Source organism: Aquarana catesbeiana, linkage group LG03 (assembly GCF_042186555.1).
Source record: "Aquarana catesbeiana isolate 2022-GZ linkage group LG03, ASM4218655v1, whole genome shotgun sequence".
Taxonomy (NCBI): domain Eukaryota; kingdom Metazoa; phylum Chordata; class Amphibia; order Anura; family Ranidae; genus Aquarana; species Aquarana catesbeiana.
The window spans coordinates 632,000,946-632,261,339 of record NC_133326.1 but is presented as its reverse complement, the minus strand read 5'-3'; the positions used below and the strand labels follow the sequence as shown (position 1 = coordinate 632,261,339).

The following is a 260,394-nucleotide window of genomic DNA, read 5'->3' as shown; positions in this document are numbered from 1 at the left end:
GACCCCCCTGATGAAAGAGGGATTGCTGGGGGCGCGGCTGACACTGAGAGAAAGTAAGTGTCAGCACCATTGATCTCATCTCCACCACCCCTGCCTGTGTCTAACCCCCCTCACCAGCCCTGCCTGTGTCTAACCCCCCCTCACCACCCCTGCCTGTGTCTAACCCCCCCTCACCAGCCCTGCCTGTGTCTAACCCCCCCTCACCAGCCCTGCCTGTGTCCAACCCCCCCTCACCAGCCCTGCCTGTGTCTAACCCCCCTCACCAGCCATGCCTGTGTCTAACCCCCCCTCACCACCCCTGCCTGTGTCTAACCCCCCCTCACCACCCCTGCCTGTGTCTAACCCCCCTCACCATCCCTGCCTGTGTCTAACCCCCCCTCACCACCCCTGCCTGTGTCTAACCCCCCCTCACCACCCCTGCCTGTGTCTAACCCCCCCACCACCCCTGCCTGTGTCTAAACCCCCCTCACCATCCCTGCCTGTGTCTAAACCCCCCTCACCACCCCTGCCTGTGTCTAACCCCCCCTCACCACCCCTGCCTGTGTCTAACCCCCCCTCACCACCCCTGCCTGTGTCTAACCCAGTCAGTGTGGGTCAGGTAGGTCAGTGTGGTTTAGGTAGGTCAGTGTGTGTGGGTCAGTGTATGTAGGTCAGTGTGGGTGGGTCAGTGTATGTAGGTCAGTGTAGGTCATTGTGAGTCAGGTAGGTCAGTGTATGTAGGTCAGTGCATGTCAGCTAGGTCAGTGTATGTGGGTCAGGTAGGTCAGTGTGGGTCAGGTAGGTCAGTGTATGTAGGTCAGTGTATGTCAGGTAGGTCAGTGTATGTAGGTCAGTGTATGTCAGGTAGGTAGGTCAGTGTGTGTATGTCAGGTAGGTCAGTGTATGTCAGGTAGGTAGGTCAGTTTAGTGGTCAGCATTGATGGGCACTGGTATGCCAGGCAGCAACCAGCAAGTCAGCGTACCCCCCGCCACACAACCACACAACCCCTCCGCCCAACCAAAAAAAAACCCAGCGCCACTAGAGGCCCTCCCCCCGTGCCGGCCTTGGACTTCGGGCTGAAGCCCCTGGTCTTTTTGACACCTAGCAACGCCCCTGCGTATAACCATTACCTATCTAAAGGATTAGCGCAGCACCACATCTTTATCCATTTCTACTCTAACCGGGGACAGGCTGTACCCTATTCGGTGTAGGCTGCTTTTCCGTGTTTCACTTTGCTTTGGGCTTCTCCTTCTCTCCCTCACCCCGTCTCACGATAGCGCAGGAATACCCCATAACTTTTTTGTCAGAAGGCTGTTGACACCTCTTGTTCTGGAGCCGGGCACTTAAACTACAAGTGTGCACCCCATGCTGAGACAAGCCTACCAGCACCTGGTACAAAAACAGAAGGGAAAGATCTGGCGCTTGGACCAGTGTGAGAAAGTGTTACAGCCTGGTAAAGTGGCCTATTTACGAGCATCTGTCAAGATAAATTGGAAGCAAGCAGGCCCTTTCATTGTCCTTGAATCAGATGGACAGAGAGAAGACATGGGAGTGGAGATAATTCCCAAGGTGGTTTCAACCAAAGGGTTGCAAAGAAGTCACGGGAAGATCTTGGTTAGTGTCCGCAACATAACAGACTCACCAGTGAAGATGCCGGCTCAGATGTTGCTGGGACAAGTGAATCTGGCCACCCCAGTCTCGCCGTCTGATTTGGTGGGGGGGGGGCAAAGGATGGGATCTCTGTGGAGGAGCTCTATCCGAAGAAGACTCCCCTTTTGCCTGAATGGAAATAAAGGGCCAAGACTCAGCTCCTGAGATGGCAGGCTGCATTCTCCAAGAGTGAATTTGATGTGGGGTGTGCAAAAAGTGCCCAATACCGGATCCATCTATTTGAGTGCATAAGCCGTTCAGGGAAAGAGTTTGATGGATTACTTTAGGGGACTTGGAGGATCTGCATGAACAACTGGCAGAATTAAAGAGGGCAGGTATCATCCGAGAGTCCCAGAGTCTATACGCTTCCCCAAAAGTGGTGGTACAGAAGAAGAATGGGTCACTGAGGCTGGGTATTGACTACCGGACGCTGAACCGAAGGACCATTCCCGACCAATATACCACCCCAAGGATAGAAGATGCCTTGCAGAGCCTGTCAGGAGTGAAGTGGTTCAGCATGCTGGATTTGACGAGTGGGTATTACCAAATCCCCATGCACCCTGAAGATCGGGAGAAGACCATTTTCATTACCCCCGAGGGGATCTTTGGATTTAACCTTATGCATCAAGGCCTGTCTGGTGCCCCAGCCACCTTCCAAAGGCTAATGGAGAAGACCGTGGGTGACATGAAACTGATCGATGTGTTGGTGTACTTAGACGATATCATCATTTTCAGCAAGACCCTGGAAGACCACGAAGAGTTTCTGCAGAAGGTCCTGCAGAGACTCCATGATGGGGGGGTTGAAGCTGTCCCTGGAAAAGGGCCAGTTTTATCAACCCTCGGTCAACTACCTTGGTCACATTGTGTCTGCTGATGAAGTGGCCACTGACCTCCAGAAGCTGGAAGCTGTCACCTCCTGGCCGAGGTCTACCAATGTGACTGAGCTTAGGTCATTTCTGGGATTCTTCTCTTATTACAGAAGATTTGTCAAGGGATTCGCTAAGACGCTGACCCTGATCTGGCGAAGCCTGTCAGACCAGCTGGAGGGCCCAGAAAACCCAGAGAGTCCATTCAGGAACAATGGACTCCGAAGTGTGAAGAGGTTTTAGGCAGCTGAAGTGAAGCCTAACAACCGCTCCAGCCGTGGCCTATGCAGGTCCAACCAAGCCATATGAGCTACACTTTGACGCCAGTCGAGATGGGTTAGGTGGGGTGCTATATCAAGAGCATGACTGCTATCTATGGCCTGTTGCCTATGTGAGTCGGAACTTGGCCCCCGCTGAGAAGAACTATCCCATGCACAAACTTGAGTTCCTGACCTTGAAGTGGGCAGTGGTGGATAAGCTGAGGGATTACCTGTATGGAGCGGAGTTTGTGATCAAGACCGACAACAATGCTCTCACCTACATCCTCACTACCACCAAGTTGGACGCCACGGGTCACAGATGTTTGGCTGCTCTATCGGGGGTTATTTTCAGCCTGAAGTACCGACCAAGGTCAGAAAACAAGACACGGATGCTTTGTCAAGAAGGCCCCATTGTTCCAGAGACCCTCCAGAAGAATAGGCCCAGCTGACACCTGAGGGGTACGAGCCTTATGTCAAGGAGCAGAACATCAACCTGGAGTAGGATCTAGGACCAAAGAGGTTGGAGTGTCAGCCGCTGGTGTACCCAGATGTTATTGCAATGTCGCCCAAGTTGGGGATGAAGGTCTGCCCAAGCTGTCAAAGACCTGCGGAGGGACCAGTTGGAGGACCCTCTCTGTAGCTTGGCATCGAAGGCCTTGGAGAGCCAACGCCCTGACTTGCTCGTCACGGACTCCCCGAAGGAAACCCATCTGCTGCACCAAGAGTGGGATTGGTTTCAGGTGCACAGAGGGTTGGTCTACCGAAGGGACCCCTCTGACGATTCTGAAGAAAAATGGCAGCTATTCCTACCTGAAAAACATACAGAGATAGTATTAACTGCCCTACTATCAGGAACCATGAATCAGACCGAGACAGAAGTATAGTTAAATCACACTTTATAATAATAATAAGGTAAACAGAGTAAGCGTAGTAAAAACAAGCCAGAGTTCAGCAACCGGATCAGGTAGTCAGCCAAGCAAATGTCAGAGAGCCAGAGATAAACGTAGTAGGACAGCAAGCAGGATCAGGAGCCAGAGGGAACATCAGCCTAGCAAGTCTTCAACAGGAACGCAGGAGAAAGACTCCACGATGTTGACGGCAGAGATCAAGTGAGCTGGACGACTTTAAGTAAGCAGGACTTACGAGCAGAATCAACAACAGCTGGGTAACTGTGGAGAGAAATGGGAGCTGGCAGTTAGCCAACAGCTGAGCGGCCAGCTCAGAGAAGGAAGGGCTGAACCCAGCCCTCACACCTACATGACAACCATGGCCACCTATGGCCCAAGAGGACTTTTCTCCTACTGGCCCTGCATGCAGGCTGAAGTTGAGGACTATTGCCACTCCTGCATCAGATGTATCCAAAGGATGTATCCAAAGGAAGACCCCAATGGACCATCTTCAGAGTCAAGGACCCATGGAGCTGGTGTGCATTGACATTCTGTGCTTGGAGCCTGATCTGAACGGGCAGGGAAATATCCTGGTAGTGACTGACCATTTCACTCAGTATATCCAGGCGTTTTCCATGAGGGACCAACAAGCATCCATGGTCGCCAAGATCTTTGCGGATAAATTCTTTGTGCACTATGGTCTGTCCCAACGCATCCACTCTGATCAAGGGAGAGATTTCAAGAGTAGTCTCATCAAGAGACTTTTAGACCTGTTAGGCATCAGGAAGTCTAAAACCACCCCGTATCATCCTCAAGGAGATCCTCAACCAGAGAGATTCAACCGAACCCTCCTGGATATGCTTGGAACTCTAAATTCAGAACAAAAGCAGCACTTGAGCAAGCATACAGTGGCTATTGTGCATGCTTATAACAGCACCGCCAATGATGCCACAGGTTACTCTCCCTATAGTTTGATGTTCGGACCGTAGGCCCGGCTGCCAGTAGACTTGGCCTTCGGCACATCCCTCGACCATATCTCAGCAACTTTCCACAGAGGGTATGTGGATCGTCTGCAGAGACGTCTGAAAACCACCTATGATAAGGCTCAAGCTGCCTCATATGCCCGAGGACAGAGAAACAAAATAAACTTTGACCTCAGGGTACGAGTGCAGGACCTACAGCCAGATGACAAGGTGCTGCTGAGAATCCTGGGTGTCCCTGGAAAGCACAAGTTGGCTAACCGCTGAAAGTTGCAGCCCTTTGTCATTTGCAAGCATCTGCCAGGACACCCAGTATATCAAATCCGGCTAGAGGGAAGCACAGGCCCGCTGAAGACTTGGCATCACAATCATCTGTTGCCTCTGTCAGAAGCAGTTCATGCGCCACCACAGCCAGATTTAGAGTCCACACCCACGGCCTCTCAAAGATCCCGGCCAGTGACTAGATCTCACTCTGTACCCCTTGCTGAAGATGAAAACAGGCCAGAGGCTCCTGAGTTTGTACCTCAAAGTCCACCTTTTGAAGATTCGGAAGACCCTTAATCTTCCCTGCCGACAACAGACCCCTAAGACTTTCCATCCTTCATTGAGGAAGCTGAAGCTGATATGCAGGAAGAAGAAGAGACCAGTGTGCCTGTAACCCCAGAACCTAAACAACAGCGAGAGCGAAGGGTTATTCACTTGCCCAAAAGACTAACATATGATACTTTGGGTGAAAGCTCTGAGGAGGTCATTCTCATTGCAAAAAGGACTCTTGAAGCAACTGACCCTTCCACTGCAGATTTGGTGGTGGACAATCCCAACTCACTGTCAGGGCTGAGCTCAGCCCTTCCTTCTCTGAGCTGGCCGCTCAGCTGTCGGATAATTGCCAGCTCCTATCTCTCCACAGTTACTCAGCTGTTGATGATATCCTGCTCGTCAGTCCTGCCTACTTAAGCCGTCCAGTCCAGAGGATCTCTGCCTTTGCCTTGGTCGACATCACAGAAACAATCTCCTGCTATCCTGTTCAAGACATGCTTTGCTGACATCCCTTCTGGCTCCAGATCCTGCTTGCTGTTCCACTACATTGATCCCTGACTTCTGGCTTGGCTGACGATACGTTCCGGTTACCGAACTTTGGCTATGTTTTGACTACGATTGTTCTTTTTACTTTTATTATTAAACAAGTGTGATTTAACTGTACTTCTGTCTCGGCCTGATTTCTTGGTTTCTGACACTCACCCCCTGGCACATCTAGCTAGGCCATTTCAGTTAAGGTGGCCTGTAGGCAGGACAAACTCCCCTTCTATGCTAATTGGTGGGATGTTCCTCTGCCAGGGTTTTATGCAGATGTAAATTGTATGGTTTCCTGTGTACACCAACCTGTTTTTTTTTTTTCGTGTGTATATCAAAAGCATGTAACAGGTCATAGACTCTTTACCTCCTTTGGCGGACCAAAGGTTCTTTGGTAGGGGGAGAGTGTAGCGGGGGCTACTCTATCACCCGTGGTCCCGCACCTCCCACCATTCCTGCCAGCGACCGCCGGACTGAATAGACACTGACACAGGCACTCACTGAGGGAGAGCACGCCTGTCAGTCCCTGTGGGGGATTTCTCCCCTCCCTCTCCTATTCCTGTGTCCCTATTGGCAGGGAGAGGGAGCCAATCAAGCAGCAGCAGAGGACCACGGCCCACAATCCAGCCCCATTGATTTCTACAGGGGGTGGAACTACCAAGCCCAGCCTGCTTTGCAAGAAGGGGGGGCTAGCTAAATACTTAAACTTGTTGGTCTGAGGAGAGATCACCATGAGGCAGGGGGGTGAACGGAGGTGTGAGGAGAGACTACAGGCACCCGCTGAAGAACCATGCAAAGAAGGTTCCAGAGACCATCCAGAGACGGTTGAAGATGGATGTACCTTCTGTATGGACTTCCTCCCGTTTCAGTGGTTATATCGGGATGATGCCTGCACCTACAGGCATCATCCCAGTATTGATATTTTCAGCCGGCGATTCCCTGCACCGTAAGAACAATCATAGTGGCTGTTCAGTCGCCTGATTGTTCTTACAAGCGGTGGGAGGGGACTTTTCCCCCCCAAAAAATGCGTTTGAAAAATTGCTGCGCAAATACCATGTGACATAAAAAGTTGCAACGACCACCATTTTATTCCCTAGGGCAGGGATCCTCAAACTACGGCTCCAGCTGTTGCAGAACTACACATCCCATGAGGCATTGTAAAACTCTGCCATTCACAGACATGACTAGGCATGATGGGAATTGTAGTTCCTGAACACCGGGGTGTCTGTTAAAAAACATATATACTGTTTGGGGGTTCTGAGTAATTTTATAGCAAAAATATTATGATTTTTACATGTAGGAGCAGAGTGCCAGAATTGGCCCAGATGGCAAGCGGTTAAATTCATACCTTTAATACCTCTAGCTGCTACTCTGACCAGGAGATTATTAAATCTTTTCACCGTATGTCTTCTCACTTGCTAAAAGTTTCACAGAAGAGAAAGACATTAGGGACTCCAAAATGCACCATTTAAAGAGCGCCAACGTTTGGCCAATAATATGTGTTATGTTTTACTTTTAGGTTAATGTCACAAAAGTAAATCTTAGTCCTTGGCTCAGGCAGGACATCCTTGAGATTTAGTTTTACTATTATTTCTCTGCTTATGTTCTCAGGGAGGACCTTTTCCACATCCAGAGCTGAGGCTGAACGTTTATACATTTCCGTGCTGTAGGACTAATTAAATTAAAAGAGGTCCTGTCACATACTAAGCTCAGGTTTACTAGAATTACCATTGAAGTTAAATGCTTACAGCATAAAGTACTACTTAAAGAGGAACTGCAGTCTGCTCACATAATCTGTAATAAAAACATCTTTGCCATTATGAAGCTTGCCTTCAAAACCACTTATTTTATTTATTTTATTGTTTTATATATACTGTGATTCTGTACAAAGTCCAGGAGCAAATGGAAGAGGGATGCCCCTCTAGGAAGGGTGCCCGGAAATATAGCTCTCCTCAGAATAGGAACAGCAGGTGCAGGTTAAGCATAGGCAATTGGGTAAGGCCTTTATTATTGCCTTTATTAAAAAGAGGTAATAATCCAAGAAATGCAAGCCACAGCAAACAACGGAATACAGGAGCTGACATGTTTCACACTTTCAAAAGTGCTTATTCATAGTTTTATGAATGGGTGTCAGTGAAAGAGGGGAAAAACTCAGTTGGGGCCTCAAGAGTGAATGGAAACCCTTTTAACCAAGTGATCCTCAAGGGGGGTAGCGCTACACAATACAAAAATGTATTATTAATTAGACGTGTGCATTCGTTTTCGTCCGAATGCATTTTCGTCCGAATTTCAGGTATTTTCGTTATCGTTTTAACAAACGATAACGAAAGTGCAGAGTCCGAAAAAAGAAAGATCCGACATAAACAAATGCTTTATTTTCGTTTTCGTTGCTACAACAGTTCGATATAGATAGGAGATTCGACATGATGATGACAATAACAATCTGTCCATCAAACCTGTGGTCGAATGTGCCTAACCTTAGCTCTATTAGTCCAAGATTATTCTACATAGAGAGAAAAGATTCGACGTAGGGGAGGAAAGATTCGACGTAGGGGAGGAAAGATTCGACGTAGGGGAGGAAAGATTCGACGTAGGGGAGGAAAGATAAATAAAAATAATGATGATGATGAATGTTATTGGCTGATTGTAACCAAAGAGGAGGAGCAGTAAAATAGCTAGAACTAAGTACACACGTACTTTGGCTTATGGTGTCTGTTGAAAGTTCTAAGAAGATTCGACGGAGCAGGTAAACTATATGGCGTCGCACAGTTTAGCTGCTCCGTCGAATCTTGTTTGAACATTCGACAGACACCATAACGATTCAATGACAGATTCGACCTTAATTAGGATTTTCGGACGAATGCAATTTTTAACGAAAACCAAAATAAATAAAAACGAATTTCGGGAGTAACTAAATAAAGCAGGGGTGTATACTTTGCCTAATATTTTGTGCTATAATGTGTCCCACTTTCCCATATATATCACAAAGCTGGAGATATGCGCAGTGTGTGCATTCAACACACAGCAATGGATGACTTAACTCTTTTATAAAACTTGAAAGTTGAATCCATTACAATTTTGATTCAGATAAAGGAAGTGCAGAGGATGTTTTTCAAGCCTTTTTTTAAGTTTAGGGAGACAGTTGGGAGAAATTGTCAAGATTGGAGCAGCTGTGCATGGCGGGCAAACATTTTCAGTTTGTTCAGTTATGCTTTGAAAATGAAAGGTAGAAGTTGATTAGTTGGCATTCCCAGCTGCTCCAGATTCATGGCTCCCAACAGTGGTGGCAGGTGGTATTTTTTTTGGGGGGGGGGCAAACAGTGCAAAGCCAGCCCCCCCCATTGGATCACCTGCACCTCCCTTCCGGTCGGTCACCCGACCGCAACACTTACCCTGGGCTTCCTTCCGAGCGACCGGGTTCCCCTGCGTCTCCTTCCTCCTCCTCCTGGCAGCCAGTGTAGCTTCTCCTTGGGCATCCCTCCGGGTGGCCGGCTAGCTTCCTCTGCTTCTCCTCTCATCTCCTCCCTCCTCCTCCCGGCGGCCAGCGCTGCTTCTCCTTTCGGTCAATTGGGAAATGGGTCTCAGGACCCGCTTCCTCATTGGCCCGGAGGAAAATTAGTGTGACACTAGCTTCTGTCAATGACCTTTTCCTCTCCAAAACCCTTAATCTATTTGCTATTACCGAAACCTGGCTGCAGGAATTCAACACTACCTCTCCAGCTGCCCTGTCCCACAGTGGCCTCCTCTGGACTCACTCCACCAGACCCAGTGGACGAAAAGGAGGTGGCGTCGGACTTCTCCTCTCCCCACAATGCACCTTCCAGGTTCTTCCCACACCTCCCTCTCTTTCCCCCTGCTCTTTTGAAGTGCACTGCATTCATCTTTTCTCTCCAGCTTGTCTGAGGGTCATTTACTGGCCTCTAGGGATGAACAGAACGAACAGGAAAAAAGTTTGCTCGAACACTCGAACACCCTTAAAGTCTATGGGACACGAACATGAATAATCAAAAGTTCTAATTTTAAAGGCTTATATGCAAGTTATTGTCATAAAAAGTGTTTGGGGACCCGGGTCCTGCCCCAGGGGACATGGATCAATGCAAAAAAAGTTTTAAAAACGGACGTTTTTTCAGGAGCAGTGATTTTAATAATGCTTAAAGTCAAACAATAAAAGTGTAATATCCCTTTAAATTTCGTACCTGGGGGGTGTCTATAGTATGCCTGTAAAGGGGAGCATGTTTCCCGTGTTTAGAACAGTCTGACAGCAAAATGACATTTCGAAGGAAAAAACCCATTTAAAACTACCCGCGGCTATTGCATTGCCGACAATACACATAGAAGTTCATTGATAAAAACGGCATGGGAATTCCCCACAGGGAAAGCCCGAACCAAAATTAAAAAAAAAAATGACATGGGAGTCCCCCTAAATTCCATACCAGGCCCTTCAGGTCTGGTATGGATATTAAGGGGAACCCCGGCCAAACTTTAAAAAAAAAATGACGTGGGGTTCCCCCTAAATTCTATACCAGACCCTTCAGGTCTGGTATGGATTTTAAGGGGAACCCCGCGCCGAAAAAAAAATTAAAAAAACGGCGTGGGGTCCCCCCAAAAATCCATACCAGACCCTTATCCGAGCACGCAACCTGGCAGGCCGCAGGAAAAGAGGGGGGGACGAGAGTGCGGCCCCCCCCTCCTGAACTGTACCAGGCCACATGCCCTCAACATTGGGAGGGTGCTTTGGGGTAGCCCCCCAAAACACCTTGTCCCCATGTTGATGAGGACAAGGGCCTCATCCCCACAACCCTGGCCGGTGGTTGTAGGGGTCTGCGGGCGGGGGGCTTATCGGAATCTGGAAGCCCCCTTTAACAAGGGGACCCCCAGATCCCGCTCCCCCTCCTGTGTGAAATGGTAAGGGGGTACTAACCCCTACCATTTCACTAAAAAAACTTTCAAAAATGTTAAAAATGACAAGAGACAGTTTTTGACAATTCCTTTATTTAAATGCTTCTTCTTTCTTCTATCTTCCTTCATCTTCTTCTGGTTCTTCTGGCTCTTCTGGTTCTTCCTCCGGCGTTCTCGTCCAGCATCTCCTCCGTGGCGTCTTCTATCTTCTTCTCCTTGGGCTGCTCCACACCCATGGCATGGGGGGAGGCTCCCGCTCTTCTCTTCATCTTCTTCTTCATCCTCTTCTCTTCTTCCTTCTTCTCTTCTCCTCTTCTTCATTTTCTTCTCCGGGCCGCTCCGCATCCATGCTGGCATGGAGGGAGGCTCCCGCTGTGTGACGACGTCTCCTCGTCTGACAGTTCTTAAATAACGGGGGGGACGGGGCCACCCGGTGACCCCGCCCCCTCTGATGCACGGGACATGACGGGACTTCCCTGTGGCATTCCCCATGATGTCACAGGGAAGTCCCATCAAGTCACCGTGCGTCAGAGGGGGGCGGGGTCACCGGGTGGCCCCGCCCCCCGTTATTTAAGAACCGTCAGACGAGGAGACGCCGTCACACAGCGGGAGCCTCCCTCCATGCCAGCATGGGTGCGGAGCGGCCCGGAGAAGAAAATGAAGAAGAGAAGAAGAGAAGAAGGAAGAAGAGAAGAGGATGAAGAAGAAGATGAAGAGAAGAGCGGGAGCCTCCACCCATGCCATGGGTGCGGAGCGGCCCGAGGAGAAGAAGATAGAAGACCCTGCGGAGGAGATGCTGGACGAGAACGCCGGAGGAAGAACCAGAAGAGCCAGAAGAACCAGAAGAAGAAGAAGATGAAGGAAGATAGAAGAAAGAAGAAGCATTTAAATAAAGGAATTGTCAAAAACTGTCTCTTGTCATTTTTAACATTTTTGACCGTTTTTTAGTGAAATGGTAGGGGTAAGTACCCCCTTACCATTTCACACAGGGGGGGCGGGATCTGGGGGTCCCCTTGTTAAAGGGGGCTTCCAGATTCCGATAAGCCCCCCGCCCGCAGACCCCCACAACCACCGGCCAGGGTTGTGGGGATGAGGCCCTTGTCCTCATCAACATGGGGACAAGGTGTTTTGGGGGGCTACCCCAAAGCACCCTCCCAATGTTGAGGGCATGTGGCCTGGTACGGTTCAGGGGGGGGCGCACTCTCGTCCCCCCCTCTTTTCCTGCGGACTGCCAGGTTGCGTGCTCGGATAAGGGTCTGGTATGGATCTTTAGGGGGACCCCACGCCTTTTTTTTTTTTTTTTTGGCGCGGGGTTCCCCTTAAAATCCATACCAGACCTGAAGGGTCTGGTATGGAATTTAGGGGGAACCCCACGTCATTTTTTTTTTAAATTTTGGCCGGGGTTCCCCTTAATATCCATACCAGACCTAAAGGGCCTGGTATGGAATTTAGGGGGACTCCCACGTCATTTTTTTTTTAAATTTTGGTTCGGGGTTTCCCTGTGGGGAATTCCCATGCCGTTTTTATCAATGAACTTCTATGTGTATTGTCGGCAATGCAATAGCTGCGGGGAGTTTTAAATGGGTTTTTTCCTTCGAAATGTCATTTTGCTGTCAGACTGTTCTAAACACGGGAAACATGCGCCCCTTTACAGGCATACTATAGACACCCCCCAGGTACGAAATTTAAAGGGATATTACACTTTTATTGTTTGACTTTAAACATTATTAAAATCACTGCTCCTGAAAAAATGTCAGTTTTTAAAACTTTTTTTGAGCCATGTCCCCTGGGGCAGGACTCGGGTCCCCAAACACTTTTTATGACAATAACTTGCATATAAGCCTTTAAAATTAGCACTTTTGATTTCTCCCATAGACTTTTAAAGGGTGTTCTGCGGCATTCGAATTTGCCGCGAACACCCCAAATTGTTTGCTGCTCGGCGAACTTGCGAACAGCCAATGTTCGAGTCGAACATGAGTTCGACTCGAACTCGAAGCTCATCCCTACTGACCTCCTGGTCTCAAGCTTTCTGGATGACTTCTCTACATGGCTACCCTACTTTCTCTCCTCTGAAGTACCTGCCATCATCCTAGGTGATTTTAACATTCCAATCAATGTTAATACTGCAACCACTTCTCAACTGCTCAACCTAACCTCCTCTTTTAACCAAACACAATGGACACAAACCATCACTTACACCAACAGCAATACTAGGATTGTCCCGATACTACTTTTTTAAGACCGAGTACAAGTACTGATATTTTTTTCAAGTATTCGCCGATACCGATACTTTTTTTTTAATGTCATGTGACAGTGGCACCTGTGTCAGTAGTTTTTTGTTTTTACAATTTTATTTTTTATAATTCATTTTTTAATTATTTTTTTACAATTTATTTTATTATGTTTTTTTTTACAATGCTTTCTTTTTTTAAAGGGGGGGGGGGTGGACAGTGTCAGTGTGTTTTTTTATTTTATTTTTTATTATTTTTTACAATTAATTTCTTTTTATTATTTGTTGCAATTCTTTTTTTTTTAATTATTATTAGCCCTGTTGGGGGGCTTTGGCAAGAGATCAGGGGTCTTAATAGAAGACAGAGAGACAGGGAAAGGGACTGAGGACACATTGTGACAGACCTAGCCAGGAGAGAGACTTATGGAGGGGATTGTATGCTAACCTCTTGCCGATCGATCGTGGGCCCTGGCATTTGGGGGAACGGTGCTCTTTGTGAGCTGTATGCCTGGGGACCCTTGAGGTGGTATTACTGTGGATTTGGGTCCTGGTCCCCCAGGACACACAGATTCTGGGGACCCTGGATTTGCCATATTGGAATAGTGACTGATTCATACCGTTGGGACTCCTACTGTTAAATGCTAATGTCATCAATTTCAGCTACCTGTCTGTTGTCTGCTAAAATGTGTATTGTAAATAAGTCTCTAGTATGGGATCTAAGAGTCATTAGATACTCATTGTTGGTTGTGTTTAATTAACTCTGCTATTGTGATAAGGTTTATTGGATTTTCTGAACTACAAGACGGCCAGTCTGGCCTAAAGGTCATGTCTGAGTCATCTAGGCTGTCTAAAGGGATTAGTTAATTAGCTCATGTTAATTAGGTTACAGCTGTAAAAGAGCCTGTATATTGCAATAAAAGAGATTCCTGGTTGAACTTACATACAGCCTGCCTGGTGTTTGTTCTGAGCTATCACAACTGGGTTAGAAGGGCACATAGCTGTAGTTCTAATCCCGGAGCATTGGATGACCGAGCAATCAGATGTTGCAATCTGCAGTCTGATTCTATAGCTGCAGAGTGTCGGGAGAGTGGAACCGAGGGAGCAAGGGGCTCGTTACACACATGTTTCCCAGTCCCCTTCTGAGCAGCCTCAGCTGCACTGAAAATGAATGGAGAGGAGACAGAGGCTCCTCCCCATTCATAAACTGAAGCATCGTAAACACAGGCTTTGATGTTTCAGTTATGTGAATGGACAGAGTCAGTTATCACTGTCTGTTCATTCGGAAAAGGAAGGAGCCAGATTTACTGGCTCCTATCTCCGCTCTCCATCCTGAAAGATCGAGGGGGCAGAGGAGGAGAATGGAAGGGGACAGCAGCACGGAGGGGGCAGCAGCACGGAGGAGAACGGAGAGGGCAGAGGAGGAGAATGGAGGGGGACAGCAGCACGGAGGAGAACGGAGGGGGCAGAGGAGGAGAACGGAGGGGGACAGCAGCATGGAGGAGAACGAAGGGGCAGAGGAGGAGAACGGAGGGGGACAGCAGCACGGAGGAGAACGAAGGGGGCAGAGGAGGAGAACTGAGGGGGACAGCAGCACGGAGGAGAACAGGGGGCAGAGGAGAATGGAGGGGGACGGCAGCACAGAGGAGAATGGAGGGAGGAGAGGAGAAGAACGGAGGCGGACAGCAGAACGGAGGGGGCAGAGGAGGAGAACGGAGGAGAACAGAGGGGGACAGCAGAACGGAGGGGGACAGTGAGGAGGGGGACAGCAGCAGAACAGAGGGGGACTGAAGGAGGATACAGGGACAGTCAGCGGTGATAGGTGCGCTTTGGGGGCAGTTACAAGCACTGATAACCGCTGTGTAGATTTCACTAAAGCAGCTGATAGGGGGGAAAGAAGTGGAGAAATGGCTGTCAGGCTTTATTGAAATTGGTGCTTGTAACTCCCCCTCCGCACCGATCACCCTGGCTGTCCAGGTATTGGGTGAAGCATCGGAGCATTTGCCCGAGTACAAGTACTCAGGCAAATGCTCGGTATCGGTACTGATACCGATACTAGTATCAGTATCGGGACAACCCTAGGCAATACTCTCGACCTCATATTCTCCCATCACTGCACTCCCTGCAACCTCTCTAACACCCCCTTTCCTTTCTATGATCACAACCTTATCCGTTTCACACTATCCTTTTCTCCTACCTCCCATGCTGCCAACCCACAAACCACTACCCGCAGAAACCTTTGCAACCTCAACCCTTCCCTTCTTCATTCTGCTACTGATGGCCTTTACGACAAAATCGCACCCCTGTCCTGCCCAGACCTAACCACTTCCATCTACAACAACATGCTGTCATCCTCCCTTGACTTACTTGCTCCTCTTTCTGCACGCAGAACCAGGCTCCCTCTGCCACAACCCTGGCAAACAGACGACACCAGAAGTCTCAAGAGACGCAGCTGCGCTCTTGAGTGAGCGTGGCGTAAATCAAAGTCCCTGCAAGACTTTACCCTCTACAAATCTGCCCTTCTCAAATACAACTCCTGCCTCCACACTGCTAAACAAACCTACTACAACACTCTCATCAAAACCGTCTCATCCAAACCTCGTCAACTCTTTTCTACCCTTTCCCCCCTACTTCAGCCCCCACTGCTGATGTTTTGTACTTTTTATAAGATTAACAATCTTCCAATCTTTATGACCTGCACCATATGGAGCTTTTTTTTCTTTTTTCTTTTGGCTACATGGTTTTAATGTGACAAGGTTCTATTTTGTCACTGGTCCCCCATTTGGATCCTCAATTGAGGTCCAGTCTTTACCTGCTTGGAAGATCTATTTGAGTCCTGGATATTTGGTTGCCATACCTGGATCCATACTCGCGGATTGATCCGTCGTCTGCTTCTGGTGTGATCCCTCTACTGGCTCCGTCTACCTCCGAGTTGGTATTACCAATGAGCATCTGGCTTTTGGCCAACTTAAGCCCGATTGACCCACTGTCGTATCACAGGTGGGTCCACCTTGTCTGGTAAGAAGTATTTATCTACAACCTTCCATTAGATGAATGTCCATCCCGTTTTGTATGTGCCACGCAGCCATCTTTTTGCCTACATCATTCCATCATTTGTCACAGAGGATTGTTTTGAACACTATTATTTTGTGTTATAGTTGATTCACTTAACTTCCACCTTGGTTCACACACCTATGGTGTTCCATTTTTGGTACATTTAGCGCTACACTTTTTTTACATATTATTCAACTGATAGAGATGAACTGAGGGTTCAATCTGAACCCAGATTTGGATCAAACTTAGTCTGTTTGGGTGTTCAAATGTGGATTTTGCTTGCTTGACAAGAACTGGTAATGTTGTGTGCCCACTGCAAATCAGGGTTGCCAACTTTCAGTAAATTTATGAACAATTAGTAAAATCTGCATCTATCCGTGAATCTGTCTGCGCGCGCCTGCTATCCCGCTTAAAGGAGCCGACGTACAGCTACGACGGTTCGCGGGATCGTGCCGACCTGCCGCAGTACAATGAAGGGGGCTGGTTGGCAAGTGGTTAATGACCAGGCCATTTTTTGCGATACGGCATTGCTTCGCTTTATCTGACAATTGTGCCACGCTGTACCCAAACAAAATTGATGCCCTTTTTTCCCCCACAGATAGAGCTTTCTTTTAGTGGTATTTGATCACCTCTGTGGTTTTTATTGTTTGCGCTATAAACAAAAAAAACCCGACAATTTTGACCCAATATTTTTTACTTTTTGCTATAATAATATCCAAATTTTTAAATCAGTTTAGGCCAATATATATTATTCTTCATATTTTTGGTAAAAAAAAATCGCAATAAGTGTATATTGATTGGTTTACGCAAAAGTTATCGCGTCTACGAATAGGGGATATATTTATGGCATTTTTATCATTATTTTTTTTTACTACTAATGGCGGCGATTTGCGATTTTTAGCGGGAGTCTGACATTGCGGTGGACAGATCAGACACTTTTGACACTTTTTTGGGACCATTGACATTTATACAGCGATCAGAGCTAAAAATAGCCACTGATTACTGTATACATTTTACTGGCAGGGAAGGGGTTAACACTAGGAGACGATCAAGGGGTTAAATGTGTCCTAGGGTGGTGTTTCCAAGTGTGGGGTCAGTGTACTGACAGGGAGTAGAGAGACATCACTGTTCCTAATCACTGGGAACAGCAGATCTCTCTCCTCTCTCTGACAGAATGGGGATCTGTCAGTTTACATTGACAGATCCCCTGTTCTGTCTCTCTCAGGAGCAATCGCGGGTGCCCGGCGGACATCATGACCACACGCATCGGCTCCTACGTCACGTGGTGGTGTGCGCGCCTGCTAAGGCTATTTAAAGGGCTGCCGTACAGCTACGGCGATTTGCCCAGGAGAGCCAACCTGCTGCCGTATAAAGACAATGGCTGGTTAGTTAGTGGTTAAAGTGTATGTAGACCCTCATCGTGTAGAACAACCCATTCAGTTTAAAATAGAGATGAAAGGCAAAACATTTGTGTATAGATATAAAAAAAACATCATAAATACCTTTTTTCCCCTTTTTTTCTATGTACCGTATTTATCGGCGTATAACACGCACTTTTTTCCCCTTAAAATCAGGGGAAAGTCGCAGGTGCGTGTTATACGCCGATCCCCTGCGATCCCGAGCTGTGAAAACTTCAAAATCGCCGACCGTGATTTGAAAATGGCGCCGCCGGCGCCGAAATACACAGAGCCGGTCCTCGGCTCTTTCCGGCGGCTCTCGTTCACCTTCGGCTCCACTCGTAGTCCCGAGCGGAGCTATCCGAACCTACTCAGCTAGGTTCGGATAGCTCCGCTCGGGACTACGAGTGGAGCCGAAAGTGAACGAGAGCCGCCGGAAAGAGCCGAGGACCGGCTCTGTGTATTTCGGCGCCGGCGGCGCCATTTTCAAATCGCGGTCGGCGATTTTGAAGCCCAATATGGCAGGGACAGGGGATCGACGGCTGCAATGGGGCAAGGCTGCACTGGGGAAGGCTGCACTGGGGAAGGCTGCACTGGGGAAGGCTGCACTGACAAGGCTGCACTGGGGAAGGCTGCACTGACATGGCTGCACTGACATGGCTGCACTGACAAGGCTGCACTGACAAGGCTGCACTGGGGAAGGCTGCACTGGGGAAGGCTGCACTGACAAGGCTGCACTGGGGAAGGCTGCACTGACATGGCTGCACTGACAAGGCTGCACTGACAAGGCTGCACTGACAAGGCTGCACTGGGGAAGGCTGCACTGACAAGGCTGCACTGGGGCAAGGCTGCACTGAGAAGGCTGCAATGATGGGCATTTAAATGTAAGTTTTTTTTCCCTTCAACTTCCCTCCTAAAAGTTTTTTTTCCTTAAAATTCCCTCCTAAATTGGGGTGCGTGTTATACGCCGGTGCGTGTTATACGCCGATAAATACGGTAATAACATTTTCTCTGTTCTCAGCTGCATAAGAGCTGGGAGAGGAGAAACAGCAGTGCACTGGGCTTTGCAGTGAATGGCTGTGCGGGAGGTGGGGGTCGTGTCAGATTTCACATAAAGAAGGCAATACAAAGAGAACAGGAGACTTTCTCATACAAGTACACGCTACAGCAGGCACATATCAGGAATATGAAATGTTGGGTTTACATGCTCTATAAGATAACACAGGAAGTGTTTACAGAACAGCTCTGAACTTCTAACACGATCAACGGGTATTATTTGCAAGACTTTGCAGCGGTACCCCAGTGAGGGCTGCTGATTGATTCTATACCCCACTGGCTACCCCGACTCTGCAGATCCTCTCTTACCTCTGACAACTTGGGTTCCATTCTGCAATGTGACATTAGCAATAAGAAACTCACACAATATCACTGAACCACTCAGAAAAGTTTATTAAATAATTAATAAAACACAATAAAGGGCATGAATGAACACAAATTATCATTGGCAAGTGTTATCACTTAATGCACATATACAGAACGTATAACCTTATAATCACTTTAAGGAGTATATGTGAACAGGTGCACAGAGGAATAGGTACTCAATATCTTTAAAACATATATTAAATACCTTCCCACTGAGGCCTCAACACACAGACCAAAATCCAGCATATATTCTTTACATTCAAGAACACAGTGTAAAATCTAGCATATACTCTATGGCTCCCCCTAGGTTGTAATTCAGAGTTCAACTTATGAGTGTAGCAGCAATGCTTGGTAAAAGAGGAAGATGATGAAAGTTCTTTCAACTCCGGATATCTTAAGCTAGCCTGATGTTTAAAATGCAGTATTTGTAATCCACAAGCACAAAGGAAAAGAAATGACTGTAGAGCAAAAGATATGCTGATGGCTGTTAAACTGAAGAAATATCACCACTTGTAGATTCCTCCTTACATGTGAGTGCAATACAGTACTGACCTTACAGCGCAGGGGAGAAATATAAGGCCCCAAAGTCCAGCTGTATGATGCCTGTAAAGAAGTAGATTCACCTCTGTGGAACTACAAGCCTCACCAGCAGTCTGTAGAAAGAACTCACTCAGCAATACTGTAATCTCTACTGGAATGGGCAGGTACCCTCTTACCACAATAGACTCAAATGGCTGTGAGGCTCCATCCGGAATCCCTTCCTGGTGTCTCCGTCTTGTGAAGATGGTGCTGCCGTGCTGTGCTGCAACTCCCAATGGGCTGAAGTGCAGGGGCTTCCAGTTGCTCTGAAGCACAGGCCGGTCCACTCGCTAGGATGGCAAGGCTGTACTCCGAGATCCCTCAGAGACAGGCAATCCGTCTCCGCTGTATAGGTCGCAGTCTCTCACTCCTGGTCACAGACAGACCTCCTGCTGGCAGGTGTTGAATGGCGTCAAGAGAGGCTGAAAACAAGGCACGCCTCTCCTTTTATCACTCCTCCCAGCAGGCAGTGCTGCGCGCTTCGCATTGTCTGTCATGTAGTTCAGGACTGAGCCAGCTAACAGGGTCACTTCCTCCTCCAAACTACATCTCCAACAATACTTTGCTGTATTCCTTCTCAAAGAATAGGAAAAAATCCTAACAGAGCCCAGCAGCCACTAGAGGGAGCCAAACTCATTTGAAACAACAACAAACTATTCAACTATAATAACTATAGTAGCAAACCCTTGGCTACAACTGATTAAAACATGTTTTCAATATTTTATTTAACAGAACAAAAGGAAGCAAAAAAGAGAAGTTTATTGGTAGGGTTTACATACTAAGAATTTTTTAAACCAAAAAAATGAAAACATATTTGACAGAAACATATATATGACAGAAAAGAATAGTTTAAAAATCACATAACAATTATTACTGAATTCCTTGACACCCCCACTCTGGAATAACCTAGTGAATGTAACCTTATATAGGGTAAAACTCACACAGGGGTAAACCCCAACAACTTATAAAATTACAGAATCCGTGGTTGTCAATCCCAGGACTGGATCCCACAACCCTTATCACCCATAGGTCTCTAATAGATAGATATTTCTTGGGAAGGCACAAAGGAAAAACCATATACATCCACATATATGCTTAAATTTAATGAGCACTTGTTCCTTTTTAGTACAAAACTCAGCTGCATGGTAAAGCACACAAATACATAATTATTGGTCATACCAACACTATTTTTTTCCAGCAAACATGAAACAATTGTACATTTATCTGATGACATATGACCGGGACTTTTTTCCCCAAAGGACAGGTGCAGGAACTCCCCCCTTCTGAGTCACCCCTTGTCTCCACCCCCAAGGAATAAAATAGATCCCCTGCTGCCAGCAATAATAGATACCCCCCAGCAACAATAGACCCCTGCAAGCACCAATAGATCCTCCTTAGCGACAATAGACACCCCCCCCCAACAATAGTTTCCCTCTCCACCAACAGATCCTCCTCACAACACTAGATCCCCCCCCAGCAACAATGGACCCCTGTACAAAACACCACCCCAGCAACAACAGATCTCCTAGCAGCCAGCATCAATAGACCTCTCCCTTAACAATAGATTTCTCCCAGCAACAATAGACCCCCATGCAAAAACAGATCCCCTCCAGTGACAATATATCCCCCAGCAGACAGCATCAATAAACCCTCCAGCACACCTCCTGCGTTCCCCCATGTTTCCACTGAAAAAAAGCCCTGCATATGACTGTACTATTTACCTGTTTTAACCACATGCCAACCTCCCGCCAGTGGCAGAATGGCTCCCCTGCGCAAATCAGTGCAGCTGTACAGCAGGCCTCTTATGGGGTATAGGGGGCGCGTGTGCCCACCGCGTCACTGAAGAGCCAATGTGCATGTCCGGCGGACGCAATGTCCGCCGGCACCCGCGATCGCTCGTGACAGAGCAGGAACGGGGATCTGTATATGTAAACACACAAATCCACGTCCTGTCGGGGAGAGGAGACATATTGTGTGTTCCTAGTATATAGGAATATGGATCGGTCTCCTCCCCCAGTCAGTCCGATCCCCCCACAGTTAGAACACACAGTGAGGGAACACAGTTAACCCCTTGATCGCCCCCTAGTGTTAACCCCTTCCCTGCCAGTGACAATTATACAGTAATCAGTGGCTATTTATAGCACTGATCGCTGTATAAATGTCAGTGGTTTCAAAAAAGTATCAAAAGTGTTCGATCTGTCCACCGCAATCTCGCAGTCCCGATAAAAATTGCAGATCACCGCCATTAAAAATAATAAATAATAAAAATGGCATAAATCAATAGCCTATTTTGTAGGCGCTATAACTTTTGCGCAAACCAATCAATATACGCTTATTGCGATTTTTTTCTTTTACCAAAAATATGTAGAAGAATACATATCGGCCTAAACTGAGGAAAAAATGTATTTATTTATATTTTTAAATTGGGATATTTATTATAGCAAAAAGTAAAAAATATTGTGTTTTTTTAAAAACTGTCACTCTTTTTTTTGTTTATAGGGCAAAAAATAAAAACTGCAGAGGTGATCAAATACGACCAAAAGAAAGCTTTATGTGTGGAAAAAAAAAGGACATCAATTTTGTCAACGTCGCACAGCCGCGCAATTGTCAGTTAAAGCAACGCAGTGCCGTGACGCAAAAAATGGCCCGGTCAGGAAGGGAGTAAATTCTTCCGGGGCTGAAGTGGTTAAGCCACTGCCCTGGAAAAAATGTACAAAAGTAAAAAGACATTTTTAAATTATTCTATTAGTTGGGGAACAATGATTTTAATAATACTTGAAGACCAATATACAAAATGCAGGATTCTTTTAAATTTGCATATGTACAATGTATACAACCTACTACAGCAAAACTGACATTTACAAAGAAAAAATGCCATTTAAGAATAAGTCCACCTTTAAGAAAAAAATAATAAATACACTGCGTCGCTTTAACTGACAAGTGCGCGGTCGTGCGACGCTACACCCAAACAAAATTGATGTCCTTTTTTTCCCAACAAATAGAGCTTTCTTTTGGTGGTATAAACAAAAAAAGAGTGACAATTTTGAAAAAAACGCAATATTTTGTACTTTTGTACTTTGTGCGACGTGGCTCCCAAACAAAATTGACGTCCGTTTTTTCCCACAAATAGAGCTTTCTTTTGGTGGTATTTGATCACCTCTGTGGTTTTTATTTTTTGCGCTATAAACAAAAAAATAGCGACAATTTTTAAAAACACACATTATTTTTTACTTTTTGTTATAATAATTATCCCCAAAAAATATATAAAAAAAACATTTTTTGCTAAAAAATTGCATTGATTACTGTAAAAATGTCACTGGCAGTGAAGGGGTTAACCACTAGGTGGCGCTGTAGGGGTTAAGTGTGTCCTAGGGAGTGATTCTAACTGTGGGGGGGAGGGGCTGTGTGACACGTCACTGATCACAGCTCCCGGATTACAGGGAGCTGTGATCAGTGACAGTGTCATTAGGCAGAACGGGAAGATGCTTGTTTACATTACCTGTTCTTCCTCACCGTGAGACGATCGCGGGTATGCCCGCGGACATCAAATCTGCGGGACCTGCGATCGCTGTCACGGAGCTCCAGGCACGCGCCCGCGAGCCGCCTCTTAAAGGGCAAAGTAGAGGTACGTTAATCTGCCTGTACGCGCCCTTTTGCCGCAGTATATCTGCGTGAGGTGGTCGGAAAGCGGTTAAAGTAGAGACTCAAGAATGCGAATTCGAAATTATTACAGGTTGGTAGAGAACACCCACCCTACTAAATAAATTCTATCCCCAAGTCTCTAGTAGATGTTGGAGATGCGGAAATAAAGAAGGCTCCATGATTCACATTTGGTGGTCGTGTCCCATGGTGCAGTCATTGTGGAAAATGGTTCATGACACCATTCTTCCAGTCACATCAGAAAATTTAAGCTACAATATGGCGCAATATCTCTTGCACCATACTACAATCTCTAAGAAACATTATCTCAAGTCTTTACCTATGTTTATGATAAATGCCGCAAGACATTTTACACCATACCACTGGCGTTCAAAGAATATTCCTTCAAAAAAAGAAGTGGTTTCGTAGAAATAACCACATTGAGAAAATAGAGGAACTTATCAGCATATCACAAGAGAACATCTCAAAGTTCACTTCAACCTGGTATAACTGGATCCAATTTAAATCTACGACTGCCTATGAAGCAGCAATATAACTTGAAAAAGGCAACAGAAAGAGAAGGGAAAATGTAATAAAAAGGAGAGAGAAGGAAATAATAAAGCACAACTGCTCCCCCCCGCCATTTAAAAAAAAAATGTATTTCCCCCTATATTATTTCCCATTTAAATCTAATACCAGTAGCTAATCAAAATTGGTCAGATTATTATAACTTTGAAAATATGAATGTTTCATATCACTTCAAAGATTAGATGTTTATGTGTACAACATGCTATATACCTTGTATCACAAAATTCACATTTTGAATACATCAAGCGCATATTACTTCAGTTGTGAAATGTTACATGGTTTTGAACTTAAATCTGTTCTACTGTTGCATATATATATATATATATATATATATATATATATATATAATGTACTGTATGCTTTTTTGATACACAATAAAATTTATGAAACAAAAAAACAAAAACGAGGAACGACTACAAGCAATAAATTTATTCTCGCTGGAGAAGAAACGCTTGAGAGGGGATATGATAGCGATTTACAAATACCTTAATGGTGATCCCAGCGTAGGAAAAAAACCTATTCAGTCTCAGGGAGTGTAAGAGGACATGGGGCCACACAATGAGATTGGAGAAGAGGTTTAACCTAAAGCTGCGTAGGGGTCTTTTCACAGTCAGGGCGATAAGGAGGTGGAACTCTCTTTCACAATTGGTGGTGATATTTTTAAAAGACTCCTGGACGTGCATCTTATTAAATACAATATACAGGGATATAAGAAATTATTATCGACACTGACACACATACACCAACACAGGTTGAACTGGATGGACTATTGTCCTTATTCGACCTTACCTACTATGTAACTATGTACAGTGCCTTGAAAAAGTATTCACACCCCTTGAAATTTTTCTCATTTTGTCATGTTACAACCAAAATTGTACTTTATTGGGAATTTATGTGATGGACCAACACAAAGTGGCACATAATTGTGAAGTGGAAGGAAAATGATAAATGGTTTTCAAATTTTTTTTTACAAACAAATATCTGAAAAGTGTGGCGTACATTTCTTTTCAGCCCCCTTTACTCTGATACTCCTAACTAAAATCTAGTGGAACCAATTGCCTTCAGAAGTCACCTAATTAGTAAATAGAGTCCACCTGTGTGTAATTTAATCTCAGTATAAATAACAGTTGTTCTGTGAAGCCCTTAGAGGTTTGTTAGAGAACCTTAGTGAACAATCTGCATTATGAAGGCCAAGGAACACACCAAACAGGTCAGGGATAAAGTTGTGCAGAAGTTTAACTGGTTCCCGACCAGCTCACGTACTTACACTGCGACACAATGGTACCGCTGGGCGAAACCCTGTACGGGCTTAAGGGCCACCAGAGCGTGCGTGCCGCCGATGCAAGTGGCTGGCGGGTGCGATTGCTGCCGGCCACCCACGATCGCGTGCATGAGAGCCAGCACGGGGATTTGTGTGTGTAAACACACAAATCCCTATTCTGTCAGGGGAGAGGAGACATTGTTTTTTCTTACTAAGTAGGAACAACGATATGCCTCCTCCTCCAGTCAGTCCTATCCCCATACAGTTAGAACACATATAGGGAACACACATTTAACCCCTTGATCATCCTCTAGTGTTAACCCCTTCCCTACCAGTGACATTTACACAGTAATCAGTGCATATTTATCCCAAAAATGTGTCAAAAGTGTCCGATCTGTCCGTCACAATGTCGCATTACCGCTAAAAATCGCAGATCACCGCCATTACTAGTAAAAAAAAAATTATAATAAAAATGCCATAAATCTTTCCCATAGTTTGTAGACACTATAACTTTTGCGCAAACCAATGAATATACGCTTATTGCATTTTTTTTACCAAAAATATGTAGAAGAATATATATTGGCCTAAACTGATGAAGAAATTTGTTTTTTAAAAACATTTTTGGGGATATTTATTATAGCAAAATTTTAAAAATATTGTTTTCTTTTCAAAATTGTCACTCTTTTTTTGTTTATAGCGCAAAAAATAAAAACCACAGTGTTTATAACGCAAAAAATAAAAACCACAGAGGTGATCAAATACCACCAAAAGAAAGCTCTATTTGTGGGGAAAAGGGGATGCAAATTTCGTTTGGGTACAGCATTGCAAGACCGCGCAATTGTCAGTTAAAGCGACGCAGTGCCAAATTGTAAAAAGTGCTCTGGTCAGGAAGGGGGTAAAATCTTCCAGGGCTGAAGTGGTTAAAGCAGCGTTAGGTTTTAACAAATATCCCAAGCTTTGTACAATTTACGGAGCACTGTTCAATCCATCATCCAAAAATGGAAAGAGTATGGCACAATTGCAAACCTACCAAGATATGGCCATCCATCTAAACTGACAGGCTGGTAAAGGAAAGCATTCATCAGAAAAGCAGCCAAGAGGCCCTTGGTAACTCTGGAGGAGATGCAGAGATCCACAGCTCAGGTGGGAGAATCTGTCCACAGGACAACTATTAGTCACGCACTCCACAAATCTGGCCTTTATGGAAGAGTGGCAAGAAAAAAACCTTGTTTAAAGAAAGCCATAAGAAGTCCCGTTTGCAGTTTGTGAGAAGCCATGGGGGGCACATAGCAAAACATGTGGAAGAAGGTGCTCTGGTGAGATGAGACCAAAATTGAACTTTTTGGCCTAAAAGCAAAACGTTATGTGTGGCGGAAAACTAACACTGCACATCACCCTAAACACACCATCCCCACCGTGAAACATGGGACAGCAGGGACAGCTGGTCAGAGCTGATGGGAAGATGGATGGAGCCAAATACAGGGCAATCTTAGAAGAAAACCTGTTAGAGTCTGCAAAAGACTTGATACTGGGGAGGAGGTTCACCTTCCATCAGGGCCGGACTGGCCTACCGGGATACCGGGAAATTTCCCAGTAGGCCGCCTGCCCTGGGGCCGCTTCGAGCTGTGCCTCAAGCAGGGCCGATCCTGCGTGGCTACACTGCGCGCCGAAGCTTCCGTGCTATCTTTCCCTCCCTCCTCCTTGTATATGGCACACATACACAGTGGCGATCTCCCACTGTGTCATGGAGCTGGGGGTCCGTCTGAGCTGTTCGGCGGCGCTGTAAGAAAGCCCCGCCTCCTAGACCGGCTTCTGTGATTGACGGAACACTAATCCAATGGGGCATGGAATCAGTGTGATGTGTGTCACAGGAAGCAGCACGTTCTTACAGCGGTCGCCCTTGGTGGGCTGCATCGGGTGAGCTGCATTTGGTAGGCTGCATCTGGTGGGCTGCATCTGGTGTACTGCTTTTGGTGCTCTGCATCTGGTGGGCTGCATTTGTTGGGCTGCATTTGGTGTTCTGCATCTGGTGGGCTGCATTTGGTGTTCTGCATTTGGTGGGCTGCATTTGGTAGGCTGCATCTGCTGGGGTACATTTGGTGGGCTGCATTTGGTGGGCTACATCTGGTGGGCTGCATTTGATGGGCTGCATTTGGTGGGAATTGCACTGGTGGGCTGCATCTGGTGGGCTGCATTTGGTGGGCACAGCACAGGTGGGCTGCATTTGGTGGAATTTGCACTGGTGGGCTGCATTTGTGGGCTGCATCTGGTGGGCTGCATATGGTGGGCTGCATTTGGTGGGCTCTGCACAGGTGGGCTGCATATGGTGGGCATTGCACTGGTGGGCTGCATTTGGTGGGAATTGCACTGGTGGGCAGTGCACAGGTGGGCTGCATTTGGTGGGAATTGCACTGGCGGGCTGCATTTGGTGGGCACTGCACAGGTGGGCTGCATTTGGTGGGCACTGCACAGGTGGGCTGCATTTGGTGGGCACTGCACAGGTAGGCTGCATTTGGTGGGCATTGCACTGGTGGGCTGCATTTGGTAGGCATTACACTGGTGGACTGCATCTGGTGGGCATTGCACAGGTGGGCTGCATTTGGTGTGCACTGCGCAGGTGGCCTGCATTTGGTGGGAACTGATAAGGCTGCATTTGGTGGGCACTGATAAGCTGCATTTGATGGGTATTGATGAGCTACATTTGGTGGGCACTGATAAGCTGCATTTGGTGGGCACTGGTAGGTTGCATTTGATGGGCACTGGTAGGCTGCATTTGATGGGCACTGGTGAGACTGCATTTGATGGGCATTGGTGAGGCTGCATTTGATGAGCACTGATGAGGCTACATTTGATGGGCATTGGTGAGGTTGCATTTGATGGGCACTCATGAGGCTGCATTTGATGGGCACTGGTGAGGCTGCATTTGATGGGCACTCATGAGGCTGCATTTGATGGGCACTGGTGAGGCTGCATTTGATGGGCACTGGAGGTCAGCATCAGCGCTGCCAAGCCAGTCTGAGGGGGGTCAGTGATGTAAGGGGGGAGTGAATACCATAATGTAAGAGGGCACTGATATAAAAGTTTCCCCCTTAAATCAGCCACCCCTTAACTTAGTGTATTCTTTCTGTGGAAAGTGGTCTCTGGTCACCACAGCCCCCCCTCACATTCACAGAGTCCCTTGGGTCCCCCTTGACGACTGCTACACTTTTACCACTTTTAACTGGAATTTGCTCTTATATATATAAAGCCCTATGTGCTTTCATATCTGTCTTATCTATACTGTATATAATACACTCTTCAAATGTGCTTTAAAATGCATGGTTTTCCCTTTTATGAATGAGAAATATTACATAATGATGTTGGGCTGGTATAATAATGCTATGGAGCTGGTATGAATTTTTTTCTAGGGCTGGTTTTTATTCCCAGTCCGGCCTTGCCTTCCATCAGGACAATGACCCTGAACATTCAGCCAGAGCTACAATGGAATGTTTTACATCAAAACATATTCATGTGTTAGAATGGTCCAGTCAAAGTCGAGACCTAAATCTAATTGAGAATCTGTGGCAAGACTTTAAAATTGCTGTTCACAGATGCTCTCTATCCAATATGACAGAGCTTGAGCTATTTCAGATTGTGCAAAGCTGGTAGAGACATCCCCTTGCAGTTGTAATTGTAGCGAAAGGGGGTTCCACAAAATATTGACTCGGGGGGGCTGAATACAAATGCACGCCACACTATTCACATATTTATTTGTAAAAAAAATTTAAACTCATTTATAATTTTTCTTCCACTTCACAATTATGTGCCACTTTGTGTTGGTCTATCACATAAAATCCCAAAATACATTTACGTTTTTGGTTGCAACATGACAAAAATGTGGAAAATGTCAAGGGGTATGAATACTTTTTCAAGGCACTGTAACTATATGCAACCACAAGATTATTTGTTTTAGAAACCAGCTACATTTTTAGATGTCCCCGGCTTTTATACGTCAACCCTAGTGAGGTTATTTGCTTGTTTCAGATTGTCGCAGTCATCTTCTTTTCACAATATGAATTTCCTCACAAATCCACCAAGTCGGCTACATGCTCTGTTCTTTCTTCTCAGCTGGAGAATTGTCTGTACTGGCCGCATGCTTACTGAAGTCCGTTGGATTTGTCAGGGCAGAATCAGTATGACAGTCAGTGGAGGTGGCGAATGGCTGCAAAAACATGTGAAAATTAAGTGTAAGCAAAGTGACCTTAGAAGATGGCAATAAATGACCCAGACCTAGGAAATGCAAGTCCGGCTTCCATGCAATATTGAAGTTAAGGTTCCCTTGCAATAACTATTTTTGTTTTTAAAAACATTAAGCACAGTGTTAGAACTGCTCTGTTTTTTGTCCTGTAAACTCGTGGACCAGATCGCATCTTGCAATATTTAAGCCATTCCTAATTTGGCCCACAAACGGCATACAATCTTCTCTCTTGGTTACCCATGTAAAACAACTCAGTTGCACTTGGGTGGAGCCAAGTTCTGCCCCACCAAATAAAGACTCTGGGGTTTATTTACGAAAGACAAATCCACTTTGCACTACAAGTGCACTTGGAAGTGCAGTCGTTGTAGATCCGAGGGGGACGATGCAAGGAAAATAAAAAACAGCATTTTAGCTTGCACATGATTGGATGTTAAATTCAGCAGCACTTCCCCTCATTTCAGATCTTCCCCTCAGATCTACAGCGACTGCACCTCCAAGTGCACTTGTAGTGCAAAGTGAATTTTACTTTAGTAAATAACCCCCTGTATCTGTTGATTGACACAAGGGGGTCTATTTGTAAAAAAAATATATTGTGAATGTCTCAACATTTGTGAAGGCATAAAGAATAATATCCGTAATGTTTTAATATGTGTGTACTAGTGTCCTTTTGTTGCCTTTCACCAAGCAAATATAACATACCCTAGCCTTCAGTCTTAACAGAAAAATAGTTATAAAAACATTCGACCATGAGAGTTAACATTCAGGGGAAATAATACCAGGGAGAATTCTGCACTGTGTACATCTATGTACAAACAGCCGAACGAATGGGTGTTCGACTGAATAAAACTGCACTGTGAAGCAAATATTTAGCAGCTGTTTTATTACTATTGCTAAATGTTAACTCTTTCTCTTGATTGTTAGCACATGATCATATTTGGTCAATCACATCATAGGAATCCCATTAATGTCATTGACCAAATATGGTCAGGTGCTCAATCACGTAACCCAGAGACCCAGAGCCTTTGCTTGTATTGTGGTGAGTTTGGACATATTGGTGGATGTGTTTTTTTTTTCATTCTGCAAGTTGTAGGCATCTGGCATCTTGATTAACATAGATCTGCATCGTTGGACGACATGATTGATGCTATATTTACATTGTGGGACTTTTTGTTATTACTTTTTTGTTATTAAAGTACTCATCAAAAAGTGTTTGTGTATTTTTTTACCACTGAATTTTTAGTGAAATGTTTATAAAGAGGGTTTTCAGATTCCAATAAGCCCCCTGCCTGCAGACCACTAGACATGTGCACACTGAAATATTTTGTTTCTGAATTTTGGTTTCGTCCGAAAAATAAATTTATTTAGTTACTCCTGAAATTCATTTTTATTTATTTTGTTTCGTTAAAAAATGCATTTGTATGAAAATCCGAATTAATTAAGGTCAAATCTGTTAATTGAAGACTTATGGTGTCTGTCGGATGTTCTAAGAAGATTCGACGAAGCAGCTAAACTGTACGATGCCGCGATCATACATTTCTGGTCGAATGCTCCGCCCACAAGCTATAGTAGAATTATAATGTTGTATGACTAGTAATAATTATAATTATTGATTATTATTACTAGTCAAACAACATTAGAATTCTCTCATAGCTTATGGGCGGAGCATTTGACCGTAAATGTCCACTCGCGGCGATCATATGATTTTAGCTGCTTTTGTCGAATCTTCATATCTCTATAAAGTTAAATCTTTTCTCTCTATGTCGAATAATCTTGGACTATTAGAGTTAGGTTAGGCACATTCAACTGCAGGTTGGATAGACACAGATCGCTATTGTCATCGTCATGTTGAATCTTCTATCTACAGTCAGGTCCATAAATATTGGAACATCGACACAATTCTAATATTTTTTAGCGCTATACACCACCACAATGGATTTGAAATGAAACAAACAAGATGTGCTTTAACTGCAGACTTTCAGCTTTAATTTGAGGGTATTTACATCCAAATCAGGTGAACAGTGTAGGAATTACAACAGTTTGTATATGTGCCTCCCACTTTTTAAGGGACCAAAAGTAATGGGACAATTGGCTGCTCAGCTATTCTATGGCCAGATGTGTGTTATTCCCTCATTATCCCATTCACAAGGAGCAGATAAAAGGTCCAGAGTTCATTTCAAGTATGCTATTTGCCCACTATATATCTATTAGTGAAGCAAGCCATCATTAGGCTGAAAAAACAAAACAAACCCATCAGAGAGATAGCAAAAACATTAGGTGTGGCCAAATCAACTGTTTGGAACATCCTTAAAAAAGTAAGAACGCACCGGAGAGCTCAGCAACACCAAAAGACCCAGAAGACCATGGAAAACAACTGTGGTGGATGACCAAAGAATTCTTTCCCTGGTGAAGAAAACACCCTTCACAACAGTTGGCCAGATCAAGAACACTCTCCAGGAGGTAGGTGTATGTGTGTCAAAGTCAACAATCAAGAGAAGACTTCACCAGAGTGAATACAGAGGGTTCACCACAAGATGTAAACCATTAGTGAGCCTCAAAAACAGGAAGGCCAGATTAGAGTTTGCCAAACAACATCTAAAAAAGCCTTCACAGTTCTGGAACAACATCCTATGGACAGATGAGACCAAGATCAACTTGTACCAGAGTGATGGGAAGAGAAGAGTATGGAGATGGAAAGGAACTGCCCACAATCCAAAGCATACCACCTCATTAGTGAAGCTTGGTGGTGGTAGTGTCATGGCGTGGGCATGTATGGCTGCCAATGGAACTGGCTATCTTGTATTTATTGATGATGTGACTGCTGACAAAAGCAGCAGGATGAATTCTGAAGTGTTTCGGGCAATATTATCTGCTCATATTCAGCAAAATGCTTCAGAACTCATTGGACGGCGCTTCACAGTGCAGATGGACAATGACCCGAAGCATAATGAGAAAGCAACCAAAGAGTTTTTTAAGGGAAAGAAGTGGAATGTTATGCAATGGCCAAGTCAATCACCTGACCTGAATCCAATTGAGCATGAATTTCACTTTCTGAAGGCAAAACTGAAGAGAAAATGCCCCAAAAACAAGCAGGAACTGAAGACAGTTGCAGTAGAGGCCTGGCAGAGCATCACCAGGGATGAAACCCAGCATCTGGTGATGTCTATGCGTTCCAGACTTCAGGCTGTAATTGACTGCAAAGGATTTGCAAACAAGTATTAAAACATAAAAGTTTGATGGATGATTGTTAATCTGTCCCATTACTTTTGGTCCCTTAAAAAGTGGGAGGCACATATACAAACTGTTGTAATTCCTACACCGTTCACCTGATTTGGATGTAAATACCCTCAAATTAAAGCTGAAAGTCTGCAGTTAAAGCACATCTTGTTTGTTTCATTTCAAATCCATTGTGGTGGTGTATAGCGCTAAAAAATATTCGAATTGTGTCAATGTCCCAATATTTATGGACCTGACTGTATCTATATCGAACTGTTGTCGCAACAATATGAAAATATAATAGATAAGAAAATAAAGCATCTCTTTATTTTAGATCTTTCGGATATCGGATTCTGCACGTTCATTATTGTTTTGTTAAAACGAAACACGAAAATCCTGAAATTTGGACGAAAATGCTTTCGGACTATGCACATGTCTACAGACTACTACAAACACCAGGTCATGGGGAAGTGGCCCTTGTCCTCATCGACATGGAGACAAGGTGCTTTGCTAGGAGGTACTTCCTGGAAAGGTACATCTTCATATTGAGTACATGTGGCCTGGTATGATTCAGGAGGCGGCAGGGCGCACGGTCACTCCCCCATTTTCTGGCCACTCAGGCTGCATGCTTGGATAGGGGTCTAGTATGGTCAAGGTTCCCCCTTAAAAGCCATACCAGACTTAAAAAGTCTGGTATGGAATAGGGTAGGAGCCCATGCTGTTTTCTTTCATGGGCCCCCCCTAAAATGCATACCAGACCTAAAAGCCTCATAGAAATTTTGGGGGGAACCCCCGTGCCATTTTGTTTACATTATCCATGCTGTTTGTTTACATTCACCTGTTTGATTACAATCCCTGGCTGACAGCTGAATGTACTGGGTGGAGATGAGCCATTGGTTGTTGGGATACTGGCGGGTGCCAGCTCCCTAACAACCAGAAGGAAGCTGTCACATTTAACAGTGGAAATAAAACAACTGCTAAATGGTTTGCATCACACTGCATCTGGAGGTTTGTTTGGCTGAACCTGTTCTCACAAGATTCTCTATAGACTGTACACAGTGCAGAAATCTCCCTGGTATTCTTCCCCCTGCTGGTCGAATGTTCTTAGACTATAGTGTTATGCCCTGTACACACGGTCGGATTTCAGATGGAAAATGTGTGATAGGACCTTGTTGTCAGAAATTCCGACCGTGTGTTGGCTCCATCACACATTTTCCATTGGAATTTTCGACACACGAAGTTTGAGAGCTTGCTATAAAATTTTCCGACAACAAAATCCGTTGTCGGAAATTCCGAACGTGTGTACACAAATCTGACGGACAAAGTGCCACGCATGCTCAGAATAATTTAAGAGACGAAAGCTATTGGCTACTGCCCCGTTTATAGTCCTGACGTACGTGTTTTATGTCACCGCGTTCAGAACGATCGGATTTTCCAACAACTTTGTGTGACTGTGCGTATGCAAGTTTGAGCCAACATCCGTCAGAAAAAATCCATGGATTTTGTTGTCGGAATGTCCGATCAATGTCCAACTGTGTGTATAGGGCATTAGGCTTATTTTTTTCTTCTGACCAAATGTTAGAAAATTTTATAATTGTACAGCGAAAAGCAAAAGGGAAAGTAGTACACAGATATTACAACAAATATTATCATTATGCTAGCACAAGCATAACAACATTCGCAAAGCAATTTTTTTTTTAATATATAGACCCCAGGAAGTCTGGTTATCTGCACAATATTGTTGATGTTCAGGACTCAGTTCAACTCAACCCTCCACGTACCCACGTACATTCATGTGATTATTTCATTGTGGGGGATACTGAGAATAGTAATCCTGGAAAAGCAATGACCTCACAAACAGAAGCTATTTACAGTGAGGGGAAAAAAAGTACTTGATCCCCTGCTGATTTTGTACATTTGCCCACTGACAAAGAAATGAGCAGTCTATAATTTTAATGGTAGGTATATTTTAACAGTGAGAGACAGACTAACAACAAAAATGCATTTCAAAAAAGTTATAAACGGATTTGCATTTTAAAGAGTGAAATAATTATTTGACCCCTTTGCAAAACATAATTTAGTACTTGGTGGCAAAACCCTTGTTGGCAATAACAGGGGTCAGACGTTTCTTGTAGTTGGCCACCAGGTTTGCACACATCCCATAAGGGATTTTGTCCCACTCCTCTTTGCAGATCCTCTCTAAGTCATTAAGGTTTTGAGGCTGACATTTGGTAACTAGAACCTTCAGCACCATCTGCATATTTTCTATGGGATTAAGGTCTGGAGACTGGCTAAATCACTCCAAGACCTTAATGTGCTTCTTCTTGAGCCACTCCTTTGTTGCCTTGGTCGTGTGTTTTGGGTCATTGTCGTGCTGGAATACCCATCCATGACCCATTTTCAATGCCCTGGCTGAGGAAAGGAGGTTCTCACCCAAGATTTGACGGTACATGGCCCGTCCATCGTCCCTTTGATGCAGTGAAGTTGTCCTGTCCCCTTAGCAGAAAAACACCCCCAAAGCATAATGTTTCCACCTCCATGTTTGTTGGTGGGGATGGTGTTCTTGGGGTCATAGGCAGCATTCCACCTCCTCCAACCACGGCGAGTTGAGTTGATGCCAAAGAGCTAGATTTTGGTCTCATCTGACCACAACACATTTACCCAGTTCTCCTCTGAATCATTCAGCTGTTCATTAGCAAACTTCAGACTGGCCTGTACATGTGTTTTCTTGAGAAGGGGGACCTTGTGGACATTGCAGGATTTCAGTTCTGCTTCTGTGGAACGGTGTCTTTTTTATACGTAACAAGCAGAGATTAGGAGCACTCCCTGTGTTATGTCCATGTCCAAGAGTCGGCTCTGGTCTGTATCATGTAACACAAAACTTTAAGAGGCGAATTAACCGCTCACACGTAATATTTATAATTAATTTTCTATTGCTGCAAGACCCTGCTCATCCTTTCAAACATAGTGGTAGATGGGACCCCTTGAACCAGAATGATTAAAAATGGAAAAAAGCTACTTTTTTAACTTACTGGTTTAGAGGTACTTTGAAGTGTCCTGGTGGTAGTTATATCCTGTTTCTGCTTATGCTGTGTACAAAGTTTATGGAGCAATTTGCGGTACTCTTCTCTGACCTGAAAAATCATTTATGAATGGGAGGGAACATGAAAAAATCTATAGTACATTAATTGGTTCACTTATACAGCCCCCCCAACAATTCATCATACTCCCCATCAATGTCTAGCTGTTGTATCTATTATAGTGTCTGTCTATCGTATTTATCGGCGTATAACACACACTTTTTTCCCCTTAAAATGAGGGGAAAATCGCAGGTGCGTGTTATACGCCGATCCCCCACCGCTGATTGTGAGCAGAGCGAGCGTCGGCTGCCGATATACATACATAGCCGAGTGTACTCAGCTAGGATCGGCTAGTTCCGCTCACAGTCACGCCCAGTCCCGCCCTATGATGGACATAACACAGGGACTGGGCGTGACTGTGAGCGGAGCTAGCCGAACCTAGCCGAGTACACTCGGCTATGTGTGTATATGGGCGGCGCTCGGCTCCGCTCACAATCACACCCAGTCCCGCCATTGGACCTGCGTTATGTCCATCATAGGGTGGGACTGGGTGGGACTACGAGAGGAGCCAAGAAGAGCCGGCTCTGTGTATCTCGGCGCCGGTGGCGCCATTTTCAAACTGCAGTGACACGGACAAGTCACTGCAGTTTAACTGCAGCCTGGGCAAGGCTGCAAATGTCACTGACAAGGCTGCAGATGGACACTGAGAAGGCTGCAAATGACACTGGCAAGGCTGCAAATGACACTGACAAGGCTGCAAATGACACTGGCAAAGCTGCAAAGGCTGCCAATGACACTGACAAGCATGCAGATGGACGCTGTGCAAGGCTGCATTGATGGGCATTTAAATGTAAGTTTTTTTCCTTAAAAAGTTTTTTTCCTTAAAATTCCCTCCTAAACTTGGGATGTGTGTTATACGCCGGCGCGTGTTATACGCCGATAAATACGGTATATCTCTTTTGTAGTTCTTGCTCCCATCATTCTACATTCTTACTTTTACACACCTCATTTCCTGTGTCTACCTCCTTAGGACACAAAGTATTTTAGGATTCCATGAAACGTGGCTTAATGTGCAGGCACAGGCAGCACCACAAGGCTGCTGTAATTAGAGAAGCTTCATTGGGATGGGGCATTTCAGCTTTTGGGATAGTTTGGGGGCAATGGATGGAGGTTAGGGGTTTTTAATTAGGTGAATTTATCCTTTAACCTCCTCTATGAATTGTTACCTCCCCTGGATCTGTACTTTTAGTTTTCACTTTGATGTTGTCTTTAGTTACTTCTATGATTCTATCCACAATCCTCACCCTTACTAAAAATGCCAAACTCCCTCATTCCTGAGTCTGACTAGCTGTCCAGCAACCCCCAACCTGCAACTGTCTCTACCTTCATTCAAAGCAAGGTTACAAATTAATACGTTTCTAAAAAAATGTTTCCATATTTAAGGTTTGTTGATATACCGTATTTATCGGCGTATAACACGCGCTGGCGTATAACATGCACCCCAAGTTTAGGAGAGAATTTTAAGGAAAAGAAACTTACATTAAAATGCCCATCAATGCAGCCTCATCAGTGTTCATCTGCAGTCTTGTTAGTGTCATTGCAGCCTTTTCAGTGTCCATTGCAGCCTTGTCAGTGCAGCTTTGCCCCAGTGCAGCCTTGTCAGTGCAGCTTTGCCCCAGTGCAGTCTTGTCAGTGCAGCTTTGCCCCAGTGCAGCCTTGTCAGTGCAGCTTTGCCCCAGTGCAGCCTTGTCAGTGCAGCTTTGCCCCAGTGCAGTCTTGTCAGTGCAGCTTTGCCCCAGTGCAGCCTTGTCAGTGCAGCTTTGCCCCAGTGCAGCCTTGTCAGTGCAGTCTTGTCAGTGCAGTTTTGCCCCAGTGCAGCCTTGCCCCAGTGCAGCCTTGTCAGTACAGCCTTGTCAGTGCAGCCTTGCCCCCAGTGTCCATGCCTACCGCCGCCGCCGCCGACATACACATGCATGTAGTTTTAAATATGGCGCCGCGGAGTTCGGAGGGACTCGGCGCCAGCGGAACTGAACGAACGCCGCAGAGATACACATAGTCGAGTGTATTCGGCTCTTTCCGGCGCCGCTCACAGTCCCGCCCAGTCCCGCCCTATGATGGACATAACACAGGTCCAATGGTGGGACTGGGTGTGACTGTGAGCGGCGCCGGAAAGAGCCCAATACACTCGACTATGTGTATCTCGGCTCTGTGATTTCGGCGGCGCTCGTTCAGCTCCGCCGAGTCCCTCCAAACTCCACGGCGCCATATTTAAAACTACTCGCTATGTGAATGTCGGCGGCGATCGCCGTGATAGCTCACAATTAGCGGGGATCGGCGTATAACACGCACCCACGATTTTCCCCTGATTTTAAGGGGAAAAAAGTGCGTGTTATACGCCGATAAATACGGTAAATATAGTAAGAGCAAAAGGAAAAAAATACCTGTTGGTTGAGCAGACAGTGTACAAGGAAGATGTACACCCCTTGGAGGCTGTTACAGATGACGAAGAGGTAAGAAATGACCAGAGACTGAGGTCCAAACTGGAAGTAGCCAATGCCCCAGGTACAACCAAGGATGAAGAGCTGGGCCACAGCTTTGAATGACATTAACCTGAAGTAAGGAGTAGAACATAGGTGGGAAGTGAATATGACTGCTGAGTGTCCAGCACAAACTGAGTGTCTAAAGCTGGTGTGTATGAAGCACCCATGAACACTGTTTTTGGAATTTCTTAGGCCTCATGCACACTGGATGTTTTTGGACATTTTTACAGCTGCTGTTTTTGGCTTCAGATGTTTGTTTCTACAGTCAATAAACTCTCCAGCATGTTATCCTATGTGTCCATGCACACATAGGCTCTTATCAACAATTTTTTGGCTGGGGCATTTTTTGGCTGTAAAAAAACCCCCAAACTAGTGGGTCCTGAGAGCAGTTTTTCAGCTGTAAAAACGCACTAACGTCAAAAAACACAGAAAACACTGATAAACGCTCAAAGACTCACCAGTGTTTTCTTAATGTTTTTGATCCCATTGAAGAAAAAAACACTTAAAAACGCTAACGCTGAAAAGCGCTGGAAGATGCTAAAAACACTATTGCAAAAACGTTGAAAAATTTTGAAAAACTCACTGCAAAGCTACTGGCGTTTTTATAACATGATTATAACGTCCAGTGTGCATGAGGCCTTATAGCTGTGACAATAATGTTTATTAACAAAAAGTAAAGGTTTGTTGCATAAGTATTCAGCTCCTGAGTCAATACTTTGTAGAACAAGCTTTGGCTGCGATTATACAATAGATGTAAGTTTTTGGGATAGATCCCTGCCTGCCCCCTACTAATCCCCACAATTTGGCTCATTCTCTTGGATACATTGCTCTAGCCCTGTCAGGTTGGCTAGTGACTGTCAGTGAACAGTAATTTTCAAGTCTAGCCACAGATTCTATCTGGTGGATTTGGCCAGAATGAAACGAGGCCCAAGACATATTGGGTTTCTGCCCCAATAATCTCCTTCAGCAGAAGTCAATCAATAGATCAATCAAATGAGCGACATCTGTGGAGCAGGGACGGACATACAAACTGATCGCAATTCGACCGATCCCTGCTGAACCAATCAGATTGTGATCCGTCTATAGCCAGCCTGAGGCTATTCATTAGCTGCAGCAGAAGAGGCCTAGACCTCAAACTGGGAAGACTACCACTAACGCCAAGAAAATAGCCTTTCATTTCTTCCAGGCTTCAAATTCCAAGGTCAGGTCTAAACCAGGGGCTTAGTTCAACGATAAATCCTGGGCCTGTAAATCACCCAAAGCTGCACATAAGTCCTCTTGTTATGTGTGCCTTTTAGTGTTTTGTTTGCTGTGTTGCCCACCCCTTCATTTGGACTGCTTTTGGCCATCCCAGTTTTCTCTAAATTACTAAATTCTGTGTCTCTAAATGAACGAGAAAGAAAGCATGATTTTTGTAATTACTATGGAGGTAATTAAGGGACAGAGGTCCCACCCCTCTGTGTTTGTAATATACCCCTACTATTGCTGGGAGTGAAAGGGGTTATACCTAGTCGACCAGTGGCTTTTTTGTTTGCAAGTGTCCAAATCCTCCTGAATCCGGGGCACCTTAATAAACTCAAGAAACACATTTTACCATTAGTACAAAGATACAGTCTTTGTTCTCAGCAGACCGGATATCTTTTTTCCCATGTTCGTTTTGTCACCTACATTATTTGGGCACATTTCAAAAATGCGATATTTTTTCAGTTATAGCTTTTTTATGGTCTTTTTCCCAAAGAGCCACTTAGCTGTTGATCTTTATTCACAGAATATTATTGGTTTATAAAAAGATCACAGCAGAACCTGTTGGTTTGTTGACTTTTTATTGCTCTGATTGAAACTCTGTACAATTCTCTGAACAGGAAGGAGGAAGGGGGAGTGGAGGATGGAGAGAGGAGTCCCTCCTCTGATTCATCCAGTTTTGTGTGAAAATTTGAGCTTGAGCTAATGAGGTCTGTAAAAGTCAGGCTGATTTCAATAGAAGTAGTTAACCTCCCTGGCGGTTTTCCCGAGTGTAGCTCGGGGTTAAAATTCAGAACCATTAGCGGTAACCCCGAGCCACACTCGGGATTACATCGCAGGATCCTGGTGCCTCCTTACTTACCTTGTCCCCGGGATCCTGCGATGTCCCCCGCTGTGTCTGTGGGCTATGTCCTCCTCCGAAGCCTCTCCGTGCCAGGCTCCGTTCCCTGCGAGCGGCGCGACGCACGGGGGCGGAGCCTGGCGGCAAATTCAAAAAAAGTGTAAAATCATAACACATACAGTACTGTAATCTTACAGATTACAGTACTTTATGAAATTATTTCACATCCCCTTTGTCCCCAGTGCTTTGGCCCATGCCCTGCATGCAGTTTTATATTGCATATACTGTTCTTTCTGCCTGGAAACTGGAGATTGTCCATAGCAACCAAAAAGTGTCCCTTTACGTCAAAAATGGCTTTAGACCAGCTAGAAAACACCAATAGTAAATTAGAACACTTGCAGAATTGAGCGATAGTGAATCGTGTGGAAATTAATTTTATTACTATTTATTTTTATTTTTTTAATTATTTATTTATTTATTTTTATTATATTATAATTTATGTTTTTGTGTTTCAAACTTTATCATACCCGGGATATCTACTAGACTCTTGTTTGGACAGATTTAAGTGTGTTATTGTTAAGAATTACAGACCTACAATATAAAACGCCAAATTTCCATGCAAAATAATTGTACCGCTTTCAGCACCTAAAATCCAAAATAATCATACCGCCAGGGAGGTTAAGGATAACATGGAAAACACGTGAACTATAGACTTTGTTTTAGTTCTCATGATAATGAAAATATGTACAAAACACTCTTAACTGACTTTAATAGAAGTACATTAGCGTGCATTATCCAAGAAGCAAAGCCAAGACCTCAGGGAAAGCACCCTGATGCTGGATACCTTAAGAAATACCTTGAGAAATATAAGTAGTGATTGATTAAACACTAGGGATGAGGCCGATGTTCGAGTCGAATGTAAGTTCAACTCGAACATCGGGTGTTCGCCGAATATCGAACAATTTGGGGCGTTCGTGGCAATTGGTGTGTTTGGGGACCGGGTTCCTGCTCCAAGGGACATGTATCAATGCAAAAAAAAAGTTTTAAAAATGGCCGTTAAGTGAAACAATAAAAGTGAAATATTCCTATTCCTTTAAATTTCGTACCTGGGGGCTTATTGGAATGTGGCCTGGTACAGTTCGGGGGGGGGGGGGCGCTCTCTCGTCCCCCCCTCTTTTCCTGCGGCCTGCCAGATTGTGTGCTCGGATAAGGGTCTGGTATGGATTTTTGGGGGACTCCCACACCATTTTAAAAAAAAATTTTGGCAATGGGTTCACACATGTGAGGTGCGAATTGAAGCTAAGGTTTCATAGGGAAGATAAAAATCAGTTGTTCAGAGGTTCCTCTGCGTTTTAGCTGCAGATCAATGAGCAGGGAGGGGGAGGTGTAGTGAGGAGAAGGAGAAAATCCATGTTCAGAACGCAATGCATCTGCGAATCAGATGGGTTCCCATAGAAGATAATGGGCTTGTAATTCGCACCGCAATGCCCAGAAAACGCACACGTTTTTTGTGCAATGCGCAATGCGAATGCAATGCACATATGTGAACCAGATGCATTCATATGAATGTATTTTAAAATGTCCTGCGAATTGGATGTGGTGTAAACCGCATCTAATTCGCATAGGTGTGAACGGGGGCTTAAGGAAGATTTCACTTTTATTGTTTCACTTTAAGCATTATTAAAATCACTGCTCCCGAAAAAACGTCCGTCTTTAAAACTTTTTCTGCATTGATACATGTCCCCTCGGGCAGGACCCAGGTCCCCAAACACTTTTTATGATAATAACTTGCATATAAGCCTTTAAAATGAGCACTTTTGATTATTCATGTACGTGTCCCATAGTCTTTAACGGTGTTCACGTGTTCGAACAAATTTTTTGCCTGTTCGCATGTTCTGCTGCGAACCGAACCGGGGGGTGTTCGGCTCATCCCTATTAAACACTAGTGTCCACCCGTAAACTGAACTTTGTGTTTTGGGTGGGCTGAGCCTCTAAATGCAGAGCGAATAATTTAGAGTATTTCAATTAATGCTTACCGCGTATTCTTTAGAGTAGACACGTTGGTGTTCAGAGACGCCATCCTCTTCTTCAGAAGCCAAAAAGTGAGCACCAATAGAATCATGTTTATCTATTAAAAGGTAAGATTAAGATAAAAATAATGTAAAATTGTTGAATTAAGAGCTTGCACTTACATAAATGATCATAACTAAATGCTTGCAATTCATCTCAAAGTCCAGGTTCAATGGATTAGCAATTTTTGATAGTACAGTAGCAACAGAAAGAAAAACTACAAATGTATTGTACAGTGTGTCAGTGCATATATTTTATGAACCCATGCAATCAATAATGACTGGCTATGGCTGTTCTGCACATTTGATCTTGGCACCCTACAGTAGGCTTGTGCAATTCGCTTCGTAACAAATATAAATTTGGCCGAATTTTGCATCTTTCGGACATTCGGATGCATCCGAATGCCCAAATAAAAAAAAAACGAATTTCAACTAATATGAAAGAAATTATAGCGGATATAACAAATGAATTTGACATGATTCTGTAATTCGTTAAAAATCTAATGAAACAAAAGGTCAACTCAAAGTAAATCTTACAGTCCAATCAGCTGATTAATTTTGTGCTGGAGGTTGGATTACTGGCAAAGTGCATTCCTGAGAACTGAGTGAGAAGGGTGTTGTATTGTATTTGAACAGAGGAGAAGAGATATTGTCATTGTGTGTGTTAATAGATTCAATAAACAAACAACTTTCCAAACTTTGAATCGTTATCACGAATCAATATACATACATAAATATCATATTTCAACGAATACAAAAGAAATTATAGCGGATACGAATGAATTCAACATGATTTGGTAATTTGTTCAAGATCTAATGAAACAAAAGGTCAACTCAAAGTAAATCTTACAGTCCAATCAGCTGATTAATTTTGTGCTGGAGGTTGGATTTCTGCATTCCTGAGAACTGGGTGTTGTATTGTATTTGAGCAGAGAAGAAGAGATATTGTCATTGTGTGTGTTAAAAGATTCAATAAACAAACAACTTTCCAAACTACGAATCATTATCATGAATATATATATATATATATATATATATATATATATATATATATATATATATATATATATATATATATATATGAGTATATATATATATATATATATATATATATGAGTATATATATACACATAAATATCGAATTTTAGCGAATACGAACGAAATTATAGCGCATATAACGAATGAATTCGACATGATTCGAGATTTTGTATAACGAATATTGACACTCTACAGAAATAACGAATTATCCGAAAACGTATTAACGTAACATAACGAATATAACAGAACGAAATTATGTATTTTACGAATGACATCGAACCGAAACTAAACAAAATGTTCCGTTGTGCACAAGTCCCTACAGCATGCTGGTATTTGAATTCACTTGTATGGTTTAATCCTTGAGAAAAGTTTAATAGAAAGATTTTTCATGTGTGTAAAGAAAGCAGAGAGCTATGGCTGTCTTACACAGTAGCTGCTCTGCTTGCTCCTCTTCTTCCTTTGCCCATACAAATAAAACTTTCGATTTTGTGAGTGGGTTCACAGAATGCAGGAGCAAAATAAAGCGCAATGCGCGGTTGCCCGAGAACAGGAAGATGCGGAAGCAATTGTGGCAGTGACAAAAACGAAGAACCCTAACACTTGAAAGAAGAAGCCTTGGCCCTTTCATCTCTGTCAGCCATACATACATCATGAAGGAGAAACTAGTCCAAGACATGGCCTCTTTAAAGCAAGAAAGGTCCACATTCAAATGGGATTTGTCCCATCCTTCTAAGAGCGAGAATCCATTACGGAGGGGCCCAGAGGAGGTTCCAAAGTGCTGGCAGTGTGGCCGTTGTGGACATGTAGCCAAGAACTGTGGTCGGCCTGAATCCAGAAGTACCCTCAGGCAGCTGGTAACTAGTGGTCTCTGGGGCAGAGGGATGACCCCTGGCACAGTCAGCACAAGGTCCCATCAAACCATAGTCCATGGCCGTGCCAAGTCCAGTGGTGAATGCCCTTCTTAACGGACGAGAGGTCACATGCCTAAATGACACGGGGTCTGAGGTCACTGTCATGGAGTATGACTTCTACTCCCAGTGGCTCAGGATGAACTACTGTTGGAACAACTAGCCATTCCTCTCCTGGGACTATCCTTTACTTCAGCAGCGGCTGTTGCACCAGTTGCTATAGAAACAGTTATTGGTCTTTGCCACCAGCCCAGTCTTTGCCACCAGCCCAGAAGACTACAGACGCATCGAACACCCAATTCCTAAGGGGGGGGGCTCCAACCATCTGGAAGCAGTACCACCACATTCCCCCAGCCCTGTGCCAGGAGGTTAAGGACTTGCTACGCAACATGCTACAGTTTGGGGTGATTCGAAGTCATAGCCCATGTGCTGCCCCCATGGTTCTGGTGCTAAAGAAGGATGCGATTCTGTGTGGACTACTGCAGGTTAAATGCCTGCGCCCACTGGGATGCCTACCTGCTACCCTGGGTGGAGGAGTTGTTAATGGCTCTGGACTAAGCTAAGTATTTCCCCAACCTTGACTTGACAAGCAGCTACTGGCAAGTCCCAGTGAAAAACCAAGATCGTCAAAAGACTGCTTTTATCACTCCCCTGGGACTATTCGAGTTTAACCGCATGCCCTTTGGGCTGAGTAATGCTCAGTGGCGTACCTACGGGAGGCGGTCCACCTCGGGTGCTACACACTGGGGGGGGGGGTGTCAGGCTGGCTATCAGGGCCGGGACAAGGCAGGGCGGGTACAGGGGGTGCTTTGTAGCTGTGCTGGCTCTCTATGTTCATGCGAGTCGGCAGCTGCTGCTGCTCTGTGTCATTGAGCTCACATCGGGCACATCTTTACTGCCACCTCTGGCTGCTTTCTGTATGTGTGCCCCTTGTGTGTGCTGCCTGTACTGCATTTTTGGATTTCAACTCCTCTTGTGTTTCAAAGGGACATGTAGAAACAAGACATGGGACAAGGAAGACCACCTTACAAGTGGGGGCTGTGAGTACAAGTGAAGGGAGGAGGCTGTTTATGTGTGTGTGTGTGTGGGGGGGGGGCAGAGCTGTGTGTGTGTTTACTGATGTGTGCGGGGGCCTGACATATATGCAGATGGGTGGGGGGAAGCTGAGTGTGTACAGGTTTGAGGGGGCCGCTGAGTGTGTACAGGTGTGAGGGGGGCTGAATGTGTACAGTTGTGAGGGGGGCTGTATGTGTACAGGTGTAAGGGGGCAGCTGATTGCGTACAGGTGTGGGGGGGCTGAATGTCTACAGGTTTGAGGGCAGCTGAGTGTGTACAGGTGTGAGGGGGCAGCTGAGTGTCCACAGGTGTGAGGGGGGAGCAGCTGAGTGTCTATAGGTGTGAGGGGGCAGCTGAGTGTCTACAGGTGTGAGGGGGGAGCAGCTGAGTGTCTATAGGTGTGAGGGGGCAGCTGAGTGTCTACAGGTGTGAGGGGGGGATGCTGAGTGTGTACAGGTGTGAGGGGGGGATGCTGAGTGTGTACAGGAGTGAGGGGGGAGCTGAGTATGTACAGTTGTAAGGGGGCAGCTGAGTGTGTACAGGTGTGAGGGAGGCAGCTGAGTGTGTACAGGTGTGAGGAGGTCTGCTGAGAGTGTACATGTAGAAACAAGACCTTGGACAAGGAAGACCTCCTTACAAGTGGGGACTGTGAGTCCAAGTGAAGGGAGGAGGCTGTTTGTGTGGGGGGACAAAGTTGTGCGTGTGTTTAATTATGTGTGTGTGCAGGGGCCTGACATATACACAGATGGGGGCAGCTGAGTGTGTACAGGTGTGAGAGGGGAAGCTGAGTGTGTACAAGTGTGAGGGGGCAGCTGAGCGTGTACAGATGTGAGGGGGGCTGAGTGTGTACAGGTTTGAGGGGGGCTGAGTGTGTACAGGTGAGAGGGGGCAGCTGAGTGTCTACAGGTGTGAGGGGGGCTGAGTGTTTCCAGGTGTGAGGGGGGAGCTGACTGTGTACAGCTGTGAGGGGGCAGCTCAGTGTGTACAGGTGTGAGGGGGGCAGCTGAGTATGTACAGGTGTGAGGGGGGACAGCTGAGTGTCTACAGGTGTGAGGGGGAACAGCTGAGTGTCTATAGGTGTGAGGGAGCAGCTGAGTGTGTACAGGTGTGAAGGGGGAGCTGAGTATGTACAGGTGTGAAAAAGAGGGGCAGCTGAGTGTGTACAGGTGTGAAGGGGGAGGGTAGTTGAGTTTCTACATCTGTGAGGGGGGGCTAAGTGTCTACTGGTGTGAGTATGGGCTGAGTGTCTACAGGTGTGTGGGTGGGCTGAGTGCGTACAGGTATGAGGGGGGCTAAGTGCGTACAGGTATGAGGGGGCTGATTGTGTAGAGATGTGATGAAGGGGCTGAGTGTGTACAGGTATGAAGGGGGCTGAGTATGTACAGGTTTAAGGGGGACAGCTGAGTGTGTACAGGTGTGAGGGGGCAGCTGAGTGTGTACAGAAGTAAGGGGGGGCAGCTGAGTGTGTACTGTGAGAGGGGGCTGAATGTCAACTGGTGTAAGGGGGGGGCTGAGTGTCTACTGGTGTGAGGGGGGCTGAGTGTCTACTGGTGTGAGAGTAGGCTGAGTGTCTACAGGTGTGTGGGTGGGCTGAGTGCGTACAGGTATGAGGAGGGCTGAATGTGTAGAGGTGTGATGAAGGGGCTGCGTGTGTACAGGTATGAAGGGGGCCGAGTGTTTACAGGTGTGAGGGGAGCTGTATCAGTACAGGTATGAGGGGGCTGAGTGTGTAAAGGTGTGACAAAGGGGTTGAGTGCCTAGAAGTGTGAGGGGGCTGAGTGCCTACAGGTATGAGGGGGCTGAGTGCATAGAGGTGTGACAAAGGGGCTGAGTGCATACAGGTGTGAGGAGGGCTGACTGCATACAGGTATGACAGGGCTGAGTGCGTACAGGTATGAAGGGGGCTGAGTATGTACAAGTGTGAGGGGGGCTGAGTGCGTACAGGTGTGAGGGGGCTGAGTGCGTACAGGCATAATCAGTGAAGTGGGGTACCAGATGGGGGAGTGCCAGATATAGGACCAGCCCCGGGTGCCAAATTCTCTAGGTACACCCCTAGTAATACCCCCAGTATGTTCCAGCACTTAATGGAGGGATGTCTAGGAGATTTCAGGTTCCAGTCTGTGTTATGCCTGGTACACACTACTTGTTTTTTTGTTCAGCCTATTGGGTAGAATGGATAAAAACTGACAGCTCCAGTTGGAGCCGCTGTACTAACGAGCTGTCATGTTACCACAGGGGGACTGCCCCCCGCCAGAACACTCCGATCAGCACTGTCCACCATGGGCTAAAAGCGCTGATCTGGAGCCAGTCAGCTGCTGTTTTCTCTCGGATCCAGTGCCATACACACGGGTTGAATGTTGGCCGGTTTTTACTGACTCCAGTTTATGATTTGATATCGGAGGATCCCAATACCAATAAGTGACAGCTATGCCACAACCGGTTGAGACCCTGTGCATTAAGTGGTGATTGCTCTTCCAAACCTGCTGGAGACAGCACGTTCTCTGACTCCATGGATGTCACACCAGTACAAGAAGTTCCCGACAAATGGTACATGGCTTCTCTCGTACTAGAGCCTCTTGCCCTATCAGATTAAGCAGAAGAAAGCCCCAGAACAGTGTCTGTGGATAGTCCAGAGACTTTTCCAGGCCCAGCTGATCGTTTTGGTCTTTTGAAGAGCCAGCCTTGAGCCTGGGTGAATGGAATATGACTGGTCCTAACAACTGTCATCTACCGAGGCTCTGGTACTACCAGCAGAAGATGACTATGTACCGTGGGGACGGAAAGTATTCAAACCCCCTTACATTTTTCACTCTTTATTATATTGCAGCCATTTGCTAAAATCATTTAAGTTCATTTTTGTACACACAGCACCCCATATTGACAGAAAAACACAGAATTGTTGACATTTTTGCAGATTTATTAAAAAAGAAAAACTGAAATATCACATGGTCCTAAGTATTCAGACTCTTTGCTGTAACACTCATATATTTAACTCAGGTGCTGTCCATTTCTTCTGATCATCCTTGAGATGGTTCTATACCTTCATTTGAGTCCAGCTGTGTTTGATTATACTGACTGGACTTGATTAGGAAAGCCACACACTTGTCTATATAAGACCTTACAGCTCACAGTGCATGTGAGAGCAAATGAGAATCATGAGGTCAAATGAACTGCCTGAAGACCTCAGAGACAGAATTGTGGCAAGGCACAGATCTGGCCAAGGTTACAAAAACATTTCTGCTGCACTTAAGGTTCCTAAGAGCACAGTGGCCTCCATAATCCTTAAATGAAAGACGTTTGGGACGACCAGAACCCTTCCTAGAGCTGGCCGTCCGGCCAAACTGAGCTATCGGGGGAGAAGAGCCTTGGTGAGAGAAGTAAAGAAGAACCCAAAGATCACTGTGGCTGAGCTCCAGAGATGCAGTCGGGAGATGGGAGAAAGTTGTAGAAAGTCAACTATCACTGCAGCCCTCCACCAGTTGGGGCTTTATGGCAGAGTGGCCCGACGGAAGCCTTTCCTCAGTGCAAGACACATGAAAGCCCGCATTGGAGTTTGCTAAAAAACACCTGAAGACTTCAAGATGGTGAGAAATAATATTCTCTGGTCTGATGAGACCAAGATAGAATTTTTTGGCCTTAATTCTAAGCGGTATGTGTGGCGAAAATCCAGGCACTGCTCATCACCTGTCCAATACAGTCCCAACAGTGAATCATGCTGTGGGGGTGTTTTATAGCTGCAGGGACAGGACGACTGATTGCAATCGAGGGAAAGTTGAATGCGGCCAAGTACAGGGATATCCTGGACGAAAACCTTCTCCAGAGTGCTCAGGACCTCAGACTGGGCCAAAGGTTTACCTTCCAACAAGACAATGACCCTAAGCACACAGCTAAAATAACGAAGGAGTGGCTTCACAACAACTCCGTGACTGTTCTTGAATGGCCCAGCCAGAGCCCTGACTTAAACCCAATTGAGCAACTCTGGAGAGACCTAAAAATGGCTGTCCACCAACGTTTACCATCCAACCTGACAGAACTGGAGAGGATCTGCAAGGAGGAATGGCAGAGGATCCCCAAATCCAGGTGTGAAAAACGTGTTTTTGGCTGTATTAGATCAAAAGGGTGCCTCTACTAAATACGGAGCAAAGGGTCTGAATACTTAGGACCATGTGATATTTCAGTTTTTCTTTTTTAATAAATCTGCAAAAATGTCAACAATTCTGTGTTTTTCTGTCAATATGGGGTGCTGTGTGTACATTAATGAGGAAAAAAAATGAACTTAAATGATTTTAGCAAATGGCTGCAATATAACAAAGAGTGACAAATTTAAGGGGGTCTGAATACTTTCCGTCCCCACTGTAAATGGGGATTTCACAGAGGACACTAAAGCTCAGCTCCCTAAGCGGTCGAACCGCAGCCAGCTTCCTGCAAAGTACTCTGATTATGCTGTTTGAAATGTTGTTGCTATTGTCTTAACCATGTTTGTTGCAGTTTCCTGTTTTCCTGTGTACTTTTCTTTGTTAGAATGCCAAGGACAGCATCTGTCAAGGGGGGGTGGGCATAGGCAGGTTCAGTCTATTTTCTCCATTGCAGGTGGTGCCCGTCTGTAGCCGTGATGCAGGTTGAAGAGGAAGTTGAGAGGAGCTTCGTTTCTCTATGATCTCCTTGGTCACAGAGAGGCAGCATCCAACTGGATGCTGCCATTCCATGGGACTTTGGTGGCCATCTTGGGTCATAGAGTGGTGAGTCTATTTAAGACCCTGGCTCCCAGGTTTGGCACACATTTAACGTGTGGATAGAGTAGGGACAGGTCACCTGCCTTTTGGGCACAGTGCTTCGCATCAGGGAGAGGTTCCAGAATCCAGATGAGTAGGGAAAGTCCAGGGACACAAATTGAATGTATAATGGTATACTTGTGTGCTGCTTATAACTCAAATAATGTGCTGACAATAAAACAAGTGAAACAAAAAGAGGAAATGAACAGCTGCAACCTTTAGGTAAGTGCACTCCAACACTAACGTGAATATTGATACGTGTAAAAATGGTGCGCTCGCTCAATTAACTAAATACATAATATCATGAGTGAAAAACAAAACCTAAATGCCAAAATTGTATAATAAGTCCAGAAAAGGATGATAAAAAAATATATATAAAGTCCAGGTGCAAACAATGATATATAAACAACTGCTCAATCCATATCTTGATTAACCACTTGCTGCCTGCCCACCGTCATATGACAGTGGGACGGCGCAGCTGTTATCCTGGGCCGCCGTCATATGACGTGATGATCTTCCAGGCCCCCCCAGGGGGCGCAAGCACGTCGCCGACGGCGTGTGCCCGCCGCGTCACTGGGGTCCCGATGCGCGTGCGCGGCGCCTGCGATGTCTGCCGGGCACCCGAGATTGCCCAGTAACTGAGTAGGACCGTGGATCTGTGTGTGTAAACACACAGATCCACGTGCTGTCAGGTGAGAGGAGACCGATGGTGTGTTCCTTGTACAGAGGAACACCGATCGGTCTCCTCCCCTTGAGAGTCCCTCCCACTACAGTTAGGTTCACTCCCTAGGAACATAATTAACCCCTACAGCGTCCCCTCTTGGCTAACCCCTTCATTGCCAGTCACATTTATACAGTAATCAATGCATTTTTATAGCACGGATCGCTGTATAAATGTGAATGGTCCCAAAAATGTGTCAAAAGTGTCCGATGTGTCCGCCGCAATATCGCAGTCACGATAAAAATCGCAGATCGCCGCCATTACTAGTAAAAAAAAAAAATTATAAAAATGCTATTAATCTATCCCCTTATTTTATAGACGCTATAACTTTTGCGCAAACCAATAAATATACGCTTATTGCGATATTTTTTACCAAAAATATGTAGAAGAATACGTATTGGCCTAAACTGAGGAAAAAAAAAAAAAATTGGATATTTATTATGGCAAAAAGTAAAAAATATTGTGTTTTTTTCAAACTTGTCACTGTTCTTTTGTTTATAGCTCAAGAAATAAAAACCACAGAGGTGATCAAATACCACCAAAAGAAAGCTCTATTAGTGGGAAAAAAATGATAAAAATTTCATTTGGGTACAGTGTTGCATGACCGCGCAATTGTTATTCAAAGTGCGACAGTGCTGAAAGCTGAAAATTGGCCTGGGCAGGAAGGGGGTGAAAAGGCCCTGTATGAAAGTGGTTAAAGGTGAAACACATCCAATGAAAACAAAAGGTGAAAGACAGCAACCACCACCACCTATAGATGAAATGGCCGCTCACCTCAGGGAATGACCGTGAGGTCAAACAAAGCTTTACCTCCCAAAGAAATGGCTGCTAGGATCCATGCTGCATATCTCCAAAAACGCTTGCTTAAACACTCTGGTTCCTCGCCATTCGATTGAAAATCACTCCTTATATGTGGAATTTGCCAGGCACCATTTTGTGATAGTGTGTCGTTATGTGATGTGTGAAGTCTTGTCCTCCAGGTACCATGGAACAGAAGACCATAACAGGGAAAATTAACAAAGCTTCCCCCAATATTCTGTTCTCCTCCAGGAGGACAAGACTTCACATGTCACACAACGGCACATTCTCACAAAATGGCACCTGGCAAATTCCACATCTAAGGAGTGATTGACGATCGATTGGCGAGGAACAAGGGTGTTTAAGCAAGCATTTTTGGAGATATGCAGCATGGATCCTAGCAGCCATTTCTTTGGGAGTTAAAGCTTTGTTTGACCTCATGGTCATTTCCTGAGGTGAGCGGCCATTTCATCTATAGGTGGCGCTGGTTGCTGTCTTTCACTTTTTGTTTTCATTGGATGTGTTACACCTTTAATCAAGATATGGATTGCGCAGTTATTTATATATCATCGTTTGCACTTGGACTTTATAAATTACTTTTCTCATCCTTTTCTGGACTTATTATACAATTTTGTCATTTATTTTTTGTTTTTCACTCATGATCTTATTTATTTAGTTAATTGAGCAAGTGAACCATTTTCACACAAATCAAAGTCCAGGGACACGCCATCCATCCTGAAAGCTTCCTCAATTGGGTACAGTCCAGTCTGGCAGCATTCCGCCCCTCAAGACAGATGGTGTTGGCACACCTAAGACCCACTGCTACTTCTCATGTTGAGAGAGAGATAGCTTAGCTATCAAGATTTTACCTTAAAAGAGAAGTATGGGATTTTTTTTCATCCCATGATCATAGTTAGGCCTATGCTGCATCTGTCCCCCCGCCACCTCTTCACTGAGAACCGAGCCACCGAACACCGCCAATGGCTCGGTTCTCTCACCTCCCCGAGTGGAGAGCTGATACCTGTCAGACAGCAGCTCTCCTGCTCTGCTCCTCCGCGCTTGTTGTAGCGCCGAACTGTGGAAGGGCGAGGAGCGAGCATCTCAGTGGTTCGCTGAGAGGCTGAAACTGCCATCAGTCCAGGCACCTGGCGGATCCAGATTTCCGAAGTCGCGGTGCCTGGACTGATCTGTGTGACGTCAGCAGAGAGCGGACTTCAGACTGCGCTCTGCTGAAAACGGGTCACAGGAGTGCAAAACTGGTTGCACTCCTGTGACCCATAGAAGAAGCCCAGCCGAATGAGCTCAGGCTGGACTTCTCCTTTAAATTTACCATAGGAAGAGTTAGTTTAGCTGTTGAAATTTCAAGGAGGGTTAGCATAAAAAGTCCTTGTTACAGAGAGAGTTGGTGTGAGGGTAGATTTCATGTGAGGGTTATAGGGAGGTTATATATAAATGCATTGCTCTCAACTCTGACCAAAAAATAAGCAGTGTCAAGTTGATGACAATAAAAACGGATGTATTGATTGAAAGCTCATTCATTCACTGGACATGGATAAATCAGATCCACAGTAATTTAACAACTATGAAAATGTATGAATAATTTGCTGTACTTACTGTGATAAATGCACAGACTGGACCTAGAAAGCTCCAAACAATACCATGACCGAGCCAGCAACTGATCAAAAGAACAATAAAATATAGTTCACATCTACCATATACAATATGATTAGAACACAAAAGGATATAACGCAACACAAACCAGTACTTTTTCTAAAATATGTAACAGTGACAGCAGTACTCTAATGAGATTAAATGGCAAACAAACAACAATGGCTTACAAAAATAATGGGATAAACTTAATGGGATTATTATTATTATACAGGATTTACAGTATATATTGCCAACAGTTTGTGCAGCACTTTACAAAGTACAGTACAGTTACAATACAGTTCAATATTTGAAGGTTAAGGAGGCCCACTTGTGAAAGCTTACAACATAAACGGGAGGGGTAAGTGATTAAAAAAAATTGTAAGCTGCTGGAGAAAGTAGAAATATGGTATGAAGTGCAGATTAGGGTAGAGAGTTCCAGAAAACAGGAGAGGCTCTAGAGGCAAGTGTGTGAGGTTTTGAGGAGGGAGCTAGAGAGGTGGTAATCCTGGGAAAAGCAAAGGGGGGTGGTTTGACAATTTGAGATGAGGTTGGTGATGTACTATAGCTGGGGGCAGAGTTGTGGATGGCTTTGTAGATTGTTAATATTTTGAATTTTCCATGATAGACTGAAGAGGAGATAGCCTGTGTAAAGGAAGGTGAATGAGAAGGGTTGAGGTGAGAGATAATTAGGGTGTAAATTAGTAAAACTTGGAAATGTTATGGAAGTGAAGGGAGCAAGATTTGTAGAGTGACTGGATGTGGGGCCTGAAGGAATTTGTGATAAGATAAAATAATGCATATATGTATTATATGGCATTGGCTGGGCAAATCTTGTTGGATTTCATTTTTACATGGCGTTTCTTTATGGTATACTAGCGACTATTTTTCATGTTTAGGCAATTCTTTTGGGTGACAACTGCTGCCCATGGTGATAAAACGGTGTATAACACAATTTCAGCAAGATGCATAGTAAATTATCACTATACAGGATTTACATAGCGCCAACACTTTGCACAACACTTATAGAATTTACTACGTTTATTTGCGTTTGCTGTGTCCCTCACATGGCTTCTCACAAACTGCAAACGGGACTTCTTATGGCTTACGAATAATAGTTGTCCTGTGGACAGATTCTCCCACCTGAGCTGTGGATTTCTGCACCTCCTCTAGAGTTATCATGGGTCACTTGGCTGCTTCTCTGATGAATGTTCTCCTTGCTTGGCCTGTCAGTGTAGGTTGACAACCAAGTCTTGGTAGGTTTGCAGTTGCGCCATACTCTTTCCATTTTTCCATGATGGATTGAACAGTGCTCCGTGAGATGTTCAAAGCTTAGGATATTTTTTTATAACCTAACCCTGCTTTAAACTTCTCTACTACTTTATCTCTGACCTTTCTGGCATGTTCCTTGGCCTTCATGATGCTGTTTGTTCACCAAGGCTCTCTAACAAACCTCTGAGGGCTTCACAGAACAGTTGTATTTATACTGAGATTAAATTACAACACAGGTGGACTATATTCACTAATTAGGTGACTTCTGAAGGCAATTGGTTCCTCTAGTTAGGGGTATCAGAGTAAAGGGGGCTGAATACAAATGCACGCCACACTTTTCAGATATTTATTTGTAAAAGATTTTGAAAACAATTTATCATTTTCCTTCCACTTCACAATTATGTGCCACTTTGTATTGGTCTATCACATAAAATCCCAATAAAATACATTTATGTTTTTGGTTGTAACATGAATACTTTTTCAAGGCACTGGGGGTTATTTACGAAAGGCAAATCCACTTTGCACTACAAGTGCACTGCAAATGTACTTGGAAGTGCAGTCGCTGTAAATCTGAGGGGTAGATCTGAAATGAGGAGAAGCTCTGCTGATTTTATCATCCAATCAGGTGCAAGCTAATATGCTGTTTTTTATTCTCCTTGCATGTCCCCCTCGGATTTACAGCGACTGCACTTCCAAGTGCACTTTGCACTTATAGTTTGCTCTTGTAGTGCAAAGTGGATTTGCCTTTCGTAAATAACCCCCATTGCATGAAAACCCTAATAATGAGCTTCTCTTATCTGCTCCCTTTTGGTCTGTTAAATATATAAACAAAATATATTATTGTATCATATATTAACAAAAGCATTTTGTCATATTTGTTTGACAATTGAAAAAATACCTGTTCATCCTGCCAGAAATCTTGTCAGCTCATAACTTACAAAGCTCTCTGACTATACTGCATCCTTATTAGTTACAGTTTCCAGTTACCTCTGAGGACTACAGACCACGCCCCACTATTTTATGGGGAAGAGGAAAGGGAAAGATTCAGTAGTCTTGTTCCTGTTGAGTGAGATTTGTCACCCTAGAACAGGAATTGTGTTACTAGCAGAATCACCAGGAAAAAAAATTAAAAAGAGAAAACTAATACAGCTACCACATCTAAGGACGGGTAACCTGCAATATGTTACAATTTTATTTTGGCTTAGATTCACTTTAATCCGTATAGCTAACCATTTCAAATAATACAAAGGAGAATAAAAAGAGTTTGCCTGTACCATGGCCACCATGTTCAGTTCCACATGCATGTTAACATGCAAAGTTTGCGGTGCTTTTTCATGTTTTACTGATTTGCATTTACATGCATGCTCAATGTACCACAATGGTGTAGATTAGGCTTGTTTAAACGTGTCTTCAATCGGCTTCGGGTCAAGGCGCTGGCATCTTAAAGCGGAGTTCCACCCAAATTTTGAACAATATCTGTATGTATTCTCTTCCTTGCCTAGATGCTGACATGCCGTTTTAAGAAATTTAAATCGCCGTAATTACCTTTTATTTTTCCTTGTCAAAAGAAGTTTATTGAGTATACAATGTTATAAAGATACATAAAGTAAGTTTACAAGGATCTATAAAGTAAGCTCATTGTTTTACAGTAGGGTTTATATAGGTAAATATCATGAAATTTCAAATATTAAACATTGGGTTCACGTAAACCTAAATTAAAGATATATATAATTTCCTTAGTTACTTTTGTAGGTATTTAAATGATTTATACCTACTATACATATTGTTTACAAGTAGAGTGTATATAGGTCAAATAAATTCTGATAATGAGCTTTAATCATAAGGTGGAGAAAAGGAAAGAGAAGAAAAAGGGTTGAAAGGTAGAGGTATGGTCCACAAGGTTGTCCCGCTCGTCAGTTTATTATTCTTTTTAGTTCTCTTTGAAGCCTTAGAATGGGTGTCTCTGTAAGTCATTTAATCTGTTACCATGGCAACAGGACAGAGTCATTGAAGTTTGACAGGAACTGTTGTTTTATCCAAGGATGCCAAAGTTTTTCAAATTTTGGAATTTGATTTTGATCGATGGCTACCATCTTAGCATGGGACATTGTATTATTCATTCTGTGAATTGTTTCTGCTAGTACCAATGTAGGAGATTTCCATGCCTTGGCCACTGTTTGTTTTGCAGCCGTTATTAGTTGGATCATTAGTTTGAATTGAGAGAGTGTTAACCATTCCGGTTTTAGATTAAGTAAAGTTAAATATGGATCTGGTTGTATTATTTTTTTAAATATTTTAGATGCAATCACGAAGACTTCCTTCCAGAAGGTTTGGATTACTGGGCACGTCCACCATATGTGTAAATATGTGCCTATTTCTGGGCATCCTCGAAAACAAAGAGCTGAGGTATTAGGTGAATATTTTGCCACTCTAGCGGGTACAAGGTACCAGCGAGTTAGGACTTTATAATTTGTCTCCAGTGCTAAGATGTTGGGTGAAGATGACTTAGATGTGAGCCATATGTTAGACCAGTCCGTGTCTTCTAAAGTTCGTCCCAGGTCCTCCTCCCACCTCTGAACGTAAGAGGGTCTATTAAGATTTGCTACTCCATATAATTGATTATAAAGTGATGAAATTGTACCTTTAGCAAATGGATCTTTTGTACAGATTGATTCAAATATGGATAATTGGGATAATGGTGTATCCCCCTTTAGGAATGGTGTATAGAAATTTTTGATTTGGAGATATCTAAATATCTCAGAGTTTGGTAGATCATATTTTTCTCTAAGCGATGGGAATGAAAGGAATGATTTAGATGCTATGAAGTCATTTAGTGTCTGAATGCCTGATGTTGTCCAAGCTTTAAAAGAATTTGGGTAGATCCATGCCGGATAAAAGGCCGGATTTCTGATAAAAGAAAGGAGAGGATTGTGTGGAGATTGTAACTGATATTTGGTTTTTAGTTTATCCCAGAGAGATAAGAAGTGTTTAGTTATGGGATTATGAATTTTAAAGCGGTCTTTAGGATCAAGCCATAATAAATTTGATATTAATAGAGGGTCATTTTCTGAAGCCTCTATAAATACCCATAATGGGATTTCCTGTTTTGCATGGTATTTGGACAGACTGGCCAAATGTGCTGCTCTGTAGTAGTTAGTAAAATTAGGGTATCCCAGGCCTCCTTTATTTTTGGGAAGATGTAGTGTGTATAGGTATACGTGGTTTAGAAGAGCCCCATATAAACGAAGTTGCTCTTTTTTGTACTATTCTCAAAAAATAGGAAGGAATTGGAATAGGGAGGACTCTGAATAGATAAAGCAATTTGGGTAGAATAGTCATTTTGATTGCATTAATCTTCCCCATCCAGGATAAAGGAAGTTGCGACCATTGTTTTATTAGATTTGTGATCTGTCTTAATACAGGAGGATAATTGGTTGAGAATAAGTCAGAATGAGATGCTGTTAAATGAATTCCAAGATATGGGATTGATTTTTCTGCCCATGTGAATGGGAGTGCAGCCCTAGCCGGGATCAATTCCATGTTTGTGAGTGAAATATTAAGCACTAGGCATTTCTTAGGATTAATCATAAGGCCGGATAGGGCTGCAAATCCATCAAGAGCTGGTATTAAGTTAGGACCAGAGACCTGTGGTGATGATAGAAAAAGTAATATATCGTCTGCAAATATACATAATTTGTGTGTAATACCTCCTACTTCAATGCCAGTTATAGTTTGGTTTGTTCTGATGTATTGGGCCATGGGTTCAAGTATAAGGGCAAATAATAAGGGAGATAATGGGCAACCCTGTCGGGTACCTCTTTCGATATTAAAGGCTTCAGATTTGTATCCAGCATATTTTATATAGGCTTTGGGTTTATTATATAATGCTTTGATCCATGTTAAAAAGTGGGGTCCAAAACCCCATTTTTGTAATGAATATTGCATATATTGCCAGGATACTGTGTCAAATGCCCTCTTAATATCGAGAGATAGAAAACATAAAGGGATTTTCCGTTTTTTAGCAATATGTGCCAATAACACTGCCCTGCGTATATTATCGCCTGCCTGTCTATTTGGCATGAAGCCTACTTGATCTCTATGTATTAATTTTCCTATAATGCTATTGAGGCGTTTTGCTATTATTTTTGCTAATAATTTAATATCGAGGTTTAACAGAGAGATAGGCCGATAATTCACACAGGAAGTATCATCAGAAAGGGGTTTTGGGATCATGCAAACAATTGCCATTAGTGTTTCTTGCCGAAAAGAATGTCCATCTAGAAGTTTGTTAAAAGTTTCAGTGAGAATGGGAGAGAGTATTTCTGAGAATGTTTTATAGTATAAAGCCGAGTAGCTGTCTGGGCCTGGTCTTTTGTTAAGTTTTAGGTCTTTTATGGCGTTAGCAACTTCATCTATAGTTATAGGCTCATCCAAACTGCTTTTTTGATTCTGAGATAACTCAGGTAAGGTTATTTTTGAGAAGAAGGATTCAGCCTCTGTAGGATTAAATTCATTGTTTGTCTTGTATAAAGTTGCGAGATGTGAGTAAAATTTATGGACTATTTTAACTGGATTACAAGTGTAAACATTTTTTGATAATTTCAAACGTATTGGTTTGAAAGATTTGTTAGTTGAATTTAATGCCCGAGCCAAATATGTACCTGGTTTGTTTGTATTCATGTAGAAATTGTGTTTGGAGCGTTTGAGGGATTTATCAACTGACTCAGTGAGAAATAGATCGTATTCCAATCTAGATTTTTCCAGATGAGATTTTGTACTCTGAGATGGATTATCTTGAAATGATATGTAGGCTGCATTAAAATTGAGTTCTAGTTTTTTTGCTAGATTTTTGCGTTCCCGTTTAAATATTGCCATTTGTCTTTGTATTGTACCACGCAAGACAGGCTTATGAGCTTCCCACAGTGTTATTGGGGAGATGTCTGTTGTATTATTAATTGATATGTATTCCTTTAAAGCTTGTTCAATGGCCATCTGATGTAGTGGGTGTTTGAGCATTATGTCCGGTAAGTACCACGTTGGGTCATGCGCTTTTGGTATGGCTGAGGCTATAGTAGTGTATACTGCATTATGGTCAGACCACGGAATCGGAATTATATCTGATGCAATAATTTCTGGTATCATTCCTATTGTTAGAAAAATATGATCTATTCTGGTGAAGGTTTGATGAGGGTGCGAGAAATAAGTGAATTTCTTTTTCATTGGGTTACTTTCTCTCCATGAATCTACCAGATTGTATTTGGAAAGAAGTTGAGAAAAAGGTAATCTAGAGGTTATTTTGGATGGTGTAAAAGGTGATTTATCTAGAAATGGGAGGAGGACCTGGTTCGAATCCGCACACATTATCACTGTTCCTATTTTGTGTGTATTAATCACTTGTAATATATGTGAGAGGAATGGTGTAGGTTTTTTGTTAGGAGCGTAGTAGGAAATCACCGTGATTGCTGTATCCATTATATAACCCATGAGTATCAGGTATCTACCTTCTGGGTCTTTAATTTCTGATGATAAGGTGAATGGTGTGGATCGGTGAAATGCAATTAGAGTTCCCCTTTGCTTGGTACAGGCAGAAGCCGTGTAAATTTGTTGATAAAAAGGAGAAATATATTTTGGAGTAGAATCTTTGGTGAAGTGTGTTTCTTGGAGGCATACTATGTGAGCCTTCTTGTTATGGAAAGTACGGAAGGCTTTGGTCCTTTTTTGAGGGACATTTATTCCCTGAACATTCAGGGAAAGTATATTCAGTGGTGCCATGGCAATAGATCAAATAGTTTTGACTTACTTTTTGTTATGCAGAGCTGACTGCGCAGATCAACCTGTATGGACTGAAGAGATGAATAGATAGAAAAGAAACCAGTGAATTCTGGAGTAAAGAGTAAACAAAAAACATATGAGATTAGATGATACATTGTATAAATTATTTTTTGCAAGTAATCACAATTTACCCGTGAAAGAGAATAAATATCTCTCTCAGGGGAATAAGTGCCTTCGTCACATTCCCACATAATATGGTTGGGAGAATGAGGAGGGCTAATGGGGGTACACGGATCTTCCGCTTACAGGAGAGAAGTGCTATGTCAAAAGACATCAAAATGATGTTTCATTAATTGGAGTGCAGAATATAGTTTTTGTTGAAATTATTTATTCCAGGGTGGTTGTATATGGTTAGTCTTGCCCTAGGCTAAATAATTCAGTTAGAAAGGTACTGTTAATAACTTTGGTATTGATGAAGATAGTTTGAATTATTTTGGGATTTTAACCCTTTTAGAGTAAACAATTACATATTTTATTCATATGTAACTGTTTAGATATGTTAACTCATAAAATTGAGGTTGTATTGCTTCAGATTAGAATAAACAAAAACATAATTCTAGGAACTAGTTAGGTAATAATATATTTGTTTTAAGAAAAAAAAGAAAAAGCTTCCATTACTTCTGGATTATTGAACATATTTGTCCTAAAAAGTAATAAATCTATTGTTATTACCTGATAATATATAACTGAACAAGAATTTCCTTATTTCACTTATATATTCAAAGGCTATATGAATCAGAAGTAATAAGAAATATAACTGGAATGTAACATGATCCCACACAGTGTGTGACTATCAGAATGCAGTTACATTCAGTTATAAATACAGGTTTTTTATAGAGAACCATCTCTTAGTATAATAAATGAAGAGATATCAGGAATTAGGATGTCAGTCCATTGAATCTTCTTGGTCCATGGATGATGTGGCATAACGGCCTCTTTTGTGAGAATGATGATTCCCATTTTGTTCTGAAATTTTCTGGGTGCTGCCTGAAGGTGAAGATGATGCCATTCTTCTGCGTGTGGGGGTGTTGCTGCTTGTGGGTTCTGTCAGTTTTAATTTTAAAAGGGTTTGTTGTAGTTCATCTGCTGATCTGCTTCTGTAAATTGTACCTTGGTAGTTAAATCTGACTGAAAAGGGGAAGCCCCATTGATACATAATGTTGTGGCGTTGCAGTTCCATTAGTTGGGGTTTCATGGATCGTCTTTTAGTAATAGTAAGTTAGGATAGGTCAGCAAAAATTTGATAATTGTGTCCTTGAAAATTAAGTTCCTTTTTTTCTCTTGCAGCAATTAGTATTTGTTCTTTCGTTCTGTAATAATGAAATTTTGTGATTATATCACGTGGGGGTCCATCTTTCTTTTTGGCTGTGAGGGCTCTGTGTACTCTGTCCAGTTCTAATCGTTCAATAGGGATATCTGGCTTTAGTTCTTGTAATAGAGCAGTAATAGTAGATTGCAGGTCTGTCACAGTTTCAGGTATTCCCCTTATGCGCAAGTTTGAACGTCTGGCTCTATTTTCGTAATCTTCGAGCTTAGTTTGAAGTATTAAATTCTCTTCTTTTAATTGTTCCAATTCTGTTATATTTTCTTGGGTTGTAATTTCAATTTCATCCATTTTTATTTCTAAGGCTGCGGTGCGGTTTCCCAGCTCTCTTATTTCTTTGGTTAGGCTTTTTGTTATTTGGTCTGAGGTTTGTTTTAAAGCCTTATGAAGCATCTTTTCGAATTGTAATAATATTACTGGGGATACTGAGGAGGCTTGTGGAGAAGTTTGTGAGAGGATTTGTTCTGTATCTGACTCAAATGGAGAGTCTTGCTGTGACATTTTCTGTCTGTGAGAGCGCCCTGATGCTGTATCTTGTGAGGTGACTGGAGCTGCTTCAGCTGCAGTGAGTGCCTGTGAGCTCTTTGTGAGGTGATTTTTATTTCTGCCACGGTTTCCTCCCAGTACCATACAGTGGCTTGCGAAAGTATTCGGCCCCCTTGAACTTTTCAGCCTTTTGCCACATTTCAGGCTTCAAACATGAAGATATAAAATTTTTATTTTTTGTGAAGAATCACCAACAAGTGGGACACAATTGTGAAGTGGAACGAAATCTTTTGGATTTTTGAAACTTTTTTTCACTAATAAAAAAATGAAAAGTGGGGCGCGCAAAATTATTCGGCCCCCTTGCGTTAATACTTTGTAGAGCCACCTTTTGCTGCGATTACAGCTGCAAGTCGCTTGGAATATGTCTCTATCAGTTTTGCACATCGAGAGACTGAAATTCTTGCCCATTCTTCCTTGCAAAACAGCTCGAGCTCAGTGAGGTTGGATGGAGAGCGTTTGTGAACAGCAGTTTTCAGCTCTTTCCACAGATTCTCGATTGGATTCAGGTCTGGGCTTTGACTTGGCCATTCTAACACCTGGATACGTTTATTTGTGAACCATTCCTTTGTAGATTTTGCTGTATGTTTGGGATCATTGTCTTGTTGGAAGATAAATCTCCGTCCCAGTTTCAGGTCTTTTGCAGACTCCAACAGGTTTTCATCCAGAATGGTCCAGCATTTGGCTGCATCCATCTTCCCCTCAATTTTAACCATCTTCCCTGTCCCTGCTGAAGAAAAGCAGGCCCAAACCATGATGCTGCCACCACCATGTTTGACAGTGGGGATGGTGTGTTGAGTGTGATGAGCTGTGTTGCTTTTACACCAAACATATCGTTTTGCATTGTGGCCAAAAAGTTTGATTTTGGTTTCATCGGACCAGAGCACCTTCTTCCACATGTTTGGTGTGTCTCCCAGGTGGCTTGTGGCAAACTTTAGACGAGACTTTTTATGGATATCTTTGAGAAATGGTTTTCTTCTTGCCACTCTTCCATAAAGGCCAGATTTGTGCAATGTACGACTGATTGTTGTCCTATGGACAGACTCTCCCACCTCAGCTGTAGTTCTCTGCAGTTCATCCAGAGTGATCATGGGCCTCTTGGCTGCATCTCTGATCAGTCTTCTCCTTGTCTGAGCTGAAAGTTTAGAGGGACAGCCAAGTCTTGGTAGATTTGCAGTGGTCTGATACTCCTTCCATTTCAAAATGATCGCTTGCACAGTGCTCCTCGGGATGTTTAAAGCTTGGGAAATCTTTTTGTATCCAAATCTGGCTTTAAACTTCTCCACAACAGTATTACGGACCTGCCTGGTGTGTTCCTTGCTCTTCATGATGCTCTCTGCGCTTTCAACAGAACCCTGAGACTATCACAGAGCAGGTGCATTTATACAGAGACTTGATTACACACAGGTGGATTCTATTTATCACCATCAGTCATTTAGGACAACATTGGATCATTCAGAGATCCTCGCTGAACTTCTGGAGTGAGTTTGCTGCACTGAAAGTAAAGGGGCCGAATAATTTTGCACGCACCAATTTTCAGTTTTTTAATTGCTAAAAAAGTAGATTTTGTTCCACTTCACAATTGTGTCCCACTTGTTGGTGATTCTTCACAAAAAATTAAAATTTTATATCTTTGTGTTTGAAGCCTGAAATGTGGCAAAAGGTTGAAAAGTTCAAGGGGGCCGAATACTTTCGCAAGCCACTGTATTTCCTGCCCAAACTTTCACAGTTTGTTCCCAGGGGCAAAAAGGTTCAAATGGATACCTTTTGAGTCTGCAGGCTCCGCTTTGTCCTTCTCTTCTCTCCTCGGCGGTGTGGAGCTCTAACAATGCATGTCTGCTCCGCTAGGCTCCGCCTCCTGCCCCCCACCTTTTATTTTTCTATTCTTCTTTGCATTTCCTGGTTCTCCTCCCGTGGGACAAAATAAACCATAAACAATACCGCGCTAACATAAAGGTTGTTCTACTAATGATTAGCAGAATAGAATATATAATAAGCTGCAGTCTTAAAGTGAGGCGTGCACACAAACATATAAAGAAAAATCAAAAAAAGACTGCGCTAAAAACGCATATTGAACACCATATATGATTAGGTGAATAATAAAAAGCAACATTCGATTGAATATTGAAAAGTAACTGAAAACCATACAATAAGAATAAATGAATAATAAGGTGAAATAAAAACCAAATGACAGCAATTGCAAGGAATTTCAAAAAATATCAAAAATAAGTGAAAATGTTCAGAGAAATGAGTCCCTGGAAACAGAGCTGATAGAAGGTGATCAAACGGTTAACCAGTTAAACACTCAGCACCCAGTGAGAAATCCTCCACCTCATAAGATGTACGCTTACCATAGGTAAGCTAGATATTAGCTTATCTTTAGATATCCACACGGGGGGCACAGCTCTATGGACCTCCTCGCAAGAAAGGGGTAGGCAGGAACTCTCCTGGACCGGACCTCAAACAGCATACCAGGGGAACCCAGAAATAAAAGGAATTTCCTCCATAGTGTGAATCCGTTAGGTTATTTTATTGTAAAATAGGTAAAAGCACTTACATAGATTGTAGGTTTAAAATCGTATCACAAAAAACAGCCGGCCGGCTAGCATACACCCGTTCGATAGAATGGAAACGATGACGTCAGCGCGTCGACCTTCCGACGTACGTTTCGTCCTATTGGACGTCGTCATGGGAACGGGCGACGCACTGACTCATCGCTACTTATAGAGACAAAACGAAACCAAGCCTCGCTATGAAGCTCGGATGGCGTCATCACAACATCCTGTTAGAAAAGGATGTGTGTATCGAATAGCAATGGGAAAGGCTGACGTTACCCTCGTCGGCCAATCACAAACTCCTATTTACGAGGGAAGGGTTAGATTGATAGAATAATAGAATGCATTAGAGGGCATGATCTAAACCTATACACGCCATCTAGTGGGCCGAATGGAATTGACACTCAAAGCCACATATTATTATGTAGGAGGAAAAACTGGTAAATAAGTTAAATTAAAAATATTTTTCTAATATAATTATGATATCTGAACATTAGAAAGAATGATGATAAAAGGACCTACTGACGCCTTCAGAGAATCAGAGAGAGTTTACAAGATTTTATAGACAGCATGTCAATACAAAAAATTGTAATGTACCTAAAATAAAAATAAGAATGAAAATACAATAAAAAAAAAAAAAAAAAAAGAATGAAAATACAATAAAAAAAATATAAAAAAATATATCCAGATATTGTATTAGAAATGTCACCCCTCATGACCCGACTCAGTATTTTGGATGGAATAATGGTAGGATAGTAGGATAATATGGTATATTGATTTAAGAATTATCTATAAAGGCGTTTAAATCTACATCAACGTTGAGCCCAAAGGGGGTGTAACACTTCAATCTGTGTATCCAGGTCATCTCGAGCCTGGAAATTCCTCGTATGACAGACCCCCCCCTCCAATGTGGAGTGTACCTATCGATACCAAGGAAGATAGTTTTCCTAGGGTCGCGATCATGTGCTTCTAGATAGTGTCTTGAGACCGGGTGTTTGGGGAAACCAGTGAGGATGTTAGTAATGTGTTCGTTAAGCCTTACAGATAAGGGGCGCTTGGTTCTTCCTACGTATTGTAGGCCGCAAGGGCATTGAAGAAGGTACACCACTCGCTCTGTGGAACATGTAATGAATGATCTAATTTCAAATTCCATCTGAGTGCTGGTGGAAATGAAGTTATGTGTCCTTCTATGTGTGCAACCACTAAGAGAACATACCCTACACCTCCTGCACTGATAGAAACCAATCAAGTATTCAAAAAATCCTTTTTTAGTAAGAGGAGGATCTAGGACATTTGGGGCCACTCTATTCCTGAGAGAGGGGGCACCTCTATAGATTACCTGTGGTTTAGCAGGAAGGATAGGACCAAGCACATGGTCATTTTTGAGAACATGCCAATGCTTTTTTATTAGCTTAGCTACATTGTTATGTTGGGAGGAATAGGTGGTAATAAAGGGAATTACGGGTACCCTCTCAAGGTGAGGCTTCCTAGTTTCAAGTAGAGTGCATCTATCGATTTTGGCCACTTCATCTAATGTGTTCCTCAGAGATGTTTCCACATAACCCTTCTCTAGGAAACGTTTTAATAAAATATCCGCTTGGGCTAAAAACTCAGCATGGTTAGAACAATTACGTTTTAAACGGATAAATTGGCTCTTTGGCACAGACCTCAACCAGGCCTCATGATGGCAGCTGTCCGTCGGTATATAGGAATTCCGATCTGTGTTTTTAAAGAAGGTGGCTGTGGTAAATTCCCCATCCTTCACACCAATCTTTAGGTCCAAGAAATTAATTTCAGACTGGCTGGCCTCATATGAAAGTCGGATCCCCCGGTCGTTATTATTCAGCCCCACCATATATGCATCGAGATCTTCACGATCGCCATTCCATAGGAGGAGGATGTCATCTATATATCTAGCCCACAACACCACCTGAGGTTTCTGTTGGGCATAGATGACATCCTCCTCCCACAAGGCCATGAAGAGGTTCGCCAAGCTGGGGGCATACTTTGCCCCCATGGCGACCCCCCTGTCCTGCCTGTAAAACTGACCCCCAAACCAAAAATAATTTCTAGTAGCCACAAAATGGAGTAGTTGCATAATGAAACATATTTGTTCATCAAACAATGACGAATCTCGTCTGAGATAATATTCAACTGCAAACAGTCCCAGATTGTGGGGTATTATGGTGTACAATGAGGCGACGTCCGCTGTCACCAACCACCAATTGGGCCCAGGGGTGTAGTTAGAAAGTAAATTGATTACATGACGGGTATCCTTTAAGTACGACGGCATCTTGGTAACTAATGGTTGTAGATAGAAATCTATATACCTGCCCACCCGGGACGATATGGAATCAATTCCACTCACAATGGGACGTCCCGGGGGGCAGGTAGGATGCTTGTGAATTTTTGGCAGGTAATAAAGAACAGGGGTACGGGGGGCTTTTGGTACCAGATAGGCTTTCTCCTTGTTATCTAGGATCCCCTGTTCTGACCCGAACTTGATTAGCGCCTCCAATTCTTTTTTGTATTGGGCTTTTGGGTCTGATCTAAGGGGGGTATAGGTGTCACGATCCCCCAGGATGTTAGACATTTCTTTAAGATAGTCATTCCTGTCCAAAACTATAATGCCACCCCCCTTATCTGCCGGTCTAATGACTAAGTTTTTATTGTGACACAAAGAATCTAGACCAGTTTTCAGGTTTTTATCAAAGTATACTCTTTTAAGGGGTAATTGCTCCAAATCCTTAAGGACTAGATCTTTAAACACCTTCAATGAGGGGGCTATAGCCCCGGGAGGGTTGAAAAGGGAGGCATTTGATAACCCCGAGTGACGGTATTCATTGGAACCAGTTGTAGTATTAGTAATAGGATTAGAGGTTAAATACCTTTTAATGTTGACCTTGCGGACAAATTTGTGCACATCTATAAAAGTCTGAAACTTATTCAAACCTCTCGGTGGTGCAAATTTAAGACCTTTGTTGAGTAAAGATTTTTCAGAATCATTTAAGGAAACAGAACTTAAATTGAATATACCATTATTGGTTATGCTTTTTTCCTTTTTAGATCGCAATCGCCTCCCCCCTCTAGTTCCTCTCTTTGGTCTGCTGGCCTTTTGGTGCCTTGGCCTGGCCTGTGAAAACCCCATTGCTGATAATTAGAACTAGAGGGGCCAGGTTTACTCCCATCGTCTATGGGTCCCCCCGATCTGGGATGGAACTGTGGGGCCAATTGGTTACGTGCTTCCATGATAGTGGAACTGGTAGGGGGGCCTTCAAGGTCACTTAGAGGGTAAAATTGATTGTGGGTGCTGATATTATATTCCGAGTACTCTCTGCTAGTGATTCTGGGTCCAAGATTCTGAAACTCTCGAGGCCTACCCTCATAATAACCTATATTAGGGTCATAATTAGGGCCATAAGGGTGGTCTGGGTGGGGTTCAAAGTTGAAAATACGGGGAGATGGCAGGTGATCTTTATACCCATTATATTGATCATGTGATCTGCCCCCAAAAGGGTGACCACCCATGGGTCTTTTATTGCCAGAACCTCTACCCCTCCCTCGTCCTCCATGGTTGGAACCACCTGTCCCCCGAGATCGTCTTGGTTGAGAGGGCGGGTAGTAAGGTGGAGCGCCTCCCCTCTCACCCACCCCTCGTCTGGAGGAAGAGGGTTGTGTTCCCTGTTGGGACCTGCCAGAGGGGCCATTATGGCCTCCCGGGAAGGGCCCGGAAAGGTTGGGTTGTGATGGAGGGGGGGCATACACCATGGCTGGGGGTAGTCCTCCTGGGTTAGATGGACCCCACTCCATATTTTCCGCTGAGTTTTGCTCGGCTAATAATTTTTTTTGCCATTCAAAAACTACTGCCCCTTGGTAGTCTAATAGATCTCTATTGTATTTCTTTTTCTTTTTGATTCTCTGATCCCTTTCCTCCTTTTCTAATAAGGAAAGGAGGGAGAGCGATTTTTCTTTGTAATCATTACTCTCCTTAAGGGGGCTTAGTTTCTCTTTGATGCTTTTGATTTCATCATCTAACCTAGTGAGTTTAGTTTTTTTACGACCAATGAGAAATTTTAAAAAATCTATTCCCGCTGTATTAAAATAACTAAACCACTCTTCTAGTTGGACATCGCCTTTCTGTGGGCTGACCTCCCATCTGAGACTTCTAGGCACCATACCCCCTTTAACATAAGTGTCAAGATAGGCTATGTCCCACTGAGTGTGTATTTCAGATATGGTCAAATTCTTAAGTCTTGTGAAAAGGCCGCTGAGGTCTCCCTCATCCTCTTTGTATGACTCAAATACACCATCAGTGTTAAACTGCCTAGCGGCTCTGTAATTAAAAACATCCATTTGAGGGAGGTTTTAAGTGAAACCAATAAAGGACACTGGTTGTGGGAAACCTATAAATAGCAGCAGTATTACAGCCACAAAATGTGAGTAGACAAAATAAACCATAAACAATACCGCGCTAACATAAAGGTTGTTCTACTAATGATTAGCAGAATAGAATATATAATAAGCTGCAGTCTTAAAGTGAGGCGTGCACACAAACATATAAAGAAAAATCAAAAAAAGACTGCGCTAAAAACGCATATTGAACACCATATATGATTAGGTGAATAATAAAAAGCAACATTCGATTGAATATTGAAAAGTAACTGAAAACCATACAATAAGAATAAATGAATAATAAGGTGAAATAAAAACCAAATGACAACAATTGCAAGGAATTTCAAAAAATATCAAAAATAAGTGAAAATGTTCAGAGAAATGAGTCCCTGGAAACAGAGCTGATAGAAGGTGATCAAACGGTTAACCAGTTAAACACTCAGCACCCAGTGAGAAATCCTCCACCTCATAAGATGTACGCTTACCATAGGTAAGCTAGATATTAGCTTATCTTTAGATATCCACACGGGGGGCACAGCTCTATGGACCTCCTCGCAAGAAAGGGGTAGGCAGGAACTCTCCTGGACCGGACCTCAAACAGCATACCAGGGGAACCCAGAAATAAAAGGAATTTCCTCCATAGTGTGAATCCGTTAGGTTATTTTATTGTAAAATAGGTAAAAGCACTTACATAGATTGTAGGTTTAAAATCGTATCACAAAAAACAGCCGGCCGGCTAGCATACACCCGTTCGATAGAATGGAAACGATGACGTCAGCGCGTCGACCTTCCGACGTACGTTTCGTCCTATTAGACGTCGTCATGGGAACGGGCGACGCACTGACTCATCGCTACTTATAGAGACAAAACGAAACCAAGCCTCGCTATGAAGCTCGGATGGCGTCATCACAACATCCTGTTAGAAAAGGATGTGTGTATCGAATAGCAATGGGAAAGGCTGACGTTACCCTCGTCGGCCAATCACAAACTCCTATTTACGAGGGAAGGGTTAGATTGATAGAATAATAGAATGCATTAGAGGGCATGATCTAAACCTATACACGCCATCTAGTGGGCCGAATGGAATTGACACTCAAAGCCACATATTATTATGTAGGAGGAAAAACTGGTAAATAAGTTAAATTAAAAATATTTTTCTAATATAATTATGATATCTGAACATTAGAAAGAATGATGATAAAAGGACCTACTGACGCCTTCAGAGAATCAGAGAGAGTTTACAAGATTTTATAGACAGCATGTCAATACAAAAAATTGTAATGTACCTAAAATAAAAATAAGAATGAAAATACAATAAAAAAAAAAAAAAAAAAAAAAAAAAAAGAATGAAAATACAATAAAAAAATATATAAAAAAATATATCCAGATATTGTATTAGAAATGTCACCCCTCATGACCCGACTCAGTATTTTGGATGGAATAATGGTAGGATAGTAGGATAATATGGTATATTGATTTAAGAATTATCTATAAAGGCGTTTAAATCTACATCAACGTTGAGCCCAAAGGGGGTGTAACACTTCAATCTGTGTATCCAGGTCATCTCGAGCCTGGAAATTCCTCGTATGACAGACCCCCCCCTCCAATGTGGAGTGTACCTATCGATACCAAGGAAGATAGTTTTCCTAGGGTCGCGATCATGTGCTTCTAGATAGTGTCTTGAGACCGGGTGTTTGGGGAAACCAGTGAGGATGTTAGTAATGTGTTCGTTAAGCCTTACAGATAAGGGGCGCTTGGTTCTTCCTACGTATTGTAGGTCGCAAGGGCATTGAAGAAGGTACACCACTCGCTCTGTGGAACATGTAATGAATGATCTAATTTCAAATTCCATCTGAGTGCTGGTGGAAATGAAGTTATGTGTCCTTCTATGTGTGCAACCACTAAGAGAACATACCCTACACCTCCTGCACTGATAGAAACCAATCAAGTATTCAAAAAATCCTTTTTTAGTAAGAGGAGGATCTAGGACATTTGGGGCCACTCTATTCCTGAGAGAGGGGGCACCTCTATAGATTACCTGTGGTTTAGCAGGAAGGATAGGACCAAGCACATGGTCATTTTTGAGAACATGCCAATGCTTTTTTATTAGCTTAGCTACATTGTTATGTTGGGAGGAATAGGTGGTAATAAAGGGAATTACGGGTACCCTCTCAAGGTGAGGCTTCCTAGTTTCAAGTAGAGTGCATCTATCGATTTTGGCCACTTCATCTAATGTGTTCCTCAGAGATGTTTCCACATAACCCTTCTCTAGGAAACGTTTTAATAAAATATCCGCTTGGGCTAAAAACTCAGCATGGTTAGAACAATTACGTTTTAAACGGATAAATTGGCTCTTTGGCACAGACCTCAACCAGGTCTCATGATGGCAGCTGTCCGTCGGTATATAGGAATTCCGATCTGTGTTTTTAAAGAAGGTGGCTGTGGTAAATTCCCCATCCTTCACACCAATCTTTAGGTCCAAGAAATTAATTTCAGACTGGCTGGCCTCATATGAAAGTCGGATCCCCCGGTCGTTATTATTCAGCCCCACCATATATGCATCGAGATCTTCACGATCGCCATTCCATAGGAGGAGGATGTCATCTATATATCTAGCCCACAACACCACCTGAGGTTTCTGTTGGGCATAGATGACATCCTCCTCCCACAAGGCCATGAAGAGGTTCGCCAAGCTGGGGGCATACTTTGCCCCCATGGCGACCCCCCTGTCCTGCCTGTAAAACTGACCCCCAAACCAAAAATAATTTCTAGTAGCCACAAAATGGAGTAGTTGCATAATGAAACATATTTGTTCATCAAACAATGACGAATCTCGTCTGAGATAATATTCAACTGCAAACAGTCCCAGATTGTGGGGTATTATGGTGTACAATGAGGCGACGTCCGCTGTCACCAACCACCAATTGGGCCCAGGGGTGTAGTTAGAAAGTAAATTGATTACATGACGGGTATCCTTTAAGTACGACGGCATCTTGGTAACTAATGGTTGTAGATAGAAATCTATATACCTGCCCACCCGGGACGATATGGAATCAATTCCACTCACAATGGGACGTCCCGGGGGGCAGGTAGGATGCTTGTGAATTTTTGGCAGGTAATAAAGAACAGGGGTACGGGGGGCTTTTGGTACCAGATAGGCTTTCTCCTTGTTATCTAGGATCCCCTGTTCTGACCCGAACTTGATTAGCGCCTCCAATTCTTTTTTGTATTGGGCTTTTGGGTCTGATCTAAGGGGGGTATAGGTGTCACGATCCCCCAGGATGTTAGACATTTCTTTAAGATAGTCATTCCTGTCCAAAACTATAATGCCACCCCCCTTATCTGCCGGTCTAATGACTAAGTTTTTATTGTGACACAAAGAATCTAGACCAGTTTTCAGGTTTTTATCAAAGTATACTCTTTTAAGGGGTAATTGCTCCAAATCCTTAAGGACTAGATCTTTAAACACCTTCAATGAGGGGGCTATAGCCCCGGGAGGGTTGAAAAGGGAGGCATTTGATAACCCCGAGTAACGGTATTCATTGGAACCAGTTGTAGTATTAGTAATAGGATTAGAGGTTAAATACCTTTTAATGTTGACCTTGCGGACAAATTTGTGCACATCTATAAAAGTCTGAAACTTATTCAAACCTCTCGGTGGTGCAAATTTAAGACCTTTGTTGAGTAAAGATTTTTCAGAATCATTTAAGGAAACAGAACTTAAATTGAATATACCATTATTGGTTATGCTTTTTTCCTTTTTAGATCGCAATCGCCTCCCCCCTCTAGTTCCTCTCTTTGGTCTGCTGGCCTTTTGGTGCCTTGGCCTGGCCTGTGAAAACCCCATTGCTGATAATTAGAACTAGAGGGGCCAGGTTTACTCCCATCGTCTATGGGTCCCCCCGATCTGGGATGGAACTGTGGGGCCAATTGGTTACGTGCTTCCATGATAGTGGAACTGGTAGGGGGGCCTTCAAGGTCACTTAGAGGGTAAAATTGATTGTGGGTGCTGATATTATATTCCGAGTACTCTCTGCTAGTGATTCTGGGTCCAAGATTCTGAAACTCTCGAGGCCTACCCTCATAATAACCTATATTAGGGTCATAATTAGGGCCATAAGGGTGGTCTGGGTGGGGTTCAAAGTTGAAAATACGGGGAGATGGCAGGTGATCTTTATACCCATTATATTGATCATGTGATCTGCCCCCAAAAGGGTGACCACCCATGGGTCTTTTATTGCCAGAACCTCTACCCCTCCCTCGTCCTCCATGGTTGGAACCACCTGTCCCCCGAGATCGTCTTGGTTGAGAGGGCGGGTAGTAAGGTGGAGCGCCTCCCCTCTCACCCACCCCTCGTCTGGAGGAAGAGGGTTGTGTTCCCTGTTGGGACCTGCCAGAGGGGCCATTATGGCCTCCCGGGAAGGGCCCGGAAAGGTTGGGTTGTGATGGAGGGGGGGCATACACCATGGCTGGGGGTAGTCCTCCTGGGTTAGATGGACCCCACTCCATATTTTCCGCTGAGTTTTGCTCGGCTAATAATTTTTTTTGCCATTCAAAAACTACTGCCCCTTGGTAGTCTAATAGATCTCTATTGTATTTCTTTTTCTTTTTGATTCTCTGATCCCTTTCCTCCTTTTCTAATAAGGAAAGGAGGGAGAGCGATTTTTCTTTGTAATCATTACTCTCCTTAAGGGGGCTTAGTTTCTCTTTGATGCTTTTGATTTCATCATCTAACCTAGTGAGTTTAGTTTTTTTACGACCAATGAGAAATTTTAAAAAATCTATTCCCGCTGTATTAAAATAACTAAACCACTCTTCTAGTTGGACATCGCCTTTCTGTGGGCTGACCTCCCATCTGAGACTTCTAGGCACCATACCCCCTTTAACATAAGTGTCAAGATAGGCTATGTCCCACTGAGTGTGTATTTCAGATATGGTCAAATTCTTAAGTCTTGTGAAAAGGCCGCTGAGGTCTCCCTCATCCTCTTTGTATGACTCAAATACACCATCAGTGTTAAACTGCCTAGCGGCTCTGTAATCAAAAACATCCATTTGAGGGAGGTTTTAAGTGAAACCAATAAAGGACACTGGTTGTGGGAAACCTATAAATAGCAGCAGTATTACAGCCACAAAATGTGAGTAGACAAAATAAACCATAAACAATACCGCGCTAACATAAAGGTTGTTCTACTAATGATTAGCAGAATAGAATATATAATAAGCTGCAGTCTTAAAGTGAGGCGTGCACACAAACATATAAAGAAAAATCAAAAAAAGACTGCGCTAAAAACGCATATTGAACACCATATATGATTAGGTGAATAATAAAAAGCAACATTCGATTGAATATTGAAAAGTAACTGAAAACCATACAATAAGAATAAATGAATAATAAGGTGAAATAAAAACCAAATGACAACAATTGCAAGGAATTTCAAAAAATATCAAAAATAAGTGAAAATGTTCAGAGAAATGAGTCCCTGGAAACAGAGCTGATAGAAGGTGATCAAACGGTTAACCAGTTAAACACTCAGCACCCAGTGAGAAATCCTCCACCTCATAAGATGTACGCTTACCATAGGTAAGCTAGATATTAGCTTATCTTTAGATATCCACACGGGGGGCACAGCTCTATGGACCTCCTCGCAAGAAAGGGGTAGGCAGGAACTCTCCTGGACCGGACCTCAAACAGCATACCAGGGGAACCCAGAAATAAAAGGAATTTCCTCCATAGTGTGAATCCGTTAGGTTATTTTATTGTAAAATAGGTAAAAGCACTTACATAGATTGTAGGTTTAAAATCGTATCACAAAAAACAGCCGGCCGGCTAGCATACACCCGTTCGATAGAATGGAAACGATGACGTCAGCGCGTCGACCTTCCGACGTACGTTTCGTCCTATTGGACGTCGTCATGGGAACGGGCGACGCACTGACTCATCGCTACTTATAGAGACAAAACGAAACCAAGCCTCGCTATGAAGCTCGGATGGCGTCATCACAACATCCTGTTAGAAAAGGATGTGTGTATCGAATAGCAATGGGAAAGGCTGACGTTACCCTCGTCGGCCAATCACAAACTCCTATTTACGAGGGAAGGGTTAGATTGATAGAATAATAGAATGCATTAGAGGGCATGATCTAAACCTATACACACCATCTAGTGGGCCGAATGGAATTGACACTCAAAGCCACATATTATTATGTAGGAGGAAAAACTGGTAAATAAGTTAAATTAAAAATATTTTTCTAATATAATTATGATATCTGAACATTAGAAAGAATGATGATAAAAGGACCTACTGACGCCTTCAGAGAATCAGAGAGAGTTTACAAGATTTTATAGACAGCATGTCAATACAAAAAATTGTAATGTACCTAAAATAAAAATAAGAATGAAAATACAATAAAAAAAAAAAAAAAAAAAAAAAAAAAAAAAAAAAGATTGAAAATACAATAAAAAAATATATAAAAAAATATATCCAGATATTGTATTAGAAATGTCACCCCTCATGACCCGACTCAGTATTTTGGATGGAATAATGGTAGGATAGTAGGATAATATGGTATATTGATTTAAGAATTATCTATAAAGGCGTTTAAATCTACATCAACGTTGAGCCCAAAGGGGGGTGTAACACTTCAATCTGTGTATCCAGGTCATCTCGAGCCTGGAAATTCCTCGTATGACAGACCCCCCCCTCCAATGTGGAGTGTACCTATCGATACCAAGGAAGATAATTTTCCTAGGGTCGCGATCATGTGCTTCTAGATAGTGTCTTGAGACCGGGTGTTTGGGGAAACCAGTGAGGATGTTAGTAATGTGTTCGTTAAGCCTTACAGATAAGGGGCGCTTGGTTCTTCCTACGTATTGTAGGCCGCAAGGGCATTGAAGAAGGTACACCACTCGCTCTGTGGAACATGTAATGAATGATCTAATTTCAAATTCCATCTGAGTGCTGGTGGAAATGAAGTTATGTGTCCTTCTATGTGTGCAACCACTAAGAGAGCATACCCTACACCTCCTGCACTGATAGAAACCAATCAAGTATTCAAAAAATCCTTTTTTAGTAAGAGGAGGATCTAGGACATTTGGGGCCACTCTATTCCTGAGAGAGGGGGCACCTCTATAGATTACCTGTGGTTTAGCAGGAAGGATAGGACCAAGCACATGGTCATTTTTGAGAACATGCCAATGCTTTTTTATTAGCTTAGCTACATTGTTATGTTGGGAGGAATAGGTGGTAATAAAGGGAATTACGGGTACCCTCTCAAGGTGAGGCTTCCTAGTTTCAAGTAGAGTGCATCTATCGATTTTGGCCACTTCATCTAATGTGTTCCTCAGAGATGTTTCCACATAACCCTTCTCTAGGAAACGTTTTAATAAAATATCCGCTTGGGCTAAAAACTCAGCATGGTTAGAACAATTACATTTTAAACGGATAAATTGGCTCTTTGGCACAGACCTCAACCAGGCCTCATGATGGCAGCTGTCCGTCGGTATATAGGAATTCCGATCTGTGTTTTTAAAGAAGGTGGCTGTGGTAAATTCCCCATCCTTCACACCAATCTTTAGGTCCAAGAAATTAATTTCAGACTGGCTGGCCTCATATGAAAGTCGGATCCCCCGGTCGTTATTATTCAGCCCCACCATATATGCATCGAGATCTTCACGATCGCCATTCCATAGGAGGAGGATGTCATCTATATATCTAGCCCACAACACCACCTGAGGTTTCTGTTGGGCATAGATGACATCCTCCTCCCACAAGGCCATGAAGAGGTTCGCCAAGCTGGGGGCATACTTTGCCCCCATGGCGACCCCCCTGTCCTGCCTGTAAAACTGACCCCCAAACCAAAAATAATTTCTAGTAGCCACAAAATGGAGTAGTTGCATAATGAAACATATTTGTTCATCAAACAATGACGAATCTCGTCTGAGATAATATTCAACTGCAAACAGTCCCAGATTGTGGGGTATTATGGTGTACAATGAGGCGACGTCCGCTGTCACCAACCACCAATTGGGCCCAGGGGTGTAGTTAGAAAGTAAATTGATTACATGACGGGTATCCTTTAAGTACGACGGCATCTTGGTAACTAATGGTTGTAGATAGAAATCTATATACCTGCCCACCCGGGACGATATGGAATCAATTCCACTCACAATGGGACGTCCCGGGGGGCAGGTAGGATGCTTGTGAATTTTTGGCAGGTAATAAAGAACAGGGGTACGGGGGGCTTTTGGTACCAGATAGGCTTTCTCCTTGTTATCTAGGATCCCCTGTTCTGACCCGAACTTGATTAGCGCCTCCAATTCTTTTTTGTATTGGGCTTTTGGGTCTGATCTAAGGGGGGTATAGGTGTCACGATCCCCCAGGATGTTAGACATTTCTTTAAGATAGTCATTCCTGTCCAAAACTATAATGCCACCCCCCTTATCTGCCGGTCTAATGACTAAGTTTTTATTGTGACACAAAGAATCTAGACCAGTTTTCAGGTTTTTATCAAAGTATACTCTTTTAAGGGGTAATTGCTCCAAATCCTTAAGGACTAGATCTTTAAACACCTTCAATGAGGGGGCTATAGCCCCGGGAGGGTTGAAAAGGGAGGCATTTGATAACCCCGAGTGACGGTATTCATTGGAACCAGTTGTAGTATTAGTAATAGGATTAGAGGTTAAATACCTTTTAATGTTGACCTTGCGGACAAATTTGTGCACATCTATAAAAGTCTGAAACTTATTCAAACCTCTCGGTGGTGCAAATTTAAGACCTTTGTTGAGTAAAGATTTTTCAGAATCATTTAAGGAAACAGAACTTAAATTGAATATACCATTATTGGTTATGCTTTTTTCCTTTTTAGATCGCAATCGCCTCCCCCCTCTAGTTCCTCTCTTTGGTCTGCTGGCCTTTTGGTGCCTTGGCCTGGCCTGTGAAAACCCCATTGCTGATAATTAGAACTAGAGGGGCCAGGTTTACTCCCATCGTCTATGGGTCCCCCCGATCTGGGATGGAACTGTGGGGCCAATTGGTTACGTGCTTCCATGATAGTGGAACTGGTAGGGGGGCCTTCAAGGTCACTTAGAGGGTAAAATTGATTGTGGGTGCTGATATTATATTCCGAGTACTCTCTGCTAGTGATTCTGGGTCCAAGATTCTGAAACTCTCGAGGCCTACCCTCATAATAACCTATATTAGGGTCATAATTAGGGCCATAAGGGTGGTCTGGGTGGGGTTCAAAGTTGAAAATACGGGGAGATGGCAGGTGATCTTTATACCCATTATATTGATCATGTGATCTGCCCCCAAAAGGGTGACCACCCATGGGTCTTTTATTGCCAGAACCTCTACCCCTCCCTCGTCCTCCATGGTTGGAACCACCTGTCCCCCGAGATCGTCTTGGTTGAGAGGGCGGGTAGTAAGGTGGAGCGCCTCCCCTCTCACCCACCCCTCGTCTGGAGGAAGAGGGTTGTGTTCCCTGTTGGGACCTGCCAGAGGGGCCATTATGGCCTCCCGGGAAGGGCCCGGAAAGGTTGGGTTGTGATGGAGGGGGGGCATACACCATGGCTGGGGGTAGTCCTCCTGGGTTAGATGGACCCCACTCCATATTTTCCGCTGAGTTTTGCTCGGCTAATAATTTTTTTTGCCATTCAAAAACTACTGCCCCTTGGTAGTCTAATAGATCTCTATTGTATTTCTTTTTCTTTTTGATTCTCTGATCCCTTTCCTCCTTTTCTAATAAGGAAAGGAGGGAGAGCGATTTTTCTTTGTAATCATTACTCTCCTTAAGGGGACTTAGTTTCTCTTTGATGCTTTTGATTTCATCATCTAACCTAGTGAGTTTAGTTTTTTTACGACCAATGAGAAATTTTAAAAAATCTATTCCCGCTGTATTAAAATAACTAAACCACTCTTCTAGTTGGACATCGCCTTTCTGTGGGCTGACCTCCCATCTGAGACTTCTAGGCACCATACCCCCTTTAACATAAGTGTCAAGATAGGCTATGTCCCACTGAGTGTGTATTTCAGATATGGTCAAATTCTTAAGTCTTGTGAAAAGGCCGCTGAGGTCTCCCTCATCCTCTTTGTATGACTCAAATACACCATCAGTGTTAAACTGCCTAGCGGCTCTGTAATCAAAAACATCCATTTGAGGGAGGTTTTAAGTGAAACCAATAAAGGACACTGGTTGTGGGAAACCTATAAATAGCAGCAGTATTACAGCCACAAAATGTGAGTAGACAAAATAAACCATAAACAATACCGCGCTAACATAAAGGTTGTTCTACTAATGATTAGCAGAATAGAATATATAATAAGCTGCAGTCTTAAAGTGAGGCGTGCACACAAACATATAAAGAAAAATCAAAAAAAGACTGCGCTAAAAACGCATATTGAACACCATATATGATTAGGTGAATAATAAAAAGCAACATTCGATTGAATATTGAAAAGTAACTGAAAACCATACAATAAGAATAAATGAATAATAAGGTGAAATAAAAACCAAATGACAACAATTGCAAGGAATTTCAAAAAATATCAAAAATAAGTGAAAATGTTCAGAGAAATGAGTCCCTGGAAACAGAGCTGATAGAAGGTGATCAAACGGTTAACCAGTTAAACACTCAGCACCCAGTGAGAAATCCTCCACCTCATAAGATGTACGCTTACCATAGGTAAGCTAGATATTAGCTTATCTTTAGATATCCACACGGGGGGCACAGCTCTATGGACCTCCTCGCAAGAAAGGGGTAGGCAGGAACTCTCCTGGACCGGACCTCAAACAGCATACCAGGGGAACCCAGAAATAAAAGGAATTTCCTCCATAGTGTGAATCCGTTAGGTTATTTTATTGTAAAATAGGTAAAAGCACTTACATAGATTGTAGGTTTAAAATCGTATCACAAAAAACAGCCGGCCGGCTAGCATACACCCGTTCGATAGAATGGAAACGATGACGTCAGCGCGTCGACCTTCCGACGTACGTTTCGTCCTATTGGACGTCGTCATGGGAACGGGCGACGCACTGACTCATCGCTACTTATAGAGACAAAACGAAACCAAGCCTCGCTATGAAGCTCGGATGGCGTCATCACAACATCCTGTTAGAAAAGGATGTGTGTATCGAATAGCAATGGGAAAGGCTGACGTTACCCTCGTCGGCCAATCACAAACTCCTATTTACGAGGGAAGGGTTAGATTGATAGAATAATAGAATGCATTAGAGGGCATGATCTAAACCTATACACGCCATCTAGTGGGCCGAATGGAATTGACACTCAAAGCCACATATTATTATGTAGGAGGAAAAACTGGTAAATAAGTTAAATTAAAAATATTTTTCTAATATAATTATGATATCTGAACATTAGAAAGAATGATGATAAAAGGACCTACTGACGCCTTCAGAGAATCAGAGAGAGTTTACAAGATTTTATAGACAGCATGTCAATACAAAAAATTGTAATGTACCTAAAATAAAAATAAGAATGAAAATACAATAAAAAAAAAAAAAAAAAAAAAAAAAAAAAAAGAATGAAAATACAATAAAAAAATATATAAAAAAATATATCCAGATATTGTATTAGAAATGTCACCCCTCATGACCCGACTCAGTATTTTGGATGGAATAATGGTAGGATAGTAGGATAATATGGTATATTGATTTAAGAATTATCTATAAAGGCGTTTAAATCTACATCAACGTTGAGCCCAAAGGGGGTGTAACACTTCAATCTGTGTATCCAGGTCATCTCGAGCCTGGAAATTCCTCGTATGACAGACCCCCCCCTCCAATGTGGAGTGTACCTATCGATACCAAGGAAGATAGTTTTCCTAGGGTCGCGATCATGTGCTTCTAGATAGTGTCTTGAGACCGGGTGTTTGGGGAAACCAGTGAGGATGTTAGTAATGTGTTCGTTAAGCCTTACAGATAAGGGGCGCTTGGTTCTTCCTACGTATTGTAGGCCGCAAGGGCATTGAAGAAGGTACACCACTCGCTCTGTGGAACATGTAATAAATGATCTAATTTCAAATTCCATCTGAGTGCTGGTGGAAATGAAGTTATGTGTCCTTCTATGTGTGCAACCACTAAGAGAACATACCCTACACCTCCTGCACTGATAGAAACCAATCAAGTATTCAAAAAATCCTTTTTTAGTAAGAGGAGGATCTAGGACATTTGGGGCCACTCTATTCCTGAGAGAGGGGGCACCTCTATAGATTACCTGTGGTTTAGCAGGAAGGATAGGACCAAGCACATGGTCATTTTTGAGAACATGCCAATGCTTTTTTATTAGCTTAGCTACATTGTTATGTTGGGAGGAATAGGTGGTAATAAAGGGAATTACGGGTACCCTCTCAAGGTGAGGCTTCCTAGTTTCAAGTAGAGTGCATCTATCGATTTTGGCCACTTCATCTAATGTGTTCCTCAGAGATGTTTCCACATAACCCTTCTCTAGGAAACGTTTTAATAAAATATCCGCTTGGGCTAAAAACTCAGCATGGTTAGAACAATTACGTTTTAAACGGATAAATTGGCTCTTTGGCACAGACCTCAACCAGGCCTCATGATGGCAGCTGTCCGTCGGTATATAGGAATTCCGATCTGTGTTTTTAAAGAAGGTGGCTGTGGTAAATTCCCCATCCTTCACACCAATCTTTAGGTCCAAGAAATTAATTTCAGACTGGCTGGCCTCATATGAAAGTCGGATCCCCCGGTCGTTATTATTCAGCCCCACCATATATGCATCGAGATCTTCACGATCGCCATTCCATAGGAGGAGGATGTCATCTATATATCTAGCCCACAACACCACCTGAGGTTTCTGTTGGGCATAGATGACATCCTCCTCCCACAAGGCCATGAAGAGGTTCGCCAAGCTGGGGGCATACTTTGCCCCCATGGCGACCCCCCTGTCCTGCCTGTAAAACTGACCCCCAAACCAAAAATAATTTCTAGTAGCCACAAAATGGTGTAGTTGCATAATGAAACATATTTGTTCATCAAACAATGACGAATCTCGTCTGAGATAATATTCAACTGCAAACAGTCCCAGATTGTGGGGTATTATGGTGTACAATGAGGCGACGTCCGCTGTCACCAACCACCAATTGGGCCCAGGGGTGTAGTTAGAAAGTAAATTGATTACATGACGGGTATCCTTTAAGTACGACGGCATCTTGGTAACTAATGGTTGTAGATAGAAATCTATATACCTGCCCACCCGGGACGATATGGAATCAATTCCACTCACAATGGGACGTCCCGGGGGGCAGGTAGGATGCTTGTGAATTTTTGGCAGGTAATAAAGAACAGGGGTACGGGGGGCTTTTGGTACCAGATAGGCTTTCTCCTTGTTATCTAGGATCCCCTGTTCTCAGGGCCAGATTAAGAGCATCATGGGCCTGGTGCTAAGGATTTTGGCGGGCCTTTTTATGAAAAAAAATGAAATGAAGACGCAAACAATTTTTTGTTAAACTTAAATGAGAGAGAGAGAGAGAGAGAGAGAGAGAGAGAGAGAGAGAGAGAGAGAGATATTGCGAGATGGGGGGTTGAAAGAAAGGGGATGAGAGGGAGGGGGAAAGAGAGAGAAAGGGGGTGAATGAGAGAGAGAGAGGGGAGAGAGAGGGGGTGAGAGAGAGGGGTGAGAGAGAGGGGACGAGACAAAGAGGGGGTGGGGTGATAGCGAGATAGGGGGTTAAAAGAGAGGGGATGAGAGGAGGGGGGAAAGAGAAAAAGGGGGTGAATGAGAGAGAGAGAGAGGGGGTTAGAGAGAGGGGACGAGAAAAAGGGGAATAGAGAGAGGGTGAAAGAGAGAGAGGGTGGTAGGGGGTGAGAGAGAGAACAGGGTGAAAGAGAGGGGATGAGAGAGAGAGGGGGTGAGGGGGATGAAAGAGAGAGAGAGGGGGGTGAGAGTGAGGGGGGCACAGTATAGTATATTACACAGGGGGGAATAACACAGTACATTACATGGTTGGCACAACACATTACATGGTGGATACATGGATACAGCACATTTAATGGTGGGCAAAGCACAGTACATTACATGGCGGGCACAGCACATTACACGGTTGGCACTGCCCAATACAGCACATTACAAGGTAAGCACAGTACATTATATGGTGGGCACAGCACATGACATGGTTGGCACTGCATAACACAGCACATTGCATGGTGGGCACAACACAGCACATGCACACGGTGGGTACAGGACCTTATATGGTAGGCACAGCACATGACATGATGGGCACAGCTGAGCACATTACATGGTGGTCACTGCACATTACAAGTGGGCACTGCACAGCACATTATATGGTGGGCACAGAATATTATATGCTGGGTACTGCACATGGCATGGTGGGCACAGCACATGACAAGATGGGCACTGCATGACACCACATGACACGGTGGGCACTGCACATCGCACAACACAGCACAGCACATTACATTGTGAGCACAGCACATTAAATGGTGGACACCGCACATGACATGATGAGCCCTGCACACCACATTCCATTGGGCACATTGGTGGACACTGCACGACACAGCACATTATATTGTGAGCACAGCACATTAAATGGTGGACACCGCATATGACATGGTGAGCCCTGCACAGCACATTCCATTGTGGGTACTGCACGGCACATGCCATGATGGACAATGTACAGCACATAACATGGTAGGCACTGCATGGCGCAGCACATGACACGGTGGGCACAACACAGCACATGACATGGTGGGCATTGCACAGCAATTTACATGGTGGGCACTGCACATAACATGGTGGGCACTGCATGGCACAGCACATTACATGGTGGGTACAGCGAATTACATGGTGGGCACTGCATGGCACAGTACATGATGTGGTGGGCACAGCGCATTACATGGTGGGCACTGAATGGCACATCACATTACATGGTGAGCACTGCATGGCATAGTACATTTCATGGTGGGTAATGCAACTGCACATTACATGTTAGGAACTACACATGACATGGTGGGCACTGCTGAACAGCACAGCACATTGCACAGTGGGCACAACACACTACATGCTGGGTACAACACATGGCAGGGTGGGCACAGCACAGCACATGACATGGTGGGAACTGCACATGACATGGTGGGCACTGCACGGCACAGCACATGACATGGTGGACACTGCAAATTATATAGCGGGCATTGCAAGGCACAGCACATGACATGGTGGGCACGGCACATTACATTGCGGGCACTGAATGGCACAGTCCATGACATGGTGGGCATTGCACATGGTATGGTGGGCACTGGATGGCACATCACATGACATGGTGGGCACTGCACATTACATGGCGGGCACTGCATGGCACAGTACATGACATGGCGGGCACTGCATGGCACATCACATGACATGGTGGGCACTGCACATTACATGGTGGGCACAGCACATGACATGGTGGGCACTGCAAGGCACAGCACGATGTGGCGGGCACTGCACATTACATGGTGGGCACTGCAAGGCACAGCACGACATAGTGGGCACTGCACATCACATGAAGGGCAATGCAATGCACAGCACATGACATGGTGGGCACTGCACATTACATAGTGAGCACTGCAATGCACAGCAAATGACATACTGGGCACAGCACATTACATGGGGGGCACTGCAATGCACAGCACATGACATAGTGGGCACAGCACATTACATGGGGGCACTGCAATGTACATGACATGACATGGTGGGCACAGCACATTACATGGGGGCACTGCAATGTACATGACATGACGGGCACAGCACATTACATGGGGGCACTGCAATGTACATGACATGACATGGTGGGCACAGCACATTACATGCAAGGCACAGCACGACATAGTGGGCATTGCACATTACATAGTGGGCTCTGCAATGCACAGCACATGACATGGTAGGCACTGGGCACAAGAGGGAGAGCACATTACATGGGGGGGAGCAGCAGTCTGTCCCCTAGCACAATAATTACTCAACACCTCCCTAACAAATGTACTAACGTTATCATAACAGCATGTAAGATGTCCTTCCTCCCGGGTTCCTGCTGATTAGGAGAACTTCAGCACCCCTCCCCCAGGCAGCTCCCAGACACTGAGGATCTGTGTGAGTGTAACAGATCCTGTGATAGGAGTCAGGCATCGGCTGCACTAACACTTGTCTCCTCCATGTGTGCACAGAGGGCTCCTCTTCCTTCAGGAAGGCACACAGGTATTAATAAGCCACTGCCATGGGCCTATATTGAGGGAGGGGCCTGGAGCTGCAGCTCCACCAGCCCCTATGTTAATCCGGCCCTGCCTGTTCTGACCCGAACTTGATTAGCGCCTCCAATTCTTTTTTGTATTGGGCTTTTGGGTCTGATCTAAGGGGGGTATAGGTGTCACGATCCCCCAGGATGTTAGACATTTCTTTAAGATAGTCATTCCTGTCCAAAACTATAATGCCACCCCCCTTATCTGCCGGTCTAATGACTAAGTTTTTATTGTGACACAAAGAATCTAGACCAGTTTTCAGGTTTTTATCAAAGTATACTCTTTTAAGGGGTAATTGCTCCAAATCCTTAAGGACTAGATCTTTAAACACCTTCAATGAGGGGGCTATAGCCCCGGGAGGGTTGAAAAGGGAGGCATTTGATAACCCCGAGTGACGGTATTCATTGGAACCAGTTGTAGTATTAGTAATAGGATTAGAGGTTAAATACCTTTTAATGTTGACCTTGCGGACAAATTTGTGCACATCTATAAAAGTCTGAAACTTATTCAAACCTCTCGGTGGTGCAAATTTAAGACCTTTGTTGAGTAAAGATTTTTCAGAATCATTTAAGGAAACAGAACTTAAATTGAATATACCATTATTGGTTATGCTTTTTTCCTTTTTAGATCGCAATCGCCTCCCCCCTCTAGTTCCTCTCTTTGGTCTGCTGGCCTTTTGGTGCCTTGGCCTGGCCTGTGAAAACCCCATTGCTGATAATTAGAACTAGAGGGGCCAGGTTTACTCCCATCGTCTATGGGTCCCCCCGATCTGGGATGGAACTGTGGGGCCAATTGGTTACGTGCTTCCATGATAGTGGAACTGGTAGGGGGGCCTTCAAGGTCACTTAGAGGGTAAAATTGATTGTGGGTGCTGATATTATATTCCGAGTACTCTCTGCTAGTGATTCTGGGTCCAAGATTCTGAAACTCTCGAGGCCTACCCTCATAATAACCTATATTAGGGTCATAATTAGGGCCATAAGGGTGGTCTGGGTGGGGTTCAAAGTTGAAAATACGGGGAGATGGCAGGTGATCTTTATACCCATTATATTGATCATGTGATCTGCCCCCAAAAGGGTGACCACCCATGGGTCTTTTATTGCCAGAACCTCTACCCCTCCCTCGTCCTCCATGGTTGGAACCACCTGTCCCCCGAGATCGTCTTGGTTGAGAGGGCGGGTAGTAAGGTGGAGCGCCTCCCCTCTCACCCACCCCTCGTCTGGAGGAAGAGGGTTGTGTTCCCTGTTGGGACCTGCCAGAGGGGCCATTATGGCCTCCCGGGAAGGGCCCGGAAAGGTTGGGTTGTGATGGAGGGGGGGCATACACCATGGCTGGGGGTAGTCCTCCTGGGTTAGATGGACCCCACTCCATATTTTCCGCTGAGTTTTGCTCGGCTAATAATTTTTTTTGCCATTCAAAAACTACTGCCCCTTGGTAGTCTAATAGATCTCTATTGTATTTCTTTTTCTTTTTGATTCTCTGATCCCTTTCCTCCTTTTCTAATAAGGAAAGGAGGGAGAGCGATTTTTCTTTGTAATCATTACTCTCCTTAAGGAGGCTTAGTTTCTCTTTGATGCTTTTGATTTCATCATCTAACCTAGTGAGTTTAGTTTTTTTACGACCAATGAGAAATTTTAAAAAATCTATTCCCGCTGTATTAAAATAACTAAACCACTCTTCTAGTTGGACATCGCCTTTCTGTGGGCTGACCTCCCATCTGAGACTTCTAGGCACCATACCCCCTTTAACATAAGTGTCAAGATAGGCTATGTCCCACTGAGTGTGTATTTCAGATATGGTCAAATTCTTAAGTCTTGTGAAAAGGCCGCTGAGGTCTCCCTCATCCTCTTTGTATGACTCAAATACACCATCAGTGTTAAACTGCCTAGCGGCTCTGTAATCAAAAACATCCATTTGAGGGAGGTTTTAAGTGAAACCAATAAAGGACACTGGTTGTGGGAAACCTATAAATAGCAGCAGTATTACAGCCACAAAATGTGAGTAGACAAAATAAACCATAAACAATACCGCGCTAACATAAAGGTTGTTCTACTAATGATTAGCAGAATAGAATATATAATAGGCTGCAGTCTTAAAGTGAGGCGTGCACACAAACATATAAAGAAAAATCAAAAAAAGACTGCGCTAAAAACGCATATTGAACACCATATATGATTAGGTGAATAATAAAAAGCAACATTCGATTGAATATTGAAAAGTAACTGAAAACCATACAATAAGAATAAATGAATAATAAGGTGAAATAAAAACCAAATGACAACAATTGCAAGGAATTTCAAAAAATATCAAAAATAAGTGAAAATGTTCAGAGAAATGAGTCCCTGGAAACAGAGCTGATAGAAGGTGATCAAACGGTTAACCAGTTAAACACTCAGCACCCAGTGAGAAATCCTCCACCTCATAAGATGTACGCTTACCATAGGTAAGCTAGATATTAGCTTATCTTTAGATATCCACACGGGGGGCACAGCTCTATGGACCTCCTCGCAAGAAAGGGGTAGGCAGGAACTCTCCTGGACCGGACCTCAAACAGCATACCAGGGGAACCCAGAAATAAAAGGAATTTCCTCCATAGTGTGAATCCGTTAGGTTATTTTATTGTAAAATAGGTAAAAGCACTTACATAGATTGTAGGTTTAAAATCGTATCACAAAAAACAGCCGGCCGGCTAGCATACACCCGTTCGATAGAATGGAAACGATGACGTCAGCGCGTCGACCTTCCGACGTACGTTTCGTCCTATTGGACGTCGTCATGGGAACGGGCGACGCACTGACTCATCGCTACTTATAGAGACAAAACGAAACCAAGCCTCGCTATGAAGCTCGGATGGCGTCATCACAACATCCTGTTAGAAAAGGATGTGTGTATCGAATAGCAATGGGAAAGGCTGACGTTACCCTCGTCGGCCAATCACAAACTCCTATTTACGAGGGAAGGGTTAGATTGATAGAATAATAGAATGCATTAGAGGGCATGATCTAAACCTATACACACCATCTAGTGGGCCGAATGGAATTGACACTCAAAGCCACATATTATTATGTAGGAGGAAAAACTGGTAAATAAGTTAAATTAAAAATATTTTTCTAATATAATTATGATATCTGAACATTAGAAAGAATGATGATAAAAGGACCTACTGACGCCTTCAGAGGATCAGAGAGAGTTTACAAGATTTTATAGACAGCATGTCAATACAAAAAATTGTAATGTACCTAAAATAAAAATAAGAATGAAAATACAATAAAAAAAAAAAAAGAATGAAAATACAATAAAAAAATATATAAAAAAATATATCCAGATATTGTATTAGAAATGTCACCCCTCATGACCCGACTCAGTATTTTGGATGGAATAATGGTAGGATAGTAGGATAATATGGTATATTGATTTAAGAATTATCTATAAAGGCGTTTAAATCTACATCAACGTTGAGCCCAAAGGGGGTGTAACACTTCAATCTGTGTATCCAGGTCATCTCGAGCCTGGAAATTCCTCGTATGACAGACCCCCCCCTCCAATGTGGAGTGTACCTATCGATACCAAGGAAGATAGTTTTCCTAGGGTCGCGATCATGTGCTTCTAGATAGTGTCTTGAGACCGGGTGTTTGGGGAAACCAGTGAGGATGTTAGTAATGTGTTCGTTAAGCCTTACAGATAAGGGGCGCTTGGTTCTTCCTACGTATTGTAGGCCGCAAGGGCATTGAAGAAGGTACACCACTCGCTCTGTGGAACATGTAATAAATGATCTAATTTCAAATTCCATCTGAGTGCTGGTGGAAATGAAGTTATGTGTCCTTCTATGTGTGCAACCACTAAGAGAACATACCCTACACCTCCTGCACTGATAGAAACCAATCAAGTATTCAAAAAATCCTTTTTTAGTAAGAGGAGGATCTAGGACATTTGGGGCCACTCTATTCCTGAGAGAGGGGGCACCTCTATAGATTACCTGTGGTTTAGCAGGAAGGATAGGACCAAGCACATGGTCATTTTTGAGAACATGCCAATGCTTTTTTATTAGCTTAGCTACATTGTTATGTTGGGAGGAATAGGTGGTAATAAAGGGAATTACGGGTACCCTCTCAAGGTGAGGCTTCCTAGTTTCAAGTAGAGTGCATCTATCGATTTTGGCCACTTCATCTAATGTGTTCCTCAGAGATGTTTCCACATAACCCTTCTCTAGGAAACGTTTTAATAAAATATCCGCTTGGGCTAAAAACTCAGCATGGTTAGAACAATTACGTTTTAAACGGATAAATTGGCTCTTTGGCACAGACCTCAACCAGGCCTCATGATGGCAGCTGTCCGTCGGTATATAGGAATTCCGATCTGTGTTTTTAAAGAAGGTGGCTGTGGTAAATTCCCCATCCTTCACACCAATCTTTAGGTCCAAGAAATTAATTTCAGACTGGCTGGCCTCATATGAAAGTCGGATCCCCCGGTCGTTATTATTCAGCCCCACCATATATGCATCGAGATCTTCACGATCGCCATTCCATAGGAGGAGGATGTCATCTATATATCTAGCCCACAACACCACCTGAGGTTTCTGTTGGGCATAGATGACATCCTCCTCCCACAAGGCCATGAAGAGGTTCGCCAAGCTGGGGGCATACTTTGCCCCCATGGCGACCCCCCTGTCCTGCCTGTAAAACTGACCCCCAAACCAAAAATAATTTCTAGTAGCCACAAAATGGAGTAGTTGCATAATGAAACATATTTGTTCATCAAACAATGACGAATCTCGTCTGAGATAATATTCAACTGCAAACAGTCCCAGATTGTGGGGTATTATGGTGTACAATGAGGCGACGTCCGCTGTCACCAACCACCAATTGGGCCCAGGGGTGTAGTTAGAAAGTAAATTGATTACATGACGGGTATCCTTTAAGTACGACGGCATCTTGGTAACTAATGGTTGTAGATAGAAATCTATATACCTGCCCACCCGGGACGATATGGAATCAATTCCACTCACAATGGGACGTCCCGGGGGGCAGGTAGGATGCTTGTGAATTTTTGGCAGGTAATAAAGAACAGGGGTACGGGGGGCTTTTGGTACCAGATAGGCTTTCTCCTTGTTATCTAGGATCCCCTGTTCTGACCCGAAGTTGATTAGCGCCTCCAATTCTTTTTTGTATTGGGCTTTTGGGTCTGATCTAAGGGGGGTATAGGTGTCACGATCCCCCAGGATGTTAGACATTTCTTTAAGATAGTCATTCCTGTCCAAAACTATAATGCCACCCCCCTTATCTGCCGGTCTAATGACTAAGTTTTTATTGTGACACAAAGAATCTAGACCAGTTTTCAGGTTTTTATCAAAGTATACTCTTTTAAGGGGTAATTGCTCCAAATCCTTAAGGACTAGATCTTTAAACACCTTCAATGAGGGGGCTATAGCCCCGGGAGGGTTGAAAAGGGAGGCATTTGATAACCCCGAGTGACGGTATTCATTGGAACCAGTTGTAGTATTAGTAATAGGATTAGAGGTTAAATACCTTTTAATGTTGACCTTGCGGACAAATTTGTGCACATCTATAAAAGTCTGAAACTTATTCAAACCTCTCGGTGGTGCAAATTTAAGACCTTTGTTGAGTAAAGATTTTTCAGAATCATTTAAGGAAACAGAACTTAAATTGAATATACCATTATTGGTTATGCTTTTTTCCTTTTTAGATCGCAATCGCCTCCCCCCTCTAGTTCCTCTCTTTGGTCTGCTGGCCTTTTGGTGCCTTGGCCTGGCCTGTGAAAACCCCATTGCTGATAATTAGAACTAGAGGGGCCAGGTTTACTCCCATCGTCTATGGGTCCCCCCGATCTGGGATGGAACTGTGGGGCCAATTGGTTACGTGCTTCCATGATAGTGGAACTGGTAGGGGGGCCTTCAAGGTCACTTAGAGGGTAAAATTGATTGTGGGTGCTGATATTATATTCCGAGTACTCTCTGCTAGTGATTCTGGGTCCAAGATTCTGAAACTCTCGAGGCCTACCCTCATAATAACCTATATTAGGGTCATAATTAGGGCCATAAGGGTGGTCTGGGTGGGGTTCAAAGTTGAAAATACGGGGAGATGGCAGGTGATCTTTATACCCATTATATTGATCATGTGATCTGCCCCCAAAAGGGTGACCACCCATGGGTCTTTTATTGCCAGAACCTCTACCCCTCCCTCGTCCTCCATGGTTGGAACCACCTGTCCCCCGAGATCGTCTTGGTTGAGAGGGCGGGTAGTAAGGTGGAGCGCCTCCCCTCTCACCCACCCCTCGTCTGGAGGAAGAGGGTTGTGTTCCCTGTTGGGACCTGCCAGAGGGGCCATTATGGCCTCCCGGGAAGGGCCCGGAAAGGTTGGGTTGTGATGGAGGGGGGGCATACACCATGGCTGGGGGTAGTCCTCCTGGGTTAGATGGACCCCACTCCATATTTTCCGCTGAGTTTTGCTCGGCTAATAATTTTTTTTGCCATTCAAAAACTACTGCCCCTTGGTAGTCTAATAGATCTCTATTGTATTTCTTTTTCTTTTTGATTCTCTGATCCCTTTCCTCCTTTTCTAATAAGGAAAGGAGGGAGAGCGATTTTTCTTTGTAATCATTACTCTCCTTAAGGGGGCTTAGTTTCTCTTTGATGCTTTTGATTTCATCATCTAACCTAGTGAGTTTAGTTTTTTTACGACCAATGAGAAATTTTAAAAAATCTATTCCCGCTGTATTAAAATAACTAAACCACTCTTCTAGTTGGACATCGCCTTTCTGTGGGCTGACCTCCCATCTGAGACTTCTAGGCACCATACCCCCTTTAACATAAGTGTCAAGATAGGCTATGTCCCACTGAGTGTGTATTTCAGATATGGTCAAATTCTTAAGTCTTGTGAAAAGGCCGCTGAGGTCTCCCTCATCCTCTTTGTATGACTCAAATACACCATCAGTGTTAAACTGCCTAGCGGCTCTGTAATCAAAAACATCCATTTGAGGGAGGTTTTAAGTGAAACCAATAAAGGACACTGGTTGTGGGAAACCTATAAATAGCAGCAGTATTACAGCCACAAAATGTGAGTAGACAAAATAAACCATAAACAATACCGCGCTAACATAAAGGTTGTTCTACTAATGATTAGCAGAATAGAATATATAATAAGCTGCAGTCTTAAAGTGAGGCGTGCACACAAACATATAAAGAAAAATCAAAAAAAGACTGCGCTAAAAACGCATATTGAACACCATATATGATTAGGTGAATAATAAAAAGCAACATTCGATTGAATATTGAAAAGTAACTGAAAACCATACAATAAGAATAAATGAATAATAAGGTGAAATAAAAACCAAATGACAACAATTGCAAGGAATTTCAAAAAATATCAAAAATAAGTGAAAATGTTCAGAGAAATGAGTCCCTGGAAACAGAGCTGATAGAAGGTGATCAAACGGTTAACCAGTTAAACACTCAGCACCCAGTGAGAAATCCTCCACCTCATAAGATGTACGCTTACCATAGGTAAGCTAGATATTAGCTTATCTTTAGATATCCACACGGGGGGCACAGCTCTATGGACCTCCTCGCAAGAAAGGGGTAGGCAGGAACTCTCCTGGACCGGACCTCAAACAGCATACCAGGGGAACCCAGAAATAAAAGGAATTTCCTCCATAGTGTGAATCCGTTAGGTTATTTTATTGTAAAATAGGTAAAAGCACTTACATAGATTGTAGGTTTAAAATCGTATCACAAAAAACAGCCGGCCGGCTAGCATACACCCGTTCGATAGAATGGAAACGATGACGTCAGCGCGTCGACCTTCCGACGTACGTTTCGTCCTATTAGACGTCGTCATGGGAACGGGCGACGCACTGACTCATCGCTACTTATAGAGACAAAACGAAACCAAGCCTCGCTATGAAGCTCGGATGGCGTCATCACAACATCCTGTTAGAAAAGGATGTGTGTATCGAATAGCAATGGGAAAGGCTGACGTTACCCTCGTCGGCCAATCACAAACTCCTATTTACGAGGGAAGGGTTAGATTGATAGAATAATAGAATGCATTAGAGGGCATGATCTAAACCTATACACGCCATCTAGTGGGCCGAATGGAATTGACACTCAAAGCCACATATTATTATGTAGGAGGAAAAACTGGTAAATAAGTTAAATTAAAAATATTTTTCTAATATAATTATGATATCTGAACATTAGAAAGAATGATGATAAAAGGACCTACTGACGCCTTCAGAGAATCAGAGAGAGTTTACAAGATTTTATAGATAGCATGTCAATACAAAAAATTGTAATGTACCTAAAATAAAAATAAGAATGAAAATACAATAAAAAAAAAAAAAAAAAAAAAAAAAAAAAAAAAAAAAAGAATGAAAATACAATAAAAAAATATATAAAAAAATATATCCAGATATTGTATTAGAAATGTCACCCCTCATGACCCGACTCAGTATTTTGGATGGAATAATGGTAGGATAGTAGGATAATATGGTATATTGATTTAAGAATTATCTATAAAGGCGTTTAAATCTACATCAACGTTGAGCCCAAAGGGGGTGTAACACTTCAATCTGTGTATCCAGGTCATCTCGAGCCTGGAAATTCCTCGTATGACAGACCCCCCCCTCCAATGTGGAGTGTACCTATCGATACCAAGGAAGATAGTTTTCCTAGGGTCGCGATCATGTGCTTCTAGATAGTGTCTTGAGACCGGGTGTTTGGGGAAACCAGTGAGGATGTTAGTAATGTGTTCGTTAAGCCTTACAGATAAGGGGCGCTTGGTTCTTCCTACGTATTGTAGGCCGCAAGGGCATTGAAGAAGGTACACCACTCGCTCTGTGGAACATGTAATGAATGATCTAATTTCAAATTCCATCTGAGTGCTGGTGGAAATGAAGTTATGTGTCCTTCTATGTGTGCAACCACTAAGAGAACATACCCTACACCTCCTGCACTGATAGAAACCAATCAAGTATTCAAAAAATCCTTTTTTAGTAAGAGGAGGATCTAGGACATTTGGGGCCACTCTATTCCTGAGAGAGGGGGCACCTCTATAGATTACCTGTGGTTTAGCAGGAAGGATAGGACCAAGCACATGGTCATTTTTGAGAACATGCCAATGCTTTTTTATTAGCTTAGCTACATTGTTATGTTGGGAGGAATAGGTGGTAATAAAGGGAATTACGGGTACCCTCTCAAGGTGAGGCTTCCTAGTTTCAAGTAGAGTGCATCTATCGATTTTGGCCACTTCATCTAATGTGTTCCTCAGAGATGTTTCCACATAACCCTTCTCTAGGAAACGTTTTAATAAAATATCCGCTTGGGCTAAAAACTCAGCATGGTTAGAACAATTACGTTTTAAACGGATAAATTGGCTCTTTGGCACAGACCTCAACCAGGCCTCATGATGGCAGCTGTCTGTCGGTATATAGGAATTCCGATCTGTGTTTTTAAAGAAGGTGGCTGTGGTAAATTCCCCATCCTTCACACCAATCTTTAGGTCCAAGAAATTAATTTCAGACTGGCTGGCCTCATATGAAAGATAAGGCAGATAAGGGGGGTGGCATTATAGTTTTGGACAGGAATGACTATCTTAAAGAAATGTCTAACATCCTGGGGGATCGTGACACCTATACCCCCCTTAGATCAGACCCAAAAGCCCAATACAAAAAAGAATTGGAGGCGCTAATCAAGTTCGGGTCAGAACAGGGGATCCTAGATAACAAGGAGAAAGCCTATCTGGTACCAAAAGCCCCCCGTACCCCTGTTCTTTATTACCTGCCAAAAATTCACAAGCATCCTACCTGCCCCCCGGGACGTCCCATTGTGAGTGGAATTGATTCCATATCGTCCCGGGTGGGCAGGTATATAGATTTCTATCTACAACCATTAGTTACCAAGATGCCGTCGTACTTAAAGGATACCCGTCATGTAATCAATTTACTTTCTAACTACACCCCTGGGCCCAATTGGTGGTTGGTGACAGCGGACGTCGCCTCATTGTACACCATAATACCCCACAATCTGGGACTGTTTGCAGTTGAATATTATCTCAGACGAGATTCGTCATTGTTTGATGAACAAATATGTTTCATTATGCAACTACACCATTTTGTGGCTACTAGAAATTATTTTTGGTTTGGGGGTCAGTTTTACAGGCAGGACAGGGGGGTCGCCATGGGGGCAAAGTATGCCCCCAGCTTGGCGAACCTCTTCATGGCCTTGTGGGAGGAGGATGTCATCTATGCCCAACAGAAACCTCAGGTGGTGTTGTGGGCTAGATATATAGATGACATCCTCCTCCTATGGAATGGCGATCGTGAAGATCTCGATGCATATATGGTGGGGCTGAATAATAACGACCGGGGGATCCGACTTTCATATGAGGCCAGCCAGTCTGAAATTAATTTCTTGGACCTAAAGATTGGTGTGAAGGATGGGGAATTTACCACAGCCACCTTCTTTAAAAACACAGATCGGAATTCCTATATACCGACGGACAGCTGCCATCATGAGGCCTGGTTGAGGTCTGTGCCAAAGAGCCAATTTATCCGTTTAAAACGTAATTGTTCTAACCATGCTGAGTTTTTAGCCCAAGCGGATATTTTATTAAAACGTTTCCTAGAGAAGGGTTATGTGGAAACATCTCTGAGGAACACATTAGATGAAGTGGCCAAAATCGATAGATGCACTCTACTTGAAACTAGGAAGCCTCACCTTGAGAGGGTACCCGTAATTCCCTTTATTACCACCTATTCCTCCCAACATAACAATGTAGCTAAGCTAATAAAAAAGCATTGGCATGTTCTCAAAAATGACCATGTGCTTGGTCCTATCCTTCCTGCTAAACCACAGGTAATCTATAGAGGTGCCCCCTCTCTCAGGAATAGAGTGGCCCCAAATGTCCTAGATCCTCCTCTTACTAAAAAAGGATTTTTTGAATACTTGATTGGTTTCTATCAGTGCAGGAGGTGTAGGGTATGTTCTCTTAGTGGTTGCACACATAGAAGGACACATAACTTCATTTCCACCAGCACTCAGATGGAATTTGAAATTAGATCATTCATTACATGTTCCACAGAGCGAGTGGTGTACCTTCTTCAATGCCCTTGCGGCCTACAATACGTAGGAAGAACCAAGCGCCCCTTATCTGTAAGGCTTAACGAACACATTACTAACATCCTCACTGGTTTCCCCAAACACCCGGTCTCAAGACACTATCTAGAAGCACATGATCGCGACCCTAGGAAAACTATCTTCCTTGGTATCGATAGGTACACTCCACATTGGAGGGGGGGGTCTGTCATACGAGGAATTTCCAGGCTCGAGATGACCTGGATACACAGATTGAAGTGTTACACCCCCTTTGGGCTCAACGTTGATGTAGATTTAAACGCCTTTATAGATAATTCTTAAATCAATATACCATATTATCCTACTATCCTACCATTATTCCATCCAAAATACTGAGTCGGGTCATGAGGGGTGACATTTCTAATACAATATCTGGATATATTTTTTTATATTTTTTTTATTGTATTTTCATTCTTTTTTTTTTTTTTTTTTTTTTTTTTTTATTGTATTTTCATTCTTATTTTTATTTTAGGTACATTACAATTTTTTGTATTGACATGCTGTCTATAAAATCTTGTAAACTCTCTCTGATTCTCTGAAGGCGTCAGTAGGTCCTTTTATCATCATTCTTTCTAATGTTCAGATATCATAATTATATTAGAAAAATATTTTTAATTTAACTTATTTACCAGTTTTTCCTCCTACATAATAATATGTGGCTTTGAGTGTCAATTCCATTCGGCCCACTAGATGGCGTGTATAGGTTTAGATCATGCCCTCTAATGCATTCTATTATTCTATCAATCTAACCCTTCCCTCGTAAATAGGAGTTTGTGATTGGCCGACGAGGGTAACGTCAGCCTTTCCCATTGCTATTCGATACACACATCCTTTTCTAACAGGATGTTGTGATGACGCCATCCGAGCTTCATAGCGAGGCTTGGTTTCGTTTTGTCTCTATAAGTAGCGATGAGTCAGTGCGTCGCCCGTTCCCATGACGACGTCCAATAGGACGAAACGTACGTCGGAAGGTCGACGCGCTGACGTCATCGTTTCCATTCTATCGAACGGGTGTATGCTAGCCGGCCGGCTGTTTTTTGTGATACGATTTTAAACCTACAATCTATGTAAGTGCTTTTACCTATTTTACAATAAAATAACCTAACGGATTCACACTATGGAGGAAATTCCTTTTATTTCTGGGTTCCCCTGGTATGCTGTTTGAGGTCCGGTCCAGGAGAGTTCCTGCCTACCCCTTTCTTGCGAGGAGGTCCATAGAGCTGTGCCCCCCGTGTGGATATCTAAAGATAAGCTAATATCTAGCTTACCTATGGTAAGCGTACATCTTATGAGGTGGAGGATTTCTCACTGGGTGCTGAGTGTTTAACTGGTTAACCGTTTGATCACCTTCTATCAGCTCTGTTTCCAGGGACTCATTTCTCTGAACATTTTCACTTATTTTTGATATTTTTTGAAATTCCTTGCAATTGTTGTCATTTGGTTTTTATTTCACCTTATTATTCATTTATTCTTATTGTATGGTTTTCAGTTACTTTTCAATATTCAATCGAATGTTGCTTTTTATTATTCACCTAATCATATATGGTGTTCAATATGCGTTTTTAGCGCAGTCTTTTTTTGATTTTTCTCCTCCCGTGGGAGTAGGTGTGTTTCTAGCCTCTCCCATACTCCTGGGAGCTAGTCTCAGGCTTCCCAGGATGCCACTGAGCATGTGCGGGAACAAGCGGTGAATGCTGAGAGCACAGCATTCACCACATCCAGGAAATAAATGCTTGTGGGCTTCAAATGCCCACAATGAAGATGGAAACCGCCTGCAGTGAATAATATAAGTTATTCTATCCGACGAAATCTGACACAGGCGGACATATTACACACAATATGTGAGTATGTAATGCTGAGAAGAAAAGTTTGTGAATGAACTCAAAAAAAAAAAAAACGATAGATAGGTGGACCCCCGCTTTAAGTAAGGGTAACCAGGAAACTGGCAATGAAACCTTGCAGCTTCACAGCTGGTTTCCCAGTGCACATTGCTCAAGCCGTCCTGCGCTTTGTGATGGTCCCTCAGTCTTGTGGAACCTGTGATGTGTCCCAGAAGGCTGTGAGGGAAAGGTGGGCTTAACCCCTAGCTAGGCCATTATAAACTATAAACAAAACAGATATACATGGCTCTCAAACAATACAGATAATAAGACTAGAACTTACTTTTTTTCTGTCCTGTATTCATGTGGACGAACAGCTGCTGAGATCCCCACAATCACAGATGGAGCCCCAAACCCCAGTAAACACATCATTTGGAAATTTGAATTTTGGGAGGCCATATAATTGACAGCCCTCAGGTTTCGGACAGTCATGAAGAGCAGAACACTCTCAATAGACATCCAGCAGAAAGCACAGAGAAACAGGAATTGAAGCCCACCAGCAATGAAAGCACACAGGAGCTGAGATGATAAAGAACATACATATAAAATATATATATATATAATATATGTATAAAATGTAACATCATAATACTTATTTGAAATATTGTTCTTGACAACTGTTTAATTTATTTAAAATTCTCCTGGCCTTGCCACATTTACATACGATTGTGCTTTAAAAGTCCAGTGATTTAAAGCTGAACTCCAGGTAGGGTTTTTCTTGCATAGTTATATTGGTCCAGCATTTAAGTATGGATATTCTCTGACTGGATAAGATGGAGATTTTGATGTCACCACCCTGCCTCTCCACCTTGTCCACTCAGAGAACACCCTGTATATAATGAAAAAAATACAAGGTGTTCTGTGAATTTTGGCCATGCCAAATGAACTACCTTCTGTGTTAACTATGCAGTAAGGCATAATGGTTAGCACTCAGCAAAGGGCCCAGAAGACACTGGTGATCACTATAGTAGCACAAATTAATGCGGTTCTAGTGCCTTCGTTTTTTTTTAACCTTAATGCATCATATGCATTAAGGTAAAAAAGCTTCTGTGCTGCATATGTCCCCCCCCCATATTACCTGGGACTGATCTGGATCCAACGATGAGAGTAGCGGCTCTCCCAGGTCTGTCCCTCCTCACACGGATTTATAGAGTGCCAATCGAATACTGTGATGAGGGAGCAAGGGGCAGGGCCGAATTGCCCTGTCTGTATCAATGGACGCAGATAAGGCAGCTCGAGAGCGAGCTCCAACCATCTGGGAGCAGTACCACCACATTCCCCAGTCCATTGCCAGGAGGTTAAGGACCTGCTCTGCAACATGCTACAGAGTGGGGTGATTCGAGAAAGCCATAGCCCATGGGAGCCTCCTATGGGAGCACTAAATGATGAGAAGGAGCCAGGAGTACCGGAGGGAGATCACTGAAAAGGAGGTTCAGGGTTGCTCTGTGCAAAACCAATACACATAGCAGGCAGCAGTGTGTTTTGGTTTTGTGCTGCCCTAGGCCTGACTAAACTTGTGTACCCCTTAATTTAAATATGACCCACCCCTTCCAGTCAAGGCCACACCCCTTGCTGTTTAAGACCTGCCCTGAAATTTTGAGTGGGGACACTAGTTATGAGGGAATGGGGGGGAATGGATTCCCTTAATTTGCATAGATTTCATCTCACTTCCTGTTTGACTATGGGGCAGGAAGTGAAGGGAAATCTCTGCAGTGGGACAGGAATGGTAAAAAATAAACTGACAGGGGTTATAACCCTCCCTTACTCTATCCAAAATGAAAAAAAAAAAGTGTTGCCTGTAGTTCTACTTTAAGCACAAATTTCTGATAGTTTTATGGCGATGACTAAGAAGATATAACCATGCCAATGATGCAGCAGAAAACATATAGCACAGTGAGGAAGGTTTGTGGTCCAGGATGATAGGACAGTCAAAATTAGAAGCCGCACCCCCCCCCCAGATGCGTAATTCCGGCCGCCCGCATACCGGAAGCAGTGCGGCTGCTTTATGGGGGCGCTAGACTAATTTGCCTCTCAGCCCAGTCTGCCCGATAAGACTGGCGCTAACACTAACAGTGTAGAGCAAGCTGGCGGGGACTCTTTCCGTGCTGCCTCCCTGCAAAGTGCTGCCCTAAGCCTGGGCCTTGTCGGCCTAGGCCAGGATACAGCATTGATAGCAGGTAAGTATGACATGTTTGTTATTTTAAAGGAAAAACAAAAACTGATGCTTCAATGTTACTTTCATACAGTAATTCTTTGCATTTAGAGCACTCCCACAGCTATAGAATATGCATATTTACATTGGTCTATGCTGGAGCAATGAATCTATGCAATAAAAAACTTCTTGTGTTGATTTTTACTTTTTTTTAGATAAGACAAAGTTGCAAACACTAAGTAGCCGATTTATAAAGCATTGGTGTGGCTGTACTAAATTTCTTTCCATTTCACTTGCTTTGTGAAGGTGCAGTGGTGTAGCACCCTCTACGAGAAGGTAGGTGCTAGTAAGGGTTATTTTACATGGTTGTTCAGCACAGGCAAATTTAGGCAGGCCTATGCCACAAGCTAGGCTTGTCTGTTTTGATCTGGGGGCTGGGAGTGGTTAAAGTAGCAGTGGGTGTGGCCACCTGTACTTCAGTTCTGAGGCACCTCCCCTGCTTCCAGGGAGAATGTTCTGGAAGAGGAGGCTGGGCCTAGAGCTGGAGTGGCAGGCAGCACATGTGGGAGCTCTGACCAATCCCTAACTGGCATTGGCGGGGGCGGGCCTCCTATATATGCTGAAGTGACATGCTGCTGGGGAGGAGTAGTCGACTGGGTGACGTGAGGAATGGAGTGCTAGACAGCCGCAGGAGCACACCCCCATCTGGGGGAGGGTGTAGCGATCGCAGGAGGAGGCCCAGGGAGAACTGTGAGGGAACATTGCCACTACACGGTCATTGGCAATTTCTCTGTCACCACACGGTCGGTGGCAGGGAACTCCTGGAGCAGAGGGGCAGGAGAAGCTGTCGGATCGCATGGTCCGGACAAGTTCCTCATCAAGGACTCAGGGCTGGAAAGTCGGTGAGTGTTACCACAGTGGATGGCTGGAAGTGCCAGGGAATCTGGAAGGGAACTTTGCTTCTACACGGTCACTAGCAGAGTCTTTATCATGCACACTGTGGATGGATCAGAGAAGAGACTGTGGGGAGTTGTGTCAAATCAGTGTGGCCGGCTGGCACATGGTTTGCAAGTTGGACTGGCTGGGAGCAGTAGTCCATTTATTAGAGGATAGACTTTAACCTACTACGCCTCTGGGGAGAGGTTCTGCAGGCCTCAGGCCTAGTAGCAGCGAGTCACCAGAGCCAGTAGAGGGGCTTATTCAGAGTGAGTTCTTGATACCGATTAGAAGAGGATGTGTTATATCTCAAATGTAATTACAAGTTGTGCAGGAGGAAACCAGTTGAACAAGAGGAAGCAAGTTTGGGCAGGAGGTGAAGAGATCTAAGACCATAAAGTGATGTTTCTGTCCCTCACACGGTGATGGATGGAGAACTCTAAGTTAACAGTAGTCTGCATGGAGATGCAGAGGGAGTAACAGTCTGCAGGGAGCTGCAGGAGAAGATTTCTACTTAGTCAAGTACATTCTATCTTCAGGCTCTAACTATGATCAAAGTATACTGAAATCTGTAAATATGATGGCAATAATTGATTCTATGGGCATCCCATATCCCAATCCCTATCCAAGTTGTACCCCCCAATAAAAAGCAAAGCTTGCAAAAGACTGTTCATTGTCTCTGGAAAGGATGCATGAAGTCTGGCAGTGGGGTGATTTGGCAGATTGTTTGTCAGTAGTGCTAACACCATGGCTACATAAGAAAAAAGGGAAAAAGTGTCAGCAGGAGGTGCAACCTCTCACGTGATTTTGAGAGGTCATGTGAGAGGGCTCTCTTCTGTCCTTTCTGCAGTATTGTGCAGAGAACACTCCAAAAAATACAGCAGGCGTCATGCTTTGGATTTCATAGATAAAAGTGTAAAATGCAGAGACATTGTGGAGTAATCATTTCTATATACTGCAAAAAGGCAGATACTTCTACATGTTAGGTTCAGGACCCTAAGAAAATGATGAAGACTATATACCTGGTATACTGTATGTGTACATTCTTACCAAGAACTAGACTGATTTCTGCTCAGTCACCAATTAGCTTTATACGTTACTTCTGTTCAGTCTTCTCAGAAATAAATTGTACTTACAATAACAAGTTGGGGAGCCAAATTGGTTCTTGTAAGGTTCATTTTTAGGATTTTTGGAGACAGAGGTAGCAGAGGAACTGGTTGGTTAAAGCTTAATAAAGCAATGGGCCCTGATGGTTTTCATCCCATAGTTCTAAGGGAACTTAGAGATATAGTTGTTGGACCATTACCTGATCTTTTTAATCAATATCTTCTAGGGGAGAAGTTCCCCATGACTGGCGGACAGCTAATATTGTACCTATCCACAAGAAGGGCAGCAAGATAGAAGGTGGCAATTACAGGCCAGCGAGTTTAACATCTGCTGTAGTCAAGTAAATGGAATCACTCCTGAAAAGAAGGATCATTGATCACCTAAAAATACACAACTTGCTGGACCCAAAGCAGCATGGCTTTACTGAGGGCAGATCATGTCAGACTAATCCGATTTAATTTTTTGACTGTATTAAAAAAACAAAAACAGGTACCCGTTCCCCCCTCCACCCGAAAGGTGCTAAATGTGGCAAAGGAGGGGGGAGGAGACGGATAAGCGGAAGTTCCACTTTTGAGTGGAACTCCACTTTAATATGTACAGTCTGGGGAAAGAAGGGAAAGGGGAGACATGATTGAAACCTTTAAATACACCAAGGGGGTGAATAAGGTGCAGGAGGGTAGTTTTTTCAATATGAAACCAAAATCAAGAACAGGAGGACATGACCTCAAACTAATTCTATAAAGCATCATTTTACTGAAAGAGTAATTGATGCCTGGAATACACTTCCAAAAAATGCTTGGGACAAACATAGATCTATACTCAGACAAAAAAGTTAACGAAAAAAACCCAAAAAAAGACAAAACGGCAGACTCGATGGACTACTCAGTAGAACTCCACTCCTTAGAACAGCTATGAACACTTACCTTATTCCAGGTTTGATGAATGCCCACCATAAATAAAAGTTGTCCTAGGAAGAGACATCCACAGAGAGCTGAGATGATGGAGGTGTGAGTGCTCCTCAGAGTCCGACACAGGATGAAGGTGAGAAGAGACAGACACAGGCAGACTAGGGATATACTCAGTCCAAGGTAGGAGAGAATAGTAAGAATAAAATCCTCCTATACAAATAGAGACAAGGAGGCTGGTCTATTAAAGGAGATGAGAACCTTTACTCAAAAAATTGGGTAAATATTTACTTATTATATATTCAATCACATGAAAAGTAAATTCCCGTCCCAATCGTGTACAGATGCTTTGCACATCATTGGATAATTGAAGTGAATATGCACATAATTTTTTTATAAGGATTCTCAACTCCTTTTGTAGAGCAGCCTAATTACGTGAAAATTTGATGACAATACAATTATTGAAAATGCTACCATCCATTCTGTTCAATGGGAACAACCTTTTTGTTGGTTCAAAGCTGAACTACATGCAAATAATAAACAAAGCACTGAAATAAAGACATGGGGCTAGGTTTATCCTCTAGATGATTTTATATTTCTATCCATCCAGTCTTGAATTTTTTTTAGCCATGAGCGACAGCAGAGCAAGCCAGGTGGCTTTACTTTTCTCTGCTGTAGTTAAGCAGTTTGTAATTTTCTCTTGCAGCTGTGTTTTACCTCCTCGCCCCAATCTATAATTGTACAGTAAAGGTGCAGCAGCAAACTATTAAAGTTATATCTTTGCTCTGTTCTCCAGTCGGCATATTCCTTGCAAGCACACGTGCTGACTGGCCGCAAGTGCTGTCCTTCCCTTTGCCAGTCCCATAGTTGCTGTACAGGGTATTAAAAGGCAGGGCCAGATCTAGCCTATCTGATCTGGGGGTGCAGTAAAAAAAAAGTCAGTAATTTCTGACTGATAGTGCAGAGGCAATGAAAGAAGTAAACAGAGAACACTAGTATGTATTTGTCATTAGACTAGGATGAACAAAAATAACCCTTGCCCCCTATGTGTCCATACCAGAATCCAATTTTACTTCAGGGTCCTCATCAGAGTCCCCCTTTACACCATGGTCCCCATCTGAGTGCACCCTTACATCAGTTGTCCTCATCACAGTGCCCCCTTAAATCAACTGTCCTCATCAATGTGCCCCCTTAGATCAACTGTTGCAATCAGAGTGCCCCTTGCAACAAATGCCCCCATCAGTGCCACCAGTGCCCCCTTATATCACTGCCCCCATCAGAGTGCCCCCTTACATTAATTGTCCCCATCAGACTGGCTCATGGATTAGTGCACTCTCAGAGACCTGGAGAGGCACAACTAAAGTCGGGGGGGGACAGCCACCCTAGCACCCCCTAGGTCCGGGCCTATTACAAGATGTGTTTCTGGAATTTTTATATCTGCCTGGAGTCCAGATTGGATGAGTTTATCCATGGAAAGGTGACCTTTTTTTAACTATTACATTCTATCAGCATTCCCACGCCCTATAATTACCTGTATTTCATGGGGTGCCATGAGAAGTGCAAAACTGGAGAGGTGGGTACAGGAGCAGTTGGTGTGGGTGCCATCGGATTGTTCCGTCTCACAACCTTTATCTGACCAGCCATCCCTTACAGGGTCCCAAAATACACAGATGAACTTAAAAAGGGGCTGCAATGGCTGCAATTGAAAGATTTATACATTTGAGTGACTTTGTGATGTCATTTGTACATACAGTACTTTCAAAATGTTTCATCCTAGTAAAAGGTGAGGTCTGGTTAAATAAGCCGAGGTATTCTAATGTAATTTTTCCCATAATAAGTGCAGAAGAAAAAAGATCTGGATGCCCATATGGCCACAAGGGGCATAAAGGATGGATGTACGATTATCTGCCACTGTCCAAAAAGTAAGGATCCTTTCACACGGGACGGATCCGTGTTGATCCGCCCCGTGTTTATCCGCTGCTCAGCGGGGATCGCTCCGTTTTCCCCAGCTGAGCAGGCAGATGACAGGGCGGGACCCGCACACTGTGCAGGGACCGCCCTGTCAGATCTCCGCTCTCCCCTATGGGGGATCGGAGGAACACGGACCGTCTGTCCGTGTTCATCTGATCCGCTCTGCAGACGGATAGAAAAATAGGATTTTCTTCCGTCCGCAGAATCGGACGAGAGCGGAGCCGGGCAACATCGGGTGTTAGCGGATGTACATCCGCTGACACCCGCTATCCCATAGGGATGCATGTATGTCCGTATTTCATCCGAAAACGGATGGATGAAATACGGACATACGGTCCGCATGTGTGAAAGGGGCCTAAGGCAGTCCTTACTGTACATTCAATTTTTTTTCATCCAACCAGCAGGATAAAAAAAAAACATATTCCCCCATTCACACGCTCGATGTAGAAAAAAGGGAATCCTCCCTCTGTGCCTTTGTATTTTGACAGTGGGGAGACTTCCCCCCATCAGAATACACTGATCAGTGCCGCCAGCAGATTGACTTCTGTACAACCAGCCTGCCCATACATGGATCAACATTCAGCCGATCCCTTCTAAACCGGCTGAATTTCAATCAATGCATGACCGGCTTGAGCTCTTTGTTGCTCAGACTTGTGGAAAAGTGATGCCATGCTGTTCTTGGAGGTGTCCGATGGAAGAATGAGATGTTTTGTCTCATTGCAGCCATTCATATGCAGACCACATTAGTTGCTGAGGGGCAGCACTGACAGATAGCCATACCCTTTAAAGAGTTTAATAAATAAAGCCCTTTCACCCTCCTTGCCTTAATCCTAAAGTATACTGTATGTCCTGGCAAACTGTTTTTTTTTTGTTTGTTTGTGGATAGGATGGGGAACTATTAGAACCCCTGTCAGGTTTTGCTATTCTGGGCTCTGTGTGACAATGCTCAGGCTCATACAACATAAATAATCTTCCAATAGTTTCAGCCTTCCTCTACTCTACTGGGAAAAAAGCATTTTTATTTCTCTCCATCTCTTCCTGTGTGGTGAAACGGTTCCCATTAACAGTTTCTCTATGTGCTCCTTGCTGCAAAGGCCAGTTATAGGTTGGGGTGGCTGCCATTTGTTTGTATTGTTGGTGAATTGGTGAGGGAACGTACTGTGGATACCTTCACTGCCATTGTGCTATTTGCTATTAACATTAACTGTAAGACCCCTTTCACACTGAAGACCGCCCCCCTCTAGTGTTAAAGCGCCGGTATTTCTAACAAAGGGGTTAACAAGGGGTTAAAAGCGCCTGAAAAGCGACGTTTTGCAGGCGCTTCGGCAGCGCTGTCCATTGATTTCAATGGCAGGGGTGGTTTAGGAGCGGTGTATACACCGATCCCGCACCGTCCCAAAGACGCTGCTTGCAGGACTTTTCTTTCTGTCCTGCAAGCGCTCAGGGTTTCACATTGGGGAGGCATTGAAGGCAGTTTACAGGTGCTTTACAGGCTCTAAAATATTTGAGTCCCTTTATGGGACTACCTGAACAAGGAAAGGTCAAAACAAAATCTCACAGATAAATAACGGCATAGCCAAGCTCAAATAAGATACCCAAAAATTTGCCTGCTTGGGGAAAGAGTGGAGGAGGGCATGAATCTTGTGCTGTCTGTTATAGTGGATTAGGAGTGATTTCCCTCTTCATAATTATATCTCTGCATTCTTACATTTGGTTCTGATCTCCTGGAGGTCTTTTGAGGGCACTCTGCTCCTCCTGTGGCTACTTGTGTTTTCCCTGGGTTATTTGGTTAGGACTGTTCTTAACTTTGCCTGATAAGTATCAATTCACCATCTACCTATAAGTATGAGAGCACAGAGATCCTTACATTATGTTATATCCCTTGTATTTTTCTGCACCTGACAAAGAATTATCAAAACGTGTTGGGCTTCCACCATATGGACAATTATTGTAGCTCAGTGTGGATTTGCTGTATCAGGTAGTTATGATGGGGTTGACTTACTAAAACTGGAGAGTATAAAATCTGGTGCAGCTGTGCATGGTAGCCAATCAGCTTCTAACGTCAGTTTGCGCAATTAAGCTATGACAAAAAAACCCGGAAGCTGATTTGTCTCTATGCTAGATTTTGCACTCTCCAGTTTTAGTAAATCAACCCCGATATGTCAGACATTTGTTTTTATGTATTCTTTTTAATATCATCATGGATACAATAATAAACATTGTATTTTAGTGCTTAATTTGTTGTATTCAAGCGGTGCCTTTCTTTAAATATTGCTTTGCACCACTTAGTAATAAAGAAACACACATGTACTACTATATATAGAGACTGCATTGCAGTAATCAATACTGAGGCTTCTACTTCGACTTAAAATTGTATGTAAAGCCAAAATAAATGTTCCTTAGTTATGGATAGAATAAGGAAGGAGATTTCCCTATATTTCCTGTCCTAGAAATGCAACATGAAAGTGGTAGAAATTCTCTCCAAAGTGAATCGCCATCTTAGAGAGATATCAGAGGAGCATGCAACCCCTTCTGAGTATTTCCCCTCACCTCTTGCTCTGTTGGCAACTCAAAATGCTTGGATCTCCTCTCCGTTTTTGTCTCAATGACAATGGTCATCAGAACAAATAGATGGGTGAATATTCCCAGAGGGGACACAGCAAAAATAACCTCACAAAGGGTCTAACCCTTCCCCACTTGATTCAAAACTGAAAAAATGGCTTTTACACTTTAACGGGGCAAAACTTTTTAGCTTATTAAAAACATGGTGGCTAAAAACAATCCCATGTGTCACCTCCCCTTATGTTTAACATACTGACCTGTAGATGGGAAAGTCTTAATGTAACAGGGGATCTCAGACTTTTGCTATCAGGGTTTGTGATGGCTCCAGTCACCACCTTTGAGTTGATCACCGCCTTATTATTCTGTCCAGGATAATTTCTATTAAAGAAATTAAACTCTTTGTAGGTAATCAAAATAGCACCATCTAAAGAAGAAAGAAACAAAGATTGTGAGATAGAAAACCAATATAATTCAGAAGCACAACAGTCTGAATGAATGAATGAATGATTTGTATAGCGCTGCAAATGCGAACTGAATCGCCTCAAGGCGCTAGATCCGTCCTATGTTGTCCAGCTTCTTAGAAGAGGTAGTTCTTGAGTTTCTTTCTGAAGGCCTGATGGTTTACTTCCATGCGAATGTGAGTAGGTAGAGCGTTCCATAGCCGTGGTCCTTGGTCTGCAAATCTTCGTTCTCCCTTTGTTTTGTAGTGGGTTTTTGGAATAAGCAGGAGGTTATGGTTAGAAGATCGAAGACTGCGATTGGGTGTGTAGCGTTTTATTTTCTCGCATAGGTATTGAGGAGCATTTTCTTGTATACATTTGTGGGTGAGGCAGAGGGTCTTGAAAGTGATACGATTCTTTATGGTTAGCCAATGTAGGCTCCTCAGGGAAGGGGAGATGGATTCCCAGGGTTTTTTTCCTGTTAACAGTCTTGCCGCCGTGTTTTGGATGAGTTGTAAGCGCGCAAGCTGATATTGGGGTAGTCCTATGTAGAGGGAGTTTGCGTAGTCGAGTCTGGAATTGATGATTGTTCCAACTACTGCTGCTTTGTCCTCTTCTGGGACGAAGGGGATGAGTCTATGTAGCAGGCGGAGGAGATGGTGAGATCCGTTGACTACTGATCCTATTTGTGCATCCATTGACATTTCTGAGTCAAAAATGACTCCGAGACTCTTGGCTTTGGTGCTTGGAGAGATGGTCTGTCCAAAGATGGTGGGAGGTGTCCATGGGGTCTTCCTCGTAGCTCTAGTACAGGACATTTAAATGCGGTCCCTCCCATAAACATCTAATTTGACAAAAAGCTTCTAATCTGTATTCCGTATTTCTGATATGAAAGTACTGACAAATTTATTATTACTGGAGAAACTATTTCCACTACTAAGGGCCTATTCATACATAGTGGTAAGATCAAAATTTTACATTTATGCAAATTACTACAATGCAAGTTAAGTTAGTAAGAACTACGATGTGGTGTGTTGTAGAATGGCACCCCAGTGCACTACTAGAGTAGAAGGAAACACACCCATGCTGCAAGTCACCAAAACATGCATGCCGCCCATTGCGGTGCACCAATTTAAAAAAGGGTCAGGTCAGTCTTTTTCTGCATTTAGGTGCTCAATATAAATGGGCTGCTCTAACACTGAACACCTTAAGGCTTCATAACATGTTGAATCTCCATATGGAATGGGCCCTTAGACTGAAAAATACAAAAATAAAATAATAGAGATTACCCCAGAAATTCCAAAATTGCTGATACCTCCCCTTGTTCTTTATTTTGTATGATATTTGTCTTGAGTTTTCTCAGACTAAGAACCTTATGTAGAAAAAAGAGGTATGACCATATTGGTGCATGTTACATTCAATTAAAAAATACACACTGCATTAACAGTATATAAAGCACAGCTATAAAGAAGAATGGAGGAAAAAAGGGCCAGTAGGAGAGCTTGGTCACGTGACCTGTCAAAGTCATGCGAACAGCCTCTTTTCTAGTCACAGGGTTATTTCTCCAGCAGCCTGCATTTGATAAATGGGTCACAAAATGCAGGCCCTGGTGAGAAGTAATTGCAATGACCAGCAGATAGTAGCATCTGCTTACTGCTATGAACTGGAGCCTAAGGCAGTCCATACATTACATTATACACTTTTGTTCATTCAACCAGTGGGTTGTGCCGATTTACCCATCCACACATTCGAGGTGGGTGAAGGAATTACTCCTGTTGTGGTATTGTGTTCTGTCTATGTATATATATATATATATATATATATATATATATATATATATATACAGTATATCGTCAAGGAAAAACCCAACAGGATGGTTGGACAGAAGTATATCGATATATATTGACTTCTGTATGACCAGGGTACCCGTACGTTTATTTCATTTCAGACATGTGGTTTGGACCACACACCCGCTCTGCCAGTACTGTAGCGTGTTTGGAGTCTTTGTTGGTTTATATCATATTATCAGCTACTGAGCCATTCTAATTTTATATTACCTCTTTCTCCGGACACCAGACTGCAGGGCACTTCCATACTGTTATTAACTGAGACCAAGGTGAAGGATTGGACACCGGAACAGCAGATATCATGGGAAGGCTTCAAGGTAAAGTCTGGCAATAGATAAAATGTGCTCAGCTAGATTACCTTTCTCACTTTACTGTACTTAAAGGGTAATGCCACTTTCGTGGGGAAAAAAAATCATATTGTAATTGAATGTTATTAAAAATTACCTTTCCTTTTCAATCTGCAGCCATTGTAAATTTCTATAAATGCAATGCGGAGTCATGCGATTGCCACGGAGATGACGGCAATGACCGGGGCAATGCCTTCTGGAACGCCAGGGAGAAAACGAGGAGACCGCCATGCTGGCGGCCAGGACATACACAGGGGGGAGGAGGTTTCTGGGGGAGCAAGCACCTGTACCTAATTAAAAGTGAGTATAAAACGATACAAGCTCCTGTGGATCCTAGAGTGATCCCAGGAGAGCTGCTGATACACAGACCAATTGGAAAAATCTCATCATCAAGTAAGTGTCTGGGGTGAGGTGTGCCAAACCACTTCAAAATCTTCAATATTTTGAATGATTAACACGGAAATTCTTTTCTGACTTAATCTTAATACTGATACGGATGTTTGGAAACTACTTGAGCCCTGTCATCCGCATTATAGATTTGTTATAGATTTGTTTTACAACCTTCACTGCGTGTCATGACTGCGTGTCATGACTGACTTTCATATACCCTAAGGTAATTACTGGGGATTCTTTATTGAAATATAAGTAATTGGAGGTCTTTTGTACTGATTTATTATTACCTGCAATTCATTACACTAATCTTTCATATTCAATCCATCACAGTCCAATAATCATATTGTTTGAGCTTTCCCTTTTTAATATAAAGATCTTTCACATTATTTTTATTTTATTTATTCATTTTTTCAATTAATTTATAATCAAGCACATCACATTTTATCAATCAATTAATTTCAACTTTTTATACACCCATACTATTTTTTCACTACAATCACTTATTTAATTGCAATCAACTCACACCAATTCAATCTTTACTTTTTCGCAGATTTTATCACAATCACTCATTTCAAATTTCCACTGATTCTCATATATATATATATATACATATATATATATATATATACATATATATATATATATATATATATATATATATATATATATATATATATATATATATATATATAAAACATATATATATATATATATATATATATATATATATATATATATATAAAAATATATATATTTGTATATAATATATAAATATGTATACACAATGATCTCTTTCTGTTAGAAACATATAATAACTTATTAACACATCAAACCGCAGGGGTTAGCAATAAATAAAATTATCTATAGTTAACAAATAAAAAAATAATGATTCAATTATTTGGTTAGTGGTTGCCCATTTTGGCAACCTTTCAACAATTAAAAACTCTCTTTTTAAAAAATCTTTTTGAATTTATTTGTAAAAACACTAAGGCTGCCATAATATATCACAGGCGCATGCTTGCTCTTCTCCTTGTCCCCTTGGAAGACCAAAAAAGTGGTCTCTTGTAAGTTCTTTGGAGGTGGGGTCTGTCCCAAGGAGAGCAGAGCTGACACATGAATGGTCTCTGGCTACAGGACATGTCTTTTCTTTCTCCACCATCATAATTGGTAAATATACACTATTGTGTGTGGCTAGAGGTAATGTTTAAATACAAAACGATGACTGAAACATGAAAAAATATTTTTCTTTCCCTGCATAGAATAAAAAATCCCCCTTGAAGAAGACCATAATTAGAGGGGTATCATGTTGAAGACCACGTTGCAGTAAAATGCTAATAACGGGTTTCATTCAATGGGGGTTTTACAAAAGGCAAATCCACTTTGCACTACAAGTGCAAACTACAAGTGCAATGTGCACTTGAAACGGCACTGAAAGTGCACTTGGAAGTGCAGTCGCTGTAAAACTGAGGGGAAGCTCTGCTGATTTTATCATCCAATCATGTACAAGCTAAAATGCTATTTTTTATTTTCCTTGCATGTCCCCCTCGGATCTACAGCGACTGCACTTCCAAGTGCACTTTCAGTGCAATTTTAAGTGCACTTTGCACTTGTAGTTTGCACTTGTAGTGCAAAGTGGATTTGCCTTTAGTAAATATCCCCAATGTGTAGTTTCATTATGATTGATGGGTATGCTATTTTCATGTAAATGCCAGAGCTCATTTTTTTACAACTTTCATGAAATTGGTAATTGCTTTTTGATAAAATAAAAGAATTTTAATCAACAATTTTGAATATTTTTCTTGGCTGCTAAAAAAAACCCCATGAGGGAATTTTCCATTTTGTAAATGCAATGCAATATGGCTCCATTGAGTTGTTCTGTACACAGAATGTGTACTGACCACTCCCCAGAAACATAATTTCCTACTTGTGTGATTGGCTCACCAATTTTTCCAGAAGTCTGCCTAAGATACAAGTCAGATTTCAGGCATCCCCTGCAACAAAAATGTACTTTTTGGTGAGATATTTCCCATAGGAACACGTCTAAAGGGATGCTGGCCCAGCAGCTTTCCTCATTAGTGCCCTGCAGCTGCCACAGCTGACTGATAATTAGGAAACCACTCCCATTAGACCCACTAAGCACAGAGGCCCAGAGAAACACACATGGATTTCTTCAGAATAACAAAAGGTAGGAATCTGTAACAAAGGTTGTTATCATCCTTGCAATGTACATAGATCAGCCAGAGGAGAATGTTACGCTTTAACAACCTCAATACCAGGCCAATTCTGACATTCCTCATATACATGTAAAAATCTACTTTTTTTTTACTAGTAAATTACTTAGAACCCCCAACCATTATATATTTTTTTAAGCAGAGACCCTAGAGAATAAAATGGCAGTCATTAAAATATTTTATGTCACACATATTCGACAATAAAAAACGGAGAGGTGATCAAATACCACCAAAAGAAAACTCTATTTGTGGGAAAAAAAGGACATCAATTTTGTTTGGGTACAGCGTCACACGACAATTGTCAGTTAAAGCGGCGCAGTGCCGTATCGCAAATAATGCTCTGGTCAATAAGGGTGGAAATCCTTCCAGGGCTGAAGTGGTTAATGAATTAAAACAAAACAAAACAGTAAAGTTAGCCCAATTGTTTTGGATAATGTGAAAGATGATGTTATGCCGAATAAATAGATACCTAACATGTCAAGCTTTAACATGGCGCGCCCATGGAATGGCGACAAACTACGATAACTTAAATTATCCATAGGTGATGATTTAAAAGCCTTTGCAGGTTACCAGTTTAGAGTTACAGAGGAGGTCTGGTGCTAGAATTATTGCTCTCACTCTGACAATCACAGTGATACCTCACATGTGTGTTGCGATCACTGTTTATGCATTCGCCGCTGTGTGAGAGCACGGGGTGGCGGGGGCACTTTAAAATGATTTATTTTTTTAAATTATTTATTTTGTTTTATTTTATTTATTTTTGCAGTGATTTTAAAAAATATATATTTTTGATCACTTTTATTGCTGTCAAAAGGAATGTAAACATTCCTTTGACGGCAATAGCAATGACAGCTACTCTTTATGGAGAGATGGGGGTCTATTAGACCCCCCATTTCTCCTTTGAGCTCCAATGGAGCTGATCATGACACAGACTGGTCTAAACAGCTGCTTCCCTAGCCCCAGAGCAACGAAGAGCCGGAACCAGAAGGGACAACATCGTCAATGCTTGCCAGTTCTGACGTCACACAATGGGAGGAACAGCTTCAGTTCCTCTCACTGTGTGGCCAGAGAGGGATGCCACCTGTCGGATCCCACCCGGGCTTCCCGATCGCTCAGAAGAGCCCGGTCATTGCAACGGAAGGGGGGTGAGACCCCCTTCCGCCCTTTGTAAAAGTATTCCAGCGGCTGCTTAGCCGCTCGGGAATACTTTTACTTAAAAAGAGAATCGCCGGCTGAAAAAAATGACACCAGGATCGTGTCTGTAACCTCAGCCATGATCCCATTATAACCACCTCCCTACCAGGACGTATATATACAGTGGCCGGTAGAGAGGTGGTTAAAGTTTATCTGGGCTTTGCCCATTTAGAGAAAACCAACAGGTTCACGTTAAAGTGTACGTCTAACTTTAAGTGAGGAATGATTGGAACCCCTGTTAAGATTTTACTGCTATCCAGAGCTCCAGTAAAGAGATTTTGACAATGGTTTTACCAGACTGAAAGTGAAGGGAACTCTCTAACAGCAATACAGAGAGAATTAAAATGTATTTCTATAGTAGGGTAGGGGAAGGCTACAACCCCTGTCTATACAGTGGGGCAAAAAAGTATTTAGTCATCCACCAATTGTGCAAGTTCTCCCACTTAAAAAGATGAGAGAGGCCTGTAATTGTCATCATAGGTATACCTCAACTATGAGAGACAAAATGTGGAAACAAATCCAGACAATCACATTGTCTGATTTTTGAAAGAATTTATTTGCAAATTATGGTGGAAAATAAGTATTTGGTCAATATCAAAAGTTCACCTCAATACTTTGTTATATATCTGTTGTTGGCAATGACAGAGGTCAAATGTTTTCTGTAAGTCTTCACAAGGTTGTCACACACTGTTGCTGGTATGTTGGCCCTTTTCTCCATGCAGATCTCCTCTAGAGCAGTGATGTTTTGGGGCTGTCGCTGGGAAACACGGACTTTCAACTCCCTCCAAAGGTTTTCTATTGGGTTGAGATCTGGAGACTGGCTAGGCCACTCCAGGACCTTGAAATGCTTCTTACGAAACCACTCCTTCGTTGCCCGGGCAGTGTGTTTGGGATCATTGTCATGCTGAAAGACCCAGCCACGTTTCATCTTCAATGTCCTTGCTGATGGGAGGAGGTTTGGACTCAAAATCTCACGATACATGGCCCCGTTCATTCTTTCATATGTGCCTCCCACTTTTTAAGGGACCAAAAGTAATGGGACAGATTAACAATCATCTATAAAACTTTCACTTTTTAATACTTGGTTGCAAATCCTTTGCAGCCAATTACAGCCTGAAGTCTGGAACGCATAGACATCACCAGATGCTGGGTTTCATCCCTGGTGATGCTCTGCCAGGCCTCTACTGCAAATGTCTTCAGTTCCTGCTTGTTCTTGGGGCATTTTCCCTTCAGTTTTGTCTTCAGCAAGTGAAATGCATGCTCAATTGGATTCAGGTCAGGTGATTAACTTGGCCATTGCATAACATTCCACTTCTTTCCCTTAAAAAACTCTTAGGTTGCTTTCGCAGTATGCTTCGGGTCATTGTCCATCTGCACTGTGAAGCGCGGTCCAATGAGCTCTGAAGCATTTTGCTGAATATGAGCAGATAATATTGCCCAAAACACTTCAGAATTCATAACATTCCACTTCTTTCCCTTAAAAAACTCTTATGCCGCGTACACACGGTCGGACTTTCTATCCTACTTGGTCCGGCACACTTTCCGACGGACTTTGTCCGCCAGGTGCGCCGGACTTTAAAATGGACGGACTTGCCCACACACGCCCGGACTTTCCGGCGGGCTAAGTCCGCCCGTCTTTCCGACGGACTTTTGCCGGAGTTCCGGCGGACTTTCAGAATGAACGGACTTGCCCACACACGGACAAGTCCGTTCATTTTGAACGTGACTCAGGTGCGACGGGACTAGAAAAGGATGTCAATCTTGCCACTTTTATCGGCGAGATTGACACCTTGCGAGCCCCGTCGCGGGGCATACCAGGCCCTTAGGTCTGGTATGGATTATAAAGGGAACCCCCTACGCCGAAAAAACGGCGCGGGGTCCCCCCTAAAATCCATACCAGACCCCGATCCGAGCATGCAGCCTGGCCGGTCAGGAAAGGGGGTGGGGACGAGCGAGCGCCCCCCCCTCCTGAACCGTACCAGGCCACATGCCCTCAACATGGGGGGTGGGTGCTTTGGGGGAGGGGGGCCGCCCTGCGGGCCCCCCCCACCCCAAAGCACCTTGTCCCCATGTTGATGAGGACAAGGGCCTCTTCCCGACAACCCTGGCCGTTGGTTGTCGGGGTCTGCGGGCGGGGGCTTATCGGAATCTGGGAGCCCCCTTTAATAAGGGGGCCCCCAGATCCCGGCCCCCCACCCTATGTGAATGAGTATGGGGTACATGGTACCCCTACCCATTCACCTAGGGAAAAAGTGTAAGTAATAAAACACACTACACAGGTTTTTAAAATATTTTATTAAACAGCTCCGGGGGGGATCTTCCTCCGGCTTCGGGGGTCTTCTTCCGGCTTCGGGGGTCCCTCCGCTTCATCTTCTCCCGGCGTCCGGTTGGTTCTTCTCCGCTCTCTTCTCTCCAGTTCTTCGGCCGGCTCCTCTGCTGTCTTCAGGTAGCTCTCTTGCCAGCAGAGGTCCGGACTTCTTGTCTCCTTCTCTTCTCCAGATGTTGACACGACGCTCTCTCCGGCTGGACTGCTCTCCGAGCGTTTTAGGGGGCGTGGTCACTGGGTGATGTTGACCACGCCCCCTAAAACCCTCACAGTCCCAGCATGCCCAGGGACTGTGACATCAAAAGGGGGCGGGGTCTCCGCCTATATAAGTCACAACGCAGCCCTCGGAGAGCAGTCCAGCCGGAGAGAGCGTCGTGTCAACATCTGGAGAAGAGAAGAAGACAAGAAGTCCGGACCTCTGCTGGCAAGAGAGCTACCTGAAGACAGCAGAGGAGCCGGCCGAAGAACTGGAGAGAAGAGAGCGGAGAAGAACCAACCGGACGCCGGGAGAAGATGAAGCGGAGGGACCCCCGAAGCCGGAAGAAGACCCCCGAAGCCGGAGGAAGATCCCCCCCCGGAGCTGTTTAATAAAATATTTTAAAAACATGTGTAGTGTGTTTTATTACTTACACTTTTTCCCTAGGTGAATGGGTAGGGGTACCATGTACCCCATACTCATTCACATAGGGTGGGGGGCCGGGATCTGGGGGCCCCCTTATTAAAGGGGGCTCCCAGATTCCGATAAGCCCCCGCCCGCAGACCCCGACAACCAACGGCCAGGGTTGTCGGGAAGAGGCCCTTGTCCTCATCAACATGGGGACAAGGTGCTTTGGGGTGGGGGGGGCCCGCAGGGCGGCCCCCCTCCCCCAAAGCACCCACCCCCCATGTTGAGGGCATGTGGCCTGGTACGGTTCAGGAGGGGGGGGCGCTCGCTCGTCCCCACCCCCTTTCCTGACCGGCCAGGCTGCGTGCTCGGATCGGGGTCTGGTATGGATTTTAGGGGGGGCCCCACGCCGTTTTTTCGGCGTAGGGGGTTCCCTTTATAATCCATACCAGACCTAAGGGCCTGGTATGCCCCGCGCTCGCCGCAATAGGAAAATTTGTTTTTCCTATTGCAGCGAGCGCGAGATGCAATACCCTGCCCTCGTGTCGTATCTGGTCCGTCGGACCAGCATACACACGAGCGGGCTTTCCGTCGGACCAGCACACACACGAGCGGACTTTCCGCCCGAAACTGAGTCCGGTGGAAAGATTTAAAACTTTCTTCAAATCTAGGTCCGGCGGGCTTTTGGGAAAAAGTCCGCCGGAAAAGTCCGCCGGCGCCCACACACGGGCGGATTGTCCGGCACACTCTGGTCCGCCGGACCAAGTATGCCGGAAAGTCCGACCGTGTGTACGCGGCATTAGGTTGCTTTCGCAGTATGCTTCGGGTCATTGTCCATCTGCACTGTGAAGCGCCGTCCAATGAGTTCTGAAGCATTTTGCTGAATATGAGCAGATAATATTGCCCAAAACACTTCAGAATTCATCCTGCTGGTTTTGTCAGCAGTCACATCATCAATAAATACAAGAGAATCAGTTGCATTGGCAGCCATACATGCCCACGCCATGACACTACCACCACCATGCTTCACTGATGAGGTGGTATGCTTTGGATCATGAGCAGTTCCTTTCCTTCTCCATACTCTTTTCTTCCCATCACTCTGGTACAAGTTGATCTTGGTCTCATCTGTCCATAGGATGTTGTTCCAGAACTGTGAAGGCTTTTTTAGATGTTGTTTGGCAAACTCTAATCTGGCTTTCCTGTTTTTGAGGCTCACCAATGGTTTACATCTTGTGGTGAGCCCTCTGTATTCACTCTGGTGAAGTCTTCTCTTGATTGTTGACTTTGACACACATACACCTACCTCCTGGAGAGTGTTCTTGATCTGGCAAACTGTTGTGAAGGGTGTTTTCTTCACCAGGGAAAGAATTCTTCGGTCATCCACCACAGTTGTTTTCTGTGGTCTTCCGGGTCTTTTGGTGTTGCTGAGCTCACCGATGCGTTCTTTCTTTTTAAGGATGTTCCAAACTGTTGATTTGGGCACACCTAATGTTTTTGCTATCTCTCTGATGCGTTTGTTTTGTTTTTTTCAGCCTAATGATGGCTTGCTTCACTGATAGTGACAGCTCTTTGGATCTCATATTGAGAGTTGACAGCAACAGATTCCAAATGCAAATAGCACACTTGAAATGAACTCTGGACCTTTTATCTGCTCCTTGTAAATAGGATAATGAGGGAATAACACACACCTGACCATGGAACAGCTGAGCAGCCAATTGTCCCATTACTTTTGGTCCCTTAAAAAATGGGAGGCACATACACAAACTGTTGTAATTCCTACACCGTTCACCTGATTTGGATGTAAATACTCTCAAATTAAAGCCGAAAGTCTGCAGTTAAAGCACATCTTGTTCGTTTCATTTCAAATCCATTGTGGTGGTGTATAGAGCCAAAAAGATTACAATTGTGTCAATGTCCCAATATTTATGGACCTGACTGTACGTTACTCAACATGGAACCTTGCAGCATGTATGTTACCCAACCAAAACCTCTGCATTATGTACGTTAAATACTTCTGATTCCTGCAATATGTACGTAGGCTCAGGTTTTAAGCCCCTCCCAATGTTAGCTCAATTATGCCACACCCACCATTAACGGTGGTGCACTACTATTAGTCCCGACCTCCATTCTGCCACCCTCTTGGACCCCATTATCAGGAATTCTGATGTCACAAGTTCCACGGTATGCCAATGAACATTGTCACACAAGGAGTCCATAGCCTTGTGTCAATTACACATTTTAGCTTACACAGGACTTATCTTGAACACAGCTGAACAGGACAACAAAAGAGATTAAACTCTTGATTCTAGTTCACAAAGTAATGTCAGCATATTGCATGCAGTTACCTTTATCATACAAAAAAATTTAATTTTTTCCATGCCCACACCTGAGTACGGTAAATTTATTACAAAAAAATAGTAATAATAATTTAGAGTTTCATTAGAGCTGACAAATCTTTTTGCAAATATATAGGGTTATTTCACTGCACAAATATTGACCAAGATATTTTTCTTGAATCCCCTTTGTTGGAAAGTTGCTGCAAATACAACATATGACTCTTACCACTCAACATGGTGCTGGACTCATATCTGCATATCCCTTATTTTATTGGAAAATGACAGGAGCGCAGAGACAGAAAATATCATAACTATGTAATTCCACCAGAGAGAACAATATAATATAACTACCACCTAGTGTTTGAACTACTACTCACAATACAATACAGTTTATGAGAATGCTTGTTGCACCTATGCCTGTAAAAACAGACCTACTTATATTCCTAAATCCAACTTGTGCTTGCTCTGCCCCCACTAAATAGACCTTAACACTCCATAAATTTAAGCCCAACACGGTGCATCATCTTTACCTAATTCAGAGGTGTTGATATGCTGGTTTCTTGGTGCCTCCAAAAATGATATGAGCACAACTCTTTCCACACTCTGTAAAAGTGCGGTAATGAATCTCCCTCTTTGGACATTTTTAGCAATGACACTGTAGTTTGTGAGAGCCTGACTGAGATTTTCTGCGGTCTGCTTGAGTTCTTCCTTTGCTTTCTGTAATACAACAGACATACATATTTATCACTGGTTAAACTGTCAATAAGCCTGACATTTGCCTGAAATACTTTGGTGAACATTCACTATATAAAGCATATAATGTAGGAAAGGCTAGGCAGCCTTGGCAGTGGACAGCTCATGTGTAGACATTATAAGACATTGTCCTCATTAAAAGGCAAGGGGGTAGTACACTGGGAACGATCACAGTCCAACCAAACACCATATCTCCTGCTCTCCACAGACCCCAAAAAGGCATTTGACCGGGTGGATTGGGTTTACCTCCGAGTGGTCCTGACTAGGTTAGGCCTTGGCCCCAACATGCTCTCCTGGATAGTGTCGTTGTATGCCTCTCTGGAGGCTCAGGTTAAGGTGAACGGAGTCCTTTCTGATATGTTCCCTATCTATAATGGAACAAGACAAGGATGCCCATTTGTCTCCTCTCATTTTCGCGCCCACCCTCGAACCATTGCTTAACAAGGTACGCTTAAATCCTGATATTAAAGGATTTTGTGTAGGGACAGGGGAACATAAGCTACCTGCCTATGCAGATGATGTCCTATTTTATGTTGCTGATCCCTTGATCTCTCTTCCCAATATCATGGCAGAGCTGCAAGGTTTCAGCTTGCTCTCAAACTTCAAAATCAATTACAGCAAGTTTGAAATTCTGTCTTTGAATATGCCTTCGGAATTACGTACGCGGCTGCAATCCTCGTTCTCCTTTACCTGGTGTCACTCTACCTTAAAATACTTAGGGGTTCATCTCACTCTCCACTGCCCTCAGCTATACACCTATAACAAACCTTTTTGTGGATGGGCCGAGTCAGTGTTTTAAAGATAAATGTCTTACCCCAGATTCTTTTTTACTTAAATGGTGCATATCTTTTTACCCAGGTATTTCTTCTCAGCCCTTAATAGCCTATTTCTGAAATACATATGGCATGGGTGGAGCCCACGTTTGGCTTTTCGCACACTGCAAATATCTAAGCGAATAGGGGGCTTAGATGTACACAATATCTGCAAATATTATGAGGCGACTGCCCTGCAACGGATATTGGACTGGCATTATAGTGTTTCCACTAAATTATGGGTCTCTTTAGAAAAATTTCTAGCAGGTCACAACTTATTCCATGTGCCCCGGCTACCCTGGCAACATAGAGGGTTGTCTGAGCTCACCTCTCCGACCACTACTCATGCCCTGCACTTGTGGGATATCTTAAATAAATTGGGTCAGTTAGCCCCTATGGTTTCCCCCCTAGCCCCCCTGGAAGGCTTCCCTTGGTTCACTCCATGGGAACACATCTTCTTTTTTCACTCTTGGGTGGCAGATTGAGAGGTAAGGTGTGGTAGATTTGTCCAAGATCAGGGCCTGCTATTGTTAGATGCCCTTAGACCTCAATATGACCGTTTTCCCTTAGAGGGCTGGCAATACAGGCAGCTCCAACAGTTTGCTCACAGTTTGCCCCAAGCCATTCGCTCACCCACCTCCGCCACTCATTTTGAGAAGCTTTGCATGGCCCCTACCATGATCCCACATTCCATCTCAGTTTTGTGTGAGATGTTGCAGGCTTTATTATTCAAAGGAAAGCTGATATATATAAGAGAGTGAGAGAGAGACCTGCAACACGTGTCCGCTGAGACACAACTTGATCATTTATATCGCCTCACCCACTCTAGCTCTGTTGATACGAAAATGCAAAAAAAGGGTTTAGATTGCTATCCCGCCCCTCCAGCCTTGCTCAAATCTATCAGATAATTGCTGGAGGGAGTGTGGACATCGGGGTACATTCCTACACATTTGGTGGGAGTGCCCCAAACAACAACCCTACTGACAAGACAACAGATCTCAAATAAAAGTAATTTTAGATGTTGATCTACCTGACTCCCCAATGGAGCTTTTGCTTCATGTTCCCACCATCCCTCTTAGCCATTATCGCAAGTCGGTGTTACCCAACCTTTTAAATGCGGCTGGACGACTTATTCTAGTATACTGGAAGAGGACCCAAATTCCGAGCCGCGCAGACTGGATCTGCATGGTGAATAACATAATGGCAGCGGAGGAATGGATGGCGACATGCAAAGGCCACTATGATAAATTCTATAGTATTTGGGCCATATGGATTCACTATACTGGCAAGACCCCGCTAGACCCACTTGAACTTTGGGAGTTCCACTATTAGAGACAGCCTGATGTGATCCACTGAATCTTCTTTTGTTCTTTTGTGATGTAAGATAGAACCAATATTATAATGGAGTGCTACCTTTGGTATTCTTTCTCCTCTTCCTTATTCCCCCTTCCCTCTTCCTTCTCACTCCCTGTCCCTTCTTTGTCTACGCCTGCTCACTTGGCTGTCATTCCTTGTAATCAATGGCTAATATCTGGTCACAGTTGCTGCAAAGATATGTAGATGGGTTCGGAGCAGTATATTATTGATATCGTTCATATATACAGTATTGGTTATTTTGCTCTCCATGCTTCAGGACCCTCCATGTTGGACGGTCAATCAGACCTTATGATGTATACCATGGTTGTTGCTTATTTGAGCTGGTTTATTCTTTTAAACTTTTTCTAAAACTTAAACTTGTTTTTTCATGCAATCTGCATATACAAATAAAGATTATATAAAAAAAGGCAAGGGGGTTAGGAGGTCTGGCAGAGATATGGCTCCATAAGTGAGCAGGCTCCATAAATAAGTGGGATGGCAGGAGTACAGAAAAAAGAGTCTGAGATGCATAATACCACCACTAGTGGTTGTGGCACCCTAGGCCATAGCCTGGGGAGCCTAATCCAGAATTCACCAATGTACATAAAAGTGTCTGTAAATAAAATTTCCTTCAACCAAAAACATTTTTTTTTTCAGATAAAGGGCCCCAGATAATCTCATAGGCACAATAATCTGTCTCCTACTCAAAGAATGCGTTCATCATTTTAAATAAGCTTAAAATGTTGCTCCTTTTGATTGACATCTCTACATTATCTAAACTGCTATTTTAAATAACACAAAAGCTTTTGTATGACCTTAATATGGTCTGCTAGCCAAACCACTAGAATACGAAGAAAAGTGCATAGAATTATTCATATTATTCCCAAAAAGGTGCTTTAAAATCCAACTCTGCATATCCCCCACAAACACACACACATACTATATGTTCCCACCTCTTTAGTGATGTTACTGTTATTTTGGCAGAAATAATCCAGAAAACTAAACAGGACATCAAGCACAGAGCAAAATGGGTCCTAAAAAAAGAGATAAAAGTCAAAGCTGCCCTCCTCAATCACAGAAAGGTAGATATTAATACACAGTAGAGTTTTAAAAATTCAGCTGAATAGTGCCAGACGGCTGCTATAAAATTAACATAATCATCAGGTGTATTATACCACACCACTGTACAGTTTTGGACCCTTATCTACAAAGAGAAAATTTTAGAATAACTTAAAGTGTTACCAAACCCATAACAGTAAAATTAGTCTGTATATGCAGTAAAGCATGCTTGCTATACTCACTGTGGAACCTAAGGGGTTAATCCTCTGCATTGTGTGTAAAGGCTGTGTTATCCTGTCTCTCTGATCCTCTTTTTCTTTAACTGACTCCAACCCATTTTGTAATAGAACACAGCATTAGGAGTCTGGCTGCACATACTCAATTTGGTGTGTATTGTGAGAGAGTTTTTATTTTTTCTTGGGAGAGTGCATGTGATCAGCACAGGGCCAATCAGCACTGTCCAGATAGAGGGTGGGGGAAAATGAAAACTCCACCAACAAACTTAACTAGGAACTGATAGAAGTCACAAGACTGCTATATACTGCTGATGAAAAAAGGTATTTAGCAGTTTATATTTACTAAAATAGGTGCATTTCCATGTTCTGTGTACTGTGAGAGACCAGATATAGAGATTGCAGGTTCTGGGTTTAGTAACACTTTAAGTTTGTTTACCAATAGTAGTTAAAGGGATGAAGATTATGGATTTTTACTGTAATTTTAGACAAACTAAAAAGACATATTAGAAAAGTTCCAGTTAATGTTTCTAGAGTATATCTACTCAAGAACAGAAATGTATATTGTAGCTTAACATTTCTTAAATGTGATGGATGCTTTAGTTTCTTTTTTCAGGCTAAGTACATGTTCTGCAAGTACAGAAAAATCCAATAATGTCCTTGGCACCAAATGGCAATCACATACAATATTATCGGCTTACCCCCTTCTGTGAGCTACAAAATATATCTCCATTATGTAATAAAGGTGAGGAGAGTGGGAACTCAGGAAAGCAACCTCGGGTGACAACACTGCTCCAGTCCTCAATAGATACAGTACATTTATACAACGTTGTTGTCATAGTCAGCAAGAGTGTTTTTCTTCTTTTTTTTTGCAAAATTACCACGTGAAAAGGAAAAAAGTCTGAAAAAAAAAATCCTTTGCACCTGCCACATCAAATGACTGGTAAGCTTCTATATATTACATATTTTTCTTGGTTTATGTACACTTTGAGCTTATTAGAAATCAGAATAAAGAGCTGTCAAAAATAATTTTCACTATTGGTACTCAAGTGGGTAGCCAAAGAAAAGATTTTGTCACCAGAGCAGAAACAGTCAGACGTTGACTACAAATGGCATCTCCACCTGTATTTGGCAAAACGTATCAGTTTTTTTTAACTATCAACAGAACTAATCTGCTTCCATTACTGAGGTCAAGAATTTTTTCTCGACTGTGAGAACAAATTCATTATTTTTTTATTTATTTTTTTTTACTTTGTTGTAGAACAGTGGTATTAAAAACGTATTAGACTAGGTAAATATTATGCTTCATTACCCTGTTTACATTTCTGAGTGGACTAAAATTCTGATATCATAAAGCACCGTTGTATATGACTAGATAAGCCATAGTCCTTTTTCTACCAGCAGGGGGTGCTGCAGTTGGATTCTGGAGATTGTAGCTTCAGGTTTTAGTAAAAAGAGAAACATAGCTACAATAAGAATCAAATGTGATGATTTTGTATTTATTGTGGCGTATTTACAAAAAGATGCAGAAATTTACATACCATTATAGTCTGGTGGGCGCAGTGCTTCAGGGACTCTCTTTTGGTAGCATTAGATGTACATTCTTCTCAGTTTATTTGTGAGAAAACAAAAAGAAATAGTGGATAGTTCATGATTAATGATAGTTAATAATTATTTTAATAACAGTTCTGCTTTTTCAATAGTACAGCATGCTTCCACCACAGTGATACTATTATATACCTTCTTCTTGCAGTACTACTAATATTTCAGAATATTGTTTATTTACAAAAAGTATAAAATCACTAATTATGACTGATTTTACTTTTCATGCAAATGGAGAATAGCTAGTAATAACAAAAATAATAATAATAAAAATAAAATTGTAGCTCCGGTATCCAGAAGCCTCTCAGATAGTATGTATTCTTCATAATGTAAAAGAACAGCACATACAATGTAGATAAAGTATTGTGAAGCTAAATTTTTCACATTCAGACCTATCCAACGACGATAAGACCAGTCACCTATAGGTATAAATGTATGTACATATACAGTATGCGATAAAGACGTGGGGAACTCAATATATATATATATATATATATATATATATATATATATATATATATATAAATATTGCCCTCTCTCTCCCCTTTTGATTGACAGCAAGCAATGGCTGGATCCATAGCCAAATAACAGTCTGCTTTTGGCTGTAGAATTCAGCCACTACCTGCTATCAATTACAAGGTTAAGAGGGACATAATAGGGAACTAGTGTCTCAGCTTCCCCATCCCATTCCCACTGTCAACTTCACTGATTTCTAGTAGCCTGCCATCTTTGAAGCCCACAGCATCCTTAACCAGTGACAATTGAGGCAAAGGGTTGCACCAGTAAACTCATCAGTCTGCTACAACCTGATTACAGTGACCTTGTTGCTTTGGCTGCCTCTCCCTTCTGCTACCAAGCAACCAAGTTTGTACCTAGCCTTGTATCCTAAACTATATTGCCTTCTGCTTTTGGTGTAACATGTCTTTCCCAGACATATGGGGGATGATCCAGCTGTACTGGTTGCCTCCAGCTCACACCCTACTAATGGTTCTGCTAATGCCTGAATTGAACCCCTTGGCCGAGGGATGCAGATGGCCTGATATTAGCTCTCTCTGGTGTGGCTAGCTCTATGCCAAGAGGATTTCACTGTAGTCATGCAGGAATTTTTTTGGACCCAATGGCACAGTTAAATGCTGACTCTGAATGCAGAGAACATGTGCTTCCATGCCTACCCTTGCAAAATCATTATCGGACCTGTTCACAGCCTTCAAGGAGAAGTATAGTCAAAGCTTTTTTGGCTATACTTCTTCTATGGATCGCACTCCTGTGACCTGTTTTCAGACAACAGCGCGCTAAAGCCTGCTGTCAGCTGATGTCACTCAGCTGGTCCAGGCTCAGGAAAGATCCCAACCATATGACTGGAATCCACCAAGATGCCTGGACTGGCTACTGGCTCAGCGTCTCAGTGATCCACTGAGAGCCTGGGCCAGCCCCTCCACAGCCCAGTGCTCTAGTGTCAGTCACGGCTCTCTGCATTCAGAGTGGAGGGGGAGAACTTAGCGATCAGTGGTGTTTTATCACTCAGTTCTCACTGCGGGGGACAGATTCAGTATCGGCTCAATTCTTCATCCACCTAGGCGATTATAATTGTTTGTTATTTTAAAATCTCCAAATTCTCTTTTAAAGGCCTCTGAACCTTCAGCAGCCAGGGCCCTGTCTGATGCGCAGTCTCTCAAGTCTTTAATGGAGAATAAACATTAGAGGAGTTGCATTCTTCTGCTATCGCTCCAAAAGTTAAAGAAACTGGACTCAGGCCTCAATTTCCAAAGCAAAGTCTGGCTCCCAGTGCCAGACTTACAAACCCTGGATGTTCAGGTTCCCCAAGCCCTCAGATAAATTCTCCTTAGCTTGAGGGTGTGCCCTAGCTTTTCCAAGGGAGACACCTTTGAGGACACTTGGGCATCCGGTATCTCAGATGCTAGCGTGCATGAGGTAGTTTCCAGGTGCTACAAACTAAAGTTTTGCTCCCAGCCTCCTCCCTGGTTCATGACTTCCAACCTGCCTGCTCCGCCCCATCGATTTTAAGATATCTGTGCAGCTCTGGTGAGTATTCTGGAGCAGGGCATCACAGCCCCAGTTACTGTGGCAGAACAGTTCCAGGTGTTCTACTGCATCCAGTGCAGCCACTACCATCTACACCTTGCAGTTTGGATACGTCCTAATCCTTCAGAAGTTAGCACTGTAACTTCATCATCTCTTGAAATACCTGGGTCTAGTTCTAGAGATCAGAAGGATTTGAATTTTGTTCTCTCAGTGCTTCAAAAAGCACATTTTGCACCAATCAGTGATATTCTCCCTTTCACTCTCATTCACAAGGTTGGAGAAGCAATAGGGATATGAGAATTAGATAGTGTGCTAGCCTGCCAACATCTTAAATAGTGTTATACAGAAAATTGCAACAAAGTGCATAGAGGGGACACCTCCTTGGACTTTATAGGGCAGAAGAAGAGTAATGGAGAGTAAATATATGTAAAATGCAGAAAAGTGCCAACTTTATTAGTGTACAAAAATAGATGTTTAAAAAAAAACACAGTTCACTCTTAAGGACAATATGTTGATGTAAAATTTAGACATACAGTTTGTATCACCCAAATCTAACAATCCTAATTACTGCCTCAATTAAAATTGGGTTCAGTTTAGGATTGGTAGCTGTTACTTACATCCCGACATGTTTCGCAAAATTGCATTGAAATGTATCTTTCCTTCTTCAGGGGAGTTTATACAGTTGGGTAAATTATTCTTTAGTCTGAAACACAAATGCATATATACAGTCGTATGCAAAATTTAGGAACCCCTGACAATTTCTATGATTGTCATTTATAAATATTTGGGTGTTTGGATCAGCCATTTCATTTTGATCTATCAAATAACTGATGGACACAGTAATATTTCAGTAGTGAATTGAGGTTTATTGGATTAACAGAAAATGGGCAATATGCATCAAAACAAAACTAGGCAGGTGCATAAATTTGGGCACCCTTGTCATTTTGTTGATTTGAATACCTGTAACGACTTAGCACTGATTAATTGGAACACACAATTGGTTTGTTGAGCTCATTAGTCCTTGAACTTCATAGACAGGTGCATCCAATCATGAGAAAAGGTATTCAAGGTGGCCAATTGCAAGTTGTTGTTCTCTTTGACTGGCTCATGTCTAAACAGATCAGGTATTTAAACGCTCACACCCGGATGGTCTGTGTCAGTTCACTGGCCGCCACCGGGATGTCAGCAGCACACTCAGACTTTCAACTTGAGGTAAATACTATGGTTTTCACAGGCCATGTACAGACATGGCCCTATGTCTTTACGTCTGTTGTAATCTCTCCTACTCCCCCTACCTTTTCTACAATAAGAGGAAGTCAAATTTAAAATATCCTCCTGTTATATTTTTTCCCCACAGTGTCATTAATTTGATCGCTGTTGGAAAAATCAGGCGTCTCTTGTGAATGCGCTTCAGCGGATCGGTTTATGGACACATGGACAATTTTTTGGCGTGTGTGTGGACCTATGCAGCCAGCACGTGCTTTTCTGTTTGTTGTTATCTATTAAACCCCAATGAGTCTAAACATGTAAGTACTATATACCCTGTTACTTTGTTAAATGGCATAATAAGCTATAGACTATGCTTTGATGTCTTTGCTATGATACTATGTCAATATTACTATATATTTACATATTTGTGTTTCAGACAAAAGAATAATTTACCCAACTGTATAAACTCCCCTGAAGAAGGAAAGATACGTTTCAATGCGATTTTCCGAAACATGTCGGGATGTAAATAACAGCTACCAATCCTAAACTGAACCCAATTTTAATTGAGGCAGTAATTAGGATTGTTAACTTTAGGCGATACAAACTGTATGTCTAAATTTTACATCAACTCATTGATATATTGTCCTTAAGAGTGAACTGTGTTTGTTTTTACACATCTATTTTTGTACACTAATAAAGTTTGCACTTTTGTGCCTTTTACATATATTTACTCTCCATTACTCTTCTTCTGCACTATAAAGTCCAAGGGGGCGTCCCCTCTATGCACTTTGTTGCAATTTTCTCTATAACTCATTCACAAGGTTGTTTTCCTTGTTGCCGTTACCTCTGCAAAGTGAATTTGTGAATTGTCAGCCTTATTCTGTAAAGAACCCTTTCTATTCTTGCACACAGACAAGGTGGTGCTGAGGACAAGAACTTCCTCTTGCCTAAAGTTAATTTGGCCTTATACCTTAACCAGGACATTACAAAGAAGGTACCCCTCAATATACACATTGGGACTTTGAGGGCAACTAAATGTATAAAGTTCAATTAGAAAGTTTATTACTATACATTGTTAAAAATTGATGCATTGTGGGATCATTTTTTGTCTTAACCAGGACATTGTTCTTCATCTTTCTGTTTAACTCTAGTGAGATCTCCCTTCATTGCCTGGATGGAGCTTGTGCTGTACGGGTTTCTTTTCAGCCAGCACATTTAGAAAGTCTGACTTTCTGACATTGGTCATCCTGATGGTCCCTGTAAAGGGGATACGTTTCTAGTTCCACTATTTATTGGTGGCTCAGACATACAATTATCAAGCTTACAGGGAGGATCAGGGCTGCTCCTGTTGTACAGGGCTCGGCCAGCAGGGGGGCGCTGGCAATCTGAGCAGAAAATGAATGGGCCCACAACTCCCGCCGACCACCGTCGGAATGTACATAGGCTCTCCAGACTGGGAAAGTGTGCCTATCAGCTCCTGCAGGGGATTCCTCCCCCCTCCTTCTCCTCACTGACGCTGTATGTAATGCGAGCGGCGCTTGCACACAGGCATCCGCCGCTCTGCTCTATCTCTGGCTGTGTTCCTATTGGCAGAGGGAGAGAGCCAATGGGCAGCAGCAGCAGAAAAGGATTCTGGGACATCTAGTCCCCATACCAAACGGCCCAATAGGCTTATATGGGGGCAGGAACTACAGAACCCAGCATGCCTGGGAGAAACGGAAATTAAAACTCCATTTTGTTTGCCTGGGGGAAGTTGAGTTACCACGAGGTAGGAAAGGAGACTGGACCCAGGGGAGAGGTGCTGCCTCCCAGGTCAGTCCACCGCACTGTTCCAGGTGTCTACAGCCGATGGTGTGAAGTGTTCCAGTGCAAGGTGACCAGTTGATTCACTAGAAGTCCCAGTCTGTTCCAGGATGTTCGTTTGAGCCTTGACCGCAGGATTTGGTGAAAGGGTACTTGCCCATTTGCAGGAAACAAGGACACTGCACACAGAGTTGCTTCACTTTGCTCATCCAGCTCTATGAACACTGTATACAGACATTGTTGCTCTTAGTTACCTTGCTGACACCTAGTGCCATAGGATACCAGGCCATTCAGATACAGAGACACTGTATACAGACACCATTGTCCGTATTCACTTTGCTGAGGAAAATCCTGCATTCTCTGTTTGATAATCTGGGCCAGTTTTATTGCTTTGCTCTGCCATTCAGAAGTTTAAGTGCACCAGCAAAAGTGGCTAGCTGAAGATCCAGGGCCTCATCTTTCTTTTGAGGGACTGATTTTCTAGTGCCCTACGGCAACACACATATCCAGGGCTCTGTATATGTAGTGGGTGTGCGGGATAGTTTGCCTTGGACGCTAACTCTTAAGTGTTGATTAAAGTACAGTGTTGGTAGTGGGGCCCATGGTGTCAGGAAACAGGAGAAAGATGTCTGACATAAGAGAGGTTCAGTCTTCTGCTCTCCTTCTGCCTGGACTCATAGAGCCAAATTTGAATAGAGGTAACCAATCCAATATAAAGTGTCATATTGTGATTTATTTGCCATTTAAGTGTGCCTCTGCTCTTGGGGTTATTCTCAAGTTTGGAATCCCCTGAAAGCAGCCTGAATATAGCAATAGCTATATTGCTCTTAATGTCAGTTACTACTCTCCAATTGAATTACTTGAATATATATTGTTACTGTCTGTGACCCCTTTCTACAGAAATATTGAGACCAAGCCAACAAAGTATTTGCAAGTGAGGTTTATTAACAGTGAGACACAGCAAACAATAATGCTCCTTTCACACTGAGGCGCTTTGCAGGCGCTAAAGTGCTAAAAATAGCGCCTGCAAAGTGCCCCGAAAGAGCTGCTAAATGCACTCCAGTGTGAAAGCCCCGGGGGCTTTCACACTGGAGCGGTGCGCTTGCAGGGCGGTCATAAAAGTCCTGCAAGCCGCATCTTTGGAGCGCATTAGGAGCGGTGTAATTACCGCTCCTAAAGCGCCCCTTCCCATTGAAAAAAATGGGGCAGTGCTGCAAACCCTTTTTCGGCCGCTAGCGGGGGGTTAAAACGGCACCGCTAAAACGACAGTAAAGCGGTGCTATATTTAGCACCACTGTACCGCCGACGCCTGCACGCCTCAGTGTGAAAGTAGCCTAAACATGAACAACCCCAACAAGCAAAACTAAACCCCACACTGACAAGAACTGTTTAACCTGCACAACTAACTACATACAAACCAAACTAGGGACAAGGGTACAGGGTACTGCTTCATTGTTTTAAACATGCTTTAAATGATCCCCTGCTCTCTTGCTGTGTCTTGTAGTCTGTCTTTGGTGTGAGAAGTTCGTTCTGTCAGCCATGTGTTCCTCCTATGCAATCCTGGCTGATTAATTGGCAATAATATCCCCACGCAATTCAGTATAAATTTAGGTCTTTTCTAAGGGATGCCCAGGTGGGGGTTGCACGGGCAGGGATTGCATTGGCAACTATCATTTTGGATAAAGTATTCATATTGGATTAAGTATAAAGCCCCATACACACGATAGGACTTTCTACAAACTATCCCTTGGATATTTGCACAAAGGGCGTTGGCCAGAAATTTGTCTTGCATACAGACGATAGGACTTTTCCAGCCAACTTTCACCAAATCACGTAGTTTTTCAGCTCTTTACCACCACCCTTTGGTCAACTTCTGTATTGTTGTCTGATATTGTGTCAATCTCTCCACTTTTATTGGCGAGATTGACACCTTACGAGCCGGGTTCACATTGGTGCGGGGATCCGACTTGGATCCCCGCCAATCCCAGGCACTGTGTTTGGTATGAATCTTGGGGGGGACTCCACGTCAAATTTTAAATAAAAAAACGGCATGGGTTCCCCCAAAATCCATACCGAACCCTTATCAGAGCACGCAGCCCGGCCGGTCAGGAAAGGGGGTGGGGACGAGCGAGCGCCCCCCCTCCTTAGCCGTACCAGGCCGCATGCCCTCAACATGGGGGGTGGGTGCTTTGGGGGAGGGGGCGCCCTGCGGCCCCCCCACCCCAAAGCACCTCGTCCCCATGTTGCTGAGGACAAGGGCCTCTTCCCGACAACCCAGGCCATTGGTTGTCGGGGTCTGCGGGCGAGGGGCTTATCGGAATCCGGGAGCCCCTTTAATAAGGTGGCCCCCAGATCCAGGCCCCCCGCCCTATGTAAATGAGTATAGGGTACAGGGCTATATGGGTAGAGATCAGTGTTTATAAACGTTTTTTATATATGTACCATCATCCCTGAAGTAGTAAACCAAAAAATATGTAGAAAATGGGATTTTAAAGGTACCCCTGATATAGGAAAAGACATTATCTACTGAAAATATATCAAATATTTATTAAAGCAGTTTTACAAAAAAATATACGATAAAATGTGAGAACAGTTTTATATTCACAGTCAAAGGTATACATCCTCAACCTAATATTGACAATGAAAAAAACTGTGGTCACCAAGAGTTCAAAGCATAACCACGTCTACATAATTTCAACATGTTTTGCCCAGAAGGCTTCATCAGGAAAATGGACGAGGCTTTTCAATTATTCAACAACAATATTCACGATAAAAACAACCTCTGTAATAGAGTTCTGGGGAAGTCGCAGGATACGAGGCGTCAACTGAGAGAAGAGGGGAGGAGGGGTGCCCCCATAAGTGACTCCCCCCTGTGTAGTCCAGATGGATGCCTGATCACCCGTAGGGAGGGATGTATATTCACATGGATGAAAATCATCAAAAGCAAAAAGGATGATTACGGTATCAACCCCCCGAAGAGTATTTGTATTGGGAGCTCATGAGGACTGAATGGCACAATATCAATTGTAAAAAAGCTCCTGTGTAGGTGAAGACAAAGCTGCTCCACAGTTTCTTGAAAAGATATCACATTGTTATGTAAGAAGCTACGTCACATTTCTATTGGCGCTACTGAAGGGGCACCCTAAAGTAGTGGGCCACAAAAAATAGTCACTTCCTGGTGCCAGCGTCCATGTTTAGCATGAGCTCCCTGACTGCATCGTACATCGTACCCCTACCCATTCACCTAGGGAAAAAAGTGTCAAGAAAAAAACACAGTACACAGGTTTTTAAAGTAATTTATTAGGCAGCTCCAGGGGTCTTCTTCCGACTTCGGGGGGTCTTCTGCCGACTTCGGGGGTCTCTCAGGCCTCTTCTCCCTCTCTCTGGTGTCGTCTCCGCACTCTCTGTTTCTTCTCCGGTGCCTTCTTCCTTCTGCCGGCTCCTCCGCTATCTTCTGCTCTTTTGCCGCTCTTTTGCTAGCGGAGGAGCCTGGACATCTGGATCGTCTTCTTCCCTCTTCTCTTCCAGAGATGTTGACACGACGCTCTCTCCGGCTGTAATGCTGTCTGTGCGCTCTGCTATGACTTATATAGGCGGTGACCCCGCCCCCCTATGACATCACAGTCCCGGGGCATGCTGGGACTGTGAGGTCATAAGGGGGCGTGGTCATAGGCCGCGTACTGTAGTTTGTACAAAAGTCCGATGCTTTTGTGTACACACGATCGGACTTTGCTCCATCGAACTTTTGTTGCCGGAAAGTTTGTCCGCACAGCCAACAAAAGTCAGATGGAAACAGAAAAAGCTTGTCCGATGAATCGTACACACGGTCGGATGTTGCTCCAAAACAGCTAATTTGCATGTTTGTTGTCAAAAAGTCTGATCGTGTGTACGGGCCTTTACACTTCGGCTCAGCACTTCAGCAAATGCACAAAGCGAAAATGTACAACAGACTACTGCAACACACTAAACAGACTACAGGTGTCATGATTCCCCATAGAACATCTTTCATCCAGTCTGCTTCTCAATCTCATCACTCTGTATCATGCACTCCCTACTTTTCCTTCTCACAGTTGCATCCTCGCTCCTTAAACTTTCTCTCCTTCACCCCTCTTCTCCACCCCACTGCTTATATATATCACCCTCACTCCTGTCTTCACCGTTTTACTGCACTCATCAACTCCTGCTAATTTTGAACCCACATACCAATAAAACCTCCAGGACACTGAGAGGTGTCCCCCCACATAAGTCACACTCCCATATCACCTTTCTCACCCTTCTGCTTCTTCTAATGTCTGGAGATATTTCTCCTAATCCTGGACTGCCATGATTTACCTTTGGCCAACATACCCAGCACCCCCTATCCTCTGCCAGAAGCCGCAATCTACACAATATTCCTCTTCTGCCTAAAACCAGCCTTCCCTTTTCCTGTGCCCTTTGGAATGCCCGCTCGGTTTGCAACAAACTTACCACCATCCATGACCTATTTATCACAAACTCCTTCAACCTACTTGCAATTACGGAGACATGGCTTCAAGAATCTGACTTTCTGTCTCCTGCTGCCCTCTACCATGGTGGGCTCCTGTGGACTCACTCTCCTAGGCCTAGTGGGGAAAGGAGGTGGTGTTGTAATCCTCCTATCCCCTCAAAGCACTTTCCAAGTTCTTCATCCACCCCCCTCTCTGTCCCTCTCCTCATTTGAAGCTCATTGTATGTGTCTATTTTTTCCTGTTTCGTTGAGAATTGCTGTGATCTATCAGCCTCCTGGACCGGTATCAAGCTTCCTTGACGACTTCTCTGCCTGGCTACCTTACTTTCTCTCTTCTGAAATCCCAATAATCATTCTTGGTGACTTTAACATCCTTGTTAATCCTAACACTCCCGCTACTGCTAAATTTCTGAACCTAACCTCCTCTTTTGACCTGAAACAATGGGCAAACGCTTCTACTCACTGTTGGCAACTGCCTTGACCTCATATTCTCCTACCTATGCACTGCCTTGACCTCATATTCTCCTACCTATGCACTCCACGCAACCACTCCAACATTCCTTTTCCTCTCTCTGATCACCACCTTATTCGTTTCACTCTCTCCTTGTCTTCCTCCTCTTTGCCTTCCAACTAGCTAACAATTACCCATAGAAACCTTCGCCCTCTTAACCCTTCTCTTTTTTCTTCTGCTACAGATTGTCTCTATGCCAAAATCTAATCCGTGTCCTGCCCCAACCTGGCCACTTCTATCTACAACAGTTCACTGTCATCCACCCTGAATACCTTGGCCCCCCTCACTATGCACAGAGCCAGGCCCCGACCGCTACAACCCTGGCAGACAGACATTACCAAAAGCCTCAAAAAACAGAGCCGTGCTCTTGAGCCTCTGTGATGTAAGACAAAGTCACAGCAAAATTTCAGCCAATATAAATCTGCCCTCCAAAAATACCATTGCTGTCTCCACGCTGCCAAACAGACTTACTCTATCACTCTCATTAACACCCTCTCATGCAGTCCCCATCAATTCTTTTCTACCTTTAATGCTCTACTTCGTCCGCCATTACCTCCACCCACTAACTTACTCAATTCCCAGGAGATTGCTAAACACTTCAAAAATAAGATTGAGACAATTTGTCTCGAGATCTCCTCCACTCTACAGATGTCTCCTTCACTTTACACTCTTTGTCCTCCTGTACAATCAAAACTCTTGTTTAACCCAACAACTACTGAGGAAGTCAATAAACTTTTTTCTAACGCCCACCTAACCTCCTGCCCGCTGGACCCCATTCCATCTCAAATACTGCCGTCACCCTCTGACTCTATCCTACACTCTTTAACTCATATATTCAACCTCTCCCTCTCTACTGGCATCTTCCCCAACCCTCTGAAACATGCACTAGTCACTCCCATACCAAAAAAGGCCTCCCTGGACCCCACCAATCTTAACAACCTAAGACCCATCTCCTTACTCCCTTTTGCCTCCAAACTCCTTGAACGTTTAGTCTACAACCGACTGAGCAACCATCTCATTAAGATTAACCTTCTTGATCCCCTTCAGTCAGGATTTCATCCACAGCACTCCACATAAACTGCTCTCCTAAAACTCACAAACGATTACTAACAGCTAAAACCAAAGGTCATTATTCCGTACTTTTACTCGTGGACCTCTCCGCTGCATTTGATACAGTTGATCACCCCCTCCTTCTCAAAAAACTAAATTTGCTTGGTATCCATGGCTGTGCTCTCCGTTGGTTCGAATCTTACCTATCTCACTGCACCTTCAGTGTCACTTACAACTTTACTTCCTCCTCTCCAACACCTCTTACTGTTGGGGTCCCCCAAGGTTCTGTCCTTGGACCTCTACTATTCTCTATCTACACATCCTCCCTGGGTCAGCTGATAGCCTCCCATGGCTTCCACTACCATTTATATGTTGATGACACCCAAATCTATCTCTCTACCCCTCAGCTCACTCCATCAGTCTTCTCACACATCACTGATTTACTAACAGACATATCAGCCTGGATGTCACACCACTTCCTCAAAATGAATCTATCTAAAATCAAGCTCATAATATTTCCTCCCCCACGTGCCCCATTCCCCTGACTGCTCTGTCAAGATCAATGGCACAACTATCAGTCCGTCCCCACATGTCAGGGTGCTAGGGGAAACCCTAGACTCTGAACTGTCCTTTTAGGCCCACATCCAATTCCTGTCAAAATCATGCTGCCTTAGCCTTTGCAACATCTCTAGAATACTCCCCTTTTTAACCAATGACACCACCAAGCTTCTAATTCATTCCCTGGTCATCTCTCGCCTCGACTACTGCAACTCCCTCCTCATTGGACAACCTTTACATACACTATCCCCCCTTCAGTCCATAATGAATCCAAGCAAGATACCCTACTGCCAAGATCCGTCAATAGGCAAAGTGTCCCACCACCAGGTGAGACACTTTGGTCCCAGGTGATCAGGTGATTGGCTGGGTATTCCACTGGCCAGATTCCCAGAGATGTATAGCATTCGACACTCCAAGTCTCTCAAAACAGCAGATACCCCAATGCTGGGGTTCCACGGGTTATCTGCAAACTTAGTCCTGGGGTCATGTGACAATACCGGAATCCAGACACCGAAGTGTCTAGTCAGAACTAAATAGCTTGCCTGGTTTCCAGGACTCGCTCCGCACATCATTAGCCACCTAGGTCTCTCCGAGGCACTGGTTACCCGACCCGGGTTCCCTAGTACACTCAGAGCTGTGGTAATCGCCTCCGGATCATGGCAAGGCACAGTTTGTACTCTGCCATTCCCCGGGATCTTACCACGACCAGGGCCATGAAGGCAAATGCAGCTACCAAAGGTAAGTCCGGACCACCAGGTTTTGCCACCATAGGAGCAACATACTACCAGAGGGACTCGACCGAGGCAACCACCAAATGAATCTCAGGCCGAGCAGGTAACCCATATAAGGCACATGAGGATTCTGAGTTTTCAGACCCATTAGAAGGTGGACAATCAAAGGCAGGCAGGTTCTTGAGTACAGGACGTCTAAAGGCAGGCTGGGCATCAGGGACTGGATCATCAGGCTGGGCATCAGGGACCGGATCATTAGGCTGGGCATCGAGCAGAGGCACATCAATCTGGACAGCAGCCCCAGAATCAGAATAGTCCAGTGGGATGGCAGCCCGGGAATCAGCATAGTCCAACTGGATGGCAGCCTGGGAATCAGCAGTTTGTCTCTCCCTTGCTCACATTGCTCAATTAAATGCACAGCAGCAATGCAATCCAACCCCACCTGTTGTGAATAGGCTGAATACTGCTGAACAAAAGAACCTGCACAATGTTCCAGCAACCATCCCAAAAGTCCAACCTGGTGCATAGTAAATGGGGGAGTGAAAACATCACGGTCCTGAGAGATAACCGGAAATAATAGCTCAGAACAGACCTGAATCAAAGGTTGTACTTTGCTAAGTGAGAATCTGCCCTCAACAGCTAAGGCATGTGCTGTCAGAATGCTCCCCAACAGTTCCTTCACAGTGAGATCTTGCCACACAAAGCAACAATAATCCTTATCTACTTCTACTGCGAGCTGCACATGATAGATTACCTTTGCTCTAAGCATCCTGATAAGGCTAAGCAAAAAAGCTCAAAGCAACTGGCTCTCAGTTCCCAAGTGCAGCAGATCTGGTCATTGGTGGTCGTCCCAAATATGTCAGGTTTTTTACAGCAAGGAGACCAGACACGTAGCTGCACAAGGGAACTGAGACCAAGCCAACAAAGTATAAGCAAGTGAGGTTTATTAAGAGTGAGATACAGCAAACAGTAAACACAGCAAACAATAAACATGACAACCCCAACAAGCAAAACCAAACCCCACACTGACAAGAACTGTTGGACCTGAACAACTAATTATATACAAACCAAACTAGGGACAAGGATACAGGGGATGCAAGGTTGCAAGGAAGGGGAGATCTCAACAGGGTCCTCGAACAGAAGCAAGGCAAAGGTAGGCAGAAACAAGGTCGAGGGGATCAGGCTAGGCATCAAGAACAGGCAGCAAGGAAGGGATCAGAATCGTGACATGCCGGGGGAAGGGAGGAGCAGCCTTAAGTAGCCCCCCCGGCAGCTGAACACTAATGTGACAGATTACTACAGCCTGCTGGCTTCTGGGAGACACCCACAGGTGGACACTGGAATTGCATCCAGTGAATCTGGGAGCCACAGTGCCACCAGCAGGTAAGTCCTTTCCTAACAGTGGCTTTCCCTGGGGGCACCCGATGAAGAGGAGGGGCCTGGAGCGCCAGCGGGGGACCCCAGAAGAAGAGGATCGGGGCTGCTGTGTGCAAAGCCATTACACAGAGCAGGTAAGTATAGGTATGTTTGTTATTTTTTTTAAAACCCAAGCTTTATGACCACTTTAACCTTTTATTTAATAAATTTAGAGTTAGTGAATCAGAGGGTCCGGTGAGAGACCAGGAGCTCAAGGGGCTGAAGAACTACAAGTAGAAGTTGTAGTAAAGCTAAGAAAACTATTACGTTTTAATTAGGAACTGTTAAGTACTGTATCCATAGGGGACAGCAAACCTGCACGTGCAGAAGTGGCACCTTGCTGGGGTCTTTCCCTGTATGGCTGTCCTCCTATTGAAGCCTCGGAGTCTGCCTGTTGAAATTGCGGAGGAATAGTGCTCCATCATTGATATCATTAGGACGAATAGTGCCCCATTGTCAGTGTCAGTGGCAGGAACTATGCCCTACTGTTGCTGACAGTGGAAGGAATAATGCCCCAAGGGTCAGATAAAAGCAAGCAAAGGGCTGTATCTGACCCCCGGGCCGCATTTTGGGACATTCTTTTGAAAGCAGTGATGCGGACATTTTGGACAGAGGACAAACTGGTTTGCATGAGGCACGGAAGAGGCCAACTAGGTCAAAATTGAATAACCATCTCTAAACCTTGTGGATAGTAATACCAGGGTATGTTTCCGATGCTCATTAGAAGTACTGAAGAAGTTTAGATAGGCTGCATAGAAGTGCTAGCTGTAAAGAAACAAAGATAATTCCAGGCCACCAATAGGTAAGAAAGCAAAACTGAACATGCAGGGAATAGTGGATAATCATATTAATAAAACTATTACCTGTACACTGATTGACAATATTCTTGAATCCCCCCCGGCAGACACACATGTATGATCCAACTGTGTTTATGCAATCACTATTAAGGCCACAGATGTTAGGGTTTGTTTTACATTCATTAATGTCTGTAGAGAGAAAAGATGTTATGTAACAATTGTAAATATGATTATGTAGATAAAAATTAAGAAACAAAGATTTGGAGCAGATGGGTGAAGGTGTAACTACAGATAAAGCAAACTTTGTGATTGCTATGGGACTCAGAACCCGAGAACTGTATACCTGTGTAGTAATTTTTCCAGGCAGTAGTAGGTTCTGGTAAATGTGGAATACAATGGTTCAAGAAATGCATTATTATGTTTCAACCCAAAGTTCTGTATTAGAGCAGCATGGGTTTTAGGTAATACAGATAAATACAGTTGGAGAGTCAGACCCTATTATGGGGGTGCAATGTATTGAACTGCTCCTGCAGACAGGCATTGAAAACTTGCTTCATACCAAATGTTCATGCACCCACTGAATGCCAGAATTGGAGATTCTCTGTGTACCTTATACAAAAAAGTAATAAATGCGTTCATGATGGATTTATGAATTCAAGTCTACATCAAACATCTTACTCAAATGCTCACCCTACATTCCTCTTCATAATAGATATTTCAGATGCTTTTCACAGTCAAATCTGGCTCTGGCCACAATGACCAATGCTATTATTCACTAGAGGTGCACGGTACAGTGTGCACCAACAGAAGTTTAATAACAACTATGGGTGCACTGTATGTATTGTGTACACCACCAGGAAAGTAGTAGCAACTGCACTTGGGGTGCACGATACTGTGTACACTAACAGAAGTATAATAACAACTATGGGTACACTGTATTGTGTACACCACCAGCAAAGTAGTTGCAACTGCACTGGGGGTGCACGGTACTGTGTACACCAACAGAAGTGTAAGAACAACTATGGGTGCACTGTATGCATTGTGTACACCACCAGGAAAGTAGTAGCAACTGCACTAGGGGTGCACGGTACTGTGTACACCAACAGAAGTGTAAGAACAACTATGGGTGCGCTGTATGTATTGTGTACACCACCAGGAAAGTAGTAGCAACTGCACTAGGGGTGCACGGTACTGTGTACACCAACAGAAGTTTAATAACAACTATGAGTGCACTGTATGTATAGTGTACACCACCAGGAAAGCAGTAGCAACTGCACTAGGGGTGCAGGGTACTGTGTACACCAACAGAAGTGTAAGAACAACTATGGGTGCACTGTATGTATTGTGTACACCACCAGGAAAGTAGTAGCAACTGCACTAGGGGTGCACAGTACTGTGTACACCAACAGAAGTGTAAGAACAACTATGGGTGCACTGTAAGTATTGTGTACACCACCAGGAAAGTAGTAGCAACTGCACTAGGGGTGCACGATACTGTGTACACCAACAGAGGTGTAAGAACAACTATGGGTGCACTGTATGTATTGTGTACACCACCAGAAAAGTAGTAGCAACTGCACTAGGGGTGCACAGTACTGTGTACACCATCAGAAGTTTAATAACAACTATGGGTGCACTGTATTGACCACAAGAAAAGTATGAGCAACTGCACTATGGGTGCACAGCACTGTATATACACATAAAAGTTCATTGATAAAAACTTCATGGAATTTCCCCACAGGAGAACCCCGAACCAAAATTACAAAAAAAAAATGTGTGGGGGTCCCCCTAAATTCCATAACAGGCCCTTCAGGTCTGGTATGGATATTAAGGGAACCCTGCGCCAAAATAAAAAAAAAAAAGGCATGGGGGTCCCCCCCAAAAATCCATACCAAACCCTTTTCCGAGCACGCAACCTGGCAGGCCACAGGAAAAGAGGGGGGAACGAGAGAGCACCCCCTCCTGAACCATACCAGGCCACATGCCCTCCACACCTTGTCCCCATGTTGATGAGGAGAAGGGCCTCATCCCCACAACCCTTGCCCGGTGGTTGTGGGGGTCTGCGGAGAGGGGGCTTATCGGAATCTGGAAGCTCCCTTTAACAAGGGGACCCCCAGATCCCGGCCCCCCCTGTGTGAATTGGTAATGGGGTACCATTTCACAAAAAAGTGTCAAAAAGGTTAAAAGAACACAAGAGACGGTTTTTGACAAGTCCTTTATTAATCTCTTCTTCTTCCATCTTCTTTCTTCTGGTCTTTCTTCGGTGTTCTTCTTCTTCTCCATCTTCTTCTTCTGCATCTTCTTCTTCCTCCGCTCTTCTCGTCCCGCATCTTCCTGCGGCTTCTTCTCCGCTCCGTCTGCACGATCCGCCTCAGTGGGAGTCTTCCGCCATGTGACGCTTCGGTTCTTCTGACACGGAGACTTCCCTATGGCATTCCCTGTGTTGCCAGAGGGGGCAGGGTCACCCGGTTACGTAAACGGGTGACCCCGCCCCCTCTGACAACACAGGGAAAGCCATAGGGAACTCCCCGTACATCAGAGGATGGCGGGGTCACCGGGTGGCCCCTCCCTCCATTATATCAGAAGTGTCAGAACAACCGAAGCGCCACACGGCGGAAGACTCCCACCGAGGCGGATTGTGCGGACGGAGCGGAGAAGAAGCAGTAGGAAGATGCGGGATGAGAAGAGCGGAGGAAGAAGAAGACAGAGAAGAAGAAGATGGAGGAAGAACACCGAAGGAAGATTAGAAGAAAGAAGGTGAAAGAAGAAGAAATGAATAAAGGACTTGTCAAAAACCGTCTCTTGTGTTTTTTAACCTTTTTGACACTTTGTTTGTGAAATGGTAGGGGTACATTTGTACCCCATTACCAATTCACACGGGGGGGCCGGGATCTGGGGGTCCCCTTGTTAAAGGGGGCTTCCAGATTCCAATAAGCCCCCCCGCCCGCAGACCCCCACAACCACCGGGCAAGGGTTGTGGGGATGAGGCCCTTCTCCCCATCAACATGGGGACAAGGTGCTTTGGGGGGCTACCCCAAAGCACCCTGCCAATGTTGAGGGCATGTGGCCTGGTATGGTTCAGGAGGGGGGGCGCTCTCTCGTTCCCCGCTCTTTTCCTGCAGCCTGCCAGGTTGCGTGCTCAGATAAGGGCCTGGTATAGAATTTAGTGGGACCCCCATGCATTTTTTTTTTAATTTTGGTTCGGGGTTCCCCTGTGGGGAAATCCCATGCCGTTTTTATAAATGAACTTTTATCTGTATTGTCGGACTGACAATTCATTATAGCCGCAAGTAGTTTTAAATTACTTTTTTTCCTTTACAAATGTCATTTTGCTGTTAGACTGTTCTAAATATGGGAAACATGCGCCCCTTTACAGGCATGCTATAGACACCCCCCAGGTACAAAATTTAAAGGAATATTACACTTTTATTGTTTCACTTTAAGCATTATTAAAATCACTGCTCCCAAAAAAACGGCCGTTTTTAAAACTTTTTTTTTGCATTGATACATGTCCCCTGGGGCAGGACCCAGGTCCCCAAACACTTTTTATGACAATAACTTGCATATTAACCCTTAAAATGAGCACTTTTGATTTCTCCCATAGACAATTCACTATAGCCGACACCGCTATTACTTCATGACTTTTTTTTCTCTTTAGAAATGTAATTTTGCTGTCAGACTATTCTAAACATGGGAAAAAAGCGCCACTTTACAGACATACTATAGACACCCCCCAGGTACCAAATTTAAAGGAATATTTCACTTTTATTGTTTCACTTTAAGCTTTATTAAAATCACTGCTCCTGAAAAAACACCCGTTTTTAAAACTTTTTTTTTGCATTGATACATGTCCCCTGGGGCAGGACCTGGGTCCCCAAACACTTTTATGACAATACCATGCATATAAGCCTTTAAAATTAGCACTTTTGATTTCTCCCATAGACTGTTAAAGGGTGTTCCGTGGCTTTTGAATTTGCAGCAAACACCCCAAATTGTTCGCTGTTCGGCGAACTGGTGAACAGCCAATGTTCAAGTCGAACTCATGTAAAGCCCATCCCTAATGCTGAGTGACTATCCTATTATGCTGAGTGACTAGCCTATTCCTCCTCAATTTTCACGATGATAGCTTCTAAGAATATTTTCGGTTCAGGGCACCACCACCACTACCTAAGGCCCAATTTTTCTGCCCCTGTTTAACAGGGGCGCGTAATTACAATTTTTAATCAAATATTTAACAGCAGGGCCTGTTCCTGCGCTCAACAAGAGTATCTGTGAGGGGTTGCAGTGTTGTGGCATCACCACCACTGCCTAAGGCCCAATTTTTCTGCCCCTGTTTAACAGGGGATTGTAATTACAATTTTTGATCAAATATTTCACAGCAGGGCCTGTTCCTGCGCTCAACAAAAGTATCTGTGAGGCTTAACAGTGTTGTGCCATCACCACCACTACCACCGCCTAAGGCCCAATTTTTATGCCCCTGTTTAACAGGGGCGCATAATTACAATTTTTGATCAAATATTTAACAGCAGGGCTTGTTCCTGCGCTCAACAAGAGTATATGTGAGGGGTTGCAGTGTTGTGGCACCACCACCACTGCCTAAGGCCCAATTTTTCTGCCCCTGTTTAACAGGGGCGTGTCATTACAATTTTTGATCAAATATTTCAGAGCAGGGCCTGTTCCTGCACCCAACAAAAGTATCTGTGAGGCTTTACAGTGTTGTGCCACCCCCACCACCACCACTACCTAAGGCCCAATTTTTCTGCCCTTGTTTAACAGGGGCGCGTAATTACAATTTTTGATCAAATATTTAACAACAGGGCCTGTTCATGCGCTCAACAAGAGTATCTGTGAGGGGTTGCAGTGTTGTGGCATCACTACCACTGCCTAAGGCCCAATTTTTCTGCCCCAGTTTAACAGGGGCGCATAATTACAATTTTTGATCTAATATTTCACAACAGGGCCTGTTCCTGCGCTCAACAAAAGTATCTGTGATGCTTTACAGTGTTGTGCCACCACCACTACCACCGCCTAAGGCCCAATTTTTATGCCCCTGTTTAACAGAGGCGCGTAATTACAATTTTTGATCAAATATTTAACAGCAGGGCCTGTTCCTACGCTCAACAAGAGTATCTGTGAGGGGTTGTAGTGTTGTGGCATCACCACCACTGCCTAAGGCCCAATTGTTCTGCTCCTGTTTAACAGGGGCGCATAATTACAATTTTTGATCTAATATTTCACAACAGGGCCTGTTCCTGCGCTCAACAAAAGTATCTGTGAGGCTTTACAGTGTTGTGCCACCACCACTACCACCGCCTAAGGCCCAATTTTTATGCCCCTGTTTAAGAAGAGGGGATTTCTTCGGTGAGGGCACCTCCGTGTTCACAGGCCGCTTACCTTACTGCTGTAAGGTATACAGCATATGTAGTGAGAGACCAGCGAATAGGATAATCCAGTGGTATAGTAGGTGACGATGGTTAAGGATGCAGTATGGCATATGGAGAGACAAAAAAACGAACAGCATATAGTATAATTCCGTGACGTCTGGTGTGAGAGGGGGGATGGGGGATAGCAGGACACAGAAGGGGAGGGGTGTTGCACTCACTTGTAAACAATGAGCGGAGGCCTCAATCCACGAGCGCTGAGCTCGTATGCCTCCAAATGCTGGCTGTAGTCCTCAATCTGTCCCCGCTTCCTGCTCCTCACCGCTTGTCAGGCAAAGTTACAATGTGCGGTATAGACAAAAACAAAAAACGCACATAGCGTGATCCCATATAAAATATAGTTTATTGAGTAGACAAAGAATCCATAAAACTTACATTTAAAAACTGGCTGGGGGGTAATACATCCACGAGTGCCGAGCTCGTCACACTCAGCTGGTACGTGGCAGCGTCCCGTGCTCCTAACGCGTGTCGTCACGTCACGTGACTTCTTCAGAGGATAGCACGGGGATAGACAGTCAATGCTTATAAATGGTCCCCGTGTGATGGACGGACGGTGGTAATGGGCTTCGTTCGTAAACTCTGATATACGGCCCTATATGTTATCTTATATGTAGGCAAGCTCTGGGAAAATGGCCGCCGGGCGCTTATTGTTTTTTACAATGGCGTCCTTTGGGAAAATGGCCGCCGTGCGTCCATCACACGGGGACCATTTATAAGCATTGACTGTCTATCCCCGTGCTATCCTCTGAAGAAGTCACGTGACGTGATGACACGCGTTAGGAGCACGGGACGCTGCCACGTACCAGCTGAGTGTGACGAGCTTGGCGCTTGTGGATGCATTACCCCCAGCCAGTTTTTAAATGTAAGTTTTATGGATTCTTTGTCTACTCAATAAACTATATTTTATATGGGATCACGCTATGTGCGTTTTTCGTTTTTGTCTATACCGCACATTGTAACTTTCCTGACGAGCGGTGAGGAGCAGGAAGTGGGGACAGATTGAGGACTACAGCCAGCATTTGGATTCACCATTTACAAGGTTTGCAAGTTGCCACGTGTTGACGGACTACTAGCACATACCACTGGGACTATCTAGTATATTTAATATATTTTTTTATATATTTTTTATATTTGTTTATAGATTGTTTTATTGATCTATATTATATTCTTTGATTACCATATATCTGTTTTTTATGCCATGGGCTGCCCACAGTGTCAGCATATTCATACACGTTAAAAAAGGTTTTTACTTGATGGTTTCTGGGTTTATGCACCCCATATTTTGATTCACTTACTCATGTGCAATGCTCGCTTGTAACTTTTGATGCTAGCACTCTTTGAATGCACTATTATGTTAGAGTGTTCTTCTGTGTTTTTTACTCATATCCTTACATTTATATATTTGCATCCGTGAGTTCTTTTTTTGGTTTATCTGACTCATGTACTCAGGTGATTTGGCATCTACTGTGTATTTACTATAGAATAGCCCCCCCCCTCTCCCCTTTCCCCATTCCTCCTTTATCACAGCGCAACCACCACCCCTTATTTACACTTGCAGTGTTCTGGTACCACCAACACCTAAGGCCCAATTTTCCACAGAGTGTATAGGGAAGGCCGTATAGTATATACAGGCGGTCCCCTATTTTCAAACATCCGACTTACAAACTACTCCTACTTATAAACAGAGGGAGACAACAGGAAGTGAGAGGAAATCTACCTCTAGGAAGGGAAATTCTCTCCTGTAAGAGTTAATATGGGAAAATGCTTTATCATCAATCCTTGTTTCCCTAATAACCCAAAATTTTCAAAATCCAATTGTCATTGGGACAGAAAGTGAGGTGAAATCTTCTGAACAGGGGAACAGACAGCAAAAAAAATGTTACAGGGGTGATAACTCTTCCCTATGTTATCCAAAAAGCTTAAAAATTGATTTTTGGGCTGGAGCTACACTTAAAAATTTACCTGTTCCAAATTACAAACAGATTCAACTTGAAGAACAAACCTACAGTCCCTATCTTGTTTGTAACCCGGGGACCGCCTGTATACTGCTGTTCAGAGTATATAGGGCCTGGGGGCCCCACACCTTTTTTTAAAAAATTTGGGTGCAGGGTTCACCTTAATAGCCATACCAGACCCAAAGGGAACATTACATTACAGCCGCAAGCAGTTTTAAATTACTTTTTTTCCTTTAGAAATGTCATTTTGTACAGGGACTGTTCTAAATATGGGAAAAATGTGCCACTTTACAGACATACTATAGACACCCCCCAGGCATGATATTTAAAGGAATATTACACTTTTATTGTTTAACTTTAAGCATTATTAAAATCACTGCTCCCAAAAAAACAGCCGTTTTTAAAACTTTTTTTTGCATTGATACATGTCCCCTGGGGCAGGACCCGGGTCCCCAAACACTTTTTATGACAATAACTTAGATATTAGCCTTTAACCACTTGCCGCCCGCCCTATTACAAAATGACAGCGGCAAAGTGGTTTGATATTCCTGACCGGACGTCATATGACGTGATCAGGAATATCGCGGGGTGTCAGTCTGACACCCCGCAACACCGATCTAGGTAAAGAGTCTCTGACGGAGACTCTTTACCACGTGATCAGCTGTGTCAAATCACGGCTGATCACGATGTAAATAGGAAGAGCCGGTAATTGGCTTTTCCTTACTCGCGTCTGACAGACACGAGTAGAGGAGAGCCGATCGGCTGCTCTCCTGACAAGGGGGGGTCTGTGCTGATTGTTTATAAGCACAGCCCCCCCTCGGTTCCCGCCCAGGATGACCAGGGAAGTCGCCCAGGACCACCAGGGAAGCCATCCACACTGGACCACCAGGTATGCCCCTAGACCCCCAGGGAAATACCACTATGTGCCCAGGCAGCTGCCAATCAGTGCCCACTCCAATGCCTACCACTGCCAGTGCCACCAGGGATGCCTATCAGTGCCTCATATCAGTGCCATGTATCAGTGCCCATCAGTGCCGCCTATCAGTGCCCATCAGTGCCCATCAGTGCCCAGTAGTGCCGCCTATCAGTGCCGCCTATCAGTACCACCCTATCAGTGCCCAGCAGTGCCGCCTTTCAGTGCCCATCAGTGTCTCCTATCAGTGCCCATCAGTGCCAACCAGTGCCACCCAGTGCCACCCATGAGTGCCCATCAGTGCCGCCTATCAATGCCCATCAGTGCTGCATATCAGTGCCACCCATCAGTGCCGCCTACCAGTGCCCATCAGTGCCGCATATCAGTGCCCATCGTCAGTGCCCGTCAGTGCCTGCTCATTGGTGCCACCTCATCGGTGCCACCGTATCAGTGCCTGTCAGTGCCGCCTTATCAGTGCCCATCAGTGAAAGGGAAAACTTACTTATTTACACATTTTTTTAACAGAATTTTCGGTCTTTTTTTATTTGTTTAGCAAAAAATAAAAACCGCAGAGGTGATCAAATACCACCAAAAGAAAGCTCTATTTGTGGGAACAAAATGATAAAAATTTAGTTTGGGTACAGTGTAGCATGACCGCGCAATTGTCATTCAAACTGCAACAGCACTGAAAGCTAAAAATTGGTCTGGGCGGGACGGTGTCTAAGTGCCCTGTATTGAAGTGATTAAAATTAGCACTTTTGATATTTCACATTCGAGTCCCATAGACTATAATGTGATTCGCGTGTTCACACAAATTTTTGGTCTGTTCGCATGTTCTGCCGCAAACCGAACCAGGGGGGTGTTCGGCTCATCAACCCTGTCCTCAGGGCCCACTAATAGGCCAGGTTTTATGTATTACCTTGGGGAGATGCAGACTAGAATACTGCAATCACTGAGCAGCAAATTATATCACCTGTGATGTATTTCCTTGTCAAAAGAAGTTTATTGAGTATACAATGTTATAAAGATACATAAAGTAAGTTTACAAGGATCTATAAAGTAAGCTCATTGTTTTACAGTAGGGTTTATATAGGTAAATATCATGAAATTTCAAATATTAAACATTGGGTTCACGTAAACCTAAATTAAAGATATATATCATTTCCTTAGTTACTTTTGTAGGTATTTAAATGATTTATACCTACTATACATATTGTTTACAAGTAGAGTGTATATAGGTCAAATAAATTCTGATAATGAGCTTTAATCGTAAGGTGGAGAAAAGGAAAGAGAAAGAAGAAAAAGGGTTGAAAGGTAGAGGTATGGTCCACAAGGTTGTCCCGCTCGTCAGTTTATTATTCTTTTTAGTTCTCTTTGAAGCCTTAGAATGGGTGTCTCTGTAAGTCATTTAATCTGTTACCATGGCAACAGGACAGAGTCATTGAAGTTTGACAGGAACTGTTGTTTTATCCAAGGATGCCAAAGTTTTTCAAATTTTGGAATTTGATTTTGATCGATGGCTACCATCTTAGCATGGGACATTGTATTATTCATTCTGTGAATTGTTTCTGCTAGTACCAATGTAGGAGATTTCCATGCCTTGGCCACTGTTTGTTTTGCAGCCGTTATTAGTTGGATCATAAGTTTGAATTGAGAGAGTGTTAACCATTCCGGTTTTAGATTAAGTAAAGATAAATATGGATCTGGTTGTATTATTTTTTTAAATATTTTAGATGCAATCACGAAGACTTCCTTCCAGAAGGTTTGGATTACTGGGCACGTCCACCATATGTGTAAATATGTGCCTATTTCTGGGCATCCTCGAAAAACAAAGAGCTGAGGTATTAGGTGAATATTTTGCCACTCTAGCGGGTACAAGGTACCAGCGAGTTAGGACTTTATAATTTGTCTCCAGTGCTAAGATGTTGGGTGAAGATGACTTAGATGTGAGCCATATGTTAGACCAGTCCGTGTCTTCTAAAGTTCGTCCCAGGTCCTCCTCCCACCTCTGAACGTAAGAGGGTCTATTAAGATTTGCTACTCCATATAATTGATTATAAAGTGATGAAATTGTACCTTTAGCAAATGGATCTTTTGTACAGATTGATTCAAAAATGGATAATTGGGATAATGGTGTATCCCCCTTTAGGAATGGTGTATAGAAATTTTTGATTTGGAGATATCTAAATATCTCAGAGTTTGGTAGATCATATTTTTCTCTAAGCGATGGGAATGAAAGGAATGATTTAGATGCTATGAAGTCATTTAGTGTCTGAATGCCTGATGTTGTCCAAGCTTTAAAAGAATTTGGGTAGATCCATGCCGGATAAAAGGCCGGATTTCTGATAAAAGAAAGGAGAGGATTGTGTGGAGATTGTAACTGATATTTGGTTTTTAGTTTATCCCAGAGCGATAAGTAGTGTTTAGTTATGGGATTATGAATTTTAAAGTGGTCTTTAGGATCAAGCCATAATAAATTTGATATTAATAGAGGGTCATTTTCTGAAGCCTCTATAAATACCCATAATGGGATTTCCTGTTTTGCATGGTATTTGGACAGACTGGCCAAATGTGCTGCTCTGTAGTAGTTAGTAAAATTAGGGTATCCCAGGCCTCCTTTATTTTTGGGAAGATGTAGTGTGTGTATAGGTATACGTGGTTTAGAAGAGCCCCATATAAACGAAGTTGCTCTTTTTTGTACTATTCTCAAAAAATAGGAAGGAATTGGAATAGGGAGGACTCTGAATAGATAAAGCAATTTGGGTAGAATAGTCATTTTGATTGCATTAATCTTCCCTATCCAGGATAAAGGAAGTTGCGACCATTGTTTTATTAGATTTGTGATCTGTCTTAATACAGGAGGATAATTGGTTGAGAATAAGTCAGAATGAGATGCTGTTAAATGAATTCCAAGATATGGGATTGATTTTTCTGCCCATGTGAATGGGAGTGCAGCCCTAGCCGGGATCAACTCCATGTTTGTGAGTGAAATATTAAGCACTAGGCATTTCTTAGGATTAATCATAAGGCCGGATAGGGCTGCAAACCCATCAAGAGCTGGTATTAAGTTAGGACCAGAGACCTGTGGTGATGATAGAAAAAGTAATATATCGTCTGCAAATATACATAATTTGTGTGTAATACCTCCTACTTCAATGCCATAGTTTGGTTTGTTCTGATGTATTGGGCCATGGGTTCGAGTATAAGGGCAAATAATAAGGGAGATAATGGGCAACCCTGTCGGGTACCTCTTTCGATATTAAAGGCTTCAGATTTGTATCCAGCATATTTTATATAGGCTTTGGGTTTATTATATAATGCTTTGATCCATGTTAAAAAGTGGGGTCCAAAACCCCATTTTTGTAATGAATATTGCATATATTGCCAGGATACTGTGTCAAATGCCCTCTTAATATCGAGAGATAGAAAACATAAAGGGATTTTCCGTTTTTTAGCAATATGTGCCAATAACACTGCCCTGCGTATATTATCGCCTGCCTGTCTATTTGGCATGAAGCCTACTTGATCTCTATGTATTAATTTTCCTATAATGCTATTGAGGCGTTTTGCTATTATTTTTGCTAATAATTAATATCGAGGTTTAACAGAGAGATAGGCCGATAATTCACACAGGAAGTATCATCAGAAAGGGGTTTTGGGATCATACAAACAATTGCCATTAGTGTTTCTTGCCGAAAAGAATGTCCATCTAGAAGTTTGTTAAAAGTTTCAGTGAGAATGGGAGAGAGTATTTGTGAGAATGTTTTATAGTATAAAGCCGAGTAGCCGTCTGGGCCTGGTCTTTTGTTAAGTTTTAGGTCTTTTATGGCGTTAGCAACTTCATCTATAGTTATAGGCTCATCCAAACTGCTTTTTTGATTCTGAGATAACTCAGGTAAGGTTATTTTTGAGAAGAAGGATTCAGCCTCTGTAGGATTAAATTCATTGTTTGTCTTGTATAAAGTTGCGAGATGTGAGTGAAATTTATGGACCATTTTAACTGGATTACAAGTGTAAACATTTTTTGATAATTTCAAACGTATTGGTTTGAAAGATTTGTTAGTTGAATTTAATGCCTGGGCCAAATATGTACCTGGTTTGTTTGTATTCATGTAGAAATTGTGTTTGGAGCGTTTGAGGGATTTATCAACTGACTCAGTGAGAAATAGATCGTATTCCAATCTAGATTTTTCCAGATGAGATTTTGTACTCTGAGATGGATTATCTTGAAATGATATGTAGGCTGCATTAAAATTGAGTTCTAGTTTTTTTGCTAGATTTTTGCGTTCCCGTTTAAATAGTGCCATTTGTCTTTGTATTGTACCACGCAAGACAGGCTTATGAGCTTCCCACAGTGTTATTGGGGAGATGTCTGTTGTATTATTAATTGATATGTATTCCTTTAAAGCTTGTTCAATGGCCATCTGATGTAGTGGGTGTTTGAGCATTATGTCCGGTAAGTACCACGTTGGGTCATGCGCTTTTGGTATGGCTGAGGCTATAGTAGTGTATACTGCATTATGGTCAGACCACGGAATCGGAATTATATCTGATGCAATAATTTCTGGTATAATTCCTATTGTTAGAAAAATATGATCTATTCTGGTGAAGGTTTGATGAGGGTGCGAGAAATAAGTGAATTTCTTTTTCATTGGGTTACTTTCTCTCCATGAATCTACCAGATTGTATTTGGAAAGAAGTTGAGAAAAAGGTAATCTAGAGGTTATTTTGGATGGTGTAAAAGGTGATTTATCTAGAAATGGGAGGAGGACCTGGTTCGAATCCCCACACATTATCACTGTTCCTATTTTGTGTGTATTAATCATTTGTAATATATGTGAGAGGAATGGTGTAGGTTGTTTGTTAGGAGCGTAGTAGGAAATCACCGTGATTGCTGTATCCATTATATAACCCATGAGTATCAGGTATCTACCTTCTGGGTCTTTAATTTCTGATGATAAGATGAATGGTGTGGATCGGTGAAATGCAATTAGAGTTCCCCTTTGCTTGGTACAGGCAGAAGCCGTGTAAATTTGTTGATAAAAAGGAGAAATATATTTTGGAGTAGAATCTTTGGTGAAGTGTGTTTCTTGGAGGCATACTATGTGAGCCTTCTTGTTATGGAAAGTACGGAAGGCTTTGGTCCTTTTTTGAGGGACATTTATTCCCTGAACATTCAGGGAAAGTATATTCAGTGGTGCCATGGCAATAGATCAAATAGTTTTGACTTACTTTTTGTTATGCAGAGCTGACTGCGCAGATCAACCTGTGTGGACTGAAGAGATGAATAGATAGAAAAGAAACCAGTGGACGGGGGATGGGAGGGAGGACGTAACGCCCGTCACGGAGGGAGAGATCAGAGCGTGTCAGGCGGCGCTCCTGGGCTCCATGCCGTTCGTCTCCTCCCCCCCAGAGTGATGAGCCGTGTGTAAGAAAACCTGACACGGCAGAAGGACAGGAAGGAAGACTCCCGGAAGTGGCAGACGAGTGGACCTGAGAGGAGGAGGAGAACGGGTCTCCGCACGCCACATACCACCGCACACCGCCGTATACCGCCGCCGAACGAACCTGTGGAGGGGGTAGGAGAGGTGCCCGAGCACACAGGCAAAGCGCTGGATGGCGAGCGCGGGAGGTCGGGCTCATCTCTGTCTTCCCCCTCCCCCTACACCCCTCCTGAGTGGGGACTCCGGTAAAAGGAAGTGCAACCCTATGACGAGAATTCCGATCCCAGGATACCGGTAAAGTACAGGCATTTGGTTTTCTTGTATGTGTTCTCTGCCTCTCCTCCCTGGAAGCCTACTGCTTGAGTTGATCAGGAAGCAGGACGGAGGTGAGCAGAAAGGGACAAGTGAGAGTAAAGATATACCAATGTTTTACTGCTGATGATTTAAACGAGAGGAATTCCCACACAGCTAATGCAGAAAGAAAGGATATGGTGAAGGGATACTGTGAATGAGCAAAAAGTGTAAAGTGTACTGCATATACAGGAGAGTTGTTATATCATCTCTTAATAATCATAACGTGAAGGGAAAACACAATTGAATGGTACACAGGGCCACACTCCCGGAGGGATTGAATAAAGGAGTGAGGATGGATGGACTATAGACATCTTAATCTGGAAGTGGAGAAGTGAGACTCCAAAGTTGGACACTCTCCAAATGTTTGGGGACACTTTTTTGACCTAAACCGGTGTCACTGCTAGATATAAAACCGCTATCCTTTGGTACATGCTGGCTGCAGTAAGGAGAGGGACAGGCGGATCGGCGTCTGGGGTTCGAGCTGTTTAAGGGACCTCTAGGGGTTAAGAACACCCCCCTCTTCTTCTTTTTTTTTTTTTTTTTGTGTTTGTTATTTGTAGATTGGTCCCTACCCCCTATATCTGGTAGACCCTCCAACGGGCGGAGGGACTAGGTTAAAGTAAAACGGGGGTACAAACGAGAGGGGTAAGGAGGAAGGGAGCAATGAATAAGGCAGCAACCAAGACAGGAAAGGGGGGAGTATCTAAAACCCCGAAAGATAAGACCTCCAGCAGTACAATAAAACAATATATGTCCCAAGGAGCTAGTCCAAGAGGGGGGGACCCAGAAGCTCAAGAAGGATTAAGGACAGAGAGAAGAAGGGGATCCCCAAACAAAGGTGAAGAAAGGATGACGCAATCAAGAGAGACTTCCTTTATGGAAGGCGAGACGGAAAGGAGTCGGGGGGAAGATAGTAGAATGAGCGTCCAGATTGTCTCTAAAGGGGAACTGAGCGACATGCTACAAAAAATGGAGAATGCAATAAAATCAGAAATTGGCCTGGTGAGAGCAGATCTTGGGAGTCTCCTGGAAAGGGTAGAAACAACGGAGAAAAGAACAGATGAATTAGAGTTGGAGATGAGTAATTTGAAAGAGCAATTAAAAATTTCAAGACAAAACCAGAAGAAAATTCTCTATAAGATCGAGGATCAAGAAAATCGAGACAGAAGACAAAACTTAAGACTCCGTTACGTTCCAGAAAATAAGGAAGAGGATCTGAGGAAGATTGCATCCATAATTCTGAGCCCACTCTTTGGAGAAGGGGTGGTAGGGTCCCCCAAGATAGAAAGAATCCATCGAGTTGGAAGATTATATAATAGAGAAGCTCAGAGGCCTAGAGATGTGATAATCAGATTTAGCTTCTTTGAAGAAAAAATGACAGTCCTATCTAAATTGAGATCTAAACCCCCTCTAAAATTTGAAGGATCGGAGATCCAGGTGTTTACAGACCTTGCGCCTGAGACGTTAGCAAGGAGAAGACTTCTGAAACCTTTGTTAACCCAGATGAGAGATCAAAACGTAAAATATAATTGGGGGTTCCCAGCCTGTTTAATGGGTTATAAAGACGGAAGATCAGCAAGACTAAGGTTCCCCGAAGAACTGAAAGATTTCTGTGACAAACTGGACATACAAGAGCCAAACCTGCCGGGTTGGGAGGAAGAGTAACCGGAGCTATTCGGGGGGTGGGGGGGGTGGGAGGGGGATGGTGGAGGTGGGCTGGTGGTAAGAAAGGGAGATATAAGAAAGGGTCACTCTGGGGGGGGGGAGGATGGGGCGGTGGGAAAAGTTAGTGGAAAGCCAATGTGGACGCCGGCCTATTCCTTCCTGCTAGTACTATCACGCAGGAGGGGGTAGGGGGCACGCTCGAGATCTCACCTCAAAAAAAAGAGATTCGCACACGCTCTATGGAATCCATGGGGCGGGGCGAATGGGGGGCCAAAGGGTGGCCGAGAGGGATGGGAGAGGGGGAGGGAGGAGGGGGAAGGGGGAGGGAAAGTAATCTGTGCACAGAGTCAAAGATAAAGGAAGGAAGGAAGGGAAGGGGAAAAGAAAAGAAGAAAGAAGGGGAAAAAAATCAATGGTCAACAGGCTTCAATCTAAGAAAAAAGTAATGAGATGAGGAAGCTAAATTTTATGACCTATAATGTTAAAGGTCTCAATACGCCCGGGAAACGACATAAGATTTTGGAGGAATTGGGGAGACATAAAGCGGAGGTGGTGTTTCTTCAAGAAACCCACTTGACATACGGTTCTAATATAAAGTTGTGGTCAAAAGCTTTTCCAAACTGGTACTATGGGGATTCCCTCACTAAAAGAGCGAGAGGAGTGGCAATAGGAATAGCAAAAGGGTTAAACTTTAAAGAGGAGGAGAGATTAATTGACCCGGGTGGAAGGTATATCTTCTTGAAAGGCTCCCTTGAGGGATGGCAATGTACATTGGCTAATGTATACGCCCCAAATAAGGAGGCTAGCGGTTTTTTAATAAGTACATTGGAAAAACTAATGGATTTTAAAAGGGGGGGTGTGGTTCTGATGGGGGATCTAAACCTCTGTATGGAGCCGGAGGTAGACAGTACGTCGCGTACGCTGGGGAAGATGAACGGGAACCTGAGAAAATTACAAAGAAAGTTTCACTCCTGCCAACTGGTGGACTTATGGAGGATAATGAATCCTAAATTGAGGGATTACTTGTTCTACTCCCCAGTGCACGAGACGTACTCCAGGATTGACTACATCTGGATTGACCACTCACTCCTTAATAGAGCCGCGGAACCCAAAATAGGGGCCATAACACTGTCGGATCATGCCCCAGTTACTATGGAATTGAATGTCTCTAATACCCAAAGAACTTCAATAGCATGGAGATTAAACGAAGACCTAATTCAGGATGAAACAAACATAAGAATTGTAGAACAGGAATTAAAACAATACTTTCTAACAAATGACATAGGAGAGATCGCCGGGTCCTCCCTGTGGGAGGCCCATAAGGCCTATATTAGGGGGATTCTAATAAAAATGGGAGTAAGGAAGAAAAGGGAAACAAGGGAAGAAATCAAAAAACTAACTGAAGACTTACATCAATTGGAGCAGGAGCACAAGAAAGGGCTAGGCCAAAATAAGAGGGTGTATCAAAACTTAATCCTAAAAAGGGAAGATCTAAAAAATCAGATTGATAGAGAAACTAAAAAAGTATTCTTTAAAGTAGCAAAAGAAAGATATCGGGGTAGGAATAAGAGTAGCCGATTTCTAGCCAAAATTATGCGGAGAAAGAAAGCTAGAAACTATATAGAAAGAATTCAAAATAGTAAAGGAGATATGGTGTATACAACAAATGAAATAGGGGAATCCTTCAGGAGTTATTATAAGGACTTATATACAGCTGGGAAAAATAAAATCCAGGACAGATCCCATAAAATAAAGGTAGGAGAATTCTTGAAAAAAGCTAATCTCCCTAAGATCACGGAAAACTGTAAGGATGACTTAGAAAGGCCTATAACGATTGAAGAGATTAATATAGCATTGGGAGAGTCAGTTCCGGGGAAAAGTCCAGGTCCCGATGGATTCACCTCCCTTTATTATAAAAAATTCAAAGACATACTAACACCTAGACTTTGTGATTATATGAACGGGCTGGGCACAGAGTTTGAGCTTAGTAGGGAGGCGTTGAAAGCTGAGATTACGGTTATTCTAAAAGAAGGGAAAAATGCTACGATCTGCTCTAGCTATAGGCCAATATCACTAATTAATACAGATGTTAAACTGTATGCTAGAGTCTTAGCTAACCGGTTGAAAGAAGGGATGAGCGAATGGATACACCCAGACCAAGTAGGGTTTACTCCAAAAAGAGAAGGTAGGGACAATGGGGTGCGTACTCTCCTTCTCTTGCAGAACATCAAGGATAGGGGGCCCCCAGGTCTACTCTTGTCTATTGACGCAGAAAAAGCGTTTGACAGAGTGGACTGGGGGTTCCTGTTCCAAACCCTTAAACATCTGGGATTGGGTCCGAAGATGATGGGATGGATTCGTGCCTTGTATAATCACCCTACGGCCTCGATAAAAATCAATGGGTCCTCTTCGGCCACTTTCGAAATGGAAAACGGGACAAGACAGGGCTGTCCCCTGTCCCCCCTTCTCTTTGTTCTGTCCTTGGAGCCTTTGCTCGCGGTGATCAGAGAGGACCCGGACATAAGCGGATTCTGGGTTGGAGATGAGGAGCATAAGGTCGCGGCATTCGCCGATGACGTGCTGCTCTTCATAGCCAACCCTAGAATCACAATGCCAAATGTGTTGAAAGTATTTAGACAGTATGCGGAGGTGTCCAACTTTAAGATAAATTTGGCAAAATCCGAAATACTGAATATTAATATAGACAAAAAAGAAGAAAGTAAACTGAAAAAAGAATTTCAATTTATATGGAAAAAAGAAATAAACTATTTAGGCATAAAGTTAGCAAACTCATTAGGGAAAATCTATAAATTAAACTTCATCCCATTACTCAACTAAATAAAAGCTGAGAGTAAAAGGATAATGATTAAGCCTCTCTCGTGGTTTGGCCGCATTAATGCTATAAAAATGACTCTGTTGCCAAAAATTATCTATAAGCTTCAGATCCTCCCATTGGCAATACCTCAGTATTACTTTAAGAAACTTAATTCAATCATAATAAAAACAGTTTGGAAGGGCAGAAGGGCCAGAGTCTCTTTTAATATTATAAAACAGGAGAAAAAAAAAGGAGGTTTGGCGGTTCCTGACATCCAGGGATATTACAGGGCAATATTGGTGTCGAGAGCGATCGAGTGGGTCAGAGAAAATAAACACAAGAGATGGGTGAATATAGAAAATAAATTAAGTAAGACACATTTAGGGCACATAATCTGGAATCCCCCACATTATAGATTATTAGACGGATGTACACACACACTGACGAAGGTGGTTATAAGAGCATGGGATATAATTTATAAACAAATAAACAAGACATTTAATTCTCCTTTAATTTCACTGAGGGAAAATGATTATTTTCCACCGGGGAAAATTATAATAGGTGGTCACTGCATCAAGAAAGGAAATGCACAGCTAAGAGATATAATAAAAGGGGGAAAGATTGTTACGTTTCACGAATTAAAGCACAATAGAGAAGCCTGGGCGATAGATGAATGGAGATATCTCCAGCTAAGCCATTTTGTTGATAGTCTACCACGGCCAATAAGGTCTGGAAAAGAGCTCTCAGAGTTGGAGAAGCTGTGTCTGATAAGCAATACGAAGGGTATAATATCAAAAATCTACAAGATGGGGCTGAGGATGGGTAGGCTGGAGGTGCCTCCATACATCACAAAATGGGAAAGAGAATTGGGATCACAGATAGATAGTAACACTTTAAGGAAAATGCTAGAACTGGTACACCGTTCGTCGATCGACACCAATGTTGCCGAAATGAATTACAAAATATTGACAGGGTGGTATGATACCCCTGACAAAACATGTAAATACCAAAGGGATAAGACACCGGAGTGTTGGAGGGGATGTAAAGGAGTGGGCAACATGGCTCATGTATGGTGGAACTGCCCACAAATTAAAAGATACTGGGAAAAAATTCTGGGGCTCATTAAAGAAATAACAAAGATAGAAGTAAAAGCTGATCCTTGGGAGGTATTACATCATGCAGTAGGAGGGGAGGTCAAAAAATATAAAGAGTCATTGGTTCCACACTTGCTGAATGTGGCAAAAAAATCTATACCAAAAAAGTGGCAGAAGGTAGAAACCCCATCAATATGGGACTGGGTCAACGAAGTTGAAGGTATCCGCCTGATGGAGGAAGAGAACTATGAGATAGAGGGTGATACAATGGGAGAGAATAACATCTGGCAGTGTTGGAATGAATTTAAAAAACAGTGGAGTATTTCTGAGGGATTGAAATTTAGATTTAACTAAAGAGAATAAAGTTGGCTAGGGGTGCACAGATGATGGGGGGGGAGAGGGGGAGGGAGGGGGGGGGGTTGTGGTGGGAGGGTAGGGTTTGGGGAGACATATAGGGTAAGGTAGAGGTAATAGGGAAAGGTCTAGTCCCTGAGTATGAACCTTATACGTTTCCTCTTCTTACGTATTGTATTTATCTTTTTGTTTTTTTTGATAATAAATGTTTTCGATTCTTGTCAATTAAGCTACAATGATGTGAAAAGCTGAAGGGACATAGATGACACTGATAAGGTGGATTAAGTCTCTTATAAGATTCACTGAGGTAGCAAGAGAAAAAAAAAAAAAAAAAAAAAGAAAAGAAACCAGTGAATTCTGGGGTAAAGAGTAAACAAAAAATATATGAGATTAGATGATACATTGTATAAATTATTTTTTGCAAGTAATCACAATTTACCCGTGAAAGAGAATAAATATCTCTCTCAGGGGAATAAGTGCCTTCGTCACACTCCCACATAATATGGTTGGGAGAATGAGGAGGGCTAATGGGGGTACACGGATCTTCCGCTTACAGGAGAGAAGTGCTATGTCAAAAGACATCAAAATGATGTTTCATTAATTGGAGTGCAGAATATAGTTTTTGTTGAAATTATTTATTCCAGGGTGGTTGTATATGGTTAGTCTTGCCCTAGGCTAAATAATTCAGTTAGAAAGGTACTGTTAATAACTTTGGTATTGATGAAGATAGTTTGAATTATTTTGGGATTTTAACCCTTTTAGAGTAAACAATTACATATTTTATTCATACGTAACTGTTTAGATATGTTAACTCATAAAATTGAGGTTGTATTGCTTCAGATTAGAATAAACAAAAACATAATTCTAGGAACTAGTTAGGTAATAATATATTTGTTTTAACCACTTGACGACCGCCTCACGCCGATGTACGTCGGCAAGGTGGCACGGACAGGCAAAATCACGTACATGTACGTGATTTGCCTTCCGCGGGTGGGGGGTCCGATCGGTCCCCCCCCCGGTGCCCAAGGCGGTCGCCATTTGTTCCCGGGCGATGAGAGGTGAGGGGGCGGCCATCCATTGTTGGCCACCCCCTCCCGATCGCTCCCGGCGAATGAAAATGCTTCCTTTCCCTCTGTAATGTAAACAGAGGGAAAGGAAGTGATGTCATCTCTCCTCGAGTCGGTCTTTTTGATCCGACGCAGAGGAGAGAAGACATCCAAGTAAGTGCACCAACACTACACTTACAGTAGAACACGCAGGCACACATTTCACCCCCCTGTCACCCCCCGATCACCCCCCGATCACCCCCCTGTACCCCCTGTCACTCTGTCACCAATAGCAGTTTTTTTTTTTTTTGCATTGGTGTCAGTTTGTGTCAGTTAGAAGTGTTAGGGCAGTTAGGTTAGCCCCCTTTAGGTCTAGGGTACCCCCCCTTAGGTCCAGGGTACCCCCCTAACCCCCCCTAATAAAAGTTAACCCCTTGATTACCCCCCGTCACCAGTGTCGCTAAGCGATCGTTTTTCTGATCGCTGTATTAGTGACACAGGTGACGCTAGTTAGGGAGGTAAGTATATAGGTTCGCTGTCAGTGTTTTATAGCGACAGGGACCCCCATATACTACCTGCTAAAGGTTTTAACCCCCTGATTGCCCCCTAGTTAACCCTTTCACCAGCGATCACCGTATAACTGTTACGGGTGACGCTGGTTAGCTAGTTTGTTTTTTGTAGTTTATTACAGTTTATTACAGTTTATTATAGTTTTAGGGCACCCGCCGTTTATTACCCTATAAAGGTTTAACCCCCTAATTGCCCGGCGGTGATAGAAGTTAAGTTTTTAGGATCAGATAAGGTCTGCGTCGCCCCAGGCAGCGTCAGGTTAGCGCCAGTACCGCTAAAACCCACGCACGCAGCATACACCTCCCTTAGTGCTATAGTATCTGAACGGATCGATATCTGATCCGATCAGATCTATACTCCCCAGCAGTTTAGGGTTCCCTGAAACGCAGTGTTAGCGGGATCAGCCCAGATACCTGCTAGCACCTGCGTTTTGCTCCTCGGCCCAGCCCTGCCCAGCCCACCCAAGTGCAGTATCGATCGATAACTGACACTTACAAAACACTAAGCACACATAACTGCAGCGTTCGCAGAGTCAGGCCTGATCCCTGCGATCGCTAACAGTTTTTTGGTAGCGTTTTTATACAGTCGCCAACAGTCAGGAGCTTTTTTGCCTGTGAGTCTCACTAGTGTACCCCTAAATTTAGAGGCCAAAATGGCAAATCGAAGGTACACTAGTGAAGAGGCCTACACGTTTCTGAGTATGACAGATAGTGAAGAGGAAGTCACTCATCTGTCAAGTTCAGGCTCAGAATACGAACCTGTAGAGGACAGCGGCTCCATGACAGATAGCTCTGACGACAGAGTTGTGGTCCCTGCTAGAGTCAGGCGTACCAGACCCCATTCTTCTTCTTCTGTCCTTGAAGTGCAAGAACCGCAGGGCTCTCGTATGGAGCAGAGAAGTACTAGCGCCGCTATTCCTTCTGGTGAACTGGCAAGCACCAGCGGCCTAGTACACCCTGGTCGTACATCCAGCACTGCAGTATCACGTGGTGACGTGGCGAGTCCCATAAGTGCAGTTCAAGCTGGCGAGGTGGCAAGCACTAGTAGTGTCCCGCTGCCACCAAGAGACAAAGACAGGCCCGTCGTGCCCATAGTGCCCTTCCTGCTGCATTGGCCAATCCGAATTGGGAACCTTCCACTTCTGCAGCACCCGTACTTCCCCCTTTCACTGGCCAACCCGGAATTCAGGTGGAAACAGTTGACTTTACGCCACTGGATTTTTATTCACTGTTTTTCACCGAAGATCTCTATAGATCTATTGTGGACCAAAGCAATTTATACGCTGGTCAACACATCGCCGCTAATCCCCAGTCCTCCCTTGCCAGAGATTGGAGACCAATTACGGTCTCCGAATTTAAGACCTTTCTGGGCCTTTCCCTCCTCATGGGGTTGAATAAAAAGAGTAAGTTGCGGTCATATTGGTCCACTGACCCAATTTACCATTCACCCTTGTTCTCTGCTTCCATGGCCAGGGCACGATACGAGCAGATTTTGCGGTTCATGCACTTCAACGACAATGAACTCTGTCGTCCTCGTGGAGACCCTGCATACGATCGGCTCTACAAAATTCGGCCCCTCGTAAACCACTTCAACCAACGTTTTGCAGACTTGTTTACCCCCCATCAAGTTGTCTGCGTTGATGAGTCCCTGATTAAGTTTTCTGGCCGCTTGTCATTCAAACAGTACCTTCCCAGCAAGCGTGCCAGATACGGGGTCAAGATGTATAAGCTCTGTGACAGGGCCACAGGCTATACATGTAGATTTATGGTTTACGAGGGCAAAGATAGTCACGTAGAGCCGATCAACTGCCCTGACTACATAGGAAGCGCTGGCAAGATAGTGTGGGACTTGGTGTCACCCTTATTCGGAAAGGGGTACCACTTGTACGTGGACAATTATTATACGAGCGTGCCACTTTTTAGTCACTTGTTTGATCAGCAGATTGGAGCATGTGGCACCGTGCGACCTAATCGCCGGGGCTTTCCCCAGCGGCTTGTAGATTCCCGTCTTAGGCTGGGGGAGAGAGCCTGCTTGAAGTATAATAATTTGCTCGCTATGAAGTGGAGGGATAAGAAGAATGTTTTCGTTCTCACCTCCCTTCATGCAGACACGACGACCCAAATTTCTACGGCGACTGGTGTTGTGGAGAAACCCCTCTGTGTCCACGAATACAACCTTAATATGGGAGGGGTGGACCTCAACGACCAGTTGTTGGCGCCGTACTTAGTTGCCCGTAAGGCCAGACGCTGGTACAAAAAAGTGTCTGTATACTTATTTCAATTGGCTTTGCTGAATGCTCATGTGCTATACAGAGCTTCAGGACAGACTGGATCCTTCCTTAAATTCCAGGAAGAGATCGTCAGAGCCCTTCTGTTTCCAGACGGTGCTCTACCTCACCTTCCCCAACCAAATGCAGTAAGCCGGCTGCATGAGCGGCATTTTCTTTATGCCATCCCGAGTACCCCTACCCAACGAGCCCCCCAAAAAAGATGTCGTGTCTGTAGCAAGCGCGGATTTAGGCGTGACACCCGGTCTTATTGTCCCTCCTGTCCTGGCAATCCTGGTCTTTGCATGGGTGAATGCTTTGAACGCTACCATACATTAGTTGAGTATTAGCGTAGGGTTCAGCACTGCACAGACTAGGCACACTAACACAGGGTCTCCCAAGATGCCATTGCATTTTGAGAGACCCAAACCTGGAACAAGTTACAAAAGTTAAAAGTTACTAAAAAAAAGTGTAAAAAAAAAATTAAAAAAAAATTAAAAAAAATAAAAACAAAAAAAAATATAAAATAAAAAAACCAAAAATAGTTGTTGTTTTATTGTTCTCTCTCTCTCTATTCTCTCTCTATTGTTCTTCTCTTTTTTACTCTATTCTATTCTGCAATGTTTTATTGTTATTATGTTTTACCATGTTTCCTTTTCAGATTTTTCATACTTTACCGTTTACTTTGTTTTGTTGGTAACCATTTTATTGTTTTCAGGTACACCATTCAGTTGCAGCGCGGATTTATTTATCTTGACAGCAACAGCGTTTGCTCCCACGATATCTAAAGCCGTGACTCCAGCGCTGTCGGAGGTGATTTCACCACCACAGTTACATACTTCAGCATATATGCCGAAGCGTGGGGGCAGCAGTGGGTGGAGGAGCAATTTGCTCCTGCCTTTTGCGGGAGGATGCCCCCATGCTTCGGCATATATATATATATTTTAGGCACAGGTTGCGTTAAATGTTTTATTTTTTACTATGGTTTTTTTTTGTATTTGCTTTGCAGGTATGGTAAGTCTTACTGTTATACTGTAATGTTACTTTGTTTTATTGTTAACCATCATTTGCTTAGCAGGTACGCCATTCAGTTGCAGCGCGGATTTATTTATCTTGACAGCAACAGCGTTTGCTCCCACGATATATAAAGCCGTGACTCCAGCGCTGTCGGAGGTGATTTCACCACCACAGTTACATACTTCAGCATATATGCCGAAGCGTGGGGGCAGCAGTGGGTGGAGGAGCAATTTGCTCCTGCCTTTTGCGGGAGGATGCCCCCATGCTTCGGCATATATATATTTTAGGCACAGGTTGCGTTAAATGTTTTATTTTTTACTATGGTTTTTTTTTGTATTTGCTTTGCAGGTATGGTAAGTCTTACTGTTATACTGTAATGTTACTTTGTTTTATTGTTAACCATCATTTGCTTAGCAGGTACGCCATTCAGTTGCAGCGCGGATTTATTTATCTTGACAGCAACAGCGTTTGCTCCCACGATATATAAAGCCGTGACTCCAGCGCTGTCGGAGGTGATTTCACCACCACAGTTACATACTTCAGCATATATGCCGAAGCATGGGGGCAGCAGTGGGTGGAGGAGCAATTTGCTCCTGCCTTTTGCGGGAGGATGCCCCCATGCTTCGGCATATATAAATGGTGCATGTATGCCCATCATTAGAAGTGGGTGGATGAAGGGAGGTATTCTAATGGTGGGCATACCCACCGATCAATATCTTTTTTTCGTTCAGCCCACAGGCTGCATGAAAAAAAAGTTTACAATATATGCCTAACAAGGACCAGCAACGTACTGGTATGTTGCTGGACTTTGAGTGGTTATACCAGAATGATGCCTGCAGGTTTAGGTATCATCTTGGTATCATTCTTTTCAGCCAGCGGTCGGCTTTCATGTAAAAGCAATCCTAGCGGCTAATTAGCCTCTAGACTGCTTTTGCAAGCAGTGGGAGGGAATGCCCCCCCCTCCCCCACCGTCTTCCATGTTTTTCTCTGGCTTTCCTGTCCCAACAGGGAACCTGAAAATGCAGCCGGTCATTCAGCCAGCTGACCATAGAGCTGATCAGAGACCAGAATGGCTCCAAACATCTCTATGGCCTAAGAAACCGGAAGCTACGAGCATTTTATGACTTAGATTTCGCCGAATGTAAACAGCGCCATTGGGAAATTGGGAAAGCATTTTATCACACCGATCTTGGTGTGATCAGATGCTTTGAGGGCAGAGGAGAGATCTAGGGTCTAATAGAGCCCAATTTTTTAAAAAAAGAGTACCTGTCACTACCTATTGCTATCATAGGGGATATTTACATTCCCTGAGATAACAATAAAATTAATTTTAAAAAAATAAAAATGAAAGGAACAGTTTAAAAATAAGATAAAAAAGCAAAAAAATAATAAAGAAAAAAAAAAAAAAAAAAAAAAGCACCCCTGTCCCCCCCTGCTCTCGCGCAAAGGCGAACGCAAGCGTCGGTCTGGCGTCAAATGTAAACAGCAATTGCACCATGCATGTGAGGTATCACCGCGAAGGACAGAACAAGGGCAGTAATTTTAGCAGTAGACCTCCTCTGTAAATCTAAAGTGGTAACCTGTAAAGGCTTTTAAAGGCTTTTAAAAATGTATTTATTTTGTCGCCGCTGCGCGTTTGTGCGCAATTTTAAAGCATGTCATGTTTGGTATCCATGTACTCGGCCTAAGATCATCTTTTTTATTTCATCAAACATTTGGGCAATATAGTGTGTTTTAGTGCATTAAAATTTAAAAAAGTGTGTTTTTTCCCCAAAAAATGCGTTTGAAAAATCGCTGCGCAAATACTGTGTGAAAAAAAAATATGAAACACCCACCATTTTAATCTGTAGGGCATTTGCTTTAAAAAAAATATATAATGTTTGGGGGTTCAAAGTAATTTTCTTGCAAAAAAAAATTATTGTTTCATGTAATCAAAAAGTGTCAGAAAGGGCTTTGTCTTCAAGTGGTTAGAAGAGTGGGTGATGTGTGACATAAGCTTCTAAATGTTGTGCATAAAATGCCAGGACAGTTCAAACCCCCCCCAAATGACCCCATTTTGGAAAGTAGACACCCCAAGCTATTTGCTGAGAGGCATGTCGAGTCCATGGAATATTTTATATTGTGACACAAGCTGCGGGAAAGAGACAAATATTTTTTTTTTTTTTTTTTGCACAAAGATGTCACTAAATGATATATTGCTCAAACATGCCATGGGAATATGTGAAATTACACCCCAAAATACATTCTGTTGCTTCTCCTGAGTATGGGGATACCACATGTGTGGGACTTTTTGGGAGCCTAGCCGCGCACGGGACCCCGAAAAACAAGCCCCGCCTTCAGGCTTTCTAAGGGCGTAAATTTTTGATTTCACTCTTCACTGCCTAGCACAGTTTCGGAGGCCATGGAATGCCCAGATAGCACAACCCCCCCCCAAATGACCCCATTTTGGAAAATAGACACCCCAAGCTATTTGCTGAGAGGTATAGTGAGTATTTTGCAGACCTCACTTTTTGTCACAAACTTTCGAAAATTGAAAAAAGAAAAAAAAAATACATTTTTTTTGTCTTTCTTCATTTTCAAAAACAAATGAGAGCTGCAAAATACTCACCATGCCTCTCAGCAAATAGCTTGGGGTGTCTACTTTCCAAAATGGGGTCATTTGGGGGGGGGTTGTGCCATCTTGGCATTTTATGGCCTTCAAAACTGTTATAGGAAGTGAGGAGTGAAATCAAAAATTTATGCCCTTAGAAATCCTGAAGGCGGTGCTTGGTTTTCGGGGCCCCGTACGCGGCTAGGCTCCCAAAAAGTCCTAAACATGTGGTATCCCCGTACTCAGGAGAAGCAGCAGAATGTATTTTGGGGTGTAATTCCACATATGCCCATGGCATGTTTGAGCAATATATCATTTAGTGACAACTTTGTGCAAAAAAAAAAAAAAAAAAGTGTTACTTTCCCGCAACTTGTGTCAAAATATAAAATATTCCATGGACTCAACATGCCTCTCAGCAAATAGTTTGGGGTGTCTACTTTCCAAAATGGGGTCATTTGGGGGGGGTTTGTGCCATCTTGGCATTTTATGGCCTTCAAAACTGTGATAGGTAGTGAGGAGTCAAATCACAACATTACGCCCTTAGAAATCCTGAAGGCGGTGCTTGGTTTTCGGGGCCCCGTATGCGGCTAGGCTCCCAAAAAGTCCCACACATGTGGTATCCCCATACTCAGGAAAAGCAGCTAAATGTATTTTGGGGTGCAATTCCACATATGCCCATGGCCTGTGTGAGAAATATATCATTTAGTGACAACTTTGTGCAAAAAAAAAAAAAATTGTCACTTTCCCGCAACTTGTGTCAAAAAATAAAATATTCCATGGACTCAACATGCCTCTCAGCAATTACCTTGGGGTGTCTACTTTCCAAAATGGGGTCATTTGGGGGGGTTTTGTGCCATCTTGGCATTTTATGGCCTTCAAAACTGTGATAGGAAGTGAGGAGTGAAATCAAAAATTTATGCCCTTAGAAATCCTGAAGGCGGTGCTTGGTTTTCGGGGCCCCGTACGTGGATAGGCTCCCAAAAAGTCCTAAACATGTGGTATCCCCATACTCAGGAGAAGCAGCAGAATGTATTTTGGGGTGTAATTCCACATATGCCCATGGCATGTTTGAGCAATATATCATTTAGTGACAACTTTGTGCAAAAAAAAAAAAAAAAAAAAAAAAAGTGTTACTTTCCCGCAACTTGTGTCAAAATATAAAATATTCCATGGACTCAACATGCCTCTCAGCAAATAGTTTGGGGTGTCTACTTTCCAAAATGGGGTCATTTGGGGGGGTTTTGTGCCATCTTGGCATTTTATGGCCTTCAAAACTGTGATAGGTAGTGAGGAGTCAAATCACAACATTACGCCCTTAGAAATCCTGAAGGCGGTGCTTGGTTTTCGGGGCCCCGTATGCGGCTAGGCTCCCAAAAAGTCCCACACATGTGGTATCCCCATACTCAGGAGAAGCAGCTAAATGTATTTTGGGGTGCAATTCCACATATGCCCATGTCCTGTGTGAGAAATATATCATTTAGTGACAACTTTGTGCAAAAAAAAAAAAAATTGTCACTTTCCCGCAACTTGTGTCAAAAAAGAAAGTATTCCATGGACTCAACATGCCTCTCAGCAAATAGCTTGGGGTGTCTACTTTCCAAAATGGGGTCATTTGGGGGGGTTTTGTGCCATCTGGGCATTTTATGGCCTTCAAAACTGTGATAGGTAGTGAGGAATGAAATCAAAAATTTATGCCCTTAGAAATCCTGAAGGCGGTGATTGGTTTTCGGGGCCCCGTACGCGGCTAGGCTCCCAAAAAGTCTCACACATGTGGTATCCCCATACTCAGGAGAAGCAGCTGAATGTATTTTGGGGTGCAATTCCACATAGGCCCATGGCCTGTGTGAGCAATATATCATTTAGTGACAACTTTTTGTAAATATTTTTTTTTTTTTTTTTTTTGTCATTATTCAATCACTTGGGACAAAAAAAATAAATATTCAATGGGTTCAACATGCCTCTCAGCAATTTCCTTGGGGTGTCTACTTTCCAAAATGGGGTCATTTGGGGGGGTTTTGTACTGCCCTGCCATTTTAGCACCTCATTAAATGACATAGGCAGTCATAAACTAAAAGCTGTGTAAATTCCAGAAAATGTACCCTAGTTTGTAGACGCTATAACTTTTGCGCAAACCAATGAATATACGCTTATTAACTTTTTTTTTACCAAAGACATGTGGCCGAATAAATTTTGGCCTAAATGTATGACTAAAATTGAGTTTATTGGATTTTTTTTATAACAAAAAGTAGAAAATATCATTTTTTTTCAAAATTTTCGGTCTTTTTCCGTTTATAGCGCAAAAAATAAAAACGGCAGAGGTGATCAAATGCCATCAAAAGAAAGCTCTATTTGTGGGAAGAAAAGGACGCAAATTTCGTTTGGGTACAGCATTGCATGACCGCGCAATTAAAAGTTAAAGTGATGCAGTGCCAAATTGGAAAAAGACCTCTGGTCCTTAGGCAGCATAATGGTCCGGGGCTCAAGTGGTTAAGAAAAGAAAGAAAAAGCTTCCATTACTTCTGGATTATTGAACATATTTGTCCTAAAAAGTAATAAATCTATTGTTATTACCTGATAATATATAACTGAACAAGAATTTCCTTATTTCACTTATATATTCTAAGGCTATATGAATCAGAAGTAATAAGAAATATAACTGGAATGTAACATGATCCCACACAGTGTGTGACTATCAGAATGCAGTTACATTCAGTTATAAATATAGGTTTTTTATAGAGAACCATCTCTTAGTATAATAAATGAAGAGATATCAGGAATTAGGATGTCAGTCCATTGAATCTTCTTGGTCCATGGATGATGTGGCATAACGGCCTCTTTTGTGAGAATGATGATTCCCAAATTTTCTGGGTGCTGCCTGAAGGTGAAGATGATGCCATTCTTCTGTGTATGGGAGTGTTGCTGCTTGTGGGTTCTGTCAGATTTAATTTTAAAAGGGTTTGTTGTAGTTCATCTGCTGATCTGCTTCTGTAAATTGTACCTTGGTAGTTAAATCTGACTGAAAAGGGGAAGCCCCATTGATACATAATGTTGTGGCGTTGCAGTTCCATTAGTTGGGGTTTCATGGATCGTCTTTTAGTAATAGTAAGTTGGGATAGGTCAGCAAAAATTTGATAATTGTGTCCTTGAAAATTAAGTTCCTTTTTTTCTCTTGCAGCAATTAGTATTTGTTCTTTTGTTCTGTAATAATGAAATTTTGTGATTATATCACGTGGGGGTCCATCTTTCTTTTTGGCTGTGAGGGCTCTGTGTACTCTGTCCAGTTCTAAACGTTCAATAGGGATATCTGGCTTTAGTTCTTGTAATAGAGCAGTAATAGTAGATTGCAGGTCTGTCACAGTTTCAGGTATTCCCCTTATGCGTAAGTTTGAACGTCTGGCTCTATTTTCGTAATCTTCGAGCTTAGTTTGAAGTATTAAATTCTCTTCTTTTAATTGTTCCAATTCTGTTATATTTTCTTGGGTTGTAATTTCAATTTCATCCATTTTTATTTCTAAGGCTGCGGTGCGGTTTCCCAGCTCTCTTATTTCTTTGGTTAGGCTTTTTGTTATTTGGTCTGAGGTTTGTTTTAAAGCCTTATGAAGCATCTTTTCAAATTGTAATAATATTACTGGGGATACTGAGGAGGCTTGTGGAGAAGTTTGTGAGAGGATTTGTTCTGTATCTGACTCAAATGGAGAGTCTTGCTGTGACATTTTCTGTCTGTGAGAGCGCCCTGATGCTGTATCTTGTGAGGTGACTGGAGCTGCTTCAGCTGCAGTGAGTGCCTGTGAGCTCTTTGTGAGGTGATTTTTATTTCTGCCACGGTTTCCTCCCAGTACCATATTTCCTGCCCAAACTTTCACAGTTTGTTCCCTGGGGCAAAAAGGTTCAAATGGATACCTTTTGAGCCTGCAGGCTCCGCTTTGTCCTTCTCTTCTCTCCTCAGCGGTGTGGAGCTCTAACAATGCATGTCTGCTCCGCTAGGCTCCGCCTCCTGCCCTTCACCTGTGATGTATTTCAGTTATCTTGCAAATCTGGCCTGTTAGTGGGCCCTGAGGACAGGGTTGATGACCACTGGCTTAAATGATCTGTATTTTAATCCTTCACCTCTCTTATCCTCCAAATCTGCAAATTAACCCCCTCAACTCCACCTTCCTACTGCATGTGACCTGTACATTAATGATGCACTATTACAGGTTTTAACCACCTCATTATCTTCATGTTCATTTCCAAAAGAATTGTGGCAAAAAAAAAAAATCACCTTGGCGTGACAACTTTCTAAATAGGGGTTACTTGGGGAGGGGGGTCATGCTGTCCTAGCATTTTATTTGACATGTTTTATAATAGAATGTAAAAGAAATAGTTTGTATTCAAAAGTTTTTTACCCAGTGGTTATTACCCAATGGTTATTATTAAATGCATCTCAAATTCATTCAGGTACATGATGGAGTAAATGTCAGTCAAACTATCACAGCACTGAAAAATGGCCTGGTAATGAAAGGATATTGCAGACTGGTACTCAGGTGGTTAATATCATTGGAGAGGGGAGTACCTGGAAGCAGAAAGGTGAAGTCCAGTGCTGACTTATCTCTGGGGATAGGGATAGGTGTCCTAACCTAATCATTCATTGTTGCCCAATTCAGTACTATGGAGAACAGACAGACATAAGATCACCACCCAGCTGGATAAGGCAGCATCTCATATCTTTGGGCATCTTTAGTGAATGGTGAAATCTAATAAAAATTAGACATGTGCAATTTGTCAAAATTCGGTATATTTGTTAATTTGGAAACATCCGAATTAACGAAAAACCGTTTCACAAATTTTTTCGAAAACAAATTTTCTAAAAGAACGAAAATTTGAAAGAACGAAAATCCGAAAATTCAAAAGAATGTAAGTCCAAAAATTTGAAAGAAGGAAAATCTGAAAGTTGGAAAAGCAGAAGGAACGAAAATCCGAAAATTCGAAGGAACGAAAATCCGAAAATTCGAAGGAATGAAAATAAGAATGAAAATCAGAAAGAACAAAAAACATTCGGATAATTTCTATTATAGTTAAAATATTAAGTTTATTAACCACTTGACGACCGCCTCACGCCGATGTACGTCGGCAAAGTGGCACGGACAGGCAAAATCACGTACATGTACGTGATTTGCCTTCCGCGGGTGGGGGGTCCGATCGGACCCCCCCCCGGTGCCCGAGGCGGTCGTCTTTTGTCCAGCGGCGATCCGTGATGAGGGGGAGACCATCCGTTCGTGGCCCCCCCCTCGCGATCGCCGCCGGCCAATGAGAACACTCCTTTGCTGCTGTATGCTAAACAGCAGCAAAGGAAGTGATGTCATCTCCCCTCGGGTCGGTATTTTCCGTTCCGGCCCGAGGAGAGAAGACATCTATGTGAGTGCACAACACATACACACACAGTAGAACATGCCAGGCACACAAAACACCCCGATCCCCCCCCCGATCGCCCCCCGATCCCCCCCCAATCACCCCCCCCCCCTGTCACAAACTGACACCAGCAGTTTTTTTTTTTTTTTTTTTTTTTTTTTTTCTGATTACTGCATAGTGTCAGTTTGTGACAGTTACTGTGTTGGGACAGTGAGTATTACCCCCCTTTAGGTCTAGGGTACCCCCCTAACCCCCCCTAATAAAGTTTTAACCCCTTGATCACCCCCTGTCACCAGTGTCACTAAGCGATCATTTTTCTGATCGCTGTATTAGTGTCGCTGGTGACGCTAGTTAGTGAGGTAAATATTTAGGTTCGCCGTCAGCGTTTTATAGCGTCAGGGACCCCCATATACTACCTAATAAATGTTTTAACCCCTTGATTGCCCCCTAGTTAACCCTTTCACCACTGATCACTGTATAACCGTTACGGATGACGCTGGTTAGTTCGTTTATTTTTTATAGTGTCAGGGCACCCGCCGTTTATTACCGAATAAAGGTTTAGCCCCCTGATCGCCCGGCGGTGATATGCGTCGCCCCAGGCAGCGTCAGATTAGCGCCAGTACCGCTAACACCCACGCATGCAGCATACGCCTCCCTTAGTGGTATAGTATCTGATCGGATCAATATCTGATCCGATCAGATCTATACTAGCGTCCCCAGCAGTTTAGGGTTCCCAAAAACGCAGTGTTAGCGGGATCAGCCCAGATACCTGCTAGCACCTGCGTTTTGTGCCTCCGCCCAGCCCACCCAAGTGCAGTATCGATCGATCACTGTCACTTACAAAACACTAAACGCATAACTGCAGCGTTCGCAGAGTCAGGCCTGATCCCTGCGATCGCTAACAGTTTTTTTGGTAGCATTTTGGTGAACTGGCAAGCACCAGCCCCAGGCGTCAGGTTAGCGCCAGTACCGCTAACACCCATGCACGCAGCATACGCCTCCCTTAGTGGTATAGTATCTGATCGCATCAATATCTGATCCGTTCAGATCTATACTAGCGTCCCCAGCAGTTTAGGGTTCCCAAAAACGCAGTGTTAGCGGAATCAGCCCAGATACCTGCTAGCACCTGCGTTTTGCCCCTCCGCCCGGCCCAGCCCAGCCCACCCAAGTGCAGTATCGATCGATCACTGACACTTACAAAACACTAAACGCATAACTGCAGCGTTCGCAGAGTCAGGCCTGATCCCTGCGATCGCTAACAGTTTTTTTTGTAGCGTTTTGGTGAACTGGCAAGCACCAGCCCCAGGCAGCGTCAGATTAGCGCCAGTACCGCTAACACCCACGCACGCACCGTACACCTCCCTTAGTGGTATAGTATCTGATCGCATCAATATCTGATCCGATCAGATCTATACTAGCGTCACCAGCAGTTTAGGGTTCCCAAAAACGCAGTGTTAGCGGGATCAGCCCAGATACCTGCTAGCACCTGCGTTTTGCCCCTCCGCCCGGCCCGGCACAGCCCACCCAAGTGCAGTATCGATCGATCACTGACACTTACAAAACACTAAACGCATAACTGCAGCGTTCGCAGAGTCAGGCCTGATCCCTGCGATCGCTAACGTTTTTTGGTAGCGTTTTGGTGAACTGGCAAGCGCCAGTGGCCTAGTACACCCCGGTCGTAGTCAAACCAGCACTGCAGTAACACATGGTGACGTGGCGAGTCCCATAAGTGCAGTTGAAGCTGGTGAGGTGGCAAGCACAAGTAGTGTCCCGCTGCCACCAAGAAGACAAACACAGGCCCATCGTGCCCATAGTGCCCTTCCTGCTGCATTCGCCAATCCTAATTGGGAACCCACCGCTTCTGCAGCGCCCGTACTTCCCCCATTCACATCCCCAACCAAATGCAGTCGGCTGCATGAGAGGCATTTTTATGTCCTCCCGAGTACCCCTACCCAACGAACCCCCAAAAAAGATGTTGTGTCTGCAGTAAGAGCGCGGATATAGGCGTGACACCCGCTATTATTGTCCCTCCTGTCCTGACAATCCTGGTCTTGCATTGGTGAATGTTTTGAACGCTACCATTCACTAGTTGAGTATTAGCGTAGGGTACAGCATTGCACAGACTAGGCACACTTTCACAGGGTCTCCCAAGATGCCATCGCATTTTGAGAGACCCGAACCTGGAACCGGTTACAGTTATAAAAGTTAGTTACAAAAAAAAGTGTAAAAAAAAAAAAAAATATGAAATAAAAAAAAATAGTTGTTGTTTTATTGTTCTCTCTCTCTCTATTCTCTCTCTCTATTGTTCTGCTCTTTTTTACTGTATTCTATTCTGCAATGTTTTATTGTTATTGTTATTGTTATTATGTTTTATCATGTTTGTTTTTCAGGTGTGTAATTATTTACACTTTACTGTGCTTTATTGTTAACCATTGTTAACCATTTTTTTGTCTTCAGGTACGCCATTCACGACTTTGAGTGGTTATACCAGAATGATGCCTGCAGGTTTAGGTATCATCTTGGTATCATTCTTTTCAGCCAGCGGTCGGCTTTCATGTAAAAGCAATCCTAGCGGCTAATTAGCCTCTAGACTGCTTTTACAAGCCGTGGGAGGGAATGCCCCCCCCCCCCACCGTCTTCCGTGTTTTTCTCTGGCTCTCCTGTCTCAACAGGGAACCTGAGAATGCAGCCGGTGATTCAGCCAGCTGACCATAGAGCTGATCAGAGACCAGAGTGGCTCCAAACATCTCTATGGCCTAAGAAACCGGAAGCTACGAGTATTTCATGACTTAGATTTCGCCGGATGTAAATAGCGCCATTGGGAAATTGGGGAAGCATTTTATCACACCGATCTTGGTGTGGTCAGATGCTTTGAGGGCAGAGGAGAGATCTAGGGTCTAATAGACCACAATTTTTTCAAAAAAGAGTACCTGTCACTACCTATTGCTATCATAGGGGATATTTACATTCCCCGAGATAACAATAAAAATGATTAAAAAAAAAATATGAAAGGAACAGTTTAAAAGTAAGATTAAAAAAGCAAAAAAATAATAAAGAAAAAAAAAAAAAAAACACCCCTGTCGCCCCCTGCTCTCGCGCTAAGGCGAACGCAAGCGGCGGTCTGTCGTCAAACATAAACAGCAATTGCACCATGCATGTGAGGTATCACCGCGAAGGCCAGATCGAGTGCAGTAATTTTTCCAGTAGACCTCCTCTGTAAATCTAAAGTGGTAACCTGTAAAGGCTTTTGAAGGCTTTTAAACATGTATTTATTTTGTTGCCACTGCACGTTTGTGCGCAATTTTAAAGCATGTCATGTTTGGTATCCATGTACTCGGCCTAAGATCATCTTTTTTATTTCATCAAACATTTGGGCAATATAGCGTGTTTTAGTGCATTAAAATTAAAAAAAGTGTGTTTTTTCCCCAAAAAATGCGTTTGAAAAATCGCTGCGCAATTACTGTGTGAAAAAAAAAAATGAAACACCCCCCATTTTAATCTGTAGGGCATTTGCTTTAAAAAAATATATAATGTTTGGGGGTTCAAAGTAATTTTTTTGCAAAAAAAAAAAACTTTTTCATGTAAACAATAAGTGTCAGAAAGGGCTTTGTCTTCAAGTGGTTAGAAGAGTGGGTGATGTGTGACATAAGCTTCTAAATGTTGTGCATAAAATGCCAGGACAGTTCAAAACCCCCCCAAATGACCCCATTTTGGAAAGTAGACACCCCAAGCTATTTGCTGAGAGGCATGTCGAGTCCATGGAATATTTTATATTGCGACACAAGTTGCGGGAAAGAGACAAATTTTTTTTTTTTTTTTTTGCACAAAGTTGTCACTAAATGATATATTGCTCAAACATGCCATGGAAATATGTGAAATTACACCCCAAAATACATTCTGCTGCTTCTCCTGAGTACGGGGATACCACATGTGTGAGACTTTTTGGGAGCCTAGCCGTGTACGGGACCCCGAAAACCAAGCACCGCCTTCAGGCTTTCTAAGGGCGTGAATTTTTGATTTCACTCTTCACTGCCTATCACAGTTTCGGAGGCCATGGAAAGCCCAGGTGGCACAAAACCCCCCCCAAATGACCCCATTTTGGAATGTAGACACCCCAAGCTATTTGCTGAGAGGTATAGTGAGTATTTTGCAGACCTCACTTTTTGTCACAAAGTTTTGAAAATTGAAAAAAGAAAAAAAAAAATGTTTTTTCTTGTCTTTCTTCATTTTCAAAAACAAATGAGAGCTGCAAAATACTCACCATGCCTTTCAGCAAATAGCTTGGGGTGTCTACTTTCCAAAATGGGGTCATTTGGGGGGGTTTTGTGCCACCTGGGCATTCCATGGCCTCCGAAACTGTGATAGGCAGTAAAGAGTGAAATCAAAAATTTTCACCCTTAGAAATCCTGAAGGCAGTGATTGGTTTTCGGGGTCCAGTACGCGGCTAGGCTCCCAAAAAGTCCCACACATGTGGTATCCCCATACTCAGGAGAAGCAGCTAAATGTATTTTGGGGTGCAATTCCACATATGCCCATGGTCTGTGTGAGCAATATATCATTTAGTGACAACTTTATGAAAAAAAAAAAAAAAAAAAAAAAAAAGTGTCACTTTCCCGCAACTTGTGTCAAAATATAAAATATTCCATGGACTCAATATGCCTCTCAGCAAATAGCTTGGGGTGTCTACTTTCCAAAATGGGGTCATTTTGGGGGGTTTTGTGCCACCTGGGCATTCCATGGCCTCCGAAACTGTGATAGGCAGTGAAGAGTGAAAGCAAAAATTTACACCCTTAGAAATCCTGAAGGCGGTGATTGGTTTTCGGGGCCCCGTACGCGGCTAGGCTCCCAAAAAGTCCCACACATGTGGTATCCCCATACTCAGGAGAAGCAGCTAAATGTATTTTGGGGTGCAATTCCACATAGGCCCATGGCCTGTGTGAGCAATATATCATTTAGTGAGGACTTTTTGTAAATATTTTTTTTTTTTTTTTTTTTTGTCATTTTTCAATCACTTGGGACAAAAAAAATAAATATTCAATGGGTTCAACATGCCTCTCAGCAATTTCCTTGGGGTGTCTACTTTCCAAAATGGGGTCATTTGGGGGGGTTTTGTACTGCCCTGCCATTTTAGCACCTCAAGAAATGACAAAGGCAGTCATAAACTAAAAGCTGTGTAAATTCCAGAAAATGTACCCTAGTTTGTAGACGCTATAACTTTTGCGCAAACCAATAAATATACGCTTATTGACATTTTTTTTACCAAAGACATGTGGCCGAATACATTTTGGCCTAAATGTATGACTAAAATTGAGTTTATTGGATTTTTTTTATAACAAAAAGTAGAAAATATCATTTTTTTTCAAAATTTTCGGTCTTTTTCCGTTTATAGCGCAAAAAATAAAAACCGCAGAGGTGATCAAATACCATCAAAAGAAAGCTCTATTTGTGGGAACAAAAGGACGCAAATTTCGTTTGGGTACAGCATTGCATGACCGCGCAATTAGCAGTTAAAGCGACGCAGTGCCAAATTGGAAAAAGACCTCTGGTCCTTAGGCAGCATAATGGTCCGGGGCTCAAGTGGTTAACCATTATTAAATTATTCAATTATAGATTTTCGAATTTCCTTTCAAATTTGGCTGTTAGTGAACATAACATATACAAATTTATCCGAAATTATGAATTATCTCAAGTAACGAATGCTGAATAATTCGTAACTTTGGATAAATTCATATTTGTTACGTTCACTAACAGCCAAATTTGAAAGGAAATTCCAATACCTATAATTTAATAGTTTAAAACTATTATTATTATTAATAAGTAATAATAATAAACTATAGTCATGGTAATAAACGTAATATTTTATTTATAATAAAATTTATCCGAATGTTTTTTTGCTCTTTCAGATTTTCATTCTTATTTTCGGATTTTTGTTCTTTCTGCTTTTCAGATTTTCGTTCTTTTGAATTTTCGATTCTTGTTCTTTAGAATTGTTGGATTTTAGAATTTCAGATTTTTGTTCTAATTATTCCGAATTCTCAAAATAACGAATACCGCATCTAAACAAATGGAAGGTAACAAATTTGAATTTATCCGAAGTTACGAATTAATTTTAAATAACGAATATCGATTATAACGAATTGATCCGAAAAACAAAAAACGAACAAAACAAAAACGAAAAAAAAAAAAAGATTTTTCGGCAGTGCACATATCTAAGAAAAATATGACACTCACCTGTACAATTATTAGAGATATTCTGGGATCCTTCCCTGCATTCACACATATATGATCCAATTGTATTCATACAATCACCATGAGGGTCACAGATTTTGGGATTTTCTTTACATTCGTTAATGTCTGTAGGGATAACAACAAATGTCAAGATAAACATATTATTATTATTATTATTATACAGGATTTATATAACGCCGACGACAACATTAGGGCAGACAGTACAAGTATAATACAATTCAATACAGGAGGAATCAGAGGGCCCTGCTCGTTAGAGCTTACAATCTAGGAGGGAGGGTCAAGTTATACAAAAGGGTAATAGCTGTGGGGGATGAGCTAATGGAGAAAATAGTGCAGTTGTTAGATGGAGGCAGGATAGGCTTCTCTGAAGAGGAAAGTTTTCAGGGATTGCCTAAAAGTGGATACATTTGGAGACAGTCTGATAGATTGGGGTAGGGAATTCCAGAGGATGGGTGAGGCTCGGGAGAAGTCCTGGAGGCGGATATGGGAGGAGGTGATGAAGGAGCTAGAGAGCAGGAGGTCTTTGGAGGAACGGAGATGGCGATTAGGTTGGTATTTTGAGACTAGGTTAGTGATGTAGCTGGGGGCAGAGTTGTGGATGGCTTTGTAACTTATTGTTAGTATTTTGAATTTAATTCGTTGGGCGAGTGGTAGCCAATGGAGGGATTGGCAGAGAGGGGTAGCAGACACTGAGCGGTTTGTAAGGTGGATGAGTCTGGCAGCTGCATTCATGATGGACTGAAGGGGGGATAGTCTATTTAAAGGTAAGCCAATGAGGAGTGAGTTGCAGTAGTCAAGGCGAGAGATGACCATGGAGCTTTGTGGTTTCACTGGTTAGAAAGGGACGTAGTTTAGAGATATTGCGGAGGTTGAGGCGGCAAGCTTTGGAAAGTGATTGGATGTGGGGCCGAAAGGAGAGTTCAGAATCCAGGAAAGCACCTGGATACATATGAAAGCTGTCATTGCAGACTTGCCTCTCAGAAAGTAATAAAGATGTACTGGAACACAGTGGTGTATCCTTAGGCCTCATGCACATGGGCGTATGAGTTTAACCTCTTCACGCCGACCGTACGCAAATATGCAGCCTTGGCTTGAAGGGGTTGTACCGGGGTAATGCATGTGTCTGTACGCATCACCCCGGTACCGTTTTTTAGAGCTGATGTTCGGCTTTCTTGGGATAACAAACGATACGGCTAGCAGCCGCTCGGCTGTTATCCCAAGGAGCAGGAGGGGATGACCCCTACTCCTCCCACCGGCTTCTGCAGCTCGTCCAGGCTCTCCTGTCCCACCGGGAGGCCTGATCGACCAGCGACCTAGCCGGAGACCCGAACAACGCCGGAATTGGCTTTGATCGGGTCTCGGATTTAGTAAGCCGGAAGCGATGTCATGACATCACTTCCGGTTTACAGAAGACCTAAAGGCACCAAATTTTAAAAAATGACAGCATTCAAAACTGCCAAACTTGGTGTTTTGAATGCTTTTAAGTACAAAAGGAGGTCACTGCCTATTACTGTCATAAAAAATCAATAAAATAAGAAAAAAAAAAATTTAAAGCACCCCGTCCCTCCCTGCTCGTGCGCAGAAGCGAACACATACGTAAGACAGACCCGCAAATGTAAATGGTGTTCAAACCACACATGTAAGGAATTGCCACAATCGTTAGCACAAAAGCAATAATTCTAGCACAAGATCTATTCTCTGTACCTCTAAACTGGTAACCTGTAGACATTTTTAAAGCGTCGCCCATGGAGATTTTTAAGTACCGTAGTTTTTTGGCATTCCACATGTGGAATGCAACGATTGCCATTTTATTCTCTAGACTCTCTGCTAAAAAAAAAAAAAATATATATATATATATATATATATATATATATATATATATATATATATATAATATAAATAAATAATACATAAGTAATATATACATAAATAAATATATATATATATATATAATGTTTGGTTGTTCTAAATAATTTTCTAGCAAAAAATACATATTTTACCTTGTGAGCAACAAATGTCAGAAAAAGGCTTAGGCAGGAAGGGGTTAAGCTGCATTTTTTCTGCCAGAACTTAGCAGAAAAAATACCTTCAATATCACAGCTTTAACAGCATTTATATGCTTTATGCTAATTTACAGGCATAGGGTGTTTATAACAGTATCAACATAAACTCATTCTATTGGATAAAATATTAATTTATTCTAGCCACTTATAAATTAACATGCATACTAGCATGTTATGTGGTGTGCATGCGCTTAATTATGCTCATATGCTTCTCTCTAAGAGCAGCTTTAACCACTTGCCGACCGCCTAACGCAAATATACTTCGGCAGAATGGCACGGGCGGGCAAAATCACGTACCTTCGCGCCCCCCGGTTCCCGAGGCGGTCGGCATCGTTAGGGGAGCGATCCAGGCTGAGGGGGAGACCACTCATTCGTGGCCACCCCCTCGCGATCGCTGCCAACGAATGAGAATCTTCCTCTGCTGCTGTATAGTAAACAGCGGCAGAGGAAGTGATGTCATCTCTCCTCGGGTCGGTAATTTACGTTCCGGCGCCGAGGAGAGAAGACATCTGAGTAAGTGCACAAACACAACACTTACAGTAAAACACACTAGGCACACATTTCACCCCCCGATCACCCCCCCCCCCCGCCTGTGACACAGTGACACCAATAGCAGTTTTTGTTTTCTGATTACTGCATTGGTGTCAGTTTGTGACAGTTAGTGTGGTAGGGCAGTTAGGGTCAGCCCCCTTTAGGTCTAGGGTACCCCCCTAAGCCCCCCTAAAAAAGTTTTAACCCCTTGATCACCCCCCGTCACCAGTGTCACTAAGCAATCTTTTTCTGATCGCTGTATTAGTGTCACTGGTGACGCTAGTTAGGAAGGTAAATATATATAGGTTCGTCGTCAGCGTTTTATAGCGTCAGGGACCCCCATATACTACCTAGTAAAGGTTTTAACCCCTTGATTGCCCCCTAGTTAACCCTTTCACCAGTGATCACCGTATAACTGTTACAGGTGACGCTGGTTAGTTAGTTTATTTTTTATAGTGTCAGGCTACATGCCGTTTATTACCTAATAAAGGTTTAGCCCCCTAATCGCCCCGTGGTGACATAAGTTAGGTTTTAGGGTCAGATAGGGTCTGCATCGCCCCAGGCAGCCTCAGGTTAGCGCCAGTACCGCTAACACCCACGCACGCACCATACACCTCCCTTAGTGGTATAGTATCTGAATGGATCAATATCTGATCCGATCAGATCTATACTAGCGCCCCCAGCAGTTTAGAGTTCCCAAAAACGCAGTGTTAGCGGGATCAGCCCAGATACCTGCTAGCACCTGCGTTTTGCCCCTCTGCCCAGCCCAGCCCACCCAAGTGCAGTATCGATTGATCACTGTCACTTACAAAACACTAAACGCATAACTGCAGCATTCGCAGAGTCAGGCCTGATACCTGCGATCGCTAACAGTTTTTTTGGTAGCGTTTTGGTGAACTGGCAAGCACCAGCGGCCTAGTACACCCCGGTCGTAGTCAAACCAGCACTGCAGTAACACTTGGTGACGTGGCAAGTCCCATAAGTGCAGTTCAAGCTGGTGAGGTGGCAAGCACAAGTAGTGTCCCACTGCCACCAAGAAGAAGACAAAAACAGGCCCGTCGTGCCCATAATGCCCTTCCTGCTACATTCGCTGATCCTAATTGGGAACCCACCACTTCTGCAGCGCCTGTACTTCCCCCATTCACATCGCCAACCAAATGCAGTCGGCTGCATGAGAGGCATTTTCTTTATGTCCTCCCGAGTACCCCTACCCAACGAACATCCCCCAAAAAAGATGTCGTGTCTGCAGCAAGCGCGGATATAGGCGTGACACCCGCTATTATTGTCCCTCCTGTCCTGACAATCCTGGTCTTTGCATTGGTGAATGTTTTGAACGCTACCATACACTAGTTGAGTATTAGCGTAGGGTACAGCATTGCACAGACTAGGCACATTTTCACAGGGTCTCCCAAGATGCCATCGCATTTTGAGAGACCCGAACCTGGAACCGGTTACAGTTATAAAAGTTACAGTTACAAAAAAAAGTGTATATAAAAAATAAACACAAAAAAATATATAAAATAGAGGGCGTGGCCTGACCTGGCATGAGGAAGGTCGCTTGATTCCTGAGCTCCGGCCGCCAAAAGAAAAAGCCGTCTATTACCGAAGGTATTCACACTACAAACATTGCCAGACTATGGGGACAGCTTCCCGGACCTCGTCCGCCTCCCGTTCTCGCTCCCCCAGAGCTCTTTCAGGGTCCCAGAGTCATAACATCCCGGAGATGTTCCGGAACAACAGGGACCTTCCCGCTCCCAGGCACAACCGCCACTACTGCTCGACCCTCCTCAGTTAACCTCCCCTCATGTTCTTCCTCATGGAGGTGGAATCTGGGCATACCACTGACCCCAGTTCCTAACTGGTATGCTACTTTCCGACCTCTGATTTCAAGCAAAGGCACAGCACGGGACATACCCATGGAGACTCAGGCCTCCAGATTCCGTAGGTGACGCTCTCCCTCTGCTTACAGAAACTAGGCCGATCCCCGCGGATACCGAGATCCCGTCTCGCCTGAGTCACCACGATCCAGGAGAGCCCGTCGGGACCGCTGATATGGGTCTGCTATGTACCAATTTGTACTCTCAGTTGGCCCCGTTGAGCCCCTTTGAAAGGCACACTGTCTAGTTTCCTCTGACTTGGTTACAGCCTAATTGAAGAATCCGTGAACTTTATCTTTATATTTCCTTTATTTAAATTTATTTTCTGCGCTACGGTACCAGAATGAATAGATGTGTGGGACCTCCCTTCACCCCCCGGTAATGACCCTCCTCGTAGCCCTCCAGCACTATCCAGAACGGCTGAATGTACTCTCTCTCATTTCATAATATGAAATGCCAAGTCAACACTGTGTATTCCCCCCCATGGAGGCTCTCTCATTTGGTCCCACTACACTGCTCACTCCTTGCAATCTGCCCAGCAACAAGCCCTCGGTCCTCTACTACAACTACCAGGATTCCAAACGGCTTCTACTCACGCCCCCTGCAGAGATGACGACAGGATGGACACTGCCCCTCACTTCCTGCTCCAACACCGAGCTCCACACGACGCCGTGCGTCACCTTTGCGGAAGACGCGGACAACACCAACAGCGGATTCCACTTCCCTCCTCAACGCCACAAATTAGTGACTCTTGCTGCAACGTCACACCACGAGCCACCAGCGCGGCCGAACACGTCTTCTACAACCGACCTGGCTTCACCGCAACCGGATTCAAGACTGCAGCACGAGCGTGAGGCACATTCGGCATGCCGGCCTAACTACACCTTAGAATTACTTGTTGCACGGATCGACGGAACAGGTACCTGCCATGAGGAACTCTCATAGCTTGAAAGTGACATTACTTACCCCCCAGGTGCCTCTTCCTCTTCAACTCACTATAGCATGTATGGTCTCTCATGTTGACATCTCTATAACCTTAACTTATTAGCTTTTTACAATGCTTACCTCTGATTGTCACCATACCTTGACTGTCCTAAGGCTCAGGCTATTCAGACACCCCCTCTGATTTATAGGGCCTCATATTTTAGCTCCTCCTTACGCTTTTGTTTCATTGCCAATGTAGTATTATTTGATCTTGTCGTGACACCAGCTCTAGGCCCATGCACTGATATTCTTCGCGTCTGGTACCCGTGGTCATGCCGAGGGGGCGGACGTGATGGGTACTAAACCGACATAATCGGGCCGAGGCTGACAGCTGGTCTCATAGGATAACGATCACTTGCCCATTCATACACTTTCCTACCTTATCACTGCAACCCTGCTCCAGTCAGAACCACCCCAACAAGTACATTCAACACCCACCTTCACCAATACTATCTATTATCCTGTGGCGGCGGACAATAGAATCTACTTTTTTCTTTTACCTTTTCAGTTTCTTTATCACTTTATTCTGCACCATCCTTACTGCCTCGTGTTAGGCCAACCCCCACACAAGTACGGGCCAGAGCGCTGTACCTTGATAAGGTGCACGTACTCTGACCGCGTGTTGTACTCTACCGATAACCACCTCTTCCGAGGTCTGTGGACATCCATCTCCACACCTCATCGGTTCCCTACCAGTGACTGACTTGTCGCGCATCCACTACCCACATTCACCGGAGGCACTCAATACCCAATATCCCCTTATCCTCACCCCCTGACTACACTATGGCAGACACAAACACCATCAACCCCCAGAATGCAGACGCACAATCCTCAACAAACTCCATCAAATTTTGCTCGATCAACATTAGGGGTCTCAACACTCCTGAAAAGAGGTCCAAACTCTTATATTGCTTACGCCAATCAAAGACCCAGATAGCACTCCTACAAGAGACACACTTTCGCACAGACGCGATCCCTAAACTAAAAGACAACCACTTCCCCACAGTATATCATTCCTCCAACGATGAGGCAAAATCAAAGGGCGTATCCATTTTGATCTCCAAAAATTGCCCCATTTTGGTTTCTGCGGTTCAAAGGGACCCACAGGGCAGATTCCTCTTTATCAAGGGCACCATATACGGTAAACAACTCACGATCGCCAACATATATGCCCCAAACACCAAACAAGTGTCCTTCTTCCGCTCCACACTTCAACATCTTACTAGTTTCCAAACTGGCACACTGATTGTTGGTGGCGACTTTAATGTCGCTCTCAACCCCCCCATGGATACCTCGAACGGCACCTCATCCTTGACATACCGGGCCCTCAAAGCTATTAAAATGCAACTTAACAACTTATTGCTTCATGACACGTGGCGCACATTGCACCCCAAAGTGAAGGACTTCACCTTTTTTTCAGCCCCACACAGTAAATATACTAGACTAGACCACTTCTTTTTGTCACAGAATGATCTACACAATCTCACCAAAGCTACCATTGACCCGTCTATACTCTCTGACCACAACCCCATATCTATGACCCTCCTTATACCTACAGCACATCCCAAGAACCACATATGGAGGCTTGATAGCTCCTTATTGACGGACCCTGTTAACACACAACGGATAACTGAGTGCCTCTCTAACTTTTTTATTGAAAACTCCCCAGACATGGCTGCACCATCGGTCATCTGGGCCGCACACAAATGCGTTGTACGGGGTGAATTGATATCCATAGCAGCACAACGGAACAAATGCAGAAATGCGCACATTACAGAACTGACTAGACGCATTCGCACGCTAAAACAGGCACACAAGGCATCTCTAGCGACATCCTCTTTGGCGGACCTCACAACAGCAAGAGAGGAACTCTTAGAAACACTAAACAGCACTGTAAAACGCAAATTCGCACTGACGCAAAAGCTCTACTATGAATTTAGCAATAAAGCAGGCAAACTCCTGGCGAGAGCTCTCCAATCCAGGAGGGCGGCTCAGACAATCCACAAAATACATCGACCATCGGGAGACGCAGCAGTTACCAATAAGGAGATCTCAGACCAATTCATACGATACTTCTCCAAACTGTACAACCTCCCAACGACGCACACCTTTGAAAACAACACGAACCGTAAGACAGCTATCACAGACTTTTTAGCGCAATACAGCCCAACCCCCATCTCCTTAGACGACTCTCAAAGTTTAGACCAACCTATCTCCACAGAAGAAGTCCTTCTCGCACTAAAACAAATGAAAACAGGCAAGAGCCCTGGCCCGGACGGCCTATCGGTCGGTTATTACAAAACGTTCCCGACTATTCTGATCCCACATCTCACCAAAGCCCTCAACAATCTCACAACCGAATCAGCAGCACACAAAGATATTCTAGAAGCACATATTACTCTTATCCCCAAATCTGGCAAAGACCCCACACTAGTATCAAACTATCGCCCAATATCTTTACTAAATGTGGACGTAAAACTATACGCCAAAACCCTAGCGAATCGCATTCTACCCCTCATCCCGAACCTTATATCACTAGACCAGGTTGGCTTTGTCCCAGGCAGAGAAGCTCGGGACAACACCACTAAGGCCTTAAACATTCACCACTGGCTCTCCAAAACCTCCACTCTGGGGTTTTTCCTTTCCCTCGATGCAGAGAAGGCGTTTGACAGGGTGGCCTGGGATTATATGGAAGCCTCACTACAGGCGATAGGCCTACCACCCCGCATGTTACGGATGATTCTGGCCCTCTACTCACTTCCTACGGCAAGAATCAGAATTAACGGTAACCTGTCAAACGCCTTCTCTGTCTCCAACGGAACCCGACAGGGCTGCCCCCTATCCCCACTAATTTTTATCTTGTCCATGGAACCCATGCTCTGCAAACTTAGGGACAACCCCTCCATTAAAGGCATAGAAATCAATCGTAAGCAATACAAAATGGCCGCATACGCCGACGATATTTTACTATTCCTGACCGATCCCATCACCACTATCCCCAACCTGCTGGCAGACTTCTCACTTTTCCAATCTATGTCAAATCTAAAAATTAATTTTGAAAAATCTAAAGCCCTCAACATTACTCTGCCAAATGCCATAGTGTCCCAATGTAAACTCAACTTCCCTTTTGGTTGGGAACGACAGGCCATATCCTATCTAGGAATTAAGATCCCAGCAAATTTAAAGGACCTTTATGCCACTAATTTTTCACCAGCGCTCATGTCCATCCAAGGTGACCTACAGAAGTGGCATCTGGGATCTTTCTCTTGGATGGGCAGAATCGCCATCATTAAAATGAACGTCCTACCTAGACTCCTCTATCTCCTTCAGGCAATCCCCATCAAATTACCATCCTCATTCTTTAAGTCATACAAACATATGTGCAGACTCTTCATTTGGGCATCCAAAACCCCACGTATATGCTGGGACAGACTGACCTTACCCAAACCTTTGGGAGGCTTAGGCCTCCCAAACATTCAAAAATACTACTGGGCCTGCCACCTAACCAGGGTGGTAGATTGGCATGTACACAGCCCCACCAAGGAATGGACAACTGTAGAAGACTCCTTTGCCAACTTACCGATTAGGAATGCACCATGGATAGAAATTACCTCTATTCCCAAAGAGTATACAACACACCCACTCATCGGAGCCACTCTCTCCATCTTTAAAATAGCCAGTAAAACACTGGCAATCACCCCTTCTGTTGGCCCCATGATGCCCCTAGAAAATAACCCAGAATTCCCTCCTGGACTCACACTTAGGCTCTGTTTCCACTAGTGCGACTTATTTTGCGACTTGACACATGTCAAGTCGCATGACAAGTCAAAACCCATGTATTTCAATGGTCCCCGTTCTCATTGGTGCGACTCAAGTCGCAGCGACTCGAAAAAAGGTTCTTGCACTACTTTGTTCCGTCTTCGGTGCGACTTGTTCTCCATAGAAAGGTATTAAGTCGCAATGAAGTCGTATGTACATGTCTGACACCGCGACTTTGTTGCGACTTCCACGGAAGTCTACGGAAGCACATGATCTCTGCTCCTCCCAAATACATCACTTCCTATATCGATGTATGTGAGTGTGGAAGACAGCAGGAAGCATGCCTAGGGCAAAAAAAAATAAGCGACAAGTGCATGACAATGAGGAAATTATTAGGCTTGTCAGACAACGTCCGGCAATATATGACCTCAGAGATCCAGGTTACAAAGATCATGCAAAGAAGGAGAGAGCATGGTTGGAGGTGGCTCGCATATATTATGAGACATGGGACTCTTTCTCAGCCACAGAACGTTCTACAAAAAGTAAGTGGTTGATATATGCTGCTTAACACTTTCTGTAACCAATGGTTGTGTGCGCTGTTTTTTCTTGGTGGGGCCCGCTTCTCCTGGCAGGAGATCACAATGGTTTGGCAGGAGGTAATCCCATGTCAACACTATCTGTGTTGATGGTGTCATTTATATAGTTACTTTCCTGTAACCTGTGGCTGCAGGAAAGTAAATCTGTGTGTGTGGGCCAGCAAATAATTTTTGTCCACGGTCCTAATAATATTAAATAATATTAAAGATGGCCCTGTCAACATCCTCCAGCACATGTCAAATTATGTAGGTGTCATGGGTAATATATGTAGCGGTTGTTTTAACACCATCCATATCAATTATGCAGCCTAGCAAATGAATGACCTATAGGCAGTGACTAAATTTGTTTTAAAAAATGTATACTTTGCTTTATATTTTGTAGTGCACTCGTTACAAACTCGATGGAGAAGTCTCAAAGACTGCTACAACCGGTACTTACGCAAATTAAAAGAAGGAAGGAGTGGTTCCGGCTCTAAAAGATTAGCCCCATATGCCCATGCCGGGGATCTTGAATTTTTGAAACCAGTGTTGGAAATGCGAGAGTAAGTTATCAGCAGGCATATGTTACGAATTCTACATATCAAATAGTAATGCTTACTTTAAAACTATGTGATTTGTATTTCAGAACCCAAGCAAGCTGGGAAGACAGCACACAGGGTTTGGCAGCAGAAGATGAGGCAGAGGAAGCTGCGGAGGAGGAGGAGCAAGAACAATTCCAAGACAATGTTGACAAGGAACTGTTCGTAGATGAAGCAAGGTCAACATCAAACTCAATGAATGAGGAGGATGCAGAACCAGGACCTAGCAATGTCTCTAGGCCTTTGCGAAGGTCTTCAAGGGTCAGTGCCCAGCCTGGTAAACCCATGGATAAAATTTTAGAGGTAGTCAATCAGATGTCCACTAAAATGGCTGAAAACCAGTGTGAAGACACAGCATTTCTCACTGTAATTTTAGGCATATGTAAACAGGTACCCCCTGAGAAAAAATATGCACTCAGGATGGCTTTAATGTCAACTGCTCAATCATTTGTGGGTGAGGGGCCAACAACATCCTCAGCATATATGCAACCCCCCCTTCCCCAATATCCCCCTTATCAACAATACACTCACTTTCCAAGTACACAGTATGCTCCACCAATAAACCGTCCATACTGTGACCAGTATGGTAATATACTGAATCCCTCAAGGCCACGCATGTTGCATCCAATTCCTGACCCCACTACCTCTACCCTTGGCCCCCCAACCACTCACCAACTTAGGCAGCCTACACCCAGTCATGTTCCGCCTTTTCTGGCAAGGAAATATTACCCTGGTCCATCAGTGGATTTCCCTGGACCAACCAATAGTTCAGTTTCCGGGACCACTGAAAACAAAACATACGAGCAATTGTAATTTACAATTATTATTGAGGTGTGTTTAAGACTTGTTCTCTATTTTTTGTTTGGTTGAGGAGGCCAAAACAACAACTGTTGTAATTTTAAGTTCATGGAACGTATTTCTTTATTTTTGCCTTATTGCAAAAAGAGTTGTCTTGTAAAAAAGATTCAGATATTTTTTTATATTTTTGAAATAATTTTATTTACGTGTTTTTCTGAGAGAAATAGTTTATTATTTCACTATTTGTTGTGCTTGATAAAAAATAAACAAAATGGTGTAGTTCACCCAAACACATAACCCAAAAATTTTGTGTGCTTCCCTGCACAAAAACAAAAAAAATAAAAATAATTTTGTTTACATTGTGCATTTTCGGCTTATCCTTTTTTCTAATTTGAGGAAACTACCTGTTATTATGCTTTTGGATGCACTGAAACATAACATACATCAAAATAATATTCACAGAAAATGCAGGACATACATTATGCTATGGCATCCTGCTGCCAGGGGACAGAACCAGCAGCAGACAGAAAATAAGATGAGAATCCCTCACGCACACTGGCACCATTGGTGGTGCCCCTACTGGCACTCCATTGTGCACCTTCCAGATCGTGCATGAGGGAATCTTCAAAAAGATAGCCATCACGAATTCTCACAAAATTGTGAAGAACACATGCTGCTTTTACTGCAGATATTGCATTCTCCATTTTTAAATGAATGGGGGTATGGAGCAAACGCCACTTGTTGGCTAAAATGCCAAAAGAACATTCTACCACTCGTCTTGCCCTCGTTAAGCGGTAATTGAAGATTCGCTTCTCTTCACTCAAACACCGATTTGAATAAGGCCTTAATAGATGCTCACTGAGAGCAAAGGCCTCATCCCCAACAAACACAAATGGCATTGGCGGCCCATTTGTTCCTGGCAACGGACAGTCCTGTGGCAGGTCCAGAGCATTTTCCCGCAACATTCTTCCAAAGGAAGATCTTTGGAAAATACTTGAGTCTGAGCTGCTGCCATATGATCCAATGTCTATATAGCTGAAACAATAATTGGCATCAGCCACTGCAAGTAAGACAAAAGAAAAATATTTTTTGTAATTATAGTATTTTGTTCCACTGCCAATGGGCATCACTACCCTCATATGTTTGCCGTCAATTGCCCCTAGACAATTTGGGAAATTGCAACGATCCCAGAAAAGTTCCGCTTTCTTGCACCAATCGTCGGAAGTGGGCTTCTTCAGAACCAAATCACTAAGGACATTCCATATGTCTCGGCAGGTCTCGTGGACAATAGTGCTGACTGTAGTTTTGCCAACCAAAAATTCAAAATGCAAACTGGAAAAGGAATGTCCAGTTGCCAGGTACCTAAAATGGAAAAGTACATACATTTTAGGATAATGATACATATTGACACTAAGCTACATCAATAAACCCAAAAAACAGAGCTAGGAAGGAGGTGCCTGAGGAAGTGAAGAAGGAAGAAGAGGAGCAGGAGAAAGACACAGGTGATGTAGAGGCAGAGTTAAGATTTTAAAACCAAGCTTACGCACAATTACATGCTAGTAGTTATTTTTGGACTGCATGTAAAGATGATGAAAGAATGATGTGGATCTCCAAAAGCCACATAGAAGTTAAGAAGAAGAAACAGTAGGTATGAACATTTACCTCAATGTTATTATGAGTCTTTCAGCAGATGGAATACTCCTTCTGAAACTGGTGTTTTGGCGCTCTAGATGACTAGAGAGCAAAGCCAACAATTCATCAAAACTGTAAAGAGAAAAAATAGGGCTAGTATCTACACTGACCATGTAAAAATCAAACATTTACAAATGGAGTTACATTTTTCTAACAATTTGATTAGGTTCTAGTTAACACTTCGAGCTAGTCAAATCTAAAAATACTAAAAAGAGTAATAATGACCAGGCATATACACATTTTGAGAAATATATCTGGCAGCATTTGCAAGTTGACATCAAAAAATGTTCTCACCTTCTAATTGACATCCTTGTATAGTTGAAAAATTTTTCATCATGAGCCCGGAGGTCATTGTAAAGGACCCCAAACTGGCCTCTCACTTCCCTTTGGGCAATGATGGGATGTATCCAAAAGCGATGCCTTCTCCTCCTCCGGTTATCCTCCTCTTCTTGATCTATAAATGCTGCTACAGAAGCCAAAATGACTGCTGACCCAACATACTGCATAGCCAACATGTTTGCTAACAAACATACAACACGAGACAACCAAACAGGAAGGGGCAATAAATAAATAAGCAGGATAAGGAATTACATCACTAGGACTAAATCGCAGAACATCCAAGTCGCACAAAGTCGTAATTAAAGTCGCAACAAAACGCAACACAAATCGCAACGCACAATCGCAGTGTAAAGCGCGCGACTTTGGGGACGCAATAGTGGAAACCTAGCCTTAAAGACTCAACTCTTGATGCACGAACTTCACATGCCAGAGCACAACGATTCTTCCGCAATGGCTCATTCCTACCATATCACGAACTCTTAAACACCATCCCAGAATACAACATCCCCTTTTATAAATATCTCCAACTACGGCACTTTTTCTCCTCCTCTAAACACACCACTCACTGGCACAAAGACCACTCACCCTTTGAACTCCTATGCACCAGTACGGAACCTCAGGGCCATCTAATCTCCTCCGTTTATTCCCTATTACACTCAGGTTGTAAAGTTAAGGAAGACCGACTGGTACGACAATGGGAGTCAGACCTTGCTCTAGATCTCACTCCCACTGAATGTGAACGCATCTTCACTCTCCTACATAAAGGCTCAATAAACGTCGCAACACAGGAGAATAGATACAAACTGTTTTCAAAATGGTATAGGACTCCTGACAAAGTGCATCATTTCCACCCGACAGTATCCCCAACCTGTTGGAGATGCAACGCAGCACACGGCACCCTTCTCCACATATGGTGGGACTGTCCCATCATCCAACCTTTCTGGTCAGAGATTCATCAACTAATTTCAAAAATAACCACCTACACACCAGCCTTTTCTCCCGCACATTATCTCTTGCACCACACCCCGGCCACCCTGGGTTCCTATAAAAACTCACTTACACTACACCTTATTAATGCTGCCGACCTCTGCGTCCCACTCCTTTGGAGAACTACTACCCCCCCAACGGTAAACGACTGGATCCGCCGAGTAGACAGAATCGCTGACATGGAAAAACTCATAAGTCAGGCCCAGGACAACCCGTCCAAATTCCACAACACGTGGGCATGCTGGCTCCACTACAAACACTCCTTGACTCAGAATACACCTCCCGCCACTTCAGCACCTCCATCATGAGAACTTGAAACCCAAACACACAACTCTCTTTACTGCCCTCTCCCAGAACCTCCGGGCTACCCACACCCAATGCGCGTCCCAATGATCCCACACGGGACACTGATCCCACTCTCTGCAACCGCTGATGATAAGTATTCACTACATCACTGAACCCTCCGGTCACATAGTACAGACACACCTTGGTTACGTCACTGAACCCCTTTCCTCTCCTCACCACCCCCCCCAACTTCTTTCCGCTGTTTCAGCACCTTTTTAATGATGCTCCCTCACGAAAATAGCTACTTTGCCCTAACCCACCGCTCAATGTTTGACTCTGATCTACATGCACCCAGTCACCCTCTTATCCACAGAAAGTTCCCTTATAGGGGTGGATGAATTGTGGGCCAACCACTGCGGTGTACTCCTCCCATAAAGTTAATAGGCACCGAACGACTCCATTCCTATGTACACATGTGCGAGTTTGCACCTCCTACGACGAGACACATATATCTGTTATTCGACTGTCTTTTTACTGTTAGGCAACTCTGCCTCTACAATGTTTCTATCTTTTTCATACATGTGTAAAGTACCGCAATATGTATGCTGACTATACCCTGTATTCATGAAAAATTTAATAAACTATTTTGAAAAAAAAAAATATATATATATAAAATAAAAAAAAACAAAAATAGTTGTTGTTTTATTGTTCTCTCTCTCTCTATTCTCTCTATATTGTTCTGCTCTTTTTTACTGTATTCTATTCTGCAATGTTTTATTGTTATTATGTTTTATCATGCTTGCTTTTCAGGTATGCAATTTTTTATACTTTACTGTTTACTGTGTTTTATTGTTAACCATTTTTCTGTAATCAGGTACGCCATTCAGCTGCAGCGTGGATTTATTTATCTTAACAGCAAGAGCGTTTGCTCCCACAATACATAAAGCCGTGACTCCAGCGCTGTCGGATGAGATATATGTCGAAGCATGGGGGCAGCAGGGGCGGAGGAGCGATTTGCTCCTAACTTTTGGGGCGGATCCCCCCCATGCTTCGGCATATATAAATGGTGCATGTATGTTCATCATTAGAAGTGGGTGGATGAAGGGAGGTATACTAATGGTGGGCATACCCACCAATCAATCTCTTTTTTCCGTTCAGCCCACAGGCTGCATGAAAAAAAAGATTACAATATATGCCCAACAAGGACCAGCAACGTACTGGTATGTTGCTGGACTTTGAGTGGTTATACCAGAATGATGCCTGCAGGTTTAGGTATCATCTTGGTATCATTCTTTTCAGCCAGCGGTCGGCTTTCATGTAAAAGCAATCCTAGCGGCTAATTAGCCTCTAGACTGCTTTTACAAGCAGTGGGAGGAAATATGCCCCCCTCCCACCGTCTTCCATGTTTTTTTCTGGCTCTCCTGTCCCAACAGGGAACCTGAGAATGCAGCCGGTGATTCGGCCAGCTGACCATAGAGCTGATCAGAGACCAGAATGGCTCCAATCATCTCTATGGCCTAAGAAACCGGAAGCTACGAGCATTTCATGACTTAGATTTCGCCGGATGTAAACAGCGCCATTGGGAAATTGGGAAAGCATTTTATCACACTGATCTTGATGTGGTCAGATGCTTTGAGGGCAGATGAGAGATCTAGGGTCTAATAAACCCCATTTTTTCAAAAAAGAGTATCTGTCACTACCTATTGCTATCATAGGGGATATTTACATTCCCTGACATAACAATAAAAATGATAAAAAAAAAATAAAAATGAAAGGAACAGTGTAAAGATAAGATAAAAAGCAAAAAAAAAAAAAAAAAAACCCTGTCCCCCTCTGCTCTCGTGCAAAGTCGAACGCAAGCGTTGGTCTGGCGTCAAATGTAAACAGCAATTGCACCATGCATGTAAGGTATCACCACGAAGGTCAGATTTGCCAAATAAACCAAAATTCATTTACCGTAGGGCCCCTACCCTCAGGAATCGATTAGCCCCCAACGTACCGGACCCACCTAAGAAACCATCTAAGTTTTTGGATGGATCTGGTTTCTACTATTGCACTAGGTGCAATGCATGCAAAATAACAAGGAAACCGGGCTCTAAGAAAAAGAAATCCCAATTTAATTCTGTGGTTACCCAGCAACAATTTAATATTAAACCATTAATCACGTGTGATTCTGACCACGTGACTTATGTATTGGAATGTCCATGTTCCTTACAGTACGTGGGCAGAACCACACGTCAACTTAAAGTAAGAATCAGTGAACATCTTACTAATATAAAAAATGGCTACCCCAACCATAGTGTCTCTAGACACTTTAAAATGTACCACAACAGTGATCCATCACTATGTACGTTTTATGGGATTGATAAAGTAGCAAGGGACTGGAGGGGTACTCATATGAAAAGGACAGTGTCCAAAAATGAAACATATTGGCTCTATAAGCTACAGAGTATGCAACCGTATGGGATGAACATAGACATAGACCTCAATTGTTTTTTAACAAATGATTAATCACAATTTTATTAGTATACATTTATGAACCTTGATGTCATTAGATATGCTGTAACCAAAGGTTCATATCTGAGGTGTTTTATTATTAATCCAATTAATATGTGGTTTACGTGGTTATCATTTTTTGTAATTTAATTTTAAAATATTAGTTTTGGTGGTAAGATTTCCAAGATACTAAAATATTATATATTGTGGTTTCAATGGAGAGTGTTGAGATGTGCTTATCGCATACCAGCCATTGTGAAACCGAGACTGAGACTGCTTTGAATGACGGGATTAATTTTAGTCCTTTCCAACCAATTATGACAATTATCATTAGCTATGAGATTGTTTATGTAGTATATTTATTTACAAATTTACCATCTCCAATTGTTTTCTGCCATTTGTCTGCCATTTTACTAATTGACAAATAGGGTATGTATTACTGTTACAAAATTATCATATTTTTCTCTCTAAGTTAATTTTTTTCGGAGCACTAAGACATATAACCACCAGAGGGAGCTCTCATCCCCTGGCTGGTGTGTGCTTAACAAATAAACTTTATTGACAAAGAGGCGGAGTATTCGTATTAAGCCAATTTACCCGCCCTTATTCCCCATATAAACCAGTTGCTTAGTGACCAATGTACGCTTCCCTGAAGACGTTCACAAACGAAACGTACGTCGGAGCGGTACGTGGTCACATGTCCAGAATCGTCCCACCTACTTCCGGATCATCTGGTTAGTTAGACGCACGGGGTGGAAAGCACGCCGCATGTGCGATGTGATGCGAAGGGTTTTTTGACACCATTCACCCTGACATGCAAGCAGTCCCAGTGCCGGGTAGGCACTGATCAATGTAAGAGGCCATTTGGCTATTTTATTGTTCTTTATTTTTATACATTAAACGGTTTTACGCTATGGAGATTCCCTTTTGTGTTTCTCATATTTCCTATCTTGAATGAATGGGACGGGAGGGATCTATGCCTCAAGTACCATCCAGCCTTCCAGCCTTCATGTGAACAGGCACAATCCTGTACAAGCGCTAATGACTCTCTTTTTAGTTAAAGGAGTCATTGGTATCTGGTAAGCAGATATCTATTATCTTCAGGTGTTTTTCCTCTTGGGTGACGGAATCTATATATCATCGCAAGATTTGTTGCATCTTTGAAGATTTATGTGTCAGCTTTAATGTTGGTTTCAACTAACTGTTTGCTCTGATCTTTTCAATGGATTGGGACAATCAAACATCACAAATTCATTTACCACACTTGCACTAAGAACTTTTTTTCTTAATATCACTCTTCACTTTTATTTTATATATTTGTATATTTTTATCACATATTATGTATTTGGTATATTTTCATTTTAGCACAAACAGTATTATATAATTCACTGCGGTTGATGTGGATTGTGTGTGTATCTAGTGACAGATACTTATGTTTTCAGGTCTCTAGCGCCCCCTACTGTACACCACAATGTTAGTAGTAGACCTCCTCTGTAAATCTAAAGTGGTAACCGGTAAAGGCTTTTAACCGCTAGCCTACCGCCCACCGTCATATGACGGCCGGACGGTAAGCCTATTGTTCTGAGTGGACGTCATATGACGTCCACCGTTTAAACAGGGCATGCGCGCGATCGTGAGCGCGCAGCCCTGTACTGTCGGTGGCGGCGTGTCACCGAGACACCGCTCGTCACCGACAGGGGTGAACAGCCACTGCGCATGGCTGTTTACCACGTGATCGGCCGTGATGAAGTCACGGCCGATCACTAATGGTACATCCCGCATTGCACGGCGCATGCGCGCGATCGTGAGCGCGCTGCGCGTGCACGTCGGTGGCGGCGTGTTCCCCGGGAACACTGCTCGTCACCGACGATAGTTTACATCCATTGGCCAGTACTGTGTACCATGTGATCGGCTGTGATCCATTCACAGCCGATCACTAAGTGTAAACAAAGACCTGTCACTAGCTGTTACTAGCCCTTCTCTCCTCACACACCGTTTCCAGTGTGAGGAGAGAAGAGCCAGGAGCAGTGAGTTACAGATCTTTGTATTTGTAGTGTCTGCACCAACACCACTTCTGTCCCATCGCCCCCCCCAATTGTCATCTGTCACCCAACAGTCACCCCATAAAAAGTGCACCTGTCACATAGAGACTGCCATTAGTGACCATCAGCGGTGCCCTGTCACCCACCAGTGACCGTGCCCTGTCACCCGTCACCCATCAGTGACCTGCCCTGTCACCCGTCACCCATCAGTGACCTGCCCTGTCATCCGTCACCCATCAGTGACCTGCCCTGTCACCCGTCACCCATCAGTGACCTGCCCTGTCATCCGTCACCCATCAGTGACCTGCCCTGTCACCCGTCACCCATCAGTGACCTGCCCTGTCATCCGTCACCCATCAGTGACCTGCCCTGTCACCCGTCACCCACCAGTGACCGTGCCCTGTCACCCGTCACCCACCAGTGACCATCAGCGGTGCACCCGTCACCCATCAGTGACGTCGCCTGTCAACAATCTGTGACTGTCACTGTCCGTGGCCTGTCACCCATCAGTGACCGTGCCCTCTCACCCGTCACCCATCAGTGACTGTACCCTGTCACCCATCAGTGACCATCAGCGGTGCACCTGTCACCCATCAGTGACCGTCGCCTGTCAACTATCTGTGACCATCGCCCATCACACCAGCACCTCTCAGTGAACGTCACCTGCCACCCATCGCACAGCCCATCAGTGACTGTCACCTGCCACCCATCTGTCACCTGTCGCACAGCTACCCGCCACACAGCCATGTCCAAAAGAGGATATACAAGTGAGGAGGCGTTCCAGATCCTCTCTATGACTGATGAGAGCACCGGGGAGCTCTCATCAGAGTCCCATTCTGATTCCGAATCAAGTTCGGCATTTGAGCCGATCGAGAGTAGCAATGGTTCGGATGAAGAATGGGTCCCTGCTAAAAGGGCACGACACTCTGGAACCCAGGAAGTCGCCAGCAACCGGGATTATATTCCCAGTACCAGCTCTGCCACCAGAAATAGGCCCCAGGAAGAAAGGCCCAGTACCAGTGCTGCCGCCAGCAATAGGCCCCAGGAACAAAGGCCCAGTACCAGTGCTGCCACCAGAGATGGGCCCCGCGCACAAATGCCCAGTACCAGTGCTGCCACCAGAGATAGGCCCCTCGCACAAATGCCCAGTACCAGTGCTGCCACATCACACCTGAGTTCCAGCACAGGAAATTCAACTCCCCCAACTACTGGAGTGTCACGTCCCCCAAGAGCCAGGGCCGCTACCTATATGCCAGATGGTCTTGCCAACCCAACATGGCTGCCTTCCAACTCGGGATCACCAAATATTCCCCCTTTCACAGCACAGCCAGGTGTGCAGGCCAACACCCAAAATTTTACAGAGATCAATTTTTTTCACCTGTTTTTGCCCGACACTTTGCTGCAGTTCATTGTCGACCAGACAAATTTGTATGCCCAGCAGTATATTGCCAGCAACCCCCAATCATCTTATGCCCGTCCGTTTGAGTGGAGAGATTTGAATATGGAGGAGTTCAAATTGTTTTTGGGCCTCACCCTAAATATGGGGCTTACAAAAAAAAATGAAGGACATACCTATTGGTCCACCCACCCCATACACCATATGCCCATGTATTCTGCCGCTATGTCCAGGTCCCGATATGAGATGATTATGAGATTCTTTCATTTTAACGACAACACCCAGTGCCCTCCCCGCAATCATCCAAATTCCGATAAGCTGTACAAGATTCGCCCACTAATAAATTCATTTTCCCAACGATTTGCAGAACTTTATGTCCCCGAGAAGATTATATGTGTGGATGAGTCCCTGGTACCATTTTCAGGCCGGCTAGGAATAAAACAGTATATTCCTACCAAAAAAGCCAAATATGGAGTCAAATTTTACAAGCTGTGTGAGAGAGCCACGGGATATCTATATGCATTCCGCATATATGAGGGAAGAGATTCCCAGCTCCAGCCCCCTGAGTGCCCGGCCTACATGGGCACAACTGGAAAAATTGTATGGGACCTGGCTTACCCACTTCTAAAAAAAGGCTATCATATATACCTGGACAACTTTTATACCAGCCTGCCCCTTTTCAGACACCTTTATATTGAAAAAACCCTGGCCTGCGGAACTTCAAGAAAAAATAGGAAGGGCTTCCCACAATCCATTGTGAACAAAAGGCTGAAAAAGGGGGAAAGAGCAACACTGAGATGTAATGAAGTGCTGGCCTTGAGGTGGAAGGATAACAGGAACGTGCACATGATGTCCACCATTCATGATGACACTGCAGTTGTAGTTCAGCGAAGACGAGGTCCCATTGAAAAACCGACATGTGTCCAAGACTATAATCTCTACATGGGGGGGGTGGATTTCAATGACCAAATGATTCAGCCCTATTTGTCAATAAGGAGGTCCCGATTCTGGTATAAGAAGGTAGCAATATATCTAATCCATTTGGCCATTTACAATTCCTACATAATCTACACAAAATCCACAGAAAGCCCCGCCTCCTTCCTAAAATTCATAGAAGAAGTAGTCACGTCCCTCATCTATCCACAAAGACCCCTCCCAGAATTACCTCGTTCTGATGCTGTTAGCCGACTTCATGAACGCCACTTCCAGTACAACATTCCACCATCGGAAACAGGCCGAAGACGGCAAAAAAAATGTCGTGTGTGCAGCAGAAGAGGTTTTCGAAAAGATACAAGCTACTATTGTCCCCAGTGTCCCTCCCAACCTGGCCTTTGCATTGGTGAATGCTTCGAACTGTATCATACATCCCCAAGTTATTAGCCCATATTTTCCCCATTTTCGCTGATCATTTTCCATGCTTCCCCAAAATAACCATGCCACTGCCTTCAATGTGAACTGACCCTGGCCTGCTTTTTGACTATGCCTCTGCCTACCGTTTGGACTGCTTCCACATGAACTGACCCTGGCCTGTTTTGACTATGCCTCTGCCCACCGTTTGGACTGCTTGCTCGTGAACTGACCCTGGCCTGTTTTGTGACTACTCTTCTGCCTACCGCTTGGACTGCTTGCACGTTAACTGACCCTGGCTTGTTTTATGGACTATGCTTTTGCCTACCACTTGGACTGATCTGTTGCCCTGCTACTATAGTACACAGGGGTCTCACATATGTGAGGGGCTCCAGAAAAGTTTTTCCGGATGGAGATAACAATTTTTTTTGTTTTCTCCCGGTTTTGTAATTTCCGGATTAGGGTCTGGAGTCCGGAGGCTTCATAGAGATTTGGGTGGGTCGAAGCCTCTACCCCTGTGCCCCTGTGCACAGGTCTTACCCGATTGCGGCCCTCAGCCTTCTGCTGACTTACTGCCATCATGCCTTTGCCTGCCGCATGAACGGACCACACATCTGCCTGCTACCTGGACTATGCAAATAATTCGCTGTAGCAAGAGGCAGTATGTTTATGAAGGGCTGGAGAGCGGTACAATAATGTGTGTCTGCAGGTAACAGTGTACCAGGACCAATATTATGGCTGTGCTGGCTGTCTCTGCCTGGACAATTCCTATGGACTGTGCTGTGCCAACTATAGACAATATTCCTGCCTGCTGCCTGGATAGTTATTGCTGTCGCTAAGCACATCCCTGACTGCTGCCTGGACCAGTGCTCTCTTCTGTGGACACTACTAAAAGCACAGGTAATACTTTTTTTTTTTAATCCTTTCCGCAATAGAATTTATTTTGGATTGTAATTCTTGGTATGTACATGCTATGTGTTAGAAATATGAAGGGCCTTCAAAAATGATAGGTTGCCAGGAAATTATCTATGTAATGTATGCTCCTAGAACGCCTGATGGTGCTACTTGGATGTTGGGCCACTGTATGTGGCCAAGCTGTGTAAGTCTCACACATGTGGTATCCCCATACTCAGGGGGAGTAGCAGAATGTATTTTGGGGTGTCATTTTTGCTATGTGTTGGAAATATCTTATAAAATGGACAACTTTGTGTAAAAAAAATGCGTTTTTATTTTTTTTCCACATTTTCCAAAAACTTCTGGAAAAAAAATAACCGTTCAAAAGACTCATTATGCCTCATAGATTATACGTTGGGGTGTTTGCTTTCCAAAATGGGGTCATTTTGTTGGCAATTCCTTTGTCCTGGTGCTCCAGGGCCTTCAAAAGTGTAATAGGTGGTTGAGAAATGAGATGTGCAATTTATGCTCGTAGATCGCCTGATGGTGCTACTTCAATGTTGGGTCTTTGTATGTGGCCAGGCTGTGTAAAAGTCCCACACATGTGGTATCGCCATACTCAGGAGGAGTAGCAGAATGTATTTTGGGGTGTCATTTTTGCTATGTATTTGCTATGTGTTGGAAATATCTTATAAATGGACAACTTTGTGTAAAAAAAAATGCGTTTTCATTTTTTTTCCACATTTTCCAAAAACATCTGGTAAAAAAATAACCGTTCAAAAGACTCATTATGCCTCATAGATTATACATTGGGGTGTTTGCTTTCCAAAATGGGGTCATTTTGTGGGCAATTCCTTTGTCCTGGTGCTCCAGGGCCTTCAAAATTGTAATAGGTGGTTGAGAAATGAGATGTGCAATTTATGCTCGTAGATCGCCTGATGGTGCTACTTCAATGTTGGGCCTTTGTATGTGGCCAGGCTGTGTAAAAGTCCCGCACATGTGGTATCGCCATACTCAGGAGGAGTAGCAGAATGTATTTTGGGGTGTCATTTTTGCTATGTATTTGCTATGTGTTGGAAATATCTTATAAATGGACAACTTTGTGTAAAAAAAATGCGTTTTCATTTTTTTTCCACATTTTCCAAAAACATCTGGTAAAAAAATAACCATTCAAAAGACTCATTATGCCTCATAGATTATACATTGGGGTGTTTGCTTTCCAAAATGGGGTCATTTTGTGGGCAATTCCTTTGTCCTGGTGCTCCAAGGCCTTCAAAAGTGTAATAGGTGGTTGAGAAATGAGATGTGCAATTTATGCTCGTAGATCGCCTGATGGTGCGACTTCAATGTTGGGCCTTTGTATGTGGCCAGGCTGTGTAAAAGTCCCACACATGTGGTATCGCCATACTCAGGAGGAGTAGCAGAATGTATTTTGGGGTGTCATTTTTGCTATGTATTTGCTATGTGTTGGAAATATCTTATAAATGGACAACTTTGTGTAAAAAAAATGCGTTTTCATTTTTTTTCCACATTTTCCAAAAACATCTGGTAAAAAAATAACCGTTCAAAAGACTCATTTTGCCTCATAGATTATACATTGGGGTGTTTGCTTTCCAAAATGGGGTCATTTTGTGGGCAATTCCTTTGTCCTGGTGCTCCAGGGCCTTCAAAATTGTAATAGGTGGTTGAGAAATGAGATGTGCAATTTATGCTCGTAGATCGCCTGATGGTGCGACTTCAATGTTGGGCCTTTGTATGTGGCCAGGCTGTGTAAAAGTCCCACACATGTGGTATCGCCATACTCAGGAGGAGTAGCAGAATGTATTTTGGGGTGTCATTTTTGCTATGTATTTGCTATGTGTTGGAAATATCTTATAAATGGACAACTTTGTGTAAAAAAAATGCGTTTTCATTTTTTTTCCACATTTTCCAAAAACATCTGGTAAAAAAATAACCGTTCAAAAGACTCATTATGCCTCATAGATTATACATTGGGGTGTTTGCTTTCCAAAATGGGGTCATTTTGTGGGCAATTCCTTTGTCCTGGTGCTCCAGGGCCTTCAAAAGTGTAATAGGTGGTTGAGAAATGAGATGTGCAATTTATGCTCGTTGATCGCCTGATGGTGCGACTTCAGTGTTGGGCCTTTGTATGTGGCCAGGCTGTGTAAAAGTCCCACACATGTGGTATCGCCATACTCAGGAGGAGTAGCAGAATGTATTTTGGGGTGTCATTTTTGCTATGTATTTGCTATGTGTTGGAAATATCTTATAAATGGACAACTTTGTGTAAAAAAAAATGCGTTTTCATTTTTTTTCCACATTTTCCAAAAACATCTGGTAAAAAAATAACCGTTCAAAAGACTCATTATGCCTCATAGATTATACATTGGGGTGTTTGCTTTCCAAAATGGGGTCATTTTGTGGGCAATTCCTTTGTCCTGGTGCTCCAGGGCCTTCAAAAGTGTAATAGGTGGTTGAGAAATGAGATGTGCAATTTATGCTCGTAGATCGCCTGATGGTGCTACTTCAATGTTGGGCCTTTGTATGTGGCCAGGCTGTGTAAAAGTCCCACACATGTGGTATCGCCATACTCAGGAGGAGTAGCAGAATGTATTTTGGGGTGTAATTTGTTGTATGCATATGCTCTGTGAGAGAAATAACCAGTTAATATGAAAATTTTGAAAAAAAAAAAAAAAAAAAAAAAAAAATCTTCATTTTGCAAAGAATTGTGGGAAAAAATTACACCTTAAAAAAACTCACCATGCTACTTACTTAATACCTTGGAATGTCTACTTTCTAAAAAGGGGTCATTTGGGGGGTATTTGTACTTTTCTCACTTGTTAGTACCTCAAGAAATGAGATTCACCTGATGTACTGAAGGCCTGATCAGATGTTTTCAATTTTCAGTGATTGGCACCATAGTTTGTAGACTCTATAACTTTCACAAAGACCAAATAATATACACTAATTTGGGTTATTTTTACCAAAGATATATAGCAGTATAAATTGTGGCCAAAATTTATGAAGAAAAATTACTAATTTGCTAAATTTTATGACAAAAACAAAGAAAAAGGCAATTTTTCACAAAATTTACGGTCTTTTTTTATTTATAGCACAAAAAATAAAAAACCCATTAGTGATTAAATACCACCAAAAGAAAGCTCTATTTGTGTGAAAAAAAGGACACAAATTTCATTTGGGTACAGTGTTGCATGACTGAGTAATAGTCATTCAAAGTGTGAGAGCACCAAAAGCTGAAAATTGGTCTGGGCAGGAAGGGGGTTTAAGTGCCCTGTATTGAGGTGGTTAAAAATGTATGTAGTTTGTCGCCACTGCACGTTTGTGCGCAATTTTAAAGCATGTCATGTTTGGTATCCATGTACTCGGCCTAAGATCATCTTTTTTATTTCATCAAATATTTGGGCAATATAGTGTGTTTTAGTGCATTAAAATTAAAAAAGTGTGTTTTTTCCCCAAAAAATGCATTTGAAAAATTTCTGCGCAAATACTGTGTGAAAAAAAAAAATTAAACACCCACCATTTTAATCTGTAGGGCCTTTGCTTTAAAAAAAATATATAATGTTTGGGGGATCAAAGTAATTTTCTTGCAAAAAAAAAAAATTTTTTCATGTAAACAAATAGTGTCAGAAAGGGCTTTGTCAAGTGGTTAGAAGAGTGGGTGATGTGTGACATAAGCTTCTAAATGTTATGCATAAAATGCCAGGACAGTTCAAAACCCCCCCAAATGACCCCATTTTGGAAAGTAGACACCCCAAGCTATTTGCTGAGAGGCATGTCGAGTCCTTGGAATATTTTATATTGTGACACAAGTTGCGGGAATTAGACAATTTTTTTATTTTTTTTTTGCACAAAGTTGTCAGTAAATGATATATTGCTCAAACATGCCATGGGAATATGTGAAATTACACCCCAAAATACATTCTGTTGCTTCTCCTGAGTACAAGGATACCACAGGGTTTCTAAGGGTGTAAATTTTTGATTTCACTTCTCACTGCCTATCACAGTTTCGGAGGCCATGGAATGCCCAGGTGGCACAACCCCCCCCCCAAATGACCCCATTTTGGAAAGGAGACACCCCAAGCTATTTGCTGAGAGGTATGGTGAGTATTTTGCAGACCTCTCTTTTTGTCACAAAGTTTTGAAAATTGAAAAAAGAAAAAAAAATACATTTTTCTTTTCTTTCTTCATTTTCAAAAACAAATGAGAGCTGCAAAATACTCACCATGCCTCTCAGCAAATAGCTTGGGGTGTCTACTTTCCAAAATGGGGTCATTTGGTGGGGTTTTGTGCCATCTTGGCATTTTATGGCCTTTGAAACTGTGATAGTAAAATATCCACTTATTGACATTTTTTTTACCAAAGACATGTGGCTGAATACATTTTGGACTAAATGTATGACTAAAATTGAGATTATTGGATTTTTTTTATAACAAAAAGTAGAAAATATAGTTTTTTTTCAAAATTTTCGGTCTTTTTCCGCAAAAAATAAAAACCGCAGAGGTGATCAAATACCATCAAAAGAAAGCTCTATTTGTGGGAACAAAAGGACGCATTTTGTTTGGGTACAGCATTGCATGATCGCGCAATTAGCAGTTAAAGCGACGCAGTGCCAAATTGTAAAAAGTGCTCTGGTCAGGAAGGGGATAAATCCTTCCAGGGAAGAAGTGGTTAAAGGTCCATGTACAATGGCTTAAAAAAAAAAACAGTCACCATGCCAGAAAATGCTGTATTAAAAATACTCATATTTAGCAATTTTGTGCTGTTTTTCAGCAGCTTCTAGCAGCATTTAAGAGCGTTAGGTTTTAAAGGCATTTTTACAACAAAACATTAGGAAGAATGCGTCGCTTTAACTGACAATTGCGCGGTCGTGCGACATGGCTCCGAATCAAAATTGACGTCCTTTATTACACACAAATAGAGCTTTCTTTTGGTGGTATTTGATAATCTCTGCGATTTTTATTTTTTGCGCCATAAAAAAAATAAGAGCGACAATTTTGAAAAAAACGCATTATTTTTTACATTTTGCTATAATAATTATCCCCAAAAAATATATAAAAAAACATTTTTTTTCCTCAGTTTAGGCTGATCCGTATTCTTCTACATATTTTTGGTAAAAAAAAATCGCAATAAGCGTTTATTGATTTGTTTGCGTAAAAGTTATAGCGTTTACAAAATAGGGGATAGTTTTATGGCATTTTTATTAATAATTTTTTTTTACTAGTAATGGCGGTGATCAGCGATTTTTATTGTGACTGCGACGTTATGGCGGACATGTCGGACATTTTTGACACATTTTTGGGACCATTGTCATTTATACAGCAATCAGTGCTATAAAAATGCATTGATTCCTGTATAAATGACACTGGCAGTGAAGGGGTTAACCACTAGGGGGTGGGGAGGGGTTAAGTGTGTCCTAGGGAAGTGATTTCTAACTGTCAGGGGGATGGGCTGGTGTGTGACGTCACTGATCTCTGCTCCGATGACAGGGAGCAGAGATCCAGTGACACTTGTCACTAGGCAGAACGGGGAGATGCTGTTTACAACGGCATCTCCCCGTTCGTCCTCTCCGTGAGGCGATCGCTGGTATGCCCGCGGCAATTGAGTCCGTGACCCGACTCACGGAGATCGCGCCAGGCGCGCGCACGCACATGGCGGCAAATTCAAAGTAACGTACGGGTACGTTACTTTGCGCAGCCGTGCCATTCTGCCAACGTATATCTACTGGAGCCGGTCGGGAACTGGTTAAAAAGCCAGTAGCGATAGCTGTGGAAAGTTGTAGTTGTAGAATGACTTTTTCAGCATTTTTGCAGTAGTGTTTTTTAGCTTTTTTTTAACAAAATCCCACAAAAGCTTATGGCTCAAAAAATGATAAATGCCAAAATGACACGTTTTTCAGCGTTTTATGGCGTTTAAAGCTTTTTTAAGAGCTAGAGCAGTTTTACAGCTGAAAAACACCTCTCAAAACCCACTAGTTCTGTTTTTTTCCAGCCAGAAAACTCCCCTGCCAAAAACTGCTGATAACAGCCTATGTGTGCATGGACACATTGGAGAACATGCTGGGGAGTTTATTGGCTGCAGAAAAAAACGTCTGAAGCCAAAAACAGTAGCTGTAAAAACATCCAGTGTGCATAAGGCCTTATGAGCATTTAAGAATGTCTAGGAGAGTTTAGTAGTGTTTAGCAGCAGGTCTCTGCAGATGAAAAACGTAGGTCTCTGCAGATGATAAGTCCTTAATGTGAGAAAATGTACCATTCTAGGAAAATCATTGCAAAAAAGTTGGGACAGGGCCATGTTTAGCATGGTGTAGCATCCCTTCTTCTTTTAACAACACTCCAGTTTTAGGAGAGGAGCGTTGCCCCATTCTTGCCTGATATAGAATTCTAACTGCTCAACAGTCCTGGGTCTTCTTTGTCATATTTTTCGTTTCAAGAGGTGCCAAATATTTTCAATTGGTAAAAGGTCTGGACTGTAGGTAGGCCATTTAGGCACCCGTACTCTTGTACTGTGAAGCCATTCTGTTGTCATAGATGCAGTATTCAGTTTAGCATTGTCCTGCTGAAATATGTAAGGCCTTCATCCAAAAAAGTCATCGTCAATATATCTTTCAGCACTGATGGTGTTTTTCTAGATGTATTAGCTGTCCATTCCATGTGCATTAATGCACCCCCATGCCATCAGAGATGCAGGCTTTTGAACTGAGTGCTGATAACGATCTGGAAGATCCTTCACTTCTTCAGTCTGGAGGATGCAGCTCCCATAGTATCCAAAAAGAATTTTCCAGAGTTTTCCACTTTGCAACAGACCATTTTAAATGATCTCTGGCCCAGAAAAGATTAAGGCGCTCCTGGATCATGTTCAGATATGGCTTGTTTGAATGATAAAGCTTTACCTTTCATTTTTGGATGGCACAGTGATGTGTTCACAAACAGTGGTTGGGTTGAGGTGTGTGCTACATACAGAGTGCAGGGCTGAGGTGTGCGTTATGTACTGAGTGCAGGGTTGAGGTTAGGGATGAGCCGAACACCCCCCGGTTCGGTTCGCACCAGAAACCGCGTATGGACCGAAAATTTGCACGAACATTAGAACCCCATTGAAGTCTATGGGACTCGAACGTTCAAAATCAAAAGTGCTTATTTTAAAGGCTAATTTGCATGGTATTGTCCTAAAAAGGGTTTGGGGACCCGGGTCCTGCCTCAGGGAACATGTATCAATGCAAAAAAAAGTTTTAAAAACGGCCATTTTTTCGGGAGCAGTGATTTTAATGATGCTTAAAGTGAAAAAAAAAGTGAAATATTCCTTTAAGTATCGGGCCTGGGGGGTGACTATAGTATGCCTGTAAAGTGGCGCATGTTTCCCGTGCTTAGAATAGTCCCTGCACAAAATGACATTTTTAAAGGAATAAAAGTCATTTAAAACTGCTTACAGCTTTAATGTAATGTCCGGTCCCGGTAATATGGATGAAAATCAGTGAGACAAATGGCATGGGTACCCCCCCAGTCCATTACCAGGCCCTTTGGGTCTTGTATGGATATTAAGGGGAACCCCGCACCCAAATTAAAAAAAGGAAAGGCGTGGGGCCCCAGGCCCTCTGAACAGCAGTATACAGGCGGTGCAAACAAGACAGGCACTGTAGGTTTGTCGATAAGTAGAATCTGTTTGTAATTTTGAACTGGTACATTTTTAAAGTGTAGCTCCAGCCAAAAAATCTATTTTTAAGCTTTTTTGGAAAACATAGGGAAGGGTTATCACCCCTGTGACATTTGTTTTGCTGTCTGTGCACCTCTTCGGAAGATTTTACCTCACTTTCTGTCCCAATGACAAATGTTTTTTGACAATTTGGGGTTTTTAGTGAAACAAGGATTGGTGATAAAGCATCAGTGGAAAGGAGACACGGTAGATTTCATCTCACTTCCTGTTGTCTCCTTCCGTTTGCAAGTAGGAGTCGTTTGTAAGTTGGATGTTTGAAAGTAGGGGCCTGCCCTATATACTCTGCAGAAATTGGGGCCTTAGGTGTTGGTGTTACCACAACACTGTAAGCCCTCGCAGTTACTCTTGGTGGGCGCAGGAACAGGCTCTGCTGTGAAATATTAGATCAAGAATTGTAATTACATGCCCCTGTTGAACAGGGTCAGAAAAATTGGGCCTTTGGTGGTGGTGGTGCTGGTGCCACAACACTGTAAGTCCTCACAGTTACTCTTGGTGGGAGCTGGAACGGGCCCTGCTGTTAAATATTAGATCAGGAATTGTAATTACATGCCCCTGTTGAACAGGGGTATAAAAATTGGGCCTTTGGTGGTGGTGGTGGTGGTGGTGGTGTTGCCACAACACTGTAAGTCCTCACAGTTACTCTTGGTGGGCGCAGAAACGGGCCCTGCTGTAAGATATTAGACCAAGAATTGTAATTACATGTCCCTGTTGAACAGGGGCAGAAAAATTGGGCCTTAGGCACTAGTGCCACAACACTGCAACCCCTCACAGATACTCTAGTTGGAACGCAGGAATGAGCCCTCCTGTAAAATATTGCATCATAGATTGTAATTACAAGCCCCTGTTAAACAGGGCCTGAAAAATTGGGCCTTAGACACTGGTGCTGGTGCCACAACACTGCATCCCCTCACAGATACTCTAGTTGGAGCGCAGAAACGAGCCCTGCTGCAAAGTATTGCATCAAAAATTGTAATTACAAGCCCCTGTTAAACAGGGCCTGAAAAATTGGGCCTTAGGCACTGGTGCCACAACACTGCAACCCCTCACAGATACTCTAGTTTGAATGCAGGAACAAGCCCTGCTGCAAAGTATTGCATCAAAAATTGTAATTACACGCCCCTGTTAAACAGGGCCTGAAAAATTGGGCCTTAGGCACTGGTGCTGGTGCCACAACACTGCAACCCCTCACAGATACTTTAGTTGTAGTGCAGGAACAAGCCCTGCTGCAAAGTATTGCATCAAAAATTGTAATTACATGCCCCTGTTAAACAGGGGCTGAAAAATTGGGCCTTAGGCACTGGTGCTGGTGCCACAACACTGCAACCCCTCACAGATACTCTAGTTGGAGCGCAGGAACAAGCCCTGCTGCAAAATATTGCATCAAAAATTGTAATTATACTCCCCTGTTAAACAGGGGCTGAAAAATTGGGCCTTAGGCAATGGTGCTAGTGCCACAACACTGCAACCCCTCACAAATACTCTAATTGAGTGCAGCAACGAACCCTCCTTGCAAAATATTGCATCAAAAATTGTAATTACACGCCCCTGTTAAACAGTGGCTGAAAAATTGGGCCTTAGCCACTGGTGGTGGCGCCCCGAACCAAAAATATTCTTACAAGCTATCAGCATGATCATTGAGGAGGAAGAGGATAGTCACTCAGCATAGCAGGATAGTCACTCAGCATCAGCATAGGCAGTCTTGAAGGGATCTGACATTTCAGAAAAAAATATTCAGTTACATCAGCATCAGGTGCTTGGTAGCTGGTGGTGATCCAAGACTGATTCAATTTTTATAAAGGTCAGTCAATCGACCGAGTCGGTGGACAGGCGCACCCTGTGATCCGTTACAAAACCTCCAGCAGCACTGAATGTGCATTCCGAAAGAACGCTGGATGCAGGACAGGCCAGTAGCTAAATTGCATACTGTGCAAGCTCTGGCCAGTGATCCATCCTCAAGACCCAGTAACCCAGAGGATTTTCGGTGGGAAAGGTGTCCAAGTCAGATCTTGCCCCTAGGTATTCCTGCACCATGTTAAACAGACGCTGGCGATGGTTGCTGGAACCGATCATACATTGGGGCTGCGGACTAAAAAATTGTATGAACGCATCGGTCAGACGGCCACCTTCTTCACCACTCCTTCTTTGACTGACCGAAGCCTCAGCAACACGTTGTCCAGGAACAGGAGTTTGTAACCTGCCAGTCTCTGGGAACGCGTTGCACAGACCTTTCTGCAAGGACTCCTGAAGATGTTTCATCCTCTGCTCTCTCTGCAACGGCAAGATAAGGTCCGCAACCTTACGCTTGTAACGTGGATCAAGGAGGGTTGCCAGCCAGTATTGATCCCTCTCCTTGATACCACGAATAAGAGGATCCTTCCGCAGGCTTTGCAGGATCAGGGAGGCCATGCAGCGTAGCTTTGCTGAGGCATTCGGTCCGGAGTCCTCTGGGTCACTAAGGACGACATGATCCGGAGCTACCTCCTCCCAGCCACGTACAAGTCCATGGGTTTCTTGGGACTGTAAATGATCCCTGAAAGCGGTTGTATAGTCTTTTTTTTAACTTTTACCTACAGGTAAGCCTATAATAAGGCTTACCTTTAGGTAAAAAAATATCTCCTAAACCTGTACGTTTAGGAGATATTCCCCTTGCTATGAGCCGCTGACTGCAGCGGCGCATGCGCACAGGGGATTCTCGGCTGAAGGCCCGGCAACTGCCGGACCTTACCGGGAAAGAAATCTCCAGTGCGCATGCGCGGGAGTGATGACATCGCGACTCCAGCCACTCACATCGCTGGAACCGCGATACCCGGATGACACACGAAGGCAACATGTCAGCTACCTCGGTGTGGACCAGGTAAGATACCGACGCCTCGTTCTAAGGTAAGTATTTCATAATGAGCTGGTATGCAGTGCATACTAGCTCATTATGCCTTTTGCTTTACAAGGGTAAAAAAAAAAAAAAAACAGCGGGTATACAACCGCTTTAAAGACTGCTGCTGATGCTGAGTGCCAGGCTCCACCTCCATGCTGACTCAATCCTCCTCTTTCTCCTCCTCATCCTCTCCCTGTGTGATCGGCGGGCATGCAGGAACACTGTCTGGAAAGGGGGCCATGAGAGCTAAGGAAGTCCTGCTCTTCCTGCCTCTGTTCTGCCTAAAGTGCCCTGTCCATTATTCCACGCAGCGTGTGCTCCAACAGGTGGACAAGGGGGACAATGTCACTGATGCATGCACTGTCACTGCTCACCATCCTCGTGGCCTCCTCAAATGGTGACAGGACAGTGCATGCATCCCTGATCATGGCCCACTGGCGTGGGGAAAAAAAAAACAAGCTCCGCTGAACCTTTCCTGGTGCCATAGTCGCACAGGTACTCATTGATGGCCCTCTGCTGCATGTGCAGCCGCTGCAGCATGGTCAAGGTTGAGTTCCACCTGGTGGGCATGTCACAGATTAGGCAGTTCTTGGGCAGGTTAAATTCCTTTTGGAAGTCAGCCAGCCGAACACTGGCATTATATGACCTGTGGAAATGCACACAGACTTTCCTGGCCTGCCTCAGGACATCCTGTAAGCCTGGGTAACTGCCCAAGAACTGCTGCACCACCAAGTTAAGGACGTGAGCCAAACAGGGCACATGGGTCATTTGTCCCTGTCGAAGGGCAGAGAGGAGGTTGGTGCCTTTGTCACAAACCACCATTCCTGCCTTAAGTTGGTGTGGCATCAACCACCTCTGAACCTGCCCCTGCAGAGCTGACAGAACCTCTGCCCCAGTGTGGCTCCTGTCCCCCAAGCACACCAGCTCAAGCACCGCATGGCATCTTTTGGCCTGCGTAATTGCGTAGCCCCTTGAACGCCTACGGAGCACCGCTGGTTCTGAGGACAAAGTACATGAAGAGGCCATGGAGGAAGAAGAAGAGGAGGGGGTGGAGGAGAGAGGTGTGTCAGAATCACCAGTAGTAGCATTTTGGAGGCGTGGTGGCGGAACAACCTCCAACACTACTGCACCTTGTCCTGCATCCTTCCCAGCAGCCAGCAGAGTCACCCAATGCGCCGTGAAACTCAGGTAACGTCCCTGTCCATGCCTGCTGGACCATGAGTCAGTGGTAATATGCACCTTACCGCTGACCACCCTGTCCAGCGAGGCATGGACATTGCCTTCTACATGCCGGTAGAGAGGCGGAATTGCCTTCCGTGAGAAAAAGTGGCGTTTGAGTACCTGTCACTGAGGAACCGCACATTCCACAAACTCACGGAAGGGGGCAGAGTCTACCAACTGAAAAGGTAGCAGTTGAAGTGCTAGCAATTTTGCCAAGCTAGCATTCAACCGCTGGGCATGTGGATGGCTGGGAGCGAACTTCTTTCGGCGGTGCAGCAGCTGGGGCAGGGAAATTTGCCTGGTACAATCTGACGTCGGTGTACCGATAGCAGATTGCTCACAAGTACTTGGTTGTGACACACCTAATTCTACACCTTCATTCCTCTCAGTGCAGGTCTCAGAGAGGACTGAAGGTATAGTGGGGTTGGAGATCTCAGCTAATGAGGAGCAAGGAGAGGTCCTCTTTGTTCTTTGGTGTGGGTCTTTTAGATACGCTTGCCAACGAACTGCATGGCAGGTCAACATATGTCTGGTCAAGCATGTGGTGCCCAAGCGGGAGATGTTTTGGCCACGCGAGATACGCTTGAGACATATGTTGCAAATAGCAGCGGTGCGATCTGATGCACTCGTCTCAAAAAAGGCCCACACCAAAGAACTTGCGGAATAACGCGCAGAGAGAGCAGCGCCCTGCACATGCGGAGCTTTGCGGTGTGATGCAGTCAGTGTGCTGCCCTTAAGCTGGCCCCTGGAGGGCATCCTGCCTCGTTGGTGATGTGCCTCCTCCTCCTCCTCTCTCCTATCAGGCACCCACGTGGAGTCAGTGACCTCATCATCCCCTCCCTCCTCATCACTGGAGCAAACCTGGCAGTATGCTGCAGCAGGGACAACATGACTGCCAGATTGCTGTCCTTCTTGGGCACCCCCTCTGTCTGGGCTCATGTTACTGCCTTCCTCTAGCTGAGTACTATCATCGGAGCCTTCAAAATCCCGGGCATCCTCCTGGAGCATGTACCCAACACTGTGGTCAAACAGTTCGGGGGACGCCTCAGGAGGACATGGTGGGGCTAGGGAAGGAGTGACTGATTCCATTGAGCCGAGGAAAGAGGCTGGGTTGGCAGCTGCTTTGCCAGACAAAGTACCCTGAGCATGGGTGAGAGAGGATGAGGAGGATGAGGACGGCTTGGTCATCCACTCGACCAAGTCTTCCGCATGTTGCGGCTCAACACGGCCAGCTGCCGAAAAAAAGGCCAAGCGTGTCCCGTGGCCACGTGCTGATGAGGATGCACCGTGTCCATTACCAGCCTGCTTGCCCTTTTTTATTGGCTTGTGACTGTCTGCCTCTCCTTGTTGGCCTTCCAGACATACTAATGGCCTGCAGTGAGATGTAGCTGCACTAAGCTGGGATATATATATATATATATATATATATATATATATATATATATATACTGATACTGCAGCTAGCAAAATCAACTGCCTGCCTGTAGTATTATTAGTATGAGAACACCACCAATCTTCTACAGGTAGCTTTAGCTGGACACTGTGCAGAGGTCGCACTACACTAACTTGTAGCTTTAGCTGAGCACTGTGCAGAGGTCGCACTACACTAACTTGTAGCTTTAGCTGAATACGGTGCAGAGGTCGCACTACACTAACTTGTAGCTTTAGCTGAACACTGTGCAGAGGATGCACTACACTAACGTTTAAATAATGTAGCTGCCTGCGGTAGTGATAGGATCAGGAAAACACCACCAACCTTCTACAGGTAGCTTTAGGTGAACACTGTGCCGAGGTCGCACTACACTAATGTGTAAATAATATAGCTGAATGCGGTAGTGATAGGATCAGAAAAACACCACCAATCTTCTACAGGTAGCTTTAGCTGAACACTGTGCAGAGATCTCACTACACTAACTTGTAGCTTTAGCTGAGCACCGGGCAGAGGTCGCACTACACTAACTTGTAGCTTTAGCTGAACACTGTGCAGAGGTCACACTACACTAACTTGTAGCTTTAGCTGAACACTGTGCAGAGGTCACACTAGACTAACTTGTAGCTTTAGCTGAACACTGTGCCCAGGTCGCACTACACTAACGTGTAAATAATGTAGCTGCCTGCGGTAGTGATAGGATCAGAAAAACACCACCAATCTTCTACAGGTAGCTTTAGCTGAACACTGTGCAGAGGTCGCACTACACTAACTTGTAGCTTTAGCTGAACACTGTGCAGAGGTCGCACTACACTAACTTGTAGCTTTAGCTGAACACTGTGCAGTGGTCGCACTACACTAACATGTAGCTTTAGCTGAACACTGTGCAGAGGTCACACTACACTAACTTGTAGCTTTAGCTGAACACTGTGCAGAGGTCGCACTACACTAACTTGTAGCTTTAGCTGAACACTGTGCAGAGGTTGCACTACACTAACTTGTAGCTTTAGCTGAACACTGTACAGAGGTCGCACTACACTAACTTGTAGCTTTAGCTGAACACTGTGCCGAGGTCGCACTACACTAACGTGTAAATAATGTAGCTGCCTGCGGTAGTGATAGGATCAGAAAAACACCACCAATCTTCTACAGGTAGCTTTAGCTGAACACTGTGCAGAGGTCGCACTACACTAACTTGTAGCTTTAGCTGAGCATTGTGCAGAGGTCAAACTACACTAACTTGTAGCTTTAGCTAAACACTGTGCAGAGGTCAAACTATACTAACTTGTAGCTTTAGCTGAACACTGTGCAGATGGTAAACATTGGTGGACAGCCATTTTTTGGTGTCTCCAGAGATGCTCAATTGAGTTTAAGTCAGGGCTCTGGCTGGGCCATTCAATAACAGTCACAGAGTTGTTGTGAAGCCACTCCTTCATTATTTTAGCTGTGTGCTTAGGGTCATTGTCTTGTTGGAAGGTAAACCTTCGGCCCAGTCTGAGATCCTGAGCACTCTGGAGAAGGTTTGCGCCCAAGATATCCCTGTACTTGGCCGCATTCATCTTTCCCTCGATTGCAACCAGTCGTCCTGTCCCTGCAGCTGAAAAACCCCCCCACAGCATGATGCTGCCACCACCATGCTTCACTGCTGGGACTGTATTGGACAGGTGATGAGCAGTGCCTGGTTTCCTCCACACATACCACTTAGAATTAAGGCCAAAAAAGTTCTATCTTGGTCTCATCAGACCAGAGCATCTTATTTCTCACCATCTTGGAGTCCTTCAGGTGTTTTTTAGCAAACTCCATGCGGGCTTTCATGTATCTTGCACTGAGGAGAGGCTTCTGTCGGGCTACTCTGCCATAAAGCCCCAACTGGTGGAGGGCTGCAGTGATGGTTGACTTTCTACAACTTTCTCCCATCTCCCGACTGCATCTCTGGAGCTCAGCCACAGTGATCTTTGGGTTCTTCTTTACCTCTCTCACCAAGGCTCTTCTCACCCGATAGCTCAGTTTGGTCGGACGGCCAGCTCTAGGAAGGGTTCTGGTCGTCCCAAACGTCTTCCATTTAAGGATTATGGAGGCCACTGTGCTCTTAGGAACCTTAAGTGCAGCAGAATTTTTTTGGTATCCTTGACCAGATCTGTGCCTTGTCAGAATTTTGTCTTTGAGATCTTCAGGCAGTTCCTTTGACCTCATGATTCTCATTTGCTCTGTCATGCTGTAAGTTATTATATAGACAGGTGTGTGGCATTCCTAATCAAGTCCAATCTCAAGGATGATTAGAAGAAATGGACAGCACCTGAGTTAAATATATGAGTGTCACAGCAAAGGGTCTGAATACTAAGCCCCGGTTCACACAGGGGCGGCACGACTTGCAGGTCTGCACACGACTACCACGGCGACTTGCAAAACGACTTCTGTATAGAAGTCTATGCAAGTCGCCTCAAGTCGCCCCCAAAGTAGTACTGGAACCTTTTTCTAAGTCGGAGTGACTTGCACCCCCTCAGGACCCCTGGCCAAGCAGTCAGCCCAGACAGCGCGTTCACAGCTTAGTGCAGGCGGGGGGGACATTTTACAGGCTACTAGGCCGGTCCCCTCCAGGAGTGCCCGTTTACAGAGCCAGCAGGCAGCCACTTCCAGCGAGGCTCCGGTCAGAGTGGCTGCCCAGCCTGCGAGTCGGCATCGTTCACAGCTTAGTGCAGGCGGGGGGGACATTTTACAGGCTACTAGGCCGGTCCCCTCCAGGAGTGCCCGTTTACAGAGCCAGCAGGCAGCCACTTCCAGCGAGGCTCCGGTCAGAGTGGCTGCCCAGCGTGGGAGGAGGGGTCGTTCGGGCGCCGGCCATTCCCTGGAGACAGCTGGCGGCTCTACACGTGTCAGCGCCATCTTACCTCCTGGAGGAGGTTCTCCATGTAATCCTCGGCGGTCGGGAGGCCCCGCCTCCAGGTTCAGTTCTGGGCCTGGGAGGGTTGGCCATGATGCTGCTGGATCGTCGGCTGTGGCGACGGTTGATGACGTCACCGCCGAGTGCAGTGCTCAGGGAGGACGGAGCCCTCACAGGATGGTCGCCCCCCGTCCGGTCGCTCAGTCATCTGGAAGCAGCAGGGATGGAAGGTCAGTGCAAGTGCTACAACAAAAGAGACACGGGACAGCGACAGCAGCAGCAGCGAGGAGGGTGAGCTGAGTGACGATCCCCAGGAGGCAGCGGTGGAGTCTGGACAGACGGCTGGTGGGTCCTCTCGCCTAAGGCAGCCAGGTAAGAAAACCGTTTCTAATGTCATTAACAATGCACCTAGGTTAGTAGATGGGAATAGGAATAGGGGTGGTGGTGCTATACAGGGTACACTGGGGAGGGGGGAGGAGGGATTATGGGATTCTGTGAGAGAGTTGCTGCGACGGCTGGAGAATGGGGTTCAGCAGCCCTTGCCCCCAATTACCCCCTGGATGTCACAACCCACAAGTGTACGGGAGCCCCCTGCCGTGACGGATCCTCCACGCAGGATGGCGACCACGGTGGTGGCGGAGACGCAGACGGGAAGTGACGGCGTGGGTGAGTCTACGGTGACCGCGACGCAGGAAAAGGACGCGGAGTGAGACTGGCTGATGTGGCGAGGTGTGAGGTATACGTATGCTTCGAGGGACCTCTAGGGGCGCATTTAAAAAAGGAGGGTCAGGGAAAAAATTTGGAAGAACGAATATGTGGAGATTTTTTCCCTGCTTCCGCTAGAAAAATTTAATTTAGACATGGTAAAGCCAGATGAAAGTAAGAAGGAAGAGGAAGAAAAGAGGAGGTACAGACTCATTCCGCGCACGTTTGCTAACTGGTTGCAAGCGTTTGCGATTTTGGCAAGCGTGATCGGGGAGAAAGCCCCCGAGAATTGCTCAGCACTATTCTGTTACCTGGAGGCGATTAGCGAGGCGCATAGGGTTTATGGGGGTTTGGCATGGCTTCGGTATGACGAACAATTTAGTCAGCGGAAGGCCATTCGCCCATCGATTAGGTGGGATCATAAGGATATTAGTCTCTGGATTAAGTTGATGACTTCTTCCAGGGCTACAAGCCCGTTTTTTCCAGGGGGGGTCGGCGGCACCGCCTCAGTTGGATCGCCGGCCCCAAAAAAGAAAGGGGTGTGCTGGCAGTTCAATGAAAGTACCTGTCGGTTCGGGAACTCATGTCGGTTTAAACATGAATGCTCGGGATGTAGCGGGACACATTCGTTCGCGTGATGTTTCAGACAAGGAAAAGGTCGCACTGGTGACGTCGCTGGAAAAAGGGATGACGCCGGTGAGGTTAGAAAAGATGCTACCGTTCCTAAATAGATATCCTGATAGGGCGGCGGCGCAATTATTGGAAACAGGGTTTAGGGAAGGTTTTCAAATTCCTAGTTCGGTTCGGGAGATTCCGCCTGTGGCCGAAAACTTGAGGTCGGCACTCCGACATCCGGAGGTGGTGTCGGCTAAGCTCTCCAAGGAAGTTGCGTTAGGGCGCATGGCTGGACCATTTCCTGATCCGCCGTTGCCAGGGTTAATAGTTTCCCCATTGGGAGTGGTTCCAAAAAAAGGAGGTGGGCCAATATAGGATGATACATCATCTATCCTACCCAAAAGGCGGTGATGGTATCGACCCGCAAGCTTGTGCGGTTACCTATACATCATTCGATGCGGCTGTCGCATGGGTTAGGAGGTATGGTAAGGGCTCCCTCATGGCAAAAACGGATGTGAAATCGGCGTTTAGACTTTTGTCGGTACACCCCCAAAGCGTTCATCTGTTAGGGTGTTGTTGGCAAGGGTCGTATTTTGTCGATCGATGCCTACCTATGGGTTGTTTGATTTCCTGCGCACTGTTTGAGGCGTTTAGCTCATTCTTTGAATGGGCGGTTAGGGAAGTGGCGGGGGTTAATTCAATTATCCATTATTTGGATGATTTTTTGTGTATAGGCCCCCCTGACTCCCGCTGTTGCGGGGTGTTGCTTGGGACGGTGCAACACTTAGCTGAGAAATTTGGGATCCCGTTGGCGGCGGACAAGACGGAGGGCCCTAAGTCCGAGTTGGTGTTTTTGGGCATTACTATTGATTCCATGGCCATGGAATGTAGGCTGCCTGAGGATAAGGTAGTGTCCCTACGAGAAGAGGTGAGTAGGGCGGTTGAGAGGTGAAAGCTGCGTTTGAAGGAATTACAATCCTTGTTAGGAAAACTTAATTTTGCATGCAGAATTATTCCCATGGGTCGGATATTCTGTAGGCGGTTGGCGGCGGCCACGGCTGGGGTGAAGGTTCCCAATCACTTCATAAGATTGACTAGAGAATTGCAGGCAGATTTAAAAGTCTGGGACGCGTTCTTGGAGGGTTTCAATGGGCGTTCCATGTGGCAAACAGGTCTGGTCAGCAATGCTGACCTGGAATTGTTTACAGATGCAGCAGGATCGGCGGGGTACGGTGCGTATTGCCGAGGTAGGTGGTGTGCAGGGCCTTGGCCAGACAGTTGGAAGGAATCGGGTTTCCTCCGCAATTTGGTGTTACTGGAGTTATTTCCCATTGTTGTGTCCGTTGAACTGTGGGGGGAAGAGTTACGTAACAAGAAGGTTCGTTTCAATTGCGACAACTTGGGGGTGGTTTGGGCGATTAATAACATCTCGGCTTCTTCCCCGCCAGTTGTTAGACTGTTGAGATACCTGGTGCTCAGTTGTTTGCGCATCAATGCATTTGTGTATTCGGTTCATATCCCTGGGGTGGACAATAAGCTAGCGGATGCTTTGTCTCGTTTCCAGTAGGAAGAATTTCGCAGGCTGGCACCGGAGGCAAAGCGCATAGGGGAAACATGCCCGTCGGAATTGTGGAGAATTGCGCTGGAATCACCGCGGGCTTGATACAGCAGTCTCTCAGCGCTGGAACCTGGAAGGCCTATTGGAAAGTATGGCAGGAATGGTTGACTTTGATGGCAGAGGTAGGAGGGTCTGAGGATTCGGAGGACATGCAGGTATGGGTGTTATGTGTTATTTGTAAAAATTATTCAAATGGGGTTTCAGGACCTTCGATAGGTAAAAAGATGGCAGCGTTAGCCTTCTGGTTTCAATTAAAAGGGTTACGGGATGTCACAAAATCCTTTTTGGTTTGCAGGGAGGGGCTATAGAAAAGGTTCACACAAGCAAGACTCCAGACGCCCTGTGTTGTTTGCGGTGTTAAGCACAATTATTTCAAGTTTACAGAAGGTGTGTTCGGATCACTTTGAGCAAGTGCTGTTTAGAGCGGCCTTCATTTTGGCGTTTTTTGGGGCGTTCCGTATTGGAGAATTAGTCTCACCGTCAAAAAAGGTAGTGGGAGGTTTGAGGTTTGGAGACGTTCAGTGTTCGGAGAAGTCGGTGCTGATTTGTATTCATCGCTCAAAAACCGATCAAGAAGGAAAAGGGGTCAGGGTAGAATTGCTTCGGAGACGGGACCCTCAGTTGTGTCCAGTGACGGCTCTACGACAGTTCATGGATATTAGACCAATGGGGGGGGGCATTGTTCATCCACAGGGATGGACAGTGCCTCTCTAGATTTCAGTTTACGGCGGTTATGCGGAAGTGTTTAGCGGAGGGTGGTCTCCCTCCAGGGGAATATGCGGAGCATTCGTTCTGCATAAGAGCGGCCACGGAGGCTTCTCGTTGGGGACTTCCTGAAATGGTAATAAAGAGGATAGGCAGATGGGAGTCGAGTAGGTACCAACTGTATGTTCGCCCACACTTAATGTAATTGTTTTTTGTATATGTTAAATTGGAGGGACTGCTGGGGTTTTGATTGTTGCTGGTATTTTTCTTTTTATGTGTTTGCAGATCCCCCAAGATGTCTCATTTGGATACTGGGGCATTCATATGTTTTTTGGGGGGCAAGAAGGGCGGACGTCAGACCTGACGGTAGGCAGCTTAGGATTAAGAGGGAGGAGGGCATCGTTAGATGGCTCGGCATACCCGCTATGTGTTGGCAGCAAGTAGTTCCGGAGGTACATCGCTTTTCCAGACTGGATAGGGCCCCGGATATATTAGTCTTGCATGTGGGTGGAAATGACCTGGGCAGTAGGCCGATGAGGCAGGTAATAAAAGACATACAGTGGGATTTCCTCAGGCTGAGGGCATCTTTTCCGAACATGTTGTTTGTATGGTCGGATATAGTAGCCCGCATGTCCTGGAGGGGGGCCCGTTCATGGGAAAAACTGAACAAGTGCCGAATAAAAGTTAATAAAGCAGTGGACAGGTTTATTTCTCGCAACGGCGGCATAGTCATACGTCATTGGGAGTTGGAAGTTGACACTTGGATGTACCTTAGAGGGGATGGTGTTCATCTCAATCTAGTGGGTATTGATCTGTGGGCTTTGGGATTGGAGGATGGCATTAGGCGAGCATTGTTAGTTTGGCTGGAGGCACAAGTGGGAGGTGTCACACTTCTGCTGCGGTGGCGTTAGGTCCGTGATGACAGGAGTATATATATGTCTATGGTATATAGATATATATGAAAAAGGAGGTTTTGAAAATGTTGGGACTAGTGTCAGTTTGGACCATTTACATCCATTCAAGTGTCAGCGTCATTAATGGTAGAGTATAAGTTTTACATGTATTGGTTGGGCAGTAAGGTATCTGGCTACCCTAGTCAAGACATGTACGGAGCTGTAATGAAGTGTAAGCGCAGTACAGCCATGACAGGGTGCGAGGAGCTTAGGAATAGGTTAATAATGAGGAGTGGTTTAGGGAATTCTGTTCCCTGTTGGGATTGGGGGATCAGTGTAGAGGGGAGGAGTGTGGAAGTTTGGAAAGTAGCTGGGGGGAGTGGGAAGGTCAGTCGTAGGAGAGATAGCCAGGAAGAAAGTTCCCTCCCTCCCGCCCTTAGGGATGTGGTCAATAATGGGTCTTGTCAGAGTGTGTTGGCGTTAGGTCCTTGACGACAGGAGTATATATATGTCTATGGTATATAGATATATATGAAAAAGGAGGTTTTGAAAACACTGGGACACATCCCAGGATGGAGTAGTCCGGTTGGTCTAGTGTCAGTTTGGACCAACCGGTAATAAGTGGGGGTCTGTGGTCAGTTAGTGTGTCCTCGAGGCGAGTTAGCGGCTGGGGACAGATGCTAACAAAAAGGGGCTACAGGCTCAAAAAGTAAAAGAGGGTCGTCAGGGACCAGAAAACCAAACGTTTAAAATCTCTTTGAATATTTTGAATATGTAAATTCAATTTTAATTATTTGAAATAAAAAGTTACAGTTTTATTGGTTTTGTTAATAAAGGCCATAAAGGCCATTTACATCCATTCAAGTGTCAGCGTCATTAATGGTAGAGTATACATTTTACATGTATTGGTTGGGCAGTAAGGTATCTGGCTACCCTAGTCATGAACAAGCAACACGATCCCCTGTCACTGAACACAGCTTTGTGTTGTTTACATTCACAGAGCTGTGTTCAGGGAAGTTCAGAGCTGATCACTGGGTGCCAGCGGACAGTCATTGGCCGGGACTCGGTAATCGGCATGTGGTGTGACAAATCACAGCACAGCCGGGTGGGAGAACGCGCAACGACCCTGAAATGCAGAATCACACACACACACACACACACACACATATATATATATATATATATATATATATATATATATATATATTTTTATATATTATATACTGTATTTATCGGCGTATAACACGCACTTTTTTCCCCTTAAAATCGCGGGTGCGTGTTATACGCCGATCCCCTGCGATCCCCCGCTGACTGAGCAGAGCGATCGCCGGCTGCCGATTTGAAAATGGCGCCGCCGGCACCGAAATACACAGAGCTGGTCCTCAGCTCTTCTCGGCCACTTTCGGCTCCACATGAGTGCCGCCCATATACAGATAGCCGAGTGTACTCGGCTAGGTTCGGCTAGCTCCGTTCACAGTCACGTCCATCCCGGGCGGGACTACGAGTGGAGCCGAAAGTGTCCGAAAGTGACCGAGAGCAGCCGAGAAGAGCCGAGGACCGGCTCTGTGTATTTCGGCGCCGGCGGCGCCATTTTCAAACTGCAGTGACACTGACAAGTCACTGCAGTTTAACTGCAGCCTGGGCAAGGCTGCAAATGGATACAGAAAAGCTGCAGATCGGCACTGACAAAGCTGCAAGGCTGCAAATGGACACTGATAAGGCTGCAAATGACACCAAGGCTGCTGACTGCAAGGCTGCAAATGACTGCAAGGCTGCAAATGACACCAAGGCTGCAAATGGCACTGAACAAGCATGCAGATGGACGCTGTGCAAGGCTGCATTGATGGGCATTTAAATGTAAGTTTTTTTCCTTATAATTCCCTCCTAAACTTGGGGTGCGTGTTATACGCCGGCGCGTGTTATACGCAGCTAAATACAGCATATATATTAATGTAATACTCTGCACAGTGGCTGCCCTGTAGCAGTAAATCTACAGGAGGTGGTTGCTAAGTGGTTTAATCTGTGTAGCCGGTGCCCCGTCTTTCTCCCGCACCTTGTCGCCGTAAGTACACAGGCTCTCCTGTGAGAGAGAGAGAGAGAGAGAGAGAAACTGCCAGTGTCTGTGGTGGATTTCCCCTCCCCCCTCCTCCTTTTTTCCTCCTCACTGACTCACACAGGTCTGCTCACTCTGCACCCTCCCCAGTGTGTCCCTTTTGGAAGGAGGAGGAAAGCCAATTATAGGAGCAATTACAGGAGCCAATCAGAGGGACTTTAGCAAGCAACAAAAGCTGCAAAGGAATCTAGGATATGTAGTCCCTATCACAAACAGCCCCATATCCTTGTATGGGGGCAGGAACTACAAGAGCCAGCATGCTCTGGGGGCAAAGGAACTAGAGACTCCATCCTGCTGATCTGAGGAGATTTTCAGTTACCACAAGGAGGGAGAAGAGACTGGACTCAGGGGAGAGGTATTGCCTCCCGGGTAAGTCCACAGCTCATGTACAAGCTCCACAGCCAGTCAGAGACATCCAGCCTGAGAGATGTGCACATCCGGGCGTACCTGTATTGACGGTGGTAAAGCGTTCCAGTGTAAGGTGACCAGTCGGGTCACCAGAAGAGCCTGCCTGTTTCAGACATACTATAGACACCCCCCAGGCACGATATTTAAAGGAATATTACACTTTTATTGTTTCACTTTAAGCATTATTAAAATCACTGCTCCCGAAAAAACGGCCATTTTTAAAACTTTTTTTGCATTGATCCATGTCCCCTGGGGCAGGACCCGGGTCTCCAAACACTTTTTATGACAATAACTTGCACATTAGCCTTTAAAATTAGCACTTTTGATTTTTCACGTTCGAGTCCCATAGACTTTTAATGGGGTTCACGTGTTCACACAAATTTTTGGTCTGTTCGCACGTTCTGCCGCGAACCGAACCGGGGGTTGTTCGGCTCATCCCTAGTCATCAACCCTGTCCTTAGGGCCCACTAACAGGCCAGGTTTTATGTATTACCTTTGGGAGATGCAGACTAGAATACTACAATCACTGAGCAGCAAATGATATCACCTGTGATGTATTTCAGTTATCTTGCAAATCTGGCCTGTTAGTGGCCCCTGAGGACAGGGTTGATGACCACTGGCTTAAATGATCTGTATTTTAATCCTTCACCTCCCTTATCCTCCAAATCTGCAAATTAACCCCCTCAACTCCACCTTCCTACTGCATGTGACCTGTACATTAATGATGCACTATTACTGCCGTGTTTTAACCACCTCATTATCTTCATGTTCATTTCCAAAAAATTGTGGCAAAAAAAAAAAAATCACCTTGGCGTGACAACTTTCTAAATAGGGGTTACTTGGGGAGGGGGGTCATGCTGTCCTAGCATTTTATTTGACATGTTTTATAATAGAATGTAAAAGAAATAGTTTGTATTCAAAAGTTTTTTACCCAGTGGTTATTATCAAATGCATCTCAAAAAAACTATTTGAAATTCATTCAGGTACATGATGGAGTAAATGTCAGTCAAACTATCACAGCACGGTGGAAGGGGGCCCGGCCAATAAGACCTCTCCATTGTAATGTCCTCCATGGGACCCCCCTCCACTATTAATGTCCTCCATGGGACCCCCTCCACTATTAATGTCCTCCATGGGACCCCCCTCCACTATTAATGTCCTCCATGGGACCCCCCTCCACTATTAATGTCCTCCATGGGACCCCCTCCACTATTAATGTCCTCCATGGGACCCCCTCCACTATTAATGCCCTCCATGGGACCCCCCTCCACTATTAATGCCCTCCATGGGACCCCCTCCACTATTAATGCCCTCCATGGGACCCCCCTCCACTATTAATGCCCTCCATGGGACCCCCCTCCACTATTAATGGCCTCCATGGGACCCCCCTCCACTATTAATGGCCTCCATGGGACCCCCCTCCACTATTAATGCCCTCAATGGGACCCCCCTCCACTATTAATGCCCTCCATGGGACCCCCCTCCACTATTAATGCCCTCCATGGGACCCCCCTCCACTATTAATGCCCTCCATGGGACCCCCCTCCACTATTAATGCCCTCCATGGGACCCCCCTCCACTATTAATGCCCTCCATGGGACCCCCCTCCACCATTAATGCCCTCCATGGGACCCCCCTCCACCGTATTATATATGTGATCTACTCTACTGCTGGCTGATGTCCTCACCTGTGTCTGGTCTCTATTACATCTGAACATTGCATGGATTCTTATGTTGTGTGTGTATATATTTATATTGACCAGCGACCCTTTTTACTGCTCTAGGTGAGAGTGCTACCCACTATATATATTCTTACCCCCCCCCCCCCCCACACACACACACACACACACACACACACACCTTCAGCTGCCCACAGTTATAATAGTTGCAGCCAGACTTAGTGGAGGGAGATTTCTGCAGCATATTTGATGGTGAAGTCAATGTCTTGGATGACATTTTAACTGAGGCTCCTGATCAAGACGATGAGCTGTACAACCCTGAAAGTGAGCAGGATGTTAATGAAAAGAAAGGGTCCAAAAGAAAGAGTGATCGAATGGAAATTCCTGAAACTAAAAGGCAAAAACAATCCTCCCACATCGCAAGGCCTCCCCCACAAAGGCTGCCCAGTGGCACAAAGAGAGTTGTTAGCACCAAAGGAAAGCCGGTATCGGAATACAAGAATGATGACTTCTCTAGACATGACAGGAGCAGAAGGCCTGAAAGTGATCGGAGAGTTCATCCCTCTGGCAGCTCTGGACGGGAAGGATATAAAGGGTCACAGGAAAAAAACAGCACAAGGAAAAGAGAATCTGACAGGAGACCCAAATCTGCCAGCCCTGTTCTGTCATCTGAGAAAATAAGACCTGATTCAAGCAGGCGACCAAGCAGGTCCAGTCACTCATCCGATGCTAACTCTGATGAATATGGTTCAGAGAGGGACAGTGGTAGCAGCGATTCTTCTGATGAAGAACAAGGAAACAATAGTGAGAATGAAGGAATGGAAGAAGAGGAGGATGAAGGGGAGGAAGCAGAAGAGGAAGAGGGTGAGGAAGAGGAGGAAGAGTATGAACAAGAACATGAAAGAGACCAACGAGAAGGAAATGATTATGATACCCGTAGTGAGGCCAGCGACTCGGAATCTGACTCTGCTTCATTCTCAGATGGGGACTCCATTCGTTCCGGTTCTGGCTCTGACATTTCAGGTTCAGCAAAGAAGCATGAAAAATTACCCTCTTCCGTTCGTGACGTTCGAAAAGAACGAATCAACAAAATTCGATACATTCTGCAGGATGCACGTTTTTTCCTCATAAAGAGCAACAATCATGAAAATGTATCATTGGCTAAAGCAAAGGGTGTTTGGTCAACTTTACCAGTAAATGAGAAAAAGCTCAACACTGCTTTTAGATCTGCGCGGAGTGTTATTTTGGTGTTCTCGGTTAGAGAAAGTGGAAAATTTCAGGGATTTGCTCGACTGTCATCTGAATCTCATCATGGTGGATCACCCATACACTGGGTCCTTCCAGCAGGAATGAATGCAAAGATGCTTGGTGGAGTATTCAAGATAGATTGGATTTGCAGGCGAGAACTTCCATTTACTAAATCTGCTCATCTTAATAATGCATGGAATGAAATGAAGCCAGTGAAGATTGGACGTGATGGTCAGGAAATTGAACCAGAATGTGGAACCCAGCTTTGCCTTCTATTTCCAGCGGATGAAAGCATTGATTTGTATCAAGTCATTCACAAAATGAGACACAAGAGAAGAATGCAATCACAGCCCCAATCGCGAGGCCGTCCTTCTCGTCGTGAGACAACAAGAGATGTGGGAAGGCGTCGACCAGAAGAATATGATATTCATAACAACCGAAAGAAACCAAGAATTGACTATCCACAAGAGTTTCACCAGAGACCAGGGTTTGTTAAGGATCCTCGTTTCCCAGAAGTAGACAGAAGATTTACAGGCGTTCGCAGGGATGTATTTTTAAATGGATCCTACAACGATTATGTGAGAGAATTTCATAACATGGGACCACCTGCTCCGTGGCAAGGAATGCCGCCATACCCTGCCATGGAACAGCCTCCTCACCATCCATATTATCAGCATCATGCTCCTCCTCCTCAAGCTCATCCACAGTTTTCAGGTCACCATCCAGGTCAACATGACACTCGATATCGGGACAAACGGGTTCATGACTATGACATGAGAGTGGATGATTTTCTGAGACGTACGCAGGCTGTTGTCAGTGGTCGAAGAAGCCGCCCTAGAGAGCGGGAGCGAGAACGTGAACGAGAAAGGCCCCGGGACAACAGGAGAGACAGAGGACGTGAACGTGATAGAGACAGAGACAGAGAGAGAATGCGTGACAGAGATCGAGGAGACCGAGGCAGATACCGAAGATGATTTCACCGCATTTATGTGCACATGGAATATTTGCTTTTTTCCTGGTCTCTTGTGTGTTTACAAAGTAGCAACATTTCTGTTGAAGCATTTTAATTTAAAGAGTTACAATTAGCAAGTTTTTTGGCTTTAATCCTATGTTTGTGCACGTACTGTATTAACTGGATTAAGCTTATTATGGCAGACAGTGCACATTGATCTATTGGAGGGATCCTTTTCAGAGGGAAAATTATACATACCTGTGTAAATGTTTCTGTATATTTTCTTAAAATAAGTTTCTTCTCTCCATATTCAGTGAGCTGTGCATAAAACCATAAACACTTTATTTAAAAAGTAATGAAAGACAATTGGCACATTACGAACTGCCGTTTTAGTGTTTTGTTTTTGTCCCTTTTGCATCCCCAACTTGCCTACAGTTGATTCTGTGAAAACAATGCTGCTATAAAGTATGCAATTTTTTGAAGGCTAAACTAAATGAACATAATACAAGTGGATCTGATGTTTCCCACTCATTACAAGATTATGAAAGCAATACTTTTTACCCTATTGCATTTTTAATAATTTTGTTCACTTGGTTTTTGATTGGTGCTCCATCTTTCATGTCTGATTTTCAGACTCTCTAATGCGGAGTAGAGACTGTATGTTGGTTGTATGACCATGTTGGCTTTTCTCTCATTTTTTTGTATTAAATTTATAAAAAAAAAAAAAAAAAAAAAAAAAAAAAAAAAAAAAAAACTATCACAGCACTGAAAAATGGCCTGGTAATGAAAGGATATTACAGACTGGTACTCAGGTGGTTAATGTCATTGGAGAGGGGAGTACCTGGAAGCAGAAAGGTGAAGTCCAGTGCTGACTTATCTCTGGGGATAGGGATAGGTGTCCTAACCTAATCATTTATTGTTGCTCAATTCAGTACTATGGAGAACAGACAGTCATAAGAACACCACCCAGCTGGATAAGGCAGCATCTCATATCTTTGGGGATCTTTAGTGAATGGTGTAATCTAATAAAAATTAGACACGTGCAATTTGTCAAAATTCGGTATATTTGTTAATTTGGAAACATCCGAATTAACGAAAAACCGTTTTACAAATTTTTTTGAAAACAAATTTTCTAAAAGAACGAAAATTTGAAAGAACAAAAATCCAAAAATTCAAAAGAACGTAAGTCCAAAAATTTGAAAGAAGGAAAATAAGAATGAAAATCAGAAAGAACAAAAAACATTCAGATAATTTCTATTATAGTTAAAATATTAAGTTTATTAACCATTATTAAATTATTCAATTATAGGTTTTGGAATTTCCTTTCAAATTTGGCTGTTAGTGAACGTAACGTATACAAATTTACCCGAAATTATGAATTACCTCAAGTAACGAATGCTGAATAATTCGTAACTTTGGATAAATTCATATTGGTTACGTTCACTAACAGCCAAATTTGAAAGGAAATTCCAATACCTATAATTTAATAGTTTAAAACTATTATTATTATTAATAAATAATAATAATAAAACTATAATCATGGTAATAAACGTAATATTTTTTTTTTCCAGAATCATGTTTATTGTCAGAAAAAATCAAGTTACACAGAATTTTAACAGAGTGAAAATACTTAAGATTATTTTGGTGTATAATAAGTGATACAATGAACATCTTATTCAGTATTACATAGCATGTTCAACTATGCTATTGATAAACAGAATTATGACATAACCGTGAATTCCTGTATATAGGTAGTAAACCTAGAAACATTAGGTCTGTGTCTGGAGTACGTCCCGTGACTATGTTTTATTTTGGGGACCCTGATAGGGTTTTTTTTTTTTTTTTTTTTTTTTTTTTTGATTTGTGTGGATATCCCGAGCCTTGTGCGATTAAATCAATCGGGGGACTTATAGGTTGTCGTTTAACTCAGGTCGGCCCCTCATGAATGGCGTGGGGAAAGAAACATGACCGTCCGGAGTGCGTGAAGATCTTTGTGGGGTCGTTCCATCGCGCGTTCAGATGTTAACAAGTAGTGTGGGGTCTTGGGGATGTTTTTGTGAATAATACTATTCTTTAGTGTAATGTGCCTTTGGGCGTGTTAACGTGTGTTAGGATTGCGGTCACCGGACCACTAGCAATCCTAACCTTAGTTGGGTAAGGAGGAAGGAGATTCCTTTCAGGAGGGGTTGGGGTAAATATGAGGTTAGCAATAGTAGGTGGGAGAGGGAGGATTAGAGTGGATGTGGGGTACCTATTGTGACTTTGTATTCTTCAAAAAGAGTCCCCAGTGGGTAGAGGGGAGTCGAGGTGTAGGGTGGAGTATAGTAGGGGGGGGGGAGTATAGGCGAAAGAAGGGTAAGAAAAGAAACAGAGTATAGTGAGTACGGTAAAGTAAATCAAGTTAAGTAAAGTAGAGTAAAGTAAGTCCTCCTCCGACAGAGTCACAGAAGATCATATAAGATCTTAGGACAAGAGTTCCTTGTATTCAGCTGTTGTTTGGAAATGTTGCCAGCTTGACCATATGGTTATGAATTTGGAGGAAGTATCTTTGGCTTGATGGATCAGTTCCTCCATTTCAGCTATTTTAGATATACGTTTGAGCCAATCTGCTGTGGTTGGGGGTTTAGAAGACTTCCATAGAATCGGGATGCACATTTTTGCCGCATTGATCATATGTAGTGCAAGAGAGCGGTGATAGTGTTTTTTTGGGATAGAGGAGTGGTGTAACAACATTTGGGCAGGGGTGAGTTCTATCTGATATGTGGTAATATCAGTGGTAATACGTTGTACTTCTTTCCAGAAGGGTTGAATGAGAGGGCATGACCACCATAAATGTACCATGGAACCCTCAGCCTCTGAACACCTCCAACAGGTGGAGGGGATAGAGGGGGATATTTTGTGGAGCTTAAGGGGGGTTTTATACCATTTGGAAAAGATCTTGAATCCGTTTTCTTGCGCCGACACGTTAATCGAACCCTTGTGTATGTAAGTGTATATGTTTTCCCAATCTCGGTCGGATAAATCTAGTGTTAATTCCCTTTCCCAGCCGCGAGTTGCTATGTTGGATTTGGGAGTGTGGTCCGAGAAGAGGAGAGTATAGATTTCCGAGATCACATGTCTCTGTGGTTCAGTCTTGGAGCACAGAACTTCAAAAGGTGTAAGTTGCCTGGAGTAATCTGTATTTTTGGGGGGGTGATTAAGAAAGTGCCTTATTTGATTATATATCCAAGGCGGAAAGGGTTTACCAGACACGTGTGTGGGCAAGTTCGAAATAGCTAGGAAGTTTTTTCCGGAAAAAAAGTGAATTGCGCGTATATCGTCTTGGGGCCAGTATCCCGTAAGGAATGTAGTGGACATGCCTGGAGGGAAATCTGCATTGTTTCGGATTGGTGTCAGGGGGCTGGAGGCGGAGGAGATGTGATGTTTTTTGCACATTAGCTTAAATGAGTGAAGTGTGGATGAGATCAGTGGATGTTGTGAGCATGTCAAAGGAATCTGTTGTGGGGGAATCCAGGGTAGTATTTTAACAGGGATCGTTGAGAATTCATTTTCAATTTGTGTCCAGGCTTTAATGCTGGAGTGGACATTCCAGTCGACTATTCTGGACAGTTGGCATGCCTTGTGGTATTTGGCAATATCTGGGAGAGCTATTCCTCCTTTTGATTTGGGTAGAGAAAGTCTTTCAAAACTAAGCCTAGGACGGTTTTTTCCCCAAATAAAATCGTTGCACGCCCTCCGGTATGATGCAAAGAAGGCTTGCGGTAATCTTATTGGGACTGTTTGCAGTACATATAGTATTCTTGGAAGAATGTTCATTTTAATTATTGAAGTCCTCCCAAACCAGGAAAAGAGTCCCGTTGACCAGGACTTAAGGTCTTTTTGAATTTGTTGGAGGATCGGTATGTAGTTTTTGAGATATAGGTCAGAAAGGTGGATCGGTATGCGAATCCCTAGATAGGTAATCGCATCACGGGTCCACTTGAAGGGGAAGTTAGATTTACAGGATTCTAAGGTCTCTTTCTGTAAGGAAACGTTCAAGGCTTCGGATTTTGTAAAATTGATTTGAAGGTTGGTCAGGAGGTTGAATGAATTAAGGTCCTTAAGTAAATTGGGTAGAGTAATATGGGGTTCCGTCAGAAACAAGAGAATGTCGTCTGCGAAAGCAGATAGCTTATATGTAGTGTCTGATATGGAGACTCCTTTGATGTCTGGATTAGAGCGAAGACGTTGAAGGAGTGGTTCTAAGGTAAGGATGAAAATTAATGGTGAAAGCGGGCATCCCTGACGTGTCCCATTTGACATGGAGAAGGCACTCGACAGGTGTCCGTTAACACGGACCTGTGCAGAGGGGGATGCATAGAGGGCCATTATGAATTGCAACATACGGTCTTGTATGCCTATCATCTTAAGTACTTCTGCCATATAGTCCCACGCCACCCTATCGAATGCCTTCTCCGCGTCAAGGGACAGGAAGAAGCCTTGCTGGTGGTTTGAAGTTAACCAATTGTGTATATTGATCGCCTTGGTTGTGTTGTCTCTAGCCTCCCTGCCAGGTACGAAACCCACCTGGTCAAGTGAGATGAGGTTAGGCAGGAGAGGTAGGAGACGATTAGCTAATATCTTGGCGAATATTTTGAGATCTACATTCAGTAGGGATATAGGGCGATAGTTCGACACCTTAGAAGTATCTTTATTGGGCTTAGGTATTACGGTTATATGAGCTGTTAGTAGGTCCCTAGGTGGAGGATTATCTGTGGACAGGGAATTGAAAGCAAGCAAGAAATGTGGTTTGAGGGTGTCAGTAAAGGTTTTGTAATATCCGGTCGTTAGACCGTCCGGACCGGGGCTCTTGCCAGTCTTCAATTGTTTTAGAACCACGTCCAATTCCACTGGGGAAATGGGTTGTTCCAGATCGATTGCTTCCGCAGTAGATATGTGCTTAGGACAATATTTCGTAAGAAAGTCTTGGATGGCCTTTGTTCTGTGGCTGTCTACCCTCTGTGTGTTGGGGGTATGCAGGTTGTACAGTTGGGAGTAATAGTGTACAAATTGCTCAGCTATCTGATCATTGGAAACTATTTTTTTCCCCGTATTGTCCATTATGGAGTGGATCGTTGTTTTAGCTTTTTTGGTCCGAAGAGCTCTTGCCAGGATTTTGCCCGATTTATTGCCATACTCATAGAATATTTTTTGGGAGAGTATATAATTGCGTTTTGTTTGTTTGTTGAGGGCCTCTAATAGGTCAGATCTAGCTTGGAGCAAAGCCGAGAGGGACAACGAAGCTTGGGAGGATTTGTGTGCTTTTTCCAAAGATTGTATCCGGGAAGTCAGTGCATTTATGTGTTCTTGTCTTTCCTTCCTACGTTTAGCAGAAAGTGCGATTAGTTCTCCTCTAATGGTGCATTTATGTGCTTCCCATCGCATCATAGGTGAGATGTTGGGGGAGTCATTTTCCTTAAAGTAAAGCAAGAGGCGTTCTTGTATGGCTGTCAGTGTTACGGTATCTGTAAGGAGCGAGGGGTCCAGGCGCCAGATATGGGGTCGGGGAATAGTGTTTGAGAATGCTAGCGTCATGGATATTGGATGGTGGTCCGAGAGATACATGGGGTCTATGGATGTCGTCATTAGCATCGGCAGGTCTCTTTGCGAAAGGAATAGGTAGTCCAATCTAGAGTATCTGTTGTGGGGGGTTGAATAAAACGTGAAATCTTTCTCATTTGGGTGAAGTGTACGCCAGGAATCGTGTAGTGATAGTTCTGTCAGTTGTGTTTTAATAGCACGTAGCGCGCTATATGGAAGGCTGGAGGAGCCGGTCGAAGTATCATGTAAGGGGTTCAGGGGGACGTTGAAATCTCCTCCTAGTATAAGAAGGCCATCTTGGAACCCACTGAGTTTTTGCAAGGTGGACTTGAAAAAGGGTACTTGTTTCGTGTTGGGAGCATATATGTTGGCCAGGGTTATTCGTTTTCCGTGGAGAGTGCCCTTGACAAAAAGGTATCGTGCTTCCGCGTCTATGCAGGTTTCAGTAATGTGAAACTGGCAATTTTTAGCGAAGAGGATGGAGACTCCTTTCGTTTTTGTGGAGTCATTAGTGGCGTGTATGCATGTTGGGAAGCGGTAGTTGGAGAATTTGGGGGTGGAGGCTGTTTTAAAATGTGTCTCCTGGAGGAAGACAATGTCCGCTTTGTTTTTATGTAAGGAAAGTAGTAAATGGGAGCGTTTTTCGGGGATGTTAAGTCCCTGTATATTTAGGGATACTACTTTGATTGTTTTAATGTTGGCTGAAGGTGTTTGCGGCATTTTGATGGCGTGATCAAAATTTAGTGGCGCTGTTTAGGGAAGATAGGAGGGTTTCGTATAGCTATGAGGCTCTGTCGGAGGAGGAGGAGGTAAGAAAGAGAAAGGGGAATAGAGTGGAATAACAAAGAGTTTACGGCTTACGAGGGGGGTTTAGATGACTTTTAGGGGTTGGAGAACGAGGCGGGGGGTCTACAACTACGAGACTTTTGTGTTTCAGTCCGAAGCGTATACGGGTGGGGATAGACTGGTAACTCGCGGGTAAGTGTGGTTGTTTCCGGCGATTAGCGAGAACCAGCTCGCTGATCCGTATAGAATGTGTACCTGCAGTTAGGTACAGCCGGAGTAAGTCAGTGGCTAGTAATGAAATCAGTTATGTAGATCTGCAGATGTGCTAGAGGGCGCCACTGAGTCGAGGATCGGCTGAGATCGGAAGGAAGAGGTGTGATTCGAAGAGGAGAGGCTACCCGCATGACAGAGAGGGTATGGAAGCTTATGGGGAGGGTTGAAGATTGTGAAGAATCAGCGTAAAAAAGAAACCTGGGGATTGTATGGATAGGTGGGAGGGTCCTGTAATATAGGGTTCGAAGTTGATAGTGTTATGAGGGAGGAACGCAAATTGTATGTAGGGAGAAAACTGTATGTCGGAGCAAGAGTACAGTCTGAGTTTTTCAATCCGAGCGTCCCTGGTTCGTGACAGTCTCCCTTCAGGAAGTTTTCTGGGTGAAAGTTAGACTAATAAGTGTCTTATAGGTAATGCATGGAGTTTAATTACCATGAGTGTGAGAGACTCCTAGACAATCCCTATGAATAACAAACGAATACTAGACACATGCTATACAAAATTCACAGCCGTTGAATCCCAAACACTTCTGTTGTCAGCCCTGGACTGACCTACATAGACTGAAGTAGCTACTATCCTATGTGCAGGGTGGTTATGTCTGGGTCCTATGCCTTATCTTAGCAAGGATGAGTATAGTATGGACCTTGTCAGTGGTATGTTGCATTGATTTGCCGAGCAAACAACTGGAAGGTGTGAAACTTAAATTTGAAGCCCGTGGGAACAAGAGCTACACACCAAATGTGCCTTGGGACATACATGGGTGCTTAGTATCGACCAAAAGGATTGTGAGGCTGGGTGGAATCTAAACTACTACGTTAGTATGTGCATAAGAGGAGCTGGCAAAAACATCGTCTCCCGACCGCCCAGGTCAGCAGTGTGCGCAGCAAGGGAGTTACCCCAAACTGGAGGAGGTGAAATGTAACCATGTGACCAGCGAGCTCCCTAGCTATCTATGGAGAGAGTTGATTTGGGGTTGTGTTTCCCATTATATCGAGGTCATGTTTATAATGTTTTACTAAAACTAAAACTGGGGGTGATCGTGATGTCGGATTCGGGGATCGCAACCCTAATCATGCCGTATGTTATCATAATGTATGTGTTTTATGATGTATCTGAGGCAACTCCCATCGCCCGTGAGCGATGGATAAGTCAAGGCTATGCCATTCAATACACTTATGAGTCCATCTAATATGCAGTTCGGCACTAAGATTACACCCCTTACTTATATATATTGAGTTTTTCATTATTACAATATAGGTGGTGATGATCCGTAGGAATCGCGTCCCCCTTACTTATAGAGAGCAAGTGGGGCAGCCGGGTTAGTGTTTAACTTACGTGTGTCAGTGCGAAAGGCAATCCCGTTAACCACGAATTGTGTGTGGGGTATTTGCCTTGTGACATCTGAACATGCCCACACTGCATTGCTCTTAGACGTGTGCTCGGTACATCGGCATGTGTTAGAGCTATATGTGAAATCTTTTAATGTCTTCCCACAGGATCATCACTCCCATCAACAATGTCTAATTATGACAAGAGCAGGGTTATTAATAGACTGAGGGAAACAGAGGAAGATGAAAGTCTGATAACAGCGAGCAAGCTATAACTGATCGAATGAACTATAACTGATCGAATGAATAGGAGAGCTTAATGTCCTCCCCCTCCCTCAGTTTAAAGTGGGAGAGAGTGGGGTTTCAGTACAAGAAAGGATACGTTGGCAGAGTGGTCTGGAGTGACAAAAATGACCCGGGCCGTGCGCAGTGAAATGTCATTTCTTGCTAGCTGTTGGTGTCCTTCTGCTGTGAAGAGATCGTTGATCCGCAGCTCTTGTTCCTGCACCCCATCTTCGTCTAGAGCGGAATCCTACTCATCAGTTGTATTGTGATGTCCAGAGTAGAGTGGATAAGGTCGGTTGAAGGGTCTAGGGCTGAATGGTGACTAGAATCTAGTAGCCGGTGTTGATGAAGCTTGACGCAAACCAGGGAGAAACTGTAACAGAACTTCTTAAAACTTGAGAGACGTAGGGCAGTGAGAAAACCGATTCTCCGCGCGTTGCACGTTCCGACGCTGCTGATCAGCGGTCTCGGCGTGCTCTCCTGGTCTGCGGGGTGTCCAGCGGGCTTGATCCTCTATCCATGCCTGGCGCTTGGTGACGCAGCCTGGTTTCGGAAGGGGATCGCTGCCTCCTAGAACGGTGTGGCTGGGTTTCCATTGGTTCGTTGTCAGGCAGGTGCTTCCTGGCAGCCTGAGGGCGGAATTCCGCGTACCACTCGGGAACAGCCGTGAAAGGTAAATCTAGGGTGTCGCAGAAATAGTGCAGATCTTCTGGCACTCTGAGCAGTGCTGTGCGACCCTGATAGGAGGCCGATAAGCCGAAGGGGAACTTCCACCTGTATGGAATTTCCCTGGAACGTAGCACTTCCAGCAGGGGGCGCAGTTCTCTCCGACGTTGCAGTGTAATTGTGGAGAGGTCTTGAAAAAGGCGTATGTCTGCGCCATTGTGTGTTAGCTTTGTAGCTATGCGGGCCTTACGCAAAAGTTCTTCTTTTAGTTGATAGTCTATTACATGACATATTACATCCCTGGGTGGGTCTGCATCTCTCCCCCGTGGACGCAGGGCGCGGTGGATGCGTTCCATACCTATGGGGGTGGAGGGGGGTTTCTCCAGTAGGCCGTTGAAGAAGCAAGTGACCTCTGCTAACAGCCTATCTGCCTCGATTGATTCCGGCAGGCCTCTCACACGTAGGTTATGTCGTCTGCCGCGGTTGTCCAAATCCTCCATGTGCCGATTTAGGTCCCGTAGCTGTAGGGTATGCGTATCTAGGACCTGACACGTACGGCGGAGCACAGTTGTATGGGTTGTAGTCGTCTTCTCCACTTCTTGGACTCTGCCCGCTATTGCTTGTATGTCAATCCTGAGATCCGAGATTGCTGCCGACAGGGCTGCCGTGAGGGTGTTTTTTATATCCAGCGCCACGGAGTGCAAGTCCTGGAGGCTAGGTTGTGAGTTCGGGGTGAGAATCACCGCTCCATTGTCTGGGGGCGGTATGGTCCCAGCCGTTGGGCCTGCTATCTGAGGAGAGCCTCGTGTGGGCGCCATGTTGCCAGAGTGGGAGCGGAACATTTCTGGTATAATTTGGTTGCTTCTGCCCGTCATGTCACGGGGGGACCTGGATCTGGAGGTGGAGGAGCTGCGGGATGAAGTCCCCATGTTTTCTTCGAGGTAGGGTGTATGAATAACCTCCGTTTTAGTCAGATTGTCCTCTCTGTCAGCGGGAGCAAAGGATTTAAGCTGCCATCTTCTCCCGAGGTCAGGCCACGCCCATAAACGTAATATTTTATTTATAATAAAAATTATCCAAATTTTTTTTGCTCTTTCAGATTTTCATTCTTATTTTCGGATTTTTATTCTTTCTGCTTTTCAGATTTTCGTTCTTTTGAATTTTCGATTTTCGTTCTTTAGAATTTTTGGATTTTCGAATTTCAGATTTTTGTTCTAATTATTCAGAATTCTCAAAATAACGAATACCGCAGCTAAACAAATGGAAGGTAACAAATTTGAATTTATCCGAAGTTACGAATTCATTTGAAATAACGAATATCGATTATAACGAATGATCCGATAAACAAAAAACGAACAAAACAAAAACGAAAAAAAAGATTTTTCGGCAGTGCACATATCTAAGAAAAATATGACACTCACCTGTACAATTATTAGAGATATTCTGGTATCCTTCCCTGCATTCACACGTATATGATCCAATTGTGTTCATACACTCACCATGAGGGTCACAGATTTGGGTATTTTCTCTACATTCGTTAATGTCTGTAGGGATAACAACAGATGTCAGGATATACATATGAAAGCTGTCATTGCAGACTTGCCTCTCAGAAAGTAATAAAGATGTACTGGAACACAGTGGTATATCCTTAGGCCTCATGCACATGGGCGTATGAATTTAACCCCTTCACGCCGACTGTACGCAAATATGCAGCCTTGGCTTGAAGGGGTTGTACTGAGGTAATGCATGTGACTGCACGCATCACCCCGGTACCGTTTTTTTAGAGCTGACGTTCAGCTTTCTTGGGATAACAAACGATACGGCTAGCAGCCGCTCGGCTGTTATCCCAAGGAGCAGGAGGGGATGACCCCTACTCCTCCCACCGGCTTCTGCAGCTCGTCCAGGCTCTCCTGTCCCACTGGGAGGCCTGAGCGACCAGCTACCTGGCCGGAGACCCGAACAACGCCGGAATCGGCTTTGATCGGGTCTCGGATTTAGTAAGCCGGAAGCGATGTCATGACATCACTTCCAGTTTACAGAAGACCTAAAGGCACCAAATTTTAAAAAATGGCAGCATTCAAAACTGCCAAACTTGGTGTTTTGAATGCTTTTAAGTACAAAAGGAGGTCACTGCCTATTACTGTCATAAAAAATCAATAAAATAAGAAAAAAAAAAAATTTAAAGCAAAAAAATTTGCGCAGAAGCGAACACACACATATATATATATATATATATATATATATATATATATATATAATTATATTTATATATATATATATATATATATATATATATATATATATATATATATATATATAATTATATTTATATATATATATATATATATATATATATATATATATATATATATATATATATATATATATATATATATATACTGTATTTATTGGCATATAACACTCACTTTTTCACCATGAAAATCGGGTGCAAATAGCGTGTGCGTGTTATACGCCAATACTTCAATTTCAGCTGCCCCGGAGGCAACGGGGGCGGTACGAGTGCCGTCAGATTACATACAGTGAGAATCTCCTGTTTACTTGGCGGCCTCTGTAATAGGAAGTCAATAGATGGCAGTGGCGAGGCTGCTGCATTGATGGCAATGGTGAGGCTGCTGCATTGATGGCAATGGTGAGGCTGCTGCATTGATGGCAATGGTGAGGCTGCATTGATGTGGACTAATAAGGCTACATTGATGGCACTTGTGAGGCTGCAGGTGGGCATTAATCAAGCTGCATTGATGGCAATGGCGAGGCTGCAGATGGGCACTGACCCTTATTTTGCTTCAAAGTTCCTTATTTAAAATTTAAGTTTTTTCCTGAAACTTCCCTCTTAAAATGAATGTGCGTGTTATACGCCTGTGCGTGTTATATGCTGATAAATACGATATATATATATATATATATATATATATATATATATATATATATATATAATGTTTGGGTGTTCTAAATAATTTTCTAGCAAAAAATACATATTTTACCTTGTGAGCAACAAATGTCAGAAAAAGGCTTAGGCAGGAAGGGGTTAAGCTGCATTTTTTCTGCCAGAACTTAGCAGAAAAAATGCCTTCAATGTCACATCTTTAACAGCATTTATATGCTTTATGCTAATTTACAGGCATAGGGTGTTTATAACAGTATCAACATAAACTCATTCTATTGGATAAAATATTAATTTATTCTAGCCACTTATAAATTCACATGCATACTAGCATGTTATGTGGTGTGCATGCGCTTAATTATGCTCATATGCTTCTCTCTAAGAGCAGCTTTAACCACTTGCCGACCGCCTAACGCAAATATACTTCGGCAGAATGGCACGGGCGGGCAAAATCACGTACCTTCGCGCCCCCCGGTTCCCGAGGCGGTCGGCATCGTTAGGGGAGCGATCCAGGCTGAGGGGGAGACCACTCATTCGTGGCCACCCCCTCGCGATCGCTGCCAACGAATGAGAATCTTCCTCTGCTGCTGTATAGTAAACAGCGGCAGAGGAAGTGATGTCATCTCTCCTCGGGTCGGTAATTTCTGTTACGGCGCCGAGGAGAGAAGACATCTGAGTAAGTGCACAAACACAACACTTACAGTAAAACACACTAGGCACACATTTCACCCCCTGATCATCCCCCCTCCCCCTGTCACAGTGACACCAATAGCAGTTTTTTTTTCTGATTACTGCATTGGTGTCAGTTTGTGACAGTTAGAAGTGGTAGGGCAGTTAGTGTTAGCCCCCTTTAGGTCTAGGGTACCCCCCTAATAAAGTTTTAACCCCTTGATCACCCCCCGTCGCCAGTGTCACTAAGCAATCATTTTTCTGATCGCTGTATTAGCGTCACTGGTGACGCTAGTTAGGAAGGTAAATATATAGGTTCGCTGTCAGCGTTTTATAGCGTCAGGGACCCCCATATACTACCTAGTAAAGGTTTTAACCCCTTGATTGCCCCCTAGTTAACCCTTTCACCAGTGATCACTGTATAACTGTTACGGGTGACGCTGGTTAGTTAGTTTATTTTTTATAGTGTCAGGCTACCCGCCGTTTATTACCTAATAAAGGTTTAGCCCCCTAATCGCCTGGCGGTGATATAAGTTAGGTTTTAGGGTCAGATAGGGTCTGCATCGCCCCAGGCAGCGTCAGGTTAGTGCCAGTACTGCTAACACCCACGCACGCACCATACACCTCCCTTAGTGGTATATTATCTGAATGGATCAATATCTGATCCGATCAGATCTATACTAGCGCCCCCAGCAGTTTAGGGTTCCCAAAAACGCAGTGTTAGCGGGATCAGCCCAGATACCTGCTAGCATCTGCGTTTTGCCCCTCAGCCCGGCCCAGCCCACCCAAGTGCAGTATCGATCGATCACTGTCACTTACAAAACACTAAACGCATAACTGCAGCATTTGCAGAGTCAGGCCTGATACCTGCGATCGCTAACAGTTTTTTTGGTAGCGTTTTGGTGAACTGGCAAGCACCAGCCCCAGGCAGTGTCAGGTTAGTGCCAGTAGCGCTAACACCCACGCACGCACCATACACCTCCCTTAGTGGTATAGTATCTGAACGGATCAATATCTGATCCGATCAGATCTATACTAGCGTCCCCAGCAGTTTAGGGTTCCCAAAAACGCAGTGTTAGCGGGATCAGCCCAGATACCTGCTAGCACCTGCGTTTTGCCCCTCCACCCAGCCCAGCCCAGCCCACCCAAGTGCAGTAACGATCGATCACTGTCACTTACAAAACACTAATCACATAACTGCAGCGTTTGCAGAGTCGGGCCTGATCCCTGCGATTGCTAACAGTTTTTTTGGTAGCGTTTTGTTGAACTGGCAAGCACCAGCGGCCTAGTACACACCGGTCGTAGTCAAACCAGCACTGCAGTAACACTTGGTGACGTGGCGAGTCCCATAAGTGCAGTTCAAGCTGGTGAGGTGGCAAGCACAAGTAGAGTCCCGCTGCCACCAAGAAGAAGACAAACACAGGCCTGTCATGCCCATAATGCCCTTCCTGCTGCATTCGCCAATCCTAATTGGGAACCCACCACTTCTGCAGCACCCGTACTTCCCCCATTCACATCCCCAACCAAATGCAGTCGGTTGCATGAGAGGCATTTTCTTTATGTCCTCCCGAGTACCCCTACCCAACGAACCCCCCCAAAAAAGATGTCGTGTCTGCAGCGAGCGCGGATATAGGCGTGACACCCGCTATTATTGTCCCTCCTGTCCTGATAATCCTGGTCTTTGCATTGGTGAATGTTTTGAACGCTACCATACACTAGTTGAGTATTAGAGTAGGGTACAGCATTGCACAGACTAGGCACATTTTCACAGGGTCTCCCAAGATGCCATCGCATTTTGAGAGACCCGAACCTGGAACCGGTTACAGTTATAAAAGTTACAGTTACAAAAAAAAGTGTATATAAAAAAAAAAAAACACAAAAAAATATATAAAATAAAAAAAACAAAAATAGTTGTTGTTTTATTGTTCTCTCTCTCTCTATTCTCTCTCTATTGTTCTGCTCTTTTTTACTGTATTCTATTCTGCAATGTTTTATTGTTATTATGTGTTATCATGTTTGCTTTTCAGGTATGCAATTTTTTATACTTTACCGTTTACTGTGTGTTATTGTTAACCATTTTTTTGTCTTCAGGTACGCCATTCAGCTGTAGTGCGGATTTACTTATCTTAACAGCAACAGCATTTGCTCCCACAATACATAAAGCCGTGACTCCAGCGCTGTCGGAGGAGATATATGTCGAAGCATGGGGGCAGCAGGGGCGGAGGAGCGATTTGCTCCTAACTTTTGGGGCGGATGCCCCCATGCTTCGGCATATATAAATGGTGCATGTATGTCCATCATTAGAAGTGGGTGGATGAAGGGAGGTATTCTAATGGAGGGCATACCCACCAATCAATCTCTTTTTTTCGTTCAGCCCACAGGCTGCATTAAAAAAGATTACAATATATGCCCAACAAGGACCAGCAACGTACTGGTATGTTGCTGGACTTTGAGTGGTTATACCAGAATGATGCCTGCAGGTTTAGGTATCATCTTGGTATCATTCTTTTCAGCCAGTGGTCGGCTTTCATGTAAAAGCAATCCTAGCGGCTAATTAGCCTCTAGACTGCTTTTACAAGCAGTGGGAGGGAATATGCCCCCCTCCCACCATCTTCCATGTTTTTCTCTGGCTCTCCTGTCCCAACAGGGAACCTGAGAATGCAGCCGGTGATTCAGGCAGCTGACCATAGAGCTGATCAGAGACCAGAATGGCTCCAATCATCTCTATGGCCTAAGAAACCGGAAGCTACGAGCATTTCATGACTTAGATATCGCCGGATGTAAACAGCGCCATTGGGAAATTGGGAAAGCATTTTATCACACTGATCTTGATGTGGTCAGATGCTTTGAGGGCAGAGGAGAGATCTAGGGTCTAATAAACCCCATTTTTTTCAAAAAAGAGTACCTGTCACTACCCATTGCTATCATAGGGGATATTTACATTTCCTGACATAACAATAAAAATGATTAAAAAAAATGAAAGGAACAGTGTAAAAATAAGATAAAAAAGCAAAAAAAAAAAAAAAAGCACCCCTGTCCCCCCTTGCTCTCGCGCAAAGTCGAACGCAAGCATTGGTCTGGCGTCAAATGTAAACAGCAATTGCACCATGCATGTGAGGTATCACCACGAAGGTCAGATCGAGGGCAGTAATGTTAGTAGTAGACCTCCTCTGTAAATCTAAAGTGGTAACCGGTAAAGGCTTTTAAAGGCTTTTAAAAATGTATGTAGTTTGTCGCCACTGCACGTTTGTGCGCAATTTTAAAGCATGTCATGTTTGGTATCCATGTACTCGGCCTAAGATCATCTTTTTTATTTCATCAAACATTTCGGCAATATAGTGTGTTTTAGTGCATTAAAATTAAAAAAAGTGTGTTTTTCCCCCAAAAATGCATTTGAAAAATTGCTGCACAAATACTGTGTGAAAAAAAAATGAAACACCCACCATTTTAATCTGTAGGGCCTTTGCTTTAAAAAAATATATAAAGTTTGGGGGTTCAAAGTAATTTTCTTGCAAAAAAAAAATATTTTTTCATGTAAACAGTGTCAGAAATGGCTTTGTCTTCAAGTGGTTAGAAGAGTGGGTGATGTGTGACATAAGCTTCTAAATGTTGTGCATAAAATGCCAGGACAGTTCAAACCCCCCCCAAATGACCCCATTTTGGAAAGTAGACACCCCAAGCTATTTGCTGAGAGGCATGTCGAGTCCTTGGAATATTTTATATTGTGACACAAGTTGCGGGAATTAGACAAATATGTTTTTTTTGCACAAAGTTGTCAGTAAATGATATATTGCTCAAACATGCCATGGGAATATGTGAAATTACACCCCAAAATACATTCTGTTGCTTCTCCTGAGTACAAGGATACCACATGTGTGAGACTTTTTGGGAGCCTAGCTGCGTACGGGACCCCGAAAACCAAGCACCGCCTTCAGGCTTTCTAATGCCCCGTACACACGAAAAATGTGTGATAGGACCTTGTTGTCCGAAATTCCGACTGTGTGTAGGCTCCATCACACATTTTCTATCAGATTTTCCGACACACAAAGTTTGAGAGCAGGCTATAAAGTTTTCCGACAACAAAATCCGTTGTCGGAAATTCCGAACGTGCGTACGCAAATCCGACGGACAAAGTGCCACGCATGCTCAGAATAAATAAAGAGATGAAAGCTATTGGCCACTGCCCCATTTATAGTCCCGGCGTACGTGTTTTACGTCACCGCGTTTAGAACGATCGGATTTTCCGACAACTTTGTGTGACCGTGTGTATGCAAGACAAGTTTGAGCCAACATCCGTCGGAAAAAATCCTAGGATTTTGTTGTCGGAATGTCCGAACAAAGTCCGACCGCGTATACGGGGCATTAGGGTGTAAATTTTTGATTTCACTTCTCACTGCCTATCACAGTTTCGGAGGCCATGGAATGCCCAGATGGCACAAACCCCCCCAAATGACCCCATTTTGGAAAGTGGACACCCCAAGCTATTTGCTGAGAGGTATGGTGAGTATTTTGCAGACCTCTCTTTTTGTCACAAAGTTTTGAAAATTGAAAAAAGAAAAAAAAAAAATTTTTCTTTTCTTTCTTCATTTTCAAAAACAAATGAGAGCTGCAAAATACTCACCATGCCTCTCAGCAAATAGCTTGGGGTGTCTACTTTCCAAAATGGGGTCATTTGGTGGGGTTTTGTGCCATCTTGGCATTTTATGGCCTTTGAAACTGTGATAGTAAAATATCCGCTTATTGACATTTTTTTTACCAGACATGTGGCTGAATACATTTTGGACTAAATGTATGACTAAAATTGAGTTTATTGGATTTTTTTTATAACAAAAAGTAGAAAATATAGTTTTTTTAAAAATTTTCGGTCTTTTTCCGTTTATAGCGCAAAAAATAAAAACCGCAGAGGTGATCAAATACCATCAAAAGAAAGCTCTATTTGTGGGAACAAAAGGATGCAAATTTCGTTTGGGTACAGCATTGCATGACCACGCAATTAGCAGTTAAAGCGACGCAGTGCCAAATTGTAAAAAGTGCTCTGGTCAGGAAGGGGGTAAATACTTTCGGGGCTGAAGTAGTTAAAGGTCCATGTACAATGGCTTAAAAAAAAAAACAGTTACCATGCCAGAAAATGCTGTATAAAAAATACTTATATTTAGCAATTTTGTGCTGGTTTTCAGCAGCTTCTAGCAGCATTTAAGAGCATTAGGTTTTAAAGGCATTTTTACAACAAAACATTAAGAAGAAAAAAAAAAGCTGGGCGTTGGCATTTAGGTCACACTGGACGTTATTAACCATTTCAGCCCCGGAAGGATTTACCCCCTTCCTGACCAGAGCACTTTTTGCGATTCGGCACTGCATCGCTTTAACTCAAAATTGCGCAGTCGTGCGACATGGCTTCGAAACAAAATTGACGTCCTTTTTTTTCCACAAATAAAGCTTTCTTTTGGTGGTATTTGATCATCTCTGCGATTTTTATTTTTTGCGCCATAAACAAAATAAGAGCGATAATTTTGAAAAAAATGCATTATTTTTTACATTTTGCTATAATAATTATCCCCCAAAAATATATAAAAAAACATTTTTTTTCCTCAGTTTAGGCGATGCGTATTCTTCTACATATTTTTGGTAAAAAAAAATCGCAATAAGCGTTTATTGATTTGTTTGCGCAAAAAGTTATAGCGTTTACAAAATAGGGGATAGTTTTATGGCATTTTTATCAATAATTTTTTTTTTTACTAGTAATGGTGGCGATCAGCGATTTTTATTGTGACTGAGACGTTATGGCGGACATTTTTGACACTTTTTTGGGACCATTGTCATTTATACAGCAATCAGTGCTATAAAAATGCATTGATTCCTGTATAAATGACACTGGCAGTGAAGAGGTTAACCACTAGGGGGCGGGGAGGGGTTAAGTATGTCCTAGGGAAGTGATTTCTAACTGTCAGGGGGATGGGCTGGTGTGTGACGTCACTGATCTCTGCTCCGATGACAGGGAGCAGAGATCCAGTGACACTTGTCACTAGGCAGAACGGGGAGATGCTGTTTACAACGGCATCTCCCCGTTCATCCTCTCCGTGAGGCGATCGCGGGTAAGCCGGCGACCCGACTCACGGAGATCGCGGCAGGCGCGCGCACACGGTGGCAAATTCAAAGTAACGTACGGGTACGTTATTTTGCGCAGCCATGCCATTCTGCCGATGTATATCTACAGGAGCCGGTCGGGAACCGGTTAAAAAGCCAGTAGCGTTAGCTGTGGAAAGCTGTAGCTGTAGAATGAGTTTTTCAGCATTTTTGCAGTAGTGTTTTTTAGCTTTTTTTAACAAAATCCCACAAAAGCTTATGGCTCAAAAAAGCTGATAAATGCCAAAATGACACGTTTTTCAGCGTTTTATGGCGTTTAAAGCTTTTTTAAGAGCTAGAGCAGTTTTACAGCTGAAAAACACCTCTCAAAACCCACTAGTTCTGTTTTTTTCCAGCCAGAAAACTCCCCTGCCAAAAACTGCTGATAACAGCCTATGTGTGCATGGACACATAGGAGAACATGCTGGGGAGTTTATTGGCTGCAGAAAAAAACGTCTGAAGCCAAAAACAGTAGCTGTAAAAAGTCCAGTGTGCATGAGGCCTTATGAGCATTTAAGAATGTCTAGGAGAGTTTAGTAGTGTTTAGCAGCAGGTCTCTGCAGATGAAAAATGTAGGTCTCTGCAGATGATAAGTCCTTAATGTGAGAAAATGTACCATTTTAGGAAAATCATTGCAAAAAAGTTGGGACAGGGCCATGTTTAGCACGGTGTAGCATCCCTTCTTCTTTTAACAATACTCTGTAAGTGTCTGGGAAATGAGGAGACCAGTTTTAGGAGAGGAGTGTTGCCTCATTCTTGCCTGATATAGAATTCTAACTGCTCAACAGTCCTGGGTCTTCTTTGTCATATTTTTCGTTTCAAGAGGCGCCAAATATTTTCAATTGGTGAAAGGTCTAGACTGTAGGTAGGCCATTTAGGCACCCGGACTCTTGTACTGTGAAGCCATGCTGTTGTCATAGATGCAGTATTCAGTTTAGCATTGTCCTGCTGAAATATGTAAGGCCTTCATCCAGAAAAGTCATCGTCAATATATCTTTCAGCACTGATGGTGTTTTTCTAGATGTATTAGCTGTCCATTCCATGTGCATTAATGCACCCCCATGCCATCAGAGATGCAGGCTTTTGAACTGAGTGCTGATAACGATCTGGAAGATCCCTCTCTTCTTCAGTCCGGAGGATGCAGCTCCCATAGTATCCAAAAAGAATTTTCCAGAGTTTTCCACTTTGCAACAGACCATTTTAAATGATCTCTGGCAAAGAAAAGATTAAGGCGCTCCTGGATCATGTTCAGATATGGCTTCTTGTTTGAATGATAGAGCTTTACCTTTCATTTTTGGATGGCACAGTGAACTGTGTTCACAAACAGTGGTTGGGTTGAGGTGTGCGCTACATACAGAGTGCAGGGCTGAGGTGTGTGTTATGTACTGAGTGCAGGGTTGAGGTTAGGGATGAGCCGAACACCCCCCGGTTCGGTTCGCACCAGAAACCGCGAACGGACCGAAAATTTGCACGAACGTTAGAACCCCATTGAATTCTATGGGACTCGAACGTTTGAAATCAAAAGTGCTTATTTTAAAGGCTAATTTGCATGGTATTGTCCGAAAAAGGGTTTGGGGACCCGGGTCCTGCCCCAGGGAACATGTATCAATGAAAAAAAAAGTTTTAAAAATGGCCATTTTTTCGGGAGCAGTGATTTTAATGATGCTTAAAGTGAAAAAAAAAAAGTGAAATATTCCTTTAAGTATCGTGCCTGGGGGGTGTCTATAGTATGCCTGTAAAGTGGCGCATGTTTCCCGTGCTTAGAACAGTCCCTGCACAAAATGACATTTTTAAAGGAATAAAAGTCATTTAAAACTGCTTACAGCTTTAATGTAATGTCCGGTCCCGGTAATATGGATGAAAATCAGTGAGACAAATGGCATGGGTACCCCCCCCCCCCAGTCCATTACCAGGCCCTTTGGGTCTTGTATGGATATTAAGGGGAACCCCGCACCCAAATTAAAAAAAGGAAAGGCGTGGGGCCCCAGGCCCTCTGAACAGCAGTATACAGGGGGTGCAAACAAGACAGGCACTGTAGGTTTGTTGATAAGTAGAATCTGTTTGTAATTTTGAACGGGTACATTTTTAAAGTGTAGCTCCAGACAAAAAATCTATTTTTAAGCTTTTTTGGAAAACATAGGGAAGGGTTATCACCCCTGTGACATTTGTTTTGCTGCCTGTGCACCTCTTCAGAAGATTTTACCTCACTTTCTGTCCCAATGATAAATGTTTTTTGACAATTTGGGTTTTTTAGTGAAACAAGGATTGGTGATAAAGCATCAGTGGAAAGGAGACACGTTTTTCCCATATTAAATCTTACAGGAGAGAATTTCCCTTCCTAGGGGTAGATTTCATCTCACTTCCCGTTGTCTCCTTCCGTTTGCAAGTAGGAGTCGTTTGTAAGTTGGATGTTTGAAAGTAGGGGCCTGCCCTATATACTCTGCAGAAATTGGGGCCTTAAGTGTTGGTGTTACCACAACACTGTAAGCCCTCACAGTTACTCTTGGTGGGCGGAGGAACAGGCTCTGCTGTGAAATATTAGATCAAGAATTGTAATTACATGCCCCTGTTGAACAGGGTCAGAAAAATTGGGCCTTTGGTGGTGCTGGTGCCACAACACTGTAAGTCCTCCCAGTTACTCTTGGTGGGCGCAGAAACGGGCCCTGCTGTGAGATATTAGATCAAATTACATGTCCCTGTTGAACAGGGGCAGAAAAATTGGGCCTTAGGCACTGGTGCCACAACACTGCAACCCCTCACAGATACTCGAGTTGGAGCGCAGGAATGAGCCCTCCTGTAAAATATTGCATCAAAGATTGTAATTACAAAGCCCCAGTTAAATAGGGCCTGAAAAATTGGGCCTTAGGCACTGGTGCTGGTGCCACAACACTGCATCCCCTCACAGATACTTTAGTTGGAGCGCAGAAACGAGCCCTGCTGCAAAGTATTGCATCAAAAATTGTAATTACACGCCCCTGTTAAACAGGGCCTGAAAAATTGGGCCTTAGGCACTGGTGCTGGTGCCACAACACTGCAACCCCTCACAGATACTCTAGTTGGAGTGCAGGAACAAGCCCTGCTGCAAAGTATTGCATCAAAAATTGTAATTACACGTCCCTGTTAAACAGGGGCTGAAAAATTGGGCATTAGGGACTGGTGCTGGTGCCACAACACTGCAACCCCTCACAGATACTCTAGTTGGAGCGCAGGAACAAGTCCTGCTGCAAAGTATTGCATCAAAAATTGTAATTACACTCCCCTGTTAAACAGGGGCTGAAAAATTGGGCCTTAGGCACTGGTGCTGGTGCCACAACACTGCAACCCCTCACAAATACTCTAGTTGAGTGCAGCAACGAACCCTCCTTGCAAAATATTGCATCAAAAATTGTAATTACACGCCCCTTTTAAACAGGGGCTGAAAAATTGGGCCTTAGCCACCGGTGGCGGTGCCCAGAACCAAAAATATTCTTACAAGCTATCAGCATGATCATTGAGGAGGAAGAGGATAGTCACTCAGCATAGCAGGATAGTCACTCAGCATCAGCATAGGCAGTCTTGAAGGGATCTGACATTTCAGAAAAAAATATTCAGTTACATCAGCATCAGGTGCTTGGTAGCTGGTGGTGATCCAAGACTGATTCTATTTTTATAAAGGTCAGTCGATCGACCGAGTCGTTGGACAGGCGCACCCTGTGATCGGTTACAAAACCTCCAGCAGCACTGAATGTGCATTCCGAAAGAACGCTGGATGCAGGACAGGCCAGTAGCTCAATTGCATACTGTGCAAGCTCTGGCCAGTGATCCATCCTCAAGACCCAGTAACCCAGAGGATTTTCGGTGGGAAAGGTGTCCAAGTCAGATCTTGCCCCTAGGTATTCCTGCACCATGTAAAACAGACGCTGGCGATGGTTGCTGGAACCGATCATACATTGGGGCTGCGGACTAAAAAATTGCCACCTTCTCCACCGCTCCTTCTTTGACTGACCGAAGCCTCAGCAACACGTTGTCCAGGAACAGGAGTTTGTAACCTCCCAGTCTCTGGGAACGCGTTGCACAGACCTTTCTGCAAGGCCTCCCGAAGATGTTTCATCCTCTGCTCTCTCTGCGACGGCAAGATAAGGTCCGCAACCTTACCCTTGTAACGTGGATCAAGGAGGGTTGCCAGCCAGTATTGATCCCTCTCCTTGATACCACGAATATGAGGATCCTTCCGCAGGCTTTGTAGGATCAGGGAGGCCATGCAGCGTAGCTTTGCTGAGGCATTCAGTCCGGAGTCCTGTGGGTCACTAAGGAGGACATGATCCACAGCCACCTCCTCCCAGCCACGTACAAGTCCATGGGTTTCTTGGGATCCCTTAAAGACTGCTGCTGATGCTGAGTGCCAGGCTCCACCTCCATGCTGACACAATCCACCTCTTCCTCCTCCTCATCCTATTCCTGTGTGATCGGCGGGCACACAGGAACACTGTCTGGATAAAGGGGGCCATGAGAGCTAAGGAAGTCCTGCTCTTCCTGCCTCTGTTCTGCCTCAAGTGCCCTGTCCATTATTCCACGCAGCGTGTGCTCCAACAGTTGGACAAGGGGGACAGTGTCACTGATGCATGCACTGTCACTGCTCACCATCCTCGTGGCCTCCTCAAATGGTGACAGGACAGTGCATGCATCCCTGATCATGGCCCACTGGCGTGGGGAAAAAAAACAAGCTCCGCTGAGCCTTTCCTAGTGCCATAGTTGCACAGGTACTCATTGAGGGCCCTCTTCTGCGTGTGCAGCAGCTGCAGCATGGCCAAGGTTGAGTTCCACCTGGTGGGCATGTCACAGATTAGGCAGTTCTTGGGCAGGTTAAATTCCTTTTGGAAGTCAGCCAGCTGAGCACTGGCATTATATGACCGGCGGAAATGCACACAGACTTTCCTGGCCTGCCTCAGGACATCCTGTAAGCCCGGGTACCTGCCCAAGAACCGCTGCACCACCAAGTTAAGGACGTGAGCCAAACAGGGCACATGGGTCATTTGTCCTTGTCGAAGGGCGGAGAGGAGGTTGGTGCCATTGTCGCAAACCACCATTCCTGCCTTAAGTTGGCGTGACATCAACCACCTCTGAACCTGCCCCTGCAGAGCTTACAGAACCTCTGCCCCAGTGTGGCTCCTGTCCCCCAAGCACACCAGCTCAAGCACCGCATGGCATCTTTTGGCCTGCATAGTTGCGTAGCCCCTTGAATGCCTACGGAGCACCGCTAGTTCCGAGGATAAAGTACAGGAAGAGGCCATGGAGGAAGAAGAAAAGGAGGGGGTGGAGGAGAGAGGTGTGTCAGAATCACCAGTAGTAGCATTTTGGAGGCGTGGTGGCGGAACAACCTCCAACACTACTGCACCTTGTCCTACATCCTTCCCAGCTGCCAGCAGAGTCACCCAATGCGCCGTGAAACTCAGGTAACATCCCTGTCCATACCTGCTGAACCATGAGTCAGCGGTAATATGCACCTTACCGCTGACCGCCTTTTCCAGCGAGGCATGGACATTGCCTTCTACATGCCGGTAGAGAGCCGGAATCCCCTTCTGTGAGAAAAAGTGGCGTTTGAGTACCTTCCACTGAGAAATCGCACGTTCCACAAACTCACGGAAGGGGGCAGAGTCTACCAACTGAAAAGGTAGCAGTTGAAGTGCTAGCAATTTTGCCAAGCTAGCATTCAACTGCTGGGCATGTGGATGGCTGGGAGCGAACTTCTTTCAGCGGTGCAGCAGCTGGGGCAGGAAAATTTGCCTGGTACAATCTGACGTCGGTGTACCGATAGCAGATTGCCCACAAGTACTTGGCTGTGCCACACCTAATTCTACACCTTCATTCCTCTCAGTGCAGGTCTCAGAGAGGACTGAAGGTATAGTGGGGTTGGAGATCTCAGCTGATGAGGAGCAAGGAGAGGTCCTCTTTGTTCTTTGGTGTGGGTCTTTTAGATACGCTTGCCAACGAACTGCATGGCAGGTAAACATATGTCTGGTCAAGCATGTGGTGCCCAAGCGGGAGATGTTTTGGCCACGCGAGATACGCTTGAGATATATGTTGCAAATAGCAGCGGTGCAATCTGATGCACTCGTCTCAAAAAAGGCCCACAGCAAAGAACTTTTGGAATAACGTGCAGAGACAGCAGCGCCCTGCACATGCGGAGCTTTGCGGTGTGATGCAGTCAGTGTGTTGCCCTTAGGCTTGCCCCTGGAGGGCATCCTGCCTCATTGGTGATGTGCCTCCTCCTCCTCCTCTCTCCTATCAGGCACCACGTGGAGTCAATGACCTCATTATCCCCTCCCTCCTCATCAATGGAGCAAACCTGGCAGTAGGGATGAGCTTCGTGTTCGAGTCGAACCCATGTTCGTCTCGAACATCGGCTGTTCGATCAGTCGTCGAATTCCGAACGTTATGGGCCGTTCGCTCCAAATTCGTGTGGTGCGTCACAGCCCATAATTCACTGCGGCATCGCAGTGCATTGCTGGCTGATGATTGGCCAAGCATGCACTATGACCCACATGTTTGGGCAATCACAGCGTCGTCGGTAGAGAGAGCAGTAATTATGGCTCAGGGTTTAGAACACGCCCCACACTATGTAAGGCCGCCTGCACGGCGGCCCTGTGTAGTGTGTGTTCCGGCGTTGAGATACATAGATAGACAGAGAGACAGTGTCATTTCATTTGAGTTAGCTAGTTTAGGCAGGACAATCAGTGAGTTAGCTGCACTTACAGTGTATTGTGTATATATATGCATCCCAGGTGTTGTGTGTGTATATATATATATATATATATATATATATATATATATATACACTGTATTCAGTTTAGCTAGATCCGTTCCTGTTATCTTCCTACTGACAGGCAGGCTTGTCTTGTTACAGTATTTACAGCTACCTGAAGAAAATTGCTGGTGTTCTTTTGATCCTATTAGTACCACAGTCAGGCAGCTAGACTATTTACAGTTAGTGTAGTGCGTCCTGCTCACAGTGTTCAGCTAAAACTACAAGTTAGTGTGGTGCATCCTCCTCACAGTGTTCAGCTAAACCTACAAGTTATTTTTTTGCGAGCTCTGCACAGTGTTCATCTAAAGCTACAAGTTAGTGTAGTGCGTCCTGCTCACAGTGTTCAGCTAAAACTACAAGTTAGTGTAGTGAGACCTCTGCACAGTGTTCATCTAAAGCTACAAGTTAGTGTAGTGCGTCCTGCTCACAGCGTTCAGCTAAAACTACAAGTTAGTGTAGTGAGACCTCTGCACAGTGTTCATCCAAAGCTACAAGTTAGTGTAGTGCGTCCTGCTCACAGTGTTCAGCTAAAACTACAAGTTAGTATGGTGCGTCCTCCTCACAGTGTTCAGCTAAACCTACAAGTTATTTTTTTGCGAGCTCTGCACAGTGTTCATCTAAAGCTACAAGTTAGTGTAGTGCGTCCTGCTCACAGTGTTCAGCTAAAACTACAAGTTAGTGTAGTGAGACCTCTGCACAGTGTTCATCTAAAGCTACAAGTTAGTGTAGTACGTCCTGCTCACAGTGTTCAGCTAAAACTACAAGTTAGTGTGGTGCATCCTCCTCACAGTGTTCAGCTAAACCTACAAGTTATTTTTTGGCGAGCTCTGCACAGTGTTCATCTAAAGCTACAAGTTAGTGTAGTGCGTCCTGCTCACAGTGTTCAGCTAAAACTACAAGTTAGTGTAGTGAGACCTCTGCACAGTGTTCATCTAAAGCTACAAGTTAGTGTAGTGCGTCCTGCTCACAGTGTTCAGCTAAAACTACAAGTTAGTGTAGTGAGACCTCTGCACAGTGTTCATCTAAAGCTACAAGTTAGTGTAGTACGTTCTGCTCACAGTGCTCAGCTTAAACTACAAGTTAGTGTAGTGAGACCTCTGCACCGTGTTCATCTAAAGCTACAAGTTAGTATAGTGCGTCCTGCTCACAGTGTTCAGCTAAAACTGCAAGTTAGTGTGGTGCGTCCTCCTCACAGTGTTCAGCTAAACCTACAAGTTATTTTTTTGTGAGCTCTGCACAGTGTTCAGCTAAAGTTACCTGTAGAAGGTTGGTGGTGTTTTCCTGATCCTATCACTACCGCAGGCAGCTAAATAAGCTGCAAGTTATTTTTTTCGAGCTCTGCACAGTGTTCAGCTAAAGCTACCTGTAGAAGGTTGGTGGTGTTTTCCTGATCCTATCACTACCGCAGGCAGCTAAATAAGCTGCAAGTTATTTTTTGGCGAGCTCTGAACAGTGTTCACCTAAAGCTACCTGTAGAAGGTTGGTGGTGTTTTCCTGATCCTATCACTACCGCAGGCAGCTAAAAAAGCTACAAGTTAGTGTAGTGAGACCTCTGCACAGTGTTCATCTAAAGCTACAAGTTAGTGTAGTGCGTCCTGCTCACAGTGTTCAGCTAAAACTACAAGTTAGTGTAGTGAGACCTCTGCACAGTGTTCATCCAAAGCTACAAGTTAGTGTAGTGCGTCCTGCTCACAGTGTTCAGCTAAAACTACAAGTTAGTATGGTGCGTCCTCCTCACAGTGTTCAGCTAAACCTACAAGTTATTTTTTTGCGAGCTCTGCACAGTGTTCATCTAAAGCTACAAGTTAGTGTAGTGCGTCCTGCTCACAGTGTTCAGCTAAAACTACAAGTTAGTGTAGTGAGACCTCTGCACAGTGTTCATCTAAAGCTACAGGTTAGTGTAGTGCGTCCTGCTCACAGTGCTCAGCTAAAACTACAAGTTAGTGTAGTGAGACCTCTGCACCATGTTCATCTAAAGCTACAAGTTAGTGTAGTGCGTCCTGCTCACAGTGTTCAGCTAAAACTACAAGTTAGTGTGGTGCGTCCTCCTCACAGTGTTCAGCTAAACCTACAAGTTATTTTTTTGCGAGCTCTGCACAGTGTTCATCTAAAGCTACAAGTTAGTGTAGTGCGTCCTGCTCACAGTGTTCAGCTAAAACTACAAGTTAGTGTAGTGAGACCTCTGCACAGTGTTCATCTAAAACTACAAGTTAGTGTAGTGCGTCCTGCTCACAGTGTTCAGCTAAAACTACAAGTTAGTGTAGTGAGACCTCTGCACAGTGTTCATCTAAAGCTACAAGTTAGTGTAGTGCATCCTGCTCACAGTGTTCAGCTAAAACTACACGTTAGTGTGGTGCGTCCTCCTCACAGTGTTCAGCTAAACCTACAAGTTATTTTTTTGTGAGCTCTGCACAGTGTTCAGCTAAAGCTACCTGTAGAAGGTTGGTGGTGTTTTCCTGATCCTATCACTACCGCAGGCAGCTAAATAAGCTGCAAGTTATTTTTTTGCGAGCTCTGCACAGTGTTCAGCTAAAACTACCTGTAGAAGGTTGGTGGTGTTTTCCTGATCCTATCACTACCGCAGGCAGCTAAATAAGCTGCAAGTTATTTTTTGGCGAGCTCTGCACAGTGTTCATCTAAAGCTACAAGTTAGTGTAGTGCGTCCTGCTCACAGTGTTCAGCTAAAACTACAAGTTAGTGTAGTGAGACCTCTGCACAGTGTTCATCTAAAGCTACAAGTTAGTGTAGTGCGTTCTGCTCACAGTGCTCAGCTAAAACTACAAGTTAGTGTAGTGAGACCTCTGCACCGTGTTCATCTAAAGCTACAAGTTAGTGTAGTGCGTCCTGCTCACAGTGTTCAGCTAAAACTGCAAGTTAGTGTGGTGCGTCCTCCTCACAGTGTTCAGCTAAACCTACAAGTTATTTTTTTGTGAGCTCTGCACAGTGTTCAGCTAAAGTTACCTGTAGAAGGTTGGTGGTGTTTTCCTGATCCTATCACTACCGCAGGCAGCTAAATAAGCTGCAAGTTATTTTTTTGCGAGCTCTGCACAGTGTTCAGCTAAAGCTACCTGTAGAAGGTTGGTGGTGTTTTCCTGATCCTATCACTACCGCAGGCAGCTAAATAAGCTGCAAGTTATTTTTTGGCGAGCTCTGAACAGTGTTCACCTAAAGCTACCTGTAGAAGGTTGGTGGTGTTTTCCTGATCCTATCACTACCGCAGGCAGCTAAAAAAGCTAAAAGTTAGTGTAGTGAGACCTCTGCACAGTGTTCATCTAAAGCTACAAGTTAGTGTAGTGCGTCCTGCTCACAGTGTTCAGCTAAAACTACAAGTTAGTGTAGTGAGACCTCTGCACAGTGTTCATCCAAAGCTACAAGTTAGTGTAGTGCGTCCTGCTCAGTGTTCAGCTAAAACTACAAGTTAGTATGGTGTGTCCTCCTCACAGTGTTCAGCTAAACCTACAAGTTATTTTTTTGCGAGCTCTGCACAGTGTTCATCTAAAGCTACAAGTTAGTGTAGTGCGTCCTGCTCACAGTGTTCAGCTAAAACTACAAGTTAGTGTAGTGAGACCTCTGCACAGTGTTCATCTAAAACTACAAGTTAGTGTAGTGCGTCCTGCTCACAGTGTTCAGCTAAAACTACAAGTTAGTGTAGTGAGACCTCTGCACAGTGTTCATCTAAAACTACAAGTTAGTGTAGTGCGTCCTGCTCACAGTGTTCAGCTAAAACTACACGTTAGTGTGGTGCGTCCTCCTCACAGTGTTCAGCTAAACCTACAAGTTATTTTTTTGTGAGCTCTGCACAGTGTTCAGCTAAAGCTACCTGTAGAAGGTTGGTGGTGTTTTCCTGATCCTATCACTACCGCAGGCAGCTAAATAAGCTGCAAGTTATTTTTTTGCGAGCTCTGCACAGTGTTCAGTTAAAGCTACCTGTAGAAGGTTGGTGGTGTTTTCCTGATCCTATCACTACCGCAGGCAGCTAAATAAGCTGCAAGTTATTTTTTGGCGAGCTCTAAACAGTGTTCACCTAAAGCTACCTGTAGAAGGTTGGTTGTGTTTTCCTGATCCTATCACTACCGCAGGCAGCTAAAAAAGCTACAAGTTAGTTTTTTGCGAGCTCTGCACAGTGTTCAGCTAAAGCTACCTGTAGAAGGTTGGTGGTGTTCTCATACTACAGGCAGGCAGTTGATTTTGCTAGCTGCAGTATCAGTACATATATACAGTATATATATATATATATATATATATATATATATATATATATATATATATATATATATATATATATATATATATCCCTGCTTAGTGCAGCTACAGGCCATTAGTATGTCTGGAAGGCCAAGAAGGAGAGGCAGACAGTCACAAGCCAATAAAAGAGGGCAAGCAGGCTCTGTGTCTAGTGCTGGTCGTGGAGAGGGTGCATCCTCTTCAGCACGTGGCCATGGGACACGCTTGGCCTTTTTTTTGGCAGCTGGCCGTGTTGAGCCACAACATGCGGAAGACTTGGTCGAGTGGATGACCAAGCCGTCCTCATTCTCCTCATCCTCTCTCACCCATGCTCAGGGTACTTTGTCTGGCAAAGCAGCGGCCTCTTCCCTCGGCTCAATGTCATCAGTGACTCCTTCCCTAGCCCCACCATGTCCTCCTGAGGAGTCCCTCGAACTGTTTGACCACAGTGTTGGGTACATGCTCCAGGAGGATGCCCAGCGTTTGGAAGGCTCTGATGATGATACTGAGCTCGATGAAGGCAGTAACGTGAGCACAGACAGAGGGGGTGCCCCCACACGCAGCAGAGGACCATCAATGAGTACCTGTGCGACTATGGCACCAGGACAGGGTCAGGGGAGCTTGTTTTTTTTCCCCACGCCAGTGGGCCATGATCAGGGATGTATGCACTGTCCTGTCACCATTTGAGGAGGCCACGAGGATGGTGAGCAGTGACAGTGCATGCATCAGTGACACTCTCCCCCTTGTCCACCTGTTGGAGCACACGCTGCGTGTAATAATGGACAGGGCACTTGAGGCAGAACAGAGGCAGGAAGAGGAGGACTTCCTTAGCTCTCAAGACCCCCTTTATCCAGACAGTGTTCCTGCGTGCCTGTCGATCACACAGGAAGAGGAGGAGGAGGAGGAGGAAGATTGTGTCAGTATGGAGGTGGAGCCTGGCACTCAGCATCAGCAGCAGTCTTTAAGGGATCAGTCCCAAGAAACACATGGACTTGTACGTGGCTGGGAGGAGGTGGCTGCGGACCATGTCGTCCTTAGTGACCCAGAGGACTCCGAACCGAATGCCTCAGCAAACCAACGCTGCATGGCCTCCCTGATCCTGCAAAGCCTGCGTAAGGATCCTCGTATTCGTGGTATCAAGGAGAAGGACCAATACTGGCTGGCAACCCTCCTTGCAAGGGTAAGGTTACGGACCTTATCTTGCCATCGCAGAGGGAGCAGAGGATGAAACATCTTCGGGAGGCCTTGCAGAAAGGTCTGTGCAACGCGTTCCCAGAGACTGGGAGGTTACAAACTCCTGTTTCTGGACAACGTGTTGCTGAGGCTTTGGTCAGTCAAAGAAGGAGCGGTGGAGAAGGTCCGCAGCCCCAAGGTATGATCGGTTACAGCAACCATCGCCAGCGTCTGTTTTACATGGTGCAGGAATACCTAGGGGCAAGATCTGACTTGGACACCTTTCCCACCGAAAATCCTCTGGGTTACTGGGTCTTGAGGATGGATCACTGGCCAAAGCTTGCACATTAAGCAATTGAGCTACTGGCCTGTCCTGCATCCAGCGTTCTTTCGGAACGCACATTCAGTGCTGCTGGAGGCTTTGTAACCGATCACAGGGTGCGTCTGTCCACCGACTCGGTCGATCGACTGACCTTCATAATAAAGAATCAGTCTTGGATCACCACCAGCTACCAAGCACCTGATGCTGATGTAACCGAATAATTTTTTTTGAAATCTCAGATCCCTTCAAAGACTGCCTATGCTGATGCTGAGTGACTATGCTGAGTGATTATCCTCTTCCTCCTCAATGATCACGCTGATAGCTTGTAAGAACATTTTTGGTTCTGGGCGCCACCACCAGTGCCTAAGGCCCAATTTTTCAGCCCCTGTTTAACAGGGGCGTGTAATTACAATTTTTGATGCAATACTTTGCAGCAGGGCTCGTTCCTGCGTTCCAACTAGAGTATCTGTGAGGGGTTGCAGT

The 260,394-nt window shown here is 43.9% G+C and overlaps 2 protein-coding genes across 2 annotated transcripts; one reads left to right on the top strand and one right to left on the bottom strand.

Moving 5' to 3' along the window:
• Positions 1-28,740: 28,740 nt before the first annotated feature.
• On the bottom strand, positions 28,741-127,970 carry LOC141134042 (adhesion G protein-coupled receptor E3-like). The gene is made up of 13 exons (XM_073623631.1): positions 127,961-127,970; positions 123,582-123,610; positions 120,016-120,202; positions 110,265-110,378; positions 108,025-108,191; positions 104,766-104,930; positions 103,253-103,447; positions 98,418-98,653; positions 52,890-52,950; positions 41,950-42,041; positions 37,732-37,900; positions 35,244-35,344; positions 28,741-28,920 (listed from the first exon to the last, which is right to left on the bottom strand). The coding sequence occupies exons 1-13, from the start codon at positions 127,968-127,970 to the stop codon at positions 28,842-28,844; spliced, it is 1,605 nt and encodes a 534-aa protein (XP_073479732.1). The 3' UTR covers positions 28,741-28,841.
• A 98,877-nt stretch (positions 127,971-226,847) lies between these two features.
• LOC141133222 (YTH domain-containing protein 1-like) lies at positions 226,848-229,172 on the top strand. The gene has a single exon (XM_073622461.1). It carries the CDS (start codon positions 226,970-226,972, stop codon positions 228,815-228,817), a length of 1,848 nt encoding a protein of 615 aa, XP_073478562.1. The 5' UTR covers positions 226,848-226,969; the 3' UTR covers positions 228,818-229,172.
• The last annotated feature ends 31,222 nt before the right edge of the window (positions 229,173-260,394 follow it).

Bases quoted from the DNA above. Each gene is read 5' to 3' on its own strand.
- LOC141134042 (XM_073623631.1), bottom strand. The intron at 104,931-108,024 runs GTCAGTATGTTA...TTTCAATTGCAG, and splicing joins TAAGACTTTCCCATCTACAG to CCATTGCAGCCCCTTTTTAA. The intron at 35,345-37,731 runs GTATTTTTTTCC...ATGATTTTTCAG, and splicing joins ACTGTCTGCTCAACCAACAG to GTCAGAGAAGAGTACCGCAA.
- LOC141133222 (XM_073622461.1), top strand. From the start codon at position 226,970: ATGGAAATTCCTGAAACTAAAAGGCAAAAACAATCCTCCCACATCGCA.